Below are 288,358 nucleotides of genomic sequence, written 5' to 3' on the forward strand. Positions count from 1 at the left end.
CGTAGATAGGTTCAAAGAAAATAACAAAAAACGACGACGTTTCGATCGCAACACAAGCGGTCGTCATGAGGAAAAGGGGGTTAGCCTCTAAAGGCAAACTGTTTTCATGTAAAACAAAAAATAATATATCACGACGTTTCAATCGCAACACAAGCGGTCGTCCTCAGGCGGAAAAACATATTTTTCTACCTACGTGACTTTACCGAAATAACCAAAGAGTATGGATTCCTGCAGTCACGAAGGCTTCAAATCAAGATTGTTTATAAAGGTTTAAAGATGGGCGTAGCCCAAGTGTATAAGCAACATGGGCGAAGCAGCTAATGTTAATGTAGGGGAAAAACAACGACACTGGCAGTGGGTCTCCATCAATCAAAGGGCCACCAGGCAAACATTGCTCCTCGCTCCACACACCCACACTGCTGACGGTGGAGGTTGCTTTAAACCTTTATAAACAGTTTGCCTTTAGAGGCTAACCCCCTTTTCCTGATGACGACTGCTTGTGTTGCGATCGAAACGTCGTAGTTTTTTAATATTTTATTTAAACCTATCTACGTGACTTTACCGAAAGACCCAAAGAATATGAATTCCTGCAGTCACGAAAGTTTTAAGTCAAATTTTAAAAGTATTTTCTGCCATTACTCATCTACATACGTTTTCCTTAAAATGCACGAATACAATGATGTAAAAATCAAACTGTTCTCCCACCTATTGGAGATTTTTTTCCATAATTTTCCAGATTTAACCAAATGCAATCTGGGCAGGGGCTCCCATGCTGGAGGCAATGGCCACAGTTGCCTTCCAGCTGGCTAACTTTAATGACTAAAGTGAAAAAGCATGAGATCACCAGTAGACAAGGTTCAATTCAGATATGGGTTTTGGAAATATAATTGCAATTGGTCCTGGCATGTATGCCCACAGTGCGGTGGCAAACACACATATTTGTTTAATGTAACAATAGTGATGTACATCTGCTTTCAGTCACTTGATCCTTTTCAGCCCTCTTGCAATGGTTAGTAAACCTTTTGCAGACAAGAATACATTCACACAAACACATAGAATGCAGTTGCGTTGGCATACACTTTGAATTTTAACATAAACAAACATTATACGTCTTGGAACCTGGTGATATGGACATGGTAATTCTGTTTGCTATTTTCTCACGCAGATGTTGACTACATTTTTTTTTATCATAAGAGGGTCATTGCCCAAGCAGTCCGATATGTGATAAGGGAGTAAATACCCATGTGTAGCCTTGCATTAAGTGCACTGCCATGACGTCTTGTGCAGGACATAGGTGGGAAAGTTAACAATTTCACGGAACATCATTTTTGCATTAAGGCAGCGATCAATGTAGCAGCACTTGGTTTTCCCAAGGTTGAGGATTTTGGCCTTAGGATGGTGGCTTACCAGGGCAAATCCATAAATATATCTGAACTATTTCTGCAGTGAGATAGTGAATTTCATTGCGCAAAGCTCACTCGCCACTGAGCCACTTTGAATAGAGGTGAACATTCAATTTATCCTGGACCCAGTATTTTCTCAACTAATTTACCAATGTGCACTCTCTTAAACACACTGTGGCATCTTCAATAGTATATCATTGTGTGTCATGTCACAGAATTATTTTAGATGAAATTGATAAATCGCCTATAACTAATTTGCAAAACGATGCAAGCCGTGGTGCGATAGTTCATACAATTCACTCTACACCTTGCGATGCCAGTTTGATTCCCAGCCAAAGCTAAATTCAGTGGCAAGTAGTATCTGAACTGGTCCTCGGTCCCATAATTCACCAACGGACACTGGACAGCATGGTGAAGTACGGTTAAACAAACTCACTTTCTGTAAGGTGTGGAGATGCCTTCATCCAGCAGTTAATTTACATAGGAGTGCAAAAAGATTGCCAAGATGGTAATGATTCTAAACGGAAGTTCACCTTTTTAAATAAATTACAACAATCACAACCATGCAAAAAGTGCTATTGTTAATTGTATTGTATACTGCATTTTGCATATTCGTGCGATGTTCTTGGAGAAGATTGCAGCATGTGAGTAAAAAGTTGCACATTATATCGAACTATGCGTAGTACAACAATGGTTGCTCTAGATATTTCAGATATGGGGGAAGTTGCCATGGGAATCTGAACTTCCCACCACTGCCTCAGAGCTGTGTACTTCCTGACAAACGTTTGAGAAGGCAGATATTTAAAATGTACCTTGGTAAAAATCAAGAAAGGATGACAGTAGCTGAGTAAATCATCAGCCCCTTACCCTTATAGTACAGTACTAGAATGTGATGTTAAAGTCCCCGTAACATAACTTGCAAGAGTATACAACTGCGTGCTATTGTATTATCCAAAATACAACGTCGGAGGATTACCAGCAGACAAACTGTAGCTTTAAATAGGAATCTGCCACGGCCTAACTAAGTTTCCTAGGCAGGCCATGCGAAAGAGATAATACATCTCAAAGGAATGTAAATGATTGAATTTCACACAATGTTATGCCTGTTTGGACAGAATTATAAAAACCTCTTCATGGATTCTGAAAACTCTTACCATTAGCAGGTGATTCATTTATCCATTGCAAAGTCATGAAAGAAATATCATACTTACTAAGGGTACTGACCACTAAAGTTGTAAATTTTTTGGAACCACAGGTTCTATTAAGGTGCTAGAAGAGGGAACAAATATTTCTTTGGAAGTATTTTTATGTAAATTATAAAAGTGCCAAAGATGTAAACGATTGGGTTAAATTATAAACATTGTAATGCAGAGGAAGCAACATACCTTGTGTATTATATTTTATTTGCTCTGTGATATGGAAATGTTAATTTTAAACCTATAATATAGCAGCATGCTGTATTCCAAATATTAGTTACAAAATTTATAAGAAAATTACTATATGCACATGGGACATGTATTTGTAAAGCATGAAGCTTGAATATAAAATAGATGCTAATTATAATAGGCATGAACACAGCACATATATCATTCACACCAGATTCCTGAACATATGCAGGTATCCACATATTCGGTTGTGCACACACTGAGAAGAGTTAAGCACACATTCGCAATGCATTTCATTTAAAAGTTAAAGGTATATCCCTGCAATGGCTTGTCATAAGCCACTGGGAGCGAAAGGGCCTCAACTGAAGAAGCTCTAGTTTTTGTTGGTCTTCTTCTTCCACGCTGGCCAAATGTCTTCAGATAGGAGTACCCACACTTTACCCCACTACGTGGGATATGCCGATCGACTGTGGTTGTACCCATTTATGCTACTGGGTAGACAGAAGCACGGGGATGTGGAGGATTGGATAATTAACACTGCCCCATGTGTCCATTTATGTCTCTCGTTTCCTTAAATCCAGATTTAAATTTTACCACCCTTTCGTGAAAGTGCATACCCCTGATTAACCAGAGATTGTTTATGTTAATATTTGCAAAGGGACAGGTGTTTAATCTGACGTGGAATAATGAATGCTCCAAAAATGAAATCCCCAAGTTTACTTCTTGCTAGGCCTGGGGAATTACAAAACATCACAGTACCATCTGCACTCACTAACACATAGACATTGCCAGAATGTATCCAACAACATGGGCTTTCTTCCATCAGGAAGTCCCACAATTCATACAAAGCATCGTTTCTGAACCAATTTGTTCGTTGTTAAAATTTGACAAAGTGTATTTATGAAATGTGCCTCTTTGTAAGGTACAGCATACGGTATTGGAGCTGTGATTATTATATTCATGACGACGATGATGTTTATTTGATTGCATGTACAAAAAAGTTGAAGCCATATTTTAGAAACTCACAGTTGCAGAGTTACTTTGCCTTTTGAAATAAAATATACTTTTTTAAATGTATGCACACATGTATTATATTATTACTATTGCATGATTGCATGAAGTTTTACTTATATGTATTGTTTTACTGAATTGTATATTTAAATTTTAAAATGCTGTTTTAATGCTAAGTAAAATTTTAAGTCATGTAAAGTTGGGTGGCAGGCTGGTGCAGTGGTAATACTTGTGGCTCACAACAAGAACCTGAGTTCGATTCGCAACTCGGTTTATTTGTTCTCGCCCTGCTCTGCATGGGTTTGCTCTGGGTCCTCTGGTTTCCTGCCTAGCAAAAAAACATACAATTTATTGGTCAAACATTCGAATGCTGAACATCTACCGACAAGACTGAGTTGGGATTACACGTAGCAGCAACATCGCCCCCTACAGAGAAATATTGGCAGGTTCCTCCTTGAAAAGTCGATCACAAGCGTAACAATAATAAAACCATCTGCATATTCAATGTGACGGTATTGATTTATATTCGAACCCAGAGCCACTGGTAAAAAAAAAATCCACATTCCCATGTCCAGCCAGTCTCTCCATAGGATGTGTTGACTCCCACAAAGTAGTGCCTATTTTATTGACCCTAGAGGGGTGATAGGAAAAGCGAATTCTTCACCAGCTATTTCTGTTACTCAATTGTAAATGAGGCACATAACCAGGGCGCCAAATATATACTAACAATATACATTTAATGTCACCCTTTGTCGATGGAAATGAAAAGCTACGACTAAACTGTGGGTGGTACCGGGGACAGGTTGTTACGCCAGCTGGCGGACGAGAGCACAAGAGATTTGTCGCTGTGTTTGCAGAGGTAGCTTTTTCCAAAAATGAATTATCCTCACAAGAACACCCATTTCCCAAGGCTCCCACTGCGGAGCACTTCAGTTGCTCACAGTGTATCCCCACAGTAAGCATTTGAACTCATTACGATGATGATGTGTGCAGATTCAAATAGCAAGCATGATCATTCCAATTTATTTCTTGATGAAACCAAAAAATACCTTATATTCAATATTCCTTCAATAAATAGAATTTCTAAATTAATAAGCCAATTTTATTTCCGTACAGTATTGCGAAATTTTGCGTATGCTGCCAATGGTGTATCGGATACAATTGCACACTTGGCTTGTGGTACAGAGCTCACCGCTTCGATCTCCCGGTGCGGCAATCGAATCAATGAACTCTTGAATTTTTGAATCCTCCTCCCGCACTCTCCAGCAGCAGGGCGGGCTGGGGTCCGCTGGGGCGCACACAGCCCGGGTCGTGACGGTAGTTAGGAGAGGCACGCGGGGGGGTGGAGGGGCGGGGGTGTAGCGGGGAGGGGGGTCGTAGCGGGAGGGAGGGGGGCGTAGCGGGAGGGAGGGGGGTCGTAGCGGGAGGGAGGGGGGCGTAGCAGGAGGGAGGGGGGGCGTAGCGGGGGGGGCTATAGCGGGAGGGAGGGGGGGCGTAGCGGGGGGGGGGTATCGCGTGGGGGGGGGGATAGTGGGTTAGGGGGTGTAGCGGTGGGGGGATGTAGCGGGGGGGGGGGGGTGATTCGTCATCTATTTGGAGTCGGAATCACTTTGAAATCGACTCAACCCATTCGGAGTTGGAATCGACAGAGGACCTCTTTTAAATTGATTTCCGCGTCGAAATTAGGTTTTAATTAGGGGCATCAGCCCATGCCACCACTGTAGCAATGTTTGGTGGGCAGTTTGGGATAAATTGAGTGGGAGGGTTGGTTCAAAACGGGCATTGCAATCAATTCACACCCACCCCAGCAGAGCTGTTACTTTGGAAGTAATCTGGGAAACTTGCAGTGATTAGACAGTATATTATTAAAATCTGTGGTGGGACCCCACCTCGAGAAGGCCGGCCTGCTAGGCGGCAGGGATTTCTCAGCCACACGTTCTGCTTGTGTTAGAGATATTATTTGCCAGTACCTGTAGCTTCGTTTGAGGGGTGCTTTTCATATTATTCAGAGTAAACCGATCAAAGTGCCATTTAGCCAGTTACCCAGCTAGTTTGCAAGGGATATATGTGGTCCATCAGCCCTGAATAAAGAACATCATCAAAGTGTTTTGTTCGCCTTTTGGCGTCCTCTGGTCTCGACACTGTTTGAGACTAGGCTCTAAAGTAAGCTGATTCTGGTGTGGACCAATCAGTTTCAAAGACAATGCAAATACTGTCAGAGCATGTTTTTTTGTTTGCATGTTCACCACATGTATATGTGGTAAATGCAGACATGATTCCTTGCAAAGGTTTCAGTTTGGTGTTTTAACACCGTAACACCTGTTTTATTGCCATAAAGGGGAAAACCCTATTATCATCATCAAAGTGATCCATACAAAGGAACAGACAACAACAGAACGTGTCAGAGGTGCAGAAAAAAATAATCCTTAAAGAAAAACCACAACAAAAACTTAACAACATAAACAGGCATACTGCACCAAAAATAGGCATATTAGATCAAACACAAGGATGAGGCAATGAATGGTTGGAGAGAAGATGTGCGAAGTGAACATGAGCGAATGAATATACAGTAACAACATACCATCATAGGGAATACGTGAAAAGTAACAGCAAACGGGTGAAGTATAGGTACAGCCCAACTGTGCATTCTGAGCTCGGAGTGATTTAAAACAGTGGAGGGAGGGGAGCCGAGCCTCAGCTGAGGGGAAATGGAAATCCAGTAATGTTAAGCTGCAGCGTGGAAGACCGTATCGGAAAACCTCGTTTCAACAGCTGGTATTTTTTTTTGTAAAAACAAGGGAGGCACTTCTGAGGTTGTGGCTGGGAGGTCCTTTAGATATTTGGCAGATTTGTTTAAAATACATTTCTATTTAAAGTTTTCGTGACTGTAGGGATTAATATTATTGGTTCTTTCGGTAAAGTCACGTAAAAGGGAAATAATAAAATAATAAAAATAAAACATAAAATGAAATTTTCACGACGTTTCGGCCACAACGCAAGCAGCCATCCTCAGGTGTTTAAAATAACTTTTAGGACGAAGACAGCCCAGTGCTGGTCTCGTCAGATGCCAAGGGGGGACAAGTTTAAGGCGATGTCGATGTTGCTGTATTGTTTTTTTAATACATGGTGTCTTAGGCAAAGCGGAGGGCTTAGTGGCATGATATGATAATAAGTTACGAAGTGGATTAGGAGGCTAGGTGGAAGATGATGTCGCAATAGTCAAAGATGAGGAGGATGGTGGCTTGGACAATATCAAGATGAAGTCGAAGTGGGATACTGCGTTTATTTCTGGAGAGAAATCCATATTGGACATATGATCAATAGTAGGCTTTGAGTCCAAGATAACATCTAGATACTTAAATACATCAACGTGTTCAATGGATGTGAGTCCAGGGACACAATGCGCAGGGAAGACAAACGATTTGGAGGAGTCGGAGAACAACATTGCTTTGATCTTTTTCGCATTCAGCATTAACTTGAAGGCATTAAGCTGGAGTTGTAAATGATCAAAAACCTGCTGTGGCCTTTTATTGTAAATCGTCCATTGACTTCACAAAGACCAACATGGCTGTCATCAAAGAGTTTAATACCAGAGTGCAATCTTCTTGGTTCTTTCGGTAAAGTCACGTAGAAGGGAAGTAATAAAATAATAAAAATAAAACATAATAAAACAATTCTCACGACGTTTCGGCCACAACGCAAGCAGCCATCCTCAGGCGAAGAATGAAACACCCCAAGCTTGGAGCGTATATTTAAGCTGGGTTAGAGGGGGGGGAGGTGGGAAGAAGAGCGCCTAAACAAAATAATTTGCATATCAAGAGGAATTCAGCATATGGAAAATGCGTAGGAGGTGGGCGGGGGGGGTTCCAAATCAATACTATGCCCGTGCATTATGCAGGATTAGCAGCATCAAAAGGGGGGGGGGGGAAGGGGGGGAGCATTAACAAAGGAAAGGAATGTTAATAGTATGTAGCTGTAGTTACTAAACAACCACGTAAAAAACTACAGTATAAACTGCATGACAAACTAAAGTATAAACTACATAGCATCATCAGTAAACTTACTATACTCTACAATAAGCTGAGTTACTAACAGTAAGTAATACATGAAAAATTCTACGTTGTAAAAATTATATAATATGCTTCCATCTAAACTTTATTCTCTTACATCACACGCGTCTATACCGTACTATATACTTCCATAGGCAAAACCAACATTAAATTACATACTGTATTGCTATAAACCACCCTATACCTTATACATTTTTAATATAACACTATGTATTATTCTACCCACCCTAATGTGTATCAAAATGGTTTATTACGTCCTTCCAGTGATTGCTAAGCCAGAATCCATCTTCTCGGTTAAAATTGTCTCTGTGTTTGTAAATGTGGATCGCCTCATGTACGAATCTCTCATGATAGCCAGATGGCTTGCAGAGAACCTCTGTCTTGGAGAAGTCAATGTCATGTGAGCCCACTGAGTTGTAACAGTGATCTGCCACGGCTGAGGTGTTTGTCCTACAGTGTTTCAGGTCAGCTTTATGTTCACGGATGCGGTCCGAGACATGTCGTTTGGTTTCCCCAATGTAACTGCTACCACAGAGGCAACTTAGTTTGTAGACACCAGGGTACTGTATGTCTGGAACCACATCTTTTACAGACGGTACCAGATCACGGATTTTATGTACTGTGTTGAATCGGACCTGGATCTTGTGTTTAATCAGGATTTTGGAGATCTTTTTTGTGACCCCAGCAATGTAGGGTAAGGTGATGGTCTTGAAAGGCTCCTCAACAGGATCCTTCTTGGTGGTTGGAGTGATGGCTTTGCGGATTGTGTAGTCGGAGTAACCATTAGCCTTAAGAGCTTGGCGTACGTGTTTGAGTTCACTGGAAATGTGTTCATGGTCGGAGATGCATTGGGCTCTATGATATAGAGTCTTGATGAGGGAATTCTTCTGGGATGGATGGTGGTGGGAATCCGGTTTTAGATAAGCATCCGTGTGGGTGGCTTTCCTGTAGACAGAGTGGCTCATTGAACCATCAGGTCTCCTTTTGATTAGGACATCCAAAAAGGGTAGCTTGCCATCATTTTCGACTTCCATGGTGAATCTGATGGCTGGGTGTATGGAATTGATATGGTCGAGAAATTGGTCTAGAGCAGGCCGGCCATGTGGCCAGATGACAAAAGTGTCGTCTACGTACCTCTTCCATAAGGTCGGGCGTAGAGTGGCAGTCTGGATGGCGTCCGTCTCAAATTTCTCCATGAAGATGTTGGCTACAACCGGAGATAAGGGGGAGCCCATTGGGGTGCCCTCAATTTGCTTGTAGAAGGTTCCATTCCAGGTGAAGTATGTATTGGTTAAGCAGTGTCTCACCAGGGGGGGTACCCCAGCATTCAGTCCTTGATGAACCAAGTCTTCAATGATTGCGATGGTGTCAGGCACAGGCACCTTGGTGAACAAGGAAACCACATCAAAACTGACAAGCAGGTCGTCTGGGGACAGGGCAATCCCCTTGATTGTTGATACCAGGTCAGTAGAGTTTAGTACTGCAGAGGTGGTTTTTCCAGTGAAAGGCCGTAGGATTTCGGACAAAAAACGAGCCAGTTTGTAAGTCGGGGAGTTGATAGTAGAGACAATGGGACGAAGAGGTTTTATTACTTCCCTTCTACGTGACTTTACCGAAAGAACCAATAAGATGAATCCCTGCAGTCACGAAAGCTTTAAATCGACCAGAGTGCAAGTTTGAGTAAAACCTATATTGTTCACGTACATGTAGAACAGGACAGGGCCAAACACGGAGCCTTACGGAACCCCCGTAGTAATGGAGGTCTTTTCAGGAGACATTATGAATGGACACCAGTTGGAACTAGTCAGACAAGTAGTTGTAGATCCAGTTGATTGCACACTTTAATTATTTTTTATAGACATTTAAACCTTTTTTCCAAAATAAATTGTCTATCTACGTGGCTTTATCGAAAGACCCAAAGAGTATTTTATCCTTTGTAGAATAATTCATGGTCGACAGCATAAAATACTTTGAACAGATCAAGGCACGTAATGGCGCAATGGTGACGAGATTCAAAATGAATATGAAGTCAATATTAACGAGTAAAGAACAACAGGGTGCTGTGCTGCATTTGTCTCTAAATTCAGAGTGCGTGGGAAGGAATCGGCCATTGTTCTTAATTAAGTAGGTGATTTGAAATTTTAAAATCGTTTCAAATATCTTCATGAGAGGAGAGAGGATTTAGATGGGGCTGTAGTTATTTGGTTCATCCAAAGCACAAACGGATGCCTCAGGAATTTAAACCGTTAAATATACAGGCTAGGGGTTTTACAGAGTAGCCAAGTGATTGTCGTCTCCAACGGGAAGTTACCGAATACATACTTTTGTATGAGAAGACATGCGACTGAAAGTCCATCCGTTTGCGCCACGTTACCCAATGCCATGCTTCATGCTTCCACCAGTTTGTCGCTAACAAGATGGACAAGAATCAGTGTCATTACACATACAGATAGAGTAAGCGGCTGTTATGAACGGAGATCTTACTCATCATGTATTGTTGCTTTACGTCACTTTCTCAAACTAAACACGATGATTTCCTGTTCATTTATATATATATTACCATCAGGGATTGAATGTTCTTTCATCTATATGCTCAAAGTACATTTGGGATGAGGAAACGTTGACGATCCAAACCCAAACCGCTTTCATGCTTGCTAAATTTTAATTGGTAGAGGGCAAATTTTCAAAAAAATGTTTGTATTTCATACGTAAAAGAAGTCCTGAAAGTTTGCCTCCAGAAATAATAACCCCAACACGAGAGACTACGGGTATCATGCAAGACATTTGGTAATAGCATGAGGTCCATTTTACACATTCCTGCGGAGGGAGCTGGTAGTAACGTTGGGTTGCTCGGTCAATGGCGGCGTGGTGTATTCCGCTAATATGCCCGCCTGTGAGGGCGGACACAAGCCGGCGTGAGTAGGTTACACGTCCCTTCGGAGTGGTTGGACAGCGCGGCGTTCAAGGGGGGGGGGCAGTTGGATGAGTGGGCATGTTGACCCTTCCCCCCCACCCTCCCCGACATTGGCAACCAATCGCGGCGTAGCTCGGTGTTCGGTGGGGAGGTGCATGGGTGGGCGGAATTCCGGATATGCACGACAGACAGACAAATAATCCCTGGTGGGCAGTGTGGAACCTGTTGTTCCTACCTGTATAACACTCTAGGTAACTAAGACTCACACACACATACACTCACTCTCACACTCTCAGACTCACACACACACACTCACCCTCACACTCTCAGACTCACACACACACACTCACCCTCACACTGTCAAACACACACACACTCACTCTCAGACTCACACACACACAGTCACTCTCAGACTCACACACATACAACAACCGCCATTCGCCACTAAGTGGCGGTGACGTCACCACGACGCTTGTGCCAGGCCATGTGCACCTTGAGGCCACGTGAAGTGTCGAACGCCCGCTGGCAGGAGGTCACGGGGCAGACCCAGGTGCCACGGGTCGACTGACCGAGATGACCGAGATGACTGGCTGATGCACCACCTGTGCCCCCTACTGTGCCAACTTGCTGTGCTTTAGCCACCCGGCGCTCCGCTCGTTGTTGTGAGCGTCGCTCCTCCGCCCTCCGTTGTTGTTGGAGGGCGACTGCCTCCAACTGCCCAGTAGCGTCCTTCACGAGCCTCCTCCACTGAGGCCGATCTTGACACCGCTCACTCTCAGACTCACACACATAGACACTCACTCTCACACTCTCAGACTCACTCTCACACTCTCAGAATCACACACACACTCTCACACACACGCACTCTCACACTTTCAGACTCACACACTCACTCTCACACTCTCAGACTCACACACACTCACTCTCAACTCTCAGACTCGCACACACTCACACACGTTGAGTTTTATAAGGGCACCACAGGGTGACCAGCCCCTCCTCCCCCAGCCCCACCCCTCCCACCCCCCACCCAACCCCACTCTCCCCACCCAGCCCCTCCCCACCCTCCCCACCCAGCCCCTCCCCACCCAGCCCCTCCCCACCCTCTCCTCCCCAGGCAGCCCCACCCTCCCCACCACTGGCCCATACCCTCCCAACCAAGCCCCTCCCTCCCCACTCTCCCCTCTCCACCCAGCCCCACCCACCCCTCCCATATTTGGAATGCACGACAGAATTAGAGAATAATCCCCCGTGGGCTGATGTAACCAGGAGGTTACTACCAGTATTAAATTATATTACACTTTAGAACTTTATTTCAACAAATGCCAAAATGCAATACATTTATAACATGTATTGTTGTGTACACTGGTTCGTATGGGTAATTTGGTATAAGGGGCCGTCCGTAAATTACGTCACGCGATTTTAGACGATGTTTGACCCAACCCCCCATCATCACACGGCGTCACAAAAAGTCAGACCCCCCCCCTCAAATATGACGTCACAAAGCTCTTCCTCCCACCCCCAAATAAAACATGCTTTAAATCGCTTTAAACTATTGTCATTGTAGTGCGTATTTAATGTGGCGCTGCACTCTTATGTTGCAGGAGAAAACATTTAAAAGTCTATTTAATTGAGTAGAACGTGTTATCTATCTTTATTTAAAGTTGCGCATTTTGATGTGACGTCACATTTCTCAAACCCCCCCTCCCTCGTCACACATCGTCACAAATGTCTAACCCCCCCCCTTCCCCCCAGGTCCCCTAATGCAAGTACAGGTGCATTCTTTGTAGCCAAGTCACTGCAACGAAACAGAAAGAGGAGAGCGAGGGAAAGCAACAAGCAGTGGGAGATATGATGAGGGAGAGGCAATGAAGATTGAGCCAGGAAACAAAGAAGTGGCAATAAGGAGAGAGAGAGAGAGGGTGCGGAATAGAAACAGGGGGAAGGAAGTGGGTGATATGCAGTGGAGGGAGAAGGAAAATTTGGAGGGAGGCAAAGATAGAAGAGAGGACAACACATTTAAAACAGACAGAAACGGAGACAAAACGAGAAATTGAGATATATTGGGATATACAGCACAGAAATTTAAGAGAAACGTGGAGAGAGACAGGGCTCTATGTAAGATTAAAAGTTTTGCTGGCTGGCTTGATGGCTGTGCAGGGACGGATGGATGAACGATCATATCCTAAGGACGTTCAGGTTGCTAGTATTCTCAATATGTTTATCACGTGGTACGTCTATTATCTTTATTATGTTAAATACTATTTACACTAATATAAAAATGTACTGGGCAGATTGAATTTATTATTTTTCATGAAACAATTAACATCCAATGAAAATGTCAGTCCACTTATACGCAATGCATTCCAAATTTCAAATCTGCATTAGTATCTACCACCCCTTGGCATACCTTCACCAGCAGGGATTTCGCAGACCTCCTTCTCTTCGATCTCTGCAAGGTCACGCGCACAGCTTCCTGGCTCTCCTCTGGGCCCCCAACCCATAGCGCAAAGACAAAAATAGACCCATTCAAGCACAGATGATCCAAGCGGCATACCGTGATTTCATGACCTGAGCCGATGTCAAGGTCTGCCGTGGATCGAAGCGGTGTTGTCTGAATTGCATTCTCGATCAAGCTGAGTCACATGGCGAGTTGAGCACAAGCACTTGATATTGAAGATGTCAATGAATTTCATCAGAATATCTGGCACTGTGCATGTCTCAGTTCCACGAAGGCGATAAGATTACACTGCTGTGTATAACATTTAATACCCAAAGAGTGGCACTTTGGCCACAGACGATCAGACGAGGGAATAGCGGTACTTATAAATAACATTTTGGCCGTCTTTGAAATTGAACATACTTGTAGCTTGCATTGTGTTACGCAAATATTCGTACGTAAAATGTCATACTAATTTTAATGGTATTAATATTGGCCTTAATGGTCTTGTGAATTATATTATTATATACACATTGGGGAAACTAATGTTATTAAATAAACCTTTCTTATCATAATATTATATTGCATTAACCTCTGCCTTCAGCAATATGTTAAATGCTTGGGAACAAATTGGAAAATATAATCTTTGTTTATAAGCAACACAAAGAAAAGCAATTCATATTGAAAACATGAATAACTTTGATAGTATATTTAATTTCACGTGATTATATATTTTTTATGTCTACAAGCCACACATAATTACGTGCTAAATGTGTACACTCGGTTAAATTATTGCACGAAAAATCCTAAGTTTAAATCCAACATTTCAAGATTAATGGGCATGGCTGTGATCACAATCAAAAGAAGATGACACTGTAACATGAGCAAAATTGAAAGCTGCATTTAATATTCACCAATTGTCTGATACCACTGTTTAATCCACGCAGTAAAATGTCGAAAGAGACACCAAACCTCAATGATTAAACCACTTTACCTAGTATCAGTGTTTGAGCAAACAGTTTTTTTTATAGCATGTACTTAAAAATTTGCGTAGCCAATGCAGCATTGTTAATGAAATGTGCTTGAAAATATATGTCATGAATAATTAAGTTGAGTCTGAGAAGCTGTGAAGCTAAAGATGTTCCTAAACTACCAAAATTACTCCATGGAAAGTACAAAACCAGCTTCCGCTGACTTTACTTGCAGATGAAGCAAAAGCAAAAAAATGCATACACTTTTATAAATAACCAAACCTCACCCTTAAGTGATATAGTGAAAGTTATTCGTTGTAATTGATCCCACTGGGTACCATTTAGCTTATGGAATGTTATGATTGTAGTGCACACACTGGCGCATGCCACATGGCACTAAGTCAAACGAGGAAGTGCTACTGAATACGAAATTATGTTTCCGACATTGTTTTCAGATTGAACAAAATTACACACTTTGCATACAAAGCAACAGTGGATAAGCAAATATAACCGCACAACATAATTCGTGGCAAGTGCTTAAATATATTGCTGGGTAGCACCAACCATGTAAGGATGTATTGACTTCGAAATGCGATATTAAATTGTGTGCTCGCACTTTCCGAGTTGAACATCCAATAATATACAATATATTTATACATGCACATCGAATCATTGTTTTAGTAGGGTGGGTAGAGTATTTAAGGGAAAAAACAGAAAATCATTCTTTGAATTAGAGTGTTTTTTTCAGATTTACATCTATATTACAAACTGGATACAAATGTATGAGAATTTTGCCAAGGGAGCACGTGAATCCTTCAACCAGCCCATCCTTTGCATATGGGGTGCAATGAAAAATATTACATACACCCACACAAAGCTGCACACAACACATATATACACACACACGTGTGTGCACACGCCCACACATGCGAAGACAAATTCCCCATTTAGATTTATGGAAAATGTACTATTAGCATGGTCTTATTGAACCTGGCATTTGCTGTACATACCACAATAGATGCAAATTTGAGGGTGAGTCAAGTTGCAGTAAAGTACAATTACCAGGCTCTTACATCACTTACGACTTGATGTGCATAGTTAGTAATTATACCGTGGTCACCAGAATCATAGTCACGATTCGCTTCCTGATGTGGATCATCCTAACCATCAGGATTATCCACAAGAGGACAAAACTGGCCTCGTGGTTGCATGTTCATACAATTGCAGCTGGCGGTTGGCATAATTAAGGCCAATATATTAAAATATATTTTGATTCATAATAGATTTTTTGGGTTGAGACACCACTCAACATAGCCAAATAAATTAAATACATCAATTGTTACAATCGTTTAGTGCACCAATTATGATTGTTTCAGCTCACAGGCAATTTTAAGAATACGTTTCACAAGCAAATTCAGAAATAACTCGATGTCTCACTCGTAACTATGTTAAGCGTCTTCAGGAAAGTCAAGGAAGCCAGAATGTTTGGCTATGTAGGGTGGTGGGGAGTCGATTAATAATATTGGCTAGGTATTAAGTTAAATCGGAAATGTGTGTTTATATTGAGATACATAACTGAAGGTGTTTCAATGTATTTACCTATTGACAATCTCTTTCAAAAAAATAAAAAACAGACTAATTGGTAATTTTTAATGTTGGTTAACTTTTGTCAAATATACAAAAAAAAACCTCAGTAAAAGGATACGGCCATAGTGTAATGCTCAGCCCACGAAACTTGAAAATCAGAGATTGTAACTCCTGGGCATTTGAAACAATGGGGCATGGCTATTAAATCCCCCCACCTCTGTCCACCCAGTAGCATAAATGAGGAAACTGCAGTCGATCGGCTGGTTTGTGGTGAGGTAAATAGTGGGTACTTCCTCGTCTTCAAAGTTGTCTTCACCAGTGTGAAAGAGTAAGTCAAAATACCCTCTGGGGACAGTTGTATGAGCATGCTATTTCAGGGTTGCACCTTTACCTTGTCTACTTCAGTAAAAAGGTTGCTCTTCCGTTAACCACCTCTCCATTAAATATCATTGTGCTGCACAATACACCCGAAGTCACAAAATACAGATTCATAATTCATTCAGAAAACATAATTATGTCAGGCACCATTTGAAATAAAGGGCAACTTATGAATGTGAGGAATTATCTCTAGTTTAAATGTGAATATCTGATTCTCAATGGAAAGACACGTTTCGGTTTAACAAGGACATTGGATGATGTTGAGTGAAGAGCCTGAATGGAACACTTTGACAACACTTAAGATAGCATTCTGTAGAAAGTTGTGGATTAAACCAGTGGACAGTTAAAAAAAAACATGAACGGAAAACGTTATCCTCTCAACAACATGTTTCAACAACATGTTGCGAAAACTCAGAATGTTTACAAATATTTATGAACAGCTGATTATAACTTTATCGAAACAAAATATTTCGTGATAAAAACGCACAACAATGGCCATTCTAGCCAAAGAAATACGATTTTAAGAAAATCATGTTGCAACAGATGAAAAAAAAATATTCTAAATGCTGTAAATTCAAAATCATTTTCATTCCTAAATTAGTTTTAATGTAATTTAATACGTGCTTACCTGCGATTACATATTTTAATTAACAACAAAGATTACTCTTCACATATGATAATGGCGCGTCTTGCATAGACATGTAATATTCATGTGGTGAAAATTTTATAAATGATGGATTCAGTTTGCCAGTGCACTGTTTTCATGCCACAGTGAACAGGAAAATGGAGGCAGCGCCAATCACGTTGCCTTATGATTCTACGCGAAAGTCAGTGGGCCTGTATTTATCCCCCTACTCAACTCATTTAACCTAGAATAAATGTGAAAGATGTTTGCCAAATGTGTAGCGTTGAGCTACATTTCAAATGGTCCTGACTAGCCTGGTGATCTATAGTTAAAAAAATCCTTATACATCAGTCGACTGAACAAACAGGCTGTAAATATACAGCTTGTTTTACACGGTGACGATCACAATTAATGATTTAGTTTGTTTCATAAGGAGTTTTATTTTGTTTGTAAGTAGGTTATACATTTTCCCCATTATTTTTTTTATAACGATATTGGTATAGTTGTTTTTTTTTATTACATGCCAGATACAGTTAAATGCATTTTGTAATTCTACAATAAGGTTAGGATTCACCCAATCTTAAGACTTTGTCCCCTGGGAAGGTGCACCTCAGCGGACAGGGCCATGGTGCGTTCTTGTAAGCACTTACGTGTTTCTCCAAGTTTTGAGAAATTGTAATACATTTGGTGGGATTTCAATAAGGGTAATTAAGGCATGTCCCTAGAAGGGGTGATCACCGATGGCCGAGGCTAATTCCAAAGTGGAAGCGACGGGATGAGTGTGCTCAAAAAGATGTCAACTGCAAAGGTGGAACTATTAAATGGGGACGTCATTTCCTTGGCTAAAAAAGGCTTTTCTATTTTGTACTGTTTTTATTACCGAGTTTTTATCAATTTTGGCCAACTTTCAGTTGACTTAATAACAGTAAGACTATCACGAGAAGGCATGACGGCTAAATGGGTGAAGACTGGTGAGACTAAGATAGTAGCCCAGATGCTGACCACTGCTGTGAGGAGTAATGAGTTCGTGGGCAGGTGCTAGACGGAATTGAGGTAACACAGGAACCTGAAGGATGACGAGGACTTGGGAAGACGTTTGTCCAAGAGAGAATAATGGCTGATGGATATTACTGCATAGATTTGCTGTATTTTTGGTTGCATCGTGTGCCGTTCGGTACAATGTCCAATATTTTGTTTCCCGTGCTGGGAGCTTAATCAGGAAATTTATTCAGTTCTTGAACAGCCTCCCAAGCATTACAATTTGAAAACATAGCCAATGGCAGATGATGAAAAGTATTTGTTATACAAGGTAAAATGATGGACCATTTCGACTTAATTTCAGCTTGTTTCAAGTATGCTACTGAATAACCAAATGTAGTGGTCAGGATTCATCCACAAAATGCACGACAAAAAATATTTATCCTTACATGCAGCCCTAGGTGGGTTTTGGGTGAATAACAAAATACAAACAACATGCATTTTATTACATACTGAATATATGTTAAGTTTCAGAGCGTGGGCTGGGTTATTTCAGGGTACGAGCCCATTGAGACACACCGGTGGTGTGGAATTGACACGGTCACTGTTTGAAAACGGAATCATTCAAAATTAAAACATAAAGCATAGTTTAGAATAGTACAGCACGATGCTATACTTATTATCACGTTTCCCACTTAGAAAATCACTGTCAAAACATGCATTCATATTTAATTACTTCCAGACCTGTCATGGTTTCGTCTATCGCCATGATGGGAAATGGGTTTACTTCTGGAAATCTACTTCAATTTCCTTCTTTATACATCTTGTGTTTGCAGTGAGGCAATAAAAATGGCACAATTGAAATAAAAACTTATTACACGTATTAGTAAAAAATATATTTAAATGCTGATTAAAGCAATAATGTGTGGCAGTAATTTAGCATTTCTGAAATGTGGTGGTAAGCAAAATTCAAATTATAAATTATGATCTTTCATTATTTTTGTAGGCTGGCTAGTAATAGCAGCTGCATGATTGTCACACAACGTACACTGCATGTGTTGCTTACTGAAAATGTTATTTTAATTAATTTATATAAAACGTACTTTTTTAATATGATGAAAACACATTATCCTTCGCTGGGAACATATATGTATATCTTACAGTTAAGCCCAGATGACAGTGGCTGGTGAAGGTTGAAGAATGTCTGTAACTAATGTTGAAATCCATTAAGAAACATATTAAATGTCCCATAAACACAATTATAGTATCTGCCTGGGAAAGCAAATTGGTGACGTAGATGTCATCACTTTAAATAATTAAATAACAGCCATAGCAAAGATCGAAACAAAAAAATTTGTGAAGATAATATGTGATATGTTATGAAGAGATATGATGAGGGACCATGATGATGGACAAAAGATGCAATGTACAGAACTGTGTAACAAGATATAGAAACAACTGGAAAATAAATCAAGAGAACAGAACGATATTGAAATATAAAAACGTAAAATTACAGCATGAAAGTAGAACAAAAGGAGGTTGATGGTCAGTTGTTCAAAAAATGGTAGCCTTTCGGGAAAAACTTGGAACCATCATGCAAGAAACTGAACAATTACAATAGTAGAGGAGATGTTAAATTTCGATTTAAAGCTTTCGTGACTGCAGGGATTCATCTTCTTGGTTCTTTCGGTAAAGTGACGTAGAAGGGAAATAATAAAATAATACAAATGCTAACATAATAAAATACAATTCTCACGACGTTTCGGCCACAACGCAAGCAGCCGTCCTCAGGTGAAGAGCAGGTCTGTCGGAAAGACGCTGTCATAGTTTAGAATAGTACAGCACGATGCTATACTTATTATCACGTTTCCAACGTAGAAAACAGACAGCCCTGTGTACAGAAGACTATAGCAAAACATATCCCAGAAAATCTAACGAGTTTTCAGAATAAAAGGGAAAAGGACACCTTCGAAGAACACTGTCTTTAGTAGGATAAGAAATTAATAAGTTTCTACATCACATTTTTTCCCAAATTTAGAAATCAGTCAAAACATTAATTTATGTTATTACTTACATAGCCTGTCATAACAAATTTAATCATCATGGGAAATGTATTTATGTCAGGAACTGTGGACATAAACAAGTGGGACCAGATTTTAGCTGACTCTCTGAGTTGCATTATTATGTCTTTGTATTGACGGGCTGGATGTCCTTCTCACTCAGTTTACCGATGCTGTGACATACTAGGCAAGTTACCGATGCTGCGACATACTAAGCTCGTGCATTGACATGCTAATCTCTCACAATACAATAGCCACTTCCACAGCCTCAGGGAGACCATCTCTAGCCCAGCCCTCTTACCCTGAGGCTGCCCCCATCTCAGGCCTATATAAGACCTTGTTTCAGTAGCTTTCTCTCTTTCACCTGAAGACGGTCGCTTGTGTTGCGATCGAAACGTAGTGATCTATTAATTTTCTATCTACGCGACTTTACCGAAAGAACCAAAGGGTATGGATTCCTGCAGTCACGAAAGCTTCAAATCAAGAATGGGACCAGTTGTTGGAACAACATTAGAAAACATTCACCAAAAGGTTTTTTTTTTATATCATTTTCGCAATTGCCGAATGAAGGCCTCTTCAAGCTGTCGCCATATTTCAGTCTATCGTCAAATGTCAATCCATCCAGCACCTGCACTGCAAACTAATTTGATTGCTTCTCCGTTTCCCTTTCTCTGTTCTTCCTTTGGCTTCAATTCTGTCGTTAGTCTCGACAACTTAATTATAACGGATTACATTGAATTTAAATCGGCCCAAGCCTTAGCCCACCTAATTTATTTAACTTGTCTGTTCTCAAACCTACGAGAATGACCCCCCATGGATATGCAATGCGATTAAATTATTTCGAAAGAACTACAATGATTTTTGGATGAGGCATTAAACCAGCAGTGGATAGAGCATGGATGATGATGATCACGGTGACACATGTTACTCAAAAAGCATTATTTAATGCAATGAGGCAATTAGTAAATCCTACTACCATATAAATGTCAATTATATTTTCATTGAATATTCATTTTACAAACCTCATGAAAAAGTGATGCCATGTTTTAGTGATGCCATTATTTCTGTATGCAAGAATGTGATGAACTTGGAATCACGTGAAAGGCAATATCTACCAGCATTTTATAGACTAAATAACATTGGCTTTATTTAGCCAATAATCAGCGACAAGGTGGTTTTCTAAAACACAAATTTAGACCATTTACCAGAATAACAGGTTGTGCTAATATTTCACAGTCTGTTTAGCTACAGGAAGCATTTATTTGTGATGCCGAAAACGGTATTGTCACAAAAACATTGCAGAAAGCATTTACAACTACTTAAAACCCTATGAGAAAGAAAAAACTATTTAAAAACAAGTACTGTAGTCTGTAGGACGTTTTAAAAGTCTATTTTGTAAATATTGATTACACTTATGCAAATTTCTTCCTGAAGGTCATCCGGACAAAATATACAGAATTCTTGTGCAAGAAAATATATTTTTTACCCCAAAATATGCATTAATTTAACCAACAACAAAACACGTAATCAAACTTAATCAATGACTAAAATCTTGGAGTCAAGACTATGATAAACATTATATAATCTAATCTGGAAGCAGTGTGCCATAGGAGCAGATGGCAGCAGCAGCACCGGTGGGTGATCGAGTCCAACTTGTACTGCTGCCTGCTATCAACCGCGTCGGGAAACCACACGACAATTGGACAGAGATTTGGAGGACCAGTTGATTATTTTAGGCTTGGGGAATCGCATGTATAACCCTTTAACTTTGACGGAAGGTCCAATTAGCTGCCTGCCCTTTGGGATGGTTGGCAACATTCGGTCAATACATGCACAAAACCCAAGAATGCAAACCCAAGATGTGTGGACTGCAAATAACAATGCATTGCACACACATATGTATTACCAATTGAGCTTGTTTTTTTTTCACTGCCCTTAATACTTTTTCAGAAATTTCTTCCAGCAACATATTAAGTACTTTTAATGGAAACAGTAGGAATGAAAGATAGTAATGCGTCCCACAGGGAATAAATGCGCTGTTACAAAAATGTGCTGTTATGAAAATGTACCATGCTGAAATAATACTACATTATGCCAATAATTTAGTCTTTAAAGGTCTCTTGCAAGTTGCAAAAGCTTATCTATAAAAGGCAAAGTTGATGAGTAATGACTTAATGATGGTGCAGAGAATAACTCATTTTCTGGGAAATATAATGGCCATTACAGGAATATGGATGGTACGTTTTTAGTGGCTCTATTATTTAGTTCACATGAAAGAGATTCCAATATCTTCGAAAAAATGTAAAAAATTGTCTGCACGATAAAAAAAATTCGACAGCCACAGCAATCACAAATCCAGAGATTAAACAATTATTTTATCAAAACAGGATCAGAAGTTTATTTATGTGTATATATAGTAGAGCTGGATAATTCCTGCATTAATCATAATGCGTCTATGGCTATGTCCCACCTTAAAGTCGTTTCATTTAAATGGGAATCTCATTATTAAAACCATTGACCCCCCAAAAAAGATATACATGCAAAATGTTTAGACGATTTTCACTCGTTATGTACCTTGATTTGTGTTACAGTATGCATTAATTAAAAGCTGCTGTTTAGCTTTATAAATCACGTGAGCTATGTGGCAAGCACTCTTAGAGATCAAGTCGATGTTTAACATACCCACCTGCCATTCATGTAATATGGCCAGGAATCAGACTTAGGTCACGAAGATTTTAGTGCAGTGTGCAAATTACTACATCATCACACCACAATACTGATTTGCAAAGACAAAGTGTGCAGTTGTTTTCTCACAGGCTATATTAAAGTGTAGAATGAGAAGGTGTTACCAACAGTCTTTTCTAGTCTTTGGTTCTTTCGGTAAAGTCACGTAGATAGAAAAAAAAATGAAGTGCATAATAAAAAAAAATACGACGTTTCGATCGCAACACAAGCGGTCGTCATCAGGAAAGGCAAACTGTTTATAAAGATTTGAAATGGGCGTAACCCCAAGTGTCAACAGCATGGGAGGGGCAGCTAATGTTAAAGTAAGTGATGGTAGTAGTGGGCGACGACGGCGCTGGTGGTGGGTTTCCACCAATTAAAGGGCTGCCAGGTAATAATTGCACCTCGCTTTACACAATCACACTGTTGACGGTGGAGGTTGCTACTAGAGGTGATGGTAGTCGTGGGTAATGATGGTGGTGGGCTTCCACCAATAAAGGGCGATCTAAAATGGAAAAAAAAAATCACTTTCTTTTTTTCTATATACGTGACTTTACCGCAAGAACCAAAGAATATGAATTCCTGCAGTCACGAAAGTTTTAAGTCAATTTTTTAAAGTATTTTCTGCCATTACTCATCTAACTTTTGGCATACTTACATGAAAATGAAAAATGACATACATTTTATATAATTTAAGTAAATGTTAATAGCATAACATCAAAAACAGAATCTTAAAGCAGACAGTTTATTTAGGAAAAACAAAATGCTGTTCAAATCACAAGGTACAATTATGACTGAAAATCAATAGATTAGCTCTGCAAATTTTATTTGATGTTGTTTTTGTTCTCTATAAAATATGCTATAGTCCATTTTTTTATCACATGTAAATATTTGAAATTGTAAATTATATGTATATATTTTAGCATTTTTTTACAATCAATTTTACACTTGTAGTTTTTATGCAAAGTCAATGAAGAAACATTGGTGTATTCTCAATAATGTACCAACATACACTATGGTTGAATCATTGTAATTTTTAACATCATCATATCAAAATGTCTAAAAGTAATTCCAAAAACAAGGGCAAATAATATATATTTTTAAAACCATTAAGATTCAAGTAACAACTAGGCTAACAAGACAATGTTCAAGGCCAGTTCAAACAACCTAATTCTAAAACATCAACAAACAAATTATAACATCAATAACATCAAAACAAGACCTTATCGTATCTACAATGCCCTATGTCACCCATATTTAACCTAAATAAATGTAACAAAATCGTTAACTTTAAAAGCATGTTTAATAATTAAATGTAACATCATTTATATTCTAAAAATCACTCGTTTTTGTTGGTACATTCTTTACAGGCTATAAATAATTTCCATGGGAGTGCAACGCTGGCAAAAGCCAGATATATGAGATGGAAACAAATGAACTATCTTAAATCACAATTGTGAGCAATTGTTAATGTAAAATAAAGCACAATATTTCATGGTGCTTGGTTGTAACGAGTTAAAACTCGTGAATTTAATGGACATCTCAACATACCTTTACATGATATCGAGGGTGAAAAGACCCACATGTATTGAAATAAACATTGTGGTATAAATATAAATAGATGGGTTAGAGCTAACCTATTGTGGTGGCATATTATTTTCAATCAAGAGTCATCATTTGTTCTGTCTCTGCATAATTGACATACAGACTTGCTCTGTTCAATTATTGTTAAACATTCTGCGACTACATGAGGCACGTAAGAAGAATATTCAGCATTCAAATCACTGGGTTATCCCCTTCACCCTTCACACGTTTGTTGTCAGACTGCTCAGTTAATTTATTCCACTACTCCGTCACTCTATTAGAAATTGAGCTACTGAATAAAAGTCTGTCGTGCTCAAACTTTAGTACCATTTAGGTTTTCCTATTCACTGCTCAAAGCCAAGCCATTGATTTTGCCAAGAAAAATAGGCGAAAAAACAGGTAGGAAAGCACATGTTTTATCTCCACCAAAGAGAGCGAGCAGAGAAAGCAATAGCAAGTCCATGTAGCCAGCAAGCGTGAAGGCCAGCACAGAAGGTGTGCAAGCAGAATACATTACCATATTTTTCAATTAAGACGACTTCTTAACCGTGCATCAATTCAATGCAAACACTTATTTGAAACTTGACAGTAATTAAAACCACAGGCTTAATTTTTTTCTGAATAAAACATTGGCAGTTTTCCCCCTACAAGATTAAGTCATACTTATGTCATGGAACCATATGTGAATGCACAAACGATAGTTTAATTATTAGTCTGCAGAAGGTAATTCATAGCAACATCAAGTTCCCACAGGCAAATAATTAACATGAGCTTCGACACTGCCATATACAATAGGTGACACCACACACAGGACATATATTACTGCACCGTACCGCAGCTTGATTTAGTGGTCTTCTGATACACAGCATTACAATTGTTGAATAAAAACAGCAATAATTTAACATTTTATAGTTTACAAAGCTATACTCTTTATCTCACCAGTCCAGACATACACATGGTTGTTTCAATGGTGCATTCAGTGGACCAAAAACACATGTCCTTTGTTTAAGTTGGCTATGAGTAACCTGCAGCATGTGCACAGAAACTGCAGTTCGATTTTGAGAATACATTGGTGTGAACGTCAAGAGGAGGCTTGGATCCTCTGTGTTACCCTTGCACAAAATGTAAATGCTCCATAGGAATTGCCCAAGAGCTGCAATAGAAAAGAGAGTTTTATTTTGTTCTGAGGTTACACTAAACCAAGGCGTCCCCTTGTTGCAGGCTGGATGGACACACAATGTTTTCCTTGCAAAAGTCACAGGGACTTTTCCCCATGACACCTTAGCATCACTCTCAATGCAGTAAAGACACTGTTCACTTGAAAGGCAGTCACCTCTAAGTTACTAAAGGCAAGACACCAAGAGGAGGCCTATGAACGTGAGAGCGGCAACAAGGGATACGTTTATTCAACCCAATTTGCCATTCTCACATTCAAGATGTAGATGTATTCGATTTCAAAGCTCTAAACCAAACGGAGAGAGGATCAACTTAGCTCTAAGTAAATTTTACATGTCAAATTTGGCAATGTCTCCTACCCTGTAAAAAAAACCTCTTGCCCCACTTTCATAATCTCTCTTTCAAATGTTCCTATTGGCATTGCCTTCATGCCCCCTCCCATTAAATGGATATCCTCACTTCACCAACTCAGAGTCTCCTACTCCTTTTCCACTCTCCCCTGATTGATTTTGGCCATTGTTAGTGCTCTTCACACAAGTGGTAAAAAACAAGGCTCTCAGGAAACCCTAACTGCCCTGAGTAAAAAAAAATGGGACTTTGTGTCTTACATCTCTGGTACCTGAACGAAAAAACAGGATTCGTGATTTCAAAATGAGGGCATCCCCTGCTGAAACCCAAAAGATGTAGCAGGACAACTTAGAGTATTTGATAGTTCCAGGCACTGGTGCAGACAATCTAAAAGATCAACAAAATGCCCCAATTAAATAAAGACCCACATTTCAGGTCTTTAAAATGCCAATGTCTAAAAAATATTGGATTTCATGATCAAAACGGATTTTTTCATATGGGTATGAAATGCAAAACATATTCTAATAATATTTAGTGGAATTCAAATGCAAAAACACGAACACAAAAAGCACCAGGATTTTCTGATGTTTTTGTGAATTATGTTAACAGCTTAAGAGCAACACCATCTTATTTGCCTTTAAAAGGATTTGAGCAGGGCACTGTCGAGCACCAATGCAATGGAACCACATGAGCAGATTCTCAAATCCTTTGAGGAACGAATACTGCTGCTGACGATGGACTTCCTAACTCCAATGGATGGGACGAAACAGATTTTGCGCTCAGGCGTGGGCCAGGGCAGGGTGTGGGGCCTCCCGGCGGCCCATCTCCTCCAGCACGCTGGCCAGCGAGTCCAGATCCCCATCCTCCTCGTGCTGGGCCTCCCACAGGTCCAGCACCACACCCGTGGGGCTCCCTCTCGTCTCGAAATACTCCAGGCACCTGCTCCACATGCACAATGAACGCGCGTTTAGAACTACAACTCACATCTGCAATGGGAGGTGCAGTGCAAGAAGAACAAAGCACTTTTTGAGATACCTACTTTTGTTTTCACTTTTTTTCACAACGTGACAAAAAAGCATGCCAAACTGCTCTCATCCACTTTTTATTCCATCATTTTGACTTCGGTTCACCTTTAATAGTTGTCCTAGGTACACACATTCGGTTGTGTTTTTCAGCTGTTCTTCCAGCAAATAAAATAATTGAAAGTTACCATCCATGGGACTTTCAGGCACACTGCCATAGCATGCTCTAGTTAGGTCACAGGGCTCGCTGGAGTTTTTTCACGACGAAAATTCCACAACGTGGGACACCAGTGGCTGCGTCTACGTCACTACACACAGCGCAAGGTGCAAGCCACTCCACACGAGTCTGTGGCCACCTGTGTATGGAGGGCAATTTTAAGTTGAATTAGTTGCTGTAGGACGAAGGGCCAGCATTTGAGGCGAATGAGCCAATTTGTTTAGTTGTACAAATACATTTCAACTACCCACATTCCGTGGATAGATATTGTACAACCCCCCACCCTCCCTCCTAATATATACACTCATTGCTAAGATAATGCAATAGGGATATGATAGAAGTGCTACATCTGAAACATTCCACATTTCCTTCGATTAGGTCACACAGAGAATTAACAGAAGCTTTGTCTGTGATCTTTATATCCCCCCAAGCACGGAAACACTTAACAATGTCTGCAAATATTGCAATCCGCTGAGAGTTAAACGAGCCAGAATTTCAACTCATATAAGTGCAAATTACTTTCAGAAACCGTTGTTTAATATTTATATCTGAAACTTTATTGTAAACATCCATACTTGCAGCAATGCGGACTGTATCAACAATGTAATATTTTTTGTCTTTCATCGAATACTCATTTAAAAAAATAACCTGTTATAAAACCATCTTATTCATGTTTTACAGGTGATTTCGTGCCAATATTTCATATCTTCACTGCATTTCTGTCTATCTCTAAAATGGTTATAAAACGAGCTTGGATTCACCCACTTGGTGAAACAGTTTAAACGTCACTGACGAATCACGAGTGGCCTCCCCATAGAAATAATTGGGCCAGCTAGGGCAGACACCACTACGAACCATTCCTTAGTAACAGCTTCAAACGTGCAGCCACTCACCCGTGTGTCCTTTTGCCGATATCTTCTGATACTGCCTTCCAATTGACCTATCCCCAAACATCCTCCTACTTGCATCACTGGGTCTAAAAAAGAAATAGTTCAAAACTGGCCAAGACTGATTTTCTCAATGTACTTAATTATCCAACATTTCCCCAGCAGCTATTCACTTGGGAATTGCATGCATACTGTCTTGCACTCATTGACAGGAATAATTCATCTTAAGACGATGCACTATAAAAGCACACAATTTCATTCTTTACCACTGGGTGTTTTCTGCAGGATAGTATATGCAAATAGGTCATACTGTATTGTCAGGCAAGGCTGCACCCAAGAGATTTCTAAATTGGCAGGCTGATCTGACGAAATGTATACAAACGAACGAGAACTCTCACAGACCAATATATTTTCAAAGCGATATGAAGTTTTTGGACAATTGCTATTTTAAGAATCCACGGCTGGTATATTGTTTTAATGAATGCATACAAAACTGACAATGGAATGCTACAGGCGTCACAAGTTGTCAGGATGTTTTGTTCCAATATTGTTTTCTCACTGTCCTTCCACTGGTCTGCACCACAATTAGTAAATCACAACGTGTCTCCCAATACATCTTGTCGCTGATATTTTGAATTAATATGACAAATGATTAATCTCACAAGCAGGACACTCGGCAAATATTTAAAAACCAAGGATTAATGATGAAGACATTCAATAAAGATGATACATTTAAAGCTTTAAAGATGACACGATTGGAGATGGATGTTGATGTCTAGGTACTGACCCATCTCCTCCGAGATCCTTGGTTTGATCCAGGATCAAAGAGGGTAGATCAGTAGCCTCGTGATCAATGTGCTCAACGCTGAAACACTCTGAACAGGATTGGCAGCTCAAGTAATTCAGTGACACCATAGAGCTTTACTAAAGAGCCACATCTGCAAAGTGGGCATTCAACGCTCATCTAAGATATGTGTTCCATTGCCATATTTCAAATTAAAACATGCAAATATATTTCAAGGATCTAAAGGGCAGGAACTATTTTAAGATGTTTATGCCTTCCTCACTAAACAGTTACTTGCTCAGCAATATGGAAAAATATATATCAATTTACAATGATTTAGTGTCCAGAAGATATTATAAGGTACCTGATCAAGGACAAAAGCATCACTTCACACTTGCATGAACAAGACAACAACGCTGACATTATTTGACAGTTATAACATTGATAGATATAAAGAAAACATGTATTTCAAAAATGTATGAATCACGCTGTTGGTAATGAGATAACAACAGCATTTATGGAAGAGGCAAACAGAGCTACGTCTAAAATAACAAGCACACATTAAAAGTCAAAGCATGAGGTCTCAATAAATGAAAGCAGGAAACGAAAGAAAATACTACCTTAAATCATGAACGTAAAACAGGATAAAGTAACAAAATCAAATATAGATCGACCCAGACTTAAGCTGATCACTCAAGTGTCCTGGACTCCTAAATGGCAATGAGGAAATCACAACATCCAGCCGCATTCAGAGAAGATGAGATTCATCCCAGACTTCATTTTTCAGCCCTGACAGTTGAAAAAAGCTCTTGTTCTCTTCCCAACAAATTGAAGGAAAATGCAATCGAGACCAAGCTGCTTTACTCTGCGAAGTCCACACTCCATCTTTAACAGACGAAAGTTGGCCTCTCTATCACCAGTACTGTACTTATGGTATTATGACATAAGATGTAAAGAATAAACTGAAATTACTGAAACCACTCGTAGAAAACATGTTTCACGTAAATGTATGGCTGTGTTTACCGTTATCTTACTATAAACAGCAGCCAATGCAAGGTACGTTATGAACCCTTAATTTAATTAAACATAACCATCTTTCAATGTATGCTGTGTCCTATAGAATGGTTGTACAACAAAAGCTGCATAATACATTTGTAAAACGTGAATCTGTGGGAAAAAGCTTCCAGGCCAACAGAAAAATATCGAAGCCTGTTCACATTCCATCCAGAATTACCATGAGAAGGTTATTTTATGGTTGACTCTCATACTTTCAAAGACAATATATTTTTCTATGATAATGAATGTAGGTTAGCCAACTTCAAAGATTGGAAACAAGCCATTGTGACCCATTGCTTATAAATGTTGTTAATCCGTGGATCAATACATCTTCTCAATTAACTAGTTTTTTTCCATTATAGGATAATTTTCGTATAGTTTTAGATACTTCTTGCTAATTACACTGTGTAACAAAACACTTTATTGTTCCTGGGTAGTGTTATTTCCTAATTGCTTATGCCTCAAAAGTACAGAAAATGGCTATTATTCCCAATAAACTTTACTTTTGTGATCAGGACAGTGATATTTTTTAATTGACCTATTTTCCAAAACATTCCAGATAGATTCAGTGCTGAGTAAACTTGGAGTAACTTCTAGAACATTCTAGAACTTTCCAGAAATATAAACAGTTCAATTTAGTTCCAGCTGCCGAAGCGGATACATATCTGCATTTTTCTGAGATGGCATCAAGAGGCTGCAAGCATCCGGCAGACACATTTTGCTATGTCTGTGGCCAATTTATCAAGACAAGAGTGAAAACGTCCTTTTTGGAAGCATCTGCTAAGATGTGTGAGGCCTACAAGGCATATTTCGGCATGCCTGTCAGGGATCAAGACAATTTTTTTTAATTGTAAACGTTTTTAATAAAAAAATGTTTTACAATTTTCAATGTGATTGAAAAAATATATCATGTATGAAAAATGTTGCGAGAATCTCTTACACATTAGTAATGGGTGAAATAAATGTATTTTTGTAGGATGGTACAGAGGGGAAAAGAGAGCCATGAAGTTCACTATCCCAAGAGTTTGGTGGGAACCCACTGACCACTCAAGCAACTGCTACTTCTGCATGTTGGACCCTTACAAACGTCGGACTGGCAAGAATGCACCTGCTATCACGTATCCGGACCTTCCTTCATCCATCGCCCCGGTGCCACACTGCCATGAACTCACCATACCCACTCCTCCGGATTGAGAGGAGCAAGTCAGATAGCGAAGAAGACGTAGATGCAGATGTCAATTTCAGAAGTGGAGCTGAGGAGAGAAACCCATACTACCCCACCCAAAAAGACCTCAACGACTTGATCAGAGATCTTGGTCTCACACCAAGTCCAATGCCGAGCTTTTGACGTCTAGACTCAAGCAGCGGAACTTTTTGGCTTTTGCCACAATGAGACCAGTCTGTTCGAGGCAATCGGAATCGCCTGTAACCAGAATAAGTGGCGCCTCTTCATTGACAGCTCATCCAGGAGCCTCAAAGCCATGCTGCTCCATAATGGTAACAAGTAACCGTCTCTTCCCCTGGCTCACTCAGTGCACCTCAAAGAGGATTACAACGTCATCAAGACCTTGCTGGTTGCCTTGAAGTATGATGAGTATGGCTGAGAGGTCATCAGAGACTTCAAATTGGTGGCATTCCTGATGGGTCTCCAAGGCGGTTTTACCAAGTTTCCCTGCTATCTTTGTCTTTGGGACAGCAGGGACACCAAGGTGCACTACCACAGGTGGGACTGGTCACAGTGGACTAAGTTCTCTGTGGGGAGGAACAACGTCAAGTGGGAGCCACTAGTGGACCCCCAGAAGGTGCTGATGCCACAAGTGCACATCAAATTGGGCCTTATAAAACAATGTCAGAGCTGTAGCTAAGAAGTCGGCAGCCTTCAAATACCTTCAAGACTTCTTTCCTAAGCTGTCTGAGGCAAAGCTCAAAGCCGATGTCTTCATTGGACCACAGATAAAGAAGATCCTGGAGAGCAATGAATTCCCCAAGAAGCTCACTAGTAAGAAGAAAGCGGCTTGGAACAGCTTTGTCGCAGTGTTTCGTAGCTTCCTGAGCAATCACAAGGTCGAAAACTATGTGGAGTTGGTTGAGAATCTGGTGAAAAACTACGGCACAATGGGCTGCAGGATGTCCCTCAAAGTCCATATCCTTGATGCTTATCTTGATAAATTTAAGGAGAACATGGGAGCATACTTGGAGGAGCAAGGCGAGCGCTTCCACCAGGACATACTGGACTTTGAACGCCGCTACCAAGGACAATATAACAAGAACATGATGGGAGACTACATTTGGGGGCTGATTCGTGAAAGTGATCTACAGTATAATCGTAAATCTCGAAAAACTACTCACTTCTATATCTTTTGTAGTAATTGTTGTATTACTTTAGCATAAATACATCTTTACTTTGATTCATATGTTGTTTTTTGATGACTTTATGTGAACGAAAATACACAAATTCGCCCGTTTTCTCATTGAAAATAGTTACATTTTTCATTATTTAATTGTTTGTGCGAGGTCACACAATATTATTATTTAAAATGCGTATGTTTGTACTCGATAGCAGAGTGTAAACAAGGCAGCTCTAAACAGGGAAGGGAAGAGTCAGACCTGAGATCGAAAAAGAGGAAAAGGTAAACAGATAAGACAATGGTCCAGCTCTTCCTAAAAGTGAAGTGGCCATAGCAATCAAAAGGTATGAAGACCAGGAACGGAGAAGGAATTAATGGAATGGCTTCAGAATTGATAAAAGTCTTAGGTGAAAAAGGGATACGTGATTTGACTACACTTTGCAAATCGATGTGTGGTAGAGGAGAATAACCGACAAAGTTTCTGAACTGAAAAGTTATACCAATGTCAACGAAACCAAACGCAACTGACTTTTCACACTTTACAGCAATTAGTTTGTTGCCATGCATGGTGAAAGTTATGCAAGAAATAATCAGATCCGGGATGAAAAGCAAAGCAGATGCCGACATTGCAAAGGACAAATTTGGGTTTTGGGAAAAGATGTAAAACAACAACATTTTTAATTCAAATAAATAATAAAAAGACCAAAGAAATAAGTATATCAAAAAAAGGAGGAAGATGAATGCATATTACGTCTGTAAGCAGCAAGCTCGAAGATGTAAAAGAGTATCACTACTTGGGTAGCCTTATCATATCGAGTTCGAGATCAATCAGAACCAGGAGGCCTTCAGAGAGAAGAAGATTCTAAACAAAACATGCTGATGGTAAATTGAAAACAATTATACAGAGCTACGTCTGGAGTGTGGCAAGATGTGTGCCATGCAAAAGGAAGACATTTAGAGGTTGTAAAATTCCAAAAATTGAGATTTGGAAATAATTATGAAAATAAGCTCCCTCTCAAATTTCACACTTAACTTCTAATTTAGCAATCTTTGGAAGAACGTAATAAACCAGGCTATGCGTTAATTGTGTGTTGACCGACTCTCTGGGTTGCATTGCATTACATTTCCAAATTTTATCAAGTTTGTTTTATTAAGTTTATTTTTTCTCTCTGTGTCTCTGTGTTGTCTCTCTAGTAATTCCTGCAGTCGCGAAAGCTTCAAATCTCTCATTGACATGCTGATTTATCTACCCCCCCTCTCTCTCTCTCTGCCCCCCTCTCTTTCTAGTTAAGGCCTCGACACAGAGTCGTTGTTTCTCTGTGTGCCTATGTGTGTCTCTCTTTGTGTGTCTTTGTGTTGTATCTCTCTGCTTATGTGTCTGTCTATGTGTCTCCGTGTCTGTGTTTTGTCTCTCTCTCAAATTTAGCACTTTTTGGAAGAATGTAATCAACCAGATAGGGTGTTGACTGTCCTGTTAGCCGACTCTCTGTATTGTATTGCATTATATTTCTAAGTTTACTAGGTTTGTTTTCTTAATCATTCATACCTGATGATGATTGCTTGTGTTGCAATCGAAACGTCGTATTCTATTATTTAACTTATTTTCTTTCTATCTGACTTTCCCGAAAAAACCAAGAAGTAAGATGTCATAAATTTACTCTTAGTCTGTTGGGATTATTTTAAGGACAGCACTGTATAATTATGCATTGCTGCATTTTCACAATTGCGAACAGTTATGTTTCGGCACGAGCGATATGGTATAGACGTGCTTTCCACAATGTGAGGTGCAATAGTCATACTGGGATGAAACATGGATCAGGACCACTGTCCAACCAAGATCTATAATCTGGGATTGAAGTGGCAATATGGTTGTGGGGTGCACACAAATGCCTTGGGCTATTCCAGTATTGACACCCGGATTAAGCAGTGGTATATGTAGGTAGTATGTGCATGGGGGGGGGGGGGAGTTCGAGAATATGTAGCACGTTGGTCTTAACTTTTCAGTGTATAAATCGGCTCACTTGCCAGCGAGGGCTACAGAAAGAAATTTTGACTGGGTAGTATTCCGATGTAGCAAATCTGGTTTAACGGTTAAGATTGGTGTGAAAGCCAGAATATAAAAGGTCACGCTACACTTTGCTCTTTTTATATTCTTTGGGTCTTTCGGTAAAGTCACGTAGATCGGTTCAAAGAAAAATAAAAAATAAACTGCGGCGTTTCGATCGCAACACAAGCAGTCGTCTTCAGGAAAAGGAGATGACCGCTTGTGTTGCGATCGAAACGTCGTAGTTTTTGTTATATTTTTTTTAACCTATCTACGTGACTTTACCGAAAAACCCAAAGAATATGAATTCCTGTAGTCACGAAAGCTTTGTCACTTTGCTCTTTGGCAATGGTTCGAGGGCTTTAGCCCATTGTGCAATTTATTTGTTTATTTTGAAATCTGTTGGTAGCTTTGGGTACCCTATTTCTCTGCTTGTTATAGTTTTGACTCTCAAGGGAGTAAGGGCAATTGTAGGAATATGAAATACTTGGGAGGGCACAGGAAATATCAGATAGGTTATGAGAATGCACACCTCTGTGGGCCATCCACTTCTAAAACAACACAATTTAATGATATAATTTGACATTTTAAGGAGTCATTGTATGCAATCCATACTGACTTCTGTTTCTGAAGCACAGTCAAATACAGATGCATTCATTGTTCAAAAAGTTTACCTAAGCCACACTAAAGACACGACTTAGCTAGTCTCCAATCAGAATAAACAACACAGTATGGGGGCTTAGTTCACTGTTCGTTAAAGGTTGCTGGATTGAAAAGATGTGTTAAAAAATACCAATTGCACCTTTTCCATCACATGGAAATCTATTTCCTGACACATATACTCTATGTAACATTATAATAATTTTGTTACATTTGGTATCCGAGCCATTCTTATAGCACGAGGCTATCATGAACGTGTTGTGTTTCACAGGCACGGTCTGTGGCAGCTTCACAGTAGGGGGCAATGTTACTGTATTTAATCCCATTTGAGTGAATTTGTGGGTAACTTTTAGAATTTGGAAAATGTGAACCATGATGCTAGCACACAATGGCCCTACTTATTTAAAATTATGTTACAAGATCGGTAATGTCCACTGTGAAGCAGATGGTGCGTGTTTCATGATGAATACACCCACTGAGTCATAACCAGGATGGCCTTCCGGATTCAAAGCACGAACCTCTGCAACAAGCGAAGAAATGGGCTACTGCTGGGCTATGTCACCGCAAAATGTTGTCATTGATACCATTACACTTTCCCAACACGATCATTTTTATTCATAATATTAGAGCCAACCCTGCCTAGGCTGAAAAAAATATATTTTATTTTTGGAGCAGACTAGAATATAGTGCTATCACTAGATATTTAGAGTATATAGCGTCCACTACAACACAGCTCTCCTAGAGCTTCTCATATGATTGGTTGAGATAGCCTTCTATGATTTTGTATTCTAATTTGAAAAAATTACATTGTGCCTACATGAATATGTGTGTGTTTAAGCACATCAAACCAGTCGTGCATATATCATGTACTACTGCAGTGAATTCATAAATTCAAATTACCCTTGTAAACATCAAATGAATAACTTGACATTCTGCAACAATGTTAAAAGTATAAATACAAATAAAATACAAAAGCTGAGAACCTTATTAGCATAGTTTTTGATCATCATCTACCTCCATGATTACCATATAATTTCATACTCAATGTAATGCAAATGATTATCATTATCTATGGCAATTCCACTTGCATAGATACATCCCAGGCTTCCAAAATTCTATCTCTAGGCCACAGTTTGAATTCTGCGTCGCACACATGCATAGCATCATTCTTCACCACCGTTATGTCCCTCTGATGTCACAGAACAAACATCAGCGCCATAGGGAATTCTCAGGAATAGCGAAGAAACCATAGCAATCTGGTTCACATAAATGAAATTACTTCTAATTTTCCAGACAGCATGGTTTCCCTTTGGGAATATTTCCTCTATCAGGAACATGAATCCAGCACGATTGCCAAACACCTCGACATAACCAGACTCCATGAGTCCACATACAATTGTATTCTCTGGCACATTTTTTGTTGGAAAAACATTTTTGTTTGGAAAAAATGTAAATGGAATCAACAACAGTGGCTTTCTGAAACGAGTTTCAAAGTTTTAATGTGTACACTAACAAACCAAAAGAATACTTTCAATGACTCACCTGTTTAACTTGCAGCCCTATCAACATATTCAATTATATTCAAATGTCCTATATTTAATCAAGTGATAGCTTTATAGTATGCAATGCAGGTGGCCTTGAACAAAGCAATGTACTTGAAAGGGAAATTGGCTTACATATTGGTGAATATTATTCATTTGATGAAATTCAGTTATAGATAATTTCCTTATTTATAATTTAGGCAGTAACATTGTTATGATAAAAATAAAAGATCCTGCATTTGTGAATTATGCCCCAAGGTCTTTAGCATGTTCTTTACCGGTTTACGCACACTGGTAATTTCCTGAAGATATTACCAAGTGGCTGCTAGAACCAGACTGCCTCAGTAGTGAGTGTGCTAGGCACTAAGCTGTCCAACCACTTAATCTTAATTGCTATTGGGTCATTAGTACAAGTATGGAAAATTGCCTCTGGTGTATTTTTCCACTACTTAACTTTTGAGAGCATTTACCACGTTCAATCAATATTGATCCGCATTGAAATGCATTAGAAAAATAATAAAACAAGTAATGAAATGTCACTAAACCTCACCTTAGAATATACAAATGTGTTTGAATCAAATAAAAAATGCATTAAAGGCCAACGTGGAAACGCTTGGCCATTCTCTTGTAATATAATTGGTTGTGTACTAAATCAAGCCCGCATTTAGTGGTGTTACAGTTTGCGCACTTCACTTCAAGCTCAGTGACCTGAATTTGATTTACTGACTTAAAGGCTAACATCAGTGATAAGTGGTATCAGAATCCGTCCTGGGCCTCCCCTAGATTGCCTCAGTGCAGTGTGTACACAGCAGTGGGAGACAGGACCTGGGCATAGTGGTAGCTATACCAGTACCTCTTAAAAGGCGCTCACTAACAGCACTTGCGTCAATAATCTGCATTTTAAATGGAGAATATATTTTTTTAGTATGGGTATTTGTGCGTATGTATTTCCGTGTGTATGAAAATAATGATACTTAGAACCTGTCTTGGACAAACAATAAATTCAATGATAAATTGGTGAGCCATTACCTGCAGCAACTAAAATGGGCTGACTGTTTCATGATCAATTTTGACTTATGCGTGTTGGAATATCTGACAGAACCCTTACTAAACCGCTGTATACAGCTTGAAAGGCAATCAAAGCCAAATAACTCAACTGACAAAACAGAATGCAGCACTTCGCCATTACCTCCTGGAAGCGGATCTGCGATAAGATACATTGCATTTTCCAGTTCCCTCCATTGTCCTTGCATTTGTGAAGACGAAGTAGTTCTGTGATGTTCCGAATTGACTGGGAGAACCAGAGCAGGCCATTAAATTTTTGGACCCAAAGCAAAAACACGTGGGGGCTGGGGAGCCGGCAAATGGAGTTTCTCCCTCCCCCCTTCCCCGAGTCTACTAACACCCACCGCTTTCTTCTCCATCAGCAGAGGAAGCAGCCACCACTCATTACCCGAGCCACCTGCACACCTGCCAGCGTGGTACAATACGGCGGTGATAAAACAGATAATCGTGGGAAGTCGAACTCAGCGGTAAGCGGTACAAAGGGCTATCAGCAGGACACGTTTTTACCTCTTTTGTGTGCACGTCCGACAACAAGCGGTGTTTTGGACGGACGTGGCCTCCGCCTGGGCACTTTACCGACCTATTTTCACATTGCGCTGCAGCAGCAGCTGCAACATGAAACTCACATTGCGATTCATGGCAACAACAAAGAACATGACAGCAGAGACCTGTACATTATTGTTTGCCGTGTATGTGGCTTTGCTCCTTGGTGGAAGGGATCTATTGAAGAATTACTTCAAACGATTAGCCAAATACAGTAATTGAAACAAATGTCTACACATCCTGGGGCTTTTCCTGCCAAGTAAAAAGAGGGGAATATGAAAACACCTTTTGTTGGCTTCTTCATAGCCTTGCGCAAAAAACCGTAAAGTTTCGATTGATTGTGCAAGAATGTATTATTCTGCAATGTTAAAGAAACTACAAAATAACATTTCAGAAAAGTATCTTCATGTTTCACATTTTAACACCCATTGCTCTGTCAAGGAATGCACAAATACAAACATGCTCTATTCCAGACAGTTTCACTATAGCATCGGCACAACAGACTATTTAGCTCTTCCCAAAGTCAACGTCCCACAGAGACGCTTTCTGTTCTAATCCTAAAGAAACACCATTACCAGAGCTTAAGGTCCATTTATTGCAAATACACAGGCTTGCATTCTGTGTATCTCACACGTACATTGGTTGTACAGAATCCAAGGTTCATTCTGTTTTGGTAGCTATTGATGGATTTGAAAAAAAAATATCCTTAAAATGATATTTGTTTGGTGCGTTAATGTAAACGGGTTTCTAATTATTTATTGATGCAACTGTATCCCTCGTACACTGGACCCAGTTTTTTTTGTTATAATGTAGACAGCTGCTAGCAATTAATAACAGTCACTGATAGTGTTGCAGCAACATGGCTGTCCGTAGCATGTTCCCCGTACTTTGAAGTGCAATCCATGTCGGTATGAACATGGGGAATGCTGCTGCCGTGACATGGCTTTAACAGCAGACAACGGTGTAGCAACATTGCGTTGTACAAAAGCCTTCAGCTTCATTTCACACCACTGGCTCCAAAGAACTGCACGTGTGGCCATTTTGCAGTTTGGGGCCACCAAAAAAAAAACTGAGAACATTTGGGCCAACATTATCAATGTGGCAAATATTGATGACTGATAGATACTCTGCTCGTGAGTCCGAATAAGTCTGAAACTAGTCGACATCCGTTGTGTTTGTGTGTCACTGCGATGGCCATATTTTCTAGAGTTTTTTTTTGCTTGGTCGAAAGCGACAAAATTGCAGTAAGGCTGTGAACTTCTATGAGTGCAATGCACATCTTAGTGTCTCGTTAAGTCTTTTTGTTTTCCAGCCTGCATTAATTGTTTTTTGTTGCGATGAGTTTTCTCGTCATTTATAGACTGAATGTGTGGTTTAATGCCAAAACCATTAGCAAGTTTACCCAGATGTATAAAATGGGTATACCACAGTTAGTCGATCCCCAGATTGTGTGGTGGATAAAACGTGGGTACGAGCGTACTCCCACCTAAATTGAAAACTAACTTCTTTAGAACACATTTATTGTGTTTAGTTTTTTTTTGTCCTTCCCCCGCACCTCCAATTTGCACAGTTGGCTACGTACGATGCGAAAGAAGTTCAACATACACATGTACAAGACATCTGGCCAGCTCCCTCGAGTCGTGGCTCTCCCACAAGCAATTGGTTTGTACCTTCAGCTTTCAGTTTTTACTGTATAATCAACCCCCGCCTGTAGTGAGGCCACCCATTCATCATGTAACGCCAGTAAAGTATACCTTGGTGTGGTAATTATTCCCTAATCTCCAAATTGCTATGGAATACAATGTTGCTACTCGGATTCCTTAATTAAACACAGCCAGAGGAGCGACCGACTCCAGTGAATTCACAATTACCTGCCTATTCCTCAACTGAATAGACTGGTCACACGGCCTTGAGATTCCACTCACCCCTCTGATGTAATTTCCACTTTTAATGTCTTAATCCTCCAATCTCAATCTACAATCACTGTCTTCTAAATTGGAGGTCGCTGCTTCTCCAGTGCTGCTTCTGGCATGCATTTTTTCCACATACCCACCTCTGTATCTTTTGTTCTTCATACTTGGTTTGTCGAGTTTTAAATGTATCGCTCGCCAAGTGTGCATATGCCCGATTTTGGCCGATGTCTGTGTATATCTTAAAATGTCGTTCCTCATCTCCCTCAAATATTTCCCTGTTATGAATGTGCAATATCCAGATTCCAGAACCATCATGCCAACTAGATGCTAGTTTGTCCGAGTGCAATCGTGGGTAACAATTTTATGGAAATAAAGTACTAGACAAATGCCATATTTCTACATTTTGACACACTATACAATTAAATTGTGATGCATTGTGTGTACATTTCCAGTCTAAAGTCATGCAAACCATCTGGTCTTCTACGACAGTATCTTATATGAAATTGATGCAACTTATTTGCTACTATGGTACAGCAATGTATCTGCCAACTCGACTGGTTCCCAGTCAATTTGTTACCAAATACACGAGTATACAGGAAAAAAACACTTTGGCGGTTGTGTATGGACAGTGTAGATAAGCACTATATTTGCAAATGCATAAAATATATAGTAATTGGCTAAACCGTATGTTGGACTAGAAAATGTGTGTTTGCAGAGTGCATGACGCCGTATGGTTAACTATGTTCTCACTGCAGCTGCTGTGACATAATCGATAGGTATAATGAAATATGAAGACAACTCCACTCCATGTTTAGCTAATATTGTGCAAAAGGGCACGCTATTTAAAAAAGCCCAGCTACACGACTTGCACATGTTTCAAAAGCGTATCCCGCTACGACATGTGATGTGTCATGGCCATATTAGCTACCTGCAGTCAGATAAATGATCCCAATTAGCGGAGAGAGGTGATCTTCAAACTAGTTTAATATTCCATTCCCGAGAATTCCAGTCTTTCTGTGAACAAAGCTGACAAATAAAATGGTTTAATTTAGAAGCGCTGCAACGATGTCTCCAGAGGATCCCCGGATGCTGTGATGAAATAATATGATTTCGAGTGTCCACTTGATTTTACTGGCAGCACATGTACTGCCAGAAGGTAAGAAATGTATACTGTTAAAGGGGTGACTTTGTGAAGGGTGACTTTATGAAGGAAGACTGTGTTCATGATGTCTCCCTGCTTAAATCGGCACGACAGCATTCAATCAATTGAAAGCCTTTATCCGTGATTAAAAAATTGCCAAGATAATAATTGAAATTGTAACGCACACAGTATTCACTCATTCTGGAAGGGAGAGACTCAAATACGCATAAAGGCACCAACAATTCCCCAATATATCTGTCCATTATATATTAAAGTGTTAAAAGAAAAGTCAAAAGAGCAAGGGGGAAACATTCTATCCCATGCAGATGGAACAGGTGGAGTCCACATTTGCTGCACTGCCGTCTCCTGGCGAGCCAGAGTAAAGCACCTCGACGCACATGGGAAGGGAGTTCCACAACCTTTTACAATCCACCAACCTTCGCCTCCTTAGAGCCGGATTGCTGGTGTACGCCACCCGGCTAAAAAGTGTTCGTTCCCGTCAAAATATCTGTTCAAATGCTAAACTAAAACAAATGGAAACTGTTGCAGTAACAAGAATATAGATACTAGGAAAAGTATTACCGATGAGCATAGAACATGTATGAAAATGTCATATCTCTTAGGTAAAGTTACATTCTTAAATAAATGATGAAGTACCCCAGTGCTTCTATCGTTGTTGTCTTCTATAATTTACAGATTATCTTCTCACACAAGATTGTGTTGATTAACTTTGCGCACTATGTATTTATCTCAAATCCACCCACTGAATTCAATTATATGTCTCCAGTTAAAGTAAGAATAAAAACAGCACAAACATGTTCCTTAACACCAAAATAATAATAAAAATCGTAACGCACATCATTGCGATGTTGTTGGTTTTATTAAATGTATAGTGGGTTCAACTGAGTCGCAGACGTAGACTTTGGAGGCAGTGCATTTATTTATTTCCAACACACGGGGTAACTTCCCCTTAACAGAATAACAACCTCGGGTGGTAACCACCCGGCTAACTACACTAGTTACCACGTAACTGTTACTACGGACCCGGGACCAACAGCATCTGCCCGGATCCACGTGCTGGAAGACTCGTAGAACGAAGATCGTAGACGAAGGGTTCTATTCCCAGGATGAACAACCCCGGTCCCTTCTTCTTGGTTCTTTCGGTAAAGTCACGTAGAAGGGAAATAATAAAATAATAAAAATAAAACATAATAAAATAATTCTCACGACGTTTCGGAGGCAACACAAGCTTCCGTCTTGATACAGCTATCGTGCTGTGACGGTTCCACCTGAAGACGGAAGCTTGTTTTGCCTCCGAAACGTCGTGAGAATTATTTAATGTTTAATTTTCATTATTTTATTATTTCCCTTCTACGTGACTTTACTGAAAGAACCAAGAAGATGAATCCCTGCAGTCACGAAAGCTTTAAATCGAAATTTAACCCCGGTCCCTCTTGGGACTCGGCTTCTATTCTCTGCGGCGTGGCCGGCTCCGCCCTTGGCCACGTCCACCTTCCAGAACCATCGGGAAGGACCTGGGTCCCTATCATGTGACCCACCCCTAGCCCCCTCTTGGGGGCCCCTCTGTCATCTTAGCCAGTCATGGCCTCACACGACCTTCCCCTTTGGTCGGCACCCACACACCGTGTCCTGGAGGGACGACAATGCACTTACAGGATGGTGCCATCCAGCGCTATTACTCAATGCACACCGTGCCCCTCTAGGGCCGGTACTACACCCACAGCATGGTGACATCCAGCGATGTCGCTACAAATGCATACATCTGGTTAAAATATGACATTACTTTCGTACAAGATGTTCTGATTTGAAGTTACACTGAGTAGCGTGTATGCTAATTTCAAACTTAGCAATGCAATTCAAACTCATCTTCTGAATTCACCAAAATATGTAATTATATTTGAAGTCACCATGCAATGATATATTCTTACAAGAACGATTTTGAGGAAAAGACTCGTGGGATAAATGTTACTGTGCATTTTCTCCCAATTTATGTGTGCCCATTGTCATTGTTGTCCTGTTCTTTGTGTTTTGAATTGACTTCTCAACTTGATTGTGCATAATTGTATTTACCACTGAGATGCTTTGCTTGGAATACTTTTCTCCGATCGAAATGTTAGTTTTATGATTTTAAATTCTGCAGTAATTTTTTATTTTCAAGTAATGTGTTTGTGGTTTGAGGCCTCAGTCTTCATGGTGTGTAGTGGTTTGCGGTGTTGTTTGCATGAATTATGCTATATCAGAGTATACTATTATTATAGCTCATTTAGTAGCTCTATTATATTCCTGTATTGATTTGTTTGACTATTTTTAGTATTGCAGCTTCTGATGTGTTCATGTATAATGCATTTTCTCTTTGTCTCACATCATTGGATAAAAGTGCCAGCATCTACAAATGCAGTTTTTGAATTTGTATACTGAATCCATTTTCAAACTTTTGCATTGTACAAAAACAAGATTATGATGGTGATGCTATTTGTAGAACAATGTTGTGATGGACATTCTGCCATGAAAATGAAAGCGAAAAGGCAACATTGATGAAGCTAATGTTAAGGTCCAATCTATATACATGTGATTAGAGCAATTTTGAATTGAGATGGCTCTGAAGTTAAATGATGGTTGTGGTCAATACAATGCAGAATTCCCATTACTTGTCAAGGGTACACTTGTTTGAGCAGGGAAATAGATGGACTTTAATCTATGCATATTATTAACATGCATACTTTTAGGATGTATTTCATCAAACGAATATTTTGAAGTGCAAAATTATAACTTTGGTTTGCAATCAGAATATTGCTCTAATTACACAAACAAGAGGGGTGGAGTGGTGGCCCAGTGGTTATCGCATTGTGCTATGAACCATTCAGCCTGAATTTGATTCTGAGCTAGAGGTATTCGTGGCAATTGATAGCTGAACAACACGTGGTCCCCCAAATTCACCCACCTGTACTGAACAAACAACCCCCATGGACAGCATGGGATGGATAAGATTTAATTCCTTGCCATGCCATCAGTTGCATTGACACATGTCGGATTATTACGAAATAGAATTAAAAGGAATTATGTTTTCTAAATAAACTATATTGCAAAGGTTTGTTTCATACCTGCAATCTGTATTTTTTGTGAAATAGCTGGGTAATGTAATGCAATGCAAATGAACCGTGTTAACTGATGTGACTTAATAAAGGTAATGCGATTTGGGATACAAATAATTCTGAATATTCTAATGAAGAATAAAATCATAATTTCGGCAACCAATATTTATAGTGCCCTGTGGAATCAAAAGACACACAAAAAGCAAATATGATGATTGGGTACCTTTTCAGAACTTCTAAGTACACGTACCCCCACTGTCTAACCCCAAATAAAGCACTTACAGAGTTTTGGGCAACTCTTTAATCAATAAGGAAGATTTTTAATAGGGCAATTCCATAAGAGTAACGCAATTTTAACTACAGTTACATTTATATTAAATCATCTTTACGAGAGTTATCATGAACCTGCGTCACAGACAGACAGCACTAAAACATGGACGCTTTTAACTTTAATTGGAAAGCCTAACAAATATATGAATCCATGCTTTTCAAAATGTAATTTTAAAACAAAGTATTGTACGTGAAATACAATGTTCTTAAACACACGAACACACGCAGTGAATAATTGATCACCCAAAGTTAATTCGACAAAATCTGGCTGGAGCACACTGGCACGAGCATGACAGTGCGGACTATGTTCTGAACAGGTAATGGGCGCTAGCTGTGACCTCGCATTCTGCATGGGTAAACAACATAATGATAGGCCACCGCACAGGCTCCCCGTGCCAAGGGGAAAATCTGCTTTATTTTGCCGCTAATGGTCTGGAAAGTACAAGCAGAGAGGGACGGTGTTCTTTTCTAGCACAGTTGGAGACAAAGCAAGGTTGGTTAGAACATGGAAGTGGTTTTTCGATAAGATAATTGTTCCCATCACAACCATCTGCTTTCTGGAATCTAGAGTTATTTACAACTGCCCTGGAATTATTTCAGGAAAACACAATTACTCTACTGGGAAAGTAAACAAGCCAGTAGGGTCCCACTGATAAACAGACGTCTAACCAAGGCTCCCAATTATGTTTGAGTGGCTCACACACTAATATCTTATTCAATTTGTTTTCATAAATTGCTTGCCTAAACGTAGAATTACGTCTCGACACATATATATACTTTATTGTCATTTGACTTGCATAGACACATATGGATAAATAGTGTTGCCTGACGCATAAATTGCATTTTCTTTCAATGTGTATATATATGCACACCTCTGTGTAAATTTACTGCATAACCTCGTCACATTTATCTTAGAATGAGGTTTTAAAAGTTTCGATTTAAAGCTTTCGTGACTGCAGGGATTCATCTTCTTGGTTCTTTCGGTAAAGTCACGTAGAAGGGAAGTAATAAAATAATAAAAATAAAACATAATAAAACAATTCTCACGACGTTTCGGCTACAACGCAAGCAGCCGTCTTCAGGTGAAGAATGAGACACTGCCAAGCTAGGAGCTTATATAATAAGCTGGGTTGGAGGTGGAAGAGCGCCTTAACAAAAAAGAATGTGCATATCAAGAGGAATTTAGCATATTAATTGGAAATGCGTAGGAGGTGGGCGGGGCGGTTTCAAAGTCATATTATGCCCATGCTTTATGCAGGATCAGCAGCACCAAGGGAGGGTGCAGGGAGTAGCATTAACAAAGGAAAGGAATGTTAATAGTATGTAGCTGCAGTTACTAAACAACCACGTAGAAAACTAAAGTATAAACTACATAAAAAACTAAAGTATAAACTGCATAGCACCATCAGTATACTTACTATACTCTACAATAAGCTAAGTTACTAACAGCAAGTAATACATTACAATTCTACGTCGTAAAAATTATATAATAAGCTTCCATCTAAACTTTATTCTCTTACATCACACGAGCATACACCGTACTATATACTGCCATAGATAAACCCAACATTAAATTATATACTGTATTGCTATAAACCACCTTATACATTTTAATATAATACAATGTATTATTCTACCCACCCTAATGTGTATCACACTGCTATATGTTTACTATACAATTACGATACTATATATTACTTTGTACATTGTATTAAGCATATAAATGTTATACTATTTGTTATTATACACTGTACCATTGACCGTCGTGTCAATGGGTGAGTCGTGGGGGGGGGGAAACTTGCAGCGGAGCAAAGAATCCATTCCCTGCGGAGACTATTTTATTATGTTTAATTTCTACCATTTTATCATTTCCCTTCTACGTGACCTTACCGAACGAACCAAGAAGATGAACACGTAGAGACTTTTTTAAAATTCTAATTCCATACCCCCCCCCCCCAAAAAAAAAACCATATAGATATGTCTTCTTGGTTCTTTCGGTAAAGTCACGCAGAAGGGAAGCAACAAAACAACAAAAATAAAACATAATAAAACAATTCTCACGACGTTTCGGCCACAACGCAAGCAGCCGTCCTCAGGCGAAGAATGAGAACATTATCAAGCTAGGAGCTTATATAGGTGTAGCGAGGAGGAGCGCCTTAACAAAAGAATGTGCATATGAAGAGGAATTTAGCATACCAATGGGCAATGCATAGGAGGTGGGCGGAGGGGTTTCAAAGTCCCATTATGCCCTTGCATTATGCAGGATCAACAGCACCACGGGGGGGCGCAAGGAACAGCGTTAATAAAGGAAAGGAATGTTAGTGATATGTAGCTGCATTTGCCAAACAATCACGTAGAAAACCAAAGTGGAAACTACATAAAAAAAAACTAAAATATAAACTGATACTTACTATACTCTACAATAAGCTGAGTTACTAACAACAAATAATAAATTACAATTCTACGTCGTAAGAAGTATATAATATACTTCCATCTAAACTTTATTCTCTTAGCATATACAGTACTATATACTGCCATAGATAAACCCAACGTTAAATTATATACTGTATTGCTGTAAACCACCCTATACTTTATACATTTTAATATAACACTATGTATTATTCAACTCACCCTAATGTGTATCGAAATGGTTTATTACGTCCTTCCAATGATTGCTAAGCCTGAATCCATCTTCTCGGTTAAAATTGTCTCTGTGTTTGTATATGTGGATCGCCTCATGAACGAATCTCTCATGATAGCCAGATGGCTTGCAGAGAACCTCCGTCTTGGAGAAGTCAATGTCATGTGAGCCCACTGAGTTGTAACAGTGGTCTGCCACGGCTGAGGTGTTTGTCCTACCGTGTTTTAGATCAGCTTTATGTTCACGAATGCGGTCTGAGACGTGTCGTTTGGTTTCCCCAATGTAACTGCTACCACAGAGGCAACTTAGTTTGTAGACGCCAGGGTACTGTATGTCTGGAATCACATCTTTTACAGACGGTACCAGATCACGGATTTTATGTACTGTGTTGAATCGGACCTGGATCTTGTGTTTAATCAGGATTTTGGAGATCTTTTTTGTGACCCCAGCAATGTAGGGTAAGGTGATGGTCTTGAAAGGCTCCTCAACAGGATCTTTCTTGATGGTTGGAGTGATGGCTTCGCGGATTGTGTAGTCGGAGTAACCATTAGCTTTAAGAGCTTGGCGTACGTGTTTGAGTTCACTGGAAATGTGTTCATGGTCGGAGATGCATTGGGCTCTATGATATAGAGTCTTGATGAGGGAATTCTTCTGGGATGGATGGTGGTGGGAATCCGGTTTTAGATAAGCATCCGTGTGGGTGGCTTTCCTGTAGACAGAGTGGCTCATTGAACCATCAGGTCTCCTTTTGATTAGGACATCCAAAAAGGGTAGCTTGCCATCATTTTCGACTTCCATGGTGAATCTGATGGCTGGGTGTATGGAATTGATGTGGTCGAGAAATTGGTCTAGAGCAGGCCGGCCATGTGGCCAGATGACAAAAGTGTCGTCTACGTATCTCTTCCATAAGGTCGGGCGTAGAGTGGCAGTCTGGATGGCGTCCGTCTCAAATTTCTCCATGAAGATGTTGGCTACAACCGGAGATAGGGGGGAGCCCATTGGGGTGCCCTCAATTTGCTTGTAGAAGGTTCCATTCCAGGTGAAGTATGTATTGGTTAAGCAGTGTCTCACCAGGGGGGGTACCCCAGCATTTAGTCCTTGATGAACCAAGTCTTCAATGATTGCGATGGTGTCAGGCACAGGCACCTTGGTGAACAAGGAAACCACATCAAAACTGACAAGCAGGTCGTCTGGGGACAGGGCAATCCCCTTGATTGTCGATACCAGGTCAGTAGAGTTTAGTACTGCAGAGGTGGTTTTTCCAGTGAAAGGCCGTAGGATTTCGGACAAAAAACGAGCCAGTTTGTAAGTGGGGGAGTTGATAGTAGAGACAATGGGACGAAGAGGTGTATCTTCTTTATGTATCTTTGGCAAGCCGTACAATCTTGGTGGCCTGGCTGCAGAAGGTTTCAACGAGAACTGTTTGGTCTGATCAATTAATGCGGTTGAAGCAGAAATGATGTTGTTGGTTTTGGAGACGAGGCTGTTGGTGGGGTCTCTTTTTATTTTTGTATAGCTGCCATCGTTGAGTAGTTCTTGAATTTTGTTGTTGTATTCTATTTTGTCCATGATGACAGTGGCATTGCCTTTGTCGGCTGAGAGGATGACAATGTCATCCCTCTTTTTTAATTGAGCTAATTCAAAACGCTCATCTTTGCTGATGTTGCTAGCTGGCATCTTAGCGTTTTTGAGGGTTACACGTCTCAGACCGCATTCGTGAACATAAAGCTGATCTAAAACACGGTAGGACAAACACCTCAGCCGTGGCAGACCACTGTTACAACTCAGTGGGCTCACATGACATTGACTTCTCCAAGACGGAGGTTCTCTGCAAGCCATCTGGCTATCATGAGAGATTCGTTCATGAGGCGATCCACATATACAAACACAGAGACAATTTTAACCGAGAAGATGGATTCAGGCTTAGCAATCATTGGAAGGACGTAATAAACCATTTCGATACACATTAGGGTGAGTTGAATAATACATAGTGTTATATTAAAATGTATAAAGTATAGGGTGGTTTACAGCAATACAGTATATAATTTAACGTTGGGTTTATCTATGGCAGTATATAGTACTGTATATGCTAAGAGAATAAAGTTTAGATGGAAGTATATTATATACTTCTTACGACGTAGAATTGTAATTTATTATTTGTTGTTAGTAACTCAGCTTATTGTAGAGTATAGTAAGTATCAGTTTATATTTTAGTTTTTTATGTAGTTTCCACTTTGGTTTTCTACGTGGTTGTTTGGCAAATGCAGCTACATATCACTAACATTCCTTTCCTTTATTAACGCTGTTCCTTGCGCCCCCCCGTGGTGCTGTTGATCCTGCATAATGCATGGGCATAATGGGACTTTGAAACCCCTCCGCCCACCTCCTATGCATTGCCCATTGGTATGCTAAATTCCTCTTCATATGCACATTCTTTTGTTAAGGCGCTCCTCCTCGCTACACCTATATAAGCTCCTAGCTTGATAATGTTCTCATTCTTCGCCTGAGGACGGCTGCTTGCGTTGTGGCCGAAACGTCGTGAGAATTGTTTTATTATGTTTTATTTTTGTTGTTTTGTTGCTTCCCTTCTGCGTGACTTTACCGAAAGAACCAAGAAGACATATCTATATGGTTTTTTTTTGGGGGGGGGGGTATGGAATTAGAATTTTAAAAAAGTCTCTACGTGTTCATCTTCTTGGTTCGTTCGGTAAGGTCACGTAGAAGGGAAATGATAAAATGGTAGAAATTAAACATAATAAAATAGTCTCCGCAGGGAATGGATTCTTTGCTCCGCTGCAAGTTTCCCCCCCCCACGACTCACCCATTGACACGACGGTCAATGGTACAGTGTATAATAACAAATAGTATAACATTTATATGCTTAATACAATGTACAAAGTAATATATAGTATCGTAATTGTATAGTAAACATATAGCAGTGTGATACACATTAGGGTGGGTAGAATAATACATTGTATTATATTAAAATGTATAAGGTGGTTTATAGCAATACAGTATATAATTTAATGTTGGGTTTATCTATGGCAGTATATAGTACGGTGTATGCTCGTGTGATGTAAGAGAATAAAGTTTAGATGGAAGCTTATTATATAATTTTTACGACGTAGAATTGTAATGTATTACTTGCTGTTAGTAACTTAGCTTATTGTAGAGTATAGTAAGTATACTGATGGTGCTATGCAGTTTATACTTTAGTTTTTTATGTAGTTTATACTTTAGTTTTCTACGTGGTTGTTTAGTAACTGCAGCTACATACTATTAACATTCCTTTCCTTTGTTAATGCTACTCCCTGCACCCTCCCTTGGTGCTGCTGATCCTGCATAAAGCATGGGCATAATATGACTTTGAAACCGCCCCGCCCACCTCCTACGCATTTCCAATTAATATGCTAAATTCCTCTTGATATGCACATTCTTTTTGTTAAGGCGCTCTTCCACCTCCAACCCAGCTTATTATATAAGCTCCTAGCTTGGCAGTGTCTCATTCTTCACCTGAAGACGGCTGCTTGCGTTGTAGCCGAAACGTCGTGAGAATTGTTTTATTATGTTTTATTTTTATTATTTTATTACTTCCCTTCTACGTGACTTTACCGAAAGAACCAAGAAGAGGTTTTAAAAGGTTTCTTGGTTTAAATCCCCAACCTGCTCAGTAAATATTGAGGATGCTCAGCGAGCATGCTATCAATTCTAAAGTAGGAGGTAAAGAATCATTGAAATTATGCAACATTATCGCTACTATCGTGACCCAAAGTATTGAGCTATCTGCAACTGAAGATTACGAATAATGGGTCAGCACTCATCTCCATTAGCAGTCCTGAACAATCCACATTTGCATAGTGGGTACCAGTCTCTCTCTAGCATGACTATTGTTGACTTTTCACAAAGTGGTACGAGTTGTATCCACCCCAGAGGAAATGTTAGGCTAACCATAACACAGTAATGGATTGTTTTGTTTATTTATAACTAACTCTTGTGTGTGTTCTGCATCATCAATGTATGCCTCCCCACACCTTTTGAATTAATGCCTCCCCACACCTTTTGGACACTGGGATTGTTTGACCATATTTCAAAGTGCTGGTTCTTCAGAATACATTTAGCAAAATTAACACACCTGGCACAGTATTAACAACACCACCGTCGTCGAAAGTTTATAGGTATATATCCCAAGATAAATGTATGCATCCTACGCTGATCACAAGATCATCACTTGTGTATACATTTTCCACAAATTATACATACATAGAATAAACAAGAAGATACAAAGAAATTGCATAATGGTTGGATAAAAGTGTGATGCTAATGCAATTACTATATGCGATGGCAAAAATACATTGTAAATCTTCAAGCGTGCCTTAAATTTGACATGCTACTCGTGGAACTCATTTTTCATGACAATACGTCAAGTATCATTCTCAAACACCGGATATTAAAGTATCCTATGCAAGGGCATTGCATGAAGAAACGCCCAAAGTTATGCAATAAGGAGAGAAGGTGAACTATTATCAGTTAATGTCCTATGTGTGGTGTGATATTGATTGCTGGAGTAAAAGTATCAATATTTATTAGATAACACACCCCTTTATGGAAATACTTGCAATTCTCAGTATCTCGATATCAAGGGAATCCGACATGTTTTATCCAGATATTGTCTCATATTCTGACTCCACCCCACTGTTCACACATTGGCTGGATGTTGTGGCACATTAACATATTTTAATTATCATAAGGGCTGTTATGGTTAAACTGAATTGTTTGAATCTCATAAGTACCTCCTATTAGCACAGTTGGCTACGTACGGTGCGAAAAAGTTCAACATACATACAAGTCGGCTTGCATGTTTTGGTAGTATTAATTGCCCGGGCTACAGATGTATGCTTGAAATTCAACAGCAGCCTTGTTATTATAGAAGGTGTAGAGAATACAGGTCACCTTTTGATTCCTGGTGATAAGCATTACCTCTGCATAATTATATCAACGACAGACTAACACCAAAACATGGGGATGAGCATTATGATGTTATTGATGGGGTTAATTGCGAAATGATAAAAAAAAAATCCCAGAACAGTCCATTTTGATGTGTAAATACTCAGTGGATAAATAATATTTATGAATAATGTTATATTGAAAACATCCATTCTCACTAAATAAGTCACTAATGATCAGTTAGATATATTTAATTGGAGCAATTCACAACGACATAAACGATTAAAATGAAAGCCAATATTAATCCCCTCGTGTGTAGACTTTCAGGAAGATTAGATCTGTTAAAAATAAAACAAATTCTTCCTTATTTTCAAACATAACACTGTTTACATTCAACATCCATTCTATAGGGGCCTTTCTACCCAAGGGTCACCCCATTGCAAACATCCGTAAGCTGCTACTATCACGTGATTATCATGGTTGCATAGTATAATGCTCATCTCTCACCAATGCACACAGAGCAATTCTATATTTTCCCGATAATTTCTGCAGGGAATTGTCAAAGTAAACAACCTGCTGCGTGGTATACATTCAGGCCCCTGACCGTTATGCACAAGAGGCTAATGTGTACCACTGCCAAATTATAAATACCAGATCTGAAAATGAACCATAAACAGACCATAACACTGTCAACAAATGTCCCCATATAATCAGTGCCCCTCGTTGCTCTTAAAAGTTAGATGGTTATTCTGCAAGGGCTCCTGCTTGATTAAATAAAGGTCTTTGAATGGATGTGATCATAGTCTAAATATATTCATAAATATATCAGCAAGCACAGCTTTTTGTATGGGTATAGGCAATGCAGAGATTTGTTTTACACTGGACGTTGATCATAAACATCCTATATATTGAGGTTAAGTGGTAAACACGCTTTCACTATTTCACAAAAGAAACCATTGACAGTCGTACTGTTCATATATTAACCTTAACGTACCTTGTACATTCAAATATATATTGAACCTGCTCACACTGCACCCTGAGGAGCTCGTGCAAACGCTAGGCATTTCACATGAAAAACAGACTTCTTAGAATATTCCATTTTCCCTGGTGACCCATAGCCTGAAAATGCGCTGCATGCGTAGAGTGAAGCTATGACATGTGCAAATATATCTGCCGGCACTGTGCATGTGTTGATAGAGCATCTCGGATGTTTTCTTTAAAGGGTGCTTTGTGAGTGCACCGACAATCCTTCATTCGCCAAACGATTGCACTGGGAGCTTTGGCGCATGCAGGTGGTTGTCAGGCGTTCAAAAAAGCACGCACTTTGTCAACATGTGGACACCTACACATGCTGAGCTTACCAGCTCTGCTTCGTCAATGTGTAAAGCACGTTTGTAGCAAGTGGCTACACACGTGTGTATGTTGAACTTCTTTCGCACCGTACATAGCCGACCGTGCTAATCGGAGGTGTAGTAGGAAGTGGCAATCTTTTCAATAGTACTGGATATGTTTGACTGTTTCACCACGGGCACTCACTGTAAGCTCTCTTGTCATATATGCCTGCCAACAACGTGCCAGTGTGTGTATGTGGGTTAGATCCCCATAGTAATTGGTATTGGGGAGGCTTTAATAAGTGAAAATAAACACCTATCAGCACTGCAACAACCACCCAAAATATATACGTAGGACTATTTATGATAAAAAAATCACAACGTGTTAATTTGGCTGCGTACATTCCCAAAGATGATTAATTCAGTGGGGATTTGCAACTGATTATTCATAAATCGTACAAAGTGCATCTACAGATTTAAAAAAATGTATAATGTAAGACTTGAAACTACAGTGGTACAATGGGGCAGACATGGTAATTTATGGGCTAAGCCAGCACCATTGAAATCCCAGGTTCAGATCCCAACCAGGTAGAAGAGATAAAGAGATAAAAACACGTTTTCAAGTGCAGCGAGTTGATGATTATGACGTAAACTTAGATTTTTTTTATTACATTGCCTAGGTTACTTTACGTCGTTAATATTCTAAATTAAATGTTTTGAATTTTACATATTCCTAAGTGTTGGGCCTTCATATACATTTTATTTTAAATTCACTGAGCAGAGCCACAACATTTAACATTGTAACAATGTAAATGTTGTGGCTTAGCTCAGTGCATTTTAAATAAAATGTGTATGAATGCCCAACACTTTTAACATTGTAAACGTTGTGGCGTTGCTCTCTAACTTACCAGTGTGCTGTACTAGTAACAAATTGTCCATATTCTGCTTACGTGACAAACCAGTACTAAATTGCAGAGGTGTGGACTCGAGTCATGTGACTTGGACTCGAGTCAGACTCGAGTCATGAATTTGATGACTTGCGACTCGACTTGGACTTGCATAACAATGACTTTGTCCCACCTATGAGATGTGGACTCGAGTCATGTGACTTGGACTCGAGTCAGACTCGAGTCATGAATTTGATGACTTGCGACTCGACTTGGACTTGCATAACAATGACTTTGTCCCACCTCTGCTAAATTGGCTATCGAGTGGTGGCGGGTTTAACAACGCATTTATATATTTACGCGATCTAACCCCTAAAAAACTGTATTATGGATGATATTGGTCGCGAAAGCCTACGTATTAAACTGTATAAATAAAGGTTAATCAATTCATTGATATTCACAGCCCTTTGACCACTGCTTACACAATCATAATTTAAACATTCTTGTCAAGTCTGCGTCTTAGATTTGCATCGAATGGTTTTGACACCAAAACCCACTTACATAGAAGGGAAACTGCGACATTGAGATTGCATGGAGAGAACAGTAAACCACAAATGAAAAAGGAGTCAGGCAAGGAAATTAACTTGCTCACCAAGGTAATATACATGTGTAGTGGTGATACGCGCTGGGTGTATATGTCGTGTGCCAGCGCGTATGTACGTGTGTGTGTGTGGTGACGCGCGCTGACGGGGAGGAGCAGGCGTCAGTGCGCGGGTGGGGGTAGTGCTGCTGATTGGCTGTGTGCCGGTGACGCGCCCAGAGGGAGTGATCGGGTAGCAGCGCGGTGTGATTGGTCGGGGAGTGGAAACACGCGCTGAGCGGAACCGGATCGTAGGGATAGCGCGTGGGGATTGGGTAACTGGGGAGCGGTGCCGACGTTGAGGTCCGCATCCGCTCCGTCTCCCGGGAAGAAGGGGTATATAAGGTGATGCACAGAGGAGCAGGGGGCAGAAGTGGAACCATCTAAGAATGAAGACGAAGGTGCAGAGATAGGGCCCGGAGTGGAGAGTAATGGAGAGTAGAGGAGAGTAAGGTATAAGCGTGTAGCCAGCGAGAGAGAAAGGTCTACACGAGCTGAGCAATGTATAGTGTGTAGCCAGCGAGAGAGAACGGTCTACACGAGCAGAGTAATGTATAGTGTGTAGCCAGCGAGAGAGAAAGGTCTACACGAGCTGAGCAATGTATAGTGTGTAGCCAGCGAGAGAGAACGGTCTACACGAGCTGAGTAATGTATAGTGTGTAGCCAGCGAGAGAGAAAGGTCTACACGAGCCGAGTATGCATACGGTGTAGCCAGCGAGAGAGAAAGGTCTACACGAGCCGAGTATGCATACGGTGTAGCCAGAGAGAGATGCAAAGTCTACACGAGGCGAGTGGAGAGTGTAGCAGAGGCGCAGAGTCTACACGAGGCGAGAGAGGAGTGTAGCCGAGGCGCGGAGTCTACACGAGGCACAGAGAGCCGGCAGCACAGAATCCAGAGTCAAGAGAAGCGCATTGTGAGAAGAGAGGCCACGCGTTGTATTGTTACAAGTCAAGATTTAATAAAAGAAGTGTGTTCCCGTCAAGGAGTTTCCTGCCGTCATTTTCCAATACTTCATCTGGCGTCAGAAGTGAAACGGGCTTCCAAGTATGGAGACGAGGAAGACCCGTAGGACCCACGGGATTGACCGCGAGGAAGACCTGGACGACTCGGGGCCGCTGGTGGCGGGGGGTGAGGAAGAGGACTTGCCCACGCTGCAGGGTCCGTCGACGGCGCCGGCCGAGCGACCGGGGACAGACGCCGGGCTTCGTGAGGCGCACTCCCGACTGGCGGAGCTGCTGCTCGCCGCCGCGTCCATCTTGGCGGAGATCAGCTCGTCGGGAGGAGCGGGGACGGTGGGGGACATTTTACAAGGTCGCCCCGCAGATTCCCGCCAAAACGAATGGGGGATTCCCGCCATTGCGCCTGGGCCTACTTTTGGCGGGAACGGCGAGCGCCACGTGGTGGTGGGTTCCCAAGCGCGCGCATCGACGTCATCAGCGCGCGAGGGGGTCCGCCATCTTACGTCTGCTGCTGGAGCCGCCATCTTAGACACCGACGGACAGGCGGAGAGGAACCACGAGGCGGATGACTTCATTTTTCAGCAGCGCCTGCCCACGTTGTCAGCCTTCAAGGCGGAAGGCGGAGACTGGGGCCAATTTCAGCGAAGGTTTTTGGCCCATCAAGAGATGTCAGCGTGGTCCGATGCTACGGCGCTGCGGGCATTGCCCGCCATGCTGGACGACGATGCGCTCGCGGCCTTCAGGGCTGCACGGAAGTCGGACCGCTCCACGCTGAAGGATGCGCTGGGGTTGTTGGCCAGGGTCTACGGGCCTCCCTCTATGTGCCGCCATCAGTTCTACGCAAGACGGAAAGCGGCCACGGAGACCGCGCTGGCCTATCGCACGGCGTTGCTGGCTCTTGCTGATGCGGCGTTCCCTCGGATGGACGAGGAGGGCCAAGACGCGATGGTTTTGGAGCAGCTGCTCAAGTTGGCGCAGGACCTGGGGGTCCCTATCAACACAGCTGACGAGATTGATATTTCTTCTTTGAGAGTCGCCACGAGTATTCAAGCGCACGAGGCCCTACAACGGAAGCAAGGCGTTGGTTGCAACGCTGCTGTCGTCGCAGCCCCGGGTTTGGTGGTCGCCGAACCCCAAGTCGTCAGCCCACGAGAGGAGGCGTTCGCCACGGGACGACCAGGGGACTGGAGGCCGGGGGCCCGGTCGCCTCTGCGATCGGGCCGAAAGTCGGAGCAACCAAGATCTACTCCGACCCTCGTCACGTGCTATAACTGCGGCCTCCGGGGCCACGTGGCGTCCGGGTGCCGCGCTCCGCGGCAGCGCGCCATGGGAGCTCGGCTGGACGACGACCGAGAGCCCAAGGCATCTCTACAATCCCCGGCAAGTCGCGGCACCTCACACGCTCGGCCTGTTTATTCGGCACACATGGGACGCCGCGTTGCGGCGGAGGAGGGCCGGTTAAGGTTCGGGGATTCGGTTCGGCGAGGGGGGTTCGGCCGGGACCAGGGAGACATTGAATGGGCGGAATTGGGGCATAGAATTGTGGCTGCTTCGGCGGGTTCGTCCGTTGTTACGGGATCTATTGATGGGGTTGAGATTAGGGTGTTAGTGGACACGGGGGCATCGGCAACTATTATATCGGACCTCATTTATAATATTCTTCCGGTCCAATGTCGTCCGCTGCTTCCAGTGGATGTGCCAGTTTACGCCGCTAATGGGGGATCGTTGGGCATTATCGGTCAGGTTAGGGCGTCCATTTGCATTGGAGATATCAAATTGTCGGGACCCGTTTTCGTTTCGTCTTCTTTGGCAGTTCCGTGTCTTTTGGGCACTGACTTTTTGGCTAAAATGCCCATTAAAATTCTTATCGATCAACGATGCATTGAACTGCCATCGGGTCGCCGGATTTCATTTTTGACGGGCCCTACTGACATTCGGACGGCGTGCGCTACGATACAAGCGGTGGCGACGCAGACAGTGCAAGTGCCCCCGGGTTCACAGATGTTGATTCCCCTCCGGTTGCGGAAACCATGGGTGAGGGAGGCTTCGGGACAGAGTATGCTTTTGGGTCCCTCTAACAAGGCTGTCGGGGGTCTTGATTTATCGGTGGCTCACACTTTGGTGCGGGCTGACAGGGATCCGTTTGTGATGGTTTTGAACGCGGGGTCGCGACCAGCTGTCATTCCGCAGGGCACCGTGCTGGCTCACGCGGCGCAGGTCCCTGGGGATGATGGTTTGGTTGCGCAGGTGGGCGCGAGCCCCGCGCGGAACGTTGAGCCAAAGGAAGACCTTGAGTGGGTCCATTCGTTATGTGCCGCCTCGGACGATTTGTCGGCGGCGCAGTTGGGTGCGCTGCGCGAGTTGCTCATTGAATTCTCGGATGTATTCAGTAAACATAAGTATGACATTGGGTGCACGGATTTGTTGCACCATCACATTGAAACGGGCGATGCGGCGCCGGTCAGGCTAAATCCCTTCCGACTGAGTCCCGTGGAGAAGGAACATGTTCAGTCGGCTGTTAACGATATGCTAGAAGCCGATATTATTTCGCCCTCCTCTAGCCCGTGGGGAGCGCCTATTGTGCTGGTTAAGAAGCAGGACGGGTCCCTGCGATTCTGCGTTGATTTCCGTCGCCTGAATAAGATCTCTGTGGCTGACGCGTATCCGCTCCCCAGGATGGATGAGTCCCTCGATGCATTGTCTGGTGCGCGATATTTTTCGACTCTTGATTTGTTATCGGGGTTTTGGCAGTTGCCGCTCGACGAAGAGTCGAAACCTAAGACAGCATTTCGGACTCCAGGGGGGCTGTTCCAGTTTAACCGGTTACCCATGGGACTTCACTCCTCTCCAGCGACGTTTCAGCGACTTATGGAGCTGGTTTTGTCGGGCTTGCAGTGGGATACATGCTTGATTTATATGGACGATGTCATTGTTTTCAGTAAAACGTTTGAGGAACACCTCCGGCGATTGAGAGGGGTGTTCTTGCGAATGCGATCGGCTAAGTTGAAATTTAAACCGGCCAAATGTCACCTCCTTCGTAGGTCCGTTAGATACTTGGGTCACATTGTCGATTCTTCGGGGATCTCCACCGATCCCGCGAAGACGGATTGTGTCGGTTCGTGGCCGACACCTACGTCCGTTTCCGACGTGCGTAGTTTCATCGGGTTTGCTTCTTATTATCGGCGGTTCGTTGAGCACTTCGCCACTATTGCAAAACCCTTGCACGCTCTAACGGCGAAGGGAGTGAAGTTCAAATGGGGACCGGAGGAGGAGGCCGCGTTTCGCTCCCTCCGGGACGCCTTGGTGGGTGCCCCACCCTTGTGTTATCCCGATTTTGCCAGTCCCTTTTTGCTGGACACGGATGCTAGCAACACGGGCATTGGGGGGGTGCTATCCCAAGTCGTTGGGGGTGTCGAAAGAGTTGTCGCCTACGGTAGTAGGGTGTTGTCTCCGGCGGAGCAGCGCTACTGTGTCACCCGTCGCGAGCTGCTTGCCATTGTTTTTTTTGTGCAGCAGTTTAGGCCATATCTTTATGGTCGTCACTTTACAGTCCGAACGGACCACGCGGCGCTACAGTATTCATTGAGGGTCGCCCAGCCCTCGGGCCAGTTGTCGCGTTGGTTGGAAGTCCTCCAGGACTATCAGTTTACGACTACGTACCGTAAGGGGTTGCGACACACGAATGCCGATTGCTTGTCGCGGTTGTTGCCTTGTGATGAATGCGCGTGTTTGTCGGGATCGGCGCGCTGTAAACCGACGCTTGCGGGGGAGATGGGGGCACTGGCTGCGACAGCGGGCGCACCGATCGGGGATGATTCCACTGCCTCTCAGGGTCGGGACTCGCTGCTCTCGCTGTTGCTCAGCGAGTGGGGCCGCCTCCAGATGGCGGACAGCTCGCTGCTAGCATTGCGCCGCAAGGTTGGGGGTCCCGAGGGGGACCAGGAGCGTACCGGCTCCTATGTACTTGAGCGGGGCGTGTTGTTGAAATGGGACAGTTTGTCCCGGCGGAACGCACTCGTGGTGCCTTCCGCTGTGAGGGGGAGGGTTGTCTTGGCGGCACACGAACGCCTCTTGCACTTGGGAGTTAACAAGACGCTTGCCCTGCTTCAGCGTGACTATTACTGGCCGGGAATGGGAAGTGATGTGGTGCATATCCTGAAGGGGTGCGTTGAATGCGCCAGGCGTAAACCACCGGCCGTGGCAGCTAATCCACCGCTGCAATCTATTCAGGTCTCGCGTACCAACGAGCTCGTTGCACTCGATATTTTGGGGCCCTTCCCAGTCACGCCGAGAGGGAATAAATATTTGTTAGTGGGGGTCGAATACTTTACCCGATGGCCTATGGCGTGGCCTCTCGCTAACCAGTCGGCAGCGGCTGTGACGGATGCCTTCGTCCAGGGCTATGTCCTGGACAAGGGGGCTCCCGAACGCCTGCTGACCGACCAAGGTAAACATTTTTCGAGTAAATTGTTGCAAGAGGTGTGCGATCTGTTGGGTACCAAGAAGGTGCGTACCTCCCCGTACCGCCCGCAGACTGACGGGATGGTGGAGAGACTCCACAAAACCTTGACTTCCATGCTGTGCCAGCAGGTGTGCGAGGCACATGTAGATTGGGACCTGCAGGTCCCGGGAGTCCTTGCTGCGTATAGAATGGCCCCCCATGCAGCTACGGGGTTTTCCCCATTCTATTTGATGTACGGTCGGGAAGCTGACCCGCCAATAGAAACGCAACTTGGCCTGTCCGCTCCACGAACTAATTCTAATTTGGCAGAACATATTAAGTTTAATATTCACAAGCTGACAGAGGCGAGGGAGGCCGCGCGGCTTAATTCGCGGGCTCGCCAAATTGCTAATGAACGGTTGCGGGCACGGAAGGTGTCCATGCACGAATGGAAACCAGGTGACAGGGCCTGGCTGCATTGCCCTCAGGCACCCTTGGCTACGTCGCCTAAATTGTTGAGGCCGTGGAGGGGACCCGTGGAGGTCGTGCGCGTTGCACGGCCCCAGTGCGTTCAGATAAAGTGGGGAAAGCGCCGGTGGTACGTTCACCCCTCCCGACTGAAACCGTTCTCGCCTCCATATGGCCTCCCCTTGTGTCGTGATGGCCGGGCGTGTGACGTGACCGGCGACCCAGGGGGGGAAATGTCTCTGCCTGATCCACACGTATTTTCGCCTGATCTGCTCCCAGGTGTCTCGGAACTGACAGCTGCCGATCACCGGCGGCCGGATCTCCGCGGCGGGGCCGGCCCTTTCAGGCCCGTTCCGCGCCGTCTGGAGCAGCCGGAACCGCCGGACGGTCGTCAGTGTCCCGCCCCATACGATGGACCAGCCAGACGGACTCGCGCCAGGTCGTGCTACTTTGCATGACCTGCCTCGTGAAGAGTCGGGGCAGTTGGAGCGCCTCGTCACTGCGTGTAGTCGCAGGGACGTGGGGCGCGTTCGTTTCGAATTTGCTCGTATCGTGTTATTGTTGACTTTTCGGGTTCATTGTCGATCTGTACATAGTTATTCTTGTTGTTGTTGTTGTTGTGTTATGTTACGGGGCACACTCGGGGGGTTACGGGGTTTTTTTTTGTTGGTTGTCGTTTTATCGTCGCGGTTGGTTGTTGTTAGCAGCCGGGCCGGCTGCGAGCTATGTGGGAGGGGGTGATGTAGTGGTGATACGCGCTGGGTGTATATGTCGTGTGCCAGCGCGTATGTACGTGTGTGTGTGTGGTGACGCGCGCTGACGGGGAGGAGCAGGCGTCAGTGCGCGGGTGGGGGTAGTGCTGCTGATTGGCTGTGTGCCGGTGACGCGCCCAGAGGGAGTGATCGGGTAGCAGCGCGGTGTGATTGGTCGGGGAGTGGAAACACGCGCTGAGCGGAACCGGATCGTAGGGATAGCGCGTGGGGATTGGGTAACTGGGGAGCGGTGCCGACGTTGAGGTCCGCATCCGCTCCGTCTCCCGGGAAGAAGGGGTATATAAGGTGATGCACAGAGGAGCAGGGGGCAGAAGTGGAACCATCTAAGAATGAAGACGAAGGTGCAGAGATAGGGCCCGGAGTGGAGAGTAATGGAGAGTAGAGGAGAGTAAGGTATAAGCGTGTAGCCAGCGAGAGAGAAAGGTCTACACGAGCTGAGCAATGTATAGTGTGTAGCCAGCGAGAGAGAACGGTCTACACGAGCAGAGTAATGTATAGTGTGTAGCCAGCGAGAGAGAAAGGTCTACACGAGCTGAGCAATGTATAGTGTGTAGCCAGCGAGAGAGAACGGTCTACACGAGCTGAGTAATGTATAGTGTGTAGCCAGCGAGAGAGAAAGGTCTACACGAGCCGAGTATGCATACGGTGTAGCCAGCGAGAGAGAAAGGTCTACACGAGCCGAGTATGCATACGGTGTAGCCAGAGAGAGATGCAAAGTCTACACGAGGCGAGTGGAGAGTGTAGCAGAGGCGCAGAGTCTACACGAGGCGAGAGAGGAGTGTAGCCGAGGCGCGGAGTCTACACGAGGCACAGAGAGCCGGCAGCACAGAATCCAGAGTCAAGAGAAGCGCATTGTGAGAAGAGAGGCCACGCGTTGTATTGTTACAAGTCAAGATTTAATAAAAGAAGTGTGTTCCCGTCAAGGAGTTTCCTGCCGTCATTTTCCAATACTTCACATGTTATGAGATAGTCGACAAATTAGATTGGAGAAGTAAAATGTTTAAACATAAAGGGACAAATCCTGATTTTAAGTTTTCGTGACTGCAGGAATCCATACTCATTGTTTTTTTCGGTAAAGTCACGTAAGTAGAAAAAGAAATAATAAATCACGACGTTTCGATCGCAACACAAGCAATCGTCATCAGGTAGAAAGATACAGCAGTAGAAATGCTGAACAATGAAGGGCTGTATCTTTCTACCTGATGACTATTGCTTGTGTTGCGATCGAAACGTCGTGATTTATTATTTATTTTTCTACCTACGTGACTTTACCGAAAAAAACAAAAAGTATAAAGGGACAAAGTTTTCGCCATCTCAGATTTGCCGACGAGAAAGTGTATTTCACAAGCAATAAAAATTTATTACAACAAATGGTTGAAGAAGTTCGCAAATAAGGCTGCAAAGTTGAACTCACAATAAATGAGCAAAACTAATGTAATGTTCAACATGTTTCCTAAACACAATATAAACAAGCAACAGTTAAAGGGACATAACTCATGAGCACAAAGGGATGCAAGCATTCAAAAAACTATCCCCTGTCATGCCAGTTGTCAGGAAGAAAGACAAACAACTGATATCATAATCTAAACCTTCGGCAGACATCTGAGCCTGTTAAATCTTGCTATGACTGCAAGTCACCTTGGAAACTATCTGAGATTAGCAGTGGTGGGGGGGGCACTGACCTCTGGACCCCCAGCCTGTGCGCCAGGAGCCTCCAGTCGTTGCCGCGGGGGTTGGGGGAGTCCAGGCTGCTGCACAGCTTCTGGCGGATGGAGTAGGGCAGCTTGAAAGCCTGGGGACCCACGAGGGCCGAGCCAGCAGAGATGATCTCGGGAGATGATCGGTCTCCATCTAAGGGTTCCTGTAAGTAGAAATGTTTATCAATTGGTTTACATTCATAATAGTATAACAATTTGTTTTTGATATAATGCCCTGTAAGCCTGGGTGTTTCAGGGCACTTATACGTGATAACATTTACATTTAAGTAAAATAAAGCAACAAATAAAATACAGTATGACACCATTTGTTTAATTCGACATGATTAAAAAAAAGTATTTTAACTTTTGTAATAAATTGTGAATTATTTGATGGACAGAATGTATAAGTCTAGTGTCTTTTAAACTTCCCCTCATGGTCTCTTCTCAATGGAATATCTTCAATTGCACCTTTCTACACCATCTTCTAACCTGCAGACTTCAACGGCTCAAACTCCAAAACCCATTAAACATATTTTTCACTGCTGGTTTCCTTGATGCACTCGCCCCTCTGTTTTACACATCGCATTGAGATGAAGTCGTATTTAGACATTCTGTAAATTAAAACTGTAATTGCACTGCAGAAAGATGAAAATAAGAAGGCTTGATATACGTATCCGTTTTCCCACCTTGGTCCATTCCCTTGGAATTTTAAGAATAATAATTTTTTAACAATTCTAAGAAAATTGGGCAATTTTCAATCCGATACTTGATATATATACAATGTAATAAAAAAAACAATGCAATTAGCATTAATCTTTGTCTGGACGTGTTTTCCCTTTGAAAGCCACTCGTCATTTTCGCACCTCTCTGATGAAAACTATTTTTTGCTACAGGCTATCTTCCAATTTCCCCAGATTTATTTAGTCACCATCACCTATTACATGATCTCACATTTACATGTCTGTCAAGACCAATTACTATACAAATGCCAAAACAGCAAACAAATACATTGGAGCATGCACGTTTAAGTAAAAAAATACAACGTAAGGCAGTCCCCAAAGCCCAAAACAAATTAGTCATGTAACTACTGTATACCATAATGCATGGTGCCAAAAACCTTCAAAACAACAATTTTAATTTATAAAGTGCATCACTGCAATTTCACATCAAGAGGCTTTACATATTTTTAAAGCATTTTGGTTACAACAATACGCCTATTTTAAGTGCTGTGTCCATAACCTGTGATTGCACTCCCCACAATGCTGATTTTTTTAGGCAGCCATCAGCATTTTCCATAACATAAGAAAGGTGATTCCATGATCAGTCGCAAAAGAAGTCCTATTTACAATAAAACATCCTACTCTGGGGGCATAAACACCGGGCACCACTATTGATTCCCTGTGCCCATTGCGGATGCAAACATGGACTCAATGAGGTGACCAGATCACTCGAAGTAAGCAGATCCTCGAGACTTAAAGCCACCAAATATCACTGAAAAAATATCTCACAATACTGAAAGAGGGGATGAACTACATGGAGATGCATTGTCTTGAGCGGTAAATGATTACGCAGTTGACAAAACCCATTACTTTAAATGCCATGGAACTCACAGATTTCGCAGGGCATCTACTTCAACAAGAGGGTGATCTTGATAAAACCAGGACAACCTCAGAATTTCACCTGTGCTGATCGGATGAGCTGAGTGTACTGCAGGGGGCATCATGGCCCGGTGGAGCACGAAGGCAGTTCTGATTGCTCACACTCTCATGCCTCCTCTAAGTAGACCATCAGTGAGATATACACCTCGTGAAGATGGTCACCACTGTGCCGCTGGCACAAATAATTAAAAAAAACTTTCAATAGATATCCATAGAAGACCTTCAGTGTGGAGTCTGTGATTAATCTGATATGCTAGGCCCCAGATGTGAAAGCACTCGGGGCGTCTGGTGTGGAAAGTCACGTGAGCTTTAAATAGCACTTGAGGTATGGCTGGGCACAGTGTCACGTTCATGACATGATGGAACATGCCAATGGCTGTCGATAATTAATGCACAGTCACAAAATATATTGTCAGCTTAAAAATGTAAACGATCAAATATAGAGTACACTGTATGAGACATTAAAAAAAATGGATATCAAGGTCAAAGCCAAGACACCACCTTGGCCAATTACAATGATGCCACCATAATTTGGCTACTATTGGTATGAAAATGTAGAGTGCTGTATATTGTATACTGCATTTGGATGTCAATTAAAAGTGAAAATTAACATGCTCATTTATCCGTGAGATGTTTTGTTGAGAAATGGTGACCTTGCCTTCAAAATATGAAATCACACACGCAAATCTTAACAGAGCTTTACTGTGCTCTGTGATAAATGCCAGTTGTTAATTTTGCATGGAAGTCTATGTATGTATGTATGTTAAACTTATTTCGCACCGTACATAGCCAACCATGCTAATCGGAGGTGCGGGGGAATGGCAACAAACTAAACACAAAAAACATGGAAATCCATGCAAAATGAAACTGATATTACTATGACTTACATTTCTGATATCAAGACATCAACAGCTTTGGCAACATGAAAATAGCACAAGAGTGGATTAATTGCACACGAGGCTTGTATTACACAGACAATTAACATATATATATACACAGGATAAAAAAGGAATTAAACATTTAACATTAATTAGTTGATAAAGCTAATCACATCAATTGTAAATGTCATTACAGAAAGTAAAATCCGTAGCTTTCTCCCTGTGAGTATTGTTTGTAAACAAAGAAAGGTAAACACTTGAAGACTGATTCTAAAGTGACTGAAAGAACAACAGCTGTTCTTTGTATGGCATAAGCCAAGGTAAACCTCATGACCTACGTACCAACAGCAGCCAATCGATATTGCAAAACCTTTCAAGCACTCAAGTGTCACAAGCTGCCCAGCCTGAACACCGCCACTTGCAATTACTAGCCACAAGGCTCAAAAGTAAGTTCGGTTAACTCCACACTTTTTAGAATGCCCAAAAAAGCTGCTTTTCAGTGAGACTTGGAAGATAATAAAGTTGAAAAAGGAGCAGAGCTAACCGACCAGGCTGCCTTAACTTGCAATTTTATTCACCAAGTGCCATGCCTTTTGACTAAGGCTTGGAGAGGGCAGCACATGTATGCCCCACATCTGCTCCTAAAAAAAGTACATTCTACAAACCTGAGCAGCATTGTTCCATTCCCTGTAACGCTGGAAGCCTTTGTGGTTATATAGATTGAGGTAGATATTAAACACCAAAGTGAACTATCTGAAGTAAGAAAACATAAAGGACCTTGACAGTCAATTTCCTTTGCATCGTGCTGGAAAAGGTCCTAAAGGAATTTGAAACTCAAGGCCACTGTGTCCCCTTTAACCATTGATTTATCCAAATCTTTTGACCACATCGACCATTTCCTTGCTACAAAACAAAATCCCACAAGAGCGTACAATATTAAGGTCCTTGATAGCACAAGTGAATAGCTTCCTTCTAGAATAAAGGAACATATCAACACCATGCCCAAGCGTAGCATTGACACGAACTCACTCACACAAGCACACAGAAACCCAACCTATTATGTTCAGAATATGAAACATGAGGCTTTGGAATAATGCTCATTGTGACGAAAAGTTCAGTTGATGCATTATTTGCTATCAATCAATACTGTAAATTATAATATAAGGCTGCTAAAGAAAGAATGCATGACAGCAAATGGTAACGCTTGTGATCTATAATTATAGTGTGTGTGCTGCACATCAGCTGCCTATCCTTTTCCATAATAAGCAGTGCACAGGAGTTGCTGGTGAACCACATAGTGCCATTTTAACGACAGTCAATTGTTTAAGTTGGTCTAAGACGACAACACTTGATTGGTCCTACAGATATTTATGGGCTGTCACGAAGTTTATAGACGAATTCATGTCAATATCTAAGCCCATATCTGAAGTAATCTAGACAATACATGCCCAGTGCCATATTTCACAATATTAGACCATTGTATTGCTGTGGAATAATACAAATTATATGTTTGAAAAAAATTACAATACTTGTCAATATAGAATGTTATTATAGTTCATTATTGATATATATCGATAACAATTACTACATCCCATAAAAAACTGTGTATATATACATTTACTCATGCATTTAAACAAAGAACATGTTATTCATATGAGAATATAAGGCTGCGCTGAAAACAAATGGTCAAAACTATTGTAGTAAATATAATGAAGTTCTTCTATGCTGGGTAAATTCCCTTAGGCCACAGTCCAGTTTGTATTACTGCCTCAGGTAACTGTAATGGTGATGTCTATTAAAAATGTATGTCCCACACATGTATATATCAGTATTTCATGAGTGATAATATATTTTTACAAAAATCAATTAAAGTGAAAATGAACCGTATAGAGTTGCCAGTCTAAATTGAAATAATTACTCCTGTTTGAACTACTGCCTATTCTGGTGAAATACCTAGGGTATTGGCTATAGTAAGGATTGAATAGTGCTTAATTTGCTGATATTTGGTATATACTGCATGCACATATATTCTCATATGGGATGGAAAGGAATTGATTATCCAATCAAAGACACATTTTCATGTGGCAATCATCCAGTGTCTTTCTGCCACTATCAATCATCAGCTCATCTGCACATTATTGTGACTTGTTTTCTTCAATTACTTGTAGATATCAATAACCAATAATACAACAAAATACATATGTAATTTATATTATATAGTACCTCCGATTAGTGCAGTTGGCTAACGTACGGTGTGAAAGAAGTTGAACATATCTATATATAAAATTTGTGAATGTGTGTCTGTTCGAAATGTTGAGCATACTTCCCGACATGTAACAAACTTGAAATTTGACATGTGGGTAGCTTCCAGACTGTACACAATTCAAAACGTATAAAAATATACTTTTGTATTTTTTTGGGGGGGGGGCGCAATGGATATATTTTGCACGGCAAGTGAGCGGTGACGTCACATCTGTGATTGTCACCCGCATGCGGCAGCGTTACGCAGTGTGCCTGCTGACGTCACCCCCCCCAACCCTCTGTGTAGGCCGTGTATCCCGCTAAATGCGCGGCATGGCTGTTTGGATTTTCTAAGTCAACGCGACTATTTTCAGCTCGCTCTTAAATGTAAAGCAGAAAATACATCTGTTTGTGTGAAGCAGCAAAAAACTCTCGATTGCTGAGCTCTGACGTCATGCGATTTGCACAGCTGATGCTGTCTGGAATTTCTAAAGGAACGCGACTATTTTCAGCTCGTCACGTCATTCCCTTCCCAAATTGCCTGCGTAAGGTTCAATTTCCTTGAGTGAAAAACATCCGATTTAGTTAAATGTATTTGTTTCGGTTTTCTTTCTTTCTTGCAAGCATCACTTTTTTTAAGGGTTTTCCACTCAAATATAAGGCAATATGAAATTAATCCAAGGCAAGAATCTAAGTCCCGGGCGAAGCCCGGTAGTAAAGCTAGTACATTTTAATTGGGCATGGGCCTGTGTAGCGGTGCCACAGTGATTAGCCACAGTGATTAGCCACTGCGCTACAAACCTGGCAACCTCAGCACACTTCCTAGACATGGGGAAGATAATTAGCGAATACTTTCAGAACCTGTCCCGGACCTCCCTGAATTTAGTTCGTCCAAAATTAACATCTAGCGTGGTGTGTGAACAACATTATTTGGGAGACAATAGCGACCAGGCGTGGAGCAGGTTGCACAATCCCCTCGTGAATTGTGAAATAATTAATCAGTGCTTGCTATCAGCACTTGCAACACACTAATATTGATCTGTGATGGATCCTTGTATGTGCATTTTCTATACGGTATACATTCATATGAATGTACAGTCCTGTGTGGCTTACAGCAGGACTGGGGTGGGGATTGGGGGGCAAAGCGGTTCAGATATCATTCGCCACTCATGTGAGATATTGCAGTGTGCAGCGAAATATATCAGGGCTAAATATGTCAGACATTTTTGCACCAGGCACACCACATCCAGTATGCCTCTCGCTATGGCCGTGGATATTAGTCATGTCCAACTCCAGTCTTATCGTGGCCATAAAAAAATATTCAGTGAGAAATTAAGCCCTGCAGTGCAATTTGAAATGGAAAATGACATACATTTGGAAACTCATGTGATGAAACGTTAAATTGTCTCATCATAACTTACCATGGTGCACTAGACATCCAGCTGCTTACAATTGCAATTAAAATTTGTATTATATATAGTGTGAAAAAATACCAAGTGTCTATGCTTTACAGAATAATATCAGGGCAATACAAACAAATTGTGCAATTAGGAATAAAAAAGTGTAACACGAAATACACAATTACATCGCACGTAATATTTAACGACTTTTACGGAATATTACGGAATTAAAAAAGAATATTACGGAATTAAATAATATTTTTTTCTATCTACGTGGCTTTAACGAAAGACTCAATGAATATGAATATTTAAATAATATAAGTTTAAACAATGTGGGAGAGTTTGAAGTATTTCCAGCACGTGGAATGTCATTTCAGACTGTAGGCGCACAGGAGGAAAAGGGGAGACCATCCCATTGTGCAGGGGTTGGAGTTGGGAGATAATGAGGGAAGAAAGTAGTAGAGATTCCATTAATCATTTTGGATCTGAAATTTAGCAAAAGATGCACACGTGAATGAAGAGCTGGTGCAGAGTTCGAGGATCGGGGGAATATAATTCTAGTTTAGGGAGGCTAATAGTGCATCATATCATATTAAGGTGTTGCACACTGCCATAATACACATGAATGTGCAGCTGTGGCATTCTGACTGCCATGCACTCCTTGGCATTCCTCAGTATTAATGTGTGTAAATGTTTTAAGAGATAATCATGCAATCAAACTATTACAGCTATTTCAAGGATCTTGTTCACTTCATCATCAGCCATGATCAATCCACAGCTGGATGGAGTCCTCCCACGACCCATTGCCATCTTGCACGGTCGTGCAATGTAGAAACTTTTTCACCGACGTGACATTATTACACTTGTGGCAAATTTATAATTGTGACATGTTCAATTGAAAATGTTGTACTATACTTTTCACATTTGACATTTGTGTATACCATAGTTGACACTATATTTACATGTATGGGTTATTCTGTGGAATTAGTTTTCATGTTAAACATTTGAACATGTGTTCTGTTTTATTCACCCTGCATTTTGATCATAGCCATAATATAGGTTTTTTGGTTAGATCGCAAAAATATAAATGTGTCGTTAAATCCGACACCACCTGACATAGCCAATTAGAAAGGTGTGTCATGTAAACAGAACATGCCAATTCATTACTAGCACAGCACACCAGTGCTTTGGAGAGTCAACCCACAACATTTACAATTCGAGCACAATATTTCGCCAGTAATTACAACTAGCATCATCAGGCAACAGCCAGAGTTGTGACATCCTCCTGTTTCGCCCTTAAATAGAAGGATAAATGTGATGTAGTCACTTGTGAGCCAATCAATATTGGTCATAGGTTTCCCTTGCAAAATAGACATTGTCTAAACTATTTCTTACTTAGTTAAAAATACGCAGCTAGATGTTAATATTGCTCTTTAATCACTGCCATATCAGACACCGTAAAAAACAGAAAGCAAAGCTAACTTTGGACCACACAGTGCAATTTGTCCCGCTGAATGCATATGTAGTGACATCGCAGGATGTCACTGGGTAATGCTGGCCCTAGAGAGGCACGGCGTGCAGTGTATTGACATCGCAGACACCTCTAGGATGTGGGTGTAGTACTGGCCCTGGAGGGGCTCGGTCAGCGCTGAGTGATAGCGCTGGATGGCACCACTCTTGGTATGCAGTGCCAGCCCAACAGGATAGGGTGTGGAAGTGCCGGCCATAGGAACGGGGTTACTATAGGACATGGCACTCCGGTTGACCCGAAAAGACACGTGACCGGTTAAGTCTACAAAGGGCCCCAGGTGGGGGCTAGGGGTGGTCACGTGGTCCGGATAGAGATCCTGCTAGAGGGTTCTGGAAAGTGGTCGTGGCCAGGGGTGGAGCTGGCCACGCCGCAGAGGATATAAGCCGGGTCCCCCAGAGGGACCGGCGCGGTTGTTCATCCTGAAGAAACCTCTGTCTACGTTCTACGTCCTACAGAGTCTCCAACACGTGGGCCATGACCCAAGTTGGGGCCCGGTCCATTGTAGATAGTTATGGTGTAATTAGCGTAGTTAGCCTGGTGGTCACCACCATAGGTTGTTATTCTGTTAAGGGGTAGTTACCCCGTGTGTTGGTGTTAATAAATGTGTTGCCTCCAAGAAGTACGTCTGCGTCTCAGTTGAACACACTACACATATATATAGGAAGCGAAGCCATGATATATGATGTAGAGGGCTCAGAATCATGAGCAGAGAACCGGTAAAGCTGCATGTTCCAATCTTAGCCCAGGAAGCGCGGCAATTGAGATGGAGACTTTGACAAAAAACAAGCGTTCCGTGTGCGAGCCATAACCTGGCTATCAAAGTGTGAAAATCTCGACTGATGAGCAAAGTGCCACCCCATGACTTTATCCCCACTTACTTCCAGACGCACGAGACACCATGGAAACCAGACACCAACACTCACTTTGGATCGCACAGTGCAATTTGTCACGCCATGAACAATGCATTTTGCTCAAACTCGACGGCGCACATACGTACGAACAACGCGGTGGCGATTTTCGCACTTGAATAAATATAGGCCAATCGATCATGCTGCCAGGCCGAACACGTCTCAAAGAAATTCTGAATTTCAGTTAATAATAGATACGTTCATCATGTGCAATTATTATAGTCACATTCTTTATTCCTTATATATAATAATGAAAAGGTATGCAGCCCCTGAGTTACTGTCTCGCAACACTGCTGGTCAAAGGGGATCCACGATCCCGTAGAGGGAGCTCTGGAGAGCTCTGGAGAACCCATCTACTGGGTGTTTTAGCCTCCTCTTTCACACTCACCAGACGTCTTTAAAGAGGTGGGAGTCCCAACACTTTACCCCACCATGTGTGGCCTGCAAATCGACCAACTGTGCTTTACGCATTTAATTAATTGCACAGAAATATACTGAAAGTATGGACAGCATTTTAACCCACGACCTTACGATTGTGAGTCAAGCACCCTAACAACAATGCCAGCTGGCCAAGTTTGAGACAGAGGGATACATAGAGAAAGACTTGACACGAAGAGCCAGAGAAAGAGAGTTTGAGCGAGAGAGACAGAGGGACAGACACAAGGTGCTAACGAGTCCACTCATGGTATTCCATGAGAGTTTTTAAGTGCCTTGCTCAGGTGCGATGTGTGGAGAAGGCGAGGTCCCTGGAGATGCGGAGGGGGTGACTCACGTTGAGCAGGGTGGTGCGCAGCTGCAGCACCTGGCCCTCGCCCTCCAGCTGCTGCACACAGAGCTTGCAGGAGAACTCGGTGCTGCTCAGGCCGGCCCTCTCCAGGGTGAAGGTGCAGTGCAGCAGCCGCTGGCAGCCCGGCCACACGTGCCAGAAGGGGATCTCCTGCACGGCGGCGGCACACCACAAATTCGGCATCGGCAAATCTGTTCACTTGTGTTGCTATAGACTTGAGGCTAACGAATGGTTTGACAACAGCACACATTAGTTTCTTTGTGGTGGAATCTTCGATTTGTAAACATTGTGGAGGTATCAAATATTGTATATACCGGCTTCAAGTCCAATGCTGAATGCATTTCATACAAATTTACAATATGTTTTAAGATGAATGTTTATTTTCAGGGTAGAACAATATATTCTTTCTTAAGCAATTTAATACTTGAGAAAACTACTAAAATAACTCGGCTCATCATTAAAATTCCGGGGGTCTATAAAATAGATAACACTTTTTGAGGAGTCTGTAACACTCCGTAGGAACATAGAATGTTCACCACTGGCTCAGGGTTGCCAACAAAAATGAGTAGAGCCTGACGTCACTTTTTGATTACGACCACAACTTCACAACTTGGGTTGCCACCTCAGGGGTACAACAAAGTGAACATATCATGGAAAAAATATCTCACAAATCCTTCAGTGGTGTATTTAATACGCAACTGACAAAGTGCAGGGACTTTAAACGTTTCGAGCAGACTTACATATCTCTCAAGACAACTACCTCAAAAAGAGGACATCCTGGGAAAGCCAGGACAGGTGTCAACCTTAACCACAACTGGCACTAATCCTCTTGTGTACCTGCAACTTGCTGTGTGCATTGTTCGTCCAAAGAGTGTCTGGGACGGCATGCATTGAAAGCTGAAGGTGGCCAGAGTTGGCTTTGAAGTGCAGTGTTGATGGCTCTCCAACCATATGGCCTCCCAGTCGCTTCTCCAGCTCTACCACTTCCTGAAAGGAAAGATAAGGGTCCCAATCCATCAGGGTGACACGTGTCAATACTTGTGGCAACATATTAAGTGGGATTTATGGAAGTGGAGTCAACATCCCAGGCTGCCTAGAACAGCAATACTGGGTAAGCCACGTCAGCAATATCGCACATATTGACTTGTTTTTTTCCCAAAATAGAGCAAGTTGTTAAGAAAGAAGTAACCCCACACTTTTGTAGAAACCCATGCAGTGATGAGTACATGGCTACAATTCGCCTGCAGAAAATTAGGAATTGAGGTCATCACACAGAAGACATAAACAGCAACATCAGCAACCATTGTCTATCCACTGGTTCTGTAATGCCACAATACATCTCATTCCTTCAGATCTCGTCACTCCATCTCTGCACTTTTTCTGTTAATGTGGGTGTTTATTATCACTTACAGATTTGATCCACGCTTCTTTGCACAAATTTGATCTTTTTCTGCATTTTAATATAGATGCATACACACGCAGAATGAATAGATAGTACAACACTTTCAGTACTAACAAGCAGCAGCATCTGTGTAAGGCTTAGTTCATAGCAATATTTTGTAATGTAGGGAAGGCGCCTTAAAAGTGCCCATGGAACAAACTCAACAGATGAACAGAAAAGGCCAGAAATATGTGCTGATTACAGCCATTTGCTATCCGGTGCTCTAATCACTGTCACTTTTTATATATGTGCACGTTTTTTGTAGACAGCTTCTGAATATAGCTTTGTGGTTAAAAATAAGTAAATAAAAGCAATACAAAGTTACAAACTGTCTTAACTTTTTATTCTGCCAAAGGGTCATTAAAATAATTTGTGATTCCATCCAGCTTTATATATTTTTTTTGTACTTTGGCGGTGCTGTGAGACCATAACCGGACAGTTTGCACACTTGTCAACACAACAACAAGCCCGAAGACTCATCACCCAGAAGAACAGTATGAGACCAGCAATACGTCATCATATCTGGCCATTCTCACTTCGCTGAAAGAAACAAACATTTATCGTGTGCCAACATGCGTGTGTGTGTGCAGTCTACATTTTTATAATGAGGTGTAAAAAACTCACAGGATCCGTTGACAGAAGCACATCAGCAAATGAAATTTCATTGACACTCATGACGTAGGTAATTTGCCAAAATCGCTCGTGATGTATTGCTTCCTATACGTTTTCACTAATCCACATTTAAACGATTGATGTTTTTTTCTCAAGTGTTGCATTCCCGTCACTTTCACATCAGAATACGTCATTAACACACATCTCATACCCTAGCAAGTGTACAAAATAGGATACTGCAATCATATAAAATATGTAAGACATGACTGAAATTATTTTACTTTTGGCCACAGCGCCATCAACTCATTAACTATTATTGCAAACAATGCAATTTGATAGTTCATTTCCATGGGATATTCATTAGTTAGTGCTGGTGGTCTTTCAGTGATACAGACAGTGAATATTGATGGGGGTTAAAACTTGGGCTTTAAACAAAAAGCACCTCAAAGCCCAATATACAAATTTATTTTCCAAGATCATAGTGATATGTTATAACCACAATGCCACATCTTACCACACATTACACATAAGATAACATTTGTTTTCGATATATAATGGTAGTTGCATATATGTGTTTAAATAAACAATTGCAAGTAATATTCACACAATCAATATTTCATCCTTGACAGTATAGTTTTGTTTTAGATATCAACAGACTTACGTAAAAAAACACGTTTCAAAGTAACTCAAGAATTATAGTGTGGGTTTATGTGTCCAATCTAGTTGCATTAAGTGTGACTTTACACCCAGCGAAATGAGGTCGCTGTGGTTGAGTTAACCAAATTGATTTATTTATGTATTACAATATCTTATTACAGAATAGCTTACTTAAGGTCCAGTCAGTTTGATTACAAGCGTTGCGTTTCCGCAAACATGGCAGGTGTGCAGTATCATTACGTAATAAGGGTCAAGTCTTCTCCATGGCAAGATTTTCAGAAACAACGCTCATGAGGGCGGTCACTGTAGCAGCACTCCAGCCTCATTTATACACAATTTTAACCTTCACATTGCACAGACCACATCATTTATTGCACCTGGACAAAGCAACATTGTGCTCGAGGTAATATCATTTATTCAAAGTCAATTATTGCATTTTTTAGTTTTTTTCCCATTGAAATGGTGACACTTTCATCGAATAAACCTTCCAAAAGAACTTTCTTCTTTTGGCCAATCGTCAAGTAAAAATAAATAAATGCCAAAGTAATATCAAGACCTGTCTTCTTTCATCATTTATTTCAAGGAACAACTGTGTAGTTATGAACTGTCAGGCAACACAGAACACAGTGTGTACTTTGTGTCACATAAGCCTATTGGGTATAGGTGGCTAGGTGGCCCAGAAGGCTGAAACATATGTCAGGGAATAATCCAGCACCAAATGAGATCTGCCGTTTGAACCTCAGCCACCCAACCCAAAGTAACACAGTCAGCTCATGCGTGGATAGCTTGAAATCCATCATAAATCATGGTAATTGCACTTAAGTTCAGCCCAATTAGCACATCAATTAGCATATATTTGTGTGGTACAGGACGGAGCGTCTGTAGCGCGTTCTTGCGGTCTGAGATTATCTTTAACATCATACTCGAAGCAATTTTTTTGTGAGGATTCCTATGAAGTTTCTTCCAGGATTACATTTTGTATAACAATTTAATGGTTTGCTTAAGTTGAAGTGAACTAAAAAAAGGTTAAAATAAGAATAGGCCTTACCCTTTCTTGGTAAAGATGATTCTTTTTTATTACTCTGATTGCCCAGACAGGGTGAAGCCTATTCTTTTTATTTCATCATTTTGATACTGGAAAAAAAGGTCCCGTAACTAATCAGATGATCGTGAATTGAAATTCAAATTGTCAGTTGACCCCGTCTGTCGACTTTCCAAGCTTGATAAAAAGAGTACCACATTGTCGATAGTCAACAGTTACCTTAACATGGAGAGATCAACTGACACCATCACAATGTGCAATCTTCCGAACTGGCTGAGGGCCACCAATAGATATGAGCAGTACCTCACGCTTGTTTGAACAGCGAGCAGTTAAGAGACTTAAATTTTGCCTATCTCTATAAGTGGTGAGAAATCTCTCTGTCCCTTCAATGGGTAAAGATGCAGCCCTGGAATGTCTTGCTCATGACAATGCTGGCAGAATAGCCTCCACTAGAGGGACCTCCAGAGAAAACATTTCTATGGTATTTTAGCCTCCTCTTCCACGCTGGTCAGGCATTTTAGAACAGGTGGAAGTACCTACAATTTAGCCCACCATATACAATCTGCTGATTGACCAATTGTGGTGTTCACATTTAGACTGCGTGTGGAAAGACCAGGGAAGGTTTTGAGAAAATTGCCCATGAAAGAACTGACGACCTTCGGAATGCACGTCTAGTGCTGCTAACACTTACCCTATGGTCGCATCCTCGCCCCTTTAATATGACAGAAAAGGAGGTGCATTATTCTGGCCAATTCCGTGTATCTGTTCAGACTATTTGAGTTAGGTTTTATGAGCACTTTTAAGCTATCTTTCCCCAGCTTATAAAGTCTTTGGATGAACTAAGCCTTATACAGGTGCTATCATGAATATGCCACTATTTAGCGATAAAATGTCATCGTATTTCTATTTGTATTGCACTTGGGGGCGCGATCCTCGGGAGGGAGCCAGCTCTCACCGTGAGGGACTCGGTGTCGTCGTTGAGGCAGTAGAGGCGCAGGCTGTACTCCAGGGAGGGGCACACGCTGGGCGCGAACGCCGCCAGCCTCAGCCGCTTGACGGCCGCCGGGCCGAGCGCCTCCCCCAGCACGGCGTACGTGCCCGGTGTCTCTGTGAGCACGTGGCACACCCGCTCCTCCAGCTGCCAGTGGCAGCACGGCGGCCGTGCAGGCTCCTCGCCCAGCCTCAGCACCTCCTGCAATGCCCATGCACGTGGCTGGGTGAGTGGGTGGATGGATGAAGGTTGGTAGGGTGGGTAGCGTGGGTGGATGAAGGTGAGTGGGTGGATGGATGAAGGTTGGTAGGGTGGGTAGCGTGGGTGGATGAAGGCGAGTTGGTGGATGAAGGCGAGTGGGTGGATGAAGGTGAGTGTGTGGGTAGGTCGGGGAGATGGGTTGGGTGAATGAGAGAATAGGCGGATGGGTGGGTGAATGAATAAAGGAGTGAGTGGGTTAGTGATTGAGTGGGTGAGTGAGAAAAATAATAAGGTGAATTAATGAGGGTGTGGGTGAGTGAGTGAGTGGGTGCATGAGTAAGGGAGTGAATGAGTTTGTGAATAAGTGAGCAAGTACGCATCAGATTTAGTGAGTGGGAAAGGATTCTGGTAGTAGAACTCCAGTCCAGCACAAGGTTTTCCAACATTTAATTTGTTTCAAACGGTGTTAAATACTTCAATTTTATAAATTCCTGGGTTACTATTGTTTAAGGTTTTTAGGAGTCTGGAGCAGTGCTCAACTCGGCTGCCAGCCTTGAGCCAGTAATGCAATTTACACATACTCATTATGAGGATGGATTTATTATAGAACTGTCCAAACATGCACCGCACGACCTTCCTAAAAAATAATAATTAACCTTAGTGAGACTTAACTCGAATTAATAATGAAGTAATTCATACAGAGCGCTAAGTCTAGTCGCTGGAGCTCATGAGAGAATTGATGGGCTCTTCAGGCTACCATATGCCACCGGATCCATCAGAGTCACTGTCCCTGATACAATTTTCCACTGGCACATCTGAACCGAGTCCACACACGGTATGGAAGGTTTCTATTGGCTGTTTTTCGTGCTGAATAAAAACCAAATAACAATAATACTCTGGCTCGAGGCCAACCAAGGACAGCGGCGAGGCTGATTCATTGCTTGTAAAGTCATTCTGTACACTATCAGGACACAATGTCACCACATCATCTATAGGCGTCTTGACTCGTTCGTTGCATGCGACCTTATTAGCATGGCTTGGCTGCTGCAGTTCTAGAACAGAATGGCGCCTCCTGAGTTGCACCAAGCTAGCTCGGGACAGCCCCAGCATGGTTCGTTTGTGCAGTAATAAAGAGGTATTTCTTTAGAACTGCTTTTTGTGTTTAGTTTGTTGTCCTTTCCCCGCACCTCCGATTTGCACGGTTGGCTAAGTACGGTGCGAAAGAAGTTCAACAAACATACATACGTATGAGACCCACGCATATCGAGGAAAGAAATGAGGAGGCTTGAGGACCTTGGAGTGCAAGGGCCCTCACCTCCCAGTGCCCAGAGCTGAGCTGTCGCTTGAGGCTGAGGGCCCAGTCCTCCGGGCTGAGCTCGGCGCAGTGGCGGAGGGAGAGGATGACGGGGGAGAGGAGGGGGATGTTGGGGGGCCCGCATGACACCACGGGGCTCAGCAGGGTCTGGCTGCCCTCCAGCACTGGCCTGAAAACATCGTTGACAATGCTAGAACATTTTTTGTCACAAATTTTTTTTATATATGTAAAAAAGGTTTTTGAGAAAAGTAGAAACATTAATGGTGACACATGTTAAATACATCAGCAGCACTTTAGTGCAAAGGCATCAACAATTATAGAAGCATTTCTTTGCTCAAATTAATAGGAGAGGGTGCTTCCTGATTTCAATTAATCAGAGACCACTAATTCACATGAATAAACACGTGCAGTTGGAATTTTTGTTGTATCGGGATTTGTATCTGATGTAAACAGTGGAGGAAATTGCCTTATAGGACTGAGAGGAACAGATTTCTGCTGGTTATATAACCAGATATTTACAACAAGGTTTGAACGTCTGGGCATATCCACGAAGCTTGATGCGGGGTTCAGGTATAAAATGTTAATTTTAAAGACATTTATTTATTATTAACAGTCAAAGTGTTGCCTTTCCCAAATGAGTTTTGGGGCTGTGCACATCTCCATTGACAGTCCTCAGCCAGTGGTGGAAATTCCACATTGCCCTTGAGATTGTCAGTCTCTCCAAAAACACAATTCCTGTTGACGTCCCACAGCAAAGTACCTATTTTATCGACCTTGAAGGAATGGATTGCTTAAATGCACCTCTTATTGCATTTTGAAATTGCAATTTGACGACTAAGTCAAACACTCTACACACGTGCCACATGGTTGCCTAATTTATCGAACAGAAGGAAGCTAATATTAATCGTTGAAAATAATGTGGTAATTTTTTTTATGAAAAAAGATTGTATTATACAATTCACAGCCAACTACCAACTCTGCGTTTGCTAAAACAACTGGTCATTGAATATTTTATGTTGGCCTTAAGGTAGGAAAACAGTCATTTATATTTACATATTAATCAAGAGCAGTACACTGCAATTTGAAATGTAATTTTAAGCATTATTTACGTAATAGGAATTTCATATCAGCATAAAATTATCAGCAAAATTCAGGCCACAAACTAAATTTGTGAGAAGCATTTAGAAACAAGACAATCCAATTCATTTCGCACAAAATCAAAACACTTTCAATGCAGCATCTGCTCATTTAGGCAGAGCTTAGAGAATGTTTTTTTTTATTATGCATGCATCATTAAGTTGCATTGTGGCCCTCTGTGTAAAAATCACCTACCATGCAGGTTTTTGTATGCAGGCGTCAGTTTACATACGGTGGCAACAAATCGCTCAAGGCATTGTGATCATGTTTTTTGGGATGAGCAGAGGAAGAACAAACATGCTGGACAAATAGGCTGCAGAGGTCAGTAATCAAAGGCTTACTTGTCAATCACGTATGCTTAGGAATGCAAGCCCTCTGGTTAACCCTTTCATGTCAAACTACCTGTGTACTTACTGAGATGAAAACATAAATGACAATTACATAATCTTTCACTTTGTTTCCAATTCATCTTGTTTTTAGTTCTCAAAGAACATCCCTCCATGCAAATTAAAGGCTGTTTTGTTAAATGTGCATATATACGTTGCAGTATAACAATCGTCCACCATTAAACAGAAATGATATCACAATGGTGCCTGCACCAGAATTTGTGTCTGTATGTAACACATAAAACACTGCAGTACACATACAATTTTGAATGAAACAAAGTACTGTGTAAATATTTGTCGTGAGATAATGCACAAAATGCGAGGCATTTGCAGCGATTAATGTTCAAATTGCTGCCTTGTGCAGAAAACAGCTGGCATAAAACACGGAATGAGGACGAATGTAAAAACACAAGAGGTGTGCGACACAAATGGGTTAAGCCTCACCCGCTGTCTTCTCCCCTGTGGACCGTGAGGTACATCTGGTAGAAATGACCATGGGGTATTGCCCCTGGTGGCACCAGTAAGCCCACTCCTTTCAATGCGGCCCGGCAGAGATGGAGGGAAAATGAGACAAGATCTCATAAACATACACCTCGGCAAGCGGCCTTCACTTAATATCTGCAGGCTGAAAACCCCACGCAGTCAGACTCTGGCCTTCCCCTTTGCTGACTACACAATGGTTCCTTTTGCAAAGTCAACACAATATTATTCCACCATCCATGTTAGAGGTTTTTTTTGGGTTAGATCGTGTAAATATATAAAGGTGTCGTTAAAACCGGCCACCACCCGACACAGCCAACTAGTAAGGGTTGTTACGTAAACAAAACGTGCCAATTCGTCACTATTACAGCACAATAATGTGTTGGAGAGCCAAGCCACAACATTTACAATCTGAGTACGACGTTTTGCCAGTAATTTTCAACTTCATCAACTAGCTTCATTAGGCTGTCGCCTGTTCTGTTTACGTGACAACCCTTACGAGTTGGTTGTGTCGGGTGGTGGCGGGTTTTAACAACACATTTATATATTTCCGCGATCTAACCCAAAAAAACCTCTATTATGGATGATATTGGTCGCGAAAGCCTACGTATTATTCGACCAATTTCCAGAATATGTGCATTATATATGTTAAAAAACAGTTATTTAACAGCGATGATTTTTCAAAACATAAACCTAAAGTATAATAATCTATGCAAGCCTTTACATCAATGTTAAATATTTTTTTTTTATGCTTGGTAAGACAATATTAAATGTGTTGTCCAGAAATAGTCTTGCATGTTTTACCAAATGTTTATTGATAAACAAGGGTCTTTCAAAGTTAAGCCTTGTTTTCATCACTAGCACGACATCAACATTACTTTTACTTAACGAATTACAGTGTCCTTAGTCAAGTGAAGCACTTTTACAATTTGTGTGGCAATGATCTAAGCCAGTATTATGTATCATCACAGAATGTTCAACCTTTTCAATGTGCAACTTGTCATGCATTCAGGTTTGAATGGCAGCACTCCCAATGATGCATTATACGGAGTACCAAATAAATTAATGTGGCTACAGCAATAATTAATAATTCATAGGCAATCATAAATGCGTAACATCTGTTGGCGAGTTCACAGTTACCTGAGCTCGGAATAAGAAGCCGCCCTCCCAGGCATCCAAACGTGGCATAGACACTCGTTCCCTTGTCTTGGGACAGAGGAGCACAATTCTGAGACCTCCTTCTCTCCGACACACAGGAGTCAGATGTGTCCGTTTCCATTTCTAGTTTGATGTTATTCTCTGCGGACAGTCTCGTCGTTTGGTTAGCTGCACCTGCTTCAATGCCCAACCTCTTGTACGACAGCACAGATCTGTAGTCTCCTGTCGCACTGTCTAAGTTTACATCCATGTCTGACTTCCTTGGTGACAACATGCTCCCATAAAATCCGATCAGGCTCGCCGAGTCTCCGTCGAGGGCCAAACTTCTCGATGACAACCTGGCCCCGTTTTCTCTGGACACGTCAGCAGATGACACAGTGGGAGAGCTGCAGACCTTGATCTTTAAACCAGGCAGTGGCTCCAGCAGTTGGAAATGCGTCATGGATATCTTCTGCGTCATGTCACACTGTGGGTAAACTGGCCCATTGAATGAGCTGCTTCTAGCTGTCAGATCAGAATGCATAGCCATCCTCTGCATTGTGTTATCTGCAGGCAAGATCACACGGTGAGAGTTTGGCGTTGTAAATAAAAATAGAACAAAAATGTTAGGGCATTATGGGTTAAAGAAAATATTAGCAACACTGTCAGCCAATGAGATTTTTAGACCAATGTTATCAAGCAGCATTTGATTATGCAAGCAAACTGTGGATTGTTTTTGACCTATGTCTCATCAACAATCATGCTTGTTAAAAAAAAATTATGCTGAATTACCCGATTTGCTAACAAGCCTGACTGATAATCAGATCCACAAAGTCACAACCGGCCCATATTTTGCGTCCTGAAATACAAATTCTGCTTGATAATATTGGTCATAAAACAAAAGAGAAGAAAAATTTGTGATAATAGGTTTTTCCCCTTTTTTCTGGCAACAAAACAGGTGTTAAGATGTTAAAACACCAAACTGAAACCTTTTACAAGGAATCATGTCTGCATTAACCACAATGCTTGTGGTCAGAATGCAAACAAAAGACATACTCTGATAATATATGCATTGTCCTTGAAACTGATTGGTCCACACCAGAAACAGCTTTCTTTTTAGCCTCGTCTCAAACGGTGTTAGACCAGAGGTCTAACGCCATTTGAGACATCTTAACACCTGTTTTGTTGCCAGAAAAAAGGGGAAAAAACCTATTATCATATTTTGGTACTGGCAAAGGAGGTCCCATGATGCAAATATAAACTTAGTGATGTATCTAGTACAGTCTATTCCTTTTGTATCATGGCTGCAGGGAAATGTGCATAAAAGGTATGTAAGCATATATTATTTATTTGCTCATGGTAAATAAACTGTAAATATATATAACGAATTGTTAAGGTACAAAGGAATAATTGCATTTGAATACAGTAAAGGGTTAAAAGAAGCACAATATATAAATTATTTGCCAGCTAATAGTTTTCAATGAATATAACGATTATAATAATTAGAAAAAGTATTCCATTTATCATGTCTATGAAATATATTTACTTTCAATTACACTTCACCAACTGTTTGAAACATTGGAATAGTTATTTGACCGAACATAATTAACTATTAAAATTCAAATGCTCCTTTACAATGCCGAAGTAAATGGTCTTCACAATCAAATAACTGTTCACATTTTGCTCACTATATATGTACAATTACTGCAGTGCATTTCATTGCAAAGCACTCACCGTGTCTCACGGCCTTTTGACCAGCAGGCGCAAAGCCCCCGTACAAATCGGAGTTGGAGTTGATGATATCGGCCTCGTAGTTTTGTCGCCGTCGACGATAAAGCGCGACTGAGGCAGCCAGAACAATGCCCACTGATACGACCAGGGCGACAGCCACACCACCATACAGGGCCAGCTCATCTCCAGTCTCTGACGCTGTATCACAACAAAGGCAAATGAAACCCGCTCCATTCTTATAACGAAAGCAACAACATCGGGCTGTTTCACCACCTGCTCATTTGAAAAGTCGCTGTCCAACAGAAGAAAATTGCCCGAGCTTATCGCGTAAAGGTGTAACTCAGCAAATGCTCACTCGTGCCATTGCTGGCAGAATGGCAGAAACACCTCCCAAGGTGAGGGAGCAAAAAAGAGCTCCTCTAGAGGATTATTTTGGCTTGCTCGTCCACGCTTGCCAGACATCTCCCAGCACTCTGGAGACTTTGATGGAAAATTTTAACTGGTTTAAAATTATTTTTAGCAAACGGTTAATCGGAACCAAACCATTCAAAACAACCATAATACAGGTTTTATGTGTTAGATCGCGTAAAGAAATGAATGTGTCGTTAAACCTGCCACTACCCGACACAGCCAACTAGTAAGGTTTGTCACGTAAACAGAACATGCCAATTTGTTACTAGTACAGCACACCGGTGTGGTGAGCAAATCCACAACATTTACAATCTGAGTACGACGTTTTGCCAGTAATTACTACTAGCTTTATCAGGCGACAGCCAGATTTAAAACAACGTTGAAGTGTAACTCGTTCAATTGGTTTTCGCTAAACCAAAACACAGCCGAAAAACCAATCGGTTCGACTCCCTGCCAGCACTGCACGCTCATTTCATACAAACATTCAACCACCCCAATGAAGCCCTTTCCAGAGATACCACAATGCAGTCAGATACAGGGCTGGGAATTGAAACTTGGGTCACTGCCATTGTATACCCCACCACCACAGACATATGCACACACACAGACATACTTGCTCATTAGACACTACTTCTTATATCCTCAGCGGCAAAGAACAACAAACAGAATTCCCCAAATTGTCCTTTAGAGAGCACTGCATTGTACGACTGTTGACGTTTGTTTACAGTGTTTGTTCTTCTTTTCCTTTCCTATTGTGTTGATATACAACACACTGCAGGAAGCCTTTAATTCCTTGTTTGTGCAAAGTGACCTGTAAGGGGACAGCTATTTACCAATTACGCTGCTTTATGTTCAGGAATGCTGCTGAGATGATCCCAGTTAGAGTGTGATTGCAGATTAAAGCCAGAGCAATCTGCAGCAGGCAACTTAATCAAGGGTAAGAGAATGCTGCCTTCCTCAATGCCACTGCCATTAATAAGTGATTCGACATCACTGATATAAATTCACTCAAGTCAACAAGGCATTATTATTGCAATCTAAAACTAACACTATTTATAACAGTAGTAATGTTTATTTACAATTATCATTAACGGGAAAATTATGAACACTGAAAAACTATATTTCAATCAGAGTCTGTTATTTAACCAGGTGAAATGTACTGAAATTACTGTCAAGAATAATTACTTCCATAACCGTGGTTCTGTAAATCCATGGAGGATTTCTCTTAAATGGTGCTCAAAATAAATGTAAATTCAACTCACAGCCATGAACATAACAATATTGTAAAATGTACACAATTAAACATGGCGATTATCATTCTGAGACTGCAAAAGTACGACAATCAGCTGCCATTAAATTAATTTTCACTAATTGGGCACCGTGCCTAGAATCAATGTGTTTATTGTTAAATGTAGGCAAGTCTCATCAATCAGTGCTTCAACAATTGTTCTTCGTTGACTTGAATAGAATACATGTTAAACATAAATATTTTTAATCGTCCATTGAGTGAATGGTGCTCAGTTTATATATATGTAGTGACATCAGGGATGTCACTGTATGGTACCGGCCGGAAGGGTCGTGCCGTTCGATGTTCCGACATCGTGAACAGCACCGTGTGGGTGGCTGTGTGTAATAACCAGCCCTAGCAGGGCTTGGTGAGCACTGGGATAGTGCGGGTACCACGCACAGCGTGTGGTGGGGGCTCCCACATGGGGGAGTGGGTGAGTGTCAGCCCAGGGGCAGGGTTGCCCCGGGCCATGGCTCTCTGGTTGACCCAGTAGACACATGATCCGGAGTGTCCACACAGGAGGCCCCACGTGGGGGGGCTAGTAGGTGATTACGTGTCCGGGGAGAGCTCTTGAGAAGGATCGAGAGCGAATGAGAATGCTCGAGAAGGCGGGCGGGGCCGAGGGTGGAGCGGCCCCACCCGTAGGGGGATATAAGGCGGGTCCCTGAGAGGGACCGGGGTCGCTGCATTCTACAAGCTGGAAGCTCAACACTGACAAGCAGGAAGTTTTACGTCTCAAGCCAGAAGCTCTTCGTCCTATGAGGCAACCACGTGGTCAGAGACCCGAGTGAGGATCCGACCCTTCGTCGCAGTAACCCCTCTGTATTGCGTAGTTATCTGGGCTGTCACCACCCTAGGCTGTATCAGGTGAAGGGGCCGTTACCCCTTTGTGTTACGGTGTTACAAATAAATGTGTTGTCTCTAAAAGGAACAAGGTCTCCGACTCAGTTGGACTCACTACATTTTTATTAAAAAACTATTTTCCAGATATTTAGTTAACGTCCTTACATACGCTTAATGGCGTCCCAACAAAGTAATGTACGGGTGTGCACGGTGTATCGGAAGAGCAATTTAAATGCAAGCACATATTTCATGCCACATTCTGTATCTTTCGATGCACTTATTTAAATGAATAAAATGTGTTTAACGTGTGAGTAAAACACACGCAAACAATGAAATAACTGCTGACAACATTCTGAGTGCAGTCGCGCGCTAGTGTAACGCAGCGCTTTGGAATCAAGGTGCGTGGATCAAGCAGATACAGTATCGTTGTGTGACAAAACTCGCATCTCAAATGGATTATTGGCACCTGCGCGCACATTTAAGTGTTATCCCTGTGAATGGTACTGGAGTGTAATGGTTAACACACTGGATGTTGCAATACAGAGGTTGCTGTTTCTTTCTCCCAGTGCAGCAGCTGAAACGATGGTGCAAGGTTTTTAAATACCCGACCGCCTCTGTCCACCCAGCAGTATAAACGGGTACACAACATTTGGTCGATTGGGATATCGTTCATGGTGCGGTAAAGTTTTGGAATTACAATTTTCTTTAAATACATCCGGCCAGCGTAGAAGAGTAGGAAAAATACACTATAAAGCGCCTCTCCCAGAGCTCCCTTGAAAGTAGTGGCCCTTCTACCAGCAGTGGAAAGAGCAAGCCATTGGATGGCTGCAGCTTTACCCTTTAGCACTTTGAATGAATGTGTTTTCTCAAAGCATCCTGTTTTGTCGCATTTGCCACAATGCTCGGTAAGTATTTTTTACAAATCCTGAACATGACCATCTTCACTTGATGGTTTTCTGAATAATCATGATTGTTGCTAAATATAACAAAAAAGAGAATGTTCACTGCCATCTTGATCAGCTCAACACGAACACTTTATCTCTTTAAATATATTCAAAGCCGACAAACATATGCAATACACAAAGAAGACTTCCATCCTTCAAGTGTGCATACATTTGAAATACATTCATGAATTAACACCCTGCAATTATGTTGATTATTTTTTAGTTCTAATCAACACTGCACAAAACCACACCACTTGATAAATAAATTAGTGATGCCTTGTTAACTTTAGCTTGACAACACCTTTAAGCTTAAAGTAGCAGATAATTGCTGTATGTTTTTTAATAGTAACATTGCATGAATAAGGGAATTAAAAAATAGATTTTTACATTAACGCTTTTCAAGGTGTGATTATATTAGTTTGCGGAAATTGTCGCATTAAACCTTCAGTAAAGTTGCTTGAAAATCATTTCAAACAAGCCACACTTTTATTGTTAAGAGAGACGTACACAACAGTTGACACTACCCAGTATCAACAGAACTAAATTGATGACTCTTTGAAATGTGTTTTGATTGATTCCACCTTGCTGGGCCATCAATAATAGACTTGTGGGCTGGCTGGCAGATGACAGAATCCCCAAGACCACATGTCAGCATGCATTACTGTTAGACAGCTCATTAAAAGCTACTACAACACCACAGGAGGGGTGTCTCCAGTAGGACTGACAAAAATCTGAATTATTGCATCTGCCGGGACCTGTTTGTGCATTCAATACCCATGACAATTGTGAAGGGAGGTGTTATTTAAAGCTAGAAGTTGCTAAGGCAAATATGTATGAGATATGGTGCAGGTCAATTGCCGAACAAAGAGAAATCCATTGAATACTACCGGCAAAAAAGACATTTTATTTTTGAGAACGCACTGCTCATGCATGTGTGCAACCGCATGTGTGCATGCATGTGCTTGATATAGAAACCTAAACAACTATTGTTTTGAATTTATGAATAAGATTGAGATCTTCAAAAATAAGTGAAAATAAAATCAACAGCAATATGGTCTTAAACTGTCAGTGAAACTATTATAACTGTCCTCTCTCACCGCTGTAAGAAAAGGTAATTTGCCAAACACGTGAATTTTCTGAACATATAGTCGTCGTGCGTAGATAACAACGATAGCAGTGAGGTGTTTTAGTTAATTTCGTGAGATAGCTGCATATCCCAACATTTAGCACATTCGTTTAAAGAGCCAATTGCTCAGTCTGAAATGTGATTCTCACTAGTGCCCCAAACATACACTCAGAAGTACGAACTGTTGTGTATTAGATAGTTAAGGTTCTGTTATATCATTCTAAGAGTAAGCATTGTGTACCAGCATCACAGCATAAGTTGAAAGTTTGAAAATTATTGACTCGAACGGTTTGCCTTTTAGTTCTGCCCGAAGTTTCAAACCCTGTGTGTCGAGATATCAACCATTACCTCAATGACTTATTTGCGACATCGGTGCGACCGCTATTCATGCGTGCCTCATGGGCATTTGTTGAGCAGCGATCGACCATCCCTGTGGCGTATAATTGAGAACTGCCTTGTTGCGCCTCATTGGCACGCTCACAATTGAGCCACTGAGAAGATCACCGTCTGCCCACTTTGAACGCTGGCCGGAGTCCGATGAATGAGATGCTGTACCCGGGAAACCTTGCTGCTCTCTCGCAGGGCTCGCTGCCTTCTCTATCTGCAGCACGGTGCTCTGCTCATGTTGGCCTAGCTCTGGTTTGATCATCTTACCCCATTGTGAACCCCTCTGCCTGTCACTCTTCTCTTCTCTCTTCCCTCCTCTCTGTCCTTTTTCTATTTACTGCTTTTCATCACATTTATGGGCGTTTCTTGAGGTGTCTTTAGGTCCATTTATCCGTACATTTATACCCTGTACGGCAACCCTTTGTGTAGTCAGTCTGTTTTTCAACGTTTGCTTTTGCCGAAAATAAATATATTAATTAATTTTAAAAAAGTGCTATGCATATCTAGGTTTATTTTGAAATGTAGATAACTGACATTGTTTTATTGAAATAGCAATCATGTACATATGCGTAAAAGGCAAACCAGTCGATACGAGCAAGAGGGAGATCAAGATACATCACGTGCGAACGCATCACTGTGTTTCTACTGAGGCAGTGTTGTGTGGCATATGAACGAGAGAGAATAAATGCATCAGAATGATGCCCAAAGAGAAGAGAGTGGCAGACAATATGCGTTTGGGCAGCAAACCCTTATCAGTGATGATACAAACTTGTCCTGACTCTTACAGAGTGGTTAGTGATGACTCTCCCACGCTTGCCATCGAATAATAATATAAATGTTGGAGACTCGGGGAGACACTTGACCAGTTAATGATAACCTGGGACAAAAGCCCTGGACAATGTGTGACTGGCAAAGAATGAGGACACTAGGGCACCTGGCCAGTTAATCAGATATTAGTATTAGACTCAGAAAAAAAAACTAAGAGTATGGATCCTTGCAGTCACGAAAACTTCAAATCTAGAAAGACTCAGACATGGTTGGTCAGTGAGTCATCTTCGGGTACAAAACCACAGGCAATAATTGACTGGCAAGAAATGTAGACCAGGGGATTAAAAGGGGGGAGCCAGAGAAGAGAAGGGAGTTTTGGAGGGGGAGTGATGAAACCCTGGTGTTGTTACCTGCCGTATGACGGAGACGTTACCGGTGTGGGTCATCAAATAAAGAGACCTTTACTGAACATGGTGTCAGCTGAATCCTTTCACATATACAGTGTACACTGTGAATTTTATTTTGGAACCATGCACTGGTGAAGTACTCACTTTGTATGCAGAGCGCGTCGGAGCAGTTCTGGGACTGCAGTGGAGAGCCGTGGCAATCCTTGCCTCCGTTGACGGGGGCCGGGTTGGAGCACTCCCGGCTCCTCCAGTGGGTGCAGTCGGGACCACAGTTCGACCACTTGCTCCACTCCACCCAGCCGCCATCCACTGCCACGGCACGCAGCACAGCAGGCGGGACGACGACATGGCACGCGGAACACAGCACAGAATGGCGTTATGACTTGTGCAAATGGGTGCATAGAGGAACATCCATTTTCTATACAGCACGGGGTCACTGCGCTAACATCGATAACATGGAATGAGCGGCGAGAAAGCAGCTTCAGCACAGCACATGGTGACTGTGTCACCAATCGCACAGGAATATAAAACTCAGCTCCAACCCAGGAAGTCACTGTACTATGATCCACAACACGGCATACTACCCACAGAAAGCTGTGCCTCAGCAAAGTACACGCTCACTGCACAAACATTCACGACACCACATCAACAAAGCAAAACACAACTGCTCTTCATTCACATGCATTGCCCTAGTCACAACATGTGGCATACGATATATATAGATTTTAACTTAACATTCTCTCTGGGACATTACATTTGAAGAGCATAAAATTATAACTGTATGTTGAGTTGGTAATCCATTCGATAGCATCAATAAATTGCTCAATGTTTAGCATCTATACATGCTATGTACGCATATAATGGGCAATGGACAGATTGCGCTTCACACAATCAGAATACAGAGACTTTCATTCTCCCAGTGTGAATAAAATGGTCTAACATGATCAAGTGAAGCCCGCTGTTGTCTCTGCACGCTTGAGCCTGGTAATGCATGTAAAGGCATTCTAATCCTCCATGACATTTCATTCTTCCATCTGCAGAATATCTCCAACATCCCCCACATCTACTATTTCCTTAACCCAGCTACGACTGAGACCAGCATCCCATGCCTTCATCATTTCTCCACTCGACTATTTCCCTCTACTTTTTGGTCGTCGTCCCCCCCCCCCCCCCCACAAATCTCTCGTCTCTAAAACTTCAGGCGATGCACAAAATGCTGCTGCCAGACTTCTCGTTTACACCCATGAACAAGACCACATCACCCCAATACTTAACTCCTTCCATTGGCGCCCAATACAATTCTGGATACATTTAAAGATCATTCTCGCCATCTTCAAGATCCTCCATGCCTCTGCCTACCTCTCATCCCACAATACTCCCCCCACACTCTCTTTATTCTGTCGACCAAGCCGTTCTGTTCAAGCTCCCAGCCAACCTCTACTCAGTGGGAAGAGGGGAGTTGCTGTTTCTCCTATGCTTCCCTTGGCGGTCTGGAACTTTCATTCCCCCAGCCATCCATGCTGTGGAGTCTGTGGACATCGCTCGCATACAGTCAGTCTTCATGTAGTTCTCTGTCTACAACTTCCTCTCTCTATAAAAGAAATATTCCCACTGTTTCCATACAGCCTCTTGAGGTGTATTCACATGTGTATGCTATATTAATCTAAATTGTATTTTATTATTTAGTTCATCTTCTAATTTAGCATTTTAGGTGTAATATCCTGCTTCCACTCAATGAGAGATACTTATTCATGAAAGGATGCTCATAATAACGGGTAGTACTTGTTACTCAAATGTTTATTTCGTGATGCTGTGATGAAAGGCAAGTAATCAAATGCGTTAACGAGTATAAAGAAATTATCAGCGGCTGTCTCTCCGAGCCAACATTAACATGCATCCAAATTGTGCTGGCAGCACTGCAGTTGATTAAATCAGTTTCCCAAAGGAAAATTCATATTAAAAAATCGCAATGAGTAAGCAGATAAATAAATAATTTACAATCTAAAACTAATCAACAAACAATGATGTATAGCTTGTAATATATCAGTATTGATATTATGTAAATGTTACCATGAAAATGACCTAAATTTCGCTGTCACTTTGAAGTTCGAAAGGAGAGTTGTGTTAAAGCAATTATGCTACTTTTAATAGCATTAAGCTTCCTACATTTTTATTTAATTTGGAAATTTGGAAATTTGTTAAAAATCTAACTGTAATTGAAGGCAAAGCGTTCAACTATCGCAAGCAAACATGTATCCCTGCTCAAACGACCACTGTGTGGTCGGCTCATCTGTTGGCGACCTTGAACGAGTGGTGTCACATGGGTGACACCTCCATTTTATGAGTGCGGGCTACCTGACTTCACGGGGTGGTAGTGTCGGGGTACAGAGGGAAAAGGGTGAAAGGGAGAGTTATGGGAATGGGAGGGTAATGGAGGGGGGGGGGACATTTGGACTGAATAGTACATTGCGATAGATTGACGCAGTCATAGGCTGAGAGGAATAGGAAGGTTTTTAGCCTGGACTTTAAGCAGGCTAGAGATAGCTATGTAGATGGTGAGAACGTAGAGGATTCCATAGAGTAGGATTAACAGCACCAGAGAAGCTGACTTTGTGTTTTTATAGTAGGCCTTGATTGTTGGAATAGAGGACATGTAGAGTTGAGTAGAATGATGTGCGAGGGGAGAGACATGCAGGGATAAGTCCATGAACTTGTCGCTTATGTGGAATTAGTTTGAGGGCCAGTGAATTCATGTGAGGGCGAGGATGACGAGGTTTAGTTTACAAGTGTGGTTGAGGAAGCTTGTGAGATATTTTCCAATAATCTGATGTTTGGGGGTGAGGGATTTATCTAGTTGCAATACTCAAGACAAAAGAAGATGATGCTATGGATGAATATATTAGCCACGAAGTCAAACATGTAAATTATGTGTGTGGGATAGAAGAATGAATGTTACTTAGGCAGACATTGATTGGAGGGGCAAACAGATTTCGGCAATCCATCTAAAGCCACATGATCGGATACTGGAAGCGAAAACCTTGCTCATAATGTGAGATGTGGCAGAGGCAAGAAAGCAATGGCATAGTGTGGTACTATTAGTGGCACAGGCAATGATGACTTTTAGACCTTGACCAAAGTGCCATTGGAAAATGGGTCTTTTAAAAGTGACGCAGAATTTGTGTTCTATGATTTTGTTGAGAAACTATGTTTAGCTGATGTGCATTTGTTAAAAAGCACTCCCAATAATTATTTATGAGACAAAAAAAACAAATAAGACAACACCGACAGGAGTGTGCACTCTGCACACAACACATGAGTACAGAACATACAGAGATATGATCGTCCCCAATGATAGGAGAGATGTGTGCTATCTTTTCAACCCCGCATTTGATTTGCTTGGTCAGCGACTTTAATGAATTGTTCAACACAATGTGGCAGGCTCACATGATTAATTCGACCTGATGTTTTTGCTCCATCAACATTTTTTTTCTTACAGTTAGTAAAAAAATATAAATTAAAACGAGGTTGGTACAGAAATTAGTTCGTCAATGAATCAACCAAGAGCAGCAGGATGAGAATTATATCCAAATTTTTCACCAACTGCAATTTGTTCTGCTTCAACATCAATAATTTTAGTCTTGTCAAAATCATAATTTGACACAGGGCAATACAATACAACATAACATCACAAACTATTTAATGCAATATGACTTAATTAGCCACAATACTCTCTTCATTTTTTACACAATGTTTCTTCATAATAGTCGTGCGTTTAAACTCAATTAAAGCACAGCAAAGGCCTCTTGACCACTGCTCGCTATATTTATCTCATTCTTTACAACCCCATAGGGGATGGTTGAGATCTTATAGCACACAGTTTTGCATTCCTGCTGACAATGCCACTGTGGCTATGACATGTTAATCATATCGTGAGATCGTCTGCGGGCCTTTTACCCTGGGTTCATTTAAACGTGGCTCGTGCTGAAATTTACATTGTGTGCTATAAATATAGCATTATGTATAAATTGATGCATTCGAAAAGAGATGATGAGGGCTGGTGCAAAACGGATATATAATGCACAATTGTTTGTAGTTCATGTGTGTTCATTTCTCAGGGGGTTTCATCTGCAGCAGCCATTGGCAATTCACTGCCGGTTGATTGCCTCATCTCGCTGACGCGAATGTGCACGCTCATCTGCGGCTGAAATATGATGTCAATCTTGCGTAGCCCTAATGTCATTGTGCCACTGTTCCCTTTGGTCATTCCCTCGTGTACTTTGCTCATCACAACTGCCGTACATTTACTTGTTCAGTTCATTTGTTGATGTCCCTTGATGTGCCCAAGGGCGAGATGCTGAAGATGTGCGATTATTAATAGTATTGGTTCAATTATTAAAATTAAAATATTAATATTGTTATCATAATTAACACATGAGCTAGTCAGGATGGCTTGGGACGTTCCTTCCGCTACTCTTAAGATCTTTGACAAGTGGCTTTAGTTGGGCTGTTGGTGCCCCCGCCACTTTGCACCAAATTGTAAGACTCCTTAAAACATTGTCAGGTGTGAATTACCTAAGTTTCAGCAACGCTTAGTTCCTAAATGCACTGGGTTGTAGAGATATTGAATTTCTTTGTATCTTAACATAAATGTTATTAAAATCAACGTATTCATTGACGTGCTTGACGAGTATCATGCTGATCACTTCGTGTGAGCCACCAGAATGTGCTGCTGATGCACATTAGAATCTCCCCTTTTCGCTATTTTATAAAGTGGAAATTTTTCAATAGCGATTTTGTACACACTACATTGGCTATTGATGTTAATTTGACATTTTACAACGAGAATTAAAGACCTTTAATTTAATATTGTATTTGGAATGTGTGGATGCATGCGATTGAGATACAGACATTTTCCTGTGAAATAAACCAAAATTTTTAATAATTGTGTTGAAAATACCACCCAGATTAACCAAGTGTTACATATGGGCATATGCAGATATTTGTTCATCTGCCTATATAATACGTTCTTAAAATGTGATACTGTATGTGTGAAAAGTTGTACCATTTGAAAAAACCACAACATGAATTCATATTTTAAAAAGTATCAGAGAGAGTATTTAACATCCACCATAACAGTCCAACATTCCTTCATGGTTGACAAAATGAGCACAGCTTCATCATAACTCAACAGTGGTTGTAATATGGATGCACTGTCCCTGTCAAACGAATGTGAAATATTCACCAATGAAGCTGAGCAGCGCCCTTCACTCGTTTTGACAGGGAGACACTTTTACTTTAGATTTTTGACTATATAGCAAATAGCACATTCTAGCAATTCACCAAAAAATATATTTGCATATACGACCATCAAACAATTAGTTAAATGGGGAGCACGCTGTCCCACCAGCCGACTAAACTGTTTTACTTAATCATCATAGCAACTGCCCATATTTTACCAGGACACGCTGATGTGCAGGGCGTGTTCTCTGATGCCTGCCCATCACAGAAGGGCCCTCCGTTGAGAGGGGCCGGGTTGGTGCAGGTTCGGATTCTCTTCTGGATGCCGCGGCCACACTTGCTGTTACAGGGCGCCCACTCATTCCACAGGGACCACCCCCCTTCCACTGGCGAGAAAAGCCAAACATGCAGGTTCAATTAACACCATAGACAACTGATGACATTCTAAACGTGCTACGCTTACCGATTGTGTTGAAGGTGTATTTACAACAACCCTAACTTTTTTCTGTGTTTTATTCTTATACTTGTTTAACCAGGACAACCTGACTGAGTCTCAAGGCTTTTTTACAAGAGGGTCCTGCCAAATGTTTCATTATTGCAGTATGGGGCGATATTATTAGGTGTAATCCTAATTGAGCAATTTACACAATTTTTCAGTGTTGGGACGTTTTCTGCGTATTGGTTGGCTAGGTATGGTGCAAAGGAAGTCCAAAATACATACATATACCATTTTACATGTTTTTTAGGAAAGAAACCAGAAAACTTGGAGAAAACTCATTCAGAAAAGGTGGAGAACATACAACATATACTTCACATACATAACTGTCATTTATCTTCACAATTTTTCAGGCTCATTTGTAAAAAATGTTTAATCATTTTCTTTGTTCGTTTCCATCGGTTATCTTTACTATGTCAGCAAAAAATTTGAAACAATTTATATTTTCTTCATTAACCGTGAAATAAATGCTGCATGCTTCACAGTGGACGTTAAAAATCCCGTCACGTTATTTGAAAATTAGTAGGCCATGCATGTTGACATCATCGTCCAAATTTTGCCAAATTCGAAAAATTACCTACTAATTATCTAATTGGGTAACATCATCCTCTGCTGGCACCATATACCCGTGTGTGGAACAGTAATTCGTGAACACCTCATGCTGTAAGAGCAGTGCGGGATTATCTTAGTGTAATAAACGACTGGACCACGATGTCTGGTTCAGTGTCCTTTATTATTCGGTTCGTGCTGTACACCCACACGGCTGTCTTGACTCGGTAGCTTCTCCACGGTGCTGACTCCAATGTCGGCCCGATCCACAACAGCAGCTCCGCTGCTGTTTCTCTCACACAGCCCCCCTTGGCTGTACTCTCTGCTGCTCTTCTCCCTCCGCAGCTCTCACAGCTTCTTGCTCTCTCTCTCTCTCTCCGCAGCTCCTCCTGGCAGCCACACCGCTGCCTCTAACACACAGCCTTCCTGGCTGTACTCTCCTCTCTCTTCGTCGCTCCTGCGACTCTCTGCAGCCACACCGCTGCCTCTAACACACAGCCTTCCTGGCTGTACTCTGGGGTCGGCCCCCGCTCGCCGGCGGTGCCTCCCTCCTCTCGTTCGCCCTCGTGGCCTCACCCTTTTCCATTCACAACCCGACTCACTTCCCCTTCCGGTTTACCCGCTTAAAGCCCCGAACCTTCCCCCCACGTCACATGACTCCACCCCCCGTGACGTCACCTCCGGAAGGTCGCTTACGCCCGCATTACACCACCCTCCCCCGTAGAAAAATCCCAGCCGACCTCGGCTGACCAATAGCAAATCGTAATGCGGCGAACCGAGCTTCCCCCCCTAAAGGACACTAAGCATATAATATAACAACAAGAACAACAACAGCACAAAGCACAACAACGCACATCCGCATGTCGTACACGACAGCCCCCCGGCCCCAGGATAGAGATGATGTATTTCCGGGCCGCTTAAGAAACCCCCAATAATTACCCAAATAACCGCGATGGACGCCCCAGTATTTACATTTGAACAGCAATATTATTTACACGTGAAAACAACAACAACAAAAAAAATTTCTGCTCTTACCCACCAGCAGTCCTCCCTTGAGGACCAGCACAGACCTCAGACGTACACAGCATGTACCCACAGTCACTCTCAACAAACCCCTAATCGCACACCCTCGCGTGGAGAGCCACGCTCCCCAGCGGTAACGTTTAACTCGCCGTAACCCTCACCGTGGTCGTCAACCCACGGCAACATCCATTTACCATACTCTCGGCTAGTGCCATTTCGGGGATGAGCAGCACTCGGCCATGCTCCTCCCTTACTATCCCATCAGCGATGGACACACACCAGCCTCTTATAGTCTGACGCTTTATAGCCAAGGGAAGATCAATCCCTCGGCAAGGCCAGATATCAACGACCCCCCCCATGGGGTAATGTTCTCTTATAGAGACAATAACGCCCTAACCCAATCCCGTGAGCCCCCGGCACACCAGGTTCAGTCTGCCACCGCACAACTGAACCATGACTCCCCGAGCCATATGAGCACACGGCCCATTAGTTTAAGACATACCACGGAGGTTTCGCCTCCGGGCTGTCAGGTCAGCCATCAGCCATAGGCCAACGTGACCACCACTCTTGCATCACCCAATCAACAATGGCAGGCATAACAGATGGAATATTTGCCCCACCGAGGTTTTTCCCGCGCGCTCACAATGGCGGCCCCCTTCGCCCAGCGCGTTCGCGCAATATCTCGCGCGCACTCAAAATGGCGGCCCTTTCCGCAAAGCGCATCGACGCCATACCCCGCGTGTGCGCAAAATGGCGGCCCAACGTGCGAACACGTGGCCAGTTTTCTCCATTCGTGCACCCCAGCTTCCCTTTGCTGGGGGTCACAAATTGCATCCCCCGTCTTATTGTAACAATCCCAACAACGATAGACGCACAGCCCCAGCTTGCTGCGCGCAGCAGTCATATCGGGGAATTTTTAACCAATATTTTACCAACCACATTGGTTACACAACCCAACTCGCAAAACAACTCGTGGCTGCATGCGACCAACCGAATACGCGACGCAACTTGGCGCCAATTTACGGTCCCATTAGCATTAACCCTTGAGACACCCACAACGGCGTCATCACGAACCCTCAAAGCGCGCTCTCTCTCTCACAAAGTGCCGTTACCCATAATATACACAAAATTGCGTGTACATAACATCCATACGACCAAATAATAGGGTCCCCCTCGAATTTGTTACCAATTTCCAAACAGGTACGCACAATTAATAACATCCCAATCCCAATAGTCAATCAATGCATCGCACCCCATAACCGTACAGAACGGTGTAACAGCACATACAGTCAACATATCGCGATCACACGCGCACATTTAAGCACAATAGCAAGCCGATCTGCAGGTAACCAACACAGCATTAATCCAGTCGTAACATTGCAGCAACAACACAAATATTCTCTCTCTTGCAACAACCACATCGCACATAGCACCTCGCAGCACAATACACCCAAAAAAAAATATATATATTTTCCAATTAAGCCCATCGCACAAGGTAACCCACGAGATGATACAGCGCAAGATACCCGACGCTCCCGAGTTAATAATTAACTTCGACATCAATATAACAACTCCACACCGCAGCGCACACACACAATTTAACACTCAGCAAGCACAGCATACTCTCCGTCCATTCTCAACACACGTACACACTTTAATTGACACCGAGCAACAAGCAGATAGCGCGTTCATCGTTATTACACACACATACACACTTTCCGAACCGCGCTCCGCACAATCGAGTCATGAGAGAACAAAATCGCCCCCACCCGGCCCTCGAAAGATGGGTGAGGTGTGTGTAAAGGCCGGTTGCGTATCGTTACGACCCGCCCGGGGCTGCAGCAAGAAGAGGATGGCAGGGCGGCAACTTGAGTCGTCTCGCAGAACTCGTTCGGCGACTTGACTGCTCCGTTGTCACGCACCCGAGCCAGGACGGGAGAGCTCCCACCCCAGCAGCTGTAGCGTCGTCGTCCTCTCCTCGCAGCTCCCCCTCGCAAAACAGCAGCTCACAGCAGGCTGCTCTCCCCGCGGCACCTCCAGATGGCAGCGCAAGGCTGCCTCTCCGCCGCGATGTTGAAGATGGCGGCGTCTCCCCGCCGCGGTGAAGACAAGATGGCGGCTTCCCGCCGTTTCTCCCCTGCCACGCCCAAGATGGCGTCTTCGTGCCACGTGGCAGATGGCGCTGGCAGCGCAGGCAAGGCGTCGGCCTGCAGACCACCATCGGCTTTCCCCACTGCCGTCGTCGGCGTGGTGAGCTCACACGGTTTCGCCAGCACGATTTTCCAGGTCTCCAGCTGCGCCATCTGTCTCAATCGTAAGTCGGATGATGTAGCAGATGATGGCACAGGAATATTCTTTCTTCCGAGCCGTCTTGACAAGCCGTTTCACTTCTGACACCAGTGTAATAAACGACTGGACCACGATGTCTGGTTCAGTGTCCTTTATTATTCGGTTCGTGCTGTACACCCACACGGCTGTCTTGACTCGGTAGCTTCTCCACGGTGCTGACTCCAATGTCGGCCCGATCCACAACAGCAGCTCCGCTGCTGTTTCTCTCACACAGCCCCCCTTGGCTGTACTCTCTGCTGCTCTTCTCCCTCCGCAGCTCTCACAGCTTCTTGCTCTCTCTCTCTCTCTCCGCAGCTCCTCCTGGCAGCCACACCGATGCCTCTAACACACAGCCTTCCTGGCTGTACTCTCCTCTCTCTTCGTCGCTCCTGCGACTCTCTGCAGCCACACCGCTGCCTCTAACACACAGCCTTCCTGGCTGTACTCTGGGGTCGGCCCCCGCTCGCCGGCGGTGCCTCCCTCCTCTCGTTCGCCCTCGTGGCCTCACCCTTTTCCATTCACAACCCGACTCACTTCCCCTTCCGGTTTACCCGCTTAAAGCCCCGAACCTTCCCCCCACGTCACATGACTCCACCCCCCGTGACGTCACCTCCGGAAGGTCGCTTACGCCCGCATTACATTAGTATAAAAAGTAGCATATGCCACACTTTCAAGGGCCCCGTGCTAAATGCTTTCAAGCTATCAATTCCGGTTCAGTGATTCTGCACTTGCTCTATTACTATAGTACCATACTGCCTTCAACTTTTATGAACGACTGGGTGTTCAAGATGAGCGATTTGTCGTATTATCTGGCTGTATAGCAAGTGAAAAAATACAATTACTTTTCTATGCAACCAAAAAATTTCTGTGTTTTAATATTTACGTGTTTTTTTTTATTTAGGGCCCCTTTATAACATATGCTATAGGCTCGGCACTAGCTTAATCCGGCACTGCGTAAGAAGTGAAATACCAAATGTACTCATTATTTCATTTGATTTATATCTCCAAATACATTTTCATGAAATATCTTCTAATGCCACGGAGAGGGTATCTTCTTTCCAAACTATTATTCTCATGATTATTATATTGTGTTGCTTAGTTTAATGAGCAGGTTGGAGTGCTTTTGAAAAATCTAATTTTATAAGGTAGAGCATTATTCAATCAGTGCATATTCCATGCTACGACATATGAATCATAAACTTGGACAATGATAAATAAAATTAAACAGATTAACGGTTTAACAAGGAAGCACTGGCTAGTTGTATGAAGATTGGTCAAATAACCTCCATGGTGTGTAGAGGCCCTTCTCTGGCCTTGGATTGGTATTGGGCTTCACGTCGTGGAAATTCTGGATACGGCAAGGAGAGTATAGATGTGTCGTTAAACCTGCCACCACCCGACACAGCCAATGAGTAAGGTTTGTGAAGTAAACAGAACGTTTACGTGACAAACCTGGCTGTGTCGGGTGGTGGCGAGTTTAACGACACATTTATATATTTACGCAATCTAACACAAAAAAACCTGTATTATGAATATTGGTCACGAAAGCTTACGTGTTAAACTGAGCAAGGAGTGTGTTGGCACGTTGGTGAGCACACTGCGTTTCAACCCGGTGACCTGAGTTCAATTCCCAACCATGGCCAACATCAGTGGGGAGTGATATGTCAACTCGTTCTGGGTACTCCCCATCACCGACCCATGCTAACTAGCGTGGCAACATATGATCATAAAGCCATCATAACTGACATGGAATAGGGAGGATTTCATCCAGCAGTGCATTTAAAAGAGGCTGTAAATTATTCGTATTATTTGCTGTAGATAGTAAACGTAGCAATGGTGATGTCAACCTATCCCATCAGTATAGAGGGGAATATAGCACCATAACTCAACACAGGCACCCGGTGCAGTGAACTGAACATAAACATACAGCATATGCCGACCTTCATTAAGGGCGATAAAAATATAACCTTCGTTTAACAGAAGCTGCCCACGTATGTGGAATTTTGTGGCATGGATCAATTTTATTGGCGGTTCTGTTTTAAAAAAGAGTCTGCTTTTGCAGGTTGTGTTGTTTTTATTTTCAGGACATAGAGCTACGTGGATGGTGGATATGGTAGGTTAAATGGGAGGAGCTACCTACGTGTGGATGTTATTCATTAAACTTTGTTATAGCCTATACATACCAGTGTCATGCCCAAAACCAGAATATTGAATTATGCAGAATTACAAATGTAAGACAATATTCTTTCTTTCTGATAGCTTGCCAGTGCAACTCAGATCTATATTAAAGGAGTCCAAATGAAAATGCCTAATGGCAATTATAGGTAAATAAAATGGAGTGTTGGTGTAATGCTTTAATTATGTAAATGTTTACATGTTCAATAAACTTCATTACATTGACAAAATGTGAATTGAATCTAATAATACCACAAATGAATCAAAATAAGTTGTTAAAAACGTTATAACAATTTCCGGACGAATCCATACACAGATATTAACTTACTGTTTTATTGATATCCATGTAGTCGAACCCTGGTTCAATTTAGGAGCATACAGCTTTGTGAGGCTGGTGTGAATGTAATTGTTACACCTTCTGCCTCGTTGTGACATGCTATATGACTAGCTGTCAAACAAACAGAAAATTAACTCTTTCAAATGTTCACTGTCCTAAAATTAAAGCCTCTTTTTTTTGCACAGGGTCCAGTGAGAAATGTGAACATTGCCTCGATTACCAATGGGAATGTGCAAGTTTTTATTTCAATGCCATAAAAATATGTTTTTTCATGGGTCATTTTAATGTTATCATTGGAAATTTCAGACAATTCCCTTCATATTCACGCCATTCTCATCTGACAGATACAATCGAAAGTGTGGCACGAATATAAGTAACTGCATACACCATTTAGAGCCCTTGTGTACTCACTGTTTCGAGTTTATATGAAAACGACTGATCATAATTGTAGTAGATGACCTGCGGAAGAGTCCTCATCTACATCGTACGAACGCCACTTGCCATAGTGTCACAGCACACTTCATTATCCAACATCTACCTCCATTACCATTTTTTAAATCGCATTTGATTCACAATGTGACACGTGATGCAATGCATTTGCTGAAGCATTGCAGCCTCTCACTCGATGGTAAAAGTCTATTCCTCCTTTGCAATCTGACCCATTATATCTCTCTTGGAACGCATGTTAAATGGAGATTAAGTAAAACATAAGTAAGAAACCAGCCAGAAAATCTACATATCTGCAAATGGATGCCGCATGATGTATAACAATTAAACTCATGATCTTAATCAAACACAAATCCCAAGCCTTGTACCAAGGCCCAGTTACATTAACAGAACGCTTAATGTTTCCAAAAAAAAAACTTTGCAGAATGCCTCCATTATCATTTACACATAACTTGAGAACAAGACATTGGTAAATAATGGTGGAAGGCATTTGAAAGCACCTGTCATGAAATAACCACATTGCCATATGCCTGCTGTAAAATATTGCTGACCCGTTTCTTTCCCCAGTTATTTATGATCTTCAGGCTTCGTTGGTGACTGCAGAAAATCTCTGCAAAAGTGAGGAAAGGCCTATCCATCATTCATTAAATAAAGTCCTTGCGAGAGGGGACCAATTGTTCTGAATCCGTGGCTTTAAACTGAGTTCCATGAGCCTAGCATCCTCGATGAAAAGCCACTCATGTGGTTGAAAAGAAGTTACATTTTGAGCAAAGGCACACGACCAGGTTGTTTTGCCAATTATGTTTCAGGATGTAATCGCACGTCTGTCTTGGTGCAATGTAAAATTGATACTGCCACCTCACACGGCTTTAATAAAATACAGATATAACTTGACTTGGCAGGTTGGAGAAATATATATAATTTGTATTTCTCTCTTACACCATATAACACATGGTTTCGTTCCTCACATATGATATACTTTGTTAATAATAATGATGCCTGACTATAATAACATTACTATTTTGTTAGAAGGAGCTATGGAAAGTATAATGCTGCTAAGGCACACTAGATTAGATACGTCAAATGCTAAAGAAATAATATGATGGGACTCAGGCCTTTGGTTTGCATAGGAGAGAGGCATAATACTTGTGTTCAAATATGGATTTTGTCACATTGGTTCATAAAAGAAACAAGCATCCTTTGCGTTTGATGCCTGCATAAACGTTACATTTCAATTCCCTTCAACTTCATTTTATGAAGCAGCTTATAGGAATTGCCACCTAAAATCACTTTACAAGGTTATAATAATCCAAGGGTAAGGTTGCAGTACAAAAAAAAATCTATAAACCCACCTAAAAGTATCTATAAACGAGTTTAATTTATGGAAGAAAAATGATCAACTCGACAATACAGGTTTCAAAATAAAATAGAGCAGAACAGAGATCGTGGATCTGTAATAAATATGACATGGGTAGTTATGATACAAAAGGAAGGCTAGAGCGAACAGAGGCATCTCAAATTTATACTTCAAAAACATAGAAGTGCCCTCTCTAACAGTTACTGGTAGCAAGTCCCAGAGAAGGGGTGCATTATACCTGAAATATATTTAAGCATAAGACGAACAAGCAAACCAGAATCAGAGAATATCAGGTGCTGCATTGGAGCATACGGAGTTAGTAGATCGCTGTGGTATACAGGACCAATGCTGTGAAGGGAAGCAGATTTTGTATGCTACTATTGACTGGATATGCAGCCAATGGAGACTAGTTGGGTGTGGTGTGATGCGATCACAGTGCTTACTTCTCATAAGGTTCCTGGCCGCTTTGGTTGGCATCAGCTAACACGCAGAGCTTCACGTGTGAGTGCCTTGAAATGGTTCAAAAGTCTCAAAGGAGTTGAATAAGCCCTCTGATATGGGCCGTATCCCTTAAAGCCAACCAGCCATCTCCAGGAACAGGTATTTCTTATAAATCTCACACATCATAGTAATCCAAAGGCAAATACTCAATACTACATTGCTATGTAAATGGGTAAATCGGCATAATATTCCGCCTTAAGTGAGGGGTTGGTCTCTTCATAAGTAACCAATGTTGACTTGCCCCAACGTGATACTACTTCATGAACCCCAGAAGGATAATGGGTTCAGTCATCCCCTGAATTTTTTTTAAACTTACAAACGTCTTATTCGGAGTAATTTGCTCCACCAACAGTGCCCATACCTGTCAACCCATATGGTTTACCCGTATTTTTGTGAAGGAAAATTGAGTTTTCAGGTCCGTACGGCATACAGCCGTTTAAATAGGGTAAACATAATGTTTTTTGTCTATTTGTTTATGTTTCTCCCTTGTGATGGAACTTTGTAGAATGAACGTTGATATTTATAAGGGCACGGGGTGACCAATACGGTCTCAATTGGTCTGTAATAAGGTAGGCACTGATAAGGGGTTGACAGGTATGAAGTGCCACATTGGCAAATATCATATGAGTGAGATATTAATCAGTCACGTCTCATTAAATTGATCTAGAAATTAATAAAATCACTCTTTGGTTCTTTCGGTTAAGTCACGTCTAAAGATAAAATAATAAATTAAAATAATGGCATATTACGACGTTTCGATTGCAACACAAGCAATCATCCTCAGGCATAAAAGAAATAGCAACAAAAATCTAACTAGAAAACTATTCTTTTATGCCTGATGATGATTGCTTGTGTTGCAATCGAAACGTCGTAATATGCCATTATTTTAATTTATTATTTTATCTTTAGACGTGACTTAACCGAAAGAACCAAAGAATAATTCCTGCAGTCACGAACGCTCCAAAATTAAGATTAATAAAATCACGTTTAAAAGGTTTAAATGGCGCATTATCATGGTGAACACACCACCGTGATAACCAGGTCAGCCACTGGATTCGAACCGTGAGGCTGTGGAACGGGCAGCGAACGTGCTACCACTGGACCACATCACCACCCCAAAGTGACCATGCTGCACTTCTCTTGAATTATCGTCTTGATGCAATGGATTGCCATATATGGAATGGTGGTGACAATGTTTGCGCTGCAACCGCACCTTCAGATGGAACCCATCCATATTTTACCAGGATGGAGTAGGTTGTTTCATTTATATCAGCGCTGCCTTGCATATTATCATCTCGCATCTCGCTGTCTCGCATGCCTGCCACTTTGCATCATGCCAATGGCATGTTCACTGGTGTATAAAGTCGCTATTCGGTGCTGCTTAAAAAGCATAATACTTCAAGCGACGCAACTCTAGTTTTACCCAAAACATCTTGGAAAGAATCTCAGCATTGGGTGGTTGCATGAAACCTTCCTTGCATTTCTGACCAGAGTGTCGGTTGCTCAACGTGACCCATACAGACTGAACGTTAAAGCCTCCACCAACCTTAGTGCGAGTCTCCACAGGGAGCTGATGCAATGCATTAACGCTGTTGCTGTACAGCAGCATTAGCACTATGTATCCGTTTCACTGCTAAATAGCCTCACAGCATATTTGAGTAGCTTCTCTAACCCACACATACACCTTCCAGATTCTCACTAAATGCAAATGTAATCCTCTCATTGGAAAATAAGTAAACACTGTAATTGTGAAAATACAAGTTAAACGGTCTGACCTGACAAATATTGCAATTATGATCATTTCAATTATAGTCGTGTGATTCGTCTAAATTATTCATACAACCAAATAGAAAGCTGTTATTAGAGGAAGTAAGGATGTTATTTTCTTAACACGTTTATTTCACCATCGCAATTACAATTACATCTGTGTATTTGCATGTTTGCATAGAACTAAGCATACGGTGGCATATATTTACTCTTGATTATGAATGTTATCTGCAAGATTAAATAATAAAGGGGACAAATTATTATACATTATTTTGCATGGCGATGTGGAAGCAAGAAATTATTGAGACATTCTAACCTCTGTTTCCTTGATCAAGTTTCATATATATAGCATGGCTTAATATTTATCACTTATACATTGCACAGGGTTGATAAATAATCAGCCTAGGGAAGCATTTTAAACAATGAGTTATCCAGACACATTACAAAAAACTCTGCTATCTCATGCCAAACACCTGTAAAAAAAATGCACAAACAATGCACTATTTCACAAGATAGGTGTCTACACATTAGACCTAAGCCACGATGCAAATTGAAGTCCCAAGATAACTTGCTTCACGAGTTTTTCCCTACACTGGCATTAGTCATACTCCTACGGAGACGGGTGATGAGAAGTCATGGAAGATTGAGCGATGGAACAGGATACAATCCAGGCAATGGAGATAGATGGTGCATTCTGCAGCCATCACGTTCAAATTGGTGGAAAGACATCTACACAGCAAAATCGCTAAAATCAGAAGTTGGTGCTTCAGAATAGGAGTTGAATACTTAATGTATAAATAGTACCAGAGGGGGGTTATAGCTGTCGAGTTAAAAAACGTGAGTAAACTAATCGTTTTAATCGTTCGTAACGTATCACAAATAATCGGAAAATAATGTGTAAAACAGCCAGCATTATGAGCAACATAGAATAGCACCAAGAATCATAATTAACCCGTTCAGCCACTGTTTGTGGCTGAATTGTCGCTGAACAGGTTAATAGTATAGCCACCACTGCCCGGCTATGGCCTATTCTTGTTAATCATATTTGAGGATAGTTGATGCCTACTTTGAAGCTAACGGCGCGTAGCATTATTATGATTATTATATATTGCAGTATGTATGTATGTTGAACTTCTTTAGCACAATACGTAGCCAACCGCGTTAATCGGAGGTGCATGATATTAATTCGGGACCATCACTGGATTCGAACAGTGAACCTTTGCAATAAGCGTCGAACACGACTGCTGGGTCGTGCCTATGCAAGGGTGAGAGTTCGAGCAGGATGCAAGGGAAGCAGATCATACTGATATGCATTTTGTTTGGCATTTGACATTTAATTAGTTTGACTAAACACTGCCTTTGTCCGTGCTCTGAGTTGTAGGGCTGCTTCAGCTCTCGAGACAGTGCCGCTAGGCCTTGTGTATCAAAGTAAACAAATTAAGGTGTATCTCTGCTCATACAAACAATAGTGTGCATCCATCTTTGTTAGTGGCCATGAGTGGTAGAAATTCTACATTTACATGGCAGGATTTAGTCTCTCGGCATCACGGATTAAATTAAAATCCACTGCTTGGTGAAGGCCATTGTGTAGGTCATGCGGATTATTGACAATACTGCACGACGCTGGTCAATCTAGGTTCATGAAGTGGGAGACTCAGACCCGTTAACATATCACCTGCCATAGCGCCGCTACTCAAACATTCCTGTGATTGGCAAAATGTAAATACGATTACACATGCATGATTTGGTGTATTTCCCACGTGAAATTGTATGTATCCATTCCAAAAAAATAATCACTTAAAGCTTTATATATGTTGTAATTCTTCATTCTGAATGCACATTGTAAAATATATTAAAAACAATTTTTGCACTTGTAAGAAATTACAAATAATCTCACTCAACAACTTAGCTTACCAGAGCCTCGAGTCCAGCATTTCCCAAGCTGTTTTAAAAGGAATCAACCGCCAGAATCTTACTGTGTTTTTCTTAATTAAATGTTTAGGTGAGTGCAATGCGAGGCCTCTGTTTGTGATTCCTGCCAGGACCCCTTCCTTAACCCCATTTAGGGTGCTCTGCTCGGGACTGCACTCTCATCGGTTGTGCAGATGACTGAGTTATCCACTCTCTGCCTATCTGCTGAATAAGCCTTCAGGGTTGGGCAAAGCTAAATTAAATTCAAAACCAAATTTATGCAATGGCTTATATATATAGAGTTACAAGTGATGAGAATCCAGTTTTATCTCAGGTGGAGGCTCGTGAATCAAACCTCGGGATCTCGGCAGTGCTGGCTCACTGCTCTGAAAGATATTAGTCCCCCGAGCCACCTGACTGCTTTGTTTTATGCGATTTTATATCCGACATCGCCAAACAGAAATCAGATAGGCAATGCGGTACACAGTTGTAATCAAATGAGTATCGGCATGTTCACGAGGCACCTACGTTCAGGGTTAATAGGCAGTCAGTAGATGACAGCACAGAGGGTAGGCTGCTTGCTTGTCTGTTTCGATAACTTTAAAAGCGTCAGTGCTACTCTCTTAGGTGTTGTTTGTGGGTAGCATGATTTCCTTCGCGAAGGAATAGCGGTAACATCTGAAAGCAGGATTATCATAAGTCTGGAGGCTCTGCACTAATGATCGTGATGTCCTTTGACCAGCAAGGCTCATCTTGTTTTCAAGCATCTCGATCAGAAAGGCCCTACTTGGGATTAGTTGGCCAATTGTTTAAGGATAATGTTTTCAGAAAACCAGAGTAAACGGAGAAGATCTACAAATACAAGGAGATAACATGACTTATGAACCTACTTGCTCTCCTGTCACATAATAGCACCGCAGATCAGGAGTCTCGTGCCTTATTTCCATGACAATTTAAATATAGACCTGAGTCATGCTGGGCTGTTCATGGAATGTGTGGTTCCATGGGTTCAGCCTCTTCCTTCAGTCATACATGCCTCCTCCTCCATCCCCTACACGGCTGGAGGGTAGCAATTGTAGCTTTTTTCAAACAGGATATGACACATGGTACGGTTTGTATTCACTATCTAAAACAGGGCCATATTCTTAGTTAAAAAAAAATGGTGCTCATATTAACCTATGTGAGAGACGCGATTTACAGCGTGCGTCTCTTCCACGATGACCCCATGACATCAGAACCGTTTCCAAAGGCTGCCCAGATAAAAGCGGGTGGTCCCCTTGGCAGAGTAAATTAATTGGCAGAGCACATGGCCCCCGTTAGATCTCACTTGGCTGGGTGAGGCCCGCCTTGGGAATTCAGGCTTGGCCCAGCTGGCCCAGTTTGTGAACCAGACCGGACCTACTATTAAATGGTCATAGATACACCGAGTGCTGCGGTCAGCAACCAAAATAACAAGAACAGCCTTTTTTTTTCAAATTCGGTAAAAAAAAAAACACCTCAACATTTCAAGAACCGCACAATGCATGTGAATACAAGGCGGTGGTGGTCCTTAGTGAACAACATCACAAAGCAGTCCCTTAAACAGCCACATGTGGCTCCGGAGCCCCAGGTTACTGACCCCGTGACCTAGCGTGACCTTTCTAGAAAAAAAAAGAAGTTCTTAAATTTCGCGTTAGCGAGGCATGTGCTATGCGTGCGGCACCACCACTCACCGTACACGGTGACAGTGGCGGTGGAGCTCCGGCGCTTGGCCACGACGTTCTTGGCCACGCACGTGTAGTTGGCGCTGTCCGACAGTCGCGCCTGCTTAATGATCAGATTGTGGTCCGCCGTGATGTGGAAGTTCGAGTCCTCCTCCGGGTCGATGAGCATCTCATTCTTAAGCCATTCAACCTGCGCATAGATCATACAACTCCTTACAGCATCGCATTTCTAAAGTAATTTGGGATCGGTTACGTTTTTCCCTCTGGAAATGTATCATTTCATGTTAAATGGAAACTGCATTCGAAATGCACTTTTCCTTGTCTTAAGATGATCCACTAGAAATAAATTAGGTTTACAAGACTGATAATGGAATACAATGAAGTCATAGTCCATTGTACAAAACAAATAACATTAACAACCTCTTTAGCCACTGCAAGCTGATACGGATCTTTGTGTGTGGCCATTATGACTAATATACGGGGAATGAGGACGCGGTTAGGATATCTGTCATTGGGTTGGAACCTGAGACCAATGATGTTCATTTTCCTTTATGCTGCAAGAAAAGTAACTCCCCTGCTGAAAATGTTGATTATCTTTGAACAATTCAAAGTGTTATATCTGATCGTCTTTTGAAAAACTGCATGTCGCTGCTGTGGGATTTGAGGTATAATGCACTCGTTGCCTGCAAACCAATTTTTTTTATTGCGAATCCACAGTAAATGTCCTTTCCACACCTACGCAAAGGGTAGGCAATTCGATCTGCTGCCCATTATTTAACCAGGTGACAGCCCATTTAGATTCATTATCATTTTTGCTAAGCAGACCCAATAAACCAGAAAGCTATCATATTTTTTGTATAATTTAGTTGTGAGACATTTAATATATATGGATTTGGAACATACTACTGTCAAGAAAAGGCCCACTCTTTCGAGTTTTGCCACAGGGCCTTAAATGCACACTTTACAAAAGGCAGTACTGTACAATCAGGTTAGTCTTTGGAGTAATGATCAGACAGAGCAGGAATTGAATGAAAAACTGTCAGCTCACTCATTGGCAGACATGCTAACCAAAGGGATACCCGGTCATCCAAATCTAATCTAACTATTTGAAATGCCTGATCCATGTACAGAACTTAAGGAAACCATATACGGATAAGGACAAGGATTTAACTGTGTTTATTTAATGTAGAAAGATGTTGCATAAACTGGCTTTGGCGTGTCCGCTCCACAGCAATCCTTTTATTTATGAAATAATATTTATTACTGTGACCAAATTAATAACTGGAGATATCGCCAGAAAACCTTGGTCTCCAGTACGCTTTCAATTTGACAAAGACAGGACAATATTACAGAACTCTATGTAGAAAATGAACCCACAATACGAAGATGGTATATCCACCATTTCCCTACAGACATCAAATAAGATGAATTCCACGAATCACTAATTTGACTTAAATATGTGAATTTTAGACATATATATGGGAATATAAAACTAATTAGGTTGCAGCAAGGAATAAACAAACAAGACATTTAAAATATTTGGGCCATATACTGTACAGTATTTATTGTTTTATTTTCAGGGTCAATTTAAATATCCTGTGAAGTGAAAGAATATCTATTTAAAAATCTTAAAACATTTTTTTTATAGTTATGAGCACAAGAGAGAGTCTAGAATTTGTGATAATGTAATCTTGGGAATAAACATCTCCTACACGTAATAATATTGACACAAACACTCCTTATGTGAATTAACAAAATTCACTACATAGTAAATGCATTAAAGATTAGCTTAAATTGCCTTTAACATAAGCCCAATGTTAGGTTGCTGTGATAGTTTCACATTATCTGATTCTCAAATAACCTTAATGGGAGTCGAGATTTGTTGAAAAGCAAGTAGAAATATTTAGCCAACAAGTACTATTATATGTGGGTCACCTATGCCAATGCATACCACTGTCAGTAGAGGTGTTAAAAGTCAAGGCTTCGTGTCAAAGACAGTGTGCTTCGTTGGCATTTTCAAAGCGGCGCTATGTATTGCAAATAACAAATGCCTTCATCTTCCGAATATGGCCTATGTAGTGTTTTCTCATCAATTTTTAATCAAGAGCCCCCCCCCTCTATCTATAGTGGTGCAACTCAAGTGTGAAGTACGGCTGCATGATTTACAACGTGCATAGAGCTTTTAATGTGCATTATCTGTGCGAATATGGGGATGGCGATAATTTATTTTAAAGAGTGAATTTACGAGTGAGCAAAGCATGCTGTTTATCATAATTGGATGCAGCATAAAAAAACGTTACGATTGTAGAAATATTTGGATGGTAATTTTAGTAATAATGTTTACTTATTATTGTTAATTTAGCAAATATGTTCGGTTGCTAAAAGAGATGCTGTAAAATATAAAGCATCCCATGACAAAGCCACATGCACAAGTGCTGAAATGGTAACAACTATAATGTATTGAACTAAACGTCGACATGTAAATGCAATATATGTTGAAAAATATAGCAATATTAATTTACATTTAGGTTTGTTGGAAAATTACATTCCATTTGCATAGTAATATCAAATATGCAATCATTTCCATCCAAAATTAATTTAAATTTCCATGCATCACGTACAATCATGCACCACCGTACTGACTTGTATTTTAAGGACATTTTTGATGGCATGCACCACCAAAAACTCAATTAATAATTTACAAAGAAATATGAACCAATACACGCATTAGCACAAACTATAAACACATATCTGCAGACACACAGACACAGAGAGAAATTATAAAGTACAATTCCACTATAAAACACACAATTCTACAGGGCAAATCACATTTTGCGAGTTCTATGGAATTTCTTGCAGGCCTTGGAAATGACTGTCTGTTCCGTGTGTGCACAGTGCTTGAAATAGAGGATGCTATAAGTCAGAGTTACCTTCTAATTTCCCACTACAGTCACGGTAACCTGGCGGTCAATGAGTCCCCCTTCTCCAAAGATCGCTCTCAGGAAGGCCATATGCTGACGTGAATTAGCAGAACGAATGTGACAGGAATATGAAACCGAGATGCATTTCCTGCTAATGCTAATTCAGTCCAATTTAATCTGGCACTTCAGATAAGTGAAACTAATTACTTGTAGACAGTGCAATGATTTTTTTTTCCTCTGCCATGACCCTGCAATGTGTCAGATTGGAAAAAAAAGCATTGTTTTAAATTTTTAACTGTATTTAAGCACATTGCACACTCACACAGAGTAGCGGAGAGCTTGCCATGTTTGCACAGTTATACAATTTGAAGATGGCTCGTTCGTATGCATACGGCAGAGGATATTGCACGTTAAGAGTTGTTCGTAATTATTTTACACTAAGCAATAGGCCATATTACAGTAAGCGCTGTGCTTACAGAATCTTTGCAATCACCACCAAACCTACGGGAATCTGCCAGCACAATTATGCTGCAATCTGCTCACGGGTGGGTGCAATGCTTAACCCCGACAGCAAGTGTGGCGTCACCTCGGCAGGAGGGACCGCATCAGGAGGACGACAATGCAGTTGAATCTTTTGCCCTTGGGGCTCTTCCTTCCCCTGCGGCTCCATCTCAAAGTTCTTGTGCAGATCTACGTCGCACAGCAATGCACAACATTAAAAACAAGTGTTGACGCTCTATTTCAGTTGCACTTTATCGCTATTCGCCTCCAGTTATCTGAATGTGGAGAAGTCACGAAATTTAAGATTATGTGGCTGTGTGTCTGATTTTGTTTTTTTCATATAAATGGTGCACGTAGTGAGACATAGTGGAAGATTATGTTTGTCTAGCAATAATGTTGCTATGGAATATTTGAGTTCACTAAAAATGTTTGATTCATATTGGAAAAATTCGGATAATTACACATTACATTTGCATGACAAGCAATGAGGTTACGGAGGCCCTAGGATAGTAATGTGTATTTCCATAACTAGCTCAGTACCAACACCACATTGTGGTGCTGCTCTTTTGAGCATGAAGACACTTAACACCTTTTTTACTTAGTTGCCTTTAATTAAAAAAAACATTAACACAACAACTGAGGTTATTTAGAACACTACCAGTTGAATCAACGAATCCGGTCATCAATTATTTTATATGTAAATTATACTGAATAAAATAAATACAAAAAAAATCTGTGCAATGGATGTTAAACAGATATTCTTGAGGGTATTTAGTCAGTATTTTACGTCTTTTTTCTGTGATGTCATAAGTTTACCTTACATTTGTCCTTGAATGTATGTTGAATTTTATTCAAAGATACATTAGAAACATACGTCTATATATGCTAATTTGGAGAGCATCAGTGATTGTACAATGCAACTATATTTATAAGCACTGAGGAATTTAATTCAGTTATTCTTGTAAGGTATGTGTGTGTAAGTTTTCTATAACATTCAGATTGAGCTGTTTGGCTATATTTGCTTTTGGGGATAAAATAAACAAATAATAATTGTGGCATCTGTTTACAAATGCAAAATTCTTGCAACCATTTTCATGTCCTAAATGTATATACATTGTAGATCCTTATTTTTAAACAATGAAACATATATAATTGCTTAGTTAGGTTTGCAACTAACTGTTGTTATTGAGGATGTTCTCGACATCTGTAATAATCAACAATTTTAGTCACATTCATTTATGAAGTGGTTGTGCAGTGATTCGTGGACATCCAAGCTAAATGGATTCAAATTCACACACTTTTGACTCAATTAGCTGTTCTTGATGAATTAATAAATATAAAAATGTATTGAGCTTAACAAGCGTTTCCCTTCTTCTTGGTTCTTTCGGTAAAGTCACATAGAATGGAAGTAATAAAATAATAAAAATAAAACACAATAAAATAATTATGTTTTATTTTTATTATTTTATTACTTCCCTTCTACGTGACTTTACCGAAAGAACCAAGAAGATGAATCCCTGCAGTCACGAAAGCTTTAAATAGAAATTTAAGCGTTTCCCTTGACCACACTGGTCAAAGTTAGAACAATATCCTGGTCAGCAGGCCATCACAAGGCACCATTTGTTGCAAAGAGGGAGAAAACTAAGACTTGACGGGTCCAGTCTTCTGAAAGATAACGCATCATATCGGGGCGGTGACACGGCCGAGAGGCTGTGGGTTTTCCGCTTGTTGCATATGTTCACGGTTCAAACCTCACGGCTGCCCTGGTTAGTACTGCGTGTGGTTTTAACCGTCCAAATTTTCACCATCTGTTTCAAATATCCGTGACATTATTCTAAAAAGAGTAGGCCATGTGTGCCGGCATCATGATTCCAATTTGGAAACATTTATTGGAAATGAATCGAATGGGAAAATACATCACATCATCGCTCCATACTGGAAATCCTAGCAGGACCCTCCTGAAAAAGGCATGCGACTAAGTAAGGACTGTATGGACACATAAATAATGATTATTACATATTGTTATGCCAGTCTTAAACTGAAAAGAGATATTCGTTTGATTTGGTATCTAAATATTTCTAGCACAGGTAAATCTTTTGCACATATTGAGGCCAGAATGGTGTGGTCTGCACTACTATGTGTTGATTTTTGTTTACCGGATGTTGATCTTGACATATTGCACTGGGTATTAATTGAAGATTGAGTCAACCTAGGGATAGTGTTGTGCAGAATCAGATACCAATTACCACTGGTGTGTATGGCCAGGGATCATTGGAGAGTGTGCTAACCACCACAGCACCATTATTCACATCAATACAGAGTAAAGGTACACATTTATCAATTTGGGAATGTCAATAAAGATTATGTGTAATTTGAATTAGACTGCTCTTCTTTGCATATGAGACTCTGGCAATGTTTTATCAGATGTGGCTGCTGTGGCTGCACCACAATGGCACGTCCCACCTTGGGCCACTGCAAGGCAGCCCTTTCTATGCCTGAGGTCGTGCAGGTGTTAACACCCGTCAGTTAGAGGGCCCGCGTCGTGTTTGCAAAGTATTCCCATTTCTGGCAGTTAAATCACAGCCGTTTGGTGCATTGTTTGGGAAGTGAGGCACGTGTTATAAAATATAGAGTGGTACCCCCCACGATATGCTGTTTGGATATAAAAAATGCATGACAAAGCATGCGGATAATATTAAGCACGTTTAAGCCGACGTGGTCACACACAGAGATGCCGCATTTTACGTGACAAAAAATGCATTTACAACAACTAAATTGCTTGGTAGTTAGAAATTACAATAATCTATTATATAAGTGATTTTACAAGTCAGTATATTAATTCCAAAACCAAATTATTCCACGAAATAGTACTGCATATTAATGGCACATTTCCATTTATCTGCAGAATCTATGAATGCATAATTGGCAAATATTTTCCATGTGCTTTATTATTAGTTTTAAGAACTGAACCAAGTTATGTTTATTTTGCACTGGAACAATTAAAATCAGATGCAAACTGTAGGTGTGATGATATATTCGCATTCAAGTGCAGTTTCTTAAAAGTAACATTTTAAAGAAAATGAAATATACATGCAATCAATAATACAGAAGGTATGACAAATAACCTACTTGAAATGAAGCATGCTATGTGCATATGACGTGCTTGTATTACATTCCTAAATATTCATTTATATTGTGTATAGTATATTTGCATGTATTCAAAGTAAACACCTGCAATTTATAAAACACAATTACTGACAAAAATATGAATAGCCAATTATTATATTTAAATGATAATGAATTCTTGTTGACACTAATGAAATGAATCCAAGCCTTTAAAGGTAATATACCCTATGGAGAAATTTCTTGCATAATTGTGAATGTGCATTCCTTGATGAAAATGACCCATTTAAAATAAAGCACAATTTTCTTTAATGGTTATTTTTGCTTAATTGGCTTAATTCAGTATAGTTAGGATGTTTATCATATATATATTAAATTGTGCACATTTCATTAATGCTCTTTAAACACCCTTAATTTAAATATGGATAGTGTTCATCTGAAATTAATGTATAAACTGCATTCTAATATGGGTTTTATGCCCCAATATACTGTATTTGGTTAGCTCATGAGGTCAATGCCATTCATAGCACGAAGCCAGAAATGCGTTGAAAGGTTCAATTCCCAGAAGTTATCAGTGGCAAAACTATTTTTAAAGGGCAGTTATGCCAATCTCCCGCACATTTTAATATTTGTTTGTGCTCTTAATAATAATTTGTACAGCTTGGCTGCAGCTAAAACAAAGTCAAGGTGCTTCCCTGCTAAAATGAACATTGGATTATGCTCATCTCCATTGGTGGCCCGAAGCCAGGGTTACAGCAATTCACATTCATAAGGCATGGCAGGCGGTTTATCCATAAGATCACCATGTGAAACTTCCCACAAAACGGTGCTTAATTTATAGACCTGGAGCATTGTTGGGCCGTGTCAACCCCCTGACTGGGATGTGAAGTCTTGCTTCAGGGTTAGGAGCCAGATTCTATACAGTGAGGCAAACAAGTATGTTGTTTGAAGTAAAATAGACAAACATAACATCACTTTGGAGTGTTCCTCTGTGTGACCGTTGATCAATAAGGATTTTCAGAGGGGGAAATACTGAATGTACTTGTGGATTCTGATGCCATAACTGAGAAAAAACGTAGAAATAAATGTAAATACGAAAATGGGCAAAAGAGGGGTTTTCACGAACATGCTATTCGGACGTAAGCCTTGCGGCTCTTGCTAGTGCCGGCGGCGCTCCAGGCGACGCACTGACACCAGTAAGGCTCCGGCCCGTAGTACACCTCCACCTGCTGCCGGGACACGTCCGTCTGAACCTCCCGCACCGATCGTCCTGCGCACACACACACACACATATGCACACATATCTTACATGCTTCACCTGCCAATACAGTTTGCACAGATTATGCAATCTTCTGCTGCTGTTACGTAACTTCTTGGACCAGGGGGACCCTGCCATTGCTGTGTCGCACTCTCCCAGTAACTTGCTGGGGCTGTATCGTGGTGCTGCGAGTTGGTGTTTTGTGCAGATGGGTGATGATGATCGGTTGGTGGAGATGGGTGGTATTTATAAGGTGGGGTGTCAGCACAGTGGAAAGCGGTAGCAGAGCGGATAGTGCACTGCGCTACCAACCTGGCCACCCGAGTTCGATTTCTGCTCACGGACAACACCAGTGACGATTATTTGAACTGGTCCTGGGCCTCCCCTACGTTGACTTAGCCTCAATTGAGTACCGAGTGCGATGTGTAAAAACATTTCCACGAGGTAGGCAAAGACAGCCTGAGGTGGTGCTGGCCACCCACCCCCCTCATGTGCTGTACTGACCTTCATAGGTGCTGCTCTATAACAGCACTTACCCCCAACAGTCTGTTAAGGCTATACTGAGGAATATTTGTCTTTGGAGAAGTGGGGAGGTGATGATTTCTCCTAGCCTATAAGTACTAATTAAATTTCTATACAATGCAAATTTAATCCATTAGCTAAGTTCCCAAGTGCTGGACAATTGAATGTTAGTAGTTTGAGCATATGGATCACCACTTTGAATAATAATAATTATTGCCATAATATAATCTTTATGTTTCTTGCCATGGCAATTGTTAAAAATGGTCAATGAGTCATCAGTTGAAACTGGTGTACCACTGTCAGTTCAGTTGCTTCATTTTTATTTGAGTAGGAACATATATTGAGATGTCAGAATGGCTCAGGAGAATAATTATATACTCGTGTAACAGTGTATATCCTTACATTGTAAGGATTTTGAGCTTAAAATCTGGAATGAAGTGAGGCTCTCGTGGTTAGTGAGTTTTATGGTCCAAGTACAGCCATCGGTGATAAAAAAAGTCCATAATTTTATTTTCTATTTCATTTGGTGAAGCTCAGTTCCGAAGGATGTGTCTGCGCAATTGAAAGAGTGCAGTGTAGTGGTTGTGTGAAGAACATTAGTCAAAGGCCACTAATGTCAGTTCTGGGGTCAATCTCCCAACAGCGTGTGGCTTTGCTGTCTGTAGAAGAGGTCGGAAAGGATTAATGAAACACCCTTCCTTCTTTGCCTAACTCCAGGAAGCACGGTTGGGTATAATTCGTAAAATATGCAAGAATAATAATACAAAAAAATGGAATACAGTTAAGGCATGGTCATTCAAACTAATTGGGATGGGACTCTCATGCTCGCAATACGCCCCCAAAATTATGGTGATGCAATATTTGAATAAATATAAGGAACCTGTGGTATTGGAGTAGAATGCCCACAACATGCATATGTATTTTGGAGCACTTGGAACCTAAAGGTCCAAAATGACTTGAAGCCCATTGCATAGCCAACACCTGCCACTTGAGATCTGAATTAGCAGCGCTGTCATTTCTTAATTGAGTATTTCACAAACATGATACCTTGTTGTGCTAATTGACAGTGGAAGTGCCTCTGTGTTCGGGTTTCCATTTCAAATTCGACTTGAGCACTAGGACATTAACTAGCTGGTGGTAAATTAAGTGTGAGTACAGACTGCGTATTTACATGCAAATAAACATTGCTTATTGTGCAAATCATAAACACTCTTATCTACCCTGGTCGTGCTGTTGGTAAAGAACTCAGCTCACAATTGGAAGGTCATAAGTTCAAATCCAATGCAGGGGCTGGCTCGGCCCATCCGTTGGGGGTGAATTAAACGGGGTATTCCTTTGTTGAAAGCTACGAATGAGCACCCTGTGCAGAGTGTCTAGGTCCACAATGGAAACAAATTTTACCAGATTGCTTGTTTGAGCATCGACAATTTGACTTTTGAAATACTGATAAAAGGATTTCTCGGTCTGTGTGTTAGCACCATATCCATTGTGCATAATTGCACATACAATTGTTAACGTTTTGTGTCCTAAATGCTTGAATAGTTAAATGGTTTTCATCTGAGCAGTTGACAACGACCATGGGATTAAACACACCTGGTGCATTATATAAAGGAAAATATTGTGGATACTCACACTCACAGCTTTGATTTATCAGAATGGGAAAAAAAGGGAATTGTAATGTACATCCTGCCAAAAAGTACTTGCAAGTGCTAATTATTTACTACGTAAATTATATGTCAGGGGCAATGACCTGAAAGTATTTACAGCCAAGCATTTACACCATAACATACAACTGAGAAGCCTTTAGAACATAAAGTGTTGATTACTTCACGCAATATCACATTACAATACTCCATGTCACACACTTATTTTTTGCATTATCATTACAGGTGATATGGTGAGCTCAAACATGTAATTATTAATACGATGTGTGCCCAGCAAATATAAGATCAATCCTTGTGTATGGTCCATGAGATTCTGATTGCTCTAGTGTAGTGAGATGGCTCAGAAAGTTTAAGAGGAGACATAAATTGATCGATGATGACGCCATGGTTTGGGTAAACCTCCGAGGCAGTAAATTTGAAACAAATGCTCAGATCGATGGGATTGTTTTGAAAGATCAGTGAATCAAGTTAGCAGAGATGTACATGAAGGTTGTAATTTCGTATGGAAGTGTTTTGATGAAATATAAGGTCCTTCCCAAATATTTGCATAATGGATGTTCAAAGTATCATCTGTCATTGTCACTATTATCAGCTGCCAGGAAAGAAATATACCACAAAGATAAAATATTAACTATCATTATGCACATGCAAATGATTGATTGTACAATTTGTAAAAGATGTGTGGCACACATATCAACATTTCTCAATGTTTAAATATGCAAAGACTATTGGTGATCTCTGTTGGAAGCTCTTAATCATTGTTGAAAATTCTCGATTCCTATCGTGGATCCAATCTCTCCCGAGTCTGATCATACTAAAATGCAAACTATACACAAATAAAATATAGCAATACATTTAAAACCTCTGTCATCCAGTTATAAAACATTTGATAACCCTGATAGAATATGCAATTCCATGAAGTGCTTAGATTCAATTCATTCAACCTATGTTACATATTCACTATACCAATATATTATTAATACGCACATTATTAAATCAATGACTTAAAGAATTCGTCCGGAAGCCAGAATTTTACATCGCTTCCAATTACCATTTGCTGCGGAATATTTTAGACTGCATTACACATTCTGATGTAGAGAGATGATAATTTGAAGGATTAACTATTTCATATTTACCCTGAAACGAATACTTTCATTTACATGCACTTGCACCGCTAATGACGAAAAAAAGTAAAAGTGTCTCTCAGTTAATATGCGGTGGTACTCAGCTCTGTTGACGACCTTTAGTCAGCGGTGAGAATCTCACATTCCTATGAAAGAGGCTCCCCACAGCAAAACCTCCCCTGGCTTCTCAGTGAGTGTTACTAATGTCACCAAATCCAGAAAGAAGATGCGCTGAGTTGACTCCCATCCAAAATTTGAAATTGCAATCTTCTGATCGTGAGTTAAGTGCTTTGCAAACACACATATGGCCAACAATGCCTCTCTTCATAATATAGGTTTTTTGGGTTAGATCACGAAAATATATAAATGTGTCGTTAAAACCCGCCACCACCCGACACAGCCAACTAGTAAGGGTTGTCACGTAAACAGAACGTGCCAATTCGTCACTGGTACAGCACACCGGTGTGTTGGAGAGCCAAGCCACAACATTTACAATCTGAGTACGACGTTTCGCCAGTAATTACAACTAGCTTCATCAGGCGACAGCCAGATTTGTGGAGAAGTCCTCCTGTTTTTTTCCTTATATAGAGGCGTAGATGTCGTGACTACGCTTCTGCGCTCTTGCACAAAGTGTGGGGGGGGGGGGGGGGGCGCAAACTGTGGTCACCACATATCTGCCTATTATGGATGATATTGGTCGTGAAAGCCTACGTGTTAAAATGCCTCTCTCGTACAAAAATACCTATTTGAGCCACAACCACATCTGACATTGCTCAGGTGATGTCTGCAGCTTGTTTTCTCTACTTCCCCTCAATTCACACTGGAGAGCAATGAGCATTTTGATTCTACCAAAAAAAGATCTGAACTTTTGATTTGTGCCATTCTCCCCGCATTCATGAGTCAGTTCAATTGATTCAGAAACGGCCCCGAAGCAATCTATACCAGCACACAAATGTGGTCAAATCAACTTCTACATTTCACCTCGGCTATCTTTACAAGAAAGATATCGTTCAGCTTCATAAAGTGACTGAGAAGAGATAGTCCACAAATGGAGTCCTACCTGTCCCTTGATCCGTGCGCTGTTGAACGTGATGGGCCTGCTGGGACACCCACTCAGCGTTGCACTTGAAGTAGATCTGGGTGGCGGGCGAGGCGGCACAGCTCATGGTGACCGGCTTGTTGCGCACGATGTAGGCGTCCTCCAACTCCTGGAGGAAGTGGGGCAGGGGCTCCGCCAGAGCCGAGGGCCGAGAGGCATCCGATGCCGGCCCAGTCCCTCCTGCAGCACCCTCTGGACACAGACGTGCAGACAAGACAAAGGTCGCCCCAACCCACCATGGAAAATTTTCAGGCTGTTGGAGCGAGTGCCGTGAACATGTGAATATGACGGCCGACATAGCACACGACAAGGTTGTTTGGCAAGCACTATTCTAGGCCACCTTTGTATCCCAAGTGCCGATGTTTACACACACACGCACACACATCAGGTACTTAATTGAGGCTGAAACAAGCTTGGAAAGGTCCAGACTGGTTCCAATATATTCGCAACTATTATTGGCCGTGGCCTGGAATCGAACATGGGTCACCAGGTTCGTAGCACAGTGTGCAAACCACGTAATTACTGCTCCCCATATACGCAGCCAGATACACACACATGAGAGTGTAAACACACACATGTGCTATGTACGTTGAACTTTTTTCGCACCGTACGTAGTCAACCGTGTTAATTGGAGGTATGGGGGGGAAGGACAACAAAGTAACCTCAAAAACAGTTCTAAAGAAACGAGTTTTCAATCTAGATTATTTAAAAGTGCATAGCTCCGGTGGCTTCCAAATATCGGAAGGAAGAGCGTTCCAGACGCCCTCAGAAGCGCATCTGAAAGTGTGCAATGCGGTGACCATCTTTGTTCGATGGCCAGCCAAAAGCCGCTGCGAGGATGACCGGAGTTCGAGTGATTGTTTTATGCTCGTTGCCAATCCCCAAAAAAACTTCCCCCATAGCAACAACGGCTGTTAGTAAGAACTTCACGGCTAGAAAAGCACATCAGGAGGTGGTGTAGGGGGTTTAAGCACAATTTTACACCTTTGCAATATAGTACATCACACAATTTACTCGACATGTAACCATTAAACTATTCAGCAATTAAAATCTATTCGTATGCATGTGTTGCGTGCATTTTTATCACGTGTATGAGAAGTGATTATTATTAATTATTTAAATTTTATGTCAATCTTAATATAATACTATTGGACAGAAAGGAGATAACACAAACAAGCAGAACATATGAACATGACAATACCAACCAGACAGTACAAGCCATACAAACAATATATTAGTTTGAATTGTGATCACACATCATGATAATTCTCAAAATTGCATTGGAATAGAGCTGTGTAATGCATCTATCAGGTACTCGTTTAAAGTGGGGTTAACTTACGCGAGAGACAATAAAAAGTGTCGAGTTTTTGATTGCAGGTGCTCTGGTTTGGTGCAGCTGATGGTAAGGGCACTCCTTTTATTGGCAAATGCCATGTTCAGCAGCATAATAAACATCTCAGAATGAGCAGCAATTGCCAGGACATAACCATACATATTATAGTTGACCCGAGTTCGATTCTCGCTCAGGGCCAACACCAATGACGATTATCTGAAACGATTCTGGGCCTCCCCTAGGTTGACTCAGCCTCAAATGAGTACCTGGTGCGATGTGTAAACATCACCACTAGGAAGACAAAGGCAGGGCGAGGTTGTTGGCCACTCAACCCCTCATAGGTGCTCACTAACAGCACTTGCCCCAACAGTCTGTTAAGGCTATACAGGGGATCTTTGTCTTTCTATATGCCTCTCTATATAAACAGGAAACCTTAATGACAACAATGATGGAAAGGTTCCTTGGTAGCTCAGGGGGCTAATGACTATGTCAAAGTACTGATCCAACACAACTGATCTTCAATGTCTCAATCCCAGTCTCCCCACTGTGATTAAAACAGTTTTTCAAGTGAAACAAATTGAATGATCTTAGCCCAGTCACCAATGTAACAATGAATAAACCCAACTAAAATGCAATTATATGAGCTATTCACTTAATTCAGCCCGAGCCAACTTTGAGGACTGTGTTTGAAATGAATTTGTATAATTATGATATCACTATGTAACTCAATTTTTGTTCCTGGGTAGTAAGTGTTATTTCGTAATTGGTTATGCCTAAAAAGTATCGAAAATGGCTATTATTCCCCACACACTTTGCTTTTGTGACCAGGACAGTGATATTTTCAAAATTACCTATTTTAAATGAGAAAACGGGCGAATTTGTGTCTTTTTCGTTTACATAAAGTCCGAAAAAAAGCATGAATCAAAATGAACATGTATTTATACTAAAGTAATACTAAAATGAATACAAAAGATTTAGAAGTGAGTAGTTTATCAAGATTTACGATTATACTGTAAATCACTTTCACGAATCAGCCCCCAAATGTAGTCTCCCATCATGTTATCATTATATTGTCATTGGTAGCGGCATTTAAAGTCCAGTATATCCTAGTGGAAGCGCTCGCCTTGCTCCTCCAAGTACGCTCCCATGTTCTCCTTGAATTTATCAAGATGAGCATCAAGGATATGGACTTTCAGGGACATCCTACAGCCCATTGTGCCATAGTTCCTCACCAGAGTCCCAACCAGCTCCACATAGTTTTCGACCTTGTGATTGCCCAGGAAGCCACGAACCACTGCGACAAAGCTGTTCCAAAACGCTTTCTCCTTACTAGTGAGCTTCTTGGGGAATTCATTGCACTCCAGGATCTTCTTTATCTGTGGCCCGACGAAGACACCGGCTTTGACCTTTGCTAAAAGACCGCTTAGGGAAGAAGTCTTGAAGGTACTTGAAGGCTGCCGACTTCTTATCTACAGCTCTGACAAATTGTTTCATAAGGCCCAATTTGATGTGCAGTGGTGGCATCAGCACCTTCCGGGGGTCCACCAGTGTCTCCCACTTGACGTTGTTCCTCCTCACAGAGAACTTGGTCTGCTGTGGCCAGTCCCGCCTGTGGTAGTGCGCCTTGGTGTCTAATTCTTTTGTAGTAATTTTTGTATTTCTTTAGTATAAATACATGTTCATTTTGATTCATATGTTGTTGTTTTCTGACTTTGTGAACTAAAAGACAAAATTTGCCCGTTTTCTCATTGAAAATTGGTAAATTTCTAAATATCACTGTCCTGGTCACAAAAGCAAAGTTTGTGGGGAATAATAGCCATTTTCTGTACTTTTGAGGCATAAGCAATTAGGAAATAATACTTACTACCCAGGAACAATTTTATTTTGTTACACAGTGTATTCAAATGATGAACTGTTCTATACACAGCACGAAGGACACCAATGTAGCAAAATCTATTGTTGTACTGTACTGCAATGCATCCACATCTATGATCCCTGCTTTTTCCAACCTGCACTAATCAGCGTGGTGAAATATGGCGAAACAGTCCCAAAAAACCTGCAAGGTTTAGGATGGCTCTCATCGAGCAGCAGACTATTTTCTTAATACGTTTAGCCGAATTTGTCAAATAAATTGCTGGATCAACCAACATTTTTTTCGAAGGAGCATCTTACTGTAATCTGTCACCACACCGAAATGTAATTTTAAGTGCGCTGGAATGATATTTGTCAGTTACCAAAACAGATCTATACTCGTTTCATGATGACAGGGAAGTAGCAACAAACTGTAGCAGTTGTCGAGATGGTTATTCTTGATCTTGCCGGTTATATTTAAATAAATAAATATAACACATCCATTTATATTATTTTGTATTTTTCGAGCGCAATAACAATGCTTGTGAAAGCACCGTAAATGTATGCTGCAGGAATGCACATCGTACGTGAATTCAAAATGTGAAATGCCGCTGCTGAAGAACATGCAGTTCAATCCAAAGCACGTGAAAGGATGGTCTAGTATTCTTGCACATTATGCACCACTTCTGTAATTTCTTACTCTCCACAGATATCCCATCGATTATGCATTATATACATTGTATGATGTTATGCTCGATGGCTCACAATTAATTTGAACAACGTGCTTACACAATTTAAATTCAAATTCTGTCAAAAAGTGCAAAGAGGACATCTGAACTGAAGCCCTATTTGTTTGCAGGAGAGCCATTGTGTACTGATGTTACAGACAACATTGTCGATACTTTTTTCCATCTATGCCAAAGAGGGTGGGGTTTAGCTGACTATAAAATAATCTGTATTGTACGTAATGATGCAACCATGAATACAAAAGTTTCATAACAATATATATAATTTGTCTGAAGCAGGATTGTGAAAAGCATATAAAGCACTAAGGAGATTGGTCACATTGTAATATGCATATTGCAATTAGGAAGGAGCAAACTAAAAACAATTGATGTGGAATATAATTTAACTATTCTATGTACAAAAGTCAGCATCAGAGACACATAGCTGTGAGCTAAATTGACATACACATAACAAGCTTGCAAGTGGATCAAATAGATTCAGCAAAAGATTAAAATTGTTCTGAATTGTTTCATTCCAAATGTTTTTAATTGTCAGTAAAAACAACGGAAAGTTTGAACCTATACAGCCGTGGCTCAAGCCTCGCACTTATCAGAAAGATTGGAGCACAAATCCTGTAAATTAGTCAAATGCAGGAACAGCACAAAGTGACAAGAACATGAATAACATTATTTGAAACTGTGAAGCATGGCACTCTGAAGAATGTTAGCTCTCTGTTTTTTTTATTACATTTAAATTTATATTACATTTGAGCCTTCTTCCTGCAGATTACCAACACTCACGTTTATTCGGTTGACTCATCAAAAATTCAAACTGTCTCCTCTAATCAAATAACAATGGGTGGTACTTACAGGATATGTTTTGGATTCTGAGCCGGCATAAAAAAAATGGAACATTCCCATTGCAAGAACCGATTTATCCAAAGAACAACCAACTGTGATTTATACATCTATGAGAGATATATATAAAAGTAAAGGTGCAAATCCACAATTTCACATGCCAATATTGGCAAAGGGCATTCACTCTAGGAAGTTTTCTCGAGACCCTCTTAATGGGTATTTTGGTTAACTCTTTCACTTTGGCCAGTTGCCTTGTAAGAGGTAGGAATACTCACACTTTACCCCATCACATGCATGCAACTTGCCCATGGAATAACCATGGTGTACCCATGTACGCTTCCATTGTTTCAACTGCTGCGCCGGGAGAACGAACCTGTGACCTCTGGATTGAAAATCCAGTGTGCTAGAAATTACACCACGGCTGCATCATTATACATGTAAAATCACATCTCACTCCATATTTACCCCAATTATGAGTAACGCTAGATTCTTATCTTTTCTGTTAATTCAATTGCAATGCTCCGAACATATTATTTATATAATATTATTTATCCAAAATGGTCCATCATGACGCAATAGCATATACATAAAACACATGACTTATACTGCCAACACCCTAGGATACGTATTGACATATACCTAGCAAAATATTTGTTCCCTTTGGAGACTTCGTAAACATACAGGCTAACCTCATCTCGGATCAGCAGTGGGACTCTGATTTACTCATCTGGGGTTCGTCTGAAACAAATGCCTAAAAAAAAACTCAACAACCCTCTGTTGCCCCAACAAAGGGCAAAGGGAATGCATTAGGTGATCTCTTGTCACTCAAGACAAGCTCCACAACACTCTTGGGCAGCTGTCAAAGAATAAAAACAGCCGACCCAGATGAATGCCCTGTCGAGTTTGCTTTAAAAGTTTCACGTCTCTTGGCATATGACAACTTCGCAATTACAGGAATGCACATTTCTATAACTACAACCCTAAACTTAGGCACACATTGTAAGAATACTGCCACTCTGTTGACTAATTATTGCAAGCCGCTTACAAAAAAATCCCTCCAAAAAACACCTTCTCACCCTGAACACCTTCTTGTGTAGATTAAGTAACTGTGTGACACCAAGCACGCATACATACACACACCAACATCTATTGTGTACAAAAGTCACTGATGGCTTACACATCGAGTTATCTTCATGAAAGGACAAATCAATATGTTTCTGCAAATGGAATGGTAACTGCAAATGGCAGCAGACAAGGCAAGGTGAGTAACAGTGCACTTATAAGGGAACATCTCTTTAAATTGCTTAAATTGCCCATTATCTAACTAGCAAGACCGATTACCTCCATATATAAAAGGGGCCAGACCTCCTGACTGCATACACATTGCTGAGACATGACTATGTCGTACTGACGCTCTTTCCAATATCAGGGATGCCAATAATTGATTGAAATTTGGATTTAATGTATTCAACTTTACAAAGCCTTAACCCCTGCAGTCAAACCACTTGTACTATGAACTCAAGACCAGAGGGGGCCAATGTGTAGCAGAAATTTGTTTACTGAACAAGAGGAAAAGGAAATGACAAAGCCACACCTGACTGACAATAAATTGATGGCGTGTCACAATGCTGGCACATCAGTGGGAGAGGCGAATGGCTATCGAAGTAACTATCAGTCTCGTGATATGTCTATGATGTCGGTCACAATGTCATTAATAATGCATTAGGTTTAAGGCAAGGCAGATGTCATGTAACCCTGTGACGTTATAGAAAAAAAAATTTCAATAGAGATATAATCGTGGATTTTGACAAGGGTGTGACATTAGCAAACTAAGCTCGTGATACATATACATTTAAGTCACTATACATAGGACATTATGGGTGAATTCATGCAGTGGTCTTCAGCTGGCAATGAAAGAACAACAAATGTGTCAATGAGTTTAATATTGGAATGTGTATTCTCAGCGAGAGACAAACATCGTCGTCATTACGATGTAAACTATATTCACGACGCGAATTCCCAATGCAGTTTCCAAGTGCTGCAAATCAACATTCGTAACTGAAGGACCACAATGCATTAAAAGCATTGAGAACAACCACAAATGGTAATTGTATATAGCAATTGCTTACACAAACCAGCAGCAGCAATCCCACTCGGAATTCCATTTCAACAGATTTGATAATGCCATGAAAGCTGCACTATTTAGTTCATGTATTCTACTCGAAGAAGTCTATAAAGAGATTAAATATCTCTAGCAAGTATTGTGCCATAAAGTAAAATGTCGGCCAGCCGATTAGAACCTAGAATGGTATCACGCCTGTGAATACAAAGCAAACATAACAATATGAAGCAGCTGAACTCGCATTGATGATAGGATGCCAGTATCATCCCCCAAAAATAATCTCTTTGCAACTTCTGTATTTTCAATGCTGTTGGTGGGTGCATATTTTACCAATACACATCGTGAGGAATGATAGACATGAATAGCATCATCCTATTGAGGCAGAATTAAATCCCGTGCATTGCTCGCTCCAGCATGTAATTTGAGTGTTAAGGGTGTTCCCTTTGTTTGTTAAGCCCGTGCAATTAAGCAAACATAAAAAATATCAACAAAAATAGGATGCATCATGAACCCTCAAATTTATTTTAAAAGTCCAACAAAGGTCAAGTGCAATTGCGCACAGAATGGCAATTACGAACACAATGTCCTCCAGGGAAATCCTGGCCTCAGTAATGAATGTGCCGAGGAGTCATTTTTGCTGCAATTCCAATGGAAGTGCCCTGACGAGTCACATTAACGCAGTGGGGCACCTTCAGAGGCATGTGTTAATGGAAATAAGTAGCTTTCACAATGTCATATTCTCCTAACAAAGCTCACAAACAGAATTAAAGAATCACATTGTACATACATCTGTAGGCGCATCTGTACAGTTAAGTTCGTGTCAGAATGGATGTGAACATTAAAACGTGCTTAATTGTTGTGAAAATATCCTACCTTAAAGAAAATCAGTGTTTTGTAATGGACACCTCTCAGTGATATTATCATCATGATCCATATGACTGTATTATTTGTAAAAAAAAGAATATTATAGTCTTTTTCTTATTCTTAGGTTTTTTCTTGGTTTGGTTTGGAAGAAAGAAAACGAAATCATTAATCATTTCTGTTCGGGGGCCAATCACACGCAGAGTTTGTAAATCTTTGTACATTGGCGAGATAAAAAAAATGTAAACTGCTATTTTGCAGTGCTCCCACATCAAACAAGAAGGTTATTGCTTGGGCTGCCTTTGAATTGCTATGACTAGCTTTCACAATATGCCTTTCAGGCAATACAGTTTTACAGTGAAAATTAATACTTTATGATTGGCTCAGACTAGCTTTCTAGAGCAGCTTCATGTATCTATAATATATATGTACACACACCCAGAGCTGCAAACAATATATGATTTTAATTTTTATCAAGGTCACATATTTTCCCCAGAATGGACAAGAAGACTGAACTATATAGCCTTCAGTCACCAGGCGCTCTGGTTTCATCAACATGGTATCAGCAGGGTGGACGGAGGAGTAGGGGTGCTAAGATGCACTGGATATGGACAGAATGACTTCTTGATTCGACCACTGCTCTATACAACACACGCAGACTAAATAAATGACGAGGAAAGGAGTGAACTCCCTACTTTAAAAAGGGCAACCTTTTCTACCATCAAGGGAGAATGTGAAGTAATTACAGAAGAGTGTGGTTCTTAGTCTCTCTGAGAATCAGTTGTATGGTTCAAGTGGATATCAGACAGCGTTGGCCATCGTATACTTAGGCTCGCGTAACGCAGTTAAAGATGATTCAAATATATGCTCCAACAAACCTTGAAGACAGCAGCTAACTTATAAATTAGGGCAACACACATGACAACACTCATGCAAAGGTAGGATAGAGGAGCAAGGACATGAATAGTATTCTGAAGTTTGGCATCTCAGTGAAGAGTGAGAGAGACGAGATAGTCAATGAATGTGTGTAGCCAAAAGAGACATGAAGATAAGAAGTGGATATAGGGAATGGACAACTGTATCCAAATGTAGAAATTACAACTCAAAATGTCTTACTGGTGTAGTAACGCTTACGACTCGTTGACACCGGAGTTGGAGACACACTTGTTTATTTGAACACCAACTTTGTGACATACACAATTGAGGGGGTATCGGCCCCCTCACCCGTCTATCTGAGGACACACCTCTAGGCTAACCTTAGCCTGCCTCTGAGTCCTCCACTAATGGGCTAGGGGAGGCTATCTTGGCCCGACACTGGTCAGTCGGGCCCGGTACCCAGAGTCCAGACCAGCACTGGCTCTGGCTCTGGTACCACGCCACTGGCTCGAGCCTGCGCGGTCCTGATAAGGACGGCGTACCAGGGGGAGTCCAGGGCTTTATTTCAGACGTCTTCCGCCTCCTCTTCTTTAGCTAAACATCACTCCCGAGCCCTTCGATACATTCCCCTTTTATACCCAACCCCTCCCTGAGGGGTGGGGCCCCGGGGGATCATAACGACCGAATCGACCCCCCAGGGTGTCTGGCGCGGACGTCGCAGAGGGCACCTGCTTGTGCACACATGTAGCCCCGCCTACTGTGTTTGTTTACCATAGGCTGCCATGCATAACGGGCTCTCTCTCTAACACCCCTACATCACTCCCCCCCGCATAGCATGCAGCCGTCCCGGCTGCCAACATACAAAAATTTGACAATAAAGGTGCCTTCACCCCCTGACCGCGCGTGTGCCTCACTATTTTTGAACAATAACAGGAACCAGAACAAGAACGCAACAACAAGATGAGAAACAACCCGACGCACCCCCCCCCCCCGAATAAATACGAATTCCGTAAAAAAAACAGCCTATATACAATCAGCAGGGAACCCACCACGCACACACAACACACGGTGAACCCAACATATGTACATCCGAGGAGCGGGGAACACACCACCCACACAACACCCAATAAACACAACAGCTATGTACACATTTTCCGGCCTCACAACAGTTTGCGCATTTTAGCGCGCGTCCTTGCAGCGGGCCCCTCGCACGGGGTAACCCCGCGTGGCGGACCATCAGGTGGCGACTGTCCGTCTTGGGGTGAGCATTCATCCGACTCCGCGTGACCCTCGGTATCCGCAGGAGGGGTGATCGGGCGTGAGCCCGTCACTCCCGATGCTCCTGAAGGTGGCACAGCCGGCAAGGCATTAGGTGAGAGCGACGGAGACGGACCCAGCGAGTCGGCCGACCCCCCACACGTTTGGCCACGCGCGTGTGAAGTGGGATTGTGTACCGCTGCGAAGGGTTTCAACCTAGAGGGGTGCACGAACCATCTCCGCTTCCCCCACTTTATGCGCACGCACTGCGGACGTAACACCTCCACCACTTCCACAGGGCCCCGCCACGGCCGCACCAGTTTAGAGGAGGTTGCCAGTGGCACCTGGGGGCAGTGCAACCATGCCTTGTCCCCCGGCTTCCACTGCAGTATGTGCGCTCGACTCAATCTGAGGCGCTCATTCGCCTTCTGACGGAGGTCAGAGTTTTGCATTGCAGCATCCCGTGCCTCGGTCAATTTGTCCAGATTAAATTTAACATGGTCAGCCAGATTAGTTTTTCCCTGCGGCACGGGGATCCGCAACTGGGCACGAACAGGCGGGTCTGGTTCTCGGCCGTACATGAGGTAAAAGGTAGAAAACCCCGTAGCTGCATGGGGTGCCATCCGGTACGCCGCCAAGACCCCCTGAATTTGTAGGTCCCAATCCGTTTGCGAGTCCGAAACTTGTTGTGATAACATGGACGAGATGGTGCGATGCAAACGTTCGACCATCCCGTCAGTTTGTGGGTGATATGGGGAGGTCCGAATTTTCTTTGTGCCCAGGAGATCGCAGACTTGTCTGAGTAGTTTACCGGAAAAATTTCTGCCCTGGTCGGTCAGCAACCTCTCCGGAGCACCTTTGTCCAGGACATAACCCTGAACAAAGGCCTCCACGATGGCTGCTGCCGACTGGTTGGCCAGAGGCCAGGCCATAGGCCAGCGTGTAAAATACTCGACACCAGTCAACAAATATCTATTCCCCCTGGGGGTGGCGGGGAATGGTCCCAAAATGTCCAGAGCGACCAGCTCGTTTATCCTGGACACTTTGATCGATTGCAAAGGCGGGTTAGACTCCCGTGCCGGCGGTTTGCGTTGTGCACATTGAGGACATGATCCCAACAAATCCCCAACATCCCTCGTCATGCCAGGCCAATAAAAATCAAGTTGCAACAAGGCGAGAGTCTTTTGGGTCCCCAGGTGTAGGAGGCGCTCATGAGCGGCCCATACCACCCTACCCCGCAACCCAGTAGGGACCACCAGCCGATGTCGGCGTGACTTCCCGTCCCAATGCATCAGCAGACCTTGGCACATTTCCCATGCGTCGGAACCACCTCTTTTTCCCCCCGCCGCACCGCCAACGCGACGTCGCCACCCGAGGAGGGAGACATCCTCCATCTGGAGGCGCCCCCATTCAATGACGGGCAACCCCAACAGGGAATCTTTGCCCTGTTGTTCGATCGAATTAGGAACCACTGCATCGTCGTCGTTGGCGGCCGCCAAGACAGGTAGCGATGTGTCCCCTGGAGGCCTGCAACGTCCAGACCCCAGGAGGCATGCACACTCGGAGGCGGTTGGCAAGCGTGACAGAGCGTCCGCGTTGGTGTGGCGAACGCCCTTACGGTATGTGGTTTGGAAATCGTAATCCTGGAGGACCTCCAACCATCGGGACAATTGTCCCGATGGCTGTTGAACCCTCAGGGCGTACTGCAGTGCCGCATGATCTGTGCGGACGGTGAAACGCCGACCGTACAGATATGGGCGATACTGTTGGATGAAATGGACAATTGCCAACAGTTCCCTACGGGTGACACAATATCGTTGCTCCGCTGGAGACAACACCCGACTGCCGTACGCAACCACATGTTCCACGCCGTCAACCACCTGGGAGAGCACGCCCCCAATACCCGTGTTGCTCGCATCGGTGTCGAGCAAGAACGGTTTTGAAAAATCAGGGTAAATCAGGGGAGGAGCGTTTACCAAAGCATCCCGAAGGGAGCAAAAAGCAGCCTCCTCCTCCTGACCCCAGCAAAACCGAACCCCTTTAGATGTTAAAGCATGTAGGGGTTTGGCGATAGTCGCAAAATTAGCGACGAAGCGTCTATAATACGACGCAAACCCAATAAAACTCCTAACCTCTCCCACTGAGGTGGGAGTCGGCCAGGAGCTTACACACTGCGTTTTGGCGGGATCGGTAGAAATACCTGAGCGCCCCACGATGTGCCCCAAATAACGCACCGACTCGCGTAACAAATGGCATTTTTGGGGCTTAAATTTCAAATTAGCAGCCCGCATCTTTAGGAAAACCGCCCGCAACCTCTGGAGATGTTCCTCAAAAGTTTTGCCAAAGACAATGACGTCATCCAAATAAATCAGGCACGACTCCCATTGCAATCCAGCCAAAACCAATTCCATCAACCGCTGGAAAGTTGCCGGCGCTGAGTGTAAGCCCATCGGCAACCGGTTGAATTGAAACAGGCCGTGCGGAGTACGGAAAGCAGTTTTAGGCTTTGAATCATCGTCCAGAGGAAGCTGCCAGAATCCCGAAAGTAAGTCCAATGTGGAGAAGAATCGCGCTCCCGCCAAGGCGTCAAGCGATTCATCCATCCGTGGGAGCGGGTATGCGTCGGCAACCGTAATTTTATTAAGGCGCCGAAAGTCAACGCAAAACCGCAACGAACCGTCCTGCTTCTTAACCAGGACGATCGGCGCTCCCCAAGGGCTGTTGGAGGGAGAAATTATGTCGGCGGCTAGCATGTCATCAACAGCCGATTTGACATGGTCCTTTTCGGCGGGACTCAACCGAAAAGGATTTTGGCGTATTGGCGCGCTGTCACCCGTATCAATATGGTGACGCAGCAGATGAGTGCAGCCCAAATCGTATTTATCCCGACTGAAAACGTCGGAAAATTCCCTCAGTAGTGTCTTAAGACGTTGGCGCTCTAAATTTGACAGGTCCGTCGATCCCGCGCAAAGCGCCTCGAGCCACCCTTCATCGCTGTCTGAATGTGGTCGCGGTGCAGGGGCAGCGCCGACATGACTCGCGACGGGTTCCTCACAGGGCACCGGCGTTGCGTGAGCAAGCACGGTCCCCTGTGGGACCACCACCGTCTGCGAGCCCACATTGAGGACCGCGATGAAGGGTTCTCCATCCCCTCTCACTATGGTCTGGGCCGGGAGTAAATTAGGTCCACTGACCCCGGCCCTAGACGGTCCCAGCAAAACCCCTTGAGCCCCAATGCCCTTAGCGAAGGGCCGCCGAAGTCTCAAAGGAATTAACATTTGCGCCCCCGGAGGAACGCGCACCGTTCTATCTACGAACGCCGGCACCGTCGCGAACGCCGTCCGGCTCGTAGCGGGGGATGGCAAAAACGCCATGCGTCGGCCCGATGGGAGCTCAATGCATCCCTGGTCGATTAATATCCTAATCGGCATTTTGGCCAGGAAATCCGTCCCCAGCAGGCACGGAACCGCCAGCGAGGAGGAAACAAAAATCGGCCCAGATAATTTAATATCCCCGACACAAATTTGGGCTCGAATTTGTCCGATGATGCCAAGTGAACCCCCGTTAGCAGCAAAGAATGGCACATTAACAGGCATCAAAGGACGGCTCTGGGCAGGGAGAATGTTATAAATCAACTCCGAAATAATGGTCGCCGATGCTCCTGTATCGACCAAGATGCGCACCTCCACCCCATCGATGTGACCCACAACGGCCGACGACCCCGACGACGCGGCTACAACCCGATGGGCCAACACGGACCACTGGCTGGGTTCAATGTGAGTACCCAGAGCGGTGCGTGTTGGTGCCATGGTACGCGATATTGGCCCCCCCTTCGCTGCGGTGTTTAAGTGTGCGACGGGCGTGTGCGTGGGCCAAACGTGAGGGGTGCCGCGACTCGCCGGATTATGATGGTGGAGCTTGTGACGAGGGCCGGCGTCCCGTTGAGGTGTCGTCCCGCGCTGCCGAGGAGAGCGGCACCCCGAGGCGACGTGGCCCCGGATGCCGCAGTTGTAGCAGCGTGGAAGCGCTGGTGGCGACGATGGACGTTGTAGATGGCTTGAACCGGCCCGGTCCCCCCGCGCTCCCGCTCCGTGCTGCCGTCGATGGTTGATGGCGCAAACCTCTTCCGCCGGGAGGGTGGCCGCAGCGACGGCGCGCCCGCTCGCCGCCTTGCTGGCCTTCCGTCGTTGAGAGGACAGGTTTGCGTGGAGGAGACGGGCCACTTGGAGGGAGCACATTTCTGCATCGTCCTGTGCGACAATGACGATGTCTAAGTCGTCCGCCAGCAAAAGTATCTTTTCTGTCACCATGGCGTCGATCCCCTCGTCGTCCATTCGTGGAAAGGCTTCCTTTGCCAGCGCCAGGAGGCTTGTACGGTACGCCAGGGGCGACTCCTTCGTCCCCCGCTGGCGATCGTAAAAGAGTTGACGACAGTCCGATGGTGGCCCATACACAGCGGACAGCACTTGCATCGCCTTCCGCAGCGTGGAACGCCTCTCCTTCGTTGCCGATGTTAGTGTGGCGAGGGCGTCGCTGTCGAGGAGTGCTGGCAGTGCTCGGAGAGCCTCGGCGTCTGTCCACTGTGCCATCTCCTGGTGAGCGAGGAAGCGCCGCTGGAAGCCGCCCCAGTCGCCCTCCTCGCCCACAAATTCTTTGAGCGGCGGCAGTCGCTGATGTAAGGCAGCGGCTGCAGAGGACGATCGCGCTCCCTCGTCTCCCTCACTCGACTCAGCGTCGGCCCGAAGCAGCGATGGCATCGCCGGTCGCACCCGTGGTGACGCGGCAGGTACTGTACTCCCGCCGTTGGACGCGATGCTTAGAGCGGCCACGCCCTCAACAGCAGCTGCGGCGATGGCGGGAGTTTCAAAATGTTGCTCTGTTGAAATGGCGGGAAGGCGCTGTGGTCGTTGGCTGCTGTCGCCTCGTGGCGGTCCCGCAGCCCCCAGCCGTGTGATGTTATCGAGCATGGCGGCTGCGGCGTACAGCAGCTCGGCCAGCTTCGTGTGCGCCTGCCTCAGCCCCTCCGTCGACGGCTCCCCTTCCTCCAGCTGCTGTGGCGTGGATGCACCCAGCCCCGGCTGCTCGATGGCATCTTCAGCCGTCTCGGGCTCTCCAACTGCAGCGGTGTCCTCCGCCCCTGGTACTCCGACTCGAGTCGTCCGGCGTGTATCCATGTTCGTACTTTGTTTCACTTCTGACGCCAGATGTAGTAACGCTTACGACTCGTTGACACCGGAGTTGGAGACACACTTGTTTATTTGAACACCAACTTTGTGACATACACAATTGAGGGGGTATCGGCCCCCTCACCCGTCTATCTGAGGACACACCTCTAGGCTAACCTTAGCCTGCCTCTGAGTCCTCCACTAATGGGCTAGGGGAGGCTATCTTGGCCCGACACTGGTCAGTCGGGCCCGGTACCCAGAGTCCAGACCAGCACTGGCTCTGGCTCTGGTACCACGCCACTGGCTCGAGCCTGCGCGGTCCTGATAAGGACGGCGTACCAGGGGGAGTCCAGGGCTCTATCTCAGACGTCTTCCGCCTCCTCTTCTTTAGCTAAACATCACTCCCGAGCCCTTCGATACATTCCCCTTTTATACCCAACCCCTCCCTGAGGGGTGGGGCCCCGGGGGATCATAACGACCGAATCGACCCCCCAGGGTGTCTGGCGCGGACGTCGCAGAGGGCACCTGCTTGTGCACACATGTAGCCCCGCCTACTGTGTTTGTTTACCATAGGCTGCCATGCATAACGGGCTCTCTCTCTAACACCCCTACACTGGAAACAACTCGTGAGAAGGAGCTGCAAGGTTTATTGCATCGCAAGATTGGGAGAGATGGAGAAAGCTTGGAGAGGCCTTCACCCAGCAGTAGATCGATCATGGCTGAAAATTATGACGTTTCGAAGCCAACTAATCTTGTATTTTCTTTATTATTCAAGAAAATACACATCAGAGGTACGTCTATGACTTCCTTTCAACCTAGAGAGACAATACATGTTCACTGAGTCATCAAGGAAAACCTACACATACAAGAAACTAAAACTCAAAAAGAGCATGAAAAAAAATTGTATTGGATTAAGGAATTCCATTTGCAGTATTTCAAAACCAGCAGTTGAATTGTTAATACGAATACTATTCTCATCCAAGTCAAATATAACTCGATATGTTTATTTTCTAAATTTAAAAAAGGCATTGCTGTAAATTTGTATTAAAACTGAAGCTGTATTGATGCTGTAACATTGCAGCTAATTGGTATGGCTGCGGCGTTAACTTTTCCTTTTGCATTAATTTTAAATGTCCTTTGTTTTGAAAATAAAAAGTTCTAATTTTGCATTGTTGTAGAGAATATAAGTAACAAATTAGGTAAGCAAATTATACGGCTGAAGGAGTGGTATTTTTGTATTATTAATAATATTTTTAGAATATCAATTGTGGCTGGCTAATGTATGGGCACGATCACCCATCTGACTCCAGTCCCTCAATACAGAGAAAGCATTGTGCATGCAGAGTCTTTGGTAATACGTGGAAATGAATACATTTATCCTTCTATACTAAACATGAAACATCATGTACGGGAATCACATATACACTGCAGGGTGGTGTACACATGTACGTTGGTGGATCACACTGAGATAAAGCCATAATGTGTGCCATACAGGGGAACTAAGAGTTTGATGTAGGAAGTAGTATTTGCAAGTAAGTGTCTGACATATCTGTGCAAGTGTTACTTCTCCATACGTGTGTTTTACTCCTATTGTAACTTGCATTGCCAGGTGCCTGGTAGCAAGCACGTCTTAGCAATGCTACGAGACAAAAAAGAAATTGCATCTGTTCAGACTCAGTAAAACAAAAACAAATAAATAATTTCCTACTGCGTTTTGTCGCCCACTCCATGGGAGGTCGATCTTTTTTCTGTTGCGGCTCCTAGGGGTCTGGAATTCCCTGCCTCGTGACCTTCGCAATTGTGGTTTCTTGACTGGGATTTCAGTCTGGTCTGGAGACTCGCACGTCTTTCCCGTGCATTCAATTGATTCTACACTGCTTACACTGCTGTCCCCTCATTTCATTTGTCCAATTAAGCTGTTGAATTTACTACTACTGTACTGTATGTTAGTCTTTAGCAAGGTTTGGTGAAGCGTCTTGTATTGGGGAAGCTCTTCCTAAGGTATATTACAAGTTGAAACTGTGTTGTGTGTTCTATGGATTGCAAGACACACTTTTATTTTCAATGACATTTTATTTAAGAGTTTGCACTGATTCTTATAATTCTATGTGTGGCCTTCTGCCGAACGCACCTCCGAAAGCGAATGGAAAGAAAAGGTTTTACAATAAAAAAAACACATTATTTTGTTTTTATTTCTTTAGACAGTATATGGAGACACCGAGCAGTAGTTATGCCTTTTCCAGTACTGTCACAGTTTTTAGACTCGAGGCTAGTGTTGTGCACTATTTGTCAGACAGTTAAATGTTAGCACTTATTTTGTACTGGGTACAGTAATTCTCATATCCTCTGCAATGTTAATTTACATTTACAGTGTCATATTCGCAAGCATAAATGCTGTGTTTCCAACATGGCCCAGTGGTTTATGACGCATCCGGAGAATACGATTTACAAAAATGGTGCAGAGCCCCACAGAACTCAACACCAATGCATAAAAAAAAATAAAGTAAAATATTCTCATGTCAGCAGATCTCCTTAAATATCCATAAATAAAAGCAACTATTGTGCAAATATTTACCATATGTACATTACTTGCCTTTTTAGAGCATACACATCTTTAGAAATGTTTTATGAATGTGATGAATGAGAGGAAACAGCACTTGGAGGCTCTATTTTTGCAGGAGCCACGAGCCACAGAACGTAAATCACCTGTCACAGGAGCTGCATGCGGCTACTATTTTCCCAGGGTAAGACATCATTGGGCATTGTCGGACTCGCACAAACAGGGTGCTAAAGGCCACCTTCTATTACTGCTGGTCAAGACGGAGCACCACATATTAGCTTCTAGAACATCAAGGTTATAGTGACCTGTTACTTTTGCTTTGGGCAATTCCATAATAATGGGATTACAAGCACAATTCAGGTGTAGAAAATTGCATTTATGTATCATCCCAACCAGCTGTGGATGCAAATTTTGACTCAATAAAATACCAAATTTGAGTGATGTTAGCACATTTTCTATTAGGTTTTATGTTCGGTGATGTCATTCTTTTTGTATGGAATTGAACGCATCCTGCTTATACGATGAAATAAATATACATTCCTCCTCTCCACAAATGGTAAAACTCCTGGACCACAATCATAGTTAAAATAAATTTTGAACAGAAGTAGATCACAACATGCAGTTAAAAACCGTGATCGTGTTATTAACTATAGTCATATTTTAAGTACTATCCATACACTATTTATCCTGTTCTGTTGGGTAGCTTTTTATTTGTTTTTATTTTGGTTTGGTTTCTGCATCAAGTTTGTGAGCATTTGTTAGTTCGTTTAGGTGCCCATTTCAAGGTACAACCACAGTTATTGGTTGGGTAAATTTGATACTCAGCTGGTATGGAGGAGGTTGTGGGTTTGATCTCAAACCTGACGCCTGTATATTTGGAGTTTGCATTTTCTCCCCGTGGTCGCGTGGATTTTTTTCCGGGTTCTCCAATTTTTCCCTCCACATTTAGAAACATGCGATTAGAGTATTTGGCTACAATACATTTCCACGTGATAAAGCCATTTCGTTGAGCTATCATTTGTGGCCAGGTCGCTATGAAAAAGAGTTATATTATATAGATCAGTGGGCCTTTCCTCCCCCCTCTCCCCTGTGAACTCCTACAGCCAAACTCCTTCCACTCCTCTCCTCCCGTGCCTATACAAAGCCATAACAGCAGATAATTTTTCTCACCTGAAGACGGACGCTTGTGTTGCGACCGAAACGTCGTGTTTTCTTTCATAATTTTTTCTATCTACGTGACTTTCCCGAAAGAACCAGAGAGTATAAAAACATAGTTCGTTGTTTTAGTTGATAGATTTGTGCTTTCGAAAAAATAAAGTGGACTTGACTAGACTAAATAATTCATTTGTTGTTTATTGTTTAACTGTTTTTAGTGTTTTTCACCACAATTTATATCAATTGTGCTATTAGCATCATGTTATGAGATGACCAATCTAGGTAGATATTTGACAGAGAAATGCGTGCCACGTTTCAGAGAATAATTCGTGGAAATAAATGTGTAACATAATTATGAAACATTCCTCAAGTGGCATTTAAATTGTGTTCACATTATTTCTCACAAGCTCAGCTATGGCGTTGTCGAATAATGGTCACACATTTTTACTCTTATAATGGGAAATTAGATAGATCAAGTGAAAATGTAATGATATTTTTTCGTGTGTACGTGGCCACTTGTGACTAGGCGAAAACCATCAACTTGCCGAACATGAAACAAAGTTTTAATTGTCGAGGTGAATGACCAGATTCAAATCCAGGATCTCAACTGTGCCAACTCGGTGCTTGGACCTCTGAGCCCAGCCACCTTTAAACATTACCATTAGAATGTTCCTTTTTTGCATCATTTTATTTACAAATTTACAAAAAAAACATGCAGAGAACATATGTTTATGTATATTATATTCTCTTCTTTGAAAGTATTAATAAGGTACTCATAATATTTTGCCCTACAACTTTAAGCCAAACTCAACCAAAATCGTTGATTGTATGCGGGGCCTGCTGAGAATCACAATGCACAAATACTTTTCTGAGATGTTCTCAGAAGTTGAGAGTTACAGAAGGTTAAATGAGAATTGATCTGTCACCGAAGTATATGCTTGCAGATATAAAAAGGTCATGCCTTGTGTTACCTTTTTCACAAGATCATGCATTGTATGTGCTCTTGAAGACACACACATTTTGAATGACATTAGGTCGAGGATAATGAAGAGACTGACAATAACGTGTTTTTTGTATTGGCTACAATGCATCCATTCGCGTTTTTTATAGACAAGAGATGCGATTCCGTGGAATCTTCCTATATAATTAATGTTTATCTCATTCTTGCTTAAGCCTTAAATAAAACATTGTCGTTCAAGGGAGATTCTAGGAAGGAAAATCAATGCTTTAAAAGGTCACCTGGGATAGGCTCCAGCAAGTGCACAGCAAAACTCCAATAATGGAAGTGCAATTTTCTGGTAAACAAACAGGACATGGATCACAAAATGCTGCCCCAGCTAAAAAAATACACTTACCTTGCCAGGCTACAATCAAGTGCACGATAACATGCTATCCACAAATACTTTCCCAGAGCAAATCCAGAGTAACTAATATACGTGACTTTGCCATATACACCGTGACCCCGGGGATGTCTGGCCACAGACATGCCCTAATGGCAGCATCTCCCAAGGTGCATAACGCATTGCACCACAGAGCTACACTTATGCCCAGAGTGAGAAAAATAAATGCACTGGTCACCATGAATACTCCAAGTTTGTAAACCACAAACAGGTTTAGCTCTACTAATAGGGTTTTTCCCATTTTTTCTGGCAACAAAACTGACACCTTTTGCAAGGAATCATGCTTACATTAAACACAATACTTGCAGTCAAATGCAAACAAAAAACAATACTCTGATAATTTATGCATTGTCTTTGAAACTGATTGGTCCACACCAGAGACAGCTTTCTTTAGAGCCTAGTCTCATATGGTGTTCGAGCAGATGACGCCAAAAGGCGCACAGTTCAAAGACAACGCACTACCAGAGTAATGAGAGCCCGGGGTGAGCAGCTACATCATGGGACCTCCTTTGCCAATACCAAAATATACTACTTGTTGCCAGAAAAAAGGGGGAAAAAACTATTAGTATATTTTGGTACTGGCAAAGGAGGTCCCATGAGGTTTAGCTCTACTTTACTTAACCTAGTAATCATGTTTATATGCAAACACACGATGTGGTCTTCTCTTTCACCTTTGGAATGATGTAAATGGCTCTCACGTTTAAGCGCATTTATTTCACCGTCTAAAATGGTTTTATTCAGAAGAGACTGGCAGCACTTTTCAAGTGAGATTTCTTTCACTGAGCAGAAATATCCGGTTGGTTGTTCCTAAATGCAGAGAACAGTGTATACTGATACATCTCAACATCCAGCTCTGACTCTGATATAACATACACTAGCACTGGAAACGTGCGATGTTAAGCCATTTGGTATTTTATGACACCTATCAGGCTGAGCGGCGATGTGGTTAGAGTGCTTAATTTGCAATCGGAAAGCTGTGAGCTCAAAACCTGGTTGGGGATGAACTCGTCTGAGTATTGATCTTCAGTCAATAACGTAGTGCCACTTTGAATAAAATTAAGCGTTTGTACTATTGAGACTGGCTCCTACCATCACAGCTTGTGGAATTTCCACCACTGCTTCAGTATCACCAGCTGAGATAAGCAATCTTCCATACTCATTTCTCCATCTTAAGATACAATTGCATTTAGATCCAATTTATATTGTACTATTGTTTGGTGTAGAATTAACGGCATGAAGGGAATTGAAAACTATTATGAATTATAAATCAACGTAAATGGGATTTAGGGGTGATAGATGAGAGGAAATGGGATGACTAAATATGGAATTGGATGAATGATTGGGCAAACGAAGGGAAGATTTTACTGTCTCTTCATGCAGATTCAAAATGTATGTGTTGGAAATGTTAGCAATAGTTAAATGCGTGGTATGAGTATATCCATCCATATTCTATATGTGCACACCTTTCAAAAACTTAAATTATCTTAAATAAACTATCCATTTGCATAATGGCTTGTAAAGTCTAGTATCTGTGCAAGACACCACTGAAGGTACAGAAGACAAGTTTAAGTGAGAACTCAAAAGATCAGGATAAGTCTAATTTTCAAGAAAATACGAACTGGAAATACAATGTCACGTACCTTCAAAATGTACAGTGTTATATATATATATGTTCTCAACAGTGTTAAAAGCGAGGCACAATGCGAAACATTTGGATTTAATTGTAGAATTAGCACCAATGGTAGAGCCCACATTGGATTGTGTTACAACCTGGTAACATGCATGGGTCTATGATACACAACCACTCGACTGCACCATCTTCAGCTTTGAATACGAATGAGTACCTCGGTTATATATCCATCAAAAATCCCCGAAAGCTGACCTTGGCTGAATTAAAAAAAGAACAAACCCAAACATTTGTTTTGTTTTTGCACAGGCAGTGGTGACCAGGCTTAGTCTGCCCAGTCTGGTACACTTGAGAACCTTACTTAATGGGTGCCAAAGAATTTCAGCCCGAATTCTTAGCTGTGTATGACCAGACCTCTGGGCACAGCACTAACCCATATATCCACCTGCTTATGAAAGGATTCACCTTTATTTAGTTGTAAACATATATGCAAATGTACTTGTAATTGGTTTATAGTATGAAGAATAAAGAATGTTCATACTCAAAATGAAGAGTTTGGTTGCAATCTTATCTACTGCAGCGCCTATGTCAACAGTGAACTTTCATATTATGATGTCAGCAAGCCATTCTATCCATAACTAAACCATCGTCAACTACCCACAAAGCAGCATAATTTTACCAACCCCAAAGGGATGATGGCCCGAGTGGGATGTTAGGAGTCATGTATTTTGCCGCAGTGCCACCCAGTCTGATATAATAATTACTGCTATACAGTCATACTCATCATCATGGTTTATTTCTGCATATGGATATGTATAGCTGTGATATTGTGTGCTTTGCATTGCATATGTTGTTGCAGCTATAAATAGTGCTCAAGGCAATCATTCCCTGGCAGAGCCACCTTCTGAAAGAGTCATGAGGTTAAACTTCACTGAAGTAGTGACATCATCTAAGTGCACAATAAAAACATCTTCATGCTTAGCCAGTTAAAGGGGAAGGTGAGGAACACTTCCCTTAGAGCATTGCTCCAGAGCTGTTGGAGGTGTGAGGCAAAAAAACACACACAGCAAGTACCGGGACCATCAGCATACAGCTGGTATATTTTGGTACAAGTTGCTATTTAGTCTAAAAATAATTGTGCTTTGTGCTGTGTACACCTTTTTAGCGAATAATTTAAAAGATCTATAAAAAAAACAGTGGCAAAGCATCTGGCTTTGAACCACAAGAGCCTATTACACCGTATGAAAGTGCTGAGTTAGAGCCACTGCGGCCCTGGGTTCAAGTCTTGCAATGGGAGATGGAATTATGAGAGCGCATGGTTGAGTGAGATGGATTACCTCTGCAGAGGACCATAGGGAGGGGTGGCAAAATGGAAGGCCCTTCATCCACCAAAGGATTGAAAATGTCTCTTGATTATTTATGCATATACACACATAAAAACAATGCACACCAGTACATGCCTATATTTTAATTCAGTACATTTCACCAAAGCAATGCAATGTAACTTCCCAAAAAATCATATTTTCGAGCAGACATATACTAAATTGAAACATAAGACAGCCACTTTATTGATTGACCATTCCTTTTAAATTTCATGAAAGATCTCCGTTCTCTATGAAATATGCTCCAAATGAAAGAGAGTAATAAATGGCAAAGAGAAGAAAGGCTAAGCCACATGAACATTAAGCATCCAACAAGCCTTCACCACTCTGCTATTGAAAGGTCTCTTATTTCATGGACTAAGAACAATTTTCTTTTGAAATTCATCCGGGAAAATATACAGTGCTGTAAACACTTGCCTGATATTTTATATTGCTCTCCGAGGGGGGTTCTTTTGGGTCACTTTTTAAAAATATTTCGTACATGTACGATTTGCAGCAACAACAAAAAAATTCTGAACATACTGCAACCTTTTGACTTTTAAGGACTAATCTGAGCCCTTCTATGTACTATCATATAATGCAACGAAACGCTAATGAACATAGATTTCAAGAGGAATAAGAACTAATAAATACTGTGCATTATGACATCATCTATACAACTGATTGTGCTATTTTATTCCATGAAATACATAATACATTTTAAAATAAAAAAGCTTCTCTCCAAATTTGCGATGAACAGCGCTAATCTCCATTGATGCCTTCAATAAGTGGTGGAAATTTCACTAAAATCCCCTGTTGATTTCCCATGCTCATTTTATCAACCCGAGGGAGCTGCACTGACCCCCAATGGATTTGTACTCACGCCCATCTATTTTTCAGTGAAGCTCCCTGCAGCAGCGCCACCCAGACATACGTATTAATAAATGCAAGCGCGCAGAAATTAGTATATGCAACGCAACGCATGTGCACTCTGATTTCAATAACGAGGAACACAATTGCAATGAAAGGAATTCGCGCAGCCAGCTCTGTCAGCATGAGGCGCTAAGGGAGCTCACACGTTGATATTTCACTGAAGGTGGGGGATGTGAGACATTTTTTCAGTGATACTGGAAAAATGTGACAAAGGCACAGCAGTGTTCCTCTCGCCGTGTGTGATGCATTGGTCAGGCTGCGGCAGTTTAAACGGCATGTGGTCACGATGGGGTGGACCTCGTGGGGACTGTCATTGCAGCATCAGGCACAGAGGTTAATAAAGAGAATGTTCTCCAGGAGAGAGGCCGAAAAGGAAGAAGATCCGCCTGGGTGTGGAGCCACAGGGAAGACAGTCACTTGGACACAGCATTCTGGACAGGAGGCAGAGGTCGCAAACGAGTTTTGATTCCTTACCCATACCCGTACCCGGCCGTACCAGGGTCGCAATCGGGTACCCGTACCCTACCCGATACCCGGCTACCCGTACCCGCCCGTGTATCGGGTAGGGTACGGGTATCGGGTACCCAATTGCGACCTCTGGGATGAAGCCATGTTGCAGGCGCGGGTGGGTTGATTCTAGGAACTTGAATTGTGAGAAGAGACAAGACGTTGGGAAATGAGTGACAAACGGTTACTCACCACTGACTCACGGCCTACACGTACCCGTACCCGGCCGCACCAGGGTCGCAAACGGGTACCCGTACCCGGCCGGGTACGGGTAGCCGGGTATCGGGTAGGGTACGGGTATCGGGTACCCGATTGCGACCTCTGACAGGAGGGCAATTTACTCCAGTGGCCAAGACAAGCAGCCGATATTCTGGACATCACCTGCTTCTGCATCTGTAAAGAGTTGGGGATAAAGCTGTGTCCTGCATATGGTACTTACGCAACTGTCATTCTTCTATCGAGAGTACCATAGTTACTATTATCATGGAATCCATTAATCGATTCCTCCATGAGAGTCGAGGACTCAGTCTCTACCAGACTGACTGCTTCGTCTCATCCACACGACCACAATGCAGGTAACATCACTTACCCGTTCTGCTCTTCCCCCTCACTGCTTGACTTTGGAATTTCCTTCCCGTCATCTATTTTCCAAAGCTCTTATAACCTTAATCTAGATTTGAAGTTTTCGTGACTGCAGGGATCCATACTCTTTCGTTCTTTCGGTAAAGTCATGTAGGTATAAAATAAAATAAATAAAGTCACGACGTTTCGGGCGCAACACAAGCGTCCGTCATCAGGTGGGACAACCACAGCAAGAAACAATTGCTGAAGTGGGCAAAAGGGGCTGCTGCAACAAGAGGCCTTGGGCCTGTACTCAGCAACCATGAAATCAAGGGCTCTTTCTTTAAACACATTTTGTCTCATCATTCATGCTGGTCAGTATAATTGAAAAAAAAAACGATGCGTAAACATTACTGCAACAGACACGAACTGTGGGAGAGTAGCGCCGTGCTTTCTCAACCTTTTTCGTTCCATGGATACTTTCGAGCTTGTTCGAACTTTGCGGCACGCAGAACCAAAAACTCACTGTGGACCTGACTGGGTTGGGTGGGTGGGAATACATTGTAGCCGAGAGAGAATTCACAATCCCTTGTTTAAACTAATCTTTTTGAGAACAGGGGAATCAAGTCGGACCAATATCCGTGTCAAGCATGTGCCAAACTTGGTGAGTGTATTTGTGTCTGTGTCTGTGTGTGTGTATCTTTTCGTGTCTCCGTGTCTCCAATTGGGAAAAAAGAATTCCTGTGAATTTAAATAAATGAAAATCAAACATATTTTGCCATTAAATACAACTATTTTCATCTAGAATACAGTGGCTAAACAGCACCAGAACATGTCTTCTCACAGCATTATACAATTGAGAAATGTTTTCCTGTTATTGAAATTGTTAATCATTCAGTGGTTCAGCAGGGTTAAAACACTGCGCAATCTCTTCCAAAAACCCTGGGACACATCAACCCTGAGGACAACGACTCCCTCTCCTTGCTCTTTAAATGTTTTCGTGTGCACTAAGTTTAACAGCTGTAGCTCTGTCACAGATTATTTTGAAGAAAAAAAAAACACATCTCAAACAGTAGTGTTTGCACTTAATTCGAAAGCAACTCAGCCCTCGGCAAGGTTCAGATGGACAACACCAATTTCTGGCAGGTCTGATATAGGAAACTCTAGACAGCCGGGTTAAGGAAATGGCTCATCAATATTGTTGACAGAGAGGTTTGGAATGTCCCTATTAAGCTTGACCGAGGTTAAAGATTTTGTGGCTGCAGTCGAGCAGGAGTTCAGGAAATGAAATTCAGTTCCACTCCTTCACCTTTTCTTCTTGTTGATTGGCACAAATTGGGAATCCAAGCTTCAAAATATAAAATAATAAATAAATAAACGTTGCTGCAACACCTTGCTTCACCGCGTTGTGGATCCATCTTTAGCCAATGCCATCTCACACGAGACGATTCCCACACCACTGCGTGACGTATACAATGAACTATTCAGAAGATATTATATTAATGGGATTTTCTCTGTATGTTTTCAACCAAGTTGTTGCCTCATTATGTTGAATCTCCAAGCTCAAGGGACAGTCCTCGGAGAATATGTCCAAAAAATTAGGCCCTTTTTTCACTCATGTTTATGCATGCACGTGTATGTTAAATGAAGAGGTTTCAGATGTCAAATGTGATGCTAACATTTTCTGACTGTTCCATAAATTGTTTGATTGCTTACACTTACAATAAATATGACAAAGGGGGCTTTGAGTACTGTTATCTCATTCAATGAAGGTCTCTCCCTAACCACAGACAGAATAATGGTCTAATGGATGACAGGCTTATGGGAATTCTCAATATGAGTTACTAATTAGCATTAAGACTGAAATGAAAACACAGTAAAACCAAAAGCAAACACATATTCTAATGAACAACTCCACAGACACCAAATAAATTAATAGCCATGGGTAAACAATGCAATAATCATAAAATTCTAAGATATTTGCAAATTTTAAGGAATTATAAACTTTCACTATGCAAATATGGATTTCAAGGTCTCCGTTGCAAATGAGATAACACCTCTCAACGGCTTTTGCATGCATAAATTAAGTGTAATTAATGTATAATCTATTCCTCTTTGCATACTTCTCTGATGCGTTTTCGGGTTGTACCAAATACGGGGAGGATTCTTCAGTAACTAAATTGGCTCCGGCATGTGAAAGAAAAAACGTCGGACATCGTGCCAAACCACATGCAGTACGACCTGAAAACAAATCGCAGGGCTTTGTGCGGTATGGCTCTGCAAAGGCAAGACAAGTGGCATTGCTCTTAGCAGTTAAGTCGGAGATTCCACATGTATGAAGAAGTGAATGCGGTGTCATGAATGAAATGTCTGAAAGAAAAAAAGTTAATTCGTATTTTAAAAGACAACGTTGTTTTACATGCTGACTAGGATTGCAACATTAATACTCAATGTTGTTACCGACTAGTACCCGAGGAGATAAATACAGGACCGTGCATGTGTGAGTTTAATGTCTATCGGTGATTTGCAGGATGGTTAAGACAGCGTGCATATTGAGGCTGATAACAGATTACCCTATTAATGATTTCGCCGTGTTTGAGTAATAAGTAAATTTTATGAGAATCTGGATGGATTAGTTTGAGGTGTATGTTTGTATACATACAGTATATACATGTGAAAATGTCAAACAAGTGTGCATGTGTGTATGTGCATACTTGCGTGTGTTTTTTGTTATAATTATGTGGCCTTACCGTGCACATGGAACAGGCACCGTGGTGACATCACCGCCACTTTGTGGCGAATGGCGGTTGTTGTTGTTGTATATGTTACATTCCATATGTGTCTGCAGCATATAGAATATTGAAATTAGGTGGAAGTTGACCTGGGTTCAATACCGGGTCATTGTACCCGAGTGACGAATGATATAATGCTGCAACCAGGGCTTCCCATAAATAGAATCCAGGACAAATGAAATCCCCGCTGCTGCGTGGTCAACGGGGACAACTGAGAAGACAAAGGGCAGCTGGGTGTGCGTAATGGTGACCCCAACTACCACATTATCCGCTTTATTGCCCTTGAAAGGCGCTCACATCAGGCAGTTTCCACCGGCGAATTTCCACGCCAAAAATGGGACCTGCGTGTTTTGTTCTGAGCGCGACGTACAACTGCATACATTAACAGACACGCGTGTGTGTGTGTAGCTTTAAACATGTACGGGTACACGTGGGCTTACCTGTATTCACCGGCTCACAAACCGTGAATGTGCATGCGCTTGGGCACGTGTTTTATGGCCACGCGCACAATGGGGTTAATGGGCGGCGCATTGCAACCCACATTTTTCTTCCCCAATGCAGCTCCAGGTGGGGCGAATGAATCCTGTGGAGGTCTTCATCGGAACAGAGGCCAATTCATTTGTCAGGAATTTGCACTGGAGAATCTGCAATGAATCCTAGAACACTGGGATGCAAGCACTACAGTGTGAGAGATATCATCAAGCGACTGCACTGTGCAACCTAACAAGGCCTTTCCTCGAATGATGGTGCCACTTGGCATGCTTAAATGCACATTATTAGTCTTCCCTATTTCAGAAGGTACACTTTGATAATTTCCCACAGATAATACCGTTTGGGAGAGGAAACTGAACTGTCGACCCTATGCTAAATGGACCAGTGACCATTATCCTCTACAACAACCCTTTGTGATCTACACTGCAAAAGAAAGCCCACTGTATTATTTTAATACAGGGGATAACCTTTCATATCTATATACTATGCAATGTCCCAGTATGTTGATATAGACATAAATCTATGTACTCTGTCAAAGAGCACAATATCTAGTTTAATATAATGGAATTAAAATGCAATATAAGCTCTCTATTCACAGCACACTATATTCTGGTTTGCGCAATTTTTACAATCTTATGAAGTTGATTTTATTTTACCAAAACAAATCTCAAACGACCAGGTGAGTCTTATTTACAAGAGTGACCTGGAGCATTAGTCTGCCAGGAGGAGGCAATTATTGCTGTGTACAATTCCAATTGAGTAAATTGTGGGTATAATTTTAATTTTGACAAATTATGACCCTGATGATAGGGGATATTTGCAGGGAATATTTCACGTCCACTGCGAAGCACACGGCACGTATTTTCATGGTTAATACACGGGCAGTAATAACCAGGGCCGCCGTTGGATTCGGACCTTCAAACTCTGCAACAAGATGCAAATGCTCTACGGCTAGGCCACGTCACTGCCTCATATGTGGCAGCATTGGCACACGTGAGGCCGTACGTGGGTTGGCATAGTCGTGAACTGAAAATGTGAGAATTATAGTCACACACATAAAACAATGATTAACTACAGCACGTACATAAATCCTCTAACTACAGCACATACATAAAATACATCTAGAGACAAGTGAATGTTAAGAGCAGTGCCTACTGGGGCGTAATGTCTGTGGCTCTGGCCACGCCTAAGCGGTTCCTCTAAATTCATTTTGATAGTTTTGCCCCATTTTTAGACTTAAGTCAATTTTGATATTTTATGACATTTCCCACGGACAGGGTTACCTGACCCCAACCAAAATGTAATCACTCGCTGCAATAGCCATGGCCAGCAGGCACCATAGTTTCATTGTAATAACTCAAGCCACTCCTGAGTTATCGTGCAGATGAGCAAACAATAAAATGTAAAAAATAATAAAGTGGTCGAGAGAAAATTATATTTACTACGGACAAAAAATTTGATAAAAAGGAGATACATTCTTTGAATGGATGAAACCTAAGCGACTTCGTGTTGGCTGTGGCGAACAAACACAGGCCACAAAGACCTCATCACCATCGTCACCGGCATTGAATAATTACTTAAATAATATACAATAGGTTAATGTGTCAGGAAATGGTCATTCTTCCTGTAGATAGAAAGATAGATAAATATATAGAATGGGGAAACGGAAATAAATTATTGTATCACTCATAAAACATAGTGTAGTGGTAATGTCGGTCTACAGGGATGGAACTTTGCTATTGAAGTCACGTCATTGAGAATTAGCATTAACTTACGCACAAAGGACATTTTCACCTTCTCTGTGAAATATTACAGCTTGCACGTCAAAAGGTTAACACAGGGATGGCCATGATGGCTTTTTTCATGTTGTAATTTCCAAGCACAATAGATGAAGTAAATGTATGGCATATATTAAAAAAAAACCTCTTTAGAGTTTAAATTTATCCAAAAATGTGTACTGTGTCCACGATAATTTCATAAAAGCAGACACAAACACGCACCTAAGTTTATACATATATATGAGCACAATTACACGTACTGTTTAACAGCTTTCATCGTTCAAACGTGCTTAAGTGACAGAGGGAAGATCAAAAGACAGAATTGCACTTAGCTGTTAAAAAAAGCAATTGTGGGGCAGGGGGTGAGGCGTGTCACTCATCAACGTGGCCTTGAACTCGTGGTGTAAAGTCCAACAATCGCTAGTCACTGTTCACAAAGTTGTAATCGTTTTTTTATGATGAAAGTCGTACTCGGTGCCTATTCTGCATTTGCTCACACCATAGGTACACGTGCATGCACAATTAAACAGAGGTTTTCATGTCTACGGCATATCGGGTTGTGTTCGAGCCCCCCTACAAAATGTGCAAACACATTTCAAGATTAATTCGGAGTAAAATGTTGCATTAAAACTGAATTCCCCATCATATTGTCCAGAATAAAAGGGATACAAAATGTAATAATAAATTCGGGTAACATTTACAACAAAATGCTATTTAAGAATGTTCAATGTTTAAGCAATGTGTGAGAATGCAAGATATCTTACTTTGGCAGCTTGCGGTATGTGGAATGAAGTGCTGCCTGCTTTACACCTGGGGAGCGCCACGACGTGATTTGTTCTTGACTTCATTTTTGACATCTTACTCCATCTAGGCAGGCCCGGGCCTCAAACCATGTGAACTAAATGGATCCCATGAGATATACCCAGTGGGGAGCTGAATTTTATCTCTAGGGCTGGAAGCACATAGCCAGCCAGAGAAGCAAATGGTATGACCTTGTGCCAAGTAACACAGTTGCCTAGCCTGTAGAATCTTTGCGCGTAATGAGATTCATGACCACGCGTATAGAGAGCTACTGCATATCTTCAGAAACACCAGTTGTGCTGGGTGCTGATGGTGGTGCTGATGGTGATATGTAGGTGACTGTGATAGATGTGATGAATGTTGTATATATGATGATGATGATGATTTTGATGATAATGGCGTCTTTGATGATAAAGATTACATCGATTCTAAATGATACCAATAAATAATACCAATGACATAATGTTTCAATAAACTTGAAATGATAAAAATGAAGGTAAAATATGTTGGCAAAAGTAGGTGTGAAAAATGATTGCTATAATATTCAAATGCAATTTTCTGAATACAACCTTATTTTGGTGAAAATGCATTGGTTTGGTGATACCACGTTGGCAGTATCGCCAAGCACAAATAACAACAACAACAACAACCTCAAAACGTTCTACAATAACACTACCTCAAAGGGAAAATAAAAAAAATTATGTTTTAGGTAATGGCTCTTCTTCATAGCACATAAATAGAGAGGCAGAGATGAGGAGTGGATACACGTTGGAGACTTTCCTTTACACAATGGGGTATCCTTAATAGAGGTTTTTGGTGTTAACTCTCATAAATCGTGTAAATATAATGGGGTATGATGAGAAATATATGTTTAAATGTTTTGTGATGAACAATTTTAAATTGGCATATACATATGTCAGTTACAGCACCTATGACCAGTTATTAAGTAACAAACCGTTGAACAATGAGACATGTTTAATTAAATAGACTAACTTGTATTTAAAGAAAAAATAACTGTGCTGGTACATTGCATTGTTGACAGAGCTGCTGTATGGAGAGCCAGTGAAACCACAATTAGGATGATCCGCTTTGTGATGGATTCCTGGGACCATTGCTCATTTCAATATGGTTAGATAGAGCAGCTCTCAAAAAACGAAAGGATCAAAGGTATCAAAGGGACCTGTTTTAAATGTTTTAAATTCCTGAACATTTTAAGCAAGGTGGAGGAAGCAAATGTTCGTTTTATATGAGCGTCTTTTCAGTCCTTGCTGTCCAATTTTGCAGAGGAATTAAATGTGCAATCGAATGTGCTTTCCAATATGTGGTACACAGTTGTAAAATTACGTTTTAAGTGACGATGAGGTGTAAACAAATTGAAAATAATGGATATTTCACATTTGCAAATATGCATTAATAAAAAGCTGCATAAAACAGATTTGATGTGCGGTAATGCATTATGTAATTGATGTACACGTACTGTAAAATGGATTACAAATTCAGCATGAATAGAACATTGACTTAAAGCTTTCGTGACTGCAGGAATTCACATTCTTTGGGTCTTTCAGTTAAGTCACGTAGATAGGTTCAAAGAAAATAACAAAAAACTACAACGTTTCGATCGCAACACAAGCGGTCGTCATCATTTTTTTTCCTGATGACAACCGCTTGTGTTGAGATCGAAACGTCGTAGTTTTTTGTTATTCTCTTTGAACCTATCTACGTGACTTAACTGAAAGACCCAAAGAATATTAATAGAACACACACATTTATTAAGGTACAAGAAGTATCACTGGATCACTTTATAAAAACTGTCATGAAAAAGGATATTTCTAAATTTTATAGTTCCACAGAAGATGTGAGAGGTGTCTTCAAAGTGAGCTGAGAACAATTTATGTGACATGAATATAACTGCACACAAAACAAAAAAAACGGACACTAAAATTGGCTTTAACAGTAATAGAACAGGATACAGCCATCCGTGCCATCCATTAAAAAATTCAATATCTAAGGACCCACAATTTTGAAAGGATCTCCGGTGTTACAATTCATGTTTAGTTTACTTTCTTTGTCCCTAAAATAAGCAGAAATCTAAATCATCTAGACAAAACTTGCAGTCTATATAAATAAAAAATACTCATAAAAAGGTTGTATAAATAGTTTTTAAATCAAAGCAGAAGCAGATATACTGGAACCTCCAGTGGCCTCTTATAAAATGAACATAAATTTTGCATTATAATATTGGAACAACATTTTACTTTATTACTGTGCAATTTTCAGATGACCTTTGAGATAATACATTTATTTAGATTCCATACATATTTTATCGAGTAGTAATTTCTAAGACATTTATATTTCTAGTATTAATATGAAATATCGAATCCTTCCCAAATGTTTGATATCAGTTCAAACAACATTACAATTCAACACAAAAACAGTAGTGAATTAGTTGTCATTGCATAATTCCATTTAAATATATCAATCCTTCAATCCTTGCACAGCTGAGAAACCAGCCAAACATTATTTACAGATAATGTGGAATCACAAATAACAATCATACATCATGCCTACATCTGCCCCATTGCTGTTGTGAGCCCATAAAGGCCTCTGACCAGCAAGAAAAATATTCTTGAAACTGACATACATATATTATTTATGAGTGCAAAAGAACATTATATATACACTGAGGTTTTATACGTATTATTCTGAGAGTAATATGTGTCTTTCAGATTTAAGCTTACATTTGAAGGCAAATCAACTTCAAAAACAAATCAAGGAACCATTATTAAACCATTGCACCGAACGATATCATTGTCGTGATAATATCCAATACGACTTATTTCCAGAAAAAAACAGTTAATCTCATCACCAACGTGAAATATTAATAATTCTGCTCTTTACAGTTCCTTCCATTACACCATCTACCACCATGAGCAAACTGTTGCTCAGCAATCTTCTCCCAACTAAAATCAACCAATCTAACCTTCAGAATCTACATGGGCAGATTCTCGTGGATGCTGCTGAGAAGCACCCACATTGCGTTTGGTTACAGACAGTCAAACTAAGCATAGTACTGTACAGTCAAACTTTTCAGCAACCACCACAGAGGAATGTGTATAAACGCTGTACTCCTCTTTGGGCCACGTTTGAAAAACAATTGTAGTCGTGGCATCTCAGGGCCCCAACATCAGCGCTTGGGTCCACTGAGCCATCTACCTGACACATGAAATATATTTTTTAAGTGAGTACACACTGCCTTGGTGCTGCCATAAGGAAACTCATTATAATGCAGCTCCGCGCTTTGAAGAACAAACACAAAGGCCACTGAACAATTGTATGATTTTGACAACATGCCTGCTGAAGGCATTTCATTTTTGACCATATGTTAACTGCTGTAAATGGATTAATAAAAGGTTTAATTATAGATCTTGCATGAAAAGACAAAACGCAAATAGGTCTGCAGTGTACAAGGATACATGATACGACTTTGTAAGTCCCTTTTACAGAATCATAAATGTAACATGGCAGGGTGTCCCTGGGATTCCACATGCAGGCTTGGCAGGGCTTTTGCGCAAAGGGTTAATCACTCGGGACATGTTTAACCACGTGCTGGAGCAGGATTGGAGATGACAGCAAAGATTTATAGTCGATGAGAGCAACTTAAAACTGGGCTGCAGATACAAAGAGTGATTCAAAGAGGTCTTTCAATTTAACACACATTACAGCCTTCATGGAATAAAAAATGTGGCCTTTTTTGAGATCCAAGTTGACCAATTCTATTTCACATACCCTGCTTTCTGCATCTTTAAATGCGCAATCTTTCCCTGCTTAAAGGCAAGATATTTTCACCACCATAACCCTTTTGCTCCCAACCGTCATATAAAGCATTATGCTAAAATCTCACAAATAGTCAGTTTTATTACTGAATGGTCATCCTTTTCTTGCCACTAAAAATCTAAGGGATGGAGTTAAAATCTACAGTAATTAAGAAGTCACAAATTAAAACTATCGCTGTGCACATGTTGTGCTGTCAAGTTCATATATAACTAACATAGAATGCACACTATGAGGGCTCACTAAGGGTATCTTTAAAGCTACACATTAATTTTCTATGGTTCTTTCGGTAAAGTCAAGTGGATTTAAAAAAAAAGTAATAAAACATATCACGACGTTTCGATCGCAACACAAGCGTTGCTGATGACAACCGTTTGTGTTGCGATCGAAACGTCGTGATATTTTTTATTCACTTTACTTTATTATTATTATTGTTAATATTATTTATAACTATGCGACTTTACTGAAAGAACCATATAATATAAATTCCTGCAGTCACGAAAGTTTTAAGTAAAAATGTACACATTCATTTTCAATCTATATAACATTAACGTTTTGACAAGTAAAAATGTAACATCCATGCTATGTTCAAAAATGCAAAAGTAAATTAATAGTAGGTTTAAAATAAGGATTTATATAGCAAATTACAGTAATAATAAGTATAAAATCCTTTAGATAGTTATAATTGTAATGCCTATTTAGACACTTAAATGTTTTTTTAAAGTGCAATGAACTACGTTATCATTAATGTATATCAAATTATTAAAGTAATAATCAGTTGCATTCCAACTAACCCTTAATTTCTATAACCATAAATAGCTCACGTCCTCAACTATATTCACTGCTTGAAGCAGGCAGTCACAATACAAATGTCCCTTTCTTAGATCAACAGCATCCTTTACCCTAATTCTATCATTTCCTCTAAATAACTGCTTGCACAGAAAAAACAGACTCAGCACAGGCTAAATTGAATCTCATTGCAATGTATGTGAGAAAAGAGGAAAATGCCAAAACATATATTCAAAATATCAAAGACCAAAAGTCACACTGCACTATGCCAACTAAAAATATATAATAAAGCAATATAAATAATCGGTATGTATAAATAAGGCATTGCCACTGAATTTTTAAATTGTCTACACGTGGAAGTGAGCCCTTCCAGTTTGATGAAAACATCCTGTTGTGGAAACCAGCCACACAATTGCATGAATCTGTGGTGGACAACAACTCACATCTTTTTAAGTGTTGTAACGTCATTATTTTACAAATGTGTTCACTTGAGTGTGATAATGCATGCACGTTATAAGAAATACAACTTTTTTGTTTGCGGAATTAATGCATATTGTTAAGCAGAGATGGCACGTTGAAGTCATTTGTCATTTCAAATGTGTGCACAATTGCATGGCTACCTATTCATTTAGATTCTTCATAAGTGCATGTTAGGTATGCAAACCAGGTGTGCGGACAATGTGTGCTAAAATTAATCTGCTCAACTCTAAGAGACTATAACACTATGTAACACAATTTTTGTTCCTGGGTAGTCAGTGTTATTTTGGAATTGCTTATGCCTAAAAAGTATAGAAAATTGATATTATTCCCCACAAACTTTGCTTTTGTGACCAGAATAGTGATATTTTTTAATTTACCTATTTTCAATGAGAAAACAGGCGAATTTGTGTCTTTTTGTTCACGTAAAGTTATAAAAAAACAGCATATGAATCAAAATTAAAATGTATTTATACTAAAGTGATACAAAAATTACTACAAAAGATTTAGAAGTGATTTTTTTTTCGAGATTTACGATTATACAGTAAATCACTTTCACAAATCAGCCCCCAAATGTAGTATCCCATTATGTTCTCGTTATACTGTCCTTGGTAGCAGCGTTCAAAGTCCAGTATATCCTGGTGAAAGCGCTCACCTTGCTCCTCCGAGTATGCTCCCATGTTCTCCTTGAATTTATCAAGATGAGCATCAAGGGTATGAACTTTCAGGGACATCCTACAGCCCATTGTGCCGTAGTTCTTCACCAGAGCATCAACCAGCTCCACATAGTTTTCGACCTTGTGATTGCCCAAGAAGCCATGAACCACTGCGACAAAGCTGTTCCGAGCAGCTTTCTCCTTACTAGTGAGCTTCTTGGGGAATTCATTGCACTCCAGGATCTTCTTTATTTGTGGTCTGATGAAGACACCGGCTTTGATCATTGCCTCAGACAGCTTAGGGAAGAAGTTTTGAAGGTACTTGAAGGCTGCCGACTCCTTATCTACAGCTCTGACAAATTGTTTCATAAGGCCCAATTTGACGTGCAGTATTGGCATCAGCACCTTCGGGGGGTCCACCAGTGGCTCCCACTTGACGTTTTTCCTACTCACAAAGAACTCGGTCCGCTGTGGCCAGTCCCACCTATTGTAGTGCGCCTTGGTGTCCCTGGTGTCCCAAAGGCAAATATAGCAGGAAAACTTGGTAAAACCGCCTTGGAGACCCATCAGGAATGCCACCATTTTGAAGTCTGCGATGACCTCCCAGCCATACTCATCATACTTCAAGGCGTCCAGCAAGGTCTTGATGCTGTTGTAATCCTTTTTGAGGTGCACTGATTGAGCGAAGGGAAGAGACGGGTACTTGTTACCATTATGGAGCAGCACGGCTTTGAGGCTCCTGGATGAGTTGTCAATGAAGAGGCACCACTCATTCTGGTTACAGGCAATTCCGATTTCCTCGAACAGACTGGTCGCATAGTGGCAGAAGCAGCGCCCATCTTGATGGGTGAAGAAGCTGCAATAATGTTGGTGACGCTATCTTTGATTTGCAACTTGCACACTTTTATCCAACAAGTTCCACTGCTTGAGCCTAGACATCAAAAGCTCGGCATTAGACTTGTGATTGGGGTAGTATGGGTTTCTCTCATCAGCTCCACCTCTGAAATTGTCATCTGGATCTACGTCGTCCTCGCTCTCTGACTTGCTGCTCTCTTCTAAAGACGGCTGCTCTCTCTCCGGAGGAGTGGGTACGGGGAGCTCATGGCAGTATGGTACCGGGGCGATGGATGAAGGAAGGTCCGGATACGTGACAGTAGGTGCATTCTTGCCAGTCCGACGTGTGGAAACGTCCACCATGCAGAAGTAGCAGTTGCTTGAGTGGTCAGTGCGTTCCCGCCAAATTCTTGGGATAGCGAACGTCATGGCTCTCTTTTCCCCTCTGTACCATCCTACAAAAAATTATTTATTTCACCCATGCCTAATATGTAAGAGATTCTCGCAACATTTTTCATATATGATATATTTTTTCATTCACATTGAAAATTGTAAAACATTTAATAATTAAAAAGTTTTACAATTTTCAAAATATTAACAAATCTTATAACATAATATTCCGAGTAACAATTGTCCATCTTACCTTCCAGAGTTTTTTTGCATTGCTCGCAGGTGAAATGAGGTGCCCAGGGTTTGTCTTGATCCCCGACAGGCATGCCAAAATATGCCTTGTAGGCTTCACACATCTTAGCAGATGCTTCCACAGAGTACCATTTTGCTCTTGTCTTGATAAATTGGCCACAGACATAGCAAAATGCATCTGCCGGATGCTTGCAGCCTCTCGATGCCATCTCAGAAAAATGCAGATATGTATCCACTTAGGCAGCTGGAACTACACTGAACTGGTGGGCTTAAGGCCCCTGTATTTATACTACTATTTACATTACTGGAAAGTTCTAGAATCTTCTGGAAATTACTCCAAGTTTACTCAGCACTGACTCTATCTGGAATGTAATGGAAAATAGGTAAATTAAAAAATATCACTGTCCTGGTCACAAAAGCAAAGTTTGTGGGAAATAATAGTAATTTTCTGTACTTTTGAGGCATAAGCAATTAGGAAATAACACTTACTACAAAGGAACAAAAACATTTGTTACACATTGTAATCATTGAATTGTGCTATTTCTAAAGGGCTCATATATATTACATTACCCAAGGACATAATTATATTTAAAGGCTCCAAGGATGACAGTTTTTCAAAATTATCACAAATGTCTGCCTCTTGCATTGTTCATAATTAACCACAGTTCAAATGCTGCAATGGTCAATGTGTTTGTTTGTTGATATGTTCGTTCTATTTGTCAGCTTGCTTTCTAAATTATAAAATAAAATAAAATTCCGTGCAATTAATTGCAATGCTGCGTGCATAATTACAGCTTTGCACGCCACTTTGAAAGGTGCGCTGCGCAATTATTTACAATTAGTTCCAAGCGCTGCATGGCAACCTCCACATGCCCGCTCGTGACCGGACATCGGGCAAGGTAAGACACGCAAGTCCCCATGTGTACCATTTACGTCAATTGCCGAGCAAGTTGCAGGCAACGTGTGTGCACAGACCACCGCATGTACAAAAAGCAGCCCGTCATCTTTTTTTGTTAATGGTGCCCTTAGGTAAGACACACAGCATTGTGGACCCTTAACCTTCACACAAGATTAACACAGCTTATGGGACATATTGATTTCAGTATCATGCTGCTAATGGGTATATTCCTGGACAAGTGAATGCGATTTTCAACCCATACTTAGTTGGCCCTGGTTCTCGATTTGTTTAGGCTTTATTGCTGCTCAATGTTGATAATTGATCACTTTCAAATATGGAAATTTGCTGCATTTCCAGTAGGTGATAGACCTTGGCACATTTTAATGTTTTGAGTCTCCAAGGAACAAATACTAAATATGTACACCTTTTAATGTCCTAATGTTTCCATTCTCACAATGTTGCCAATAATATTGGCTATAGGTTAAAACATGAATAAACTCAATTATCTTAAAGCGTCACGAATTCACAGTGCTGAGGATGCATTCAAATAAAGGTAAAGCCAAATTTAGGTAATTTCTGCCAAGCCAATAAACCAGATATAAAGGCAGCAGCTCTATTGGACCAGTCAGTCAATGTTGTTCCTGACACTCAGCTAAACCACTACACATTTACAATATTTCAATTTCTTTTACTTTGCCTCGTGTGAAAAATGGGTTTGCTCTGGCCTTTTTTCAGCCAATGCCTCTCGCTTCTAGAATGATTTGGCCTCCCAACTGCATCTACATTTAATCCGGACCATAACTAACTTTGAAGAAGAATTGTTTAATAATTGGCATAAAGCTTTGTAAATGTTTTGGTCGATTATTTAGTTTGTTTCCCAACTGCTTAAGCCATTTTTTACACGTCATAATATTGTGCACATTTCGAAATTATCTCTACCTGCCTAATTTAGTCACTTTCATTTCTAAATGTGTAGTCTTATTAACATAGTCCTACATACATTTATTTTCAAATTTTGTCCACATTTCTTACATTTTAATTATTTAAATAATATTGTGTTTTAAAATGTGTTCTTCATGTAACACAGGTCACCCTTGCAAAACAGGGGTTGATGTTTTACGTGTCTCAATGGGTTTATATCACCTGCTGGTTAATGAAAGGATACAAAGCAATGTTGTTGTCCACGAACCAAAATGATGTGGTCGAGGTTATTAATGTGGGAATACACAAGAGACGATGCAGAGTATGTCCACGCACTGTTGAGCCGACATATCAGAGGCTTTGGCTCATTATTCTGTCATGCCCATTTAGCTCACTAACAAGCACTCTGCATGGGCCAGTGAGGTTTAATAAGTCAACGTATCATCTGACAAAGCACCCGTGCTCCACGTTAAAGAATACTTGACTACTATCATGCAAAGGGAATTGATTCTGATTTCTGTCTAAACACGCTGTTGTGGACAATACTCTATCATTAGCTTTAATAAAGAGTTAGTGAATCCTCCTAAGCACCACATATGTGAAAAAATAATCGTGATATTCAGTGAGCCTTCTTGAAAGTAACATTCTTAGAATATTTCAATATACGAACGTGTACGTGACAGAAATCTATTCATTGATAAATATCAATGACAAGAAACTGAACCATTTCAGAGTTTTCTCCAGTAACATTTTAAAATAAACATGTTTACAGCATCTACCACTGGATGCAGGCCTCTCCACACATTGCTGGTCATGTTTTTTTTTATACCATACTTCACTATGATAATCGGATTCGGTTGAAGGAGGGGGGGGGGCAGGACCTGCTCAGATATATATCTAACCACTGATGTTAGCCATGGTCAGGAGTAAAACTCAGGTTGCTAGATTCAGAGTGCAGTGCACAAACCCATTGTGCCACTATTTCTTATCGAGAATACTCAAGTCAGATTAAGGTAAAGCACACAAATTATTTAGTGACAGTGGCTTATGTTAAAATATACATTTGATGCAGCTAAGTCTTATGGTTTTGTGCATGGGCTTCTCAAGTGACAGTATAGTGTTTGGTAGTTCAAATCTGTCCTCTGCTGACTAATGCTTTGGCTAATAATGATCAATTATCTAAAACAAACATTAACGATACGAAGAGATAATTCACCAACGTACACCAGTGTGTAGATGTGAAGACCAACCTTTGAAATTGTAATATTACTTAGGATTACTGAAATTATTAAGTATTAATTCACATCGTTCTTCTCTTGAAAACTTGCCAGTATTAGAATACAGGTGCTGTGAAATACAATACTAATTGGCATATAGATGATTTGTGAATGTATAAAGGTTCTCATCTATTATTTTTTATATACCCAGCTTATTCCTTTTCAGCAGTCTGATTAAGAACACATGTAACTTTTTTTTTAATACAAGCACATTTTTTACTTTGGCTGTCTATACAAGTAGGTGCACAATTACAAAAACAGCTTTCCACAACTAATCACAGGCTTTTGTTATCTGGCAAATTTGAACCATGGAATGCAGCCCAACTTCAGAAGAATGTAGAACTTTATAATCCACTGCAGTATCTTATTAAATGTTTTTTAAAATATATATAGGAATCTTGACAGAAATGTAGTGACATACGACGTCACTACTGGGTCGGAACTGTACGAGCAAAGGGACATATGACATCACTACTGTGTTGGCTCGGTATGGGTGCTGTAGGCGGGTCTCATTGAGGTCATGTCAGGCCGTGACACTCTGCGTGAACCCAACAGGACATGTGACCAAACAAAGGGGGGCTAGGGGTCCCAGGGGTGAGCTTGGGAGTCACGTGGTTGGGAGCCCGGACCTTCCAGAAGGATGGAAGGGGGGGCGTGGCCTGGGGCAGAGCTAGCCACACCACGGCAGTTATAAGCGGGGTGTGAACAGAGAGCTGGGCTGTTCAACCCTGGGATGAAGTCACCATCATCGGTCCTCGAGTCTCCGATTGGCGATCGTTACCAGGCAGCCCGTCACCTGCCTTGGTCACACTGTGTAGTATTCCCCGAGTGTAAGTGAAGTTAGGAATGGTGGTCACCACCTTATGTATATTGTTCACGTTGGTTGTTACATGTTAATAAATAGTTTTGCCTCCAAGCTGAGCGTGCGCCTCAATTGAACCCACTACATTTGGTGTCAGAAGTTGCGGAAATGAATTGCTAGGTGTTATCCTAGTTTAGTAAAATGCGCACACGAAGTGAACAACTCACCTGGACACCTTCGTACGACGGGGACAGTCGGACAATCATCCTCCAGGCAGCCCCGGGGATTGCAGCCCCGGTGAAAGAGAGAGAGATATGGCGCTGCAGGCGGGGTAGCGGGATGGACATCAAGCTGCTGCTTTGCTGCCGTCAGAGAGAAAGCGCCGTAGCCACGGGCGCCCGGGCAGGAAAACTCACGTGTGCAGCCCACGCGCGCGGCCGCCATTTTGGCAGCCGGTCGGAACGTGGTTCCCACCAAAACGCCATTCCCGCCAATATCAACGCCTGCAGAGAGGGATTTTCGGCCGTCTTGGTGGCGCCCCCATCTTCTGCTCGAGTGCGGGATGCAGGATTGGCAAGAGAATGCCGCGTTCGCCATCCAAGATTCTTCAGGTCTTCTCAAGTCTCCACCCTGCCGTCCTCCGCTCTTCACAGCTTTTTAGGCGAGTCGTGACATGACACACACCCGGCCCTTGTAGTCACTTCATCCATCTTGCGTCCGCCGGGTTGGGTTTGCGTGTTTTTTTTTATACTCGCCCGGTTTGCGGAGCGTGATAATTGCTTTCTGTGAGTGGCGGAAGAACTCGGCATCCGTACAGGTGTCCACGTTGTAACGTCGTTTTTTTGTTACGGTGTCGGGGTCGTCTATCTTTGAGGGGACTGTTTAATGCATTTTTTTGTCATGTTCGAGTGCCCTGAACCCCATTAATATCCCGTTTTTTGCCATGAAAGTGGTCCACATTGTGACATCGTTTTTTGTTGTTGTTACGGAGTCGAGGTTGTTGACGATGTACGGACTGCATGGTGTTCTGCTCAACATTGTTGACGATGTGTAGACTGTATGGAGCATTGCTAGAGATTGCTGACAATGTACGGACTGGATGGAGCATTGCTCGAGATTTCTGACGATGTACGGACTGTATGGTGTTTTGCTCGAGATGGTTGACGATGTGCGGACTGCATATACTGTATTGCTCGATATCGTCGATTATTGGGGGCATTGTGTATGGTGTTTTGCTCTTGAGTTCGGGTGCCCTGAGCCCCGTGGAAATCCCGTGGTTGATGTTGAGGGGGATTTTGGAATGATAGGTTCGGTGTGTTTCGAACTCACTGGTTGTATCCTGTCCATTGTTGCACAGAAAATAGTTTTTCTTGTGCGAGAATGCCCCTTATATTCTAAATAGATCGAGGGTGCATTGGGCTGTTAATTGCTGGCAAATAGCGTCGCTCTTCTTTGCTAGATTGCTACAGCTGAATGCTGCAATGCGAGTCTTGGAGAGAGTAGTCAATATGTCCTCTCCGCTCAGTTGGTACAGCCGCACGGTGCAATGCGAGCCTGCGGAGAGAGACGGTTTAAAATTCCCCCCGATATGGCCGACACGTGCAACTGGTTGTGACGCCGTGTTGGAAAGGTGGTGGGGTGATAACGCTAGTTGCTGAGGTGCCGGGGTGGAAGTGTACAGCTCACACAAGGGTGGCATCGATTATTGAATGTAACCCCCCGATACGGCCGACTCGTGCGATTTTATGATTAAGACGCTGCGTTGGAAAGGCGGGGGATGCTAATGGGTGACATGAGATGTCCGTAGTGGTCCTCAAGGGAGGGCTGCTGAGGTTGTGAGCATGGGAAACCACGTAGATGCGGTTCGCATGGGCGGCCGCTATTTTGTGCGAGCGCGGGAAACCGCGGAGATGCGGTTCGCACGTGCAGCTGCCATTTTTGTGCAAGAGCAGGCCGAATTTCACGCCAAACTCTTTGCTTCACCTAAAATGCAGATACTGGGGCGACCTTGAAGTGCGACTTCCTTGCCCCAGTACATGGGTCGACCCTGAAGCATGACTTCTCGACCCGGGATGTCAGAAGACGTCCAAAATGTAAATTGTTGTGTAAGTGGGTGAGCGCTCGACAGTTGAGTCTTCGCCCTATCACCACCTGGTAGATGGGATGGTAGCAGGGGGGCGTAGGACCCTGCAATCTATGTTGTGTCGATGGATGTGTACAGATTCGGTTCGATCGCCAGTGTTGGTTGTGCATCCAACATGACGGAATCCGTTTATTTTTTTCTCCCGCCGGGCGGAATCCCTTCATCTCCACTACCCAGGGGCCGGGTGGCTGTCATGTCCGACGAGCTGAGGCGCATGTTCACGGAGTTGTGCCTCAGGAGGTTTTGGGTTTTTCTCGTCACAGGATCCCAGCACCTGACACCCTTGTGCCGACTGGATGTGAACTGGGGGGGGGGGGGCAGTGGAGCACCCGTCAACCACTCCTGCTCCTGTTGTTCGACTCCTGGGGATGGGCCACGCCCTTTGGGCCTTTTTCAAGTTTCCCCCAGGACCTCCAGGGAGAGCGTGTTCACCTCCCCGGGAGGCCCGGCCATGCGAACTCGTTCAAAGACTGGCCGCTTTACATGACTCTCACACACCTGTTGATTGCCTACACCGTCATTCAGTCACACTTACATGGCTGTGCGTGCGAGATTCTCACACGGGTAGGCTGTGCTGGGGGGTAAGTGGATTAGCCAGTTTCATGTACATTTGTTGTTGTTAATTCCCCTTTTTCCATGCGTTCTCCCCTCCTTTCCCCCCTCTCGGAATGTGTATATATTTTATATGCTGTATTTATCATCGGTCGCCGGTTATGTTTTGATGTTGCTTGTTGGGAGGCACACCTTTCAATGTTTCCCCAGTTGCATTCCAGCCGGGATGGCTGTGTTATGGGGGGGGGGGGGGTGATGTAGTGACATACAACGTCACTACTGTGTCGGGACTGTACGAGCGTAGGGACATATGACGTCACTACTGTGTTGGCTCAGTATGGGTGCTTTAGGCGGGTGTCACGGAGGTCATGTCAGGCCATGACACGCTGCGTGAACCCAACAGGACACGTGACCAGACAAAGGGGGGCTAGGGGCCCCAGGGGGGAGCTTGGGGGTCACGTGGTTGGGGGCCCGGACCTTTTAAGGGGGGCGTGGCCTGGGGCAGAGCTAGCCACACCACGGCAGTTATAAGCGGGGTGTGAACAGAGAGCTGGGCTGTTCAACCCTGGGATGAAGTCGCCATCATCGGTCCTCGAGTCTCCGATCGTCATTCGTGACCAGGCAGCTCGTCACCTGCCTTGGTCACACTGTGTAGTATTCCCCGAGTTTTAGTGAAGTTAAGAATGGTGGTCACCACCTTATGCATATTGTTCACGTTGGTTGTTACGTGTTAATAAATAATGTTGCATCCAAGCTGAGTGTGTGCCTCAATTGAACCCACTACATATAAATAGTGTATAGATATTATGGTTTGACATGTATGATTTAAATATGATTGTAAACCAATCAGGATTTTCTTGAATTAAATCACTCGGATGCAAAATCCATCCCAATCATTTCATCAGATTGGAATTTTAATAATTGTGCAAAAATATAATCTTTAACACTGGATGCTAGTTAACTTCGCAGCTTGGGTATCAATGTATGGGCTATTTTTACAGTTTTAATAACTTTAATTTTATAATTCACGCTTATTAACATTAATGAGATTTACCTGGTTGATTGTGATTTGTTGATATGTTACTATATTATCATGCACATTTCGTATACAATGTATTGAATGTTTTTTTGCACAAGGATGTTGTGGTTGGATGGTTACAAAAAATAAGCCAACATTTTCCATGAACAGTATAAAACAGCAATTATCTGCAAAGAAAATCAATTAATTGAGCAAACACCAACTAAATAAATAATTATGCTGTCAAGTGCTGATAAAAAATAGCAGTTGCTCCCACCTACAATTATAATTATCGAGCATTAATATCTTCTACCTTGTTATATGTTGCACGTTAAAATTTAAGACACGAGGCACTCTACACCAATGGAAACCCATTTATTTCGAAATACCTGAAAAATGAAACAATGTTTTTACACTAATTAAGCCTGTAACAGGCCTCCACTATAGCCATGTTGCTGGTGTGCTGACCAGGTTACTCAAGAACCCCCCCACACCCCGCCGCCACCTACTGGCCATTATCGACATTGACCGCCCAAGTATATGCATGTACTATTGAAACTGATAGCAAACATATCCTTAAAAACACACACACACATTACTCTATTGCTGCAAAAAGAAATAATTGGGAGCGGGGGGGGGGGTGTCAATTTCTATTGTGCCACGTACATACTGTAATAAAGCAAAATTGGAGAAGAGGAATACGCTATAAAATGAATACATAATAGAATTGTATTTTTGTTCTAGCTTTTAAAAATATTAATACACACTGGTTCAAGTTCTAAAGAGAAATTGAGGAAATTCAATGGGTAATTGTGCATTTCATAATTTCACTGTAGACTTTTTAATCAGCTATCTCTTGCAGATAAAACGGGAGGAAATCATTAGAAAGTCTTATTATTTTCCAGTTGCCAAACACATTGCACGGAGGTTGCATTATGACAATCCGATACTCCCTTGAAGAAAGTACACTTGTTTAGAGCAACCCGTATTCTTCATATAATTTAGTAGTTTAATTTTAGGTTATTCAATTTCACACAAAAAACTCGAAATGCCAAAAGATCTAAATTAATTTGTAATCAACAAATGTGCTTGGACCAGATACCTATTGGTGTGGCTGATCCATAGCTTGCAGCAAAGCCTTTTTAAATTGAAACCATCATTTCTTGTATCGTTTTTATTAAAATCTGACTTTGATCTTGCATAACACTCACCACTGCTGATAACAGCATTGCATTTAAGGCTTTTTTACTGTAACTACCTTGGATTACATTGAAAGAACCGAAATCAACATTCAAAAACACTTTTTCTAGCCTTAACTTCTGTAAAAACATTATCATGAGAGAAACATAAAAGAGCTGCTTCAATTCACCATTTAATTAACATTATTATTTGAATCACAAACTTTCAACGCAATTTATAAATTAGGGTTCTCTTCCACACAAATAAGTGCTGACAGGATATAATTTGCTCGGGCAGCATATGGAGACCATATCCATGGTTAACACCTACAGCAATTTCATACTTGAGCTTCTCAGTCTGACAACTCAATGACGATGTTACAGCGGACTCAAAAGGTATATTTTCTATTCTCACATTTTACGGCAAAACAAGTAAACCTTGGGATTCATTTCCAAAATAAGTGATAGATGCATGCATACATTATCTAACATTAATCTATGAAAATATTTGAAGCCCAATATTTTGGTAACATAAGCATCCCAATGACTCTGGATTACTGGTTTACTGGCTTGACTTTGGCCTCAATGCCAAAATGGTGTACAGTAGCATTGTGTCATGGCTAGATTTGGAAAATAACATGCAATTACTAAATTATCTCCTCTTGAATTCCTCCCAGGACTAAGAACTCTCATGTCCAAATTGCACGAGAAATTACCAATTACGACGATGTTCATTGGCTCAGGCCATTGTCAAAACGTTTACCCTTGGCCTACTATATTAAGTGGTTTTCCTACATGGTTCCTTCCATCGGAACATGTAATCTTCACCACTGGCTCAGCACTGCCGATTGGTTTGGACAATGCTTGTTTCAGTATGGAGACACTTTGACTTGACTTGTTCTTAACATATTTTGGATGGTTTAATCTGCCATAGCTGAACAATTTCAGCTCATGTCTCTGCAACCTTTCATTCCCATGCTTCTTTTTATGCCTCCATTTCAGATAATGTTGCAACATCGCTTCCATGAATCCAGAAAAATAATAGCCAATAGCTTACTCATATGTACTATTTCAAATGAATCTACTTGCAATGACTCGTCTCTCCAATTCTCTATTTGTAACACGTTTTATATCATACAGATATAAAATGACAAGCCGGTGATGTAGATGTTAATGCGTAATTTATTACTGTGGTCGTTAGTGTCCATTTGGGCCTTAGATAAGGCATATGCGTCAACTCAAAACAGGGTGCTATTATGTGGTTGGAATTGAGACATTTAAAATGTATTGCCAAGATGTCTGACGAGATGAAAAACCTCTCTTTCATTGCGATGGTGGTAATGCTATACTTTCACAATCGCCGATCGAGTCCATTGCGGGCAGGTATTAAGTCTACAGCAGCTTATATTTTATCCATCCAACTCAACCAATTTGTAAACAAACAAGGTCTTACAGGATCATAATGTACACGTTTTAAGCATTTCCTTAATTAAAACGATACATTTATAATGTTATAGAGTGTATCAGACGAGATGGTCAGGTGCCCTTGTGATGACATTCTTTGACAAAGCCAGAGACTTAAAAAAATCCTCTAGCCATCTGACAAATTCAGCAGATACTGTTGAAGGCATGCTGCCTGATGTAATTGTTTAAGATTCTGTTACATCTCAATTTTCAAGATTAGAAATTTTTTCCACTGCCATAGCCCACATCTGAATTCAAACATGACCTACATGATAACATTGTAAAAGTTAATACAATAGCTTTTCCGGTGTAATTATAAATCATCCAAGTCTTCCTTGTAAATATATCATGGATTTCCGTCGATTCTCAACTGGCTGAATAAAGGATATAAAATGGGCATATTTCATCTTAATTTCCATTATTACACACCATATATAAATAATGGCATTTCAATCTAACGCTGAAACGTGTTAATCAACTTTCATGACTAATATAGATGTTCAACTTAGCAAGGTAATTATATTACTATCTCTAAAAACTGGAGGAAGGTCTCAACACCCAAGAATTGGACTGCAGTTATTTTTGTTGTCCCAAACGATAAACTTACCAGCAATTGGCAAAGGCCATGGGTGGAAGGTTAAAGTGTGCCACTTCAGCCTCACGCTGATGTACTCTTAGTAGCACAGGCTTATGCATGTCTCCTTCGTTGCAGCCTTACGCCTCTGGGTATCAACCTTACCACTACTATTGATTTAAGTGTGTATAACTTTATACGTGGGTTTGCTGCCATGGTGTAATGGTTAGCGCACTTGGTCAGTTCGCATCTCCCATCACGGCAGTGAAACTATGGGCATAGTTCTTCAATACCCCCACACCACTTCTGTCAACAAAGCTCTATAAAAGAAAAGGTACACCACAATTTGTTAATTGGCAGGTGGTATGTGGTTGGGTGATCTGTGGATACTGCCACCTCTTTCCTCCAAGATGGAGGTCAATGTGGAAGTCAAGACAAAATACTCTCTCGAGGGTCACACAGGAGCTCGCTGTAAGCGGAGGCCTTTCCACCAGCAGTAGTGTGAAAACACAATTTAAGGATTGCACCTAGACTTTTTACTATTCGATATGTATCATGAGCATATAATTTACATATTAATTGTCATCTTGGAGTCGCCCAGATAGATATGGATGATCGATCGAGCCATCACTACGAGTAGCGTAGCCTGGAACAGAAGGCACTGGAGAGCTGAGAGTCTTCAAACGGTGACTTCCCATTACATGGGCACTACCTTCAACTAACAAAACAATACGCTTCAACACCTTAGTTCTCACCTCGTTAAACAAATAAACCTGACTTGACGTTTTATAAGCCCTTAAGGGCAATTATGTTACATGACAAATCAAAATAATTAATTCGCACAAATCCTGAATAAATGTATCAACCAATCCAAATGCTTATCATCACTCCTGTGTTCCCCCTGACCCTCGAGCTAAGTCTTGCTTAGCTCGAGGCTGCCACCTGAGAAAAAAATCCCGAGCACTGTCAGTATTCCTGTTATGTAGGCCCCAAGCACGGAGTCGCTCTGGATACTCAAATTTGTTCTCTGATTCCCGCCACTCGTTCTCACCCACCCGATTGGTTCCCCTGCAATCGTGGTCGCCACAGCAGACTTGTCCCGATTGGCCAGCATTCCGATCCTACTTTCCAAAAATCTATACTCAATTCAGTTGTACACCGCGGCTGCGTGTGCCTCAACCCCCCGCCTCTCACCCTTCACCTGCAGTACTGCTCGCAATACAGCTTTCTCTGCTCTGCCGCAGTCCATCTTACCAGAGACTGGTCAGGGGGAATCGTGGCCCACTACATCACTGTTACATTCCTATCCCAGGACCCACATTTAAGTGACAAAAAATGAGTGGGCTACGGGACCCCATGCCACCTCTCCCTGGATCCCAGAGGCGACGTGAAAGGCAGCCCAACATTTCACCTGTACCTCTTTTTGTTCGGCTTGGCTTGTGTGGGTCATGGCCTACAACACAACCTCCATTAACCGCATGGTTGTCAGCCCCATCCCACTGTGACTCTCTTACCACCAGCCAAGTGACCATTGCTCGTCCACACGTCACCCCGTGTCACGTTTGACACATGCATGTCAGACGGAGTAGCAGCCATCCCCCTTGGTGTGGCATTCAGATGCCACGGACACGGTGGCCCCAAGCACATTGGCCCAAAACAAATCACGGCCATGGCAATTCATGGTGCACCCGACCGAACAACTCAAAACAAAACAATTCACCACAAAAAAAACCACAGCAAGATATTGAGCACGCAATTTTCAAAACAATGCTCTTACTCAAGGGTATGAACCTCCCATATCTTACGCCAAGCACCGGCATCCCAAACGCTACGACCCATGATGGAGAGGAGTGCACCCCTACATGTACCATAGTGTCCTATGCAATGTTCAGTGGGTCCGAAAGGTGTTAGTCAGTCACAATGGTATTGGGTATCACATCATTGTGTGCAGAGTCCTCCAATATGTTTGTGGTGTAGTGATGTGATGAAAGGTGTGGGTGAGTGTGGTGTAACCATGCATGCGACTTGTCCTTCGTGGTAGTCTTTTGCCTTCTCTCTGCTTACTGCTTGCTGTGTTCCACCTCCACACAGTCCACTGCTTGGAAACTTATCTTTGCCTCAGCAAGAGCAACTCCCAAGGTCACCGTCTCATCATTACTTTGAAGCTCCTCCACATCACGTACCCCTCCACCAAGGTAACAATTTCCATTACGCTCACCTCAGCACCTCTGTGCTGGGTGTGAAATTCTGCTCCACTCTCTTCGGTACGCAGATCATCGTCGTCGTTGTCATCATCACTGTTGTCATGGGCAGTGCCCACTACACAACCCTGCTGGAGAGACGTTGAAGATCGTCGACCTTGCTTGGCGTTCCCTTTCCTGGTAGAACTCGTGCCTTGGCCAGAGTCGCTCTACTCGCTTACGCCGACCGGCAGCCGATATTCTCATGGTGGTGACGAGCGTGGGGGATGAGCCATGTCCCGCAGCCTCGACAACGTTGGAGGCTTCGGGACGTGGAGCCTCATTGTCAACTCGGTGGAGGAGGAGCAGCCCGGTTCGCTGTGCATGTGTCCGCCAGCCTCGCTTGAATGTCGAGGCACTTGCGAAAAAGCTTTAGGACAGGGAGTTCACACGACATGCACGTGGCTCGGCCTGCTGCTGCTGCCGCCTTGGCCCCACCGCTACACCTCCCGTTGGCCACACGATCTTGATGTTGTCTTCAGCCGCGTGGTTGGTAGTTTGTGACAGTTGCCAACAAATGTAGTGTCGGGCCACCAAGACGTACCTCAATCGAGCCGTTACCACGAGAAACATAGCCAGGAATGGAAGATACTGGAGAACTGGGAGTCTTCAAGCAACAGAAGTTCTTCATTCGGTAACTCCAAACTGGCACGGGGGGGGGGGGGCAATGTCCCACCCAAACTGGACACCCTTATAAAAAAATAATTAGTTTACAATTAAGATAAAAAACTATTTATTGTATGCACCCGCTACTTCTAATGTGAGGGACAAAGCGAACCACTGCCCCCCCCCCCCCCCCCCCAAATATAGAAGTCAAACTCCGCCTATGCATGGATTCATAATTATATCATACCTTATGCATATGCGAAAATGTATGATTGTAAGATACACAATATGTAGATACAGAGAAAGATAAAACCCAGACGTTATTTTAATGTTGGAATAGAGTATCACACAGTACTGATACTGCATGCCCACACTATATATATTTAAATTCATTGAATTGTTAGGAAAAGCGTGGATGGGATGTTTTTTACATCCGGGATATAACCCCGACCTAGCCCCTGTGGAGTTCTTTTTGGAAAGCAATTCAATAGTGACAAGGCTATGAAAGCTGAGGTGTAGTCATGGCTTAAGGACCTATCAAAATTATTTTATGCTGCTGGCATTCTAAAGAATCGTGGGCCACTGGGAAAAATGTATTTAAGTCGAGAGTGACTATACGGAGAAACAGTCTGTCAAGTGGATGCTAACAAATGTATTAAAATAACGTTGGCCGCTTTATTTATTATGCCATTATATGCCATCGTATATGTTGACTCCTTGTTTACAGGCAGCCAACAAAGACAAAGAATTCCCATTTAACCTAAGAGCCATATAGACTCTGGTGTGGTTAGCTTCATGCCCCAGCCACCTTTGTCTCCACAACGTTGATGTTTTCACATTGCACCAGGTAATCATTGAAGGTTGAGTACATCGAGGGGAGGCCCTGGACAGGTTAAGTTACCATTTTCCACTGTCATTATTCATGGTCACGAATGGAACCAATGTTTTTTTATGGAATTGCAGTGCAATATGTAGACCATTTGCCCACTGCTCCCCACTCACTCACATTCATATAAACACGTTTCTGCTTTTAGAACCTTTAAATGTTTCACATTTTGATTTAATATCCTCATGGATGTCTGTACAGATTTTTATTTTGACTCTTGTTTTGCATATGTTTTATATGGCTATTACATTGTTTTATGTCTAAATATTTTCAACCAACTACCACATGAAATCGTTTACCAAAACGTGCACTATGCTCTGCTTTAAAACTGTTAAAGTTTCATGATTTTGCTTTCGGCTATGACAAACAAACTGTAAAGGCAAGCAAACATAACAACATAATAGGGCGTTGCTGTTACCCAAAAGGTGTGCAATAACAAGAGGTTGTAAGAAATACCTTCAGTAAATACATAAATAGTCGGTGGACATTAAAAAACATAGAGAGCAGTTGTCATATGTAAAAATGTATCTACTGGTGGATGAAGGTCTTCACACGCCATGCCAGCCATGGCAGTTGTGGACTCATACCATGCTAGCCAATACGGGTTGTGAGGGGGTGGGGGAGCAGGACCAGTTCACTTTGTACTCGTCACTGATGTTAGTTGTGGCCACGAACCGACTTGGGTCACCAAGTTCATAGCCCAGTGTGAAAACTTCTACCCCACTGCTCCATGCCCTAACACAATGAGTTGCCACTGATTCACGGATTGTTGAAGGGATTTCCATCCACATTTTTTGACAGCATGGGAGGGGTCAAAATTAATGATGGAGTGGCAGCCAAGAAATGGGACGCGTCCACCGAGTTGGTGAAGCGATGAAATCAGCTCGTGTTCAGGTGCTATGTGGATTGTTACATCGCAGCCACCTTCATAGATGGGTGACAGTGTGGGGAGGTCTTCATCTAACAGTGAATTGACCATGGCTGTTGATGAATAATATCTACCTACAGTTGTTATTTATTTCAGTCCTGCAAATAAACACGGATAATAGGAGAAATTTGGCATTACTTCTAGGTGACTTCCTGGGTGAGAAATGGCCATGGATACCAGTAGTAATCTATCCTACGGGCAACAGAAGTTTCCGTGGACAGATTCAAGCCATGGTAAACATGAGTCACCAGGAGAAATACAGACAAGAGCTTCACCGTACTCTGGATGATAGTGGAAAGTGATGTTAGCAATGTTAGCAATCATCTACGTTCATGTCAGCATGACTAACAACCGGGATGGTGGAGCTAACACCACACCCATCCACTTATGTATATACCCAAGTGCAGATTTTACATTTGTCATTTAATTTAAGGTTGAGTCAACCCAGGTGAGGCCGAGGCCAGGTACAGACACCACATACTAAGACAGTATGCTAACCATTATGTTACCCTTCCGCACATTTAGCACATAACAAGACAAAGATCCCCTCTATAGCCTTAACAGACTGTTGGGATAAGTGCTGTAAGCGAGCAGCACCTCGGTGGCCAGCACCACGCCCGACCACTTTTGTCTCACTAGTGCCAATATTTACTGCACATCACACCAGGTACTCATTTGAGTCGACCTCGGGGAGGCCCAGGACGCATTCAGATAATCGTCACGAACGGTGTTGGTCGTGAATGGGAATCGAACCCGGGTCGTCGGGTAGGTAGTGCAGCGCACTAACCTCTCCACTACCGCTCGTGTGCAAATACACGCACACGAGCACACACAGGGACACACGTACACACTGTATTAATAGAGTAAATAGCAGCGGCTATACCAATGCTATGCACATAAAAAATGTATGCCGCTTTGCTTAGAATTTTCCAATTTGACCAGTAATGCTAAATTGTAATGCAATGGCCAAATTCTGTTAAGTAATGCAATTTGAATAAATAAAGTGCAACGTAATTTAAATAATATATTACTTGACTTACACATTATATACTGTATATAAAAATGTGCAAATCACATAATTGCTAATATGGTTTCAGAGGATTTTATTTTACACCACAGGATCAGAACCTGAATTGTAATAGAAATCATCACCTGCTGAATGTAGCAGCCTAAATGTCGTCACAGAAACTCACACGCTATGCTCACATAGTTCATGTTCTTTCTCTGTCTATTCTACAATGATTTACTTTTCATTTAACCTTGCTTTAATGCACCTGTATGAAGGACATAAATTTCAGAGGGCCAATATATGGAAATTTAATGAATTGTGGGAATTGCAGCAAACACCACGCTTCTCCGCGGGAGATGCATTTGGGAAAGTTCATCTTTAATGCACGCACACATACAACTCTGTCTCTTACCCACCCAAAGCGTTTAATCAGGATCAAAATCTCTCTAAAGCAGTCTCCCCTCAATATCAAGAAAAACACATTCACATGGTTCTGACTCATTTTCTGTTAATGCCCCAGACGAGCTGAAATCCATTCCTTCAAAAACGTCCTCGGTTACTCGCTCCTCAAATCACAATTCGATGCTGAGCTGTCGATTCTTTACGATAATTTCACTTGCAAATGCCTTTTGCATCGTATATCCGTGTCTGTTTGCATGTTAGTACAGTGATCACCTTACATTTGTTTGATATTTACGTAAGTTAATTAATTTGTCATTGTAGTGCGATTAGTCTTGGGATAATATCAGTGCCTCGTAGCAAAAGTAGCATATTATACGGGCCCGCACTTTCAAGGGCCACGCGCTAAATGCTTTCAAGCTATCAATTCCGGTTCAGTAATTCTGCACTTGCTCTATTACTATAGTACTATACTGCCTTCAACTTTTATGAACGACTGTGTGTTTAAGGTTAGCGATTATCTGGCTGTATAGCAAATGAAAAAATAAAATTACTTTACTATGCAAGTTAAAAATGTACGTGCAGTGTTTTCGATTTCTCACGTGACTCGATTGTTTCCGTTTTGATGTGTTTGCTTCATTGCTGTTTGTTTTTCCTTTGCCATTTTGGTGACTCGGGTCACTGTTACCAATGAGGCTGTCCCAGTCTCTTGAATTCTCAACTGGATGAACAAATAAACTTTGAAACTTTACCCTTGATAATTATTCACAATGGCATTTTATAAGTCCATTTCTGGCAAGAACAGTTGTGTAATAGCTTTCCTCATTTCCTTTACATTCCCTTGCAAAGTGGGTAATATCCGATACGTGAACTAGACTGCAGAAACATATCCCGGCAATATTTTGCATGCTTCGGTTAACATCAATAAATTAAGAGATGTGGATAATTGAAGTGTCCATGGGCTACAAATAATGGAATTTATTGCATTAGATGAATCAGCCAATGCACTAATAAATTAGCTGTTCCTAAAAAAATACAGGAATTCCAGGTTTCTATTACAGGATATTACAATCAGTGTAACCTGGCTACAATCAGTAAGCAAAACATCTAGAGCTTTTCCGTTCGTTGCCTTGTATTGCTTTGACAGCAGATGAACAAAGAGTGCTACAGCAGAGGACAGTTTTTTTTAGGAAATCCATGACTACAATTGACTTTATCTTCCATTCTACCTGATATAAAAATATGAATTCTGTACCAGTTGTAAGCATAGCACCCTGTGGAAAGTCAACCTGACAAAGACAAATCAGTGGAAGATCATGTAGCCATATTGATTTTCTACACCTGCACGCTAAGGTTTTAACCTTATCGTCCAGGTGTATTAGAGGCAACTCTAATAGGTGTGAGATTGGGGTTGGCCTATTGTGCAACGTCTATCAAGATCAAATGGTATATTGCAATGTAGTGCAATGTAGGGTTGTGCAGATGTGGTATCGTTGTGAAGGAAATTAAATTCCTGGAAGCAAAAAGCAGCAGCCCTCTGTAGCAATGGCGGAAGGGTCAGCCCCCCTCTTGAAATCTTACGGGCAAGTCCAAAAATCCATAATACAGGGTTTTTTGGGTTAGATCGCCACTAATCTGGCTGTTGCCTGATGAAGCTAGTTGTAATTACTGGCGCAACGTCATACTCAGATTGTAAATATTGTAGCTTTGCTCTCCAACACACTGGAGTGCTGTACTCATAACAACTTGGCATGTTCTGTTTACGTGACAAACCTTACTAATTGGATGTGTCAGGTGGTGGCGGGTTTAACGACACAGTTATATATAGTTACGTAATCTAACCCTAAAAACCTCTATTATGGATGATATTGGTCGCGAAAGCCTAAGTGTTAAAGTCCAAAAATGTTGATGCAGTATTTGCAAACCAGCAGCAGTTTTTCCTCATGTACATGGAGGATGACAGCAATAGCAAATCAAACCTCTCCTCATTTAGCGAGTGTTTAACATTTGCACATATGATGGTACCCAGTCCTTGTACAAGGCAATCACTGTTGCCTTCCAGCAAAGTGGCACTAAGACCCCTTGCCAAGATGTAAATTTGCAACCGTCTGATTGTGAATTTTACAATCAACCACATAAGACGACCTCTAGCACCCCGGCTGGATACATGTGCACGTATATACAGTATGATCGAATGCACACAAAATTTAATCCACAGGTAGAATGAAATGCATCATTTTAAAATGTAGCTTCAATGAATATACCATCCCCTATTCTGGTGTTGTGCGAAATTCTACTTCATGCCTCAGGTGACAATCCTATGCTGGATGCCTCGGTTACAATCCAGAGTTTCCTCTTGCGTTCCATTACCAGCAGGTGGTTGAAACAATGGCTTAATTTCTCCATTTACTTGCCACTACCCCCCAGGGGTACAGGTGCAGTGCTGTATGCCACTTGGTGAGTGACTCGTGGCTAGATGAAGTGTGGTACATGTCAGAACAAATAAAATAAAAATACAATCTCAAACAAATGTTGGGTAGTGATCACGTCCATTGGTTGTCCTGAAGAGTGGTACAAGCTCCACTTTTCTGCAGTCGGTGCAACTCTCTCCGTAGAACAATTATGGTTGATTTCCTGCAATGTAGTACTTCTTTAATTGGCTCCTGGGGGATTATAGGCTGAGTCAACCGTCAAGCGGTATTCAAACTCATGACCTTCAGATTTCTAATTGTGAGTTAATAATCCTTGACACTCAGTGAGATTTAAATCTTAGTATAGTCGCAGCTAAAATCTAACTCTTATCGATCACATTCATGACCTGAATCCAGGATATCCAATCTTCTGCATCCAAGCTTTGAAACCCAATGCTAAAGAAAATGGTCTGCCGTTTTGAGGGCTTTACATGCAAGCGTAATTCTGAAAATAAACTACGTTTTGCCTAGATATGAATTTTATGGTCCGCATCCAGTGGTGGATTCAACGGGGGCCATTGGGCCCCCCCCCCCCCACTTTCAGACCCCAAAATTGTCAATGTATTGATATTTTATTATTTTTGGTGATCAATATATTTTTTGATAAAACCGATACTTTTCTATTAAGGGAATAATTAATCACGTTAATAAATCATATTACCAGAGATATATTTTTTAAATGGATTCCTTACGGCACTAAACATCAATTTGGGTACCCCCGCCTCCTTCAGTGCCCCCCCCCACCACCCCCCAGAAAGTTGCTAGATCCGCCTCTCTCCACATCATAGATGCAGTAATCTTAAGCTATCGACACTCTCTACCATCTACATCAGCGTACTCAGCATTGCATTCTAAGCAATGCTGGAACTGGAGGATTTTGAGTCTGCTATCCTAAGTTATGCTAAGTGACTGTGTGTTTTGAATGTGGATGAGGAATCGCTGCTCAGCCAAGCAGTGGATGAAATGTCTTGGGGAAAAGCCTAAAAGGAATTGTGCTGTTGCTGTGCCAATCTGCGTGTCGGGCCGTGCGGTGTGAGCTGGTCCCGCGAGTCATTACCCACCTTGTGTCATCCTCACCTGCAACGGAGCCACTAAGGATCAGAGTGGGCACCATGTTATCCTGTTCTGTAAGCTTGCAAAATGTGTGTGTGTGCTCTTGCGTGCTGCCCTGACAGCTCAGCAGTGCGTTTTGCTATGCGGAATTGCTGTGGCTATGCAGCGTGGCATCCAAAACCCTCGTCTCTTTTTCGTAAAGTCTATGACTTCGTTGAGGCTTCGTGCCAGTTATTTTGCAAACCAGGTTTCTCTCTAGTGCAGCTGATAATCGACATTATTTATGATTTTCACTGACATACAACTACAGAAACATTTTTTATTTTTCTCATTCTACTCAATATTCAGCATTAGACCCACTGAGTTGTTTTCCTTGGAAATATAGAATTTTCAACATGGGCTCAGGCTTGTAAATGATGAATAGCACTACCGCCGTGGTCATTTGATGAGATAACACTTAATTTTGAAGCTGTCCCTTATCTGTTGTTGCGCCTACCATCTGAAAAGACATTCCATTTCCTGTGTAAATACTGTATTGTATATCTAGATGAAAACTTTTTTTCAACTTACAGGCCAACTTCAATATACGTGGATTCATCAGCCAAAATTATTGCCTCATGTAGAGTAGTTTAATAGACATTACATAAGTGTATACATTTTTTTTAAACAAATCTATATATAACAAGCAATATTATCTCGAAAATGTTACGATTTTTCTCGAACCAAATTGTCAGATTCTATTGTAAATATGGAATTTCGAATTTTGTTTACGAGTTGAACTATTTATAAAATACAGGGTTATCCATTTTAGATAGACTGTTAAAAATAGCGAAGAAATTTAGAGAAAAACATGTTTATTTCAAAGCCTTCGTGTCTCCTCCCAATCTCGATACACGTTCAATATCTTTTTTTGACTCGCCATAAAACAAAGATGGTCACTGCATCTACGGCCCTCCAGAACATTCTTTCCTTCCGATATTAGGAAGCCCACTCGAGCTATGCCCTTTTACATCTAGATTGAAAACTCGTTTCTTTAGAACTGCTTTTTGTGTTTGGTTTGTTTTATGCATATATACATGATACTCTCCTCTGTAAAATACAGAGCCATCGCTTTCGCAATATTCAATCACCTGTCCCTAATAAAGAGTGACATTACAAATCAGTGGGGTATCTATATTTGGATCTCCCTCTGCTAGGAACAGAAATAAATGACAGAAATTGCAAGCAATGTTGTTACCTCAGCTCTTTTCTCTGGATTATTACTCGCAAAGAATATGATGCAATTAGACAATTTGTCAGTTATTACCCCACTGAATATCACTGTTTGTGCTCAGCGGTGTATAAACAAACAGGGCGCACTGTATGCACAAATGTTTGTTTTGCGGCTCGCGATGTGCAAGGGGACATTTGTCTGCTGGGAGAGACAGTGTCCAGTTGGTGCATGGAGAAGTGGTGAGGCATTAACAGCCACACACAGCCTTGGCTACACATCGACAACAACACCAACGCACGGCCGCCGCTAAACTGCTGCACACTGTAGCTGCAAGCATAGCACGCAAAGTATGCATATTTTATAGATATAAACGCAAAGCCCACCTTTTCCCCACCGGTTGCATATACTTAATACGTGATGCATTTCAATGTACATTTCAAATTTTCATTCGACATATATTAAAATGCTTCAAAATAAGAAATTCACTCAATTTATATATCCTCTGATGTAACCCCTCAATCCTACTTACAAACGTACCTGACCCTTGGTGAACAGTGTTTGGAAGGTATTCAGTCAGTCATGCACTTATAGGCAATATTAACTAAAAATTATAATTGTGCATTGCATATTTGCTCATGGAAAATCGTACAAAGCTTTCCAATAAATACATTCATAAATAACTAAATAAACCAATGTTGACTTACAGGCGAGCTTACATTAAACAAATCACTTATTCCATTCCAGTTTATGAAAAAAATGCCTCTGGTTGTGCTCATCACACATATAATGAATGTACATAAACTAAAGCATCCGTTTCATGCAAATTTCTCAATGATAAATATATATTCCCGTGGTAATTTTACCATCAAAAGTCAACCACTCGGACCATTGTGTTAAAATTTCAACTGATATCTGTATGTGAGATAAAAGGCAAGCTCACATCGCCATTTACCTTAAAGCTTAAAGTACACTCTCAGAATGAACACTGTACTCAAACTTGCAAGTGTCGTCACGCAATAGTTTGCATTGCAAGATAATCTCAATAAATCAGCAAAATAACAGTCCTGGCAGGCATCTGACCAAGTAAATGTCTGCCCCAGCAGACATCTCGCCTTTGCTAAGGTGAAGTGGAAGTCACGTGGCACCATCAAAAGCTGAAAGGTGCCCCAGTCGTGGCTATATTTGTTTAATTTAAGCCAAGGCTAAAATTACCATTTCTTTATTTATTTTGCTGTATATAATTGGTATGTGTTCTGTGAGGCAACGTCATGCCCAGTTTGACTAAAGCCGAAAGTGAACCAGCAGATTGTTGTTTTATACCCAGCGCTGGTTGAAGCCAAAGATAGAATTGTTTCATGCTCAAACAAGCGATGGGTCATCTTAATCGTTGACCTTGAGCTAGCTGTGAAAATTTTGCATTTGCGTGGCAGGGACCGTTTATTTCCCACAAAGTGGAACTTCGTTTATTGCCCAGAGGGAAGGCAAAATGAGTTAGTGATCATAGAAGAATGAAATTCAACTCACATACATCTGATTGTGAGTTGAGTAGTCTACCCACAGCTTCGAAGCACCCAGATTGACAAAGGTTGCCTGGGTATAGTATTGACAGATGGCTTTTATATGTGTGTTGATGCAGAACATTTTATTTCTTGTCTTTGTACGTCCCTAAGTGAATGCACAATGCTGTAAATTCATTTGAAGAGAGAACAGGTGGCTTAGCTTACTGGGGCTCTCCACTCACTGCTTTGTGTGTTTGGCACGGAAACAAAATCCTTCATTGAAAGCACTTTCTGTACACACAAGATGGAACACAGGCATAAGCCCATACAAGGCACATATATTAACATATAATAGGGCCATAGGGTGCCTACAGGAGGTGATGCAGCAAACAGGTCCCTGGATAGATGTTTGAATGCCTGTATAGATTTTTAGTGTTTCCACCGAATTATATTTAAGGGTTTTCTCCCAAAAGTTAAATTTTTGTTCAGTAAATAATATATAAAAAATACTTTGCTAACATATCCTGACATGCCCCACCTTAAGCAAGGTTCTGAGACTCATTGGTACTTCCATGGGTAAACAAAATATACACAGTAATGCATAGCCAACCACACACTACCACACACCGAGCTCTGGAAATTATTACACGAACATGTGAGCATTGAAATGCCGTACATGGTGATCATGCTTCCAAGTGGGTTTAATGCCACACATCTACGTGCAATTACACGCTCTCTCAACAGCAGTGAGAATGTGCAATATATACTAGTGAGAGCTTTATAATGACTTTTTCCCTCCTCTGCTTCCCTCAGGCATATAAACTGGGGGTCAATGCCCCCTTTCTCCAATGCCCTTCAGCCACTACACCTATGCTCTCTGCCTTAAGCGGTTATACAGCGGTAATCATTATTTTATGTTCAGGTTTAATTCTCACAGAACCCACATTGCGTGCAGCATGAACGTGCATCAGTCGCCAGAATGATCTCCTGAGTAAACTGATATATGTTGTATAATGATATACAAAAGCACTAAACTAGCGGCATAAAATTAATAATGGGTGCTACAAAACGTGTGTAATAGGCAGCAATTATGCGTGTTAATGGCTAATTGCGGCATTGTTACATTGTTACATGTTCATACCTATTGTGTGTGTATATGCACACACAAGCACGCCTATATTGTGGCAAGTTTACCTGCAAATCAGGCGGCATATAAATGTTTGGTGAACAGTTCTTGCTTGTATGAAACGTTATTGCGAGGAATCAAATTACACCATATATTGTAAAGAGGACATTTTAATGACTCTAAGATTACCTTTGTGGGCGTCGGTCATAGACTATAGTAGACACATTTTCCACTAGAAAACAGCAACTTTGAGTTAAGTGTAGATAGCTGTATATATGTTTGTGTAGTTACAACTCCTTAATGGTACGATTGCCTGGATAAGAATCGTGATACGAAATTCCCCTTCAGCCAAACTGCTACACGGCAATGACTGACAGATGATGAATGTATGTGTCATGGTGGCACCGTAATGAGTTTAAATTCTGGTCGGTGTTGACTCGGCCCATTATTGTCCCTCGGTGGTCAGTGACGTGAGCAGCACCACATGAGGTTGGACCATGCAATGTCTATCACACAGACTGACTGGTCCCAGCCCGCGAAGCATGGATAGGACCAGCAACGGAGATGACCACTTTTCACTACTTAATTGAGCAGGGCAGCACTTTGACTTGATACTGGTTATAATGTCACGATAAGCAGAACTTCTTCTCAAGATTTGCTTATTTTTTCTCTCTAATCGACAATGTTGGCGAGATGTTACGACTTCGCCTGGTATACATGAGGTCGTGGGATCTATCCAAACCCTGACGCTTGTATATTTGGAGTTTGCATGTTCTCCCCATGGTCGCGTGGATCTTTCTCTGGGTCCTCCGGTTTTTATCTCCACACTTAGAAGCATGCGTTTAGAGTATGTGGCTGCTATAAATTTCTACATGATAAGCCACTTCGGTAAGCTATCATTTGTAGCCAGGTCGCTTCTGAAAAAGAGCTATATAGCTCAGTGGACCTTACCTGGTCAAAAAAAAACTAGTTTATAGTTTATTACCAATAAAAAAAAATCAACACAAATATGAATAATACTGCCTTAAAATGAAAAGTAAATAATAGGCAAAGTTTCAGACAATTGCCCTTCTCTAGAGTACATGTACAGAGAGGCCAGAGAGATCAAATAGATGAGTAGTAGACTGCACTTTACAACATGGGGATTGATGAGAATTAAATGTTAAAGATGTGTTCAGTTGTTTTGTTATTTTTGCATCACTGCCAATGCAGTATCCCCAAATAATTTGTGTAATTATTACTCGGATGCTATAATGTAGTATGAACAGTCTTTGTATGAACGATTATTCGTAGCAGTCAAACAGCTGCACGTACAATATTTACAGTATTTTGGATAACACATAGTTCAACTATATCTATAATATACAGCCAGGATTCAACATTCTGCAAACAACTTCATTATCATTTTAATTAAGGGATTAAATTGACAGCCAAGCAATGCTGAAAAGCACTTCCAGGCATTCAAACAGCTCAGGGGCAAAGCTTCAAGAATGGCAGGGCACAGTTGTTCGCGCAGATTTACAGCTCTAATTAGCAAGGAGAAGAAAAATACAACAGTCCCCATACGCAGTCTGTTATTTATTGTTGAACTGACACATGCATCAGATGAAGTTATTCTTGCAGTCATTAAAGGACATTTTTTAACTTGACCTGGCTTAGTTGCTCGGCTGAAAATAGCCAGATGATGGTCGTTTGGTATTACGCTTTGTCTGAATCTAATTCATGAATGCCTCTCAGAAGTCTGCATTTTAGCACGTTGTTACCAGAGTTTAAAGTCAATTGTATTGGTAGTATATGCAAGTGCTCAACACATTCACACACTGTAGAGGTATAAAACATAATTAGTAAATTAATATTTTGTTTTGTATTTGTTTTAATTAAAGTATCCCTATGCTATTTTGGGTGTTGGCATGGTGCTCATCTCTGTTGTCAGAAAGAAGCCAGTGGTGGAAATTACATTGAGCAACGGCAGGTTTTGTATGAAAAAAGAAAAACACACGGACTTCCAACCATGCAATGATCATGAGCTGGCACTCATTGCACCAGTTGCATGGGAAAGACGATTCGAGTTTATTGACACGGACTAGACATTCAACCCACGGGTCGGGTGACTCTCTGCATATCAGAGTACATTGCACACCTAAATGTTATATAGCATTCCACATATATATGCACATATAATATTTATTGTAAAACTATGTACAACGTATAATGTACAAATGAAAACGTGCATTATGAAACATTTGTTTTGGCCAATGCTCATTTTTTTGAAACTGTGCAGCACCCAACCGTGACCATGAGATATGCCACTGTTTTGGACGGCATTATTCAACACACACTTGTATTACTTTCGAGATGTTAATTGCGTCAAAACACACGGTACAGGGTTGAAACAACAAGAGATGTGGGATTTCCCTTCTGAGGTCTGGAGCAATCGATCACAAGCACTCGAAAAAACAAAGCAGAGAAAGGGAAAAAAACAAGCACAAGTGAAGACCAGCCTAGAGGAAGACTTTAAACTGGCACAGAGCAACGAAAGGCTATGTTCTGCTGCCACATAATCCTTACTAACACAATGTCAGTGATTTCACGAGACAAAAGAATGCACATCAAACTCCTGAGATTTGTAATTATTGTTCCTCCTGATATTTGAAATAACGGAATCTGTTAGTTGTCTAAATTCAAGGTAGAATGGTGAGTGTGGAAATATAGGCAGTGACAAGGTAGGAAACAATACTAATTCTAAACTGTGACTATGGTATTACTGTAGCTTTAACCTACACAGCAACTTTTAGAATTGCAATGCAAGCGTGAAATAAAATGGCATCACAACACACACCACGCATGTGTGTGCATACATTGAGCCTTAGAGACTTTGAGGGACACATGGTGTGCCGACCAGACTGCCCACACATGTGTAGCGCTGGCTTATAATAGGTGCTCACTAACCTAACACTGCTTGCACTTACATTTGCACGAGAAGACAAAGGTCCCCCGTATAGCCTTCAACAGACTGTTGGGGCAAGTGCGGTCAGCAAGAACCTATGAAGACTGGCACGGCACACGAGGAGGTGGGTGGCCAACACTATGCCCGACCCTCTTTGTCTCGCCAGTGCTGATTTTTATCACACGGTACCAAGTACTTCACGCGTGCTTGTTATATCTTTGACATAAACATTAACTTTGAAAATGTCGTTCAACACGTGTAATTAAATGGCAATGAGATGAAATAACAGATGTCCTTTATTTATCCCAGCAAGGCTAATTAGTGAGCATGCACGCGTATTCATTCATTAGCACTCGCATGCACGTAATGACACCATCAACCTACACTCAAACTTTTTTAGAATTAAAATTGTGCAAAAGATGTAATTTAATCTTTCACTCTCAACTCACAAGGCGCGCGCACCAACACTTAGCATTCACCAGAACTACAACTTTTAAAATCACAATGAGAAGCCACACGTGCACGTGAACACACACACACACATGTTCATGGAGTAACCTCACTCACACTTGCACGAACGTGACACCCTAACTTTCCGAACATCACGCAATGACCGCAACGGGCGCATTCATTCATTTGCACATTCATCTGTGCAAACCAGTGCGCTTGTTTACCTGCAGCTTGGGCGATGTGGCTGACACACAGTGAGCACACCACCAGTACCAGCAGCAGCAGCAGCCGCACGGAGCAATGCAGACACCTGCCCGCAACACCGCCACAGCATCGAGTCCGAAGGTGAGCCATCACTACAGCGGCGCTCAAAGCAGCCACATTCCTCTTCCCTCTGAGCTCTCCTCCTCAATGTCCCCTGTCTATTTATCTGCGTCTCTGTTCCCTGCGTAGCTTAGGCTCCGTGCGGCGTGGTTGGACACCAACCTCGCAACAGCGTGCGACCGCAACTGGCAGTCTCAACGCTGAACGTACGGTCGGATGCATCTAACATTTGTTATAACGATTTTATTGATGCAGACGGCAATGGTGACTGTGGTCAATTAACGTATTGACGATGATGATGGTGGTGGTTTGGTGGTCGTTGAATGATATTTGACTCGAATGATAATGATACTTTCAGGCTTTGAGGCTTAAAAGAAGCCACGCCCGTTAAAACAAATGCCTATTTATTTTTAAAGCCCACGCCATCTGATGCTGCTTGCTGCTGTTGCCACCATCAGTTGGCATTAAGCGAGCACCAGCTGCCTGTATGCCCTCCGTGCCTGCCTCTCTCGTCTGTGCGACTTTCCGGCCACTGTCAACACAGGGGTCGAGGAAAGAGCGGACCCGACGCCCGGCACGCACGCCGCCCGGCACGCGTGCCGAGAGTGAGGAGCGCAGCGTGAGCGAAGTATAAACGATGATGCCAGAGAGCGAGAGAGGGTGGCGCGTGTGTGCGCGCGTTCGCGTGCGCGCTCGGCTCCATGCACTGCTCCAGTGGAAAAGCACAAAACCAGGAGGGCTACACTCCTGCGGAGCCGGATTGCTATCATTGCTGTGCAGCTGTGAGCATTAATTTACAACACTGTATATATCGGAAGAGGAGGGGGAAAAAACTGAGGAAGACGTCGTGATGAGAGGGAGGGCATTCTTTGTCAATGCATTTATTTCCCTAGCCATTTAATTATAGTGATAGTTTTACTGCAATAAGGGAGTTATTATTATTATTTTCGGCGTAGTTATTTATTTCAATGTTTGCACGCTTGTTTAATTGCTGTTCTCTTTAATCTTTGCATTTCGGTGCCGTTCTCAGGCTCGTGCTACCATCTGCAGGGCATTTCTTTCCCGCAGCCGGCTCCGAGTTGCGTTCAATGAACAGCATCAAATATAGAGCGGCATCAAATCTAAAAGCTGAATCGGCTTAATCCAATTTTTTTTGTTTGCACGGCCATTTGTGAGCCAGAATTAAAGAGGTTAATTACATGTGAATAGCAGGCTTATTGGACTGGACTCACAAAAAAATCAATATCCAGCCCTCAACTATATAATTTGTAGTAAAATGATACCTTAAATCTTGACTATTTCAGCAATATAAAGACAAGTTACCCATGGAAAGCTACTCCTGTTACAACTACATAATGCATATTTAATGTGTTTCCATTAACTGGCTTACCTCTCCATCATTTACGCCTTCTGATTTCCGTAGATTGATTTTGACATTTCCATGATACAATTTTGCAGTATACATTTTTTTTTATGTGAACGAGCTCAATGAAAAGGTGACCAAGTACACACATTCCCAGGGCAACATGTGCATTGCGGAGCTTTGGGACACGCAGTCTGTTCATAAGCAACACTTAACAGTGCTAAAAGGGTGAGTAGCATAAGGGCACAAGGCAAAAGTCAACCATTAATACACACTTTAACATGGATATATTGATTTTACTTCATATTAATTTACCAATGTCATCATATGCTATGTACGTTAGCCTGAAATGCAATTATCTTCTCGTTACATAATTGCTTCATTGATCCCAGGAATAAACGTTGCTACCAAATTATATTCCTCTTCCACCCTTTACCCTTTTGCAGGGTAGAGGCGTGAATTACGCCAGACACTGATTGACGACTCAAAATGAAAAAGGGACCTTTTGAGCTGTCTGCAGTAATATGTTATTCAATTCTGGCAATGCTAAGCAGCTCAAACTCTCTGAACTTTTTTTTCTCCTCAAACAGCATTCTGATCAATGGAGTCGGTACAATAACCTGTGAACTTGACGAAAGAAAACAAATGATGGACATCCCAAAGATATGATAAATTATTTTCCCTTTTCAAAGGAAAACCATTCAATCAGAGCAACTGTTCTTTTAATACGTACCTCAGGATTGTAGTTGAAAATAATTGTCAATGTGCTTCACTTAAATAACAAACGTATTGATGAAAAAAACATAAAAACCTTATAAATACACAATACGTTTCTCTACATACACCTTCCAAATAAATGCTGAATATGTATATATTAATAAATTAGTGGGGTTTTTTTGGATAGACATGAAGGTCTCTATTGCAAAATACTCAAAGATATCTAAGTATCCCTGCTCAGACTAATGTGGGAAAGTCTTCATCTCCATTGATGTGATGATCCTGAGCCAGTGGTGAAACTCCACATTCCTACGATGTGGGCCATTCTCTCTCCATTACACAACCACGTTGGCTTTCCCCACAGTGGTAATTATTTCATTGAGCCCAAAACACGATGGGAATATGTAAATATAATCATATTGTTATCAAGAATTTATAGATGTCCATGTACAGCCGCTTTGTAAATCCACTGCTGGACGAAGAGCTCCTGATGCCGTGGGGGTTAATAGACAATACTTCATCATGCCGGGTCCAATTTGGGTTGGTGAAGATGTGGAGCATAGATGCTGTAGCATATATAATATAGAACAATTGATTTTGCTGTACTGCCCTCTATTGACAATGTAATCAAGGCGTTTGGGTTATTTAAAAACAACTTCGAAACAGAAACCATTAACAATTCCTATCAAATATGTATCAGTTTGGAAAGCTTTGAAGATATTTATGATATATAGGGCAAAAGATCTGCATGCTGTAAGAAGGTATAATGAATGAATGTAACATAGAGCAATGGAATAATGCATTCTCATACATATTCAGGAGGTAATGTAATCAAATGTTGATGTCAAGGAGCAGTGGAGAAAATGCACATCATGTTGTTGATTATACATGAGTGTGCAAGGTGTTATCTCCGCATCCTCCATTGACACACGTGACGGCGGTCGTAATGTCTACGGGTGACAGACGCAAGCCGAGCAAGAGTGCAACCTGTGCGAGTGGCAGGGCAACGGGGCAACCTCTCCCACCCCGTGCGCCAGGGCTCGGGCACGCGAGTTGTTCACACGCCACCCGAGCACTGATCGTCCGCGCTGGGCAGCTTAGGACAGTGGCACTGGAGCCCAAAGATAAGAGGATTTTCGGAAAGGGGAGAGTCCGATAGAGAATCACACAGAGATCCACGAGCAATCTCTGCAGGGCGGCAAGGCGGAACGGACAGCGATGACAGGCGGCATCAGTGCTGCCGTGCCCAGTGTCTGCCAGGCCCATCGCCTGCACGGGCAGTCGTTGGGCGCATGATCGGTTAGTTGCTGGAGCATGTAGGTGATGTCCAGTGGGGAGCATTGGGGAGTAGTGCCAGGGGAGCAATGAGGGGAACGATGAGGGGACCGTTTGGGCTGAGAGAAAAGTACCCCATAATCACTTCATCCATACAGCTCTACAGATGAGGAACGTCTGTGTGTATGTGTGTGCATAAAATGGGGCATATAGAATGAAAGACTGCACGAGACAACTTTGTAGTATGGGATGTTAAATAGTTTATGCCTTCTGCAGTGTTGTGTCAAATTCTTCAAATGTTATATTTTCCACTGGATTTCTCAGTGTTGTTATTAACTTTATTATTTCAGGAAAAATAAGTTTTCAGTATCTTTCACATTTTGGGATGTAATTTGCATTGAGTTGTCTGAAAGTAAATATTATTTTGGTAACTTAAATCATTGAGTTGGGCTTCACTTACATCAAGATAGTGTCATGGCAGTTCAAATACAATTTCTAAATCTCTGTTGTGTTATGCTATTTGACCATATGTGAGCTATATGCTTAAAAATGGATTGCATTTAAATAATTTTAAATGTACAACCATTTTTTTAAAAAGGGCAATTTTGACAATAATCTTCCAGGATATAGCGTCTGTGTGGAGGCTAATATTGATGAGTGAAATGGCAAGGTATCATAGGGTACGTTAAAATTATACAAAATTACCATGAGTATCACATTTAATTAAAATCACCTTTGTGCACCATTTGAATCTGGTTCAATGCGAGAAAGCTGCACAATTGAAGACGTGGGCAGTATTCTCATGTACATTGAATACTAAAGTAAATAGTCAATCGGACACAACAGAAATGTATTTAACAGAGATATATCTAACCAAAGGATGAGAGGAGAAGAGCCAAGATCCGGTCGACCTATCCGGCTGATTCGTCTCATCCATACTGGGCTCAACCACCACACTTCACCTTGCAATGGTTTACTTTTCTTACACTCTTTGAATAACCTTGCTCAATTCAATAAATGTGTTGACTCTTATCTTTTACAGCTTTAATTGTGCCGGTTGTTGCTGGTCGCTAGATATGTTTCTGCCTTTTGGGCCTGTGATAAAGCTACTGTGTTAAAAAAGAGGCAATGTTTGTTGAGCAGCAAAAGATAACTATATTCTTGCTATGGTGCATTAGCTGATCTAATGTTGATAGAAAAGGCATTGTTAATTTCAAGAGTGATGAGCCAGGAGCATGCACTATAGAAATTGAGTTTACAATCACAAACTTCGAAGACACTAAAATAGACTTCAAAGTGCACAAGTTTATCTCAAAGTGCCCTTCATATGGCTAGCAGTACTGTTCTGCCCCACGGCAGATATGGGGGTGTGCGTACACAGGAACTTCCTGATATGATGGTGTTGAGTTTGGTCACGTGACCAGGAAGTTATGAGTCAAGGGTCTCTAAGTCACGAGGCCAGGCAGGGGTGTCAGCCATTACATAGAGTACAAAATGTAGGCACAATTAGCATCTCAGTAAAGACGGGTGCATCTGTTCATTGCGGGACTTTAAGAAGCATTGTCTGTACGTTCGTTTATGTTCTTCCTAGCTGTACTACCCGGCTTCGTCCGGGACTTGGATTCACCACACCCGGCCGCCTTTGTCTCCCCAGTGGCGATGTCCACACACACCAGTTACTCGTTTGAGGCTGAGTCGACCTCGGGGAGGCCCAGGACCGGTTAAAATAATCGTCACCGGTGGTGGCCGTGAGCGGGAATCGAACTCGGGTTGCCGGGTTCGTAGCGCAGCGTGCTAACCACTGCACTACAATGCGTTATGCTTCCACATGCGTGGGTCACGTGACAGATTTGACGTCACAGCTCATTTTCTGTGCAAAGTGTATTTTTATAATTTTTGCATGGTGTACAGTCTGGAAAGTACCCACATGGCAAATTTCCAGTTTGTTGCATGTCGGGAAGTACGTTAAACATTTTGAACAGACACACATTCACAACTTTGCCTTTTATATATATGGAGATAATACTGGGAATGCTGTTATAATGTTAGGATTGCCGTTATAATGCTGTAAATTCCTTTATAATGCAGTTAAATTGTGATGATGAATATGAGGCCTAGTTACCAACGAAGCCTACCACTAGCATTATTGTGAATGTTATTTGTAGTTGGATGATTCGAGCCAGACTTGTGCTCATGTAATTTTCATGCATTCTTGAGAGCAAGGATGAAGAAGTGTCTCATCCACAGTTCAGTGTTATGTGCAGCGCTGTACATTTGGGCTGCATTATGGTGATTACACAAAATGACTTTATTTAACACAGTAACCTATTCTCTTGTTGTATAACTATTCAGTGCCAATGTGGGTGCCTGGTCCATCCCGGACATATTGTTGAGATTCATGTTATCTAAGACAATGTTATAATGCTGCAGTGTTCATTCGTTGTATTGATATTGCAAGTATTAACAGATGCTGTATTTTGTGCTGTTTTTCCATCAGTTTTACCTCGTTTCATTAATTGAATACGTTGGCGTCGGATGTTCACCCTGGCTCTAAAAGTTTATTGAATGCGAGGTTAACTACTCAAATAGTGGTGCAACACAGCGCACAACGAGGCCGAGACAAGTGCTGTCGATAATATAATCTGTTCAATGTGAAATGAACAATGCTGGTGATAGTAATTGATATAATGTGGTTGGATTATAATAAAGAACCAACGAGGTCACTTTACTTACCCACAAGCAATGTGACAAGCAATATATCCAAAGCAATGAATTGCATAAATGAATAGATAAATTAATTCGCAAATGCAACTTAGAGCTATAAACTTTATGTTTTGGGAATTGCTGAGCAAAGCAATATGAGTTAAACACTGCAGCCAGTATAAAGAAATACCGATCCATAATTGTCAGCTAAATTCAATTGTGAGACATTGACTTCACAAGACCTGCCTATGGATTTCTGAGAGTGGCTTCAATGCGAGAATTACCTAACGGCGAGTGGTGCATCGGGAGGCAGTGCTCATAAAAAACCCAACTTGAGGTGAATGAGTGCACAGCAGTAATGCAGCTGCCAAGTGGCCCTTCCAGACTTGCCTCCTCCCACAAGCTTACAACATCCTTTGCATGGCCCCTAAATGTCCACGGGTGATTGAGCAGAAACCATCGAACTTACTACAGGGAGGGTCATTTAACAGCCATCAGACCATAATCAATTAGCTGTTTCTCCCTGGGCCTGAATTAAACTCAGGGCTCAGAGGTGCTGACACATGCATTATGCTTATGCAGGGGTTTACAGGGATTGTTCCCAGTAAGAAACCCAGCCAGAAGTCAAATTGGGCTTAAGGCAGACCTGTGTTTTATATTTATTTCAGAGAAAAACATGCCAACAGAGGGAACAAATCCAAAAAGAACTTCTCTCGGTTGCCAAAAAAATAAATTGGCATTGAAAATGTGTAGCTTTTTTTACTTGCAAAATAGATTAACTGTGCTTACATATAAATAAATACATAAGGCAGCATTTTGCGTTTCTGCCGTCGACATGAGTTCCCTCCACCCCTTTTGATCCTTTGCTGCCTCCTCATTGGGCCAGGTGTCTGCCTCCTTGTATTCGCATCTGCTCCCAGTTCTTCCTCTCTTCCGTCTTCCATATGATAGCTTCCATCGCATAAATTTTCGTGGAAACATCTTTGTGACATCCATCCTTATTCATTGTCCGAGCCATGATAGTGCAGCTATTTAAACTGTTATCGTATATTATGATCATGCTTACATAACCTATTCGCATGCCAAATTATTCGCAGGATAGCCTGGTAACTGGAATGCTAAATGCTGAACCAGTTGTCACCAGTTTGTTCATTCAAATTAAATCACCATAAATTAAACCTGTGGGATGTTACCAAAATAATTGGCGTCTGCTGCTGTAAAGTGGACATTGAGAAAAGTGGAATGTGTGACGTAATCATTAAAGCAAGATGTGCATATGTTATCGTATAAATACAAAATTGGAACACTATATGCCACTAAGTTGCAAACATTATTTATTGTGTAGACATATTTAGCTCATTGGCCTTCATCAAATTTGCAATTGGCATCTTTGTTGCAAAATGTTAAAACATAAATACACTCTTCATAACATGATTTAGATGTAAATAAATATTTCATGCTATTTTAGAATTAATTCCATTACAAATGCAATATTTTAATCTTTGCTGGAATGTAGTTCATTCATGTATCTTTCATGTAATGTAAGGTATACACTTTCACGACCAATGTTATATTACAGGATGACCAAATATTACGAATATCTTTCACATATTTACGTGATCCTGCATTCATATTGCTTGCAATTACAATTTCTATGTTCTGAGACTGACGCCAATGATATACTCCACTTGGGTATGGTACAACACTATTTGTCTGATGTGCATTATAATTGGATTCCATGTGGATAGGAGAGGACTATGGTTAAGGATTCTGCTCAATATTTGTCAAAAATACATGGCATATTTTGTGGAAAAAGACAACTGATCTACAGTTTCTAAACTCATGAAATGCTGATTATTTATAACATCCACATCCTACGTAGTAATATAATTTATATTATTCTAAAGTAGGTTTAGTTCCTGTTTACAAATAAAAAAAATATGTTTAACACATAAGGCAAAATAGGTACGAGACCAATACATAGATCAGGTTTCTTGCAAAATATATTAAATTCCTATTTATAACATGGCAAGTTTGAACTAGAATGAATGTTTGCTTTTTCTTAAAGTCAGGTAAAATGTTGCAAAATAGGCTACCAAAACGATCAAATATACATAAAATCAATATACACCTGATTATAATTAACATATAGATTATAAACACAGGCACTTTAACTACTCAATTTCCTCCAATGTATTATTACAATGATCAGCTCCTTTGTTAATCCACTGTAAGATGTTGTGTCAGCCAAAGCGGTTCTTTAACCATACCTCACCATGCTGGTCAGTGTGAGCTTTGGAACAGGAGCCCAACATCGTGTAAGATATCACTTGCCACTGGCGATAGCTATTGCCAAGAATTGAACTCAGGTCTCCGTGTTCATTGCGCGAACCATTGGTACTTACTACTTGACCATAATCATCTATACAAAGGTTCATTTAAAATAGCATGTGTGCAGTGTATATGTTAAATGTAATTATATAGGTCAAGTTAAGATTTCAACATGGTAATTGTATTATCTATTCACACATAATAAATTATTGGTTATTGCAGTCATACTTTTGTTAATATTAGTCACCTTTACACCAAGGTCACAAATCATTTCATGGATTTTAGATTCATTTGTTATGGTACAACAATACCACTGATGCCGGTTTTATTTTTTACCAAAGTACATTTTATTTTCTATCCAGCACGCTGAATTCTGTTCAGGCTGCTGTAATACCACCGGGCTTGTGTCCTGTTAATTACTTCCCCCCCCCCCCCCATTACATTACAGTGCCTTAGTTGGGCTCACTGAGCCTTAGGCATTTTTCGAGAATACTAATAATCATACAAGGCTCCCCAACAGCCCCACGGTAAAACATACAAACGTTCATATAATTTGTCTTACATTAGTCAGGTGGTGTATAAAAATGCACAATTTTTTTTAATGCTGTTCCATCCCTCTTGCAACAATTACATTTCACTGTCACAGTCATGCAAAAATTAGAACAAATAGAACCATATTTAGAGTATAAGTAGAAGTTTAGTTCACATACCAATTGCTATGTAATTTTACATTCAATACTCATGCGTTGGTTCATGTTTTCATTACTAAAATGTAATATTAATATAAATTACTTACCAACACCCATTTTGATACACCCATACATGCACACATACACGATGTCATATGGAATTGTATATTCTGAAATTACAAATGTTTACCTGCTGTCATAATGAAGCTGCGGTTACATTAAATTAATAATGTGAACACAAGCCAGTGTCTCTCTATGCACAGACTATGGCGGGGTGGTTGCTCATTTTTGTGGACAGCCATGAGACACAGACGACCATTCTCTCTAGGACAACCACTTATTAAATACAGTGTAGTAAAATCGTAATTAAATCTTTATCCAGCAAAGCCTTATTGAGTCGTCAAGATTATTATTTTTTAATCGGAAGGTTCTACTGGAGATGTAAGGTCAATTCCCTCTTGCACACACAAATATTGTGTGTGCACGCATGATTTGTGGGGAGCGGTAGTGTAGCGGTTAGCATGTTGCGCTATGAACCTGGCAACCTGAGTTCGATTCCTGCTCATGGCTACACAAGTGACGATTATCGGAACCGGTCATGGGCCCCCCCTAGGTCGACTCAGCCTTGATTGAGTACCTGGTGTGGTGTAAAAACATCACCACTGGGGAGACAAAAACGGCGAGGAATGGTGTTGGTCATCAGCTCCTTGTATGCCGTGCTGACCTTCATAGGTGCTCACTAACAGCATTTGCCCCAACAATATGTTAAGGCTATATGGGAGGTCTTTGTCTTTACCTTCTTACGCATGATTCACAGAAACCAGAGTGCCTGGAGAAAACCCACACACGCGAGAGACGAGCAGTAAGATTCAATGCAGTTGGGTCAGAAACTGTCTGGCCGTAGTGCCCTCTACAAGTGCCACCTTGATGCCCAGCAGGTGGCTGTCTCACACCCACTCAGACCAGCAATTGAACATTCACATCCACGTGTACATTTCTATCCTGACATTTTAGCCGCTGACATAATGACATGCATTTCGTAACCTGGTCACTTCTCCTTATTCATTGTTTGTGACACCCTAAACAGCCAAACTGAAATCCCTCAATATTCGAACTATATTCTTGGTTCTTTCGGTAAAGTCACGTAGAAGGGAAACAATAAAATAATAAAAATATTATTTTAAAATAAGAAAAATATTATTTTATTGTTCCCTTCTACGTGACTTTACCGAAAAAACCAATAATATGAATCCCTGCAGTCACGAAAGCTTTAAATCAAAATTCGAACTATAGTCACCTCAATTCAAAGGTAATACCTGAGTATCTCTGTTCAAACTTAGTGGTGCTCTATGAGTAGCCGTATGCTCATGGTGTAAATTTATGAAATTCATCGAAAGGGATCTGCAGAGGTGTGGACTCGAGTCATGTGACTTGGACTCGAGTCAGACTCGAGTCATGAATTTGATGACTTGCGACTCGACTCGGACTTGCATAACAATGACTTTGTCCCACCTATGAGATGTGGACTCGAGTCATGTGACTTGGACTCGAGTCAGACTCGAGTCATGAATTTGATGACTTGCGACTCGACTTGGACTTGCATAACAATGACTTTGTCCCACCTCTGGGGATCTGTCTATCCAGAGGGCAATCACCTTTCAGGTAAAAATCTAAGCACATTCTTTTGAATGGTATATTTAGATGTGAGCACTTTCTGAACAACTTAAAAAAAAAACTCTATCAACGACATGTATGTGGAGCAATTTCAAAGTACGTGAAACAAACTATGACAGAGAGTACACATCCCTTAGCCTGCTCTGCTGCCCTGTCTGTCGTAAGGGATTTGTCACAATTAGTACATTTTAATTGGGGAGAGTGAAGCATGCGAGCACTCGTGAAACCACAGCCTCACAATATTTTAAGCAAAATCCCTGAAGCACAACTGTTGAGCCACTGCCGTGCGACCGCCTGCAATATGCAGATGCTTTGCTACCTGTGGCGATCCCACATGGTGCGTGCTGGCTGATGCTACATTAAAAACGCCGGTCTGTGCCCTGGGACGAATCACTGGCAGACGCGCACACTCATTCACTGCACTGTCCCTGCGTGCATGCAGCACACGCAATCATAAATCGGTTCGCCGCTTTCAATTGTAGGTTCACCACTTTTAGATTTAAAGGGGGCACAAAATCATGCTAAAATTCCATTACAGTATTTCCAATGCCTGGTGGTCATCCACCAATGTCAAGAGTACATTTCAATATCGCCTTCAACCAAATAATTCCAAAGTAAACAAAATGGCGCTGTTTATATTTCTGTTCTATGCTTCAATTTTTTTTGTTACGAGCTAAGTGGAAACTGATGAGCCACTTAAAATATGTTCATCATTGCTTCAGCAGAACACACCAGTTTCCACTTTTGCATGTGAATACTTATTGCACTAAATTTGCAAAATTTCAATTGCAGACCTGGTATTGAACCGAGGGTTAATAGTACATACAAGTGGCACTCAAAGTATAACAATTTGGACAGTGAAAATGTCAAATCACTCGCATATATAAGGGATGGAATATGAATATATTGTACTAACTTCACTGATGTTAGGGGTTACCACAGCGTATTCGGAGGAAGGCCTTGTGTGACCATGTGCACATTTAATATCACATTCTGAAACGTTTCAACATTTTAGTCAAAAATAAAGCCCATATATTTGCTTCTGTGATGCAAAAATAATGACTTAGCATTGGTTATGAAAATCACTGGCAATAATTGATGGAATTAACAGGTGCAAAATATATGTGGGTCAAAACATTGTTTCATTTTGGAAAGAAATTATATTTCTTGGCATCTCAAGTGAAACATTATTTTAACACATAGGCTTTCGCGACCAATATCATCCATAATAATAAGTAAGGTTTGTCACGTAAACAGAACATGCCAATTCGTTACTAGTGTAGTGGTGATACGCGCTGGGTGTATATGTCGTGTGCCAGCGCGTATGTACGGGTGTGTGTGTGGTGACGCGCGCTGACGGGGAGGAGCAGGCGTCAGTGCGCGGGTGGGGGTAGTGCTGCTGATTGGCTGTGTGCCGGTGACGCGCCCAGAGGGAGTGATCGGGTAGCAGCGCGGTGTGATTGGTCGGAGAGTGGAAACACGCGCTGAGCGGAACCGGATCGTGGGGATAGCGCGTGGGGATTGGGTAACGGAGGAGCGGTGCCGACGTTGAGGTCCGCATCCGCTCCGTCTCCCGGGAAGAAGGGGTATATAAGGTGATGCACAGAGGAGCAAGGGGCAGAAGTGGAACCATCTAAGAATGAAGACGAAGGTGTAGAGATAGAGCCCGGAGAGGAGAGTAATGGAGAGTAGAAGAGAGTAAGGTATAGTGTGTAGCCAGCGAGATAGAACGGTCTACACGAGCTGAGTAATGTATAGTGTGTAGCCAGCGAGATAGAAAGGCCTACACGAGCTGAGTAATGTATAGTGTGTAGCCAGCGAGATAGAAAGGTCTACACGAGCTGAGCAATGTATAGTGTGTAGCCAGCGAGATAGAAAGGTCTACACGAGCTGAGTAATGTATAGTGTGTAGCCAGCGAGATAGAACGGTCTGCACGAGCCGAGTATGCATACGGTGTAGCCAGCGAGAGAGAACGGTCTGCACGAGCCGAGTATGCATACGGTGTAGCCAGCGAGAGAGAACGGTCTGCACGAGCCGAGTATGCATACGGTGTAGCCAGCGAGAGAGAACGGTCTGCACGAGCCGAGTATGCATACGGTGTAGCCAGCGAGAGAGAGGCAAAGTCTACACGAGGCGAGAGAGGAGAGTGTAGCAGAGGCGCAGAGTCTACACGAGGCGAGAGAGGAGTGTAGCCGAGGCGCGGAGTCTACACGAGGCACAGAGAGCCGGCAGCACAGAATCCTGAGTCAAGAGAAGTGCGGTGTGAAGAAGAGAGGCCACGCGTTGTATTGTTACAAGTCAAGATTTAATAAAAGAAGTGTGTTCCCGTCAAGGAGTTTCCTGCCGTCATTTTCCAATACTTCATCTGGGGTCAGAAGTGAAACGGGCTTCCAAGTATGGAGACGAGGAAGACCCGTAGGACCCACGGGATTGACCGCGAGGAAGACCTGGACGACTCGGAGCCGCTGGTGGCGGGGGGTGAGGAAGAGGACTTGCCCACGCTGCAGGGTCCGTCGACGGCGCCGGCCGAGCGACCGGGGACAGACGCCGGGCTTCGTGAGGCGCACTCCCGACTGGCGGAGCTGCTGCTCGCCGCCGCGTCCATCTTGGCGGAGATCAGCTCGTCGGGAGGAGCGGGGACGGTGGGGGACATTTTACAAGGTCGCCCCGCAGATTCCCGCCAAAACGAATGGGGGATTCCCGCCATTGCGCCTGGGCCTGCTTTTGGCGGGAACGGCGAGCGCCACGTGGTGGTGGGTTCCCAAGCGCGCGCATCGACTTCATCAGCGCGCGAGGGGGTCCGCCATCTTACGTCTGCTGCTGGAGCCGCCATCTTCGACACCGACGGACAGGCGGAGAGGAACCACGAGGCGGATGACTTCATTTTTCAGCAGCGCCTGCCCACGTTGTCAGCCTTCAAGGCGGAAGGCGGAGACTGGGGCCAATTTCAGCGAAGGTTTTTGGCGCATCAAGAGATGTCAGCGTGGTCCGATGCTACGGCGCTGCGGGCATTGCCCGCCATGCTGGACGACGATGCGCTCGCGGCCTTCAGGGCTGCACGGAAGTCGGACCGCTCCACGCTGAAGGATGCGCTGGGTTTGTTGGCCAGGGTCTACGGGCCTCCCTCTACATGCCGCCATCAGTTCTACGCAAGACGGAAAGCGGCCACGGAGACCGCGCTGGCCTATCGCACGGCGTTGCTGGCTCTTGCTGATGCTGCGTTCCCTCGGATGGACGAGGAGGGCCAAGACGCGATGGTTTTGGAGCAGCTGCTCAAGTTGGCGCAGGACCTGGGGGTCCCTATCAACACAGCTGACGACATTGATATTTCTTCTTTGAGAGTCGCCACGAGTATTCAAGCGCACGAGGCCCTACAACGGAAGCAAGGCGTTGGTTGCAACGCTGCTGTCGTCGCAGCCCCGGGGTTGGTGGTCGCCGAACCCCAAGTCGTCAGCCCACGAGAGGAGGCGTTCGCCACGGGACGACCAGGGGACTGGAGGCCGGGGGCCCGGTCGCCTCTGCGATCGGGCCGAAAGTCGGAGCAACCAAGATCTACTCCGACCCTCGTCACGTGCTATAACTGCGGCCTCCGGGGCCACGTGGCGTCCGGGTGCCGCGCTCCGCGGCAGCGCGCCATGGGAGCTCGGCTGGACGACGACCGAGGGCCCAAGTCATCTCTACAATCCCCGGCAAGTCGCGGCACCTCACACGCTCGGCCTGTTTATTCGGCACACATGGGACGCCGCGTTGCGGCGGAGGAGGGCCGGTTAAGGTTCGGGGATTCGGTTCGGCGAGGGGGGTTCGGCCGGGACCAGGGAGACATTGAATGGGCGGAATTGGGGCATAGAATTGTGGCTGCTTCGGCGGGTTCGTCCGTTGTTACGGGATCTATTGATGGGGTTGAGATTAGGGTGTTAGTGGACACGGGGGCATCGGCAACTATTATATCGGACCTCATTTATAATATTCTTCCAGCCCAATGTCGTCCGCTGCTTCCAGTGGATGTGCCATTTTACGCCGCTAATGGGGGATCGTTGGGCATTATCGGTCAGGTTAGGGCGTCCATTTGCATTGGAGATATCAAATTATCGGGACCCGTTTTCGTTTCGTCTTCCTTGGCAGTTCCGTGTCTTTTGGGCACTGACTTTTTGGCTAAAATGCCCATTAAAATTCTTATCGATCAACGATGCATTGAACTGCCATCGGGTCGCCGGATTTCATTTTTGACGGGCCCTACTGACATTCGGACGGCGTGCGCTACGATACAAGCGGTGGCGACGCAGACAGTGCAAGTGCCCCCGGGTTCACAGATGTTGATTCCCCTCCGGTTGCGAAAACCATGGGTGAGGGAGGCTTCGGGACAGAGTATGCTTTTGGGTCCTTCTAACAAGGCTGTCGGGGGTCTTGATTTATCGGTGGCTCACACTTTGGTGCGGGCTGACAGGGATCCGTTTGTGATGGTTTTGAACGCGGGGTCGCGACCAGCTGTCATCCCGCAGGGCACCGTGCTGGCTCACGCGGCGCAGGTTCCTGGGGATGATGGGTTGGTTGCGCAGGTGGGCTCGAGCCCCGCGCGGAACGTTGAGCCAAGGGAAGACCTTGAGTGGGTCCATTCGTTATGTGCCGCCTCGGACGATTTGTCGGCGGCGCAGTTGGGTGCGCTGCGCGAGTTGCTCATTGAATTCTCTGATGTATTCAGTAAACATAAGTATGACATTGGGTGCACGGATTTGTTGCACCATCACATTGAAACGGGCGATGCGGCGCCGGTCAGGCTAAATCCCTTCCGACTGAGTCCCGTGGAGAAGGAACATGTTCAGTCGGCTGTTAACGATATGCTAGAAGCCGATATTATTTCACCCTCCTCTAGCCCGTGGGGAGCGCCTATTGTGCTGGTTAAGAAGCAGGACGGGTCCCTGCGATTCTGCGTTGATTTCCGTCGCCTGAATAAGATCTCTGTGGCTGACGCGTATCCGCTCCCCAGGATGGATGAGTCCCTCGATGCATTGTCTGGTGCGCGATATTTTTCGACTCTTGATTTGTTATCGGGGTTTTGGCAGTTGCCGCTCGACGAAGAGTCGAAACCTAAGACAGCATTTCGGACTCCAGGGGGGCTGTTCCAGTTTAACCGGTTACCCATGGGACTTCACTCCTCTCCAGCGACGTTTCAGCGACTTATGGAGCTGGTTTTGTCGGGCTTGCAGTGGGATACATGCTTGATTTATATGGACGATGTCATTGTTTTCAGTAAAACGTTTGAGGAACACCTCCGGCGATTGAGAGGGGTGTTCTTGCGAATGCGATCGGCTAAGTTGAAATTTAAACCGGCCAAATGTCACCTCCTTCGTAGGTCCGTTAGATACTTGGGTCACATTGTCGATTCTTCGGGGATCTCCACCGATCCCGCGAAGACGGATTGTGTCGGTTCATGGCCGACACCTACGTCCGTTTCCGACGTGCGTAGTTTCATCGGGTTTGCTTCTTATTATCGGCGGTTCGTTGAGCACTTCGCCACTATTGCAAAACCCTTGCACGCTCTAACGGCGAAAGGAGTGAAGTTCAAATGGGGACCGGAGGAGGAGGTCGCGTTTCGCTCCCTCCGGGACGCCTTGGTGGGTGCCCCACCCTTGTGTTATCCCGATTTTGCCAGTCCCTTTTTGCTGGACACGGATGCTAGCAACACGGGCATTGGGGGGGTGCTATCCCAAGTCGTTGGGGGTGTCGAAAGAGTTGTCGCCTACGGTAGTAGGGTGTTGTCTCCGGCGGAGCAGCGCTACTGTGTCACCCGTCGCGAGCTGCTTGCCATTGTTTTTTTTGTGCAGCAGTTTAGGCCATATCTGTATGGTCGTCACTTTACAGTCCGAACGGACCACGCGGCGCTACAGTATTCATTGAGGGTCGCCCAGCCCTCGGGCCAGTTGTCGCGTTGGTTGGAAGTCCTCCAGGACTATCAGTTTACGACTACGTACCGTAAGGGGTCGCGACACACGAATGCCGATTGCTTGTCGCGGTTGTTGCCTTGTGATGAATGCGCGTGTTTGTCGGGATCGGCGCGCTGTAAACCGACGCTTGCGGGGGAGATAGGGGCACTGGCTGCGACAGCGGGCGCACCGAGTGGGGATGATTCCACTGCCTCTCAGGGTCGGGACTCGCTGCTCTCGCTGTCGCTCAGCGAATGGGGCCGCCTCCAGATGGCGGACAGCTCGCTGCTAGCATTGCGCCGCGAGGTTGGGGGTCCCGAGGGGGACCAGGAGCGTACCGGCTCCTATGTACTTGAGCGGGGCGTGTTATTAAAATGGGACAGTTTGTCCCGGCGGAACGCACTCGTGGTGCCTTCCGCTGTGAGGGGGAGGGTTGTCTTGGCGGCACACGAACGCCTCTTGCACTTGGGAGTTAACAAGACGCTTGCCCTGCTTCAGCGTGACTATTACTGGCCGGGAATGGGAAGTGATGTGGTGCATATTCTGAAGGGGTGCGTTGAGTGCGCCAGGCGTAAACCACCGGCCGTGGCAGCTAATCCACCGCTGCAATCTATTCAGGTCTCGCGTACCAACGAGCTCGTGGCACTCGATATTTTGGGGCCCTTCCCAGTCACGCCGAGAGGGAATAAATATTTGTTAGTGGGGGTCGAATACTTTACCCGATGGCCTATGGCGTGGCCTCTCGCTAACCAGTCGGCAGCGGCTGTGACGGATGCCTTCGTCCAGGGCTATGTCCTGGACAAGGGGGCTCCCGAACGCCTGCTGACCGACCAAGGTAAAAAATTTTCGAGTAAATTGTTGCAAGAGGTGAGCGATCTGTTGGGTACCAAGAAGGTGCGTACCTCCCCGTACCACCCGCAGACTGACGGGATGGTGGAGAGACTCCACAAAACCTTGACTTCCATGCTGTGCCAGCAGGTGTGCGAGGCACATGTAGATTGGGACCTGCAGGTCCCGGGAGTCCTTGCCGCGTATAGAATGGCCCCCCATGCAGCTACGGGGTTTTCCCCATTCTATTTGATGTACGGTCGGGAAGCTGACCCGCCAATAGAAACGCAACTTGGCCTGTCCGCTCCACGAACTAATTCTAATTTGGCAGAACATATTAAGTTTAATATTCATAAGCTGACAGAGGCGAGGGAGGCCGCACGGCTTAATTCGCGGGCTCGCCAAATTGCTAATGAACGGTTGCGGGCACGGAAGGTGTCCATGCACGAATGGAAACCAGGTGACAGGGCCTGGCTGCATTGCCCTCAGGCACCCTTGGCTACGTCGCCTAAATTGTTGAGACCGTGGAGGGGACCCGTGGAGGTCGTGCGCGTTGCACGGCCCCAGTGCGTTCAGATAAAGTGGGGAAAGCGCCGGTGGTACGTTCACCCCTCCCGACTGAAACCGTTCTCGCCTCCATATGGCCTCCCCTTGTGTCGTGATGGCCGGGCGTGTGACGTGACCGGCGACCCAGAGGGGGAAATGTCTCTGCCTGATCCACACGTATTGTCGCCTGATCTGCTCCCAGGTGTCTCGGAACTGACAGCTGCCGATCACCGGCGGCCGGATCTCCGCGGCGGGGCCGGCCCTTTCAGGCCCGTTCCGCGCCGTCTGGAGCGGCCGGAACCGCCGGACGGTCGTCAGTGTCCCGCCCCATACGATGGACCAGCCAGACGGACTCGCGCCAGGTCGTGCTACTTTGCATGACCTGCCTCGTGAGGAGTCGGGGCAGCTGGAGCGCCTCGTCACTGCGTGTAGTCGCAGGGACGTGGGGCGCGTTCGTTTCGTATTTGCTCGTATCGTGTTATTGTTGACTTTTCGCGTTCATTGTCAATCTGTACATAGTTATTCTTGTTGTTGTTGTTGTTGTGTTATGTTACGGGGCACACTCGGGGGGTTATGGGGTTTTTTTTTGTTGGTTGTTGTTTTATCGTCGTGGTTGGTTGTTGTTAGCAGCCGGGCCGGCTGCGAGCTATGTGGGAGGGGGTGATGTAGTGGTGATACGCGCTGGGTGTATATGTCGTGTGCCAGCGCGTATGTACGGGTGTGTGTGTGGTGACGCGCGCTGACGGGGAGGAGCAGGCGTCAGTGCGCGGGTGGGGGTAGTGCTGCTGATTGGCTGTGTGCCGGTGACGCGCCCAGAGGGAGTGATCGGGTAGCAGCGCGGTGTGATTGGTCGGAGAGTGGAAACACGCGCTGAGCGGAACCGGATCGTGGGGATAGCGCGTGGGGATTGGGTAACGGAGGAGCGGTGCCGACGTTGAGGTCCGCATCCGCTCCGTCTCCCGGGAAGAAGGGGTATATAAGGTGATGCACAGAGGAGCAAGGGGCAGAAGTGGAACCATCTAAGAATGAAGACGAAGGTGTAGAGATAGAGCCCGGAGAGGAGAGTAATGGAGAGTAGAAGAGAGTAAGGTATAGTGTGTAGCCAGCGAGATAGAACGGTCTACACGAGCTGAGTAATGTATAGTGTGTAGCCAGCGAGATAGAAAGGCCTACACGAGCTGAGTAATGTATAGTGTGTAGCCAGCGAGATAGAAAGGTCTACACGAGCTGAGCAATGTATAGTGTGTAGCCAGCGAGATAGAAAGGTCTACACGAGCTGAGTAATGTATAGTGTGTAGCCAGCGAGATAGAACGGTCTGCACGAGCCGAGTATGCATACGGTGTAGCCAGCGAGAGAGAACGGTCTGCACGAGCCGAGTATGCATACGGTGTAGCCAGCGAGAGAGAACGGTCTGCACGAGCCGAGTATGCATACGGTGTAGCCAGCGAGAGAGAACGGTCTGCACGAGCCGAGTATGCATACGGTGTAGCCAGCGAGAGAGAGGCAAAGTCTACACGAGGCGAGAGAGGAGAGTGTAGCAGAGGCGCAGAGTCTACACGAGGCGAGAGAGGAGTGTAGCCGAGGCGCGGAGTCTACACGAGGCACAGAGAGCCGGCAGCACAGAATCCTGAGTCAAGAGAAGTGCGGTGTGAAGAAGAGAGGCCACGCGTTGTATTGTTACAAGTCAAGATTTAATAAAAGAAGTGTGTTCCCGTCAAGGAGTTTCCTGCCGTCATTTTCCAATACTTCACTAGTGTAATGAGCGACTTCCGCGACACGTCGTGTAGAGGGTACTTCTTTATTACTCACATTTGGAACAACACAGGCCAACACTTGTTCTACCTCACACTGAGTATAACTCGAAATATTAACACCTCTACTGGCTACAAACACAGCCGATCACTCGGCATGGTCCCATCGCCCTCATTCGGCCACGCCACTGGCTGGCGGCGTGACGATGACCGCGATAGAAACCACGCAGGAGATCTACCACGTGGCCGGATGACGGAGAGAGAAGTCGGTGAGCAGAGACGCAGCAAGAACCCAGGACCCCGCGCACGTGCCCCGGGTCCGCTCCCCCTTATATCCCCCCAGGCGTGGCTAGGCCCCACCTCTGGCCACGCCCTCTCGTGGAATCTTCGAGCAGATTCCTGGAGTATCTCTGCTAACCCCACCTGTTACCTTTGCCCCAGATACACCTCCTTCTCTGATTGGTTGGTACTTAACCGTGCCCGTACCCGTGATTCCCTTTCCTGTCAGCAAATGTCACCCTGTCATTACATCACCCCTCCCCCTCATTAAAAAAAGATAGCCATCCCGGCTAATACCAACAAAATTCCAGGTAAGGAACACCCCTGTAGAATATTAAAGTAAAGCAATAAAAGAGACAACCAAGCAATGACTCAGGTTTCTCTTACGTAAGGCAGAACAATCCGCAGGAACAATCAATAAGGCAAGGGATAATAAGAAAATGGTGAGAAGGAACAAAATGGAGGGAAGAGAAAAAATTACAACTTAAGCAACCAACCACAACCCCCCCCCCCTCCCTTATACAACACACAGGGACATTTATATTAACAGAATCTTAAGCATTTAGACCAAGTTCGCGATGCCGGTCCGTCGATAGGGATGGTCTTCATCTCCTGCACAGGGGGTGGGCACACCGCTGGAACCCCCGGAGAAGTAGGTGGTAACATCGGCTTCATAGGTGCTGCAGGCTCGGTGGCAGCAGGCAACTCCTCACGTTCGGTGAGGCTTTGAAGTCCAACCACTGTCAATGGCTCGGACGCTGTGGGCGGCATGACACAATCCTTCTGATGTATGTCCTCAGCCCGCACTACCCCCAGCTTGTCAGACACAACAGACACCGGCCATCTAATTTTTGGAGATGAAGAGTCAGACCGAGGAAGAACAAACGGTTTCAACCGAGACAGATGGATAAACCAACGGCGACGGCCCACCCGTACACGCACACACTGCGGCCATTTGACCTCGATCACTTCCACGGGACCCTGCCAAGGCTTATGCAGCTTAGGAGACGTACCTACCAGCACCTGCGGGCAATGCAACCATGCCCTGTCACCTATGGACCATGGCAGTATGTGATCCTGTTTCCTTGCATTACGTTCATTAGCCGCCTGCGCTTTGGTGGTGTTCACTTTGGCTGCTTCCCGAGCCGCCGAAATGTGTTCCAGCGTAATTTGCACATGCACAGGCAATTTGGATTTCCCCTTTTCCTGCGATGAACCAAATTGAGCGTCCATAGGAGGTACATTTCTCTCCCATACATGATAAAAAAAAAAACGTTGAAAATCCCGTGGAAGCATGGGGGGCCATCCTATATGCAGCGAATACACTCGGATCATGCAAATCCCAATCTATTTGTGTCGCATCAACTGCCTGACAGAGCATGGATGTCAGACTCCTATTCAGCCGCTCCACCATCACATCTATCTGGGGATGGTATGGCGACGTTCTAATTTTCTTAGTGCCCAAAGCGTCGCAGACCTCGTGCAGCAGTTTGGACGAGAAATTATTCCCCTGGTTAGTGAGCAAATGCTCTGGTGCCCCCTTGTCCATTACATATCCATACAAATGTCCGCACTGGGCAGGCAGCGGCCAAGCCATCGGCCATTGTGAGAAATACTCAACCCGCACAAAAATAAATCTATTCCCTCTTTGAGTTGCCGGGAAGGGCCCAAGGATAGCGAGCGCTACCAACTTGTTAATCCGTGAAACCGAAATGGATTGCAGCGGAGGCTGGGACATCCTCTCCGGCAGTTTCCTACCCGCACACTCCATACACCCTTAGACCAAGTGGTACACATACCCAGCCAATAATAATCACACTGCAGCATAAGCAAAATCTTCCGGATCCCGAGATGCAACAATTTATCCTCGTTCACCACTTGAATCAATTTACCTCGAAGACGAGTGGGGACGACAACACGACAACAGTATATCATATCTTCTCTCAACATCCACAAGTCATCTTGAAGGACCATTCACGGCCTGTCAGCAGGCGCAGGAGCTTTCCATTTCCGCGTGACACCACAAGGCCGTCAGGGAATTGTCATCCAATTGTTCTTGAACCCATTCAGAGCGCGTAAGGTGCAAAACGCTATCCACAGGTGCAACCACCTTGGCTCAGTGCCCTCGAACGCTGCCATGACAGTAGCTGAACTCGCCGTCGGAGGTTTACAACGGCCCGCACCACACGAACATGCACAGCTAGACAATTGAGGCAACTGGGACAAGGCGTCAGCATTGCAATACCGAACCAATTTTCGATATATCACACGGAACGAGTATTCCTGCAGAATTTCAAGCCAATGTGAAAGTTGTCCAGAAGGTTGATCAACCTTCAAGGAGTACTGAAGGGCCGCGTGATCCGTGCGGACAATGAATTATCTGCCAGAGGTAAGGCTTGTACTGTTGTACGAAATAAACCATGGCCAACAGTTCTCTACAAGTAACACAATAATGACATTCTGCATGGAACAAGACGCGGCTACAATACGCGACTACTTTTTCCACTCCGTTCTTAACTTTGGACAGGATGGCGCCTATGCCCGTATTGTTAGCATCTGTGTCAAGAATAAATGGCAGGGAGAAATCAGGGTACTCGAGTGTGGGTGGATCGGACAACCGCTCATGAAGGGCTAAAAAGCAGGCTCTTCTTCCTCTCCCCACTGGAACCTCTGATTTTTTTGCCATCAAGGTGTGCAAGGGCTTAGCAATCATGGCAAATTGCGGCACGAACCTGCAGTAGTATGACGCAAACCCGACGAAGCTGCACAGATCTCCCTTGGACTTGGGGGTCAGCCAATCACGCACACAAGCCGTTTTCTCGGGATCCATGGCTATGCGGTTCGCGCTAACAATGTGGCCCAAATAGCGCACAGAATTCTGCAACAAATGACATTTCACTGGTATCAATTTCAAATTGACTGATCGCATTCGAACAAAAACAGATCGCAGCCGCTGGAAATGTTTGTCAAAAGTGCGGCTGAACACAATGATATCATCCAAATAAATGAGACACGAGTCCCACTGCAGGCCAGTCAAAACGATTTCCATAAGCCATTGAAAGGTGGCCGGAGCCAAATTCAAGCCAATCGGAAGACAATTAAATTGGAAAAGTCCCTGGGGTGTGCAGAATAAGGTTTTAGGCTTCGACGACTCGTCAAGCGGAAGCTGCCAAAACCCCGATGACAAGTCGAGCATAGAAAAAAAACGCGCACCGGACAAACCATCCAGAGAGTCATCCATGCGCGGGAGCGGGTATGCGTCAGCTACGGAAACTTTATTCAACTTATGGAAGTCAAAGCAAAACCTAAGACTTCCGTAATTTTTCTTAACTTTCACGACGGGCGCTCCCTATGGTCTGGAAGATGGAAAAATAATATCGGCGGCCGACATCTCGTTGACCATCTATTGCACACGTTCCTTTTCTAGTGGACTCAATTGATACGCGTTCTGACGAATAGGGCCGGCCTCCCCCATGTCGATACGATGTTGCAATAAGGAGTTACGGACAATATCAAATTCACTTTTGCTAAATACATCAGAGAATTCACACAGCAGCGTTCGCAATTCCCCTCGCTGCACCGAAGACAACTGTGAATTTTACTGACATAGCGCTTCTGTCCACATCCCGTTCATAAATCCAGTCTGTTCCACTGCACCAATCACACCACCGGTCAAATCAGCATTATTCTCACAAAATGCAGTCGTGGCGTGAGCCAATAGTGCACCCGCCTATACCGAACGATTCCCGGACCTACACTAAGCATTTGTTAGAACGGCTCTTGGTTGAGGCAAAGGACCATCTGTGCACCTACTAGCACCAATCCACGGGTTGCCGTATTCGACGGAGTCAGAAGGACGCACGCGTTCGGATCAACCTTTCCCAACTGCTTGCAATAGGGTAACAGAACAAGCATCTAAGAGCCCTGTAGAAGCTCTACCGAGTCCCTAGCAAGGGCTTGGACCGTGATACATGCTGCCGTACTCATATGCGGAGACGGCAAAAAAAAATTTGCGACCCGATGGCATTTCCACACAACCTTGATCGACCAAGATCTTAACAGGCATTTTTCTTAGAAAATCGGTACCCAAAAGGCAAGGCACCGCCAGCATCCTCGAAATTAGCACGGGCCCGACCACAGCGACCTAGCCAATTTCGATGCGGTCTCTACTTGCCCAATGATACCCATGCTCCCACCGTTTGCCGTGACACAAGCATTTACAACAAGTCGCGCTTGTCATTCAGACATCAGCAACAATTTAAAAATGACATCGAAAATAATGGTGACCGAGGCTCCCGTGTCCACCCAGACACGAACCTCAATTTCCTGAATAGAGCCAGATACCGTCGAGGAACCTGCAGCTGCCGCGATCACTCAACGCACCAATTTCCTCCACTGCGTCCCTGAGCTAGGCCACCCATGCGTAACTAAATTTCACTGCTCGGTGTCAATGTGTGTGTCATGCTGGGTGGAGATGACCCTCGAACCCTTAGATATCTGAGATTGCAATATGGGCCGGGTGTCTGATGTGTCTCGACTCGCCTGTTGGGGTTGAGATGTAGCCGTTGGTGGAGCTGTGGGCAATGGAGTCGTGGTCACGGTCCGAGGACGGTTTTGACATCTTCGTGCGAAGTGCCCCGGCTAGCCGCAGCGGAAGTAGGTAAGCAAGGGCCTCCGCCGCATCCAATCTTCTTTCTCATGCAGTCTCCAGCTCCTCCGACTCCACACCGGGAGCACAGCAGCGATGTCCTCCTCCGAAGTCACATCCTCAGCCGGCTGAAACCACGACGTTCCTTGGCGACCACCCCTTCGGCTCCTCGTCTCGGGTGGGGTCCCTTGTCCACGCTGCCATTTTAGCCCATTGATGCAAGTTCTCTTGGGCCTGAAGACACCTGGCAGCCCATTGGGATGTCTGTTCATCTTCGTCACACACAGGTAAGACAACTCTCATCTTTCGTGCCAGTCCCAACATCCTTTCCATGACGAGCGAGTCGAGGGCTTTCGGATCCACCCTGGGGTAAGCTTCTCCCGCCAGCGCCAACAGCACGCTGCGGTAGGTGAGAGGCATCTCAGCCTCCCCTCACCTATTGTACGCCGAAGAAACTTCCTGCGTGTGTCGGAAGGCAGCTCGTACATTCCGCCATCTCAGCATAAGCACCTTGAAGTGTTAGCCTTCTTCGTAGTGGGAATAGCCCTGAAAACAGCAAGAGCGTTGTCATCCAAAACAGTCGGCAGAGCCATCAGTGCCTCATCTTCTGTCCAATGTACTGATCTGAAAGCCGCTTCAAATTGCCAAGTGAAGGCGCTCCAGTCGCCTTCTGCCGCATTGAATTATATAACCCGAGGTAATCTTTGACGACGTTCGGTTCCTCTTTCCTCGTTTCTAGCGGCGGATGCCGCATCTTGCGTATGACGCTTGTTTTGTAAAAATGGTGGATACCGCCCGCACCTCCCCCGTGCCGCCTGTAATGGCGGCCTCTGGCTGTGCATCCTCCCCGCCAAGTGTAATGGCGGCCGTCACCCTTGCGGCCGTTCCCGCCAGAACGTCAACTCCCGGCTCCTGGTGGCTCCTTCCCGGCGATGTCAGTGCAGCGCGACCCGCTATCATAGTCTGTCACGAGCGTCACCAACTATACTAAAACTGCCCGCAACAGGTCCAGCTGTACTGACACCTATCCGCCAGCTGTCTTCGGGCTGATGGTGTGGAGTGGCTGCTCCCGGTTCCACCGTCTCTGGCGCAGCAAACTCACTCGCCGGGGCTTCAATAACTGGGGGGCTGGTAGGAGGTTTTAGGCTGCATTTTCATCATCGTTGGAAGACGCTACAGATGGGTTCCGTTTTTTCTGATGCTTAGACATACATCCTTCTTCACTGCCTAGCACTAAATTATGTTTTTAACCACTTCTGACTCCAATGTAATGAGCGACTTCCACGAAACGTTGTGTAGTGGGTACTTCTTATTACTCACACTAGGCACAACACAGGCCAACACTTGTTCTTCCTCAAACTGAGTTTAACTCTAGGTATTAACATCTCTACTGGCTTCACACACAGCCGATCACTCAGCATGGTCCCATCATCCTCACTCGGCCACACCACTGGCTGTCGGCATGACGATGACGGAAACCACGCAAGAGATCTTCCACATAGCCGGACGACGGAGAGATATGTCAGCGAGCAGCTACACAGCCAGTACCCAGGACCCCACACACGAGCCCCAAGCCCCGGGTCCGCTCCCCCTTATATCCCCCCAGGCATGGCTAGGCCCCGCCTCCGGCCATGCCCTCTCGTGGAACCTTCGAGCAGGTTCCCGGAGTATCTCGGCTAACCCCACCTGTAACCTTTGCCCCAGATACACCTCCTTCTCTGATTGGTTGGTACTTAACCGTGCCGGTACCCGTGATTCCCTTTCCGGCCAGCAGGTGTCACCCTGTCATTACACTAGTATGGCACACCAGTGTGTTGGAGAGTAAAGCCACAACATTTACAATCTACGTACGACGTTTCGCCAGTAATTACAACTAGCTTCATCAGAAAAAAGCCAGATTTGTGGAGAAACCCTCTTGTTTCATTCCTTATTAGAGGGATGTCATCACATCTACCCCTCTATGTAATCCTCATTTTTGCATCGACCAAGCTAACCTCTATTGAAACTCAAAAGTCAAAATGTTCCAAAAAAATGTTAATGTACCTGCAACTTTGTCACTACAATTTATTCAGTATGACCAATGGGTTTTTGTTACAGGAAATTTGCAGTCTGATTAACGTGACGTGTAGAGTTGACAGCCACGCAGTGATCTCGTAATAACCTCTGCAGGGAAAAATACGTTTTCATAAAGTGGAATACCACTGCTATTGAGCATTTCGTCAGGTTTTTTTCTGAAATGCTTCAATATAATTTGCAAATGACTGAGTGGGCGGATGTTCAATGATGGCAGTGTAATAACTGCATCTGAAACTTGATCGGTCCAACTTGGCTGCCCATTTTAATCGATGATGCTGCACACCACATCACAGCTATTGCTATTATAACATAAATATTTATACGTGTCTGCCTGCTTTCGGTGACTGTGGTGCAGTGCTAGTTCATCATCCTGGAGATTTTGAGCCATTGGTGAAAAATTCTACATTTTTATGACGAGGGCCAGTCTGTCCATGACAGCCACGTTTGGCTTCCCACAAAACGATGCGAATACATCAGCCCTGGAAAAAGTGAAATGCCGATTCGACCATCCACCGTGATTTTTACTGGTGTTTAACTGGTGACTTTATGATTGTAAGTCAAGCACTGTAACCAAAATGTCACTGGGCCAGATTAGGTAGAATATAGACATAATCAACGTTTTTGGGTTTAGATCGCGTTATTTATAAATGTGTCGTAACCCTCCACCACCCGACACGGCCAATCAGTAAAAAAGTGTCACGTTGACAAAAGACAAATAATTCACTGCTTTAGCCCACCGGTGTGTTGAAGCGTAAAACCACAACATTTACAAATTGAGTAAAACGTTTCGCTGGTAATTGCATCCAGCATCATAGGGCAATTCGCTAGAATGGTGAGGCTCTGCTCTGTCTGCTCTGTCTCCCGTTCTTATATAGAGCTCTATAGAGGCTCTGCTCCGTTCTTATATAGAGCTCTATAGAGCTCTATATAAGAACGGGAGACAGAGCAGAGCCTCACCATTCTGGCGAATTGCCCGATGATGCTGGATGCAATTACCAGCGAAACGTCGTACTCAAATTGTAAATGTTGTGGTTTCACGCTTCAACACACCGTTGGCTAAATCAGTGAACTATTTGTCTTTTGTCAACGTGACACTTTTTTACTGATTGGCCGTGTCGGGTGGTGGAGGGTTACGACACATTTATAAATAACGCGATCTAAACCCAAAAACGTTGATTATGAATAATATTGGTCGCGAAAGCCTACGTGTTAAACAGAATATAGACATTTCTTACATTGGGAGATTTTTGGAAGATTATTTACCCTTTATTTAATTGCGTTTATTTATGTTTTTGATATGATTCCAGTGTTTATGCATTCATACTATAATTTTTTTTCAGGTCACAGAACATAAAAATCAAGTTGCAATTGTTACCAATTTGTTCATCCGTTGAAATATGCTGATGGTATTTAGTTGCCTGTAAAATTGAATTATATTTTTGCCACCAAACACAAAAAAACTAGCTGAATCTTTTGCCAAAAAAAACAACACATTTATGTCATGTCAAAAACATTGTACCCTTAATTTGAATAGTTTCATTTAAATATAGACTGCAGAAGTTTTATCTGCTCTTAAATTGCTTGGCAGGTTTGGCTCATGGGCTTCTCCATATATATTAACTATCCTTTTGCCCGTCCAAGGACGGGCCAATTGCAGTAAATCTGAAACTTGCAAGTGAAAAGCAGACCACGACGTGATATTCATTGCATCCATTCGTGTGCAATTTGTAAGGCCGCGATGACGCAGACTTATTTCATTTAAAGGACATCATCCCTTGTTCATCATGACGTCCTTTTTACTTCTATGTCTCAGAAGCGTTACGGAGATCGCATGACGTGAGAGTTCTGCCTTTGTAGTGAGGGTTCTGCCTTTATAGTGAGGGTTATAAGTTGACGCTGAGGAGGGGGGAGGAGGCGCCTCGCCCCCCCATGTAGGAGTGACGTCACCCGCTAATTATTATTAATGGCGAGGGGGTGTCCATTTGGAGGACGTAACCTGTTCATGATTATTAATGAGGGGGGCTGGTCGACGTGGAGTGATGTCACAAGCGTTACACACTGACATTATTGGGTAAAAATAGTCGTAAATGGGGGAATTGGCATTACAAAAGCAGCAATAGTCGCCCCAACTTCCTCAGGCATTAGTAATTAAATGCAGCGATACATTAATATCTATGAGGGGAGGGGCCACATGTGGAGTGACGTGATGCACGTTACATTAGGTGACGTGTAGATTACTTTATAATGTTGGCAAAGTGCAAGCAATTGTGCCTAAACAAATTTAAGTTTCCGCTCCACCTTTCTGCTTGTGAAATGACGTCATCCGTTAACGATTACTGACGGGGGTATTCAATATGGAGTGACGTCAACCGTTCATGATTATTAATGAGGAGGGGTGGGGGGTGTCCATTTTGAGGACAGCACCTGCTAATGAATATTAATGAGGGGGGCTGGTCGATGTGAAGTGACGTCACGAGCGTTAAAGACAGACATTCCTGGGTGAATATGGTAGGTATGCTACAACTTACATATGAACAGGATCCTCTTGAGAAAGAGCATTGAGACTCAGTGAGGCTTTTCCTGGGTAAACTAGTATAATGGTAATACTAAATAAAGAGCTATTCCAAGGCAAAAGATTGCACTCAAACCATGATGCACAGCATAGAATAGACAGCAGGAGATGTTTTGATCTATTTGAAGCACTTTAATTGGCCATGCTGCTGAAGCTGCTTTCTACATTTCTGTCTCCCCTATTTTGAAACATAGCATGTAAAAGTTTTGGTGTACAAATGTCTACATGCGGGAAACTTGGGACATATTTAATGAATCTCTGTGAAACAGCAACCCTCTGTGAATCAGTGAATCTCTCTGATATACTAACTTCCTGTGAAACAGTAATCCGTCAAGGCAAAAACATATTCTTCCATCTAACATCCCACACTGAGATCCTTCTCATCGGCCATGATCAATCCACTGCACCATGACATCACCCCAAAGGCATTGGCATCTCTCATCATGCTGCGATGTAACTATCCATCTGGTCCCTGCACACAAGCTCACGGTGGGTATCCTCTGCGATGTGCACTATTTTTTGGCGACTGCTCCATCATTATCCTCGACCACCGGCCCTCATCATTAACCCTTCTAGCCGTGACGTGTTCTGCCCAAGCCAGTGGTTGTCCATCCCAGAAGCACCACGAGCCACTGCACTAGCAAACATCTAAAACCAACACATGTGATCAGCCTGTACATGCTCAATGGAATCGCCCCACAAGACATCAGAAGAGTGGTAGCTAGCAAAATGGAATTATCACGACAGGTGGAGGAGACTAGACATCACGGAAAATATTTATAGTCACAACGGAACTGCTTAAACAAAATCACCAACGGCTACACCACGGCTCAACACAATAACAAATGAAAACAAAATGGAAATCGACATTGCCAACATTTCACCGCTGGTGCAGAGAAAGAGCGGTCGAACCTGGATATGTTTAAATTGCCTGCAAATGGGATTGGGCAGCTCAAAAGTTAACATGCGCAAGTTGAGCTTCTCTAACGACACTGGTGCACGTGATGCGAACGCACCATGGAGCGTCCCTTGGTTTGTTGGCTCCTGGAGGAGCCGAGCACTGTGGAGGATCTCGCCAGGGCTTCAGAGTGGCCACATCATCATCACGAGCCCGATATTGGGTAAATATGTCACTGGTGGCAAGACACGAGGAAAATAACAGTGCTTGTTTTGTGAAGAAAAGTTCTGACAATAGTAACGTGGAGTTTCCTCCACTAGCTGAGCACCACCCATTGATCATTGGAGTAGGGAGACACTTTGTCTATGAAACAATAAATTCCCATCTTGAATAGTACATAATATATAACGGTAATACAACATTTTTCTCAAAGCTTAAATTAATCAGGATTCAATTAATATCTAGGACAATAAGACCAAATGCAATCATTGCCCTATGCAATAAACAAATAGGAAACATTCGAAATAAGAAATGTGTTTGTATGGGATGTGTCCTTTTGGAAAGTGAAACTGAAACCTTTTACAAGGAATCATGTCTGAATAACCACAATGATTGTGGTCAGAATGCAAACAAAAAACACTGATAATATATGCATTGTCCTTGAAACTGATTGGTCCACACCAGAGACAGCTTCAATTTGAGCCTGGTCTCAAACGATGTTAGACCAGAGGACGCTAAAAGGCGTATAGCCCTTGTAAAAGGTGTTTTAACATCTTAATGCCTGTTTTGTTGCCAGAAAAAAGGGGAAAACCCTATTATCATATTTTGGTACTGGCAAAGGAGGTCCCATGATTAAATTCAGATTGTTATAAAAAGACAACACCAATACACTCTTGCAAAGGAAAGACTTTAAAATGTGTCATTTAAAATAATCTGATTGGAAATGTGGGTATAGGGAAAATTACATGAAAGCTTAAACCTGCTGATATAGACACTGAAAGATGTCTACTTGTAAAACACCAATGGAAAAACCTCACTTAAATTAAAGCAATTACAAATAAAAATGCAACAGTTCAATTACTCATTTTTGTTACAGAATTACACCCAAAATTAAGATTTTTTTTTATATTTTATGCTATTGCTGCATCAACATTTTAAAATAGTTATCAAGAATAGGCAATCAATAGAGGCTGAAATAGGAAAAGAGAAGAGTGTTTTTCGGCGCACAGGACAGATGAATGTCTATTGGCCAACTGCCAACCATGTAGCTTGTATTTTCTAGGCTGTTAAGATATATTTTGTTTGCTAAAATTGTCTCTGTTGCTTGGAATGAACAGAAACTCTCTCCCCTCGGCGGCATAATTGCAAACGCTTTACATTTTTTACTGCATTTATTTTTGCTTGAAATTGGAACCTTTTTGATTGAAAGCTTTTTGACATGTGATATTGTAAGAGAAATGGCACGTTTATTCACGTTCACTAATAAAACAGTATTGAGAAGGCACCGGGTCTCCCAGGGGTGAGAACAATGAGCAGGTAGCACTGAGATGCCGGGCAAAAATGGAGGTACAGTGATACCTCGGTTCACGAAGTTAATTCGTGAACTGACTCTGGTCGCGAACCGAATTGGTCGTGAACCGAGGCACATTTTCCCATAGGGTTCAATGTTATACCGGTTAATCCGTTCTGACCTTTTTTTTTGGTTTTTGAAGCACAAAAATATGAAACAAATTACAATACACATTAGTACTGTACAGTATAGTAATGTATAAAGAGAGAACACCAACCTTGCTTGAGATGACTTCAGTAAGCACTCAAACGGGTGAACTGTACAATACAGTAAGTACAGTATTGTACAGTACAGTAGTACAGTACAGTACTGTATGTGCTAAAAAGCACACCAAAAAGCAAAAAGTCACTGAAAGTGTCTTCACAGTACTCACAGTACTTCTTTCTGTGTCTCTTCTTCTCTCCACGATCTTCCTACAGGAAGTCACGACCATGTGACAGCCTGGAAATAGCATTAAAATGGCCGCGGCTCCTGTTCGTGAACCGAAGCGGAGTTCGTGAACCGGAGCATATTTTTATGAACTTTTCTGTTCGTGAACCGAGTTGTTCGTGAACAGAAGCGTTCGTGAACCGAGGTATCACTGTACTGTAGATACTGCTAATTAAACTGCATCGTTAGATTCTGAACAACAGCACCAGAAAGATCCCCACCATGAGTTCGTTATTTTGCACAATGTAGCTAAATTCCACCTGTGTGAGTTAAAAAAAACTGTTGACTCTCATGCAATGGACTTGTACCTGTAGTAGTTCTTGTGGGAAAGTGTGCTCCTTACATTTAGATTAAAACAAAGGGACTTAAAAGGATTTCAGAACCAGGTCGATATATTATTTTGCGTGATGTTCTCTAACACATGGGGTTGCACTGCTCTGCAAGAGCTCTGAAAGGATACTTCATCTCATGAGATGAGTATATGTATAATAAACTTGACAAAAAACTGCATCCAGTCAGGTACAACTGATTAACATGTAGGCTTTCGCGACCAATATCATTCATAAGAGTTTTTTTTGGGTTAGATCGCATAAATATATTAATGTGTCGTTAAAACCCGCCACCACCCGACACAGCCAACTAGTAAGGGTTGTCACGAAAACAGAAAATGCCAATTCGTCAGTAGTACAGCACACCGGTGTCACAACATTCGCGAGCATTGAAACTGCGCAAGTAATTAAAACGATCAAAATACCGTACATTGCGGGAGTAACTGATAAACGAGCCAGATGTTTGGAAAAACAAAACATCCGAGTCAGATTTGGGACGTACGTAAAATACAGAAGTTAATATCTGGTGCAAAATATGTATTACCGAAGCTATCAACAGAAGGTGTGTACAAGATTAACTGCACGTGTGGCAAATGTTATGTTGGGCAAACAGGATCATCAGAGAAATATAAAATACATGTACTCCCAAATACAACTGTCAACAGTAGTAGAACACGCGTGCCAACAAAGGACACTCAATGGATTTTGATAATGTTGAACGAATTGGCATATTCTGTTTATGTGACAACCCTTGCTAGTTGGCTGTGTCGGGTGGTGGCGGGTTTTAACGACACATTTATATATTTACGCAATCTAACCCAAAATAACCTCTATTAAAGGTACAATTGTGTTTAAAGCACTAGAATCAAAATCTCGCGAGGATGCGAGTTCAGGGTTAATAGTACATACAAATGGCCAAAAACCCTCTGGCTTTTCTAAAATTAGCACATCCATGTTGAAAGTCAACAGTGTCTTGAAAATAAACTGCTCTCTACCATACGAATGTGGAATTCCACCTATTGGGCAAGGTCATTAATTGGCATGAGCACTGACCCAATGCTCATTTGAACACATATGTGGCACATTAGGAATGGCCCACTCTTTTAATTGTTTCCTTGTGAAGCAATGGAGAAAAGTGTGTGTGTTTTTTTAAGGTCCGTATGTGCTGTGCAGTACATCAATGCACGTGTACACCAGCATGCGATACTTAGTCGGGCCTGTAGGTGGCTGTCAGGGTTATTGAGTAACCTGACCTGTACACCAGTCACGTGATTAATGTAGACTCGGTTGTAAACTGCTGTGTGATACACGTGCTGTTGCATATTACAGGTAAAGGACCCAAATGTTGTTTTTGAGAGTTATAGAAATGTTCTAGTCTTTAAGCTTGTCTTTGAATTGGTAGTTTGTGATATATTCAATAGGAGGGGATTTAGCACTTTACACTGTAAAGGATACCATAATATAGTTAATTCTGGTAATTCTAGACAGACCCTAATACTGTTTATTCTATAACCATGCCCATGCACCCAGAGTATGACTACTTGCAATCCTATTAAGAACAGAACATATACATTAGTAAGTTGTAGCATGGTGACAAGTACAGTACGTATACAGTACAGATAATGGGTGTAAGATATCAATCTTAAGTGGGTAGTATAGATAGACATACAGCTTAGGATTAAAGTAATATTCGAATAGTGAAGTGTAAAGGTTATGCTTAAAGAGAAAGATGGTTAAAGCAAACTGTTATTGAGTAACCTGAACAGGACACCAGTCACGTGGTTAATGGGGACTCGGTTGAGGATTGCTGTGTGTGACACACGTGCTGTTGCATTTTACAGATTACCACAAATGTGTTTGCCCTCGATTTGGAGCACCTGCCCACGTCCTTCATTTAGAGGGTGCAACACACACGTTCCCTTTTTGATAAGAAAAAAGTAGTATTAAGTTCAGCTTAAATATATGTTGTAATATGAAGTAAAAAAAATGTCATGAGATAAATTATCCTTTCATAACCATTTCTGAGCAGCAACCTCGTGTGTTAGAGAGCAGCCTGCAAAATTATATATCACTGACGTGATTCTTTCATGTCATTTATAAATAGTAAAGTTCACGTCCTTTGTAGAATTCTGCTTTTGCAAGACACTATCTCATGAAAACAAATTTAAATATATAAATACATATTTCCTGTGGTCCTGATAAATAGGAGCTTTGCATGTCTTCTTATAGATCAGAAGGTATTTTTACATCAAACGTCTGCGATCAATGATGGGAAATAAAGCAAGCACACACTATTTTGGTCGTTATTCTACTGTATTTCACTGCATTTGGCTACAAACAACCATTTTCTCTCGGTGGATAATATAATCTATGTCTCATGAAAATGACAAAAACACTGAGGGAAATGCTAAATATACATCTATAAGTATATTGTCATATGATGTGTTTCTTCTTCTGTAAATATACAGAATACCACAGAAGAACTATCTTGGAACATATATCCACACATTACGTTGGTAAGTGAACCCAGACATTTCATCACGCTTGAAGCATGGCAGCAGATGTTAGGTCATGTGGATGAAACGGGTACTTCAAGGCTAGCGGAGTTTGGTGGCTCTGTAAATTAGATAGCTGATGCCTGTGTCAGAGGACTGATCCAACACCATCATCATCCTGGGTTCAAATCCTAATTAGTGTCAGTTACCAGAGATGAAACTGTGTTTGTAAGTGTTGTGTGTTTGATGGTCTTAACCCAGTCACAGTGGTTCAACACATAGAGTCAACATGTCAAAAACAGCGTAAAAACAAGCTTTTCTAGGGGTTGTGACCCAAGTGAATGAAATGGAAAAGACGTTCGTAGCAGGAGATATTTTTTTTCTTCAAAAGATTAGCTCTTTTGACTTCCCAAAAAGTGGTATTATAACAGTCAGGTACATTTTATTTTTGCTTAAAAACATGGCACCTTTTTGATACAAATCTGCGACACAAAACGCCATTTTGAGATTTTACTTTTACACTTAAGTTCTTAAAGATACATTCTGAGCAGATATTGGGGGTAGAAAAGACACATTAGACGAATGGAACAGCGCAATCTACATGTTTGCAAGAATGACATTTGTAGATTATCGTTTCTAGTCCCGTTTGAGTAATTCCACAATACTAGCTGTTTGAGGGGCATTTCAGTGTATGTATGTGGTGAAATTGTAATGTTAAAGGTGACAAATTCAAAATCAGAAATGTAATAAGACTCATAATAGACGTCTGCAGTAGAATCAATACATGCCTTAGGACCCATATAGCTTTCCTCATCAGTCACAGTATAAATAATACTGGCATTCTTGATAATCTGCTTCATTAACACTCGAATTACTGTGTTGCATTAACCAGGTAGATTATGAATTCTGCACTGGCACTGGATCAGCAGAGTATTTTTATGCAACGAGGCTCCGTGTGGGATTAAGAAGTACATTACAACACGGGCAACCAATCTCGATCAATGGGTTCTCTCTGACATGGGAATGTACGTGCTATAAATAATTACTACACACATAATGGATGCGAATGCCTGCGTTGTGTTTCTGAAACTCAGTGCCTTAAGATTTAAATCAGGAATTAAATTCCAACATTGTAAATTAAACACCGATAATATGAAAAACACTTGGCAATTTGATGGCCAATTACAAGTAATTAGAACAATTGGGATCACCACAACAAAATTACTCCTTTTGGCCTCTGGTTAATATAACTAATATTCAAGCGCAGAGCAATAGTTCACTATATATCGATTGGCATTTATTTATTTTCATTCATTTTTATTTAATCAAATGTACATTTCTACACAAGTACACAAGATGGAAATTGGTTGTAATTATTTGTGCAATACAATATAAACTTAGTTTTATATCTATACTAGCAGGTGTACCCGTTCTTGGCACGGAATGAATAGTTTAGTCCTAGTATATTATATCCATTATTTCCCCCCCGCCCCCTCCAGCTGGGCATTTGTGCGGGATACACGGCCTACGCGGAGGGTTGGGGGTGATGCGTGACGTCAGCAGGCACACTGCGTAACGCTGCCGCATGCGGGTGATATGACAGATGTGACATCACCGCTCACTTGCCGTGCAATATATTATATTCATTATACTGGTAGGAACGAAATGGACCAGCCACCAATAGATTATATCGTCCGTCCGTTTGTCCGTCCGTCCGTCCGTGTAGCAACATCGCCCCCTATTGCAAACACTTGGCATGACCCTACAAAAACCGAGACCTAGGCCTGAAACTCTCCCTTCATATCGTACCCCCGCGTGTGTGAAAGGGAGTTAATGTTTAACAATGTTACATTCCCTGATGTTTTTTAATAGCAACATTTACATTTAAAGCTTTTACATAAATAATTAAAACATTTATATTAACAATTAAGTCATGGCAGCCTAAGGCCTCCAGCTAGGCCTAAAGCCTAGACCTAGGCCTCAAGCTCTCCCTTCGTATAGTTCCCCCGTGTGTGTGAAAGGGAGTTAATGTTTAACAATGTTACATTCCCTGATGTTTTTTAATAGCAACATTTACATTTAAAGCTTTTACATTTAAAACAACTCCCTACCCCCCCCCCTCGTCGGCGGCTCTCCAGCCGAGCCAGGTCTGGGAATCTCTCCCCCGCTCGGGGTGTATTGGGCGGGGCTACAGCGGCAGGGGGCGGGGCTACGCGGGGCTGGGCGGGGCAACGGCGGCAGGGGGCGTGGGCACGAGGTGGAGGGCGGGGCTACGCGGGGTTGGGGCGGGGTTACGGCGGTAAGGGGCGGGGCAACGAGCTGGGGGCGGGGACACCGAGATGGGGCGGGGCCACGGGTGGCCAGGGTGGGATTACGCGGGTGGAGGGCGGGGCAACGGGGCATCCACTTATTGGCGGTCATTTTTTGCCATTTCATTTTATTATAGCCATTCAATTGTTCGGTCCTACCAGCCCACCCCACAGGGTCCTGTTTGCGCCCCCCCCCCCCCATAATACAAAAGTATTTTTTCGCATATTCACAAATGTCCCTTTTATTTTTATATCTATACTAGCTTTACTACCCGGCTTCGCCCGGCACTTGGATTCACCACGCCCAGCCGCCTTTGTCTCCCCAGTGGCGATGTTCACACACCACAGCACTTACTCGTTTGAGGCTGAGTCGACCTAGGGGAGGCCCAGGACCGGTTCAAATAATCGTCACCGGTGGTGGCCATGAGCGGGAATCGAACTCGGTTCGCCGGGTTCGTAGCGCAGCGCGCTAACCACTACGCATGCGCGGGTGACATGACAGATGTGACGTCACAGCTCACTTGCCATGCAAAAAATATGCATTATTGTGCCCCCCCCCAAAAAAAATACCAAAGTTGATTTTTATCCTTTTTGAATGGTGTACAGTCTGGAAAGTACCCACATGGCAAATTTCAAGTTTGTTGCATGTCGGGAAGTACGCTAAACATTTTGAACAGATACACATAATCACAAATTTCCCTTTTATAAAAATAGAGATATATGTATATACACTCGCAGCCCGCACATCCCTTCTTCCCTCCAGCCAGCCGGCGACATGCATTTAATAATCCATATAAAGCATGAAAGTACCTATCGTCAAATGACGGTCCATGGTGCAATAAAGAGCCCATGGTACAATAACAGAGTTGGATTCTCGGTGCCCTAATGGTTGATGCCTATGGGTATGGTGTTTGTTCGAATTCCCATACATGCAGTTTCATTTTGGGAACAATATCAATAAGCTTGTAATTGTTAATTAGTGTGTCTGAAAATAATCGCATTTTTTTTATTTTTTGCAATGATCGGGCGCAGTGTGCCTGTCTCGTGACCACTTTAGAAAATTTGTCACAATCACTGATACATTTCCTGAATGGCTAGCCAGCACTGGACAACCCATAGCTGAGGTCAGGGGAGGTAGTGAATCATATTGGCCAACATGACATGTTTGTGTGCAGTTGATGATGATGCTGCTAAGGCGGTATATCTGTCTTTGCTGATGATGACGTATATATAAATTGTTTATTATGCCACGTAGATAAAGGTCCGCAATGCACGCAATTTAAGGGGCTCTTAAATCTTCACTGCTCATTGGCTCCCAGTACAAGCGGCGAATACAAAGCCACCAGGTTTTCGTCGCGAGACCCGCAACTCTCCTGGATCTAAAGTGTGGACTCTTTCCCAAAGCTTCCCATTCGTGAAGACCTTAACAATGCCCCCATACCAACCACCTGCGATCTCACAAATAATTGTTTTGGTCACGCACAAACTTTTCGCGAGGCCAATTTCAGCGGCGATGCGGCATGGCGACCCCACCCATTCTCTGCCCTCCGCCCCCCCCCTGGAAATCAATCAGCATCCACAACAAACACCTGATATGCGATCCCACGAAAAGACAATCTGGAGTCAGCCTCCCACTACTGAAGCAATGGAACATACTAAAGCGTATCTGTACAGGCCACGAGAGATGTGGACACCTCACGCACAGATGAAAAAGCAAAGGTCATCCTGCCTACAAATGTGCTCACTCAATTGAGATAATGTAACACGTAACAATGCAGTGCCCCTGAACACAAGTTGGAAGGTGGCTCGCCAGTACTGGTTTACCTAGCTTTACGTGGGTTTCATTTTGCGCGATTTCGCATATATGCGGCTAACCTATTTCTACCAAAAATGTGCTGTGTGCAGTATGAATTCACTAAAAATGCAGCTGTGTGGTCAGACGTGGGACAATACAGTATTTTGTGTGTACCGTATGCGCGACTCGGCAGGCAGCTGTTTAGTGTGGTTTCGCTTTGTGTGCCCATTTTTTGGACTCTATCTACGACCGCATAAAGCAAGGGAGACCTGTACTCCATAAGGCTCCGGGTGATGCAGTTCAGTGGTTAACTAACCTCAAATTCTCAAATTGAAAATCTAATCGTTGCTCTATATCAGCTGTACGAAGAATAAAAAATCGACGTTATCATGAGTTTGGCCATCCAGGCTACTATTGCTATGATTGCTTATGATGCAGCTTACATATGATGATGAAGATAACGAAGGTGATGATAATGATGACGGAAATATTTTATTCCTGTTTTGCAAAAGGCTCAGCCTTACTCTGATACATTTTCCTTTTGCCATGAGCAAGATCGTCAGCATACTAATTCTCTTGGGCAACCAGGGTAAAACTTTGCAGGTGCACTGCCATGAAGGAGTGTCAGGAAATGGTACATTGCCAGGACAAAGGGATGCCTTTGCCAACTCGGCGTGCTGCACTGTGGATGGCATGCTCCGGACATACAGCTAGGGCACTTATGCCCGAACCCGCGATGCGAAAGGGGTACTGTGCGTGGGCCCAGGAGCTCGCAGACTGTAGCAAACAAGAACAACATCGCCTTCACAATGTGACCTTTGAGGATGGTGCAGGGCATGTAAACATTGTCACTGTTGACAAATACATGCATGCACATGGCGCCAATATATTTAAAAAAATCGTCTTCAGGTTAAATATCCCACATGTGGTTTTACACATAGCAGCACAGGGCCGGCCCGAGGCATAAGCGAACTAAGCGGCTGCTTGGGGCCCCCTGGCCACCAGGGGGCCCCCGAATCGTTTTTTTTTTTACAATTAAATAACTTAAACAAGTGATATAAATGAATTAATGAATGAATGAATAAATGATTCAAGACAAGAAAATTCTGTCGACAACTGCTGCTTTGTCACGGCTCACGGATGTCACGGCTCATTGACAATTCGCGTGGGCGCGGGCGCGGGCGCGGGCAGGTGCGCGCAATTGTACGTCACGATAATAAATACGCCTAAGCCATGTCACAAAAAAGGACGTATCCCTCTGGTGCCGAAAAAAGAAAAAAGAAAAGGACCGAGGAGGAGAAAAAAGAGCGAGATAAAGGTATGTTTGCATTATTATTTACAGTATGTTTTGTGCAGCAGCAGCACAAATTGTGCTCACGTCACTTGAGGAAGCAGCTAGCTAGTCATGACTCATGATATTTTTATAAGCCATAAAAGTGGTAATATAACGCACCAGAGCTAAATCCCCGCCACAACAGTTGGTTTTATTTAAAAGATTGCACATTTAATGCACATTTGCAAATAATTTATTTAATATGTTTTTTGTGACCGTTTGTATTCAGAAGTTTTAATAAAAGAGTGAAGTATTTTAAGTGTTGTTTTTATTTTTTATTAATACATAACCTCACTGTATTCGTTTATAATATTCGCTATAACATTATAGTGTGACATTTGTGTCAATAATCTTCTAGCACAGATGAGTCTGCGTGGTGGGAGGGGGGCCCCCAAATCAAATTCTGCTTAGGGCCCCCAAGAGGCTCGGGCCGGCACTGTAGCAGCACACTTGAAAAGACAACATTTGCTACTAAGTGGCGGTGACATCAACATGGCACTCATGCCAGGCTATGTGCACTTTCAGGCCACATGAATTGCTCAAGGCTCACTGGCAGCAGGTCATGGGACAGGCTTACGTAGTATGGGTAAACTGATTGAGGTGATGGGCACATGCACCACCTGTATTCCTCAATCTGCCACCTTTCTGCATTTTAGCTGCCTGGCGCTCTGCTAATTTTTGAGTGTTGTTCCTCCGACCTTTTTTGCTGGAGGGAGGCTGCCTACAACTGCTCAGTGGTCTATTTTGTGAGCCACCTGTAACAGATCAGCATGCATAATCTCTAGCCAGAGCTGTACATGTTTAGGCTCCCATAACCATATAAACCAGCTGTTTTGATATGAGGTGGCTGGGCACGCAGCATACTCGCCTGCTGATAGAGCTCACTGATGGGACTCTGTCCAGATCCTTCATATATCTGTGAGCTCTTCATACAATGTATTCTGAATAAAGGATGGGTCATAGGCATACATTCAATGTTTGGCCACTAAATACATCCAGGAGATGTTCTTACTTAGACCCAGCATGCATCCACGATGATGTGTGAATGTGCCAATGATTGAACAGCATGTTGGTAATTACAAGCACAAAAATCTAGTAGCCTCCTCCTGTGATGATTAAGCTAATCTGGCCCATGCCTTGGAATACTTCTTTCCCAAGTGCTAATGTAATGACCCACTAGGGAATTAAAGTCACCTAAGATTATGATTCTGTCCCAAAGGGCCATTTTAGTCAACACTTGCACAAGGAGGTCCTCGAAGGCTTATCAGCCTTGCCTACATCGCTGCAGATGTTCATCTTTGTTGGTGGCAAAAATAACCACAATTTCAATTCTTACCTCCTGTTTATTGGGTAAATAGTCCATGTAATGTAATGTTATCTTGCCAAAAGTAGAGGAATACCCACCCTTTGTGATGATGGAAACCAGAATTAGTCCACCAGATCTCTTGTATTTCACATGGGTCCAGTCAGTACCGGTCCAACTTTTGAAAGGGAAATGGTATTCCACGTGGCCAGCTGTGGCACAAGCCTTTTGTTTCTGAAAACTCCCTAGTGAGGATTTTCAATCCCCTGGCTCTGCCAAAGGGAGTTGGTCAGGGGTTATAAATGTCACGTAACCTCTTGGAGCCTCTGGCACATGCTTATTTTCATTTTATTTGTATTGTTTTCTTATAATGGGATTTAAGGTCGAGATGTTACCATCCAATTGCTTTGGCCAGAGCTCCCACTTGCCACTGTGGTGGTTGTAAGCACACCATGGGGGCAATCAGCTGATTGATGTCAGCCTTTTCCCCAATGGCATTGCTTACAACAAACAGTCTGTAACCGTGTGGCACCGTAAGGAGATGGATTGTTTTTACTAAGGACATATACAAACGAAGAAATGCTTAGCCTGATGTGCCAAAGGGGGGAATGATGTTCATGAGCATCTATTAAGGTCAGAAAAGTATAACAATGGGTGGTTTGTTGAGCACCATGACTAGCCACATTTGTTTCTCTGGTTTGGATTTTGACACTCATACCTCATACTTATTTAAGGCTGAGTTAATCTAGCAGAGGCTTGAGACATTCATATACCAGTAAGCTCATATATATATACATACAGATGCAGGTTATTTTCCCCTGGCTGACTTTACTTTGAAATGTTTCTTTGTCACTCTACAGAAAATGAACATTGCATATGAACTTGAAAATATGACGGATATTCAATTCTATTCAGCTTCAGTGGGCTGCTGTTTCAAATAAACGCAAAGTAACTTGTGGAATACAAAATCAGACGGTGCAACATACATAAAACATTTGTATCAATACTGAGGGAGTGATGAATATATAACAGGCATATAAGCATATAGGTAGGACTGAATCCATGCCATAAACAGCGAACTGGCACATACATATCACATGCATAAACTATTTTTCCCATTCACAAACACCCACTCTTATATGACATCAAGTCAAAAAGCCAAAAAGTGATCACGCTCAAATATCATTTTTGTAACGTCCTTGAGGTGACTCGTGGAAATTCCACATTTATATGGTAAGGACAAGTTTAAACAGAGAACAACTACTGTTCATCTCCTTTGGAAGGATGATTGGTCAAGTGAATTCCTGAATGGGATGTGAAATAAGAATTGACAAGTGCATGTTGGGAATTACACTGAGAGACAGGAAAAGAAACACATGGATCACAAAACAAAAGCAAATTGCAGACATATTGACTGTGAATGAATGTAATTGGCCTTTTGGGCAGGCTCAGATTCTGACAAACAGACAAGAACGGTGATGGAATGGCAGCCTAAGGAGAGAACAAACCAAATAGTACAACAACTGTGGAGATGGAGTGAAAAGATCTGCACATGTGCACGAGTGAGATAGATTTTGGCACTGCCATTCGGAAATATTAATCTAACAGCAGCTAAATCATGGCTCTTGATTATCAAAGATTATTGCAGAGTAACATAAAAGTTGCATCTAATTACTAAAACCGTCTTAATATAATTGTTATGACATGTTGCGAACAATCATCAACAGCTCTGTAACAAGATGTCCCAGACACAGTGTTACACATTTGTATGTGTTCATCAGGAATATGGATAAATTGGGCCCCGAAGCCCTTGCCAAGTGCCATAAAAAAAGACTCAGAGGATTTCATTGTTTGCAATGCAGGCATTTCACAGGAATGTGTGGTTATTAACATCTTAAGAACACCCTGTACCTTTCCATTCTTTTGAACAATTTTTGCTCCACTATTGATGTTGCATCGAGTGAGGTTCTTTGAGAATAAATCATCTAAATGCCACACAAGGATATGACCCAGTGAGAAGCAATCTTTTGTATGCCCTTATAATCTTATTTGACTTTGTTTCGGTTATTTTTCTTTCTTGTTCCTTGAAATATCAAATACTGAACCATTTCACTGTTGGAATTTTGTTGTAAATGTGGAGATTGCTATGTAATACATAGCTAGAATGCAGCAGCTGTTAAAACACACCTTGAATATGTGCCAGTATATATATTGCACGCGAACATGTTCGTGCTTATGGCAGTGTACAGTCAAACACCTCTTATCCGCAACACATTTACCCTCTTTTCCTATAATCCATGCCCCCAAAACGACCTGCAGAATATTGTATTATCCGTACATCGAATATTCAAATATTCCTATAACACCTATTATCCACACCTATCTGTGCATAAGAGAAGTAGCTTGAAAATGACAGCAAATTCTTCTGATTAACCATGCTTAGCCACAGATGATTCACTCTGAGCACTCCTAAAAAGACTAAATTAATCATGTTATATGTGGCTTTACATGGAAAAAGCAATAACCTACAAATGGCTGCAAATTCAACCGAATATCCACGTTTATCTGTTTATCCGTGGATAGCAACGCAGACAACGGGATTAATTTCTGTGAATGAACGCAGATTATAGCATTCACCTAGCACAAATGGAAGAATACCAGCTTAAGGTTTTACATATTGATCAATTAAAATATAAATATCACTACATATGTAGTGGTGATACGCGCTGGGGTAGCGATCAGGTGCCAGCGCGTCGTGATTGGATGTGTGTGTGGTGACGCGCGCTGATGGTGAGGGATCAGGGGTCAGCGCGGGATCGTGGGTTGTGTGGTGCTGATTGGCTGGGTGCCGGTGACGCGCTGGTGTGGGAGTGATCGGGTGGCAGCGCGGCGTGATTGGTTGGTGAGTGGAAACACGCGTTGGGGAAAAGAGGATCGTAGAGATAGCGCGTTGTGATTGGTTCACTAAGAAGCGATGCTCGCATCGAGGTCCGCATCCGCTCCGTCTCCCGGGAGGAGGGACTATATAAGGTGATGCGCACAGGCGCACGGGGAGAGTGTAACCAGCGAAGACTGAAGACGGAGAGGAAGAGATAGGGCCCTGCGGTACCTAGTCCCGCTGTCCTGTGAGGACCGGGACTCTGTGTAACCCAGAGGCGGAGTGTAGGGTGAGCATGCAGTGTCAGCATGCAGAGTGTGTAGCCAGGGCCTAGAGTCTACACGAGACGAGTGATGTGTGTGTAGCCGGAGGCATAGGGTCTACACGAGACGAGTCTACACGAGACGAGTGATGTGTGTGTAGCCAGAGGCATAGGGTCTACACGAGAAGAGTCTACACGAGACGAGTGATGTGTGTGTAGCCAGAGGCATAGGGTCTACACGAGAAGAGTCTACACGAGACGAGTGATGTGGGTGTAGCCAGAGGCATAGGGTCTACACGAGAAGAGTACAGTGTGTTATAAGAAGAATAGAGGTTACGAGTTGTACCGGTGTCTGGTGACCGTACTCGGAAGAATAGAGACCACACGTTGTATCGAGATAAGCGAAGATTTAATAAAAGAAGTGTGTTACCCGTCAAGGAGTTTCCTGCCGTCATTTCCAATACTTCAACTGGCGTCAGAAGTGAAACTGTCTTCCAAGCATGGATACAAGGAAGACCAATCGGACCCACGGGATTGACCGCGAGGACAACCTTGACGACCCGGGCCAGCTGCCGTCGGGCGGTGAGGACGAAGAATGGCCCACGCTGCAGGATCCGCCGGCGGAGCCGGAGGAGCGACGGGGGACCGAGGCCGTGCTCCGGGAGGCGCACTCTCGTCTGGCGGAGCTGCTGCTGGCCGCCGCGTCCATCCTGGCGGAAATCAGCTCGTCGGCTGGAGCGGAGACGGCGGCGGACATTCTACAGGGTCGCCCTGCAGATTCCCGCCAAAATGACTTGGCGATTCCCGCCATTTCATCGGCGTCGACTTTTGGCGGGAACGGCGACCGCCACGTGGCGGCGGTTCTCCAAGCGCGCCCTCTTACGTCATCGACGCGCGCTGTGGACCGCCATCAGTCGTCCGCCATTGGGGCCGCCATCTTACACACCGACGGGGCGGCGGGAAGGAACCACGACGCGGAGGACGACTTCATTTTTCAACAGCGCCTCCCCGCATTGTCAGCCTTCAAGGCAGATGGAGGGGACTGGGGCCAGTTTCAGCGCAGGTTTTTGGCGCATCAGGAGATGTCTGCCTGGTCCGATGCTACGGCGCTGCGGGCACTGCCTGCCATGTTGGACGACAACGCGCTCGCGGCCTTCATGTCAGCTCGGAGGTCGGACCGCTCCACGCTTAAGGCAAAAACTGGGTCTCATGGCCAGGGTCTACGGACCTCCCTCGGCGTGCCGCCATCATTTTTATGGAAGACGGAAGGCGGACACTGAGACCGCGCTTGCCTATCGCACGGCGTTGCTGGCTCTCGCCGATGCTGCATTCCCTCGGATGGACGAGGAGGGCCAGGATGTGATGGTTTTGGAGCAGCTGCTTAAGTTGGCGCAGGACCTGGGGGTCCCCATCAACACGGCCGACGAGATCGACATTTCTTCCTTACGGGTCGCTACGAGTATACAAGCGCACGAGGCCCTTCAACGCAAACAGGGGGTCGTCTGCAACGCTGCTGTGGCCTCAGCTCCGGGTCCGGTGATCACCGAACCCCAAGTCGTCAGTCCGCGAGAGGAGGCGTTCACCGCGGGACGACCGGGGGACTGGAGGTCAGGGGGTCGGTCGCCTCTGCGATCGGCCCGCAAGCTGTGCGCGGGCTCGGACGATTTGTCAGGGGTGCAGTTGGGTGCGCTGCGCGAGTTACTAATGGAATTTTCTGATGTGTTCAGTAAACATAAATATGACATTGGGTGTACGGATTTGTCACGCCACCACATTGACACGGGCGATGCGGCACCGGTTAGGTTAAATCCCTTCCGGCTGAGTCCTGCTGAAAAGGAACATGTTCAGTCGGCTGTTAACGATATGCTTGAAGCCGACATTATTTTGCCTTCCTCCAGTCCGTGGGGAGCACCTATTGTGCTGGTTAAGAAGCAAGGCGGGTCCTTGCGATTTTGCGTAGATTTCCGTCGCCTGAATAAGATCTCTGTGGCTGACGCGTATCCGCTCCCCAGGATGGACGAGTCCCTCGATGCATTGTCTGGTGCGCGATATTTTTCAACTCTTGATTTGTTATCGGGATTCTGGCAGTTGCCACTCGACGAAGAGTCTAAACCTAAGACAGCATTCCGGACTCCAGGGGGCCTGTTCCAGTTTAACCGGTTACCCATGGGACTTCACTCCTCTCCAGCGACGTTTCAGCGCCTTATGGAGTTGGTTTTGTCAGGCTTGCAATGGGAGACGTGCTTGATTTACCTTGACGATGTCATTGTTTTCAGTAAAACATTTGAGGAACACCTCCAGCGATTGAGAGGGGTGTTCTTGCGAATGCGATCGGCTAAATTGAAATTTAAACCGGCCAAATGCCACCTTTTTCGTAAGTCCGTTAGATACTTGGGTCACATTGTCGACTCTTCGGGGATCTCTACCGATCCCGCGAAGACGGACTGTGTCAGTTCATGGCCGACACCCACGTCTGTTGCAGACGTGCGCAGTTTCATCGGGTTTGCCTCGTATTACCGCCGATTCGTTGAGCACTTCGCCACTATTGCAAAACCCTTGCACGCTCTAACGGCGAAGGGTGTGAAGTTCCAATGGGGACCGGAAGAGGAGGCCACGTTCTGCGCCCTCCGGGACGCCTTGGTGGGTGCCCCACCCTTGCGTTATCCGGATTTTGCGAGTCCCTTCTTGCTAGACACGGATGCTAGCAACACGGGCATTGGGGGAGTACTGTCCCAGGTCGTTGGGGGAGTCGAAAGGGTGGTCGCTTATGGTAGCAGGGTGTTGTCTCCGGCGGAGCAGCGCTACTGCGTCACCCGTCGTGAACTGCTCGCCATTGTTTTTTTTGTACAACAGTTCAGACCGTATCTCTATGGTCGTCACTTTACAGTCCGGACGGACCACGCGGCGCTACAGTATTCATTGAGGGTCGCCCAACCCTCGGGCCAATTGTCTCGGTGGTTGGAAGTCCTCCAAGACTATCAGTTCACGACCACATACCGGAAGGGGTTGCGACACACAAATGCCGATGCCCTGTCGAGATTGTTGCCTTGTCAGAAATGTGCGTGTCTATCGGGATCGGCGCGCTGTAAACCGCCGGTTGTGGAACATAAGGGGGCATTGGCTGCGACTGCGGGCGCGCCAATCGGGGATGTCCCCGCTGCCTCTCAGGATCGGGACTCGCTGCTCTCACTGTCGCTGGGGGAGTGGGGCCGCCTCCAAATGGCGGACAGCTCCCTGCTAGCATTGCGCCGCAGAGTGGGAGGTCCTAAGGAGGACCAGGAGCGAACTGGCTCCTATGTACTTAAACAGGGCATGTTGATGAGATGGGACAGTTTGTCCCAGCGGCATGCGCTGGTGGTGCCTTCTGCTGTAAGGGGGGAAGTTGTTTTGGCCGCACACGAACGCCTCTTGCATTTGGGAGTAAACAAAACGCTTGCCCTGCTTCAGCGTGACTATTATTGGCCAGGAATGGGGAGTGACGTGGTAAATATTCTGAAGGGGTGCGTTGAGTGCGCCAGACGGAAACCACCGCCCGAAACCAGCTAATCCACCGCTGCAATCTATTCAGGTCTCGCGCACTAACGAGCTCGTTGCTCTCGATATTCTGGGGCCTTTTCCAGTCACGCCTAGAGGGAATAAATACCTGTTGGTGGGGGTCGAATATTTCACCCGGTGGCCTATGGCGTGGCCTCTCGCCAACCAGTCGGCAGCGGCCGTGACGACGCCTTTGTCCAGGGCTATGTCCTGGACAAGGGGGCTCCCGAACGCTTGCTGACCGACCAAGGTAAAAAAATTTCGAGTAAATTGTTGCAAGAGGTGTGCGATCTGTTGGGTACCAAAAAGGTGCGTACCTCCCCGTACCACCCACAGACAGACGGGATGGTGGAGAGACTTCACAAGACTTTGACTTCTATGCTGTGCCAGCAGGTGTGTGAGGCACATGTAGATTGGGACCTGCAGGTCCCAGGGGTCCTTGCCGCGTATAGAATGGCTCCCCATGCAGCGACTGGTTTTTCCCCATTCTATTTGATGTATGGTCGGGAAGCCGACCTGCCCATGGAAACGCAGCTTGGCCTGTCCGCTCCACGAACTAATTCTAAATTGGCAGAACACATTAAATTCAATATTCACAAGCTGACAGAGGCAAGGGAGGCCGCACGGCTTAATTCACGGGCTCGCCAAATTGCTAATGAACGGTTGCGGGCACGGAAGGTGTCCGTGCACGAATGGAAACCTGGTGACAGGGCCTGGCTGCATTGCCCTCAGGCACCCTTGGCTATGTCGCCTAAATTGTTGAGGCCATGGCGGGGGCCCGTGGAGGTCGTGCGCGTTGCACGGCCCCAGTGCGTTCAGATAAAATGGGGAAAACGACGGTGGTACGTCCACCCCTCCCGACTGAAACCGTTCTCGCCTCCATATGGCCTCCCATCGTGTCGTGAGGGCCGAGCATGTGACGTGACCGACGACCCTAAGGGGGAAATGTCTCTGCCTGATCCTCACATGTCTCCGCCTGATCTGCTCCCAGGTGTCTCGGAACTGACAGCTGCCGACCACCGGCGGTCGGATCTTCGCGGCGGGGCCGGCCCTTTCAGGCTCGTTCCACGCCGTCTAGAGCAGCCGGAGCCGCCGGACGGTCGTCAGTGTCCCGTCCCATATGACGGACCGGCCAGACGGACTCGCGCCAGGTCGCGCTACTTTGTTTGACCTGCCACGTGAGGAGTCGAGGCAGTGGGAGCGCCTCGTCACTGCGGTGGTTGCAGAGACGCTGGGCGCGTTCAATTTCTAGAAATCGCTTTTATTATGTTGTTCGTCGGGCTGTATATAGCTTCTTATAAGTTGTTGTGTGTGGTATTGTTAACTTTTTTTGTGTTAATTGTCAAATTGTACATGGGTTGCTGTTGTGTTGTTGTTGCTGTGTTACGGGGCACACTGGGTTTTGTTGTGTTAACGATGTGGGAGGTTGTTGGTTAGCAGCCGGGACGGCTGCGAGCTATGTGGGGGGGGGTGATGTAGTGGTGATACGCGCTGGGGTAGCGATCAGGTGCCAGCGCGTCGTGATTGGATGTGTGTGTGGTGACGCGCGCTGACGGTGAGGGATCAGGGGTCAGCACGGGATCGTGGGTTGTGTGGTGCTGATTGGCTGGGTGCCGGTGACGCGCTGGTGTGGGAGTGATCGGGTGGCAGCGCGGCGTGATTGGTTGGTGAGTGGAAACACGCGTTGGGGAAAAGAGGATCGTAGAGATAGCGCGTTGTGATTGGTTCACTAAGAAGCGATGCTCGCATCGAGGTCCGCATCCGCTCCGTCTCCCGGGAGGAGGGACTATATAAGGTGATGCGCACAGGCGCACGGGGAGAGTGTAACCAGCGAAGACTGAAGACGGAGAGGAAGAGATAGGGCCCTGCGGTACCTAGTCCCGCTGTCCTGTGAGGACCGGGACTCTGTGTAACCCAGAGGCGGAGTGTAGGGTGAGCATGCAGTGTCAGCATGCAGAGTGTGTAGCCAGGGCCTAGAGTCTACACGAGACGAGTGATGTGTGTGTAGCCGGAGGCATAGGGTCTACACGAGACGAGTCTACACGAGACGAGTGATGTGTGTGTAGCCAGAGGCATAGGGTCTACACGAGAAGAGTCTACACGAGACGAGTGATGTGTGTGTAGCCAGAGGCATAGGGTCTACACGAGAAGAGTCTACACGAGACGAGTGATGTGGGTGTAGCCAGAGGCATAGGGTCTACACGAGAAGAGTACAGTGTGTTATAAGAAGAATAGAGGTTACGAGTTGTACCGGTGTCTGGTGACCGTACTCGGAAGAATAGAGACCACACGTTGTATCGAGATAAGCGAAGATTTAATAAAAGAAGTGTGTTACCCGTCAAGGAGTTTCCTGCCGTCATTTCCAATACTTCACATATATAATTATTGAAGGAAGCTAGTGGTTATTACAATTAAAACGTATTATTCAAAATGAACATGATTTTATTCATTTGTAAATCCACTGTCGTATGCACGTATGTTGAACTTCCACTCTATCATCACACTGGCAAGAGAGTGCGTGAAACGTGGGGTTGTCATTGATGTCTTTGATCCCGAGTCTCTCATTCTCATCCCACAGATCTCACCTCTGCAGGACCTCACACCTCCGTGTGTGCAACATCCCCCCCCACATCCACCATCTCCTAACTGCAGGCTTCCGTCGAGACTCTCATTGGATCGTTCATCCGAACCAGACAATTGCAAAGCTTCCCTCTGTGGCCACCCCTAACTCCTCATCTTCAAACTCCAAATGATTCAAATTACCACTTGCCTGACTTTTCAAGCTCACCCGTAAATGCGACCATATCACCCCAATACTTTAATCCCTCTACTGGCTCACAATCCAGTCCCAAATCAATTTCGAGATGGAACTCACTATTATCAAGATCCTCCATGGACTCGCCCCTGCCCGTCTTCCCTGCTAACCTCACTCTACTCTTTGTCCACCTACTTGCCACTCCGGAAACCAAGGCTCTCCGTAGAAAGTCCCGGTCAACCTTTGCTCAGTGAAGGCTGCACAGTCTCCTCTGCTACTTACTTTGTCTGGAACTCCCAGTCATCCATTGATGTTGACTCCCTGCACCTATTCATGTTCAGGCTCCAGCATTCCTTTTTTCCTCTGTCTATGAATTACTGCTTCTATAAAATAAACATTTTTACTGTGCTGTACAGCAGTCTGAGACTATATGAATCTGAATTGTATTGCTTTGTAAGGTGAACATGATAAAGACTCATCTGATAAGAATACAGTTCAGATTTTTTTTTTAAGTGCACGGAAATATATGAAAGGTCTTGTACTCACTGTTTGATGAGTGGCCAAGCCAGGGTCTCTTTAAAGCTTCGTTAAACAATTATTCAGATCTACTCTCACTTGTTTTTCACAACAGTTGAAAGAGTCCACAAACGTCTCTCTTAAAAACAAATATAAAAGCATTATATGTTCTCACCAGAGCTACAAGCCACACGTATATATACAACTATATTTACTTTTGTGTTGTTTTGGCTTAACTATTCCCAGTTGTATGCTTTAAAACATACAGATATATACACACAAATAAATGTATTGATATTGATTCAAACATGCACGTAAGAAAACACGTTTTGAAGGATGCATGTGGAGACGTACGTAGTGAAATGAACGTAAATAATGCTCATGCTGCTATTTATTATTCCTCACCTTTCTTTTATTCAAGCATATGGCAATTATGATTATACCTCACTCAGTTGAGAATATAAATAGTTAAGTACACTTCACTTTTTCCCCCTGTGCAGTTACTCTACTGCAATAACTGCATAATTGATTCGGCCACCAGTAATATGCCCAGAAATACATTCCATAAAATGTCTCTTGTGTTCAGTCATGCAGCAGTGACAGCGAGACTTATTACGGGAGCCGGCTTTAACGCTACTGGCAGCACGGCTGGATGGTGCTTCTGCTCCTGCCCTGTGTGAGAAACAGTTGCCTAGCAACGGCAACATGCAGAAAATCAGCCCACAGGAGGCTGCCTGGCATGTCAGCGTTTAACCCTCCCCCTCCCTGTGCCGTGAACAAGGATCGGTACAATAAAGAGGGCAATTCCACACTTTCATATATGTTTGAATTGTTTTTTTCTTCAAAGTTATCAGCTAATCTGCATTGCAGGCTGGCAACCCTATTTGTTTTTTATTCATGGAATGATGGCATAATGTCTGGAAGACTGAAATACTTTTTTTTTGTCAGGAATCGCCAGGATGTGAATGTTCTAAAAGTGACAAATCAAGCCGTTGGTGAAAGGGTTTATTTAACTAATCAGCCAAAACCTGCCACCTGGGTTTGGTAAGAGCCATTAAACTGATGGCATTTGGAACGGCTGCATACTGCGTGGGCTTTTATGTGCTTTGCAGTAGAGCAAGGATGAAAAATGTACGTGACTCATTTGCATCATAAGTTAAGCTGATTGCTTCATGATGAATATGGAACAGAAAATTAATCAAGGGTTTTTAAGTCTCCTCTTTTCCCTCCCATTTAAAACCGTTTAGTGTGCCTGTCCCATTCTATATGAAAGTTATCCTTGAAAGTTAAAATACCATATTCTTTGGGTCTTTCGGTAAAGTCACATAGATAGGTTGAAGGAAAATAACAAAAAAATTACGACGTTTCGATCACAACACAAGCGATCGTCATCTCCTCCTGGTCGCTTGTGTTGTGATCGAAACGTTGTAGTTTTTTTGTTATTTTATTTCAACCTATCTACGTGACTTTACCAAAAGACCCAAAGAATATGAATTCCTGCAGTCACGAAAGCTTTAAGTCAAGAATTAAAATACCATTCAATTGAGATTACAATTTCGGTCACAAAGAAGAATAAAATGATCCAGCTGTGCTTGATCCAACAACAGAGCATCCCTGTGCCACCCTACCCTCATCTTCATGTCGCTTGTCAATGCATTTTATAATCGATTCATTATTTAATTTCTAGAGTCAGATCGCATGCATAAAACGTGCGTCGTGATGCTGGTTGTAACTATGAGCCTCGGCAAGATTTACTTATGAACTGACCTCATCGCTCCATCTCAATGGTGGACGTCTTCTCGGATGCATTCCATTTCTTGGCCGCCAATCTGTTATTGCTCTTGACCGCCATCCATCATCCATCCCTTCTGGTTATGTATCTTGCCCAAGCCCACTTGTATTTCCCTTAAATGAGCATGTACATGGTTCAATGCGAAAACATCATTCTCAGGAGTAAAAATGTGGCCGTTGTGGTGCTGACAACGTGACCACCTCCTGTGCGATTTTAGTCTGAGCAGGTGCACGTCCGTGGCGTGTGTGCTCTTATGGTGTGCAAGACTAAAACAAGTATATTTGTATCCAAGAAAGATGTAATCTCGGACTATAGTACAACATCTAATGTATCTCTCATTCACCAGTAGATTAATTGTCTCATTCAAGGTATCTTAGATTATCGAATAACTAAAAAAAATCACGTTGATTTAACATCTACACTGTACTAAAACCTACGTGAACAAACCCTGCCGTTGCACGCCCTTCTCATCTTGTTGCCAAATCACAATCGCAACTATTAAAGTGTGTGTTCTCTCATAATATGGGTAATTACATCTGAACAATAACTAACCATCCTTTGGCACCACGTGGCTTTATCATACCAACTAGGGACGACAACCTATTCAAAAACTAAGCCGTAAACAAATAACATGCAAAAGCAATGCGAAATTCTCCATTTTACACCATGAAGGACTGAATTACTGGACAAACATAATAATTTCCCCACCCCCTGTAATTTATTTAATCATTTAACGTACGTGTGCTTGGGCTTAGCCTTGTCATGGGCTTCAGAGATGGGGTATTAAAGTGTCAACTGACATTTAATCCCATCTTTTCGCTCTCCTCACTCGTCTTGATAAGTCACGCCGTGTCTTTTCTTCCGAATGTTATTAAAATGTGAGCAATTTGTTATTGGCAAGCTGCGAGGACTATTTTGGAGCTGTCACGAAGCCTGACCGTTGCCTTGTTGCCTTCTTTCTTTTAAATTCTGCAATCAGAAAGAATCCCTTGATCCCCATAAATGTGTGGGAACTTCTATTCAAAATCCAGCACTCAGTGGCATGCACAAATGGGGGGTATTAAACAAGGTGTGAGGCACGGGGCAATGCGTCAATGTTAGACAATCATTTATTAGGTACACATTTTGCCTCATTTCTGAGAAGTCCAAAATAAATGTAACTGCAGGTCACTTTTATTAACGTATACTGTACTATTACCTCGTTAGATATATATATATATTTCAACAGGTTACAATTCATTGTCAAGGCGCTCTTCCCCCCCTAACCCAGCTTAAATATACGCTGCCAAGCTTGGTGGTGTTCATTCAGACGCTGTCTTTCCGACAGACCTGTTCTTCACCTGAGGACGGCTGCTTGCGTTGTGGCCGAAACGTCGTGAGAATTGTATTGTTTTATTTTTATTATTTTATTATCTCCCTTCTACATGACTTTACCGAAAAAACCAAGAAGAGGTTACAGTCCATTGATACAACATCCCGATTTAACATGGGCACTGGGATAATGGAAGTAAAATACATTTCAGATGCCAAAAAAAAATTTGGACTGAAAAAGATACGCAAAAAATACAAGGTCAGTATTGTTTATTTTAAAAAATGCGAGTCAATAAATATTTTATAATGCAATAAAATAAAATAATTGGTGGTAATACCTATGAAGTTGAATGGAAATTCTAAATAAAGTTTCAGAGAATTCAGTTGTGTAAAAGCTGAGGCTAAAAATGCCATACATTTGCAGCAGTTAGAAAACAACTTTTAACGTACATTGTAAAACTTAAATATGATTCGGAAACATATATATATAAACTATTGTAACGTATTTCCAACAGTGTAAAAAACATCTGAAACTAAATCAAATTGCCATCATTGCCATCGCCACATGAAATAAATAAAGACATATATATACATTGCACTGTAACATTAAGTTAGTCGATTGGCAGGTTGCACGTGGTAATGTAAAGTGTGAGTACTCTCACCCCTCTCCCAAGAAATCTGGCCATTGTGGTAAAGTAGGCCAAATACTGGACCAAGTGGAGGGGCTCTTTAGGGCTCCCTCTAGTGGAGGTCCTCAAAACGAGAAGTGCATTCGCAAATAATTTTAGGACGGCTATAGTATTACCTATCATTTAAGAAATGGCCACTCTTTAGGGTGCTTAGATTGTATTGCACTTGTTTTATTGGTCCTGAGCACACGATGGCTTTCGTGATTACATTTTAGTTAATTCCAGACCACTTCAGAGCATTGAATCGATCGAAATCTGCTTTAAAATCCACACACTTCTGCATAACTGAAAACAAACCCTTGGTAGACATTTATTGAATGAGTAGGTGCATTAAAAAGACATCCAACATAGTTGTGTTCTATATCATTCTGCAAAGTGCTGTGAGACTCCACTGTCTATCAGGAGATCCAACATTAAAATACATTAGACTTCCTTCTAAACCCAATTGCCAATACCACGACAATTGCTTCGAAACAATATTCTTCGTAAAGAGGTGGAGGGATGGGGGAAAAAAGCATATTGACACCGTTAGGGTCAACAAACACTTTCAGGAGAATTCAACAAACGGAAAATGGTATATTAAGTGCAATTGGCCAAAAGCATGCCAGTGTCTTCATTAGCAATGCTAACTAATGTCACCAAGGTTATGTTACCGTTGTTTTGTAAATATACGAACCTATCACATTGTTCATTGGTTGCATTTGTATCTTTGTCTGCTTGAAAACCAGCCAACACATATCGGGGGTCAATGATTCGATCACAGAAGCATCCTCCAGTGAAGCATCGGCATTCACGCAGGGATAAATGATCTGCCCCGCAGGGAAACCTCTCACACCATGCGTCTCATCCTCTGAGTACCAAGCAACATCAATTGGCAAGGAAGAGAGCCACTTTCCAAGGATAACATAAATGCTCCTTGGTTTGATGAAATTTTCGCTTTAAATCAGTGGTTCTCAACCTTTTTGGTCTGGCAGGCCCCCTAATCAAGACCACTGGTCCCTGTGCACGCAGCCACCCCCACCCTCCCCCACATACCCAAAAAACACAAGGAAGACTACCAAGGCCAGATCACATGTCCATGCATCGAGTCATCATGGTGTCGTGTATGACTGAGGTGCGTTTCATCGCTCCAACGTGGTGCCGACACATTTGTTTCCCGCACAATTAACCATTTAAGATTGGCCGATTACATCGTCATTACAATTTTCAATCGGAATAAATTACAGGAAATGTAGGAAGAATTTAACAAAGATCATTGCAAAGTTAAGTTCGGGATACATTTTAGCAAAACAAAGGACATGCACAAAACTTTTGCGAAACAGACAGAACTGGACCACACGGAACAATATATATCCCTAGAATATATATTTTTAAGCAGACTGGGATCTAAATGATGAACTAGAGAGGTGGACGAGTTCACACTGGAGTGTTTGGAAAGCTTGACTTGATAATGAAAAGCAATAGCAATGTTCCTAAAGTGAAAATGTTTAATGTGTGTGTACTATATGCTTAGACATTTGTATCAGAAAAATGGACATTGACTTCTCGGACCTTGGCCAGGTAGCCATTCCGATCGTGGTCATTCAGTTGTAATAATCGCATCAATGAAACCCACGACATGCTGCTCCCTTGACCCCTCCCTAAGGTGGAATCTGGCAATGCGTGACTGGGAGAGATGGCGACAGTTTGGGTAGGCCATCGTCAAGTCGTCGAATCATCATGTCTGATTTTTTTTTTTTTAAACAGGCTTTTTGCTTAATTACTTTAGCTTTCTATTACACAAAAAGTAATAGTTTCCAAATATGTATTGAAGAAAAAAGAAATATTAAAATGCAGAATTTAACCTTTATTTACATTTTACACTAACATATAAAATCAGTTGCAAGTAGTGACAATTGACATTTAAAGTATAACCAATTTGAGCACAGGGTATTAGTGCAATGCATGACCTAGAATGGACTGCATACAAAACACATGTTTAATATTAATTAAAAACATCATAATCAGATTAGCTGCTACCTTGAAGTGCCCAACCTAGGGTTTCTCAACAGCAACCTATGGCCCTTCAAGGGGATTCAAGCATCCTTAGGGGTGTTGGTAAATACCAAAGGGGGTCACCAATTCCCTGGGGATTCGCTATTGTAAGAGGATAGGCTTCATGTCTGCCTTTCTCTCCAGCACCCCCACCTCACTGATCTGGATTCAACAGTGATACTGTAATACATGTGTACTGTTAACTCCACGTTTATAACCACGCAATACAGTTCGGTATGAACATGGCTTGCAAAGTGGGAAGGCAAAGGAAGGGTTATAACAATTATTCATAGAAAATCTTGGTAAGAAAAAAGATCTTCTAATGTGTATAAATTATAGTTTTTTTATGTATACTGGTACATTGAATTTCATTTGATAGAGCATATGTTATGTGTCTATACCCTGAGATCGGTGGAGCAGTGGTGCAAGTATGTATGTATGATTAACTTCTTTCCCACCGTATGTAGCCAAACATACTAATCGGAGGTGCAGTGGTTTGCACACAGCACTATGATCTCTGTGACATAAGTTAAATTCCTTTCTTGGGCTAACATCAATGGCAAGTGATATCCGAACTGGTCAAGGCCAACCCATACGCCCACTTCTCCAACCCACACTGACCAACGTGGTGAAGTATGGTAAAAAAATCCCCATAATCAACATGGCATAGCAAGACCTTCATCTAGCAGTGGTTTTACAAAGGACTAAAATATATACAAATAAATGGAACATTGTGGAATGTAGTTATATCAACATAAAGCAATGCATTGATTGTTATAACAATTGAGGCTAAAAGAAGCATAGATGGTACAAGACAGCAGTAATGCTAAGCCTTTGCCAATCATTATCATGGCTAAATACTGCACTAAATGCGATGATGTAAACACATTTATTGAAGGTCACTGCTTGCCTCCCAACACAGGTTTTCTTAAATTCTGCAATGCTACACTAAACCCGAAGCAACCATTGGTATCGTGTGCACATCCAGTCTGCATTCCAAATCTTAACTCGATTGCTTGCAGTGTTCTCGAGATACTGTGTTGACAGACAGACACATACACGAACAGATAAAGGTAATAACTCTGGTTTCCACAGAGGATCCAGGAAATGAAAATGTGAAAGCATGCCTCAGCACTTGTTTTTTTCCTGTAACATCTTGTAATATAAAGATAGGGTACCCTAAGCTTGACTTTGCTATTAAATTATCACAAACAGACTCGGAGTTAATACATGTATCGTAAAATAACAATTATTCCCATTGTTTTGTCAACGATATAATAACGGACAATAGTTGCAAAGATTACATGAATGGTCTGATGCATCACTGCTCCTTTAGCAACGCCAGTTATTTGTACAAGCAATAAACCTGTTCAAAAATAAACCATATATTATTGGACTCGGACCCATTTATCATCTGTTTGGACGCTGAAGGGAACACCTGTGTGGCACTCACTGCCTGCAGTGCGAGGCAAGATTGCATGAAGTGCCTCCCTTAGACAATCGTACTTTCTTTGCCGGAGCAAGTTGTTAGTGTACAGAATCATTGCTATGCACGTAGTCACTGACCATGTATTTTTTTTACGTCTCTTATGGAATCTATGCGTAAACATACAATCTCCGACATTGCCGTCAGAGTCAGAGGTTGACATGCAGTCATTGAGTTATGACTGGCATGGTCCCCCCCACCCCCCCACAAGAATATATATTTTTGTTACTATAAACAGTGAATGTAAACACCACGAATTTCTGCAATCGAGATGTGAAACCATCACATACACCGGACACAATTTGAATCACATTGATTCTTACACACAATTTAATTAATAAATTAGAATTTTAGGAAGCGATATTAAATCTATATATAGATGCATCGGTCCACGCCCCTCTCGTAGTAGTAGAATAACTTTACTTAAGAACAGGTTAGTACCCACTGAGATCAACGTGAAATCTGATGAAAAAATATGGCTCAGATGTCAGAGCACTGAGCTGGCACCACTAAGATTATGCTACTGCTTGTGATTAAACTGGGTTTTACAGCGCAGCGAGTGTGTGGTCTGGTCACCACTGACTGTAAACAAAAAAACCCATCGCATTAAATCACGTTCTGCACTTAGTTTGGCTAAATTCCAGCTTTGTGAATGAGAAAATCGGTTGAAAATCACATGACGAACATCACTCGAATGTAGGGCAGCGAGTGGGAAAGCGTTGCCCTCTAGAGTTTGGACCAAATCACGTGATGATATCCCAGAGGTAGTGCTGTGAAATTCGCTTCTGTGGGCTGTTCTCTGTAGCACGAAGGCTGCAGAGCTGTGTGAGATAATGGGACACGATGCCCGATAGCACCATTGTGTGTTGAACATTGGGAGGAATTTGGGAAATAAATAAATGAATATATCCAGGAACTGGAAAAAAACTTAGAACAAATACAATAAAATATAATAATATGTGATTGTATTAACAAAGCCACTAAAGAATAGGTTGACATTTTACAACGAAGTTCAGAAAGGATTCAAAAGTTTGAGTGTTGAAAGCAAAATTACAAGAAAAACATTCATCATTTTCAAACAACACATAAGGAATCCAATAGTTTGCTCTTAACTAATAGGGCCTCAATAGCATTTAACAATTTAATTTGAATGCAAATACAATTATTGCAATACCATTCCATGTTTTTGAGGTACTGTAGATTAAATAGGATTTACTGAAATAAGTACTGACTTTGGAACATTGCTAGAAAATCTATAAATGCATTTGAAATGTTGAGGGTGCGTCTAAACATATTTGCTTGTTTTGGTGGAACAACATTAACAAAACCGGTAAAGACACATCGTGACCTATACTTTATTATTTTTCTTGTTCGTACAAGATGGAATTTGGTTGTGTCATAGAGAACACAGACGTGGACATAATCACGCTTATCAATAATAAAGCTGAGGGGCACATGAAAGTCTTGGTCTGGGCTGTTTAAAGTTGTGGTTTGTACTAATTTGTACACCCCCTGTTCTATTCATTCACTGCAGAACTAAGTCTTGTGTCTCTTCAGTAGACATGTTTCACAACCAAGCCGCAATGAAAATGGTTCATCATGGGTATATCACTCTTTATATGGTGGTGTACACCTTTAATTCGAAATTTTGGAGGCAGAGTTGGTAGATTACAAATACGGTATGCCCTTGTCTTTGCGAGATTCACAGCCTGCAGTACTAACCGGTGGCTGTTAGATAGAGGTACATTAAGTCATTTCCAAACAAAATTTGTACAGATTTTGAGCGATATTCCCTTGTGTGCATGGGTTTTCTCTGGGTACTCTAGTTTCCTCCCACATGCAAAATACCTATAATGGAATTGGCCTCGCATCGCAACGTTGGACCCTCATGCATTCACACTCAGCGAGGCTTCCTTGGATACATAAAGGATTACTATTCTACCATAAGATGACCACCATGAAAATGTAAAACCAGGGCTGCCAATAAAAGAGAGAACTGCTCAATGGCTCATAGAGCAAGGGTAAAGCCAAATTTAAGCAGAGCCTGGTAATTTTGTCTCCAAATATAAATGAAAGTTTTTTAGTCAATCGACCGATTGGATTTCAAGACCAATATTGTCCAGCGGCATTTATTTAAGCAAGCATACTCTCTGCACTGGTTTAAACCTTATGGGTCTCATCAGCATAAGCAGGCTTGTTAAACGATTGCTGCTGGGTTATGGGATGCTATTAGCAAGAACACTCCCCACGTAAACTATGGAGCGCTGTTCACCGTAAACATTAATTTGAGCTTGTATACAAAGAGCTAGCAGACGCTTTGATATTTTTTTTTTACTCTTGATACTATAACAGTGTCAGCACTTTGGTCTTCCAGCAAATGCCTGCGCATTTCAGTGGAAAACACTTGCTCCACAAGCACAGCACACAGCATCTAACATATTCTCTGTACTCCAATCGAGCAAGGCTGTCTGGTTTGGCAAATCTTCCATCACAAAAGATCAGACTGAGAGGCTTAAACCTATGTAGGGGGATGCCGTGGTAGAAATGACCTGCACAATCGTGCAGCAACCGCATGGAATGCATGCATTCCCTTGGATTACACATCCTTGACAAGCAATGCAGCCCTTTTATATGTGGGACTGACCCCACACCAACTGGCTGCACCGCTGTCCTCCCACCAATACCCTCTCACGCATTGCCCAATGCCTGCTCAAGAATACATGGAGCAATTGATAATCCACAATATGATAATTCCACCACTAATATAATGAATAACGGTCCCAGAACCCCTGCAAACATAGCAGCAATTTGCATCTCATGCGCAAATAATTCTATAGCTTTTCAAAAATGCAAACCAATTATGCACAATGTGCAATATTACATATTTTCTAAACGTAAACATGCATTGGCAATGTGTCACAACAAGATGTAATGCAAGAGACAAGTGCAAAAAATGTGTGTGCTTTACTTTGTTGTTTAACAAGATACATATTGTGCCGTACTATCTCATTTTTAAGTCATCCTCGGTAGGATTATGCTGGTTGACTTCATTTTGTATGCGTGTGTGGGCGTGCATACGTACATCTGTATGAGAGGGGTGCGTTTCAATTGAATTGATAAAACAAATGGGCCTAATGCTATGGCAAACGCTCCGCTGTAAGGAACGGCATTGTCTTCACATTAACTCTGCTATTGGCATGACTTGAAGTGCTGATGATTTATTATTATTTAATGTGTGGTTGTGATAAAAATGCAAACTTAAGTAACTCACAAGTAGGGGATGCAACCTGTCACGATGATATCGGGAGTTACTTAAATATGAACACGTGGTCTTTGAGCGGATAATTCAGTCACAGGGTGAAGCAAAAATATCCATACAACAATGGTGCACCAGATTGTTGGCATGGCATTTTTTGGCACGAGATGGTGACTATTTTCATGGGCCAAGACTCTGGTCTGGTGTGGCTTCTGTGATGGTTTGCATTGTGCCTTTGTTAAATTACAATATCATTGTTAGATTGTTTTGCTCCTGAACAATGAATGTTGCTGGCACTATTATTGCCAAATTTTAATTTAGCAGTTGCCAATCAACACCTGTCACTACATTATTGAGATTCTGAGCAAATGACTTAAACTGGTGGCCAAACTGTCATAATTTTTACGTCTAAAACTGTAAATGCTGCAGGCATACAAACAAAATCACGTCAATTGTTATAAGTTAATAATCCACGTGCATCTTCATACTAAATCACTGTGTGCTATTTTTCTCCTTTGGCATCCTCGAGGCTCTAGTAGAAAGTGTGCATTCCTATGTCAGTGACTGCATGTCATTAGGACAGCTGTTTATTTCCCACAAAGTGGAACTCATATTATCAACAATAGATTAATGATGAGTTGGGAACTCATCCCACACTGGTTCAGGCCCAGCAACAGCTGTGATGGTTGTCCCATTACTATTTTAAGTAGGGAGATACTCAGAGGCGTAGCTAGGGGGGGGCAGGGGGGTACACGTGTCCCCGGGCGCCAAGGTAAAGGGGCGCCAAAATGAGGCTTACGTCACGTGATAACTTATTGCGGCGGGCGCGGCAGCCTGAAACTACTGCACAAATCTACACCTCAACCTAAAAGTTTATATATTCCGCCACACAGCCTACATGTCATGTAATTACATTTTGGTACGCGCGCCTATTAAGAACTTACATGGAAGAAAGTCCCAAACAACAGACAGGCGCAGTCTTTCAGCGTTAGTCACTGGCCTGTTTTTTAGTGGTGGAAATTACGACGGCCTATTTTTAGTTCTTATTAGTGACACCACGCTCCAGGCGGCTGCAGCAGCCGGAGCAGCCCACGCACGTCAACATAGCGTGGCCTTCATTTAGCAGCATTTACTACAAGGCTCACTTATACGTGTACGTCGCTCGTACCTTATATTTGAACTGACCTAAGAGCCGAGCCATGCTCGCTGGCGAACACTAAGTGAGAGTGTTACTGTGTTAGCTAGACCACCGTGCCACGACTACAAGCCACCGGATGAGCGTCAACCTCGGCGGGTAAGTCTATGCCGTTACATGGCCGCGTACGACCGACAGTAGAAGCTTATAGGCGGTGGCTTCCAAAGCGGCGACCTATTTTGGTTACTTGAACAAGAGGTATGTTTTATATTTTTTGATAAATAAATTAATGTTTTTTTAAAATATAGAATACAATTTATTATATCGATATTTTTAAATATCTGCAGCATAATCTGCCTTTAAGCGTATAAATGATGTACTTTTAATCTGCATGTATAGCCTAATTATTATAATAATTATTTATTGTAGTAGCACTATGCCAGTGCTACTATGTTATTGTCTAGGCCAGGGGTCGGCAACCTACGGCTCCGGAGCCGCATGCGGCTCTTTACGGGCTGCTTCTTGACGATATGTACGTATGTACATAGATGCATTGCGGCTCTTGAAATACTGAATTTTGTACCGAATTGGAAAGAAATGGCTCTTCTTGTTATTTTGGTTGCCGACCCCTGGTCTAGGCCTACACATTTTTTTCACTTCAGTGTACTCAGTGATATCTATATATATAAAATCGCAAATCTGTCTGTCTGTCTGTGAGTGTGTCTGTGTGTCGCCGGACCATACGCAGTTTCATTGGACGAAATGTGAGGGATTTGCGAGACACGATTGGTCCGTTTGGTTTTCCTAGCGCTGCGATTGGCCCGTTCATCGAGGGCGTGGCGGAGTAGCGCAGTTGGTAGCGCCCTCGCTTCCCATGCCAAATGTCGCGGGATCGATCCCCGCGTCCTTCACAGGCGAATATATTTTTTAATATATTTTTTAATCCTTTATATTAAGTTCGCTGCCACGCATTTAAAGAATTTATAGTGAAAAACTTTGTTTTTACGGGTTATACTTATTATTTATTACTGCAGAGCGGCCGAGGAGATCGTGGCTGGGGGGGGGGGCAGGGGTAGCAGCCCAACCCCAGCCTGCCAAGGTGACACCTTGGCCGGCTGGGTAATCTAGGCGAGGCCGGAGGCTCTGCACGGGACTAGGCCTCACCACGCCACTCTGACAGGTGAGTACTTTGTGCTATACAGTCCATAAATACTGCTATAGTGTCAGCATGTACTGCTGTAATCATAGCAGATACCACCACAGCATGCACTGCTGCAGTGAAAGCAGGTACCACCACAGTCAGTACGCACTGCAGTTACATTATTAAGAGTAGTTTTGAAATATTTTTAAAACCCGGGCAACGCCGGGTACTTCCTGCTAGTAATAATATATTTATAATTTTTGTCAGCGATGTCAGGAAGAAAACGACGTGGAGCTCAATGTCGTAAAAGAAAAAAAGCTGAAATGGCATCAAAAAAGTCAAGTTCATTACTGGCTAGCTTTTTAAAAAAAGCTAAGAAGAAAGAAGCTGAAGCTGCAAACTCCAACTTCAGAATCAGAAGATGGCGGCTATCAACCACCTATTTCAGAGCATGTAAACGAGAAGTTTGAAGACATTGAAGACTCGGAGATAAACATGGTTCAGACAGATGTTACTGTCTATGCTGAGGAAGACTCCGAAAACACTGAAGACCAGGGCGTCGTCGTTGAACAGGTTCAACATGATGATGAACTTGTTGACAGTAACGGGGAAGATGAGATAGAAGAATCTTCTGATAGAGAAGCTGAAAACACTCATTATGATGCTGTTCCTGCTGTACTAAGGTTTCACGATGTTGGCTACTTAAAATTTGATAAAACGACAAAGCTATCGAAAATATCACAGCCTCTTCGCAATGAAATGATTACTCTCGGATCCTTGCCTTTTCAGCACAGAGACGATCTATCATCAGTATCCAGAGAACGTTCAATTACATCAGCATGGTTTAAACGCCGACTAGCGAACGGAGAGGAAGTGAATCGTTCGTGGCTATTATATTCACCAATCAATAAAGCAGATTACTGTTTCTGTTGTCTATTATTTACATCATCGAGTTCAAACTCACGAGCTTCGTTTGAGTTAACAAACGGTTTCAACAAGTGGAGAAAGCCAGAAAAACTAAATTCTCATGAAAACAATCCTAGCCACCGTACAGCTTTTACGACATGGAAGGAAGCCGAACGAAGGATAATTTATGGTACTGGAATTGACGCAGTGGTTCAAGCTCAGATTCATTTGGAAAAACAACGTTGGCGAGATATATTGCAAAGAATACTCACCTGTATTAAGTTTCTGGTTTCACAAAATTTGGCACTACGTGGCCATGTGGAAAATTTGAATGCGGATGAGGATAAAAATTTTGGAAACTTTCTCGCGCTTATCAAACTCGTTGCTCAGTATGACCCATTATTAGCAAAACACGCACAGCACGCAGGAGAAAATCCGGGATCAGTTTCTTATTTTTCACCGGAAATCCAGAATGAATTTATCCACATACTTGCGTCGACTGTAAAGAACCAATTGTTGGGTGATATCAGGAAAAACAAGTACTACTGTATCTTTCTTGACTCAACTCCTGATCTAGGACATCGGGAACAGCTTTCTCAGGTCATAAGATTTGTGGATGTGGATTTTCAAACTAAAAAAGTAACTATTAAAGAATAATTTTTAGGTTATATCGAGATACATGCAAAAGATGCAGCAAGCCTAGAAAGAGTCATCGTCGAGAGACTGAAATCTGACAACATACCTCTAGCCGACTGTCGGGCACAATGTTATGACAATGCTGCTGTGATGACTGGGCATATATCCGGCCTTCAACAACGGATATGTGACAAAAATCACAGAGCATTGTTTGTCAACCACAGCTTAAACTTAGCAGAAGTACACTCAGCTAAACAGGATCCACTTGTCGTCACATTTTTTGGAACAGTTGAAAGTATATATTTGTTTTTCTCTCGTTCAACAATTCGTTGGGAAGAATTAAAAAAATCTGTGCCCATCACAGTAAAGCTGGAGTCTGAAACACGCTGGAGTGCACGATCAGAAGCTGTTAAAGCTATCTATGAAGGACTGGATGAACTAGTAGGGCTGCTAGAAAAATTATCGGAGGACGTAACTATGACGCCTGAAACCAGAAGTGATGCAGAACAGTTACAGGCATGCGTATTAAGTTTTAACTTCATAGTTTTATTACATTTCTGGAATGTCATTCTTGGAAAAATGTATTGTGTTCAGAAGCGCTTACATGATCCTACTATGAATTTCAAGGAAGCAGCAACTGATCTTGAATCTTTGGAGCATTAATTTGTCAAGCTTCGTGATGATTTGAGCCAAGTTGCTGTAGAAAACGCCAAAACAAGATGCATAGCCTGGGGGATAGATGTGGACAGAAGTATTAGGCGACGTCGGAAGATGCCAGGAGAACTGGCAAGAGATGCAGGACTTTCAGCAGAAGAAGAAATTGTGCGCGTTATGAAGAGCGTATTTGATCGACTTCAACACGAGATGTCAACACGGTTTTAACGACTAAAAGACCTGAACACAAAATTTGGATTTCTGCTGGACGTCAAAACTCTTCTATCCGACACAGATGTCGATGCAATTCGTCGAAATTGCACAGATTTTGGAAATTTTCATGACACCGACATCAATGGCCACGAACTTTTCACAGAAATTGGAGATTGCAAAATGCTGCTCAGTAACCGGCAGAGGTGTGGACTCGAGTCATGTGACTTGGACTCGAGTCAGACTCGAGTCATGAATTTGATGACTTGCGACTCGACTTGGACTTGCATAACAATGACTTTGTCCCACCTCTGGTAACCGGAATGAAGTTCTACCAGAAATTTCTTTGGATGTTCTTGGTTTTATTGTGTTTCATGGAGACGACATATTTCCGAATTTACGAATTTCACTGCAAATTGTATTAACAATAGCAGTTTTAATTGCAAGCTGTGAGCGGTCGTTCAGCAAATTGAAACTTATTCTGTCGTATTTGCGTGCTTCAATTGGACAAGATCGTCTCAGCGATGTTGCTTTTCTTAGCGTTGAAAGAGAAACATTGGAAAAAACAGATTTTGATTACGTGATTGACCAGTTTGCGACAGTGAAATCAAGAAAAAAGTATATTTTGCATACGATGTCAACCAGTCTACGACAGTGACTGAGTGAGCCATGTAATATAATTTCTATAAATTTGCTTCTTTAAATACAATGCTTCATTAAAATTTAAATTGTTATTCCTTATTCGATGTAATAGGAAAATGTGATTAAACGGGGGGAGGGGGGGGCGCCAATTTATAGTTCGTCCCCAGGCGCAAAATATCCTAGCTACGCCTCTGGAGATACTATTATTTGAATTTTGAAACATCGATTGCAGGAAGTATCTCTCCAGTGACTAACATGGTTTACACATTTTAAACACTGTGACATTTAGAAGCATAATATTACTCATTGGATAATTTTATGGATATTGACCAACACTGATTAAGCACTTAACAATATCTTTACTTCATTTACAGCAGAGAGATATAATTAAATAGTTAATGTTATCATGACGTATGAAATGTGTAGGTGCTGGATGTATTCGTGTGGAGGTGCTTTGTTTCGAGGGAGCATTTCAGTCCAGCTTATTGCCTACCCATTCATCACCAAGACATCAGCCATACTGAGCCATTCAAGTTTTAATAAGCCTAACTCTAACTGACAATTATAATCCACCTTGATGTATTCCTGCATGTGGCTATGATACAGAAGAAAAAAGCCTCGTCACTTTGTGCCACAAAAGCACCATTATAGCAGTGGACAGAAGTTTTAATTTGATGGCACATCAAAGTTCATGTTACATTGCGATAGCTTTTTTTTTACTTAATTTATTCCACGATATTTGCTATCAATTTCAGGACAGGTTTAGGATCCGATTCATGTAGAATTTTATCTCATGCAAATCTAGTCGATGGGAGAAATTCCACAAAAGCAATTGCGCAAAATCATTTCGTAGTTTTGGGCCCAATTCTCTGTACAACATAGGTGGAGCGCAATTCTGCACAAAATCTTCGATCAGTATCTGGGGGAGTGTTAAGTGGAATCTGAGTCCCGATGATGTCATCATGCTTGATTCAGCACGAGGTCAAAGATGGAGATATATATATACATGCATATATATATATACATATATAAAACATTGGAGATATCTGTCCAAGGGACACAACTGTAAAACATAGCATAATATGTTTACTCTGGTCATTATTGAAGGTAAAATTGTATCAAAGGATCAATAAAAAGGGGACAAGAGTAGATCAGCGTGCTTTTGGAAAACTGAATTAGTTTAACACGTAGGGGGCTTCCGCGACTAATATTATCCATAACAAAGGTTTTTTGGGTTAGATCGCGTAAATATAAATGTGTCGTTGAACCCGCCACCATCCGACACAGCCAATTAGTTAGGTCAGTCAAGTAAACAGAACATGCCAATTCGTTACTAGTCCAGCACACGGATGTGCTGGAGAGTAAACAGAAAACATTTACAACCTTTATTATGGAAAACTGAACGTATGTACCAGAAGATTAATGCTTTGTATTTTATCAGTACATGTACATATTAGTTGCTTGCCTGGAGGCTCTAAGTGCATACAATACATATACTGTATAAACTTTAGCTGTGGATGAAACTCAATCTGCAGCTCCCTCTGAGATGGTGAGGCTCATGGGTAGTGGGTGGAGGAAGTAAACTCTCTTTGCGTTAAGTTCCGTGACCCTAACGGGAATTGATAAATGTTAAAATTAACTCAGTGACCTGTGTGCAACGGTGTGGATGCAGAAAACATGGACATTGACATAGAAAATGGAACAATTAAACAAAATCTGAAAAGTATGCAAATAATACTTGAATCATACTGAGACAGCAAGAGGAACACATGCATTCGAGAACACACACAAGTTAGAGACATCATCTAAACTGTTGAGAAAACTCGAAGGGATGATGGCTGGTGATCGAGACTAATAATGAAGGGAACACACCCATGGTGATAGAGCAACGCGATCGGCTCATTTCCAAATTCTTCAGTGGATTGTTAGATCTCAGAGTAGTGAGAGATGGCAACAGATTGGGGAGGCCTTCAGCCAGCAGTGGATCATGTCTGCTGATGTTGATGACAAGGTTATACAAACAGCATGCCTGGACAACAGCAACACATAGACCCACTAGTCAATGTGCATTGGTGGAGGTGGGCGCTCGGATTGGTTTAAACATCGCACGGCTGTGATGTTAAGCTAGGTGCACACTTCACGATCTTTCGTCGGCAACAGCTGTCGGGAGCAGTTTTTCAATTCTTTATATTAAGTTCGCTTGCTTGCTTAGGACCGTGCAAATCTTTCGGTCGTTTTTTAACTCACTTCCCGTGATCCAATCGAGCTGACATTTTCCACACAGACTCGTTGTGCGTGACAATTAATGTTCGTGAAATTTTTTTTCCAAAATTTTACACTTTTTAGGACAAAAATATTATATTTCATTACCAATTGCTTAATGGTGCAATGCAATCATCTGACCCATAGTTGGCAGCCATCTCAAGCCAGAGGACGAGAGGACTCTAGCCGCCACGCATATAAAGGATTTATAGTGAAAAACTTTGTTTTTACGGGTTATACTTATTACTGACTCACCTCCGGCTGGAAATTGTGCCGGGAGAGTCATGGGAAATCGCAGCGCAATTGCAGCTTATCGCAGCATGTCAAATGTGTTTGATATTCCCAACAAGCTGTGAGCCGAGTCAATCCGGTTGTAGTACAGCAGCGTTATACGTTGCGTGGAATGCGATGTCACTGTATCGCAGGGTTCCCATGTTTTAAGTTTAATTGAGTACTTTTCAGTATTTTCTGATAACACATCTACATGTAGGTATGTTTAGCATCATAATAATGGGGCGTGGAGCAGTGAAGCAGCGCTTTTCATTGTGCACTATGAAACCAATGATCTAAGTTCAATTCCCATTGATACACTGGATAACAGAGATTTATTTCCAACTTAAAATTCTGAATTTGTTATTCCGTAAAATGAAGTGACCCAACGATCAGCGTGATATAACAATATTTAGCAAAATGGACAATACGATTATCTTCTACTAAAGTCATAAATTGTACATAAGTGGTGAAAATGGAGCTGCTGACATTTTAATGAAAAATCTGATGAAAATGATACTCTTACACGTTATAAATCTGTGCCGAAATTGGTACCAAAAAACAAAAACGTGATACATTTATAACAACACTTTTGTAATTTAACATAGTTACGGGGAGGGGGGGAAGCATTTCACGTACAGTGTGACAATATCAAATGCCTTGGTAGTTTGTTTTAATGATACATGTTGTTTGTACCAACAAAACTACTTCATAATGTTTACATGTTGACTACGAGTCATGGTCCGAGACACATAGCAGTGGAATTAATTAAAGGAAACACAGTAAAAAAAACTGACTGTATAGACCTCCTTTATCAAAACAGACAGTATTGAGGTTTGTTTTGCCGTATAATTAAAGTGTATGTTAAGATACATTTTTTTCAAATGGGATGTATTACAGAACTCTAAAGCATAGCCGAGTGCGTATCTCGCGCATGCAGTGCACAGCTCGGGAAGAGTTGGTGCCTAAACACTTAAATGACGATTAGCGAGTGTTCGTCTTCATTTGTAGGCGACAGCCTCTCCATAGCACGATCATACCTCTTTTCTACTGTACAACCGAGCCACGCCGGGGCTGTGCTGTGCCAGCATGATTTGGCTCAGGAAGGGGCCGGGTTGTTTTATTTTCCCACTGCATAAGCCGAGGCGTGCCTCTGATGTCAAATGAGAATGAACAGGTCGAGACGCGTGCAGGTGATGCGGTGGATGCTGCTTTTGAGTTATGTACAGTACTGACTGACGTTACTAAAACTCAACAAAACTATTTTTTTTACCAGGTAAGGCACACTGAGCTATATAGCTCTTTTTAAGAAGCAACCTGGCTACAATTATATCTCGACGAAGTGGCTTATTGTGTGGAAATTTATAGCAGCCAAATGCTCTAAACCCATGTTTCTAAATGTAGAGGGTAAAGTCGGAGGACCCGGAGAAAAATCCACGTGACCACAGGGAGAACATGCAAACTCCAAATATACAGGTGTCAGGGTCTGGATCGAACCTATGACTTCCTCCATACCAGGTTAGAAGTCAACATCTCGCCACCGTGGCATTCATGCCTCATTCGTCCCACAGGGTCGGGATGGAACCCATGACACACCAGGTGAGGTAGTTAACATCTCACCACCATGGCGCTCATGCCTCACTAGATCTGCTTGTCCCCGAGCCAGATTCAGATGTCTAGTTGTGACCATCTATCATAGTATGGTCCCAGCTTTAGTATGGAAAATAGCCAGTGGAAAACCACCCATACCGTGAGGGCCCCATGCTGGCTTCGCTCAGATGGGCTAGTGGAAAAGTGATATCGCTTCTAGATTTGAAGCTTTCGTGACTGCAATGATTCATATTCTTAGGGGTTTTTTTCGGTAAAGTCACTTTACCGAAGAAAAAACCTAAGAATATAGTGATATCGCTGTTAACTTCCAATCTTACTCGAGCCTGAACAACACATTTTGAGAAGATTATAGCAGTAAAATTTTAAAACTGCGATTCAATAATCCATAAATGTCCATGATTAATGATTATTGGCGGTCCATGACTACTCCCGTGATGCACGATACACCGTGGTGGATTTTTAAAACACTTCGAAGACCGCAAAGCGCGATCCATAGCGGTGGTTGGGGTGAACGGAGAGCAGTAGAGCAGAGCTGCTGGGAAACGCGGATGATTTTTTCTTAACAATTATTTTTTTTTGGTTTGACATCTGCACAGACGTGCATTGCTAACATCATTTGTTTAGTATACAATAAGGTTTGAATGTTTTAGATTCGGATATCAAATCTCAAGATGGGAATAAATACTGTAACATCGACCCACATGGCAGATTTGTGCCATTTGGGTCTTATAACGAAAAATCATAAACTTGGAATCTGTTAATTGATTGTGGATTAATTAGCCACTGGTCACATTCCACACCTCCCTTATAATCCACATTTTATTTTTGTCGATAAATGGAATCGTGTGGATCTTTCCTCCCGTTATCCGTGGCACTCCGTGCCAGCGCAACGGTTTTCACAGATTATTTGGTTGAACCTCGGTGGTGTGCTGTGCATGACAGGATCCACATGATGGCCCCACCATATCAATGCAGATTAATGGATTTTTTTTGTGGCACTAAACGCACATTAAGAGGAAAACCAGGCCAGGTATTGAAGTTACAGTTTCATTATTTGGGATCCCTGCTGCTGAACCAATTGAGCTACAGCATATCCCAGCCAATAGAAATTGAAACCAAGTTTAGGTATTTTCTGGCTCCAATGAGGAAAGGAATAATACCCACCTCCATTGATGGTCCTCATACCAATGATGGAACCTACACATTCCTATGGTTGAGGGCAGCCTCCCTATAGATTGTCAGCTTCCCACAAGGTGGTTCTCACTTCATCGGCCCCATGCAAACCATGCAAATTGTATGCTGAGTCAATTCCAACCAGGTTTTAAATTCACACTTTTTTATATCACGTACTGTCACGAATACATGACAAGTATGCTCTGAAGGCCATCATTTTTTTTTCTAATGTAAAATTGTGTAGGCTAGAGCAAGATTAAAATAGCACAAAGATAAAGGATTACTAACAGCAAGAATTATGTAAGACTTTACTTCAGCATAATATAAACTTGCAACCTGTTCACACGTAACAGTTAAGTCCTCACGTAACAGTTAGACAATGAAAGAACCAGTTTCACCCTTGTTAAGGATCATTATTATAATACAGCGTGATCACTGACCTTCACATCGCAATGCAATTGGACATCCCAAAACGGAAGTTTTGCACCGCCCAAGGACTTGTCATACATACATACGTACATATATATGTAGGGGTGTTAGAGAGAGAGCCGTTATGCATGGCAGCTTATGGGAAACAAACACAGTGGGCGGGGCTACGTGAGTGCACGGGGGGAGTGCTCTCAACGACGTCCGCACCAGGCAGCCCGGGGCCCCACCCCTCAGCGGGGGTTGAGTATAAAGGGGGATGTGTCAGAGGGCTCGGGGCAGAATGTTAAAGCTAAACCAGTGAAGACCGAAGATCGTCTAGCTAGAGCCCTGGACTCCCCTGGGACGCCGCCCTTGTCAGGGCCGCGCAGGACCGAGCCAGCGGCGTGGTCCCGAGAACCAGAGCTAGTGCTCTGGGACTCCGGGTACCGTAGCCCGACTTACCAGTGTCGGGCCAGACAGCCTCCCCTAGCCCGTTAGTGGAGGACTAGGAGGTAGGTCAGAGATAGCTAGCAGTGTATTCCCAGCTAGCCGGGTGAGGGGGCCGATACCCCCTCCAGTATTGTATGTCCGCGGTTGTGACAACTGTTGCGGAATAAATACGTGTGCCTCAACCCCGGGTGTCCAAGAGTCCTCAACGTTATTACATCTGGTGTCAGAAGTAAAAATCTATGAACATGGACACGCGCCAGTCAGCTCGGGTCAGGATACCGGGAGCGGAGGACACCGCTGCAGTCGGAGAGCCCGGGACAGGTGAAGAGAGCACGGAGCAGTCGGGGCCAGATACGGCTACGCCGCAGCAACAGGAGGGTGGAGAGGTGTCGGCAGAGGGGCTGAGGCAGGCGCACGCCAAGCTGATGGAGCTGCTGCACGCCGCTGCCAGCATGCTGGACCACATCACTCAGCTGGGGGCTGCTGGACCGCCACGGGGCGACGAAAGCCGACGACCACAGCGCCTTCCCGCCATTTCGGCGGAACACCAATTTGAAAATCCCGCCATCACCGCAGCTGCAGTTGAGGGCGTGGCCGGCCTGAGCATCGCGTCCAACGGCGGGCATACAGTACCTGCCGCGTCATCGCCAACGGACGGGACGTCACCACGGGTGCGACCGGCGATGCCATCGGTCGTGCGCGCCGAAGCAGAGCCGGGTGAGGGGGACGAGGAAGGGCAACCTTCTGCGGCAGCCGCTGCGCTACATCAGCGACTGCCTCCACTCAAAGAATTTGTGGGCGAGGAAGGCGACTGGGGCGGCTTCCAGCGGCGCTTCCTCGCTCACCAGGAGATGGCGAAGTGGACGGACGCCGAGGCTCTCCGTGCGCTGCCAGCACTCCTCGACAGCGACGCCCTCGCCACTTTAACATCGGCGCCGAAGGAGAGGCGCTCTACGCTGCAGACGGCGATGCAGGTGCTGGCTGCAGTTTACGGTCCGCCGTCAGACTGTCGCCAACTCTTCTACGATCGCCAGCGGGGGGCAAAGGAGTCGCCTCTGGCGTACCGCACAAGCCTCCTGGCACTGGCAAAGGCGGCCTTTCCACGGATGGACAACGAAGGTGTCGACGCCATGGTTACAGAGAAGATACTCCTGCTGGTGGACGACTTGGAGATCGTCATCGTCGCACAGGACGACGCGGAGATGTGCTCCCTCCAAGCAGCATGACTCCTCCACGCAAACCTGCTCGCGCAACGACGCAAGGCCAGCAAGGCGGTGAGCGGGCGTACCGTGGCCGCAGCCACCCTCCCGGCGGAGGAGATCTGCGCCATCGACCATCAACGGCGGCAGGGAGCGGGAGTACGGGCGGACCGGGGCGGCTCGAGCCATCCCGATCATCCGTCGTCGTCACCAGCGCTCCCGCGCTGCTACAACTGCGGCATCCGGGGCCATGTCGCCTCGGGGTGCCACTCTCCTCGGCAGCGCGGGACGACACCTCAACGGGACGCCGGCCCTCTTCCCAAGCTCCATCATCATAACCCGGCGAGTCGCGGCACCTCACATGTTTGGCCCACGCACACACCCGCCACACACTCATACACCGCACCGATTGGGGGGCCAATATCGCGCACCATCGCACCAACACCCACCGCTCTGGGTACTCAGATTGAACCCAGCCAGTGGTCCGTGTTGGCCCATCGTGTTGTAGCCGCGTCGTCGAGGGTCGTCGGCCGTTGTGGGGCACATCGACGGGGTCGAGGTGCGCATCCTGGTCGATACGGGAGCATCGGCGACCATTATTTTGGAGTCAATTTTCAATATTCTCCCTGCCCAGAGCCGTCCTTTGATGCCTGTTAACGTGCCATTCTTTGCTGCTAACGGGGGCTCACTTGGCATCATCGGACAGATTCGAGCCCAAATTTGTATCGGGGATATTAAATTGTCTGGGCCGATTTTTGTTTCCTCCTCGCTGGCGGTTCCGTGCCTGCTGGGGACGGACTTCCTGGCCAAAATGCCGATTAGGATATTAATCGACCAGGGATGCATTGAGCTCCCATCGGGCCGACGCATGGCGTTTCTGCCATCCCCCGGTACGAGTCGGACGGCGTTCGCAACGGTGCCGGCGTTCGTAGATAGAACGGGCACAAATGTTGGTTCCTTTGAAACTTCGGCGGCCCTTCGCTAAGGGCATTGGGGCCCAAGAGGTTCTGCTGGGGCCATCTAGGGCCGGGGTTAGTGGACCTCATTTACTTCCGGCCCAGACCATAGTAAGAGGGGACGGAGACCCCTTCATCGCGGTCCTCAATGTGGACTCGCAGACGGTGGTGGTCCCGCAGGGGACCGTGCTTGCTCACGCAACGCCGGTGCCCTGTGAGGAACCCGTCGCGAATCACGTGAGTGCTGTCCCTGCGCCGCGACCACATTCGGACAGCGATGAAGGGTGGCTCGAGGCGCTTTGTGCGGGATCGACGGACCTGTCAAATTCAGAGCGTCAACAGCTTAAAATGCTACTGCGGGAATTTTCCGACGTTTTCAGTCGGGACAAATACGATTTGGGTTGCACTCATCTGCTGCGTCACCATATTGATACGGGTGACAGCGCGCCAATACGCCAGAATCCGTTTCGGTTAAGTCCCGCCGAAAAGGACCATGTCAAATCGGCTATTGATGACATGTTAGCCGCCGACATCATTTCTCCTTCCACCAGCCCTTGGGGAGCGCCGATCGTCCTGGTTAAAAAGCAGGACGGCTCGTTGCGGTTTTGCGTTGATTTTCGGCGCCTTAACAAAATTTCGGTTGCCGACGCATACCCGCTCCCACGGATGGACGAATCGCTGGACGCCTTGGCGGGAGCGCGATTCTTCTCCACATTGGATTTACTTTCGGGATTCTGGCAGCTTCCTCTGGACGATGATTCAAAGCCTAAAACTGCTTTCCGTACACCGCACGGCCTGTTCCAATTCAACCGGTTGCCGATGGGACTCCACTCAGCGCCGGCAACTTTCCAGCGTTTGATGGAATTGGTTTTGGCTGGATTGCAATGGGATTCGTGCCTGATTTATTTAGATGACGTTATCGTCTTTAGTAAAACTTTTGACGAACATCTCCAGAGGTTGCGGGCGGTTTTCCTAAAGATGCGGGCTGCTAATTTGAAATTCAAACCCCAAAAATGTCATCTGTTACGCGATTCGGTGCGTTATTTGGGACACATCGTGGGGCGCTCAGGTATTGCTACCGATCCCGCCAAAACGCAGTGCGTCAGCTCCTGGCCGACTTCCACCTCGGTGGGAGAGGTCAGGAGTTTTATTGGCTTCGCGTCGTATTACCGACGTTTCGTCGCAGATTTTGCGACGATTGCGAAACCCCTACACGCTTTAACATCAAAAGGGGTTCGGTTCCACTGGGGTCAGGAGGAGGAGGCTGCTTTCTGCTCCCTTCGGGACGCCCTGGTAAAAGCTCCTCCCTTGAGTTACCCCGATTTTTCTAAGCCTTTTTTGCTCGACATCGATGCGAGCAACACAGGTATTGGGGGCGTGCTTTCCCAGGTGGTTGACGGCGTGGAACGGGTGGTTGCGTACGGCAGTCGGGTGTTGTCTCCGGCGGAGCAAAGATATTGTGTCACCCGTCGGGAACTGTTGGCAATTGTCTATTTCATCCAACAGTATCGCCCATATCTGTACGGTCGGCATTTCACCGTCCGCACAGATCATGCGGCACTGCAGTACGCCCTGCGAGTTCAACAGCCATCGGGACAATTGTCCCGATGGTTGGAGATCCTCCAGGATTTTGATTTTGAAACCACCTACCGTAAGGGCGTTCACCACACAAATGCTGATGCTCTGTCGCGCATGCCAACCACCTCCGAATGTGCATGCCTCCTGGGGTCGGGACGTTGCAGGCCAGCAGGGGACATACCGGTTCCGGTCCTGGCGGCCGCCGGCCACGACGAAACATTGGTTCCAAATTCAATCGCACAACAGGGAAAAGATTCCCTGTTGGGGATGCCCGTCAATGAATGGGGGCGCCTCCAGATGGAGGATACCTCTCTCCTCGGGTTGCGTCGTCGCGTCGGCTGTGCTGGGCAGGACAGGGGTGATGCCGACGCATGGGAATTGGTGCATGGTCTGCTGATGCACTGGGACGGAAAATCCCATCGACATCGGCTGGTGGTCCCTTCGGGGTTGCGGGGCAAGGCGGTGTGGGCCGCACATGAGCGCCTCCTACACCTGGGGACCCAAAAGACCCTCGCCTTACTCCAACTCGATTATTTTTGGCCAGGCATGATGAAGGATGTCGGGGATTTACTGGGGTCATGCCCTCGGTGCGCGCAACGAAAACCGCCAGCATGTGTGTCTAACCCACCCTTGCAGTCAATCAAAGTGTCCAGAGTTAACGAACTCGTCGCGCTGGATATTTTGGGCCCATTCCCCGCCACACCCAGGGGCAATAGATATTTGTTAACTGGTGTGGAGTATTTTACACGCTGGCCTATGGCCTGGCCCCTTGCCAACCAGTCGGCAGCAGCCATCGTGGAGGCCTTTGTTCAGGGTTATGTCCTGGACAAAGGTGCTCCGGAGCGGCTGCTGACCGACCAGGGCAAACATTTTTGCGGTAAATTGCTCAAAGAAGTCTGTGAGCTCCTGGGCACGAAGAAAATTCGTACCTCCCCGTATCACCCGCAGACTGACGGGATGGTCGAGCGTCTGCATCGGACCATCGCGTCAATGTTGTCACAGCAGGTGTCAGACTCACAGACCGATTGGGACTTGCAAATTCAAGGGGTATTGGCGGCGTACCGGATGGCCCCCCACGCAGCTACGGGATTTTCACCCTTCTACCTCATGTACGGCCGCGAACCTGACCCGCCTGTTCGTGCCCAGCTGCAGATCCCCGCGCCTCAGGGAAAAACTAAATTGGCTGACCATGTAAAATTTAATTTGGCCAAATTGACAGAAGCACGGGATGCTGCCATGCAAAACTCTGACCTCCGTCAGAAAGCGAATGAGCGGCTCAGACTGGGTCGGGCGCACATGCTGCAGTGGAAGCCGGGGGACAAGGCATGGCTGCACTGTCCCCAGGTGCCACTCGCAACCTCCTCTAAGCTGGTGCGGCCATGGCGGGGCCCTGTGGAGGTGGTCGAGGTTTTGCGACCGCAGTGCGTGCGCATCAAATGGGGGAAGCGGTGGTGGTTCGTCCACCCCTCTAGATTAAAACCCTTCGTTGCGGTACACATCCCCACTTCACACACGCGTGGCCAAATATGTGGGGGGTCGACCGACTCACTGGGTCCGTCTCCGTCGCGCTCACCTAATGCCTTGCCGGCTGTGCCACCTCCAGGTGCATCAGGAATGACGGGCTCACGCCCGATCACCCCTCCTGGGGATGCCAAGGGTCACGCGGCGTCGGATAAGGACTCACTCCGAGACGGACAGTTGCCACCTGACGGTCCACCACCCGGGGTTACCCCGTGTGAGGGGCCCGCTGCACGGACACACGCTAAAATGCGCAGACTGTTGTGAGGCCGGAAGATGTGTACATAGGTTGTGTTCATTGCGTGTTGTGTGTGTGGTGGGTTCCCTGCAAATTGTGTATAGACTGTTTTTACGGAATTTGTATTTAATCGGGGGGGTGCGTCGGGTTGTTTTCTCTTCTTGCTGTTGCGTTCTTGTTGTGTTGTTCTTGTTATTGTTGAAAAATAGTGAGGCACACGCGCGGTCAGGGGGTAAATGCGCTTTTATTGTCGTTTTTTTTGTATGTTGGCAGCCGGGACGGCTGCAAGCTATGCGGGGGGGGGGGGGGTGATGTAGGGGTGTTAGAGAGAGAGCCGTTATGCATGGCAGCTTATGGGAAACAAACACAGTGGGCGGGGCTACGTGAGTGCACGGGGGGGGGGTGCTCTCAACGACGTCCGCACCAGGCAGCCCGGGGCCCCACCCCTCAGCGGGGGTTGAGTATAAAGGGGGATGTGTCAGAGGGCTCGGGGCAGAATGTTAAAGCTAAACCAGTGAAGACCGCAGATCGTCTAGCTAGAGCCCTGGACTCCCCTGGGACGCCGCCCTTGTCAGGGCCGCGCAGGACCGAGCCAGCGGCGTGGTCCCGAGAACCAGAGCTAGTGCTCTGGGACTCCGGGTACCGTAGCCCGACTTACCAGTGTCGGGCCAGACAGCCTCCCCTAGCCCGTTAGTGGAGGACTAGGAGGTAGGTCAGAGATAGCTAGCAGTGTATTCCCAGCTAGCCGGGTGAGGGGGCCGATACCCCCTCCAGTATTGTATGTCCGCGGTTGTGACAACTGTTGCGGAATAAATACGTGTGCCTCAACCCCGGGTGTCCAAGAGTCCTCAACGGTATTACACATACATACAAACTAACCATTCCACGCAAATCAATGAGGAATATCCCCTTAGCTGTAACATAGGCGTTTCATCACTGCCATTTCCTATACATATTGATGTGCATTATTTTGCGAGGTGATTTTTGTCATTGCTCAGCACCAACACAGTACCCAAGCAGCTCCGTGTGCAGCAGAGCTGTTCACTGCCCAGAGATGAGTCATGTTCCCATTCCCTGAGTCTGACCATCCGTAACCCCCTTTGAATTTGTGCTACCCAATTAGTTTTGTGCAGTGGACATGTTTCTGCAGGGGGTTAGATTGACACCGCCAAAACTAATTTCACTCATGACCCACACAGATAAGGGGCTTTTACCACCATCGCATCAGTGCATGATAGATTGGAAAGCAGGGGTCCGAAAGTTGAATGGCTTATTCACCCATTAACCATGCCATCCAGCACTTTTGGAATATAATCATTTAAATTTACTTTGGCTTAAAATGCATTATTAAAATGTTTTATTCCACACCCTTCAACAGAGCATCCATTGACAAATTAAGGCATGCAAAAATGTCGCAGCAGCTCCTGATGCTAATATATGATCATTTACATTTCCTTATGGTTGTATTTGTTTAAGTGAGTGCTTTTTATATTCTCTTGCTAAGAAACTGTGCATAAATGTTGCATTATACTGTTGTTGATGCATTTTTTATAAAGTAAAATTTCCCTGTCTAAATACATCTGTGTTAGCCCTTCTAGACATTCAAATGAGAAGCAGTAAATGGGCTCCATCTGTTTTATATCTTTTAAAAGTGTGTTTATTTCAAGAAAACTTGACGGAATATGTAATTTATTTAACACAAAAGCCACTCTTTAATTATATTCAATGAATCCTAATAGACAAAGTGTTTGGATACTTGCGTGACAGGTATCTTTATAATAATACTAGTTTGCATGTGGATTTCCACAATGACTGACCAAAGTCTGAGAAGGCAGTCAAATGGACAGATGTTAGCATTTGGTTTATGTATGTGGGTGGGCATTTCTATCATTCTCATCAGCAGTAGTGGGGCGGGTGTTCTGCAAGGCTGCCTTCAGGCACTGTCTCATTCCAAAGCTTTGCACACATCAAATAATCATGGCACAACATAACACAATAAAGTCTCATCTGAAACCTAATTACATAAGGCAACATGAAATGTTCTTCCAGATATAACAAATCCCATTCTGACACAAATCTTTACACAAACAAGCATTTCAATGCAAAAGTGTATATATAATTATAAATGCACTGTCTTTTATCAGGACTCAGTATTTCTACAAAATGTTACTTGCCTGGAGGATAATATATTTCTCATTTCCTTTTTGAACTAAATATAAAATGCACATATTCTATTAAATATTATCTTCTTTAGAGATAAAAATAGGTTATCATCACAGAAATATTTCGTTTTAATCTACTTTATGCATATGGACTAGGCATGAATACATTATTTAGCTTAAAGTTTTATTTCAAAGATTAAATTAAACTGACATAGCCATATCACAATGAGACCGTCCCTTCACCACCACTCTATCTTACCATAACGTCAACTTAAGGCTAAGACAAAGGGTATTCTTTAAGGCATATATAAATGTATCACACATGGTGGCAATGGTTTTATTTTAACCTCATTAGAATTCAAGGTACATGCACCATGCCACTTTGACGAATATGTTGAAAAGATTGAGGACTTACTGTTGCCCAGTTCTCTGCACACTGTAAGCAAGTTTAGCACGATCGTGGCACGTTGTCGTTTACCATTCAGCTTGGAATCTCCTTGATTATATGACAAGCATGTTAGGTAAAAGCAGACTTTGATAATACCTGTCGACATGATCCAGCCAAGTGGCACTGCGGTTGGAGAATGCAATGTACATTTGGGAAGGTCACAAGCTCAATTCTCAGGTCAATTTAGCCCATCATGATTCTGAGGTTAATAAAATGATGAGCGACTTTGTGGGGAGTTAAAGTAGTCAACCTAGAGATATAACGTTCACTTTCATAAAAATCTGAAATGTCCACTGCCTTACTTACAAAGGTTAGAACATTGGACTTGCAATCCAGAGGTTTCTTGTTAGATTTCCTGACATAGCAGCTGAAACAATGAGGAAAGTCTTTTAAATCCCCCCCCCACATATGGCTAACCCAGAGGTATAAATGTGCATGCCATAGTTAGCTGATCGGCAGGTCGTGTCGTGGTGGTGTAAAGCGTGGGTACTCCAACCTCTTCAAAGATGTCCGGCCAGTGTGGAAAAATAGGCTAAAATACCCTTCAGCCAGCAATAGCATGCGTATTAAATTGCACGGCTGCACCTTTACCTTTAACCTTTACTCAGCCCACCAATTCAGTGACACGCCAATGTTTATTTGATCACTGGTGGACTTGCATTGCACAGGTCTCTGCTAGACCAACAAAGAACTCAAGGGACAATTTATTCTTAAGATGTATCCCCGCAGCTAACCTCTGGAAACCTCCAAACACTTGGTTTGGATACACAGCTACAACATCCCTACACAGAAACGGGCCACTGCCATGGTAATCCCAAACACGAGCACTGCTGAAATACTATTGTCATAGGCTTTTGCGGTTGTGCCGTAGAGCTCTCCGATGTTTTATTAGCTTTTTCAGGTTGCACCACCCGTTGCGTGGCATGATGTCTAAAATTTTTGTCCACGTGTTGGGGAGCTTCTTCACAACTGCATTCAGTTCCGCTCCACGTCGCTTATATCATGCTGAACACACAGTGCAACTCAAAAACACATCGGAGAGCAACAGTGAAGCACGTTGGACCTCAGTAAGTATTTGTGTGCCCATAATGTCGAACTCAGGAAGTTCAATGCTTCTTCATGACAGCAAGTTGTATACCTATTTAGTATGCAGTTTGTGTGGGAGTTAAATGCAAGCAATCTCTGAGTCTATTTTTTCCATTATGTTCTTGCACAAGCACAATGTACCATTGGAACCTCATTTGCCAGTAAAAAATATGATAATTGGTTTTTTACCCTTTTATTTGGCAACAAAACTGACACCTTTTTTTTGTTTACAAGGAGTCATGTTTGCATAGACCACAATACCTGCAGTCATAATGCAAACAAAAAACATAATTCTGATAATGTATGCACTGTCCTTGAAGTTGATTGGTCCACACCAGAGACAGCTTTCCTTAGAGCCTAGTCTCACATGGTGTTGGACCAGATTACGCCAAAAGGAAAGCTGTCTCGGGTGTGGACCAATCAGCTTCAAGGACAGTGCATACATTATCAGAGTTGTGTTTTTGTTTGCATTATGACTGCAAGTATTGTGGTCTATGCAAACATGACTCCTTGTAAAAAAAAGGTGTCAGTTTTGTTGCCAGATAAAAGGGTAAAAAAACAATTATCAAGCACAATGTACATGCATTTATTTGGAGGTCCAATATTTAAGGTCATTATAGTTGCACATTTCTAAATCTCTCAAGAAGTAAATGTGTTTTCAAGCTCAAACTTTGTAAGTGCCACTCGATGGATACAGGAATAATTGATGTATACCAATCGTAGATGATGTAAGAATATTTCCCTGAGCACCTTTAATTACACAGCATAGATTATATAGATTAAACACCCTTTCACTGATGTGGTACACTGCTGAAAGTAGAGCAGCCATTCAAAATGTTGAAATGTGTATGATTTCAAGACCCCTGTCACAAATATCAAGCAGATTTTCTCCGCTAATAAATAGTTTTTTTTTTGGACAAATTCTGAAATGGAATCAATAGGCATCCATATGCCACCAAAATATTTTGTCTAAAGTGCATTGAGAATGAACCACATGCATCCTAGTGATGTGTTCAGTGTGCTATGGTATGGAGGCTAGTTGCACAAAACAAATGGCTATGCAGTTGACTACAAACTTAAAGTAATATTTTCCCCGATCGCTAGAGATGGCTCTGTAACTCAGGGGCCTAATGTCCATGTCAGGGTAATGAGCCAGCATCCCTGAGGCTTGGATTAGAATCCCAGGCTACCATCCAAGTTAAAATAAAACTCATGTGTATGTGGTGAGTTTATTGTCTCAGCACGACTAGCAATAACTCACAAAAGAAATGCCATAAATTGTATTTTGCCCTTAATTTTCTAAAGCACAGTTCAGACAGCTAGTACTGTATACATAAATCATGTAACCAACCAAATCACTTATCTTCACAGAAAAAAGTAACACTTTAAAAAAGAGGTCTATTGAAGCATCTCTGGAAGTAGAATACTGTTGTGTCTATTCTGAGATCATTCCCAGTTTGCTGTTAATAAGGATTTCTAAAATACTGTTTTAAAGCGTTGCTCCTTGATGCTGTTAGCACAATTTGAATATCTTGCAATTGGTGATGAAATATTTTTTTTTGCATACGCAAAGATATTGGCTCCCAAACCTCTAAAATTAGTCTGCTCCCGCAGGTGCCCCTTGTAAATGAGAATCTCTGGACATACTATTTTTAAATTGTAATTTGCATTCCATTACCAACATTAAGGAAAATGGAGTGTTCAAAAAGGGAGCAACTATCATGCATGCGGGCCACAAGGAAGCTGCTGATACACAACTCAGCGTCCTTGATTTAACCTGGTGAGATCCCTTGGGGTTATTTATCTCTTTGTTCAAAGGAAAGCTAAAAAGAGCATAATTGATAGCTCAGTGTCAGAGATCAGTTTTGGTCAAATGAGTGTTACCATTCTTAGTTTTATTCAGCTGTATTTGTGAATAATTTGATAAGGGTTGGTTTGTCTTCTGTAACGCGCTGATAGGCCTTGTCTGAATGGCACTGTATAAAATAGAGTTTTAGACAGAGTCTGTACCATGACGATGAATGCCCATACCTACATTAAGGGGTTAACGAATGTGTCTTGCTTTTCAAAGTTCTGCCTTAGATCACGATAGCTAATTCTCACCAAGGTGCTGAAAATAAATGAGCGTTAACTTTTTTCTCTGGCTTGGCACTTGTGGTAAGGAGAATACGTTTTTAACAAGCTTGATCGAAAAAGAAAACCCTTCAATTGAGATGAATGAGTTTTTAAAAGTGAGATATACCTGCTTAAAGGCATGATTCTTTAAAATCACATTTTGAATATATCCCTGGCCATTTTCTACACTTTTGTAGTAGTCACTTCAGAGACACTAATAGGAGGCACACACGTTTATTCTCCACCTCCACAGTACAGGGGAAGATGGGGACGAAGACTTTCGTAGACGACAGGTTCCATTCCAAACCACAGCCCCGACCTAGCGTCCAGACCTCCCTTTTATCCTCCCCAGCGTGGCCTGGCTCCGCCCTCAGCCACGCCCCCTTCTGGAACCTACCAGAAGGTTCTGGAATTCGCCCCATGTGTCCCCTCTGTCACATTTACCCTACATCCCTTACCCCAGCCTATCACATGCCCTGCTGGCAGACCGGCTGCTGTGTCCTCAGATCCCCCCTCTCTGCCAGCAACCGGCGCTACGTGCTCCAGTGGCACGTTTCACCTGCCCTGCTAGTAGACCGGGCGACTACACCCACGATCCCGCTGTCTACCAGTAACCAGCACTACGCACCCTTGTGACCCATTCTATGTCACTACACTTGTATGGAACCACTCTCATGAATGGTTTGCATACATTATCTGTAAGCAAGTTGAAGAAAGATAATTACATCGTTGATGGGCAAGAGACGTTTTTAAAGGAAATAGTTTCAATGTATGTGTGTTAAACTTCTTTCTCACTGTATGTAGCCAACCAAATATATTTTATCCATGCTACTTTCAATATAATTTCTTGAAAGTAATCTTATAAAAATGTTAGTTTCTATCATTTGAGGAATATTTACTTGAGTACTGAGCTGTATACTCCATGTGTTGCATAAAATAAATTAGACTTATGGTGAGTTCAAGGTGCATAGTCGTTTAGGCATTTCCAAAAAGAGCCAAAATAATATTTCATAACGTAAGTAGCACAATATTAATAGAAATAAATGTCATTGGTACAGAAAGTGCATAGGCTGATGGACTCAATATTGATTTAATGAACAGAGATTATCTTATCCTCATTTATTTAACTTTTACCTACAATGCTCATTGGGATTTTGTACAATTTGACTCAAAAAGAATAATGACAATATGATAATGACATAAGCCGCTGCAAGTCAATTAGCAGCTGCATGCATTAACAATCAAACCACATGCCACTAGGCAAATTATCAACTTGCATCGCCAGTCCTCGTGGTACTACTGTAGGGGAGTTACGGAGGGGCTGTATACATAGGATCACACGGGAAACAAACACAGTGGGCGGGGCTTCGTGAGTGCACGGGGAGGTGCTCTCAACGACGTCCGCACCGGGCAGCCTGGGGGGCTGGCCCCACCCCTCAGCGGGGGGTTTTGGTATAAAAGGGGATGAGCCGGAGAGCTCGGGGAACAATGTTAAAGCTAAACCAGTGAAGACCGAAGATCGTCTAGCTAGAGCCCTGGACTCCCCTGGGTCGCCGCCCTTGTCAGGGCCGCGCAGGACCGAGCCAGCGGCGTGGTCCCGAGAACCAGAGCTAGTGCTCTGGGACTCCGGGTACCGTAGCCTGACTTACCAGTGTCGGGCCAGACAGCCTCCCCTCGCCCGTTAGTGGAGGACTAGGAGGTAGGTCAGAGATAGCTAGCAGTGTATTCCCAGCTAGCCGGGTGAGGGGGCCGATACCCCCTCCAGTGTTGTATGTCCGCGGTTGTGACAACTGTTGCGGAATAAATACGTGTGCCTCAACCCCGGCGTCCAAGAGTCCTCAACGATATTACACTACTATACGAATGTGTGATCCTTAACAATGCTGCAGAGAATCGGGGAATTTAGAAATGCAATATAGGATATTAGAAATCTACCCACCTATATACAGTGTGAATGCATAATGACCCTCTTATAGCACGTGGAGGTACAACTCAGTGAATGCTACGGTTTCTAAGTCAGCACAATACCTATGTGATTTGCAATGTGAATGCCAACATAGTTTTTTTACAATGTGAATTTATGCTGGATACAAATATCTGTGACCTGTAGCCTTTGATTTGCAGTGTCACTATGAGCAACACAATTCCATGCACTTTTTTTTATCACACACCTTTAAGCGTCTTGCAACGTCACCTCAGCAACAAGTGTTTCGGAAAGTGTCTTTAACATTCATCAATGCGCAAATTAAATGAACAAACCAGCACTCCAATGTCTTGCGGTATGAATACAGATTAATACCTTTGTCCTTTTTTTGTATTAATTTACAGAATATTTATTTTTGCTCGTAAGCATTGTTTTAAAAAAGGTACTCTAGATTTATTTAAAGGTCTGAGCAGTAATTAAAACACACACACAGGCGACACAAATGCATGTATGCATACCCAGCAATATGCGTGCGCAATAGCAGCAAGTATATCCCTTAGTTATTTACATTACCAACCCATAAGAACTTTTAATAAGGTTGAGATTGCTAAGATTGTATCTTCCTCATTAACTAATTCTACATCCGTATCCTTAAAGCCCAAGCATCGCGAACATGGTTAATTACTTTAAAATAAACTGAAGTATAAATCAAAGCCACCCACTGCATGCATTAGTACATTTTTCATTGAACATTGGTGGTATCAAACGTGTGCATGTGGACAAATCACAAAAAACATCGGTTGCACAGCTCAAGCTACCTGTTGTAATTATGTTACACTCAGTTGGCATGCATGCCGGAGGTTCACATTGGACCCTTTTCCACAATGAAGTGAACATATGCTTGGTTTAATATCTGGTCCTCTGGGCCCACGCGATATTTCTGTGCTGCCTTGTGGGCCAATCTATTTGTAGCTCTGTGCATCCTAATTTAATGTTTAGTTCCGCAGAAACTAAAGGCAATGTGACAAGGCAGAATCGTGTCCAGCATCAACTCCCACCAGGAGAATGTGGAATGTACACCAATGCCTCACAACCACCGTCAGAGATGAGTGCCACTGCACTGCACGGCTTGAGTCACTTTGGGCCCAATTCATGCAGTTTATTTTAAGAATGCTGAATTCCTGCATTATCTAGAATTTCCTCAACACATGAGTGCAGCCCCATTGCACAACAAAAATCCAACAGCCAATCATCTGTCGGGTGAGTTCTGATCGGAATCCGCCCATACGTGCTGACATCCGCACGCTCGCCCCACCGAAATACTCAGTGACCAATCAGGCACCGTCAATGGCCCCTCAGGGTAGCGTTATATTAGTTGGTGATTTGAATGCCCAAGTGGGTCATGACACAGGCATCTGGGCTGGAGTGATTTGAAGATCAGCCCAATAACGATGGTAGAATGCTGCTAAACTTATGTGCAATCCATGGGATTGTAATCACCAACAGGCTTTTCTGGCAAGCCGAGTCCAAGCAAGAACATCTTCTGGACTACATAGTGATGGAACAGTGATCTCCTTTGGCCCCTACTCTCTTTAACATCTTCTTTGACCACATAATTCTAGAAGCTTTCCATTGAGATACCGGAGGAATTTTCAGCTAGTACAGATACAAGGAGACTGTCATCAATGCTCGAGTGTAGTCAAGGGGTGGCTCTCGCATAGCTTGTCAACCTTGTCGCATATGCAAATGATCTGGTAATTTCTGCCCACTCTGAGGAGTTTCAGAAGCTGCTGCTGAACCTGGGGCTTGCTACTAAGAGATTAGGCCTTACCATCAGCCCCACAAAAACAAAGCACCTGCCTGGGTATTTTATGTAATCGAATGCTACCCTCCCTCCACTCCCCATCTTTGTCATTGTCATCATTAGCAGCAACAGAGGGAATATCAGCAACCACATGCATGTTGGCCTGCATTCCAGTGCTTCCAAAAAATGTACAGCAGCAAAAAACACCCGCTCTAAGCTTTGTGTAGAAATGCAGAAAAAATGTACGCAAATGTGGCAACAAACGTACACGTGTGGAAAGGGTTGCGATGCCCTCTCTATGCACCCTGCACACACCATGCCCCCAAGACACGATGGATGCATCTCCAACATCTTCGGCTCTACCCTCACTACAACCACGTTTGCCCAATGCAAGATTGTGTTACGACAAGTGGGGGAATGGGTACATTTGTTCAACGTTATCGGCCATGTATGAATTTTATATTGCCATATTTTTCAGTACGGCTGTCAGTTCACAAAAAAAGAGTTGCATGTTTCATTTATTTCTAAAACAGTCACACGAATTGAGTCATTTGACCCGATTTGGAATTTTGGTATATATCACGGAAAGTTAAAACAGAATCTCGATGATTGCATACTGTTGTTTTCTGCTTCCTTTCAATTTGATATTCTCAAAAAGAGTATTGTTAAGGAAGCTCACCGATTTCAGTCACATCATTGTGGCTTATGAAGTTGCTCAGCAGAATGAACCAAAGCAGCCGTAACAATAATGGCTTTGTGTGCGCACCAGATAGGACAATCTTAGCTATGTGCTGCTATTATTACCGCATTTTCTTTATTTTCAAAGGTGCCAATGTATTTTTCACAAATTATAATGACTGTAATGACAATATGCTTATGCTTTGGCTCCCCCTCCTCTCCGGGTGTGTGTGTGTGTGTGCAGTGCAGTGCCGAGTGTGTGCACTCCCCATTCCATTATGGCGGATGGGAGATGATGTTGATGGTGATGGTTGTGATGGTGATGGTTGTGATGGTGATGGTTGTGATGGTGATGGTTGTGATGGTGATGGTTGTGATGGTGATAACGGTGATGGTGAGGGTAGCTGTTAGCACACTGCGCTACAAACCCTGTGACCTGAGTTCAATTCCCGCTCACGACCAATATCAGTAATGATTATGCTGTGTAACAAAAACAAGTTTTGTCCCTGGGTAGTAAGTGTTATTTTCTAATTGTTTATGCCTCAAAAGTACAGAAAATGGCTATTATTCCCCACAAACTTTGCTTTTGTGACCGGGACACAAAAGCAAAGTTAATAATCCACTCCATTAATAACAGTGCAACACATTTATTTTGTTTTTGTTCCTGGGTAGGAAGTGTTATTTCCTAATTGCTTCTACCTCAAAAGTACAGAAAATGGGTATTATTCGCCACAAACCTCGCTTTGTGACCAGGACAGTGATATTTTGAAATTTACAGATTTTCAATGAGAAAACGTGTGCATTTGTGTCATTCCTTCACGTAAAGTCCTGGTCACAAAAGCAAGGTTTGTGGGGAATAAACGCCATTTTCTATACTTTTTAGGCATAAGCAATTAAAAAATAACACTTACTACCCAGGGACAAAAATCGTGTTACATAATGTAATTTTAACCAGTCCTGGGCCCCCCTCTAGGTAGACTCAGCCTCAAATGAGTACAGTATCTGGGGTGGTGTTTAAACATCGCCAGTGGGGATACAAAGGCGGTCGGTGATGGTGCTGGCCAACCACCCCCTCGTGTGCCGTGCCAGCCTTAATATGTTCTTGCTAACAGAACTTGCCCCGACAGTCTGTTAAAGGATCTGTATCTTTGAAAACACAAAGGCTTATCATATTAAAACGTAGCATTTAGTCTATTAGCACAATTTGCACGAGTAAACGAGTAATAGATACAGACTATATCTCCTAATGCACTTATGCGCACACATCAAAATGTATATAAATGTATTTAAGGAGCTTGTTAAATGGATATATGACTATGCTCTGCTATCCTCCGGCAAGTGTTTTTCTTTACAAGCAAGAGCAGGGAGTCATGATTTGCGTGCTGAGTTCGTGTCACATGAACTACGTATTCCTGTACTGCAAATCCAAAATTAGATTGAATTTTACGTGAAGGCCCGTGGGTACTAAAGAGGAGCTTTGACATTGAAAATACCCATAATGCCATGCAGTTTGGTGGCCCTTGCCTGTATTCCAATGACATAGGAGTCAGATTGGTGGACTACACTGAGATCATGTGCACAAGCCAACCACCTGAGGTACACGTATAAGGCATTCCAGAAAGTACTGTAGGTTGCAGTCTTATCTGCAGAGATTGCGTTGGCATTCTCTGGTTTCCTTGAGCAATAAAAAAAATACACAGAAAGTTACACTGGCCATACATCACAAACAAAACCCTCATTAAAAGCAATACAAAACATGTTTGGGCAAACAAAGGGATAATCATGATTGCGTTATATATGACATGAGCCTTAACAAGTAACACTATTTTCTATTTTTTGGAAATTCATTTTTCTTAATCTGCACATAATTGCTTGCAAGGTGAGATAGAGTGTCTGCATGTTTACCAATACATGATGGAATAACTTGAATAACTTGGCCTTTACACTAATGGAGACTTATGCATTGGCCATAGCAGGGGAGATATCAGGTTTTGTAAAATTAAGTGAAATACTGGCGTCATTAATTGCTTCCGGTAGTGGCTACAATGCGTTCAGCACAAAATTACAGCATTTAGTTGAGAAATAAATAAACAAACAGAAGGAAGTAAACACACGAAAGACTAATTAGCAGGAATGTGATGAAGGTTAATTCATTGAAACGATTAAAAAGCTATTAATTTTAAAGGACAAAACATCCTAAACCGAGTAGGGCAAGGATATTAATAGCATTATTGATGCTATTTGTAGACAAATGCCATAATAGTAATAATAACACTTGAATTGACTGTTGCTCCAGTTATCTTCCTATTGTTTTATAGCAAACACCAAAATAAACCCACACCAATATGCAACTGAAGAATTCGGTAAATAAAATATAAACAAAATCACTGCAAACCCAATAGAACTAAGTACTTTAAAATGACATTAAACGTGATTAACGACAGGACTATGGTCATTTATTCCCACTTAACGGATCCTAGTCATTCAATGGAGAGACTGGATCCTGCCACCAGAATATGGGGACACATTTACGCTTACATGTGCTCTGAGAAAATGTCTTCAGCATGGTGTCACATCCCCTGGAGGGCTGCCTTCTTATGATTCCTTTACTTCAGCTATCAGAACTGTATTCTTTTGTCCTCAAGCCTAAGAATCGTTGTGGCAAAGCCCTGGCTTTCGTGTTGATGCCCTGTTGGTTGTGAGCTGTCAATTCTATTTTCAGCGGGCACGGAGTGTCTGCATCGTGCGACAACATAGGACCACCCTGCTTATTGCTTGTGTCTCAAGATGCACGGTTGTGACTTTTTCACATTTTGAGTAGCAATCCTGGTGCTACTAAGGCTGAGCCATCACTGTTCCATGGTGCCTCACCAAGCTCTTTATTTTTTTTCTCTTCATCATTCGGTACACATGAATGATTACAATGTGAAGCACCTCCGATTTGGAAACTACCTGTGATAACTGATGGCACAACCATCAGTAATGTTGGCAAATAGACTGTGGTCAGGTGAGTCAAACATCCTCAGTATATTTTTTCCCTGAACCGCACTGCTTTCAATTCTACACGACGGCCTCTTTTCCACTGCACAACTGGGCCACACCAAGATTTTGTCAAGCTGGCCTGATGTAGGTCAGCAGGTGCCAGGTAGTTTTTTTTCTTTCCACTGCAGAAGCAGAGCCGTGCTGCTGAAGTCACACACACAGAACCTACGACTTCAGCATCACATGTTAAAATGTACTCCTACTAACTGACGCAATTTATGACGAACGTGATTAACCCTGCCAGTGGACCTGCTTGGCCCTGAGCAAGATGAAGCCATATTGAAAAGCTGGCTTGGCACCTGGACCATGAGGACCTTCGCTGCCCTGGCATGGATGTATCAGCGGAAACGGGGTATAAAAAACATGTACAATTAAAGCGTTTAATTCAACTGGCAATAGAATGGATCTCTTGGCTATGTGGTCTCTAATTTTTCAATGGTCTATGTTGCTTGCTGCCATAAAACTGTCTTATTCAGCTGTACATACTACTCTACGGGACGTCTGGCAAAAAACATTACCAAGCTGCAGCGTGTACAACATTATTTGGCACGTGTCGTGATCCGCCCATGTCTCTCCAGTGCTCGCCAAGCTGTATTGGCTTCCGGTTGGCGAACGAATACATCATGAGGTCGTACTCATTATACACAAAATGCATGCAACAAATGAGCCACAATCCCTTGCTGATCTCGTCAAGGAGCACAAACCATCACCTAAACTCGTAGCAGCTTTTGGCTGGCCTTGGAACAAAGACGTTCACTGCATTGTGCAATATCTGAAATGCACTTCTGCGGCCGTCTGGAACTCTCTTCCTTCTGATATTAGGAAGCTACTGGAGCCATGCACTTTATAATATAAATTGAAAACTCATTTAATAAAAACTGCTTTTGGTTTTTAGTTTGTTGTCCTTCCCACGATGAGCAGGGTTGGCTACGTACGGTGCGAAAGAACTTGGAAATACGTGAGTGGTTAACAGTGTCCATATGTCAAATAAGTCTTCAAAGCTTGCCTCAACCAATTGAAGTGGAAAACTAATTGTTATGATGAATTGTTTCCTGTTGGGAATTGAAATGATTGGTGTTTGGGTGCGGTTCGAGGTCACCGAAAACCACTTGAACCGGTTACGGTTCAAAATGATGAGTTAATTAGTGGGTGAGTGAGTGGTTGAATCAGAGTGTGGGATTGAGTGAGTGATCGAGTGGGTGTGTGTGCGACGTGTGTGTGATTGTGCGAGCGTATGAGTGTGTGCACGAGTCAATGAGTGTGTGCACGAGTCAATGAGTGTGTGCACGAGTCAATGAGTGTGTGCACGAGTCAATGAGTGTGTGCACGAGTCAATGAGTGTGTGCACGAGTCAATGAGTGTGTGCACGAGTCAATGAGTGTGTGCACGAGTCAATGAGTGTGCGTATATGAGTGGGTGTTGTGTTATTTTCCTGTAACACGCTCGTCCAAAATTAGCAACAGTGACTGAGAGACCACGGTTGACTGTTCCTCTAGCGTCATTGGTTATATCTGTGAAATTGACTGAAAGATCCCAGCCATTTTTACTATTAACACCTCAGCTGCAGAGTGAAATATTTATGTATTTGTTGAACAAGTATGAACCGGTTTAAACCGGTAACCACATCTCTTTTTGGGCGGGGGCGGGGGGGGGGGGTGCACCAAAAGTAATTGGTTCGGTTTCTATAAAAAAATATATATATCGGTTATACCTGTTTTTTGGGTTCCGGTTTTCAGTTGAGAAAATTGTGCTGGATAATTAAACCCATTCGGCAGGGGAGCTCAATTTCATCTCACGAAAAAACAGCAATTTATCAGAATGAATTGAATGTTGGCTCGTTAACAGCAATAATTTGCGTGCGCATTAACTGTAATAAGTATTAGGACAAACCAACCCCATTTGAAAGCCTACAAACAGGCGCCGTTATTTTTGTGCAGATTCCCTCGTTAAGAAACCCATTCCTTCACACCACAAGCAATAGGTGCGAAGGTTGCTAGAGGAGACAGCTAGGTTATACAGTTCGGTTTGTGCTGTTTTTTCTCAATGCCGTTGGGACCTTCAGCCTAATTTGTATTGTAATATCCTCAGCCCTATGACCCTCACGTGCAAAGAATGTGTGATTAGTTTGAACAATTTGTAGGGTCAGGGTCTGTAGGACCAGAGTTTGCATGAGGTAGACAGAGCTGCAAGTTGGGACATGCTGTCAATCACATGTGTAAAAACACATGCATGCTTGTATGATTCTTTTCATTTTCTTCTCAAAATTTCTTCAGAATAAAATTGTATTCAGCATAAAACCCGCCTGGATTTGGCATGTGTTTTTTAAACTTTTCCTTTCAGAAACAGGACAAAACATTTGCAAAAAGTCAAAATTCTAACTTTGTCCTTGCTCTGTCGAGCATATATACATTTTGAAGTCAATTGTGGAGATTTTCAGCTCTGAGGTATTGGGGGAAATTTCACATTCCTATTGCTGTGGCCAGTTTCTCCATATAGGGCGACCACAATATGAACTTTCTGCAAGTCTCTAGGATATTTTTTATCGTATTTGCAGTTATATATTGGTTCATAAAATATGGATAGCCCCTAATGTATTCGATTGTTAAATCAAATTGGTATTTTGATAGCCTTTCTTTAGTCTAATTAATAATATTCAGCATTTTTTGCATGTGTGGTTATCCATTTTAAAACAGTGATTAGTTTACAATGCACATTCCTGGAAATTCTTGAATACACACTTTGAATTGTGCGTTACAGCACACCATAAATAATAAATTTTCAACTGATTCTCAAAACTCTGTGAATGGGGGAAAGACATTGAAAAGAGGTGAATGGAATAGCAGGGGCCTTTTGAGTATGTGGCAAAAGAGAGGGTTGAAGCACAGTATATACAGCATAGAAGACAATGGGTGGGGCAAGGTATCAGCAGAGGACAAGGTCTTGATAGTCAGCAATGTGGACAAAAAATGTCAAATTTCCAGACCCAAATGTGGCCGAGGAAAAAGGGCCACCTCTCATGGACTTGTAGTTGACAAAACGTCTTCACTTTTTACACCAATAAAGTAATAACAGTTCTAGCATATAGCATTATATGTATTATACAGACATGTGCATAGAGTCATTCTATTCGAGTTATATGCAAGACCTGGGAAAAAAATTTGGTAAAATATGCATCCACTTTATTTTCATAAAATATGTTAAATGTAACCACTGAAATGCGGAGCTAATATATCCATCAGTGTATAGGCCTAGGTAATACACTATAAATGTGTAGTGAGTCCAACTGAGTCGCAGACGTTATCTTGGGAGCAACACTATTTATTCCGCATTAACACGTAACACACCACAATCAACACTCGGGTCTCGAATGCCCATCTAGCCACACTACGGCAGAACTAGACACGGTTCGCTATCCCGGTCTCGACCACAAACTGGGTCCCGGACCACGTGGCTAGAGGCTTCTTCTCCCCGACGTGGATCTTCATAACACCGGCACACGAAGAACCCCGAGCTCCTCACAGGGCCCTCGTTATATACTCCCAGGCTGGGGCTGGCTCCGCCCTTCGCCCCGCCCACCTTCCAGGTCTCTCGAGCTCCTTCTCGAAGGTTCCCGAGAGCTCCTTTGGACCACGTGACTGCCCCACGGCCCCCATCCACTGGTGGCCCCCCTCCAATATCGTCCGGTCACGTGACAGCAGGTCAACCAGCATATCATGTCCCAAGGTAACCCTGGCTGGCTGACGCTCCCTATCGCTCCCTCACCGGGAGCCCGCACCGCACACTGCTCGCGGTGCCTCCGCGCTAACCAGCGCTCACCCAAGCCCCGCTAGGGTTGGTACTACATCCTGTAACCCGGGCTGCCCGTAATGACAACACATTACCGGCCGTGGCTTCGCAAGCCCCGGCACCATACAGTGACAAGCACAGTCACTACAAATGTATACACAATACCCATATACTAACACAGGAATGTGGAATTTCCTTGACCATACTTCTTCAGGGGATACTGTCAAGGTGAGTACTGCTGCACACCCCGCACTCGCTTAAGCAGGGAGACATGTCTACTTTTGACTTTGACAATAGAATTCAGAAAAATAAACTTGGCCATATATTATTTGCACACTATGTGGCATCACTCAATTGAATTGCAACGTTAAAGCAGTCTGCTGGGCCCATCACAATATTAAATCAGATACACATTTGCTGGTCTGGGATCATAAAGTGTATAAATGCATTTCGTTTATAAAATGAATGACCACATAGATTCAGTCATGGGAATGTAGGCTCCGGTTCGAAAGCTTCAATGCTTGTGCACTCCGGTATAATGGCTGTGTGTGCTAGTCAGGCCACTTGTACAGGGTTCCCAATAACGATGCTCGGTGCCTGTGGCTTAGCAGCAGCAGCAGCAACCATCTGTCAAACAAGCCTTGTTTTTTGTTTCTCTCATCTAACCATGTACCTGGCTGTTCAAGAAACGCCTCCAGCGGCACCTGGCCAGAGGACAAAAACCTTGACAAATTGTTTCTAATCCTCAAGTTGGATCCTTAGAGATTCATCTCGGTGCATTATTCATGATTTCAGACGGCTTGTTAAGAGCTATGCTTTTTTTTCTTCGTGCTATAGAAGTGACTTGCCTAGTGCCTTGCAACATCTAACGTGAAATTCAGAAAAAGGTCAAGTGGTATCCATGATGTGGTATTCCACTCGTACAATCGCTTATGACCACTTGCTCCTGTCAGTTCAGCAAGAATGCTCTTCATATAGCACCTGAGCTTTCAGGGCTGGACACAAGTCTACCTTTCTTATATCTCACAAGGAAACCACTTACCTTTAACTTGCCGATTCTCTAAGGTCCCTTCAGTACTATGATTAACTCAACAACATTTGACATGAAAGCAAAAAAAAATTTGACGACTGGAGGACAAGATATAATTTTCTTTGGTTTTCTCAGAGTGAAATTTTAGCCCTTGCGTTGTTCCTTGTTGAATCCATTTCCAGCTCCAGCGAGCTTCGTCAGGTGTGGACTGTAGAGCTCAGCTGCGGAAAGCAACTCCCCGCTGGGCCGCTGTCTGATGCCCCTGCCTGCTTGTCCTTGCAGGATGTGCGTTGACAATGAGGTGCGGCCACCTTTCACAAGCCTCGCCACAGGCTAATGAGCTGCGGCAACAATTAACGATGTAAAAAAATATAATCTTCGCACACCAAATTCACTACTGCTGCGTAAAGATTGCCTGCAGGTGCTAATTATTCAAAACACAATCTAATCACTTTAATTCAGCTGATGTTAAATTGATAGGGTGTTATATGGGCTCTCACCACATTTGTATGCAATATTTATGAATCTGTTCTCTCTCGAGTGGTATTTATCCAATCCCTCCGCTCTATCTTTACACGCGTATACACATACATACACAAACACAAAAAAGACTAACAGCCCCCATATAGCAGCCATAAATATACGTTCGAGATAATTGCTGTTATAGAGCACCTATTGAAGCCAGAAAAGCACCACGCCCGGCCGTCTTTGTCTCCCCAGTACTGATGCTTTACACACTGCACTAGCTATCCATTTTGGGATGAGTTGACCTAGGGGAGGCCCAGGACAGGTTCTGGCAGCATTTTTCACTAATGCTTTTGTAATGTCATGAATCAAACCTAGTTTCGCGGAGATTGTAGCAGTGTGCTAACCATTACGCCACTGTCATTCTACACACATAAAACACTCACCGTACATATTTGTTGAGTATTAAAAATACTGAGCCTTGCTTCATCAACGTTCAGCATGTTTAATATATATTGTATATAGGAAGAAATAACAATTGTAAGTTTCTCATGTGTCATGCTTCATCTAATATATGTTTAATGCATCACCACAGGGCACATGCAGCTACTAGATGACAAAATGTTGATAAAAAAAATTTCCAGACTGGAGGAGAATTTAAGTCTTCCAGACTGGTAATGAGAAATGTGAAACATATTTGTCATATACTGTATACACATGCATAGAAACAACTTTATCAGCAGAAAGAAATCATATTATTCATCAAGGGTATGAAGTTAATGTACAATTGCAATTTTAAAATAAAGTATGCATTGATGTAGAAATGGGTTAAATCATCATTAATATAAACAGTTAACACAATTGTTGTATAGTCTTGTTTGTGTGCATTATTTTTGTACATTCGAATGCCTTGTATACAACATCTTGAGATGGGCTCCTTTATAAAAGAATAATGGATGCAAATTATAGCAGTAGTAGTGCGGTGGTTTATGCGCTGCAGTCCGAACACACGAACCTCAGTTCGATTCCACGCTTAAATGGTTTTAGGAACAGGCCAAACATTTCAATGAAAAAAAAGTATTTTGCGAATCAATGAGAATTTCCTAGACAAAGGGCATTCATATAATGTCCTTGGGGAAAATGTGTATTCTCAAACAATATCCTTATACAGGAAAACATTGCCCAACGTGGCTTTATCGAACGCTTGTTCCGGCTCTCCACGGTTTACCTAATGAGGTCTGTTTTGCGGAACAAGGGGGTGGGTGATGTCTCGGCTCTACGCGGTTTGACGCTGCTAAGATTATCATCTCCGCGTCGAAAGGTAGCGGTCGTGAAAGTGCTGCATCACTTTGAAGGTGTAAATGACTCGACTGTGGACGATTTAGTCATCATGTATGTTTTGTGTGTAAAGGCATGGTTTTTTCGTGTGACAACGTAACCCCTAGATGGCGAATCGTCAAGACGCTCACGGACAACAGCACAGGAGCACAACGCAAACGTAGCACACATTGCCGCACGCGTCTCGCAATCCAGTCGTTGAAGACGTCAGTTCATACGTACGCCAAGATGGTGAATCAATAACGCTCAAGTGACAGTGGCGAGCGCCGGACTGCCAATTCAGTGTCGGGGGCGAGCATTGAGCGCGAGTGCCGCGGTGCGGGAAGAATAATGGGGACGGGGGTTTTGTGTTGAGGTGAAATTGAAAAGGAGTGTACACACACACGCGAAATTGAGAGCGATTCCGCATCCTTGAGTGCATTAATAATTGGGGGGAAATAATGTAAAATTAGTTCAACAAAGAGTTAGGGGTGATAATTTCGGACCCAGGAACGCAACTACATTTTCCCCGTGAGGTTTATTATTTGTTGAACGTGGATTTTGCCCAACAACATTTTCCAGGAACATCACCCCTGCGTTCGGCGCGGTTTGTCTAACGATGAGTATCACTATTATATTTAAAAAAGGCAGCTCAAATAAAAAAACTTGTGAATAATACATTTGGAAAATAACAGAAAAATATATATCATATAACATTAAATATATATTTGTACTCATAAGATGCCGTTCATAAATTACGTCACGCACCTGGGGGGGGGGGGGTCAGACATTTGATTTGTGACGATATGTGACGGGGGGGGGTTAATTTGAGAAATGTGACGTCACATCAAAATGCGCAACTTTAAATAAATATAGACAACACGTTCGACTTAATTAAATAGCCTTTTTAATACATGTTTTATCATACAACAGGGTGCAGCGCCACATTAAATACGCACTACAATGACAATGGTTTAAAGCGATTTGAATTTTTTTTTTGGGGGGGGGGGCAGAGTTTTGTGACGTCATATTTGAGGCGGGTATGACTTTTTGTGACGCCGTGTGACGGGGGGGGGGGTCAAAAATCGTCCAAAA

The 288,358-nt window shown here is 43.0% G+C and overlaps 1 protein-coding gene across 2 annotated transcripts; it reads right to left on the reverse strand.

Moving 5' to 3' along the window:
* Positions 1-26,333: 26,333 nt before the first annotated feature.
* On the reverse strand, positions 26,334-188,756 carry LOC144934188 (netrin receptor UNC5C-like). 2 transcript variants are annotated; one of them, XM_078859754.1, is made up of 16 exons: positions 187,971-188,755; positions 121,810-122,040; positions 117,308-117,451; positions 113,144-113,247; positions 109,646-109,826; positions 95,261-95,428; positions 89,949-90,113; positions 83,634-83,828; positions 81,903-82,466; positions 80,727-80,814; positions 78,760-78,928; positions 77,208-77,444; positions 73,338-73,487; positions 72,486-72,650; positions 63,083-63,261; positions 26,334-26,590 (listed from the first exon to the last, which is right to left on the reverse strand). In XM_078859754.1, the coding sequence occupies exons 1-16, from the start codon at positions 188,098-188,100 to the stop codon at positions 26,431-26,433; spliced, it is 3,030 nt and encodes a 1,009-aa protein (XP_078715880.1). In that variant the 5' UTR covers positions 188,101-188,755; the 3' UTR covers positions 26,334-26,430. The 2 variants fall into 2 exon arrangements, with proteins under 2 accessions (XP_078715880.1, XP_078715881.1); XM_078859755.1 differs by lacking the exon at positions 95,261-95,428 and having other exon boundaries at positions 187,971-188,756.
* Between the last annotated feature and the right edge of the window lie 99,602 nt (positions 188,757-288,358).

The sequence above is a fragment of the Lampetra fluviatilis genome, chromosome 9, assembly GCF_964198595.1.
Source record: "Lampetra fluviatilis chromosome 9, kcLamFluv1.1, whole genome shotgun sequence".
NCBI classification, from domain to species: Eukaryota; Metazoa; Chordata; class Hyperoartia; order Petromyzontiformes; family Petromyzontidae; genus Lampetra; species Lampetra fluviatilis.

What these genes read in the sequence shown, in the direction of transcription:
- LOC144934188 (XM_078859754.1), bottom strand. Translation starts at nt 188,100, where the DNA reads ATGGCTCACCTTCGGACTCGATGCTGTGGCGGTGTTGCGGGCAGGTGT. An exon ending in CCACATCGCCCAAGCTGCAG is followed by an intron (nt 122,041 to 187,970) that starts GTAAACAAGCGC and finishes GTCTGTGTCCAG; the next exon opens with AGGGTGCTGCAGGAGGGACT. An exon ending in CACAGGGGAGAAGACAGCGG is followed by an intron (nt 78,929 to 80,726) that starts GTGAGGCTTAAC and finishes CGATGTTTTCAG; the next exon opens with GCCAGTGCTGGAGGGCAGCC.